This window comes from Amia ocellicauda, chromosome 17 (assembly GCF_036373705.1).
Source record: "Amia ocellicauda isolate fAmiCal2 chromosome 17, fAmiCal2.hap1, whole genome shotgun sequence".
NCBI classification, from domain to species: domain Eukaryota; kingdom Metazoa; phylum Chordata; class Actinopteri; order Amiiformes; family Amiidae; genus Amia; species Amia ocellicauda.
Window position 1 is genome coordinate 2637016 of NC_089866.1, and position 271713 is coordinate 2908728.

The following is a 271713-nucleotide window of genomic DNA, read 5'->3' on the forward strand; positions in this document are numbered from 1 at the left end:
ATTAGATGGTACGCTTTTTTGTGTAAATAGCCTTTTTGCTGACAAGAATGAAAAGTCTTGTACTGCATGTGCATGCAAGTTCATTACTTATCCCAAATCCTGTATTAATCCTCTTTGTTCATCGGAGTATCTCATATTAATCTAATAGCTTTGAGGACTGTGTGGAACAGCAAGTCGCCCACAAATAAGCTGTTTTAGTAACTGTCGTCACAGTTGTAAAGCAACTAGGCTGTTCAGACGTAATTAACAGAAATAAACTTTATAGTAATTACTTAAATAGCATACCCCACCTGCTGCTCTTCTCTGTAGCCAAGAGTGTGTTTAATAGTACAGTTTGTGGGCACCATGTGTACAAATATTTATCAGAAAACAAATAAAAATAGAACTCCAAATAGTGAAAACTGCAAATACTGCTATAACTGGTTCTGTGTTTGTCATCTAAACAATGTGTGCGATATATATACTGTGGCCCCAGGGGGCTGGGTTTGGTGAATAGCTGGGGTCTAGGGACCGAGGCACATGAAGGTGGGAAATATGGAACAAGGAAGTGTTTATTATTTACAAGGCTGGGGTCCAAACCAAACCAAACCATGACTAAACAAAACAAAGCCTAGCTCCTCAAAACCTCAATTCTTCCAGGTCCCATTCTACACACGCAAAACACGGTGCTTCCTCCCGAGTCAGTCATCCCCCTGATGTTTCTGGGGGGTGTGGTGTCACAATACATACAACAGCTGCCTGCAATAAGGACATAGCAGCTGTTGCCTCTGACAGTCTGTTTATGAATGATTGAGTAGTTTTCCTGTGTTTTGCTTTGCTAAAGTGTGTAATATTTCACAGAGAGAAAGTAGGACAGACATGGAAATGAGGCCTGATAAATAAATGAACAGTTCATTTTTAAAATTAGCTCAGAGTGTATTTTCTCACATGGCTTTGTGGAAACGGCACCAGCGCTCAGATTGACGGAGCTGTGATAAGGTGGAATGTTCTGCGCTGTTGTGTTATTATTTCGCACATCCCAGAAGACTCAGGCAGCTCAGCTATTTCATTGGGCTCGTTTTCCTAAGATCACTGTGTATTATTAATCATGAAAAAAAGCGTCTTTCCCTTCCCTCACACAGGAAGGCTTCCACAGGAGCATGTCTAAACAGCCCAGCTCCACACCAGTCTAAGCTGTCATTCAAACCAGTTGTTCAAGCGTCTTAAATAGCCTAGTCATCCGTATCCTAATGAGCTAATTTAGGCCCATCGTTCCAAGGGAACCCAGGGAAATATAGTGATCATCCATCTCGTGGTCCACTGTGAGACACGAGAGACCTTTAGAGAGGGAACAGTACACTAGGTCCAACGTTCACACCATCGTAGAGGCTGTGAGACAGTTTGAGATCTTTCCCTTTGTTTGGGTAACACTGCAGAGCACCGGTTCACGTCATTCATCACAATTTTATGAGGAGGGTTTAATTCCCGAGGTCTGGCAGTTAACCACTAGAATGTATGTGAAAGCAGGAACCTAAAAATGCACTTAAAATCCAATTTATTACACTTGGCAGCAAATTTCAAGATCAAATTTGCCTAAAACTGAATTATACGAACATATCAGACCGTGTAAGGCACAATCTTGCTACCTCTGTACACTCAGTAATATTAGCATGTGACTTACCCAATTTACAAGTGTCGGACAGTTAATTCTGCTAGCATCAACACGGTATTTGTGTAACCACACTGACTGGGTTTGTTTGGCCTTTGATAACAAAAATCTCCAGTCACGAAATGTCAGCCCAAAACAGTCTTCGATAGCAGTTGTGTAAAGGGAGGGATTCTGCACATCAGGATCGCTCTTCAGAGAAATGTGTTCTGCAGCCCTGCTCGGCAGTGTTACCCAAACAAAGGGAAACATCCCGAAAGGTCTTTGCAGCCTCTATGAGAGCCCGCAGAACTGGGACGACAAACAAGGACTTGTTATTGCCACAGCAAACCTGTCAGCAGGACTTTAACGCGAGTCTAAACAGCCAACCTGCCGAGCACAACAGCCAACCATTCTCTAGACAAATTCCAGAAACTGCAGATGGCAAAGGTCACAGCTGGGTTATCAACATGTGCATCACTGGCCTCCATGGATAATTAATTCTGTATTTCTTGAACCATGAATAACCTGATCTGTGAGAAGAGGTATTTTTTCTCTTTTTTGAACATGACACTGATAACAAGGTCTTTCAGTTCTATGCACTGATGACATCATTCCTTCTATGACTGAAACAATAATACGGTGGAAATAGTGCCCAAGACTAATTGGCTTCTCATTGTGAGCTCTGCATACCTGCTCAGACCTCTATTGCATAGTTAGTTTTGCGAGATTCTGCTAAATGCTTGTTAGACATAATTTTAGGTATGAAATGTTGATTTAAAATGCTGATTTGACCTTCTGACGAGATAACAAGATACAAGCGATGGACGTAAACAAGTGTCCATCAGAGAGCTGTGTTGCACAAATAGTGAGTTTTACATCAACAATCACTTGTCCACAATACCAAGCAAGGTGATGATCTGCAGTTTTTTTTATTGTGACTCTAAACACCAAACAAATAGAAACAGAAAACATGCAATCCTTGAAACAGGAGACAGTGCACTCTGTGGATTCAGGGAGATGACAACACCAGGGCGCTATAACTCTGTAACCCTCTGCTTGATTAAACACTTGTTTACACGTGTGAAATACACCAAACTTCTAGGTCCCCACATATAAAAAAGCAAGACCTTCTTCCAGCTGTGTAAGTTTGGATTGTTTCAGCAAGAACTATTTGGTACACCTACACCCATTTATTACACTTTAGTCCTGAATGGCTGTTATGATGCGGCTACATTTTATATGACTTCTCCCAATGAACTATTTTTTATTTTTTCCTGGAAAAACCTGGAAAGATAATAGGACAATTTTAGAGTGTGTTATATGATGTTCTCAGGGAGGTCAGTGACTGCGAATTAGGAGCACAGCTCAACTATTCAATGAAGGATATCATGGTGTTGCTCAGCATTTTAGAGATTGAAAGGGTTAGCGTTTCAGTCCTTACTGCGTTGGCCCTTTCAATTTGTGAAATTCTTTTCATAATGCTCTGTAAAGATCTCAGTTAATGTAGACCTGCTACCCAGGCATTGACAGTTATCTAGCTAAACATAATACGTCACACAGAAGGTACAGGTAATCAGCATCATCAGTTCACACTGACAGATAGGACTGCTGGGGAAAAGGGTGCAGATCAGTTGGTCAATACTGCGAACATTAATTCCGTTTGAATGGAATATATTTTTTTCAATTCACCCTTTCGGTTTTGATTAGTCTACACACAATACACAACAAGGCAGTATCCCAACTTATTTTTTTTAGCCTCTGGACCTTCTTGTTTAATAAAACGCAACGGAAATGCATCTAATTTATAATGATGAGTTTACTAACTCTATAAACTTGTGACCTCAGTCAATCCAGAAAGGACATCCGACAACAAGAGCAATTTATTATTCACTCGGTTAATAATGAAAGTGATGCATACGACATCTTATACAAATTAAGGCACTGTGATTGTTTTTCATAAGACATCCTCTGTGGGCAGCTGTCCTTCATGTTTGTAAAGTAACCACTGTTCTTATGAAAAGCGTAAAAGGGCAGGAGACGCGTCGCTGAGAAGTATTGACCTTATCTTTTCAAACCTCCCTGAAACATCGGCGCTTTAGCCAAGTCGTTTCAGTCAGACAGAAAAATGCAGTTTATTTATTGGATCAACTTCGCATTGACAGGTGTGCGTGGGACCTGGCTTTTAACCGACTCAGTCTTGGTAACACTTTCCACTCACTGCGAGAATAGCACTGGTGAGTGTGCAACTTTGAAGAAGCGCAGGAAAATATGATTTAAAGTTTCCAGAATTGGATATTAAAATCAAATCACACCCACGACCTCCAGGCGTAAACCCTCAATGACTTCAACGTGCCCAGATTGTGCGCTAAACCAATTAGTCCAATTTACTCTAATGTATGCAATCAAGTCAAATATAGCAACGATTAGATTTTACTGCAGAAAAAGAAATGGCGAATTTTAAAGCTTGTCACCAGTTCTTATGGATTAGTATGTAGTGTTAATAATCTACTGTGCGCCGCAGTTTTGCGCACAGGTATTTGCGTAAATCCACAGGTTTACTGATGTTATTAGCCAGAATTAGACATGGAAGACAGTGTCCGATACGCCTCTTGTCACACTTGATTAAACACTGCAACTATATCATAATAAATATAATATTACATCTCTGTCTTTATCCATCAGGGTCCTGCCCGCTTCCATTCCCATTAATCAACCAATCAATCAAGCAAGCACAGCGCTTTAACGATTGATAAACAGACAACAAATAAATAAAAAAAACAATTCATAAAATAATTAGTAAAATAAAATACAATTAAATTAATTAATATACCTTTGCGCACCAGCGCAATATGTTTAAAGAACTGGACTTTCAAAGTGGTCTTTACAAGGATAAACTAAACCTGAATCTGTGCCATTGGATTTATCTAGTGGAGAAATGGCTCAAATGTAGTATTCAAAGCGGACATCTGTAGTGGGGAAAAATATATCTTTTATCTACTCTGTGCAGTACAGTCTGAATCAAATGTATTGATAACTGGGAACAACCGCAAGCACAATCAATACATAAAGTATTATGACAACAGTATAAATACACAAAGGGCAATCTGTTCTGTATAATGTGCTTCCATACCTTATCATTTAAGTGATTAAGTGTTTGTTCAAGAATCCAGACTGATAAGAAGCAGCCTTAAAGTGTAAAAAAATGAAGTATACCTTTTTAGTTTTCAGATCCTATCCATGGCTTTCAGTGGATGATTGTCTCCGTTCTGGTACATGCAGATGCGTCGGACACTTTCACGCCGAGGTCGACTGTCATCCTACGGGTTCGTCAGCAATCAGCCCCGGCAATTCAGTGAGGAGGGGAAGGGGAGAGTCTGTGCGCGCAATCCGGTGGCAGCGGCACCAAACCCCGCGGAGAGGCTTCCTGAGCCCCGGCGATGCGCTGCGCTCCTCCAGGGCGCCCCTCACTGCTCCTTCACTCAGCCTGCCTTGGAATCTGCTATTCACATATATTTTAATTTAACTTTATCCTCACAATGCAATGTAGATATGTCGATCCAATGCCTCTCTCTCATGCATGTCAGTGAAAGTTTTCAGTGAAGAGCCCGGCTCCTCTGCTGTATTCCTGGTGTTAGACTACTTGTGCGCAGAGCTGCCCACTGCGCGGGTTTTTAACACCGTGGAGACGTGACACTGTGCGTCCCCCGTCATGCTGTTGCCATACCTTGGTTATCACAGCTCCTAATGGTGCACAGCCAGCACTGCGGCCACCTAGACACTAGCCAAGAGTCTGGAAACAATTGAGTTCACTTACATATTTGTCTTGATGTGCAGTTTTATTTTCAGCTGCACAATTACCTGACACTGGATGAGCCAACCACAATAATAATAATAGCAAACAATATTTTGTTTAGTTAGTTTTAGAATTGGTTCTAAATTATGTTATTATGTAGGATTACAACTTCAGATAGAATTTAAAGTGTCTGAAGATACTTTGTCTCCATTGGCAGTACTTATTGCATGATATATTGCTGGATGTGTATTCATTTATGGTAGTATGCAGTGATAGTTTGTAATAGAAGTAATAGTATAATTTAAGTTAGGAGTAGTATGCATCAGTAATAGTATGTAAAATAAAGTAGGTTAGTAGCTGCAGAATACATAATATCAGGTATGTTCATGTTCATGATAGTATGTAGGCTATAAGCATTAGCATGAGTATATTAGTATTTGTATTATTATTACTGATTTTTACTGAGTTTTACATCATAACCCATTTATAATATGCAAATATGAGCCCAATACAGAAAAGACAAAGTATGGTTAAGGACAGACAAATAAATGTCATATGGGAACAAAGAATGTCATACAGCACCCAACAATGTCTTACAAGGCAAGAAAAATGTCATACGGGACCAAAAAAAATACAAAAATAAAGTAACAAACTTTGCAAAATTTAGAAATTTAGTTATAGTAGGAGACTCGATTCTTAGAGGAGACCTGCATGGTATCTTGCCTGCCTGGTGCTCAGGTTGCAGATCTCCCTAAACTAGTAGACAGGCTACTGGCCAAAGCCGGGGGGAATCAGCCCCATCGGGCAATTCTGGCAAACACCAGAAGGGCTGGTCCATCTTTAATTTGGTGGGCTGGACGATTCCTATGTGGGCTGGTCGCCCTGTGTAGACACCCGGACCGCACATCGCCAACATCCCCCTCCCCCGGATCACACTTCATCAGCACCCAGACATCACCAGCTGCCGCCCCCCTGGGTAAAAGTCCAGGGCCATTTTTTGGTCTCAGTCCACCACTGATTGTCCACATTGGAACCAATGACATAGGAAATGGAAGGGCAGAGGTTCTGCAAGACAAATTTAAAGAGTTAGGAAAGAAACTAAAGAGCAGAACCTCCACGGTAGTGTTCTCCAAAATACTTCTGGTACCACATGCATGGTTGAATTCCTGGTGTAGGGAAGAGGGCTTTAGATTTATGGAGCATTGGTCTTTCTTTTGGGATAGATGGGACCTGTACAAACCGGATGGTCTACATCTAAACAGAAGGGGGGCTAATGCATTGGGAGAGCGTATGTGCAGAGAAATTGAGAATATTTTAAACTAGGGACCAGGGGGGCAGGGAGCTCTGACAATGGGAGATGTTCCACTAAGGAAAGAAAACAAAGGGAAACTGCTAGTATGTCTATACCTCAATGCCAGGAGTATAAGGAACAAGATGTTAGACCTAGAAGCCACAGTGCTGGCGGGTGACTATGATGTTGTAGGTGTGACGGAAACATGGCTTACAGAAAATGATGAGGATGAATACAAATTGAAAGGATACACACAGTTTAGGAGAGACAGGCAAAATTGAAGATGGGGTGGAGTAGCATTATATGTCAGAAATTACATTGAGGCAGAAGAACTCAAATTAGATCCTGCTAACAAAGGAATCTTTGTGGGTCAAACTTTTGAATAAAAGATCCAGAGGATTAGCGGTAGGAGTGTGTTACAGACCATCCAACTCAGATATTCAGAAAGATGTTGCATTGTACAGTGTAATCAGGACTGCATGTAGCAAGGATGTGGCTGTTATAATGGAGAAGCAGAAATCAAAATGGTTGAGATGGTAAATGACTGCTTTCTAACTAAATTTGTCAGGGAACCAACCAGGGAGAGCGCATGCATTGACTTGATCTTTTCAAATGACCAAGATAGAGTCAGACACACGCTATTTAGAGAACCAATGGCAAACTGTGATCACAATATGGTTAGCTTTGAGGCATTCTTTAAAAAAACAAGGACCAAGTCTAAAACAATGATCTACAATTTTAGAAAAGCAAACATTGAAGGTATGAGGCGGCACTTAGAAGAGTTAGACTGGAGCACATTGGATACAGATTCAATCGAAGATGGATGGTTATATTAAGAATATACTACTTTGAACCAAAACTTAGCAAATTGAGGACCAAAAAACATTGGCCAAAAAATTGTATAGAAGTATGCAAAAACATATCAGGAGAAAGAAAATGTTGTATAGAGCATACGCAACAAAATCAAGGAATATCTAGAACTCCAGAGATGAGATGTTAAGAAAGTGTTCAGGAAAGCAAAGAGGGAAATGGAAAGAAACATAGCTCTTGGAGCTAAAACTAATGCAAAGAGGTTTTTTTCAATACTACAAATGCAAGCGGTCAATAAAGGAAGAAGTGAAACAGATAAAGGGTAAAAATGGAGGTATCTTGGAATACGAACAAGATGTGGCAAATGTTCTAAATGAGTATTTCACAGAGGTTTTACAAAAGAAAAAACAGATAACATGCCACAGATTAACAACCAGTCCAGTCAAACCCTAAGAGAGATCAGGATAAATGAGGAGGAGGTACTAAAGGGACTGTCAGAATTAAAAACCAACAAATCACCTGGGCCACATGGGATATTTCCAACAGTACTTAAAGAAATGAGAGAAATTATTTATAGGCCGCTAACTGAAATATTCCAAATGACACTTAGAACAGGGGATGTGCCAACTGACTGGAAGACAGCAAATGTCAAACCAATCCACAAGAAAGGGGACAAAACTGAGCCAGGAAATTACAGACCAATCAGTCTCACCTGCATCACCTGTAAAATGTTGGAAAAAATGATTCGACAGAAAATAGAGGAGCATCTTAATGAAAACCATATTCTTGGAGATAGTCAACATGGGTTTGGACGAGGCAGATCATGTCTTACTAATTTCAAAAAGTTTCTGATAAGGTTCCACACCAAAGACTGATCCTCAAATTGGAAGTAGGCATTCAGGGTAATGTAAGTAGATGGATTATGAACTGGTTGATGTCTAGGAAACAGAGGGTGTCGATTAGAGGAGTCGCTTCTAACTGGAGTGAGGTTGTTAGTGGAGTTCCACAGGGATCAGTACTAGGGCCTTTGCTTTTAATAATCTATATTAATGATCTGGACTTTGGGATAGTTAGAAAAACTTGTCAAATTTGCAGATGATACTAAAATAGGTGCCTCAGCAGATACAATCACGGCAGCACAGGCTATTCAGAGGGACTTAGATAATATTCAGTTGTGGGCCGACACCTGGCAGATGAAATTCAATGTGGACAAGTGCAAGGTAATACATGCAGGTAACAAAAATGTCCACTATAATTACACTATGGGAGGAATTAGATGAAGTAACGCATGAAAAAGACCTAGGAGTCTACGTGGACTCCTCACTTTCTCCATCCAAACAATGAGGGGAAGCAATAAAAAAGGTAAACAGGATGCTAGGGTATATTGTCAAAAGTGTAGAATTGAGATCAAGGGCAGTGATGTTCAGACTGTACAATGCACTAGTTAGAGCTCATCTGGATACTGTGGACAGTTCTGGGCTCCACACTTTTCACCCTGGAACAGAGGAGACTACGTGGGGACTTGATCCAAGTCTTCAAAATCATGAAAGGCATCGACCACATCAAACCAGAGGAGCTTTTCCAGATCAGCAGGGACACACAAACTCCCCAGCGATGTGGTTGAAGCTGAAAATTTGGTGGAATGGCCTCCTCTCATTTGTAAACTGTTCTTATGTTCTTAAAAAGTGTCACACCCCACCATCAATCCTATCTTACAGTGCAAGGAAAATGTCATAAGGGACCACAAATTGTCACACACCAGCAAAAAACATCTTATGGGGAAAAGAAAAATGGCACGTGGGAAGAAAAAGTGTCATATAGCAGCAAACAATATCATACAAGAGCAAAAAGTATCATACACAAACATAAAATTTCAGATTGGAGCCTATATATAGTAATGACAGCATATATTACAGCAAACAATAAATGGGCATCCACCTTGTGTTCTTACTAGAACATAAGAACATAAGAAAGTTTACAATAGAGAGGAGGCCATTGGACCCATCGTGCTCGTTTGGTGTCCATTAATAACTAAGTGATCCAAGGATCCTATCCAGTCTATTTTTAAATGTTCCCAAAATTTTCAGCTTCTACCACATCGCTGGGGAGTTTGTTCAGATTGTGACACCTCTCTGTGTGAAGAAGTGTCTCCTGTTTTCTGTCTTGAATGCCTTGAATGCCAATTTCCATTTGTGTCCCGGGTGCGTGTGTCCCTGCTGATCTGGAAAAGCTCCTCTGGTTTGATGTGGTCGATGCCTTTCATGATTTTGAAGACTTGGATCGAGTCCCCACGTAGTCTCCTCTGTTCCAGGGTGAAAAGGTTCAGTTCCTCAGTCTCTCAGTAGGACATTCCCTTCAGACCTGGAATAAGTCTGGTTGCTCTCCTCTGAACTGCCTCTAGAGCAGCGATATCTTTCTTGAAGTGTGGAGCCCAGAACTGTCCACAGTATCCAGATGAGCTCTAACTAGTGCATTGTACAGTCTGAACATCACTGCCCTTGTTCTCAATTCTACACTTTTGACAATATACCCTAACATTGTGTTTGCCTTTTTTGTTGCTTCCCCACACTGTGTGGATGGAGAAAGTGAGGAGTCCACATAGACTCCTAGGTCTTTCTCATGCATTACTTCATCTAGTTCTATTCCTCCCATAGTGTCATTATAGTGGACATTTTTGTTACCTGCATGTATTACCTTGCACTTGTCCACATTGAATTTCATCTGCCAGGTGTCGCCCACAACTGAATATTATCTAATTCCTTTTGAATAGCCTGTGCTGCCGAGATTGTATCTGCTGTGACAACTATTTTAGTATCATCTGCAAACTATCCCAGAGTCCAGATCATTAATATAGATTAGAAAAAGCAAAGGCCCTAGAACTGATCCCTGTGGAACTCCACTAACAACCTCACTCCAGTTAGAAGTGACTCCTCTAATCGACACCCTCTGTTTCCTTTAAATCAACCAGTTCATAATCCATCTACTTACATTACCCTGAATGCCTACAGCTTCCAATTTCAGGATCAGTATTTGGTGTGGAACCTTATCAAAAGCTTTTTGAAAATCTAAGTATATCATATCATATGCTTTTACCTGATCTACAGCTGTGGTTGCATGTTCAAAAAATTCTAATAAATTAGTAAGACATGATCTGCCTCGTCTAAACCCATGTTGACTATCTCCAAGAATATGGTTTTCATTGAGATGCTCCTCTATTTTCTGTCTAATCATTTTCTCCAACATTTTACAGGTGATGCAGGTGAGACTGATTGGTCTGTAATTTCCTGGCTCAGTTTTGTCCCCTTTCTTGTGGATTGGTTTGACATTTGCTGTCTTCCAGTCAGTTGGCACATCCCCTGTTCTAAGTATCTTTTGGAATATTTGAGTTAGCGGCCAATAAATAATTTCTCTCATTTCTTTAAGTACTGTTGGAAATATCCCATGTGGCCCAGGTGATTTGTTTGTTTTTAATTCTGCTAGTCCCTTTAGTACTAACCACACTGGGGGAGAGGAAACTGAAATATCTTGAGTGCATAAAAATTCAGACCCATCAATTCAATATTTGGTGGAAGCACCTTTGACAGAAGTTACAGTCACAGGTATTTTTTGGGTAAGTCTCTAGCAACTTTGCCCACCATTTTGGTGTAATTGTTGCCCTTTCTTCTTGGCAGATTTGCTCATGCTCTCTCAGGATTCAAGTCTGGACTTTGAATGGGCCATTCATGGACATCCACTTTCTTATTCTTAAGCCACTGCAGTCTAGCTTGGGAAAGGTGAAGCCTTGTCCCAGTTTAAAGTCTTCAGCAGGTTTTTTGTGCTTGACTGTAGGGATGGTGTCTACTGGGAGATGTGCTGTGTGTGCCAAATGTAACACCAGGCAATAAGACCAAAAAGTTTGGTCAATTTGGTCTTGTCTGATCACAACATCGTTTGCAGGATCGGGTGCTTTGAGATGCTTTGCTTATTTGTAGTAATGCCTTCCATCTTGCCACGCCACCATGCAGGGTAGTTTTGTGAAGTGTTCTTGACTGACATGTTCTCCCATCTCAGCCTTTGAACTCTGTAGTTCTTTGAACTGGCATCTCTCACCAGTTTACTCTTTGCTCGGCTGCTCAGTTTGGAGGGACAGTCTGAACGTGGCAGTGTCTGGGTGTCTACAATACACCATCCATCCCTTGATGATTGAGTACACTGGGCTCACAGGGATAATCAAAGACTTCAATATGTTTTGTACCTGTCTCCTGACCTGTGCTTTTCAATGACTTTATCCCTGACTTGCTTTGAAAGCTCTGTGGTCTTCACGGTTGAGTCTTTGTTTGAAATTCATTACCTGACCAAGGAACCTCACAGAGACGGGTGATTTTATTTTGAAATCATGAGAGCCACTATTATTGCACACAGACAGGGGCCTTTCAACTAATTATGTGGCTCGTTAAGGTTGTCAATAATATGCATGTCAGTAATGTATGCATGTGAGAGTGCATAGGCTGTATAATAGCAGGTAGGTTAGACTCCATGATACTGTGTAATTGAGTACTGTATTAGTGTATTTACCTTAGAAGCAGAGATATTACAGATTGTAGTTTGGAGTAGTGTATGTAGGTTACAATGTGTGTTAGGCATTCAGTCATTAAAGTGTCCTTGTGGGCAATGTTATGTAGTAGGGGACAGGGGCGTGTTGTAGGAGACATAGGCATGTCATAGGGGACAGTAAGTAGCCTTAACTTTGGCACATGTCAGTGTGTCAGTCAGTCTGCGTGTGTGTGTGTGTGTGTGTGGATGTTCACTATCAGACCTCCATCTCGCCAGACTACAGGTAGCGCAGCACGGCTCATTGTGTTTTACCGAACTGTAACTTTCCAGTCACGACTGTTGCCATGTGATTAGCTGCGAAGGGCCGGCGCAGGAGCAGGTGATGGAGTGGGTGACAGGCTATCCTTCTTAGGGAACAGACAGAGGTAACTGTATATCACCTATATCATATGACTGTTATATCCTTATATTTTAAAATCAAGACATTTATGATCGTTCGTTTTGTGGAGTTGCAGTTTGATGTCAACACAGATGGCAGTTACAATGGATTCTGAAGCAGAAGTAGAGAATTCCCAGTAAATTAAGGACAGTCCCTGCATTTACAGGCGGACACCAGGGCATCAGTAGACCAAGCAGGCAAGTGAGCCGCCCAGTTTAATTGTGATTGTAATAAGACACAAGACTTCCATCCATCCATCCATTTTCAAAACCACATTTCCTGGTGAGGGTCGCGGGGAAGCCGGAGTCGATACAACACTTGTTTTACTTATTTAAAAGAAATGATATTGAAATATTGTGCGGTAAATGATAAATGCTCAACTGCTGGAGGAAAGTAATAGCTGTTTTGATTGTTTTGTGTGTGTGCTGATTGGCCGAGCTTTAAAGCCACTGGTAAATGTGAACAGAATTTGTTTTCAAAAAGAGCTTACCCCTCTGGGCTAAAATTCATTAGAAAACTTTGTTTACCTTCACAGCTTAATGAATAAATATGGGGAAATATATTAAGGCAATTGGTATAAATTCATTTTAACACATTAATCATGGATTATATAAAACCAAGCAGCAGTTACATTTCCCTTATAGAAAAATTGAGTAAAAGTAATTTAAATACTTAATTACAGTCCACATTACCACACTATCTGAAGTGTAATGGGAGTAAACACAAACTGTAATTTGACCCAGTGATGGGTCTAATGGGAGAGGCCCAATTCACACATTAAGCCTTAACTGTGTGTCGGCAATGCGTGCCTTATGGTTTCTCAGAAGATAAACTGCTTGCTGTTTAACAGGGAGAGAAAAGTGTCGAAGCCCCTCGAGTTCCAGTCCTTCTATCTGTTGATTGCTGTGACTTCATCCAGGCAACATCAATTTCCCCTCAATGCACCAAAATAAACTTTGCTACCGTTGGGGGTTGGGGTTCTGCGGTGGTGTTGACAGGTGAATGTCGAGTTTGGATCCCAGTAGGCAGTTTTCATGTGCTTCACTTCCAAACGTGAGAGTCGAGCTTCAGGGAAATGTTTCAGTCCAGTTCCCCAGCCCTGAGCCACGGGACCCTCAGCCCGCCATGCCCAAGGGGCTCCTTCACGTTAGCCATTAATCTGAAATCATGACTTTTTGTGATCATTAAAAACTCTGTGGCAACGATTGAAAGAGGTACATAGATCTGAATTCTGGCTGTTTTTTTCCCAGTGTGGTGTATCTACATGTCTCAGAGGATGGTGTCAGATTAATTGAGCATTAAGTGCCTTCAGCGTGCAAAGTGTTAGATAAATGTAAAGTATTATTATCAGCGGTAATTGGTCTGTGTACTGTTGATGTTTTTGTTACATGTTTTATCATTGTTTAGATCGTCATACTAGGTCTTTATTTCCGAGAGCACTGAATAAAGAAACAATCTGAATTAGCTCAATTCCCAGGTGCCTTGAATTGCTTGGGCTTTTAAAGGCTTTAATTTTACATTCATAAAAGCTTTTGAGTTCCTGAGCAAATTATTTAAAATGATCCTTTCTACGTATTCCCAGTGCCTGGATTGTGCGAAACAGCTGCTCTCATTCGCTGCATCCATGAACAAACGCTTGAGATGTTTTGACGACCATTTAGCTGATTCTTTCCCCCAACAAAGAATCCTTCAGCTTTCTTCTTTGATACCCAGCTCACCGGCACAGTTAATAGTGGTGTAGGAAGATATATGAACTGCTCCCAGTTTAGACTTGTCCCTCAGGCTGAGTGTGATTACAGTTCTGTCTGATAGTCCTGTTCTCACCTAGGTTATTGAAATGGTGATGAGCACACAGATACAACGATAGGGACACCACTTCAATCGCTCTTCTTTAATTTTCATATATATATATATATATATATATATATATATATATACACTCACCTAAAGGATTATTAGGAACACCTGTTCAATTTCTCATTAATGCAATTATCTAACCAACCAATCACATGGCAGTTGCTTCAATGCATTTAGGGGTGTGGTCCTGGTCAAGACAATCTCCTGAACTCCAAACTGAATGTCTGAATGGGAAAGAAAGGTGATTTAAGCAATTCTGAGAGTGGCATGGTTGTTGGTGCCAGACGGGCCGGTCTGAGTATTTCACAATCTGCTCAGTTACTGGGATTTTCACACACAACCATTTCTAGGGTTTACAAAGAATGGTGTGAAAAGGGAAAAACATCCAGTATGCGGCAGTCCTGTGGGCGAAAATGCCTTGTTGATGCTAGAGGTCAGAGGAGAATGGGCCGACTGATTCAAGCTGATAGAAAAGCAACTTTGACTGAAATAACCACTCGTTACGACCGAGGTATGCAGCAAAGCATTTGTGAAGCCACAACACGTACAACCTTGAGGCGGATGGGCTACAACAGCAGAAGACCCCACCGGGTACCACTCATCTCCACTACAAATAGGAAAAAGAGGCTACAATTTGCACAAGCTCACCAAAATTGGACAGTTGAAGACTGGAAAAATGTTGCCTGGTCTGATGAGTCTCGATTTCTGTTGAGACATTCAGATGGTAGAGTCAGAATTTGGCGTAAACAGAATGAGAACATGGATCCATCATGCTTTGTTACCACTGTGCAGGCTGGTGGTGGTGGTGTAATGGTGTGGGGGATGTTTTCTTGGCACACTTTAGGCCCCTTAGTGCCAATTGGGCATGGTTTAAATGCCACGGCCTACCTGAGCTGTTTCTGACCATGTCCATCCCTTTATGACCACCATGTACCCATTCTCTGATGGCTACTTCCAGAAGGATAATGCACCATGTCACAAAGGTCGAATCATTTCAAATTGGTTTCTTGAACATGACAATGAGTTCACTGTACTAAACTGGCCCCCACAGTCACCAGATCTCAACCCAATAGAGCATCATTGGGATGTGGTGGAACGGGAGCTTCGTGCCCTGGATGTGCATCCCACAAATCTCCATCAACTGCAAGATGCTATCCTATCAATATGGGCCAACATTTCTAAAGAATGCTTTCAGCACCTTGTTGAATCAATGCCACGTAGAATTAAGGCAGTTCTGAAGGTGAAAGGGGGTCAAACACAGTATTAGTATGGTGTTCCTAATAATCTTTTAGGTGAGTGTATATCGCCTCACAAAATACCGTGGCTTCAGTTTCTCTGCGTTTCCCACAGCTAGTTAACTGCTAGCTAGTCACAAATAAGCATTATAAAAAACAAAATAAAAAGAGAAATACTATTTTAATAATTTAGTGATTGTTCCCAAAGAGCATGAGATGCAAGCTTTTTTATTGTGATGATATTCAGATAAATGCTGGATGGAAGGTTGTTAAATCTATAAGTCTACAGCATTCACTGCAACACACAGCTGGAGTTTGTTTTGTAGGCTTTAATTGGTGAAGTTGTGAGCCCATCCAGCCTCACAGATTGAAAAAAAGCCAAAGCTTGGACCTCACCAGTGTTGCTTGCCTGCTGTGTACCCACCTGCCTGGGCCACAGGCTGCCCAGTCTTCATGAGGAGCCCGTGCTATGAGGTGCAGTTACACTGCTCCCTCACACAGAACGCGTTGGGAGGATGCTGTGAGATGCCATCAGTAGTCAGAGCGCACACTAAACCTCTCTCTCCCCCTAGTGTCTGCAACATGAATTATTTATCCCTTCGAACTGTTCTCCCTGCCAGTTACACTGCACATTTACACACACACACACACACACACACACACACACTGCAATATCAGTGTAGACACAAACAATAGGGTGTGTCTGAAGTGCTGTAACTTTGCCTGCTTTGACAGTCGTGTCTGGTCGCTGTTCTTCTGAAGGAACAGTCACTGAACTGTGGACGGTATTTCATCATATTGTGAAATATCAGTTCATAAATAATAATGAATTTTATAATGCAGCACAAATAAACCCACTGGGAACGCGATCAATGTGTAACCGGAGGTGCTGATTTACAGTTCTTGATTACAAGCCCTGTAACTGTTTTAATTTTTTTAATGTCATTATCTCATATGATTGTAATTGCACAAACCATTTGGTTTATCTCGAGTTGCATCACAATACCTCCTTCCCTGGACAAATTTGGACAAATGCTAGGACCTTGTCCAGTTTTAGGATTGTTCATCTCTGTTACTTAACCCCCAGTGAAAGACGACAGATTGGAGATTAAATTGAAACACTAGGTGAATTTATTCTCAGGTTTATGATTTGATACTCCACACACACACACACACACACACACACACACACACACACACACACACACACACGCACACTATACACAACACACACAACACACAAAAATGTCCTGTCTCTGATGTATGCAAACAGTACTGTTTAGGATTACCTCTCTCTATAGCAATTTGTCTCTTCCACATCGTTGCACCCACCATTGTGTGAAATGGGTAAATTAATCTGCAAAGGGGTTGCGTTGTCTTTGGTGAGATATGGAGATAACAAATAAATTACTCCTTCACTGTCTCGACTACGGAATTACTGTAGGCTGGATGCATTAGTTAATGCCAAACTAGCTGCTGTTTTTAAAGCCTAGGCTAAGTTTGATGGATATGAATGAATAATCAGCTAGTTTAAAACCTCTGCTATCTGATTTAACAATCTTCTTTTTCTCTTAATAAATGTTTCATGCATCCAGGTCTGTGTGTCTAAAGCAATTTAACAGCTGTATTTTGGCAAAGCTTCGTTCACCCTTACCTGGACCGCTTCACCTCGGCTAGTGAAGAGTTAAATAATACCCTCATGCTTAGAAATCACCGTTTACCCAATAGATGTTGATGTCACTGAGGAGAATAACGATGTTTTGCTAGCCCACTGAAACTGAACCATTGAACTTCTTCTTTTTCTTTATCAGTTGACATATACTGCATAATTTAAATTGAGTTAAAAATAATAATAATACCAAAAGCGACCTGCTGACACATCCATGAAACACCTGGACAATCCCTGCGGTCTCGGGGTGGGGGGTGTATTGGGAATCAGTGGTCTAAACAAAACAGCTGCGTGGCTGGAGCTGAGAGAAGGAGGTCTGGGTCCTCCCTGACTGGCAGTGTTGTCACAACGTGTAAACCTGACAGCTGACCTCCACGGGTTCAGCTGGAGTAGTTCGAGCTGAGCGCCCCCTGACTGCCCCCTGATGCCCCCGGGAGGGCTGTCCTCTGTGGTTTTCAGTCTGGATGCAGTTCAGAACTACAGGGGACTCACACTTCTGAATTCACTTTTGCGGTCTTTCTTTCTTTATCTGCCCCCCACTCGGTTTATTGATTCGCAGCCTGGGAGATCTCCGGTTTATGAATCGTGAAGTCAGGTTAGTCATACTTTGACTTCATTGACCTCTCCATGGAGGAGAGTGCGATTCACTGATCAGATGAGGTGCGAAATGAAACACTGTAGCTGGAGGCGACTAATATCTGACTCATCTGCATTTGAAACCAACAACTTAGGAAGTCAAATAAAATAAATTGTTTAAAAACAGGTTTCAACAGAGTTGCGTATGTTTTCTTTTTAAAAACTTTAATATATTTCCTCAGGGAAGATATTATAGAAACTGATTTGCAATTCTAATGACAAATATAGAAAGGAAAAAAGACAACTGTGCAGTTAATTTGCTCTGCTTCAGAAACAAACTGCTGAGAACAGCTGCCTGAGTCCCAGACTACTGTCAGCATGTAAATCAGTAGAAGCGAAATGCACAAATTCTTTTTTGCACCCCAATCCCATTAGATACTTCAAACATAGCCTCTAATGCAGCACAAAGATAGTCTCAAACCCATTTCTGAAGTTGTCTGAGCTGGCAGTTATCATTACTGTCTTTTCTTTCCAGTACAATGCAAATGCTCACCTGTGTCAAAGTATGAGATATTCACTACATGAGTCATCTGAGCATTTTTTATCAGAACCTGGCAAATGCTTTATATGTGGCCCTTGTCTCTCTGGAGGCACTGTAGGTACATATATATATATATATATATGTGTGTGTGTGTGTGTGTGTGTGTGTGTGTGTGTGTGTGTGACACCACAGTGACACTGTCCTGTTATTTTCTTTGAAACAGCCCTGCTGTTAGAACTTCAAACAGAGCCTTTGTCCAAAAATCCCAATGATTGCAGGTAGATCAAATTATTGTGAGCAGTTTAGAGAATTTAAACACCATTGGATAGATATTGTCAGCACATATTAGTCACGCTGCTCTGGTTTTGTGAAGTCTCTTTTGGTTTCTGCAATTCCTCGCTGGATTTAGAAAAAGCAACATTGCAAAAGCCTGCTCAGCACTGTATACATGTGCCTTTGTTTTATTTTTTAATTTTAGTGGAAATACCTACTTCTATAATACACTGTGTTGCTCAAATCTATTTTTTATCTTTTCTGCTGAGCAAAACAAACCTTTTCCCGATTGACAATAACTGTGCAAGTTCAAAGGTGCAATTAAAGCAAGATACAACAAATGTCCTTTAAACACAGCTGGCTGTCAGTTGGATGCTGCCTGTCGGAGCGGTTTCCGAATAAGGAATAGGGGAAGTTGCCCCAAGAGCGAAGGCTGTGATGCTGGCGGGTTAGTGCCTGGACAGACTCATCACTTGCAATTGTAGGTTTTCACTCACGGAAAGCCTTTCCAGGAGTATCTGTCTGCTACATCCAGAATATCCAGCAGTGGCAATTATCGGCACCAACTACACCCATTAATGCAAATGCCACGTCGTGTTTTCTATAATCAGTCAGTCAATCAGTTTACCTGTCAGCTTTCTTAAATCTTAAATGGCTTTTTTCTTTCAAGCTTGAGAAATGAATGCAGATACTCTTTAGCAATTAATACCAACATAATCATTTTATAAGGTTAGACGTGATAAACATGGCCAGTAATGTTTATTTTCACAGCCTCTGTGAAGCTTGGAAGAACACCGGCCCCTCATTACTGCTGTGATTCACCCGCTGCTCCCTCTGAGGAACAATTAACCAAGTAAAACAAAAGCTACTTGTTAAATACCAAATATTCTTGATTCAAATCTGAATATTTTGGACAGAAGATCGGGTTGGTTGCGGACACTTAACTGTAAGTCATTCAGGGCCTCATTTCAGAAGCATCTGGAGTGACGCATGTGGCCACACCTGATGCAGACGGGGGCTGAAGAGATCTGATGTTTGATCCCAATCTGCTCCCTGTGTATCGGGTCAGTGCTCTGTCCCATTCCGTACCCACCGAGATCACTGCATCGCCAGAGCCATGGCTTAGTGCCCTGCTTGATAAAACCAGACTTGCAATAAAGTGATTGACACCACTGCAGATTGCATCTATCTAGCCAAAGGCATCATGAATTAAAACTGACTGGAATCTGTCACACGTCAAAGGCTTGTTTTGGATTTTAAGGAAGTCGCAGTCTTCACACGGAGCAGATGAGAATTTTAGCAATGAGACACAGTCAGTCTGCCGGCTTCTATCTGCTCTGTCAGTTAATTCATTAATTAGTTATATTCTTTTGCAGACGTGTGGTACAGTATTTATCTGATATTGCACAGTTTAACATTTGACTTCCTAAAAGGTAAACTCTTTGACCCAAGGAAGGCTGCTGTATCACCTGGATTAAAGACAAGAATAAGCACCATATTCATCAAATGTTGACAAATACGTAATGGAAGGATTGGAACAAGACACACAACCTTACCCTTAGTCTGCATGTTTGAAGTACAGCTTAAGCACATCCTTTAGGTATTGATTTGGTCATTAAGAAACTGTGTTGTTAAGCTTTGCAGTCACAGCCAATTAATCATTTGCAAAATGGTCGGATTAAAACAACAATTAGGGGGAAATTCCAGGGACGCACCTCTCGCCTGTCACAGGGAATTATTTTAGAAATGGTTAAATTTAATCTGAATTACAGTAATGTCTTGTTCTTGTTGACAGCCACTGCAATGTGGCAGTGAGGGGCTTTGGGAATTCTCAGCACAGTCAATGAAGGGTTGAACAGCAGCTTGATCTCAGAGTTTGGTTCCTCTGCCACCGTGTCGTGCAGGCACCGAATGTCATACTTCTATCCAAGGGCGTAGGTTTGATTTGAACATTGGTGGGGACACACCATTATGGTTGCTAGGGGGGTCTGGGGGCATGCCCCCCCAGGAAGAAAAAAATGCTTGTTTCTTGTGACATTTCAGAGGGGGGTTTAAGCATTTCCAAGCCAGTCATGCTCTGAATATACTACTTGTCATCCAAGTACATAAAAAGAACAGTACTTAACATACATAAAGTAAATATTAAATGGCACACACCGCTTCATAGAGAATTTTGTTTCTAAACACTGACTGTAGGTTACTGAATTTCTGTCATAAGGACAGACTCCAACTTCAACTCTGAAGTGCTTTATATTGTTGGAAAAGTGCAATTAAAACAAATAATAACTAGAAACTTTCTTGGGGGAAACTTCAAAGGGCTGCTGAAAGCAGCTGAAAAGTTTAATTATCTGACAACCACAGAACAGATAAAACTCTTAAGTTACTGAAGTAGAGGAATAATACATTTAAGGGTATACGTAGTTCACTAACAAGAACAAATCATTCAATTCATAGAGCAACAAGGTAAAAGGTGCAATGTCTGTCTGTGAATGTCTCTGAATCTATGGCTTCGTCACCCCTCCTCGACGGAAGAAAGCCTAGATTATACCTTTTTTATGCCTAAAAAAGCATTTTCATTAACACTAAAGTCAGGTGAATTCACTTTCCCATTCCCGTAAGTATGTATGCAGACTCTCGCCCTTCTATGGGGCATGTTTGATGAGAATGACCATCGATAGTGCCGATGATGTAGGATGCTGATCTGCACTGTGTTTTGATGTCAGTGTGTAAAGGGCATCGACCTCTCTCAGAAATAACGGCATCAGAGAGAACTGCGCATGTGTACCCGCTATGAAGGAGCGCAGACAGAACTGCGCATGTGTAACCGCTATGAAGCAGCGCCCAGTGGAGCTGAGGCGTGAAATACAAACCGCGAGTGTAAGTGCAGTTTTACACGCACAGGCGGTATTTGTGCTCTTGAATGTTGACAGTGAATTCACTGCACACATCAACACATGCTCGCACTCACAAACACCATGTAGCTGTGAAACAACAGCAGCCATGGACGCACCCCCACTGAAATGAATTTTAATATCTGCCCCCACCCCCACTTTTTAAATTAACTTATCAATAAAAAAGTACTAGCCTATATAATATAGTGCGTTTATTCAGCCTCCTGAATAGTCACACTGTCCATTCAATCGAATACATATGGTACACTTTTTACACACCATACAAAAAGATCAAGCAAGCGTCAGTTACAAAGGAAGGAGAATATAACTATATTGACAATGCATTAACTAACAAAGTAAATATTAAACTGATTATATGTATTACTGTCTTAAATAGGCACAATATACATAATTTAAGAATGAATAGGTTTTTATTTAATTTTAAACCCGGATAATTACCTTTTCATCCCGAGTCCCCACACTTTCGTGCCTCAGTGATTTTGACACGGTCCCTGACGTCAGCAGCGCATAAGTGTTGCATTATGGGATTATGGGAAGTTCTCTTGTCTGCTGATTGAGCTCCAAACCAAAGGTAAGGCTCTCCAAGCACCTACAAATCCCAGGGAGCCATTGAATTTAAAGCAGCAGGAGTTTTTTTTCCCTCTGTCTTTAATAACTCCGCACTCACAGGTGAAGTCAGGAGCAATACGTTATTGAATCGTTCACTGTGCCCCGGCTTCACTACCTAAAACCGAAGATTTTTGGTTTTCAGACAGTAGGAGAAACGATCTGGATGGAGTTAACTCTTTCTGCAGCGGATACAATTACTTGACGTTTCAGATTTATCACAATTATTGGTAGGCACAATTCAACATTCCCGTAGTTAATATTGGTAGGAACATGTCTCTACCGTCCCTACCTATATCTATGCTGTTGCTTCTATCATTGCCTCAAATGACAGAGAGAATCAGAGAAGTCGGGTGCAGACTTGAAAACCCACAGAACCCACTTCATACGTAATGCCTGTAACTATCTACCTGAGCTCTACTGGCATTTATCCATGTGGAAATGGGTTTCTATTATGCGTCATGAGACCCTGCAAGAGCTACCAGCAACAACAGCTAAGAATAACTATTTAAGAGGGAACTCGTGCAGAAGCCTCAGTAAGGTCAGATTGAAGAACTGAATCTGCTGACACTGAAAAACGGGGATACATGCACACATGTCTCAGTTTATTACACTGTATTTGCTCCTTTACCTTGGTCACATTAATGCCAGGTGCGTACCCAATTGCTTTTGGACCTGCGCTGCATTGGTGAATTTACTGTGAATGCCTGGACCAGTCTGTCGACATTAATCTGAGTATACAGGGCCAGTGGAAAGATAGTGGATTATCTGTGTTCATTAGAGATTTGGCACTGGGGCACACAAATCCAGGTAGTTAGGACAGCTGTGCAAGCAGGCTGTCCTGTTGATACGTACTATCAGACTGCCAACACAGAAACACAAAAACAAATTGTTACAGCCATTTGACTAACTTTCAACATGACATGATATATGCAAGACTTCATGTTTTAACACCATTCCCTTCTCTTGAGAGGGCGATGCAATGTCACGTAAAGGCAATGATGTGCAGAGTGACAAATCTGCTTGCCTGAGGGAAAGAGAAGTCTAGTGTGGCCATGGAGGACTGGCAGCTTCACACCTCCACTGGGCTCCAGGATTTGGCCTTGTGTGAAGCTGCTGTGGGTTAATGACCTTCTGCTGTGCCTTGGGTTCCTTAATTGCTCCTGGAACAAACTTAGTGCGTCTTGTTTTTACAGCAATGTTGCCTAGCATATCCATCAATTCATTCCCCGCCCACTGTGTTCTGCTGATCACTCCTTCCAAGAGTATTGCTGCCATGCCGATCCACCATGGCAAAGCTGACATAAACATGTACCTTCTGAATGTGTTCCAACATGACCTAAGATGTTTGAACCGCATGATCCTCTCTCAGGCCACTTTGTTCCACACCATACATAGACAAGTATGAAGATAAAACAGATTCTAATCAATGGATCTGTAGTGCTCTTGTAGAAAATACATCAGCCAGACTGAAGGCGGCCTTGACTTGATGGGTTCTGAGAGGCTCTTGTCCGAGCGACACACTTTAGACCATTAGACAGAGGGGTGTGTTGTTGCTAATGGACTGGCTGGTAGTCGAAAGCCTGGTTCACAGAGTGTGATGCTAATGGGTTGTTGTAAGTATAAATTCTCCCAAGATGCCGAGTGGCATGTGAGGTAGCTTTTAATCAAAACATTCGTAATATGGCATGGCAAAAACGAAGTCTGATGGCTGCTCTTTACTAACAGGATTCGATGCAGCGGCTCTATCTAATGGAATAATCTGTGTGATGCAACAGGACAGCTCTGGAATGTGGTGTAATAAAGAGCCATCACTTTTAAGGTGAGCAATGCATCATTTTCTCCCCTTTTCACATTGAGAACCATCTCAAAGCACTTTACAATTATGTTCCAGAATAAGTAGAAGAATCTTCGCGTGGCTGCATCCAGCACAGACGCCATTGAAATGCAGCAGCAGAGTGTTTTGAGGCCGCTGAACAACATGTTGAATGAGAAGGTGGCAGGTGATTATGGGTTTTTCAGCAGCACTCTGTCCTGTATTGGTTGCAAGGCAGCAATGGAAAGCTCTCTGGCTTTGTGTCTGTCAGTTTTCACAGGATGTCGTTGCTGGGTGTACTCTTAATTTGAGCTGGGAATTTCCACGGTTCCTGGAGGCTGTAAATGCCATAACTGTACGCTTTGTCCTGAGCTGCCTCCAAGCTGAAACACACGTTACCTTTGTAGGGGCCGATTAGTCACAGAGAAGCGATGTTGACATGTTGCTGGTCACCCATGCCTCTGTCACACTGCAGTTTAGTAAATGCATGAATCTTACTGATGCTCATGTGAATTTATTATTCATTTTATTTGTGCTTATTTAATATAGAATGTGGAGTTCATTTAACCCCAAAAGTGAAAAGAAGTTTCCCGTCTGTTAGTGGATAATTATAAAAAGTTTTCCATGTGTGAGTTTCAGTGAAATCATGATTCTTTAGAATAGTTTAGATAATAGTTATTATGAGTTGATATTTTAATACATTTTTGCATTTTATCAAATACTCTCTGCTCTGGTTTCGATCATTTGATGATTCTGGGAGAATCGACCACAAGTTCCCTTAAATTCATTGCGGTATTGAAATCATTAAATGGTTGAAGGACTAACATTGTCTAGATGTTTATAGCAGAGTCGATGGCAGAGCTTGTCAAGGTTGTGCTTTGGGTGAAAATCTTTAAAAATCACTGTGGCCCCATGGGGGATGACCAGACCATTGCTGGGCTCTTGATATAGGTGTGGTGTGGGGAAACAGATACAAATAAGGCAGGGATATGGTGCAAAGGGAGGCGATTCATTATATTTACAGTGTCCAGGTGGTGAAATCAAACAAACCAAAATAAAGCCCAACTCTGGAGCCTAACTGAATTCTTCCTCAGTCCCTCTCCACAACAAAACACTAATGCACACACACTGGACACACTAGGCCAAATTGTAATCCACAGTGAAGTCCTTGTCCAAAAAAAAAGGTCAGTTACCAGTTCTTCTTTCTCTGTCATTCTGTTGCTCCTCCTGACCCTCAAGGTCCTGCTTTATGCAGGAACCGGCCAATCATGGAAGTGCTGTGGGTCAGGTGATCCCAAGTGTCATCCATCCACAGGCTTCTGGAGGTGTCAGTGCCCTTCTTGGTGGCCATTTTGTGCCCAGCTAGCACTGCACCACAACATCTACAAAACTTTAAAAACAGTTATTGTTATTTTGTTTTGCTTCGTGTTTTAGTAAGCAAATAATTGAAGAAGTTTATAGTTATACTTTCACATGTTTTTTCGCTTGCTCTATTGAAGAATGGTTTATTGCACAATGTCCTTTCTTTATGGGTGCCTTTAAAAAAGGCCATGGTAAAGATATATAAAAAGGAAAAAAAGATTAATTGAAGATAAAAGTGTCCTAGAAAATTGCCACGATTTCAAATATAATGTTAGGAACATTGGTAATGACAAGCAATTTTGCTGCTCTTAAAAAGCCTTTCTAGAGGTACTAAATTAAATTCTTTATTTGCTGGGTCAATGGTGTTTAGCTGGCAGTATGGGCTGATTTTTGTAGTCTGGTTTGTGAAATGCATTACATCGAGGACCTGCCTTTCAGACTCCAGGTCATTGTCTGTTCAGGGTCATCCTAGAATCGGCGCATCTTTATCTTCTTTATTAGTTTTGTTGTCTAGGGGATGTCACAGAGCAACTGTAATCTGTACTGTTATCATACAGCTCCACTTTCATTTAATTATTATCCAACCACTAAGCTTTAACCACCATAGAAAGAATTCACAGGTAAGCAATTATAAAGCAAACATGTGAATTGTTAAAGAAGTTGAAGAATATGAAAAAAAAAAAAAAAAATAAATAAATATATATATATATATATATATATATATATATATATATATATATATATAATAAAAACCCATTCAAATGTCAGCCACAATTACATATATGAGTTTTCAATTTTGTTTCCATAGAGGACAAATTCTGGAATTTATACTTTTACCTGTGAAAATCTTCAATGGTTAGATTTATGTCAAATTAACTAATTATTTGGATTTCCCAAAATCACATTTCAGAGATTTGGATTTTCTTTCTGATGAGGACATTCACTTTTGCACAGCTAGACCTCTACTGAAATATCAATATCCCTTTTTCCAGAAGACCACAAAGAGAAAACAAATCCCAGATTCCCTTTAATGTTTCTCTCATTAGCCCAACAAACTACCATCTTGAACTTCAGTTCAATACTGAACCAGGTGGACGCAACACAGAATCTGGTCCAGTGATCATTCCTGATATTAGAGACAATCCTGAATAGCCAAACAGCGAAGAATCCAGAAGAATGGTGATTTAGGATATGTTATTTGATTCAGTGATGGATGATGATGGATTTATTTTGGAAAAGTACCAGCACAGAACTATATTAAAGTCTGGATGCATTTATTACTATTTTTTATCAGATTGAAACAAGGCCAAACCCTAGCGAGTGCTCAGTTTATTTTTGGGCTACTGTATTCATCCATAGTCTCAGAGCATAAGAGGTAAATAAATAGAAACACTCAGGATGTGTTTTTCAATTAGTTTCAAACTACAGGATGTCGCATTTTCTCTGGGTGGTTTAGATTGTACAGCTAATGAACTTCAGTAGACAGTGGCATTTAATTAGCTTGTTTGGTTTATTGTTTCCAATCATGTAATTAAAGAATTCAGAAAAGTAGTATTAATGATGCAACTTGTCTGGTTCACATTTAGCTTGACTTCCTGGATGAAAGGCTTGCTCTTTAAGTGTCACACTAATGAACTTCTGGGCACTTTTCTGAACCTAGGCTTCTACACAACTATTTTAAAATGAAACCATCAGAAAGACAAACAAATGTAATTAGTCATGTGTTGATGTATTAGAGTTATATACACCGATTAGCCATAACATTATGACCACCTGCCTAATATTGTGTAGGTCCCAAATCAGCCCTGACCCGTCGAGGCATGGACTCCACTAGACCTCTGAAGGTGTGCTGTGGTATCTGGCACCAAGACGTTAGCAGCAGATCCTTTAAGTCCTGTAAGTTGCGAGGTGGGGCCTCCATGGATCGGACTTGTTTGTCCAGCACATCCCACAGATGCTCGATTGGATTGAGATCTGGGGAATTTGGAGGCCAAGTCAACACCTTGAACTGGTGATTCATCAGACCAGGCCACCTTCTTCCATTGCTCCGTGGTCCAGTTCTGATTCTCACGTGCCCATTGTAGGCGCTTTCGGCAGTGGACAGGGGTCAGCATGGGCACCCTGACTGGTCTGCGGCTGCGCAGCCCCATAAACAACAAACTGCGATGCACTGTGTGTTCTGACACCTTTCTATCAGAACCAGCATTCACTTTTTCAGCAATTTGAGCTACAGTAGCTGGTCTGTTGGATCGGACCACACGGGCCAGCCTTCGCTCCCCACGTGCATCAATGAGCCTTGGCCGCCCATGACCCTGTCGCCGGTTCACCGCTTTTCTTTCCTTGGACCACTTTTGATAGGTACTGACCGCTGCAGACTGGGAACACCCCAAAAGAGTTTTGCAGTGCAGTTTTGGAGATGCTCTGACCCCGTCGTCTAGCCATCACAATTTGGCCCTTGTCAAAGTCGCTCAGATCCTTACGCTGCCCATTTTTCCTGCTTCTAACACATCAACTTTGAGGACGAAATGTTCACTAGCTGCCTAATATATCCCACCCACTGACAGGTGCCATGATAACGAGATTATCAGTGTTATTCACTTCACCTGACAGTGGTCATAATGTTATGGCTGATCGGTATATATTAATCTATGCAGAACACTTTTACAATATATCAAACTACTTGGTGGAGTGGAGAATTAGGTGCCTGTTGTAGGATAGAGTTTAGGGTTCTATAAGTGTGTCAAATTTTAACCCTAACTATTACCCCAACCCTGTCCAACACCTGCCACACCTCATTATAGTTTTCACAATTAGACAAACACCAGTAACACTGACAGAATATTTGATAGGCAACATAATCCATTTCTCTCAGACGTGTATATGCTAATTTATAATCTCTATCTGAGGGCTGTAATCTCTCTCCAGCACTGGGCCTTTCAATGAAGGTCATAAACTGTCTATGTTTGTCATTTTCAAATCAGTCTTTCGAATAAATACAATTCCAGATCACTCTGATTTGCATGATATTTCTGCTGAAGTCCAAAGTATGCTTTTGTAATGCACCTTAAAATAATCACATTTGCCTTGTTACTTCCTGTCTGAGTACTGCTGCAGCTCCATCAGTCACATTTATTAAATAATGCCACCTTCATCTGGACTGTTACTTAACTGTTTGAAACTTTAATGTGATGGTGCATCATTTGCTTTAGCTGCCTCCAGCAAAGCTTTTTGGTCGTCTGAGTTCGTTACCATGTTAAAAGGTAAATAACAGGTTCCTGCATGTTCTTACTGATATCTAAAAGCACAAACAGAGATTCTGTTCCCTCTGGAAATTCATAATTAAATATAATAATTTCATAGCTTCTGTTTAAAAATCTTTATCTCCATTATGCCAGTGGTGTACCATCCCTGCCAGCAGTAGTTGAAAGTCACTGCAATGCCCTGCTATCAGTCACTATGCTAATTAAAGTTCTTGGGATTGATCCTTCACAACTTTACAATATTGACCAAACTTTGTCCTTGTGCTGTAACTTCACATATCCAAAGGAACCAGGTAGAGACTTTACAATTCATGATGTGCATTTATTGGTATAGACATAATCATACATTTTAGACTGAGACGAACGCAACAGACTTAATACAGTCAGATGAAATGAGGAAGACAGATCTCAAAACCCAGCCAGTGATGTCTGCACTGTACTATTCACAAGGCATTTCAAACTCAATGTTTCAAAAGGAAATTTAACCATTTTGGACGCCATTTCACCTGCTCTTATCTGATCTTATTTTATCTTTCGGTCTCATCAGGATAATAAGGCAGGATCATTCTGGCAATCATTGCTTTATACAGAAGACAAAAGATAACTGTTGATATGTTGTTTCGGGCTGGTGTGTTATAGTGAACAGTGCAGAGATGGGTAGTAGTGTTCAGATTAAACCACATGACTGTATGTCACAGATACAAAGGACCTCAGAAAATTTGAACAGTTTGTTTTACCTCACAATTTATAATAATATTAATAATAGGAGAAACACATTCTTGTATCCAATCTCCAAATATGTATAAATGTGAAATGTGAAATAACAAAATGTACTTGCTGGAATGTGCACAATCATTGTGCATAAAGTATTTAAAACAACCATTGTTTACTTAAACACAGTAAGTATTTATAATGAGGCTATAAGCATCATAAAATGAAGTTTCGGTTATGTTTGTGTTGTGTCAATTATGTCTCGGTAAATTATTAATTTGAAAGAAGGAAGAATTTGTTGGGATTCCTATTGTTTTAACACAGACCGTTCAGAGAGATGCATTCTCATTTTATTTTATTTTTAAGATTATTTTAGAGGTTCAAAAGTCAATGATGGGGAGAACAGATCAGCCAATGTGATATTACACTAAAATATAATAGTATGATACAATAGAGAGAGAGAGATGTTAGATTACATGCAGAAGGCTGCCGAATTTGACCTAGTCTTAATGTATTGCCATGAAATACATTTTATTAATCGAACTGGAACTTTATCATTTTGAACAATGTGCTGCAAATGGGTAATAAGATAACTTGACTACAATCAATACCTGAGTTTGCACACCATTAAATCTATTAAGTATATCTTTACTTGTAAAATAACATATGGTAGTGAAGACATTTATGGGAATGAATGCTTGACTACAATCTTTCCCCACGTGAGTAGAAAGACACTTGACTGTTTTTTGTTCCAACTGAGCTTAATTAAGTAACAATCTGCTTAGATTTTACTTTTAAAAGCGTGTAATAAAAGAGTTGGTTCTTTAATAAGTTATTTATACAAATTTATACTTACCTTACAACCCCTTTAAGGAAATTATTAGTTCAATTAAGGGTTCAATTAAGTAATTGAGAGCTCAGTTGGAACAAAAACCAGCAGCATAGGGGGTCCTCCAGGACTGGGGTGGGACTGTAAATGACAGCGGTATTTCTATTTTTGCTGATGGTCTGTTTGTGAGTCAAGTGTGGACACTGAGCCGCACCCAGCAAGGCATTTCAAACTCAATGTTTCAAAAGGAAATTTAACCATTTTGGACGCCATTTCACCTGCTCTTATCTGATCTTATTTTATCTTTCGGTCTCATCAGGATAATAAGGCAGGATCATTCTGGCAATCATTGCTTTATACAGAAGACAAAAGATAACTGTTGATATGTTGTTTCGGGCTGGTGTGTTATAGTGAACAGTGCAGAGATGGGTAGTAGTGTTCAGATTAAACCACATGACTGTATGTCACAGATACAAAGGACCTCAGAAAATTTGAACAGTTTGTTTTACCTCACAATTTATAATAATATTAATAATAGGAGAAACACATTCTTGTATCCAATCTCCAAATATGTATAAATGTGAAATGTGAAATAACAAAATGTACTTGCTGGAATGTGCACAATCATTGTGCATAAAGTATTTAAAACAACCATTGTTTACTTAAACACAGTAAGTATTTATAATGAGGCTATAAGCATCATAAAATGAAGTTTCGGTTATGTTTGTGTTGTGTCAATTATGTCTCGGTAAATTATTAATTTGAAAGAAGGAAGAATTTGTTGGGATTCCTATTGTTTTAACACAGACCGTTCAGAGAGATGCATTCTCATTTTATTTTATTTTTAAGATTATTTTAGAGGTTCAAAAGTCAATGATGGGGAGAACAGATCAGCCAATGTGATATTACACTAAAATATAATAGTATGATACAATAGAGAGAGAGAGATGTTAGATTACATGCAGAAGGCTGCCGAATTTGACCTAGTCTTAATGTATTGCCATGAAATACATTTTATTAATCGAACTGGAACTTTATCATTTTGAACAATGTGCTGCAAATGGGTAATAAGATAACTTGACTACAATCAATACCTGAGTTTGCACACCATTAAATCTATTAAGTATATCTTTACTTGTAAAATAACATATGGTAGTGAAGACATTTATGGGAATGAATGCTTGACTACAATCTTTCCCCACGTGAGTAGAAAGACACTTGACTGTTTTTTGTTCCAACTGAGCTTAATTAAGTAACAATCTGCTTAGATTTTACTTTTAAAAGCGTGTAATAAAAGAGTTGGTTCTTTAATAAGTTATTTATACAAATTTATACTTACCTTACAACCCCTTTAAGGAAATTATTAGTTCAATTAAGGGTTCAATTAAGTAATTGAGAGCTCAGTTGGAACAAAAACCAGCAGCATAGGGGGTCCTCCAGGACTGGGGTGGGACTGTAAATGACAGCGGTATTTCTATTTTTGCTGATGGTCTGTTTGTGAGTCAAGTGTGGACACTGAGCCGCACCCAGCAAGGCATTTCAAACTCAATGTTTCAAAAGGAAATTTAACCATTTTGGACGCCATTTCACCTGCTCTTATCTGATCTTATTTTATCTTTCGGTCTCATCAGGATAATAAGGCAGGATCATTCTGGCAATCATTGCTTTATACAGAAGACAAAAGATAACTGTTGATATGTTGTTTCGGGCTGGTGTGTTATAGTGAACAGTGCAGAGATGGGTAGTAGTGTTCAGATTAAACCACATGACTGTATGTCACAGATACAAAGGACCTCAGAAAATTTGAACAGTTTGTTTTACCTCACAATTTATAATAATATTAATAATAGGAGAAACACATTCTTGTATCCAATCTCCAAATATGTATAAATGTGAAATGTGAAATAACAAAATGTACTTGCTGGAATGTGCACAATCATTGTGCATAAAGTATTTAAAACAACCATTGTTTACTTAAACACAGTAAGTATTTATAATGAGGCTATAAGCATCATAAAATGAAGTTTCGGTTATGTTTGTGTTGTGTCAATTATGTCTCGGTAAATTATTAATTTGAAAGAAGGAAGAATTTGTTGGGATTCCTATTGTTTTAACACAGACCGTTCAGAGAGATGCATTCTCATTTTATTTTATTTTTAAGATTATTTTAGAGGTTCAAAAGTCAATGATGGGGAGAACAGATCAGCCAATGTGATATTACACTAAAATATAATAGTATGATACAATAGAGAGAGAGAGATGTTAGATTACATGCAGAAGGCTGCCGAATTTGACCTAGTCTTAATGTATTGCCATGAAATACATTTTATTAATCGAACTGGAACTTTATCATTTTGAACAATGTGCTGCAAATGGGTAATAAGATAACTTGACTACAATCAATACCTGAGTTTGCACACCATTAAATCTATTAAGTATATCTTTACTTGTAAAATAACATATGGTAGTGAAGACATTTATGGGAATGAATGCTTGACTACAATCTTTCCCCACGTGAGTAGAAAGACACTTGACTGTTTTTTGTTCCAACTGAGCTTAATTAAGTAACAATCTGCTTAGATTTTACTTTTAAAAGCGTGTAATAAAAGAGTTGGTTCTTTAATAAGTTATTTATACAAATTTATACTTACCTTACAACCCCTTTAAGGAAATTATTAGTTCAATTAAGGGTTCAATTAAGTAATTGAGAGCTCAGTTGGAACAAAAACCAGCAGCATAGGGGGTCCTCCAGGACTGGGGTGGGACTGTAAATGACAGCGGTATTTCTATTTTTGCTGATGGTCTGTTTGTGAGTCAAGTGTGGACACTGAGCCGCACCCAGCCTGAGAAATGGCTGATAGGACATGCATGGGGAATAGAAAAGAAAACAGAGAGACTAAACTGTTTCAAAAAGATCAATTCTTCAGTATTTTTATAAAACTCAAATCCCTATTCCTTGTTATTTATACATCGTAAAACTACATAATAATAAAAATACCCATAGAGCATATATTACCAGGTGGAGACAGCTCCTGTGGTTTTCCCAGGTTTATTGCATCTCACTGAAAACATGTCCAGTAATTTAATATGTATTGTTCAGATGGGCCCAGAGCCCTGTGCCGGATTTGATGTCAAACTGGTCCCCCAAAGCTAAATGCAAAAGCACATACAACACAGGCCGCCCACACAACTACGCTGGGGAAACGAAGAAGACGAGCCGCACAGAGTAGATGGTGTCCACAATGTAGACGATTAGGTTGATGATGGTCATGATGGTGACCACTACCAGGCTGTCCCAGTCACAGTGAACCTGTGAACATTTGGAGGGTCGTGGGTTATCTTTAAAGCTGTAATAGGGCCAGATCACGGCGGCAGTGATGTACATGAGCACAGCCAGGACGTTGTATCCGGTCAGCACCTTGTCGAAGGGGAAGGGGAAGAGCGAGATGATGCGGCCGATGGTGAAGATGATGATGATCAGTGCAAAGATGAAGCACAGCGAGTACACGGCCACACACCACTGCAGCCCGGGCTCGTTGTAGATACCGGACAAGGATATGAAGATGATGCAGGCCACGAACGCCTCCAGGACCTTCAGGAGCCCCGGCACGGTGGAGAGAAAGCCGCTGATCTCGCCGGGCTTGGCCCTCGTCAGCCCCACCTCAATGGCGTAGGTCAGGAAGCAGAGGATGGATATGACTGTGGCCGCTATCTGGTAGGAGCATTTGGAGCAGGCGAAGAAGTATGGGTAGATGATAGAGGCCGTGAGCACCATGAGCGTAGCCAGCATGGCGAAGGCGGTGGTGAAGTCATCCCAGGAGATTGGGACTTTGGTGGAGAGGCCAGTGAACTCCAGCAGGATGATCAGCACTGTGACAGTGAAGCAGAAGCACCAGGAGAACATGCACCAGGTCCAGAATGAACCGCCGACATGGCCCACATGAGCCACCAGGCTGAACGCCACGCAGGACAGGACAATCTCCAGGAAGCGCACGATGCCCACCGGTGCCCTCACGACCTGGTAATCCATCACCACGATCGCCATCTCTCAGTCGCCTTCGGGCCCAACAGAAGTCTGAACTAGCCTGCTTCCTTGCTGTCCTTCTCGCTCGGTTGCGTGCCTCACCTCAGCCCTTCAGACTTCCACAGAAATAACCCAGAAAAGGGTGGATACTGAGCCCTTTCTCTCGCTCACCACGCTTATCGGAGTAAAGCCCCCCTTCAGTCCACCTGAACGTTTTGCAAACAGGTGTCTCCTCTTTCATTCGGTGTAATCAATGCAGGAAAGTATTGCACGTTATCAGGAGTATTTATGGCCCTAGTTATTCATTAACTGTTATCGCTGCTCTCTCACTCAGTACAATGTTGGACTATAATCTTCCACATTAATGTCACATCGCTCACCCTATGCTCAGCCCTCATTGCAAACAGCAGCCTGGAGATGGGGTGGGCAGCCCAGCCCATAATGTCAAAGTGGAACTGACGAAATCCATATGATTACAACATCATTTAACCTCGGCAAAAGTTGGGCGGGAGATGGGAGGGGAAGCAAGAGTGACTATGATGTCAATTTTCAGATTTCCACTTAATTTCAGTAGCACAGTTGTAAAAATCTCCTTGTACTTAGGGAGTATTGCCAAATTTAAGAAAAAATAGGCCAAATGAAGCAGATAAGGTGATATCCCAAAGTCTAGTGTGCCCCCAAGTACCTTAACACAAATATAATTATATACATATGTACAAGCTACAGACAGTTAGATACATTAACCACACACTAAGCGCTGTTGAAAATAGATGAAGAACATACAATTAAAAAGAGGTAAAAAGTGGCTTAGGACAAAGTCTCTTAACTCCCAGTTTGTCTTTCCATGCCTTTCCAAAACAAACAACAAAAATTCAAATTGTGAATAAAATCCTGCAACATCTCTAATAAATGGTTCTCTAGAATCCGGAAGGAAATCTGAACAAAAATAGTCCAATAGAAGGAAGAGAAGAATCCATCCAAAAAACATAGAACAAAGTCCTTTCAAAATAAGAAACAGGACAAATCCAAGAACAAAAAGAAAAACAAAGTTCAAATTAAAGACTCACAGGCAGAAATAAAGACGTATGCATCAAAGAAGGAGTCTGCTGTTAAAGTAGGGATCTAGTGTAGTCAAAAACAGGCCATAACAAAAACCCACTTCACACTCACCACGCATATCTTGAAAAACACGAAAAGGAGCCTGCCTAAAACAGTGTGCTACCTAGAGATCCTCAAGTCACGCCCACAGGCTGTAGAGCAACACTCAAAAGCACCTGTGTTGCTCCCAGAAAAAAGAGGAAAAACTGGAAAAACCAGTATACCAGTCAAGCAACAAGCTGACAAGTTACTCTGACAGCCTATTTTCTTTTTCATTTGTTTGTTTTGGTGTAATTGGAGTTACACAGTAAATTGAAGCAGATTCTCTCTCTCTATATATATATATATATATATGTGTGTGTATGTATATATAATCAGTTCTGACAAAAAATTACCTCACTCGTTTTCCATGAAATGCTTTTATTTTGTAAAGTACATTGCTAAGCTACACATCCTTTCAAAATGTGAGATCTGCCAGTCTCACTCTGGAGTGCAAAAGGCTTTTTATTTTCAAGACTGCAGGCAGCGGCCATCCAAAAAGACAATTTACAAACATACTGTATTTAATTGCCAGGGTCCTGCTGTCACAGAGAGGTGCCAGACTTCCTCCTGACAGAAGCGTCTGTAGTGTGAGCGGCGTCTTGCTTTTTCAGAGCCGAAGGTACAATCCGGGAGCACATTTTCATGTCGTTTGTTGTATGAAACATAAAGCAATTGACCTTGATTTAACTTTGATTCCGATTCCACACGTTATGATGAAAACAAAAAGTCTTCTCGTGGGGCTTTTCTCACTGAACATCTGCTTCTAACTTTGCTGGCACACACAGCATCACACAGCTGTTCCCTTATCCATAGGCAGTACCCTTGATGCCACAGTGACACCTCAATGTTTCCTTGGGGTTGTGAAGCAGAAATGCAAACTTCAAATTCAGCAGAAAGAATTAGCAGATATCCTACTGATGCCACCAAGTTCAAATGAGGAAAGCCAAGTTAATGTAATCTAGAACCATCAGTTTACCAACACTGCAGACGGTCAAATCGCCTTTCATAATTCAACCCAATATGATGCTGTAATCACCGTGTCCACCCTACAGACTCAAGCCCACCTCAGACTGCCCCGCTACAAGTGGTGCCACATGTCTTACAGGAAGTGCATTTCTTAGGTGAAGTAACTCTCTGATTTACTTCAAATAAGAAATGCACTTCCTGTAAGACTTCCAAGGCTTTGTGTCCATGGACAACTACCACAGGTCCAGGGAGGGCTGCCCAAAGTTTGTCTGTAAAGTTTGATCTGCCCACAGCACAGCGTTGCAACAGTGCAAAATGGCATTTATTTCTGAAACCAGTCAACTGGTCTTGATGACTTTGGTGTGTTAGTGCACACCTTGCCAGTGTGTATGAATCGTCCAGCCAGGAGATCCCATGGTGGGATCCAGGTCTACTTCAGAGTCCTCAATGATTGAGCCAAAGCACCTGAGCACAGCTGCAAAAGACCAGCCTTCAGTGGGGGGGGGGGGGGTGGATCCTGGACTTGAAGCACAAAGGCAAAATGGGAGACATCAGTGAGAGCCAAGCTGACACGATCAGCTGACATTTAAGTTCTCCTTCTTCTGTTTAGGATAGGCAATCTGATAAGTGATGGTTTCCCGGGTAGCATACCTCTAAGAGTGTGTGTGTGTGTGTGTGTCTCCTCTTCTAGGTCATTGTGGGGGTGCAGTGGTGAGTCACATTAGATATCAAGTGGCAATTGAAAACTGCACAATGAAAGGGCATTTGATTAAATACACTAACAGGGTGACTCTTAAATCTGTATCCTCCAGAGGGAAAACATATATATACAGTATATATATTTATTTATTTTAACCCTAAACAAACTCTGGACAATTTTTCAAACCTTTAAAGAGTTGGGGGCGGGGCTTGGATTGAAGACTTACACATGACAGTACTCTGCATCGTGTGAAAGACTTGGTCACAGGAGATATTTCCGATGCTGTGATGTAAACTGTACGTCTTATTATTCTGACATGAGAAATAGTGCACGGAAGTGCTGCCCAGCCCCGACTGAAGACGGATGACTAATTCATGTGGTTGTCTTTCTTACGAGCCCACTAGAAAAGACGATATAGGAAAGACAAGGCGTAGCACTGGAGCTGAATATTGCATGAAGATGTGCATGTGATCAAAACAGACACACACAGGAAATCAATGCAATCTGACAGTAAGTGACAAAGTAAACCTGGGTGATTAATCATTTATTACTTAAAAGCAAATCAAATTTTGTTCCACACTGGAATCCTCCCAGACTGAACATTACTACTCTCAGCGAGGCATAGCTATCACACAAAATGTTTTTCATTTGCTGTTGTTGGTTTGTTTCTTTGTTTTGTTTGGCAATCGGTCATTAGCGGGAATCTTAATACTGGAGTCGGTCAGAACTGTTGCTTCTGGGTCAAGCAACCCAAGAACCATCCCATTTATATGAGAAAAATATGACAATATTTTCCAATGCTCTGAAAAATCCCGGCTCACCACAAAACACTCTGTCGGTCGGGCAGTTGAAGCCCATCGATATCTCCGCATGCCATGGCCTCTGGCAGACCCCCGACAGGAAGGTGCGGTGCTGCCCTTTGCTGAACTCAAGCTGTGTTCATATTAGCGATGCCCCTCTCTGTCAGCCCATGGATCCAGCCCCATTGCAGGGAGCCATCAGATAGATTATTTCCAAATTACATGAATTGAAGAGACGGAGCATGCTGGGAGAGGACCGGGAGTCCCCATGGTCTCTGCGGTTGCTTACCTGCGACGGCCGCCTGAGCTATTTTGCTATTATGGAAGAGGGCAGATTATCCAGATTGAAACACAGAGCAGGATCATCATGCTCTCCTCAGAAACCACAGAGCCAAGAGACACCGGGGACCAACTGTCATAGAGGGGGAAGAAGGAAGCACTTTGCAATGAGTGGGACTGGTACTCTGCTCCAAACGTCTGAGGTGTGGCAGAGACTTGCACAAGGCTACGCACCTGTGTGATGGGTTGACAGGATCACCAACAACGATCAAGGTCTGTGGGTGGAATTAAAAAAGGAAGAAGAAGAAAAAGAAAAGCACAGGTAACACGTGCAAGCGACACATATAGGAGACCATATCTGTGCCGTGGTGATGCTCTCTAGCCAGTGAGGCAAGCATTCACAGATCGAGCTCAATCACGTTGACAAGGCAGGTTTAAATTAGGAGGCCTGAGCCAGTGAGTCCGGCGCAATTTGATTAATCTCTTGCCCTTTAGCTCATACAGCCGGCATTTGGTTAACGAACTTCTGATTCTACTCTTTTTAAACAGTTTTGAAAGGGTCCTCGTTTTCCTTTTTAAATATTCAATGACTATGTTAAAATTAAATGACATATCACAAAACAGAATCCTTAAGGAGCTGCTCGTGGAATGTTAATTTATTAAATAATTACTTCTCTGGGATGTTCTAGAGTGATCATTAATTTCCCCAATTGATTTAAATTTAATAACATTATTTAAAAGATAAGCAGACACATATCAGCCAGTAAGCGAAAGAGAAAATTATTCAGTGTTTAGAGAGAGAGAGAGAAAAGAGCAGTAAAGCAGTTGCTATTGTGGTACTTATTGAGATAAAAGGCACTCAATCAGAAATAGAGATTGTCCCATTACCTAAATGTCCACTTAACTTTACTTATCTTATCTTCAGTGATCAATGAACAATAATTTTCTGGAAAGCAGCTCAAAGGAGGGAGCTATATGAAGCTGTACACTTGTAAGACAGACTCTGTCAGTCATTTGTGTCAATGCTGTCAGTCAAGGTTGGTGCCACTGGCAACAGCAGAAGGTAGGGAAATGGTCTTTTTATTGCAAGATTAATGATGATGTCTAAACTCTGTATGAGAACCTCTTACTGCAGAGCTTAAAATACACATATAAAAACAACAACTTCCAAGTCTTAAACAACATCAAAAGGCAGAAACAAAGCACAGTAACTGATGCTCTTATTCTCTTATATGTTGGTTATTGTGGCCAGACTTTTAATATGACAGGACTGAGAAGGATGAATCCTTCAGGAGCAGCTGATTTTGGCAGAAAAATAAAGTGTAGTGGCACTTCTGCCCCGAGACGGGCAATCGAATCACCAGAAAATAACACATGAGTTTTGTTTCATTAGAGTCCTAATAAGCCTCAATTCTGTTCATATTGCTGGAATTGCAGAGGAGGGTTCATTGGAATAGTAATTGCAAACTAAGACACAAAAGATGAAAAGTAATAATTCATGAATCTGGGGTGGCGGTGGCATAAGCCTTATCTGTTTTGAAATCATTTGACGAAGGAAATTAGCAGACACTCAGATGGGATGTGGGTCCTCCACTGTTTACAAAGTTCAGCAGTGTCTGCTTTGACTTTCTCATTTCCACTTATTTAGCTTCTTCAAAGCAGATTGGATTAAACATATAGTAGGACGTCATTTTAAATGATGGGGAGCAAGAATGGGAGGAATGTAATGAGCAGGAATTAAATTAGTGTATAGGAAAAGCTGGACATATCACCAGATAACTCCTCTGACTTAGAATTGGCAGTAACACAACCAGTCATAATTCACAAATAGCACAGGAATGTGAATCGTCTTTGGAGCCCATATGGCCATCTGAGGGAATTGAAGACCATTTCTATTTCTATCACAAGCATAATCACTTCATGATGACGAGAGATAACATATTGCTTCCTTTGGTTAGCCTCGTTGATTGCTTGGAAGGGTTATCCATTCATCTTGCATTTCCTTTGAAGAAGAAAATTAAAAGATTCACTCCATCCACCCCCACCTATGCAAGCTTCTTTAAAGGTCTTCAGAATACTTAATCAAGGTCAAACAGATACAATACAATACAGGCAACTGCCTCCTTTTCTTTACCGTAGGTGCTTTCTGAATATTATAATTAACAGACACAAATATTCAGGTGGAGTGAAAGTACACCACTGTCATGTGCAATGAGTGTTGAATAAAGAGAGACGCCTTGATTGGTTCATCCTGTACTAGCCACGGCTCCGATCGCAGGACCCCTGAGTGGGGAATCTGGCACTCACCTTGGGTTGGAGGAAACTTGTATTCTGTCTTCATCTCTCCTGGGCACGCACACCCGTTGCAGTGGTGCTCCAAACTGGCGGGAATAAAATAAAATGATGGATGATTTGGAGCATCTCTTTCTTACTGATGTCTCCTGGCAGGCCGGTGTATTAGTCATCGTGAGCTCACTACTGAGACAAAGTGCCAATTGCCTGCCATGTTCAGCGTGATTGTTGCAATTTGTCAAAAATACTCCCAGGTCTGTTGTCACTAACATCGACATTAGTCACTATAGGTACTGGATCCTGATATTGGCAGAGATCAGAAAGTAATTAAGGCTGGGGCATCGTTCGTGCTTAGATTAAAGTTGACACAGAATGTGGTAAACAACTGTATTTTTATGCAAACGACCGCAAGGTGCTCTGAAACACATACACACTGTTATACCTCTGTCCCTGTTCAGAGGAGGACCTGAGTTTGGCTGGTTTATGAGATTTACATTGTCGTTGAAGGAAATTTGTATTCTGGAGCAAGACATACGAGAGCTTTCTCTAATTGTGGCTGCAGTAAACAGGCCAATCTGAAAACTACTCACATTAACTGTCAATATTCTGCCAGCAATTCAGTTTTCCTTTTCTTTCTTGTCACCCAGAATTGGCAAAACAAATTGCTCGTGTTTCTCTTGCTTAACTTTGATGGAAATTGCTTTAATACAATGTGTACAGATCCACTGAAGCTGGAGTACCAGGGTGAAACATTGAAACATTAACTCAGAGATATTACTGGGCTGCTATCTGACACATGGGAGAATGAACTTAATGTAAATTACACTGATGAGGTGTTTAAGCCACCTTAGGACTCTATCTGTGCAGAATCACAATAAGACAGCAAGCAACAGGAAGCAAACACACACACCGAGAGATATGCATGTGTGTATCTGTGCAAACGAAACCAATCAACAGCTTGGCTGCAATCTGTGGCTGAGGAGCCTTAACACTCTCCCTCTGTACCAAGATAATTGACTAATTACAGAAGCAGCTGTCCCCTTCAACTGGTAAAATTAGAGCGAGAGAGAGAAAAGGAAATCAATTTTAAACACACACACACACACACACACACAAATATCAGCTATGCTACCCATTACAAAGACACACTTATAACCCAAAATAAACTGCAGTGTTTCCCCTGGTAGAGAGGAAAAGTGCGAGGTCTGCGGCAGCCCAACAAAACATAGGCGCAGTGGCCGCAGCGTGGCGATGGAAGCTGGCCAAGGCAAGCACACCTGGAGGCCGGCCCTTGTGTGGCCAGATCGGATCTGTGGAAATAGAAACTGAGACACGCTTTTGTTCTGGGCCATGACACTCACACAGACACAAGACAGGCCGACCAGAATATCCGTCAGACTTTTCAGTTTGACAAAAAGAGTGAAACACAGAGGGAGATCACCGCATGTTTCTTTTCTAATTTTAATGGTTTATGTCCTGACATTGTTATGAACCTGTAACTTATAAGCCCATTTTGAATAAAGAAGTAGTTCCCATTAGTCTAGCGGGCAAACAGAGTGTTTTCTTTGAGGGGCTCCCTGTCTGATGCCACAGGAGATTTCATACTACGACAGGTTTGGGGAAACTTTTCTCTGATGACAGAAGAACAGCAACCTTGAACACTGAAGTATTGCCCATATATGCTGTATTTCATCTATCATAACAGTGTTATAATCATGTGTCTTTGTGTCTTAATCATGGTAGAGGCTGACACCTTTTATTTCAGCTTCAATAGCCTAAATGTCTCGACTTTATATTGAGTGAACTTGGAGAAACGCTGATTGCTTGTATTGATCTTTTTAAATGTGTTGTGAGAAGTGCTCCAACTTCGAATTGTGTGTCACAAAATAAAGAGCTAAACTTTTTTTGTTTAAATGTGTCTATATAGAATAATAACAACAAACACACACACACATTCACTGAGAAATTATAGCCTTTGGTTTGTGAGTCGGGTGGAAGTGTTGCCACTGCAAATTATAATACAGTCAACAGTATATTGCACCTCAATACAATATAGTCTATTGCAGTGCAGTGCATCACAGTGCAGTACAGTGTGTTACAGTACAATGATGTATATTGCTTAAGATGACATATGAGACTGCAAAATGTTGTATGGTAGCAGAAAATGTCATACAGGAGCACAAAGTACCATATGAGAGCAAAAAGATTTCATACAGATAAAAATAATGTCATGCAAGAGCAAAAAGTATCTTACTGGAGCAAACAAATGTTGTGTTAGCGGTAGCCTAGTGATGGAGCTATTAGCTTATGTACGATAGCACTGTGCCTGTATCTCTGAACTACAGTATGTAGTTTGGTAACAATAGTGTGTGTAGGTTACAATCTGTTAGTGCATCAGTCATTTAGTGTCATAAAGGACAGCAGTGTGTGGTAATGGGGCAGGGGTGTGAAGCCTTATCTCTGTTCTCTGGCTCATACAGTAATACCCTTATCTTGTTACCACTACACCACTGGTCCGCATGTAGGTTTGCACTCACAGAAATAAAGCACTTACTTATAAGAACTAAAACATTTACTTGTCTGAGAGAGATGACTGATGCTGTGGATTAGAGAACTGTGCCCCAGGTCCATGTGTATGATGTCCAGGCCTACATTCTTGATTGTGCTGTAAATAGTTTGCCGATCGTGTCATTTCTGCCGGAGATGTGCTTTAACGCGCTGTGGAGGATGCGCCCCCTAGCGCCGAGTATCAAGCGATGCACCTTATTTAATTGTAATAGGATGGAATTATTAAACACATATTTGTATGTTTTCATGATTCGTATTTGAACACAGAAGGTATCCTCCATTTCTTAGTGAAGTCCTGTTTTGGAGATCGCGAAAAACAGGCACAGTTGAGTACTGTTGACACACCAATACAATAGACTTTTTCCTTCTTTTTTCAGAAGTCATCTCTGTCCACATCTTCTTTCAGCGCCAATGACCTGACGCCTCGATGCCCCCAGTGCTCATCCTTTGGCTTGGCCACTGCAGAGACATGCTCCACGCTTCAACTCTTACCAGTGTTGCCAGGTGCTTTCCTTCATTTCCACACAAACTGGTCAGGAAAATCCACCAAATCGCATATTTTCCCACGAATTTCTTGTCTACCGGGGGGGAAATAAAATCTGTACAAGAACACCTAATTTCACAGAACATAAAATTTCCCCATTTCAATGGAAATCCCCTCCCCCAGGTTAAAAAAAGAACCCCACAAATGTTTCCCCCATACAAATATTGCCCATTCAATAAAAAAGGAAATCAAGGAAAGAAAGTAACAAAGTAGCACAAAACAGAGAAAGCACCCGCAGTGCTAAATTAAAATTAAAATTAATTTCGATTTCACACAGGTCAGACGTATTCCCTTTTACTACTCAATTTTAATTAATTAATTAACCCCAATTTTAATTGTTAACGCAATTTAAAATCTAAATGAGAGCTAATTACTAAATAACAGAATGGAAACAATCTGCCACAAGGTACTGCCAAAGCAGCGCTGGCATGCAGACATGGGGGGGGGGGGGGATTATACAATTAAAGTAATCACTGTTTTAAAGTCTCCTACAGACAGTTGGTTTTGAAGACAATACAAACAATGTAACTTTCAGACTCGTAATTCTCATATAATCTGTAGGCCAAAAAAAAAAACCTGTCAGCTCTACTTAAGCATATTTAAAGCATTACCTCATCATGGAGTAAACAGCACCTATTCTTATTAATAATAATAGTATTAATTAATAATCTTCATCATCATTATTATTGTCATCCTTTTTATTCACAATATTTTCAGTTTTAATGAAGCTAGGAGAATATTATTATAAAAACCTATTACCCAAGTATAATAATATCTGTGTGATCTTTTTCTTTTGAACTCCCTGGCGCTCATATGTCAGCTTGTTTGCTTTGTTTCCCGTTCAATCAACAGACTGCAGCCCAGCACTATGTGCATCGATCACAACTACAGCGCCCGTCCTGTATATAGCGCCCCTCCTGTATATAACGCCCGTCCTGTATATAGCGCCCCTCCTGTATATAGCGCCCGTCCTGTATATAGCGCCCCTCCTGTATATAGCGCCCCGCCAGTGGACCTCCCCGAAACCGCACAAAAGTTTCCAAGTGTCTCCTAGTGTCCAAACATGGCAACTGCGCCGCCGGAGAGCCGAGAGGAGGAACTTCTGTGGGAACCGAGGAGAGGAGCTGGAAACTTTTTTTCTTTCTCTCCAGGAGGAGAAACTGGTCCCGTGAAAGACAGAGAGCCGTCGAATCGGGGGGAAAGGGCTTTGGAGGGGCTTCTTTAATGCACACTGACCAAAAGACGCAACTTTCCCCCCCAGTCCGACCCAGACGAGACCCGTGGCGATGCGACGCGAGTGAGCGATGCCTTGTAGAAATGGACACCCTGTATCCCAGCGAAAACATGGCGTCTATTTCTCCCGGTTTGGACTCCTCTCCAGCCTGCTGGTCTCCTTGTGTTTCCTCTTCACCCCGGGCTCGCTGGAGGACAGGGGGACGTACCAGCCCTGTCTGTCCAACTGTACCTGCCGCTACCGCCTGGTCAACTGCTCCGGCCTGGGACTGGACCGGGGACCCGCGGCGCTGGACCTCCCGGCCGACACACACATCCTGTGAGTAGCAGCCCTGCTGGGAGAGAGCAGCTCTGTGTCCAGCTGCTCCCAATGGACGTGCATGGCTTGTGTTTCCGGAGGGTTGTGTTGTTGCAGAGTAAAGCATTGTCCCAAAGCAATCAGGCCGGCCCGTTAGACCCGGTCACCTTACTGGAGCACTGGCTCTGCGTGGCGTGGAAGCGGGTCCGCACTGTAATGGGCTCAACACATACAAGCAGGATTTGTATCTGTGTATTATAACAGTGTATAGGCAGAGACAGGGTGCTAAACTGTATAGGAACTCTAGTTACAAATGTATCCAAATTAATATCAAGGTCTTATTAATAAGTGACATGTATAGTGATAAGACAGAATTGGCATTGCCTCGTCCCGTCCCGTCCCGTTACTCGTGGAAATGGACACAACCGTCATCTCATCCGTTCACACCTGGGGGGCGTGCTGCCCTCTACTCCTGACTGCCCCCCTTTACCGTTACATAATCTGTTTCATACCATAATAATCCAGCCGTTACTATGCCCGGGGAATTATGTGCACTTTGATTGGCTGGTAGTGTCTATCCCAGATTTAGGATTTAGGAAAACCCTGCAAAGCAGTGCTTTGTAACTGTGACAGGGAACGAACTAACCGCACATTGCATTTTAATTGAAATGTATCATATTGTTTTACTTAGAAACATCTAACATATTTCAGTCGCCAATTCGTTTTAACAACAAATACATAAAACACATGAACAACATCACAATAACACTACTGTCCCCCAGTTTGTTACTATGTAAGGCACTAGTAGATTATATTTATGTATGCAGTTTCAGAAAATAAAGCTATAATACAATGTACAAATAGATCACAGGCTGATCATTAATGTTGCCCTATTTGTATTAAGACGCAACAAATGAAAGCGATTAAAGAGAGGACACAGTGGACAGTGGGGGGTCTGAGTGACATCTGTTTCCAGAGAACAAAATAGTTATTTTATGGTGATTATGACATTGTAGTCCCAGGTGTCGAATTAGTGCATCATTTGTTAAGGGCGCACGCACACACACACACACACACACACACACACACACACACACACACACACGTTGAGTAGCCAATCAACCCACACAGTCTGTCTTCAGGATGTGGGAGGACTGTAGAGCCCACACAGACATGGAGAAAACATGAACGCTGCGCACAGGCACACATCCAAGGCCGGAACTGAAAATGCGTCCCAGCAGCTTTTTTTTGTACCTTTTTATACATCTATACGTGTATATATACATGGGTCAGTATCTGCAGAATCACTGTATCTTTCAGAAGAAGCTTTATAAAAGTGTAGTTCTCATAAACAGCTGTAGGTTTATGACAACTCCCAGATACACGTTTTTTTTACTATTATTTTTGCTTTAAAAGGAAAAAAGCATATACTGTTGCACATGGAAGTTTGTGAATACCTACACTCTATTTGTTTTAGCAGTTATAAGACGTATTTGTTTTAATTCTAACATTCTTTTAAATTAAAGACCTCTTCTTAAGTAAAAGCTACTCATGGATTCTCTCTGTTTAACTTCTCTAACTATAACCAGAAATTGGGCAAGATTTCTCAGGGTCTTTACAGCTCCCTCCATGTTTAACAACATGAAAATGTTAAGAACGACTAACGTCAAGCATCTTACAGCTTATGTAAGGATTGCAGAACATGTTCAAAATGCATTTCCTGAGATTATCTAACATTCACATTCCACAAAGTAAACTCCGCTGCCAAATACTTGAAAAATGCAGCTCTTGGAAACCGATGTCTCTGAGAAACTAACATTTATCAATCAAAGACGCTGTCGTGAAATTCTTCTCACACAACTGTGTGCTGAACATCCTGATCGCTTCTCCTCTCATGTGCAGGGAGGCTGTTTACCTGACCGCTGCTAATATTGTTTTATATATAAATTTCCCAGCAGCTTCACAAAACATTAACATTGTTACTTTTCTTCTTTAAAAGATGAAAAACATACACCCGGTTGTAGAAACATGTAATGAGCTTTTGTTTACCCATAGGTAAGCACCTTAAAATATTTATGTGACCTTCCCCAATTCTACAAAACAGTTTTTTCTTTCTCATGAGGAAGAAAAATTAATAAGTTATGATTATGGCTCTTACGTTTTTCACAGAGCCAAACTCCAGGCTTAATTTCTTATCTGTACAAGACCAGAGATTTGTTTAATCATTGTATTCCTTATGTGGTTGTCTCTTCTGCTTTCTGCAATGTATCGCCAGTATTGAAGACCCAGTCAATCCATCACAAACCAAATCCAGACCGCTTTTTGGACTGGCCACACGCATGTTCTGCAGGTGTCTCTTTGGAAACATGTAGTTTTTCTGTTGATACAGTTGTGCAGGACCTCGTTCTTGAGATTTCTTTCTTTCTTTCTTCTGGGTTGTGGTGCCAGTGTCAGAAAATAAGTGCACAAGGGATTCTGGGAATGAAGGAATTGTGACTGAAGCTATACTTTTATAAAGTTTGGAACCCTGGCAGAAAACTGAACCTGTCAGACATGTTATAGATAACGACATAACATACGTTAAAGTTACTTTACTCACAGCGCAAAAACACGAACTTAAAAAAGTAATACTCCCAGTCCTGCATTGAAAAACTGGCTATGTTGAGGATTTAATGAAATGTTAATGTGCAGATAATTGCATTATGCAGAGAATTAGTGCAGTGAGTGTTTCTGGGGTTTAAAGGTTATTAATATGTAACCCCCGGGCAGCTTAGACTGATAAGTGATTTATTTACATATGTACCCCTGCGAGTCAGAGAGCCAGGAGTAAAGGAGTCGCTTCGAAATGAGGAACTGATTTCTAACCTGTGGAGTACACAATTTCCCCAAATTACCTTTTTGTTTGATTCTCCAGATTGCAACTGTAGATATCTATAGTAAAGGAGCAGATCAGTCAATCAATCCATGTTTATTTGGTGCAGCAGCCTTTGCAAGGTGGCCCCAGAGCGCTTTACAGATTTAAACGATAAATACAAGGTGTGGAAATAAAAAAATAAACCATTAGGCACAGAAGAGAGAAAAACAAACAATCCTCTCGGACGACAAGCTCCGGGGACCGCTGCTTACGGCCCAGGCGCGATGGCTGCTTCCCCTCCAGGCAGGAATGATATCATGTGATTTTAAACACCTTGGAAAACTGACCGAGCTCTAGGTTAATATTTTCTTTCTGTACCGAGACCTGTACTGTAAAAGCTGGGCATGCCAGCGTCCTTTTAATATTTCACCTGTGTTGATCAAAGCTGCTTTGACCAAACGCAAAGGATCCCTGATTCTGTTGTGTGTCTTGAATGAGAAAAGAAAAGGCATTTGTGATGACACTGTGGCTCGATCAGAGCACTTGCTTTCGGCTTCGAAGTCATTGCGTGAAGCAATCAAGACCCACTGCCAAAAGAGGTGTTTGTTTGGACCATAAGTGGTGAATGGGATAAATTAGCCAGATAGGTGCCCTGTGTACCTCTGTGTCCTGGCCATGTGAAGAGAATCATTTCCTTTCCCATATCTCTCTCTTTCTGTAATCACAGGAAAGTGCTTTCCTTGTTTTCCCCATGTTTGAGTTGAAAAGCTAAGTGTTTCCCCTAGTGAGTAAATCAAACTTGCACAATCTTCGTTTTAATACCACAACCACAAGCTATTTAATTCCTGAGAGCATTCTGATTTTTATCTCCGGTTCACCACGGGGCTTAAATGACAGGCTGAGGACGTAAGACATTAAAACGATTGTGAACAGTTTTGAAGATCTGCGCTTCCTCGAGTCTCTGCCACGTCCTATGAGAACGGTCCTGATTGAAATTCTGGAAATGCATTTTCATGGTGTGGACATCGACAGCTCAGAACGGCGCTAATCCGCATTTGTTTGGCCACGAGAAAGAGACGGACGGTGATCAGCTGAGCACAAGTAGTGCGATCGCCAAGGCCACCGTCTTATTAATAAGGTCTGCTTTATACGGTTGTCACGGTAACATTTTTGCAACAATCACCCCAGTGTAACTTCGGCCTGGAGATCTGTTTTTAAAAATAGAGTATTTATAGAGAACGCTTTTGGCAGTACATTCTGTCTTTTGAAAGCCGACAGCTGTCACATTGAGGAGTTTAAAACTTTTTAGCCCAAGATGTTTTTTCAGATCGTCTGTTATTCCCCTGAAAACGGCTAGAGAGCGAATAGCTGAGACGGGACCCGAGGCCGCCTGAATCTGGAGAAATTCCACATTAGAGGTGCCTAAGAGATTACAGCCCTCCAGGAGAGACATTTGACCACATTGTGAGTCTCTCCTCTCCAGTCTCTTCCCTTTGAGATTACTATCCTCCTTTCCTTTGGGATTTCCCCACTGGAGAATGAAGCCTGGATAATAAAGTCTAGGATATATATGAGACTGACGTAGGAAGTGGTATTATTTCCTTCTTCTAACGTTTGATTATTTACCACAGACCGACTCGTTATGGAGCATTTTATGATCTCGGTACAGATCCCTGCATGAATAGACCCAGCTTCGTAAAACTTATACGTCCTGTCAAATGTATCAGCTCCTTTTATAAAAGATGGAAAACAAACAGCCAGTGGGACAGAATTTAAAACAAATCAACATCAACAAAGCATAGAAAGGTTTTGTGTGACACTCCACCACCTCTATTCTTTTGCTCATTATGTAAAAAATACTTTAGTCTCTGACCGAACACCTCTCTTCCTCTTCGAAGACAGGTCCAGATCCCTGCTGTGTGCAAGGTTGTGGGTCATGGAAAAAAATGATTTAAAAAAGCATGTGTGTGTGTATATATATATAATATATATATATATATATATAAATTGGCAGACCAGTCCTCATTTAAATTCAACCAGGCCCTTTGGAATGCACTAGATCAAAAAAACAACCACGGATGCGTGCTGACGAGGGAACGGCGACACATTCCTCCCGAAATCCATTACAATGCGTTAGCAGGTTTCCCTGGCGCGGCCCGAGCTCTGAGCTGTGCCAAATGCGAAGCTATGCTCTGAAAGTCTGTCAACTGAGCTTCCTGTCCCGGTCCTGTTTGTTTAATTGAAATGTGAGATCAGGACAAGAAGTATCAATCATATTTAACTCCCGATCTTTTCTGTAAAAACATCACCTGCCTGCTTTGTCTGCCAGAGACACGTGGACTAAATGCAGAGACGATATGAAAACCCCGTCCTGCGGCTGTGCTTACGCCTTACGTCTCGTTTGTCGATGTCCCTGGTGTGGAATATGTATGAACGCTGAGCTGGGAGACCTTTTTCTCCGTTCAATGCATTTTCATTTCACCCAGAGCCTCTATAACGTCTGCAGCTGAGGGGGAAATAATGTGGCACATCTAGGAAATGATTCACATCTTGCAGTAGTGTTTCCAGTTGGTCTCAGTAAGATATTGCTCATTAAGTTAGTGTGGATCGCTGCCGTGCTTTTTCATGGACAGGAGGCAAGCCGTAACATGGATTTATATATTTGAGACAACCTGGAAATAACAAAGGTTTCAAATGATGATAACCTCATTGTAGATAAGTAATGTTTATATATCTTTCTAGTGAGAGTCCCTGATTGAATTGAGCCTGCAACTCAACCGCCAATTACAAAGTACACACCCAATAAAAGCTATTAAAACACAATTAAAGAGTCTTCATTAGGATACATGTGTTTTTTTATATAAAATACAAAAGAACCTTTGTGTAATTATGTGCCTTGCAAAGTTGCCTGGGATTGTATACTGACATTTGGGGATTTTACAGGAGATTTCACTTTTTTTTTTTTTCCTTCTTTCACTCTGAGACTCGTAATTTCTTCTTCTGTGATGTGGGGCCCTTTTTGTTTTGTCAGGCCTGTGCACTGGTAGTCATTAATTTGTCCTAACCGCTCCAAGTTGGCCCAGACTCGCGATATTTGGCCTCCGTCAGCGCACACAATCTGATCGCTGGTACATGTGATCACAATCTGTGGTTGGGTTTTTTAAAGGGAAAGAGCCAGCCTGGGATTAGGAAAGCAGGACAGAGAGAAAGCAGGAAAGCTGACACTGGTTGTGTAGTTGACAAGGTTTGACACTGGTTGTGTAGCCGAGTCTGCACACGAGAGAGGTGTGTTCTGGGTTTGTGGGTGTGAGGCTGCAGTAGACATTGCACACTTTACTGGTTGGATGGCTCCCTCTCAGCTAAGGTTTTATGAAAGCAAATGAGCAAATTGGATTTATTTCAATTTGTGACAATATCACAGGATCTCCTCCTGTTTTAAACTTGCTGTGGTGTTTGAGAATGAGAACACACAAAGCCAAACCTGCATCATGATTTACATTTTATTTACTATGATGAGGTATCTCTGTATCTCCAATCATCCTGAGCCAGTAAGGGGAATGGGGTGAGGGTTGTTTAAAAATGAAATTGCATTGTGTGCTATCACCATCAGCCTCAATTGACCCCCTGCTGGATGATTCCTCCCCAAGATGTTTCCACTTGTTTTATATATAAACACCTCGCCCCCGCAATCGGGACGTACTTTTCCAATAAGTTGTATTCATTGCAATTCTACACACATTGTTTCTGTGTTAAGAGGCTAGTGGTCTTATTTATTTTGGACAAACTACAAGGAATCTCACGATCAGAATGGCTGAACGTTAAGTGGCGTTGAGGAGGAACAATCCGGACTCTGCCACAGCCACACATTATAGGCTACATCTTGGCTCTCGGGCAAATCTGACATTTAAAGTGTTTTGAGAAGGTTTCGGTATCGGTTAGAGGTGGCAATGTAACTAAACAATTGTTAAAAGGGGCAGCGTTTTGGATACAAACATTGAATTGTTACTTTATTGCGGTTTTTTATCGCATGAGTACATTTTGCAGTTACCGTCAAGTTTGATTGACATGCAATTTTATCCATCAGACCAGAAGTAGAACCACCCAAGAAATACCACGACCATTTCCTCTAAAGGATCACTATGCCGACCTGCGCAGCCGGGCTTCAGATTCCCAGCCAGGCTTTAAATCAAATTGCATTTAAAAACAAAGACTATTTTCTTTCCTGTTGGAGACATGAAGAGACTGAAACATGGTAACAAAAGTGATAATTAAATTCTTTTATTGGTAATTTGATGAAAACACATAGCCGAGGCCAAGGGCAACACGGAAACTAATCTGCTTAACAGATTACCTCGATAGTGGCGAGCTGCGAGAGGCTGCAGGAATTTAAAAACAAATGTATTTCGGTTTCCCACTTTGTCTTAATTTGATATTTCTTTTTACTTGTTTCTGGATTTGAAAGAGAAATTAATTTGACTCTGCTGTGAATTTGAATTCCCTGCGTTTGTTATTATGCACACAAGCGATCGATGGGCCTGCGAATTTGGAGATAATTTTTGCGGAGGATTTGAAATCTCCCTACATCCTTGAGCAACACATTGATGCACTTTGAATGTAATATAAAAACAGAAGATATAAAGCGAGGGATACCAGGGTAATTGAGGTCCTGTTATGTTCCCTGCAATGGCGACTCTGTACAGGCCTATGTCCCGTAAAACACATTTATGGAAAGACGAGCCGCACGCCTTACAGCACTAAGCACCATTTCATTAAGACACACTTAGCACTTAGTGATGGAAAACATTCTCCAACAAAGGAAGAGGACGGTTTCCTGTTAGCATGGTTTATATTTTCACTGTAATGTTTTATAAACTGGCACTCGGCTCCGTTGGTAATGTGAAAATGTATTTCTTTTAATACTATATCTCTTGTATAGACTCCTTTTCAATGCTCAGACTTGCCTTTCTCTCTGGTGGACTTATTTGCATTTGAATAGAATCAGTCAATCACGGCTTGTTGGAGACGGTGTTGCTTGACACATTTCTGGAGGTGAAACTTTTGTAGTACACTGATTACGGTTCAAACACGCCGATCGCTCTGGCCTGCTCACCTCCAGCCTGTTCTAATTTGGATTAAGGTACGAGGCGAGCGCCTCTCCAGTTTGACATTGTTTCCCCGCTGCTTTGCATCAAAAAGTACAAAGATGTAGATTTCACTTTTATGATTATGCAAATCTCAAAATCCCTTTCAGCTGATCGAAATGTCAGACTCAAAGAATCCGTGACATCTTTGCATGCTAGGAATTTGTTCTAATGTCAGATGCTTTGCGGTCTTTGATGTTTCTTAAATCCAAATCAATTAACAGAAAAAAACACGTGAGTGGTGTCCCGGCTAACGATTTGACATGATCACAACATTCTGCTGCAGGGAAATTCAGTTTGGAAAACTCAAATTTGTGGACTCCCAAAAATATTCTTAAAACATTGAACTAAAAGTTGAGTTATGTGTTAAATCCAATATTTAAGTATTTAAAACAATCATAAATATTGTATAGATTATGGATTATATAACAGTCATTACATTAATACATTAAGATGTGTTATATAGCAATTCTTACAAGTCCCTGTTTATTGGACGCGTTCTCCTTTTAAAAGCCGCATCCAAAGCCCTTATGTAAATCCGAAACCTTGGTTCAACCTGTGTCTTCACAACAGTGTTGCTAGGCAATGTGCGAGAGCTGCCGAGTGCCGTCACAAACGGACTCAAACGCACAGGCCATTTTCCTTCTGTTTTATCTTTTGTAGATGATTAGTGTGTTAACAAGACACTGAGTTTGCCGTCTCTGAGAGGGAGGGTGTTTCTCAGTAATCACTGAACTGCATTTTGTTGGACTTAATTGGACACAACAGCAGCAAATGTTACAGGTTGTAGAAGTCGGTGGCCCATCATCATGTCGTATACAAATTGGCCAGCTTTAAAGGGGTTTGTGTGTCACCTGCGCACCCTACTGTATTTGTGTCTTTTTTTTTTGCAGATTTTTGGTTAGACTTATTAACTCAGCACTCTGTTTAATCTTTAATTTTTAGATCCTACATAAACATTGCTTGTTGTTTGACAGTTGCAAAAAAGCTTATTTTAGCTGTTGTAGGCTGCCAACAAGGGCTTTAGCTTGGTGTCAGGCAATGCTACCATTGTCTGATAACAACAGAAGATCAGATACATACAAACAAAAGCCCTTAGCTTCAACCTCTAAATATACCCAAATATCACCCGTCTGCCTGCCTGCTGGAGTGTGGAGCAGTCAAGACACATGTTTGTCTAGCTTTGATTTTCCTCCTTTAATTAGTGAGAAAACAAAATTCAATTTAAACTGTTGACTATGGTCAAGTTTCTGGAGAATCTGTGGCGGCTGTAGGTCACTTATCCACTCCTCCATCCACGGTGTCATGTGGGTTTCAATGCAGAGAGAAGAAGAAAGGGTGGAAACACAAGAAGTGGCAGGAAAGCAGAGAAAGAGACGGGCCTCGCGGCTGTGCTGGCTGTTCTTCTCTGGAGTCACCTGCTCTCGTCGGTGAGCATGAGTGAGGGTAGCACCGGGGGAGCCGTGCTGAAGACGGGACTAATGTAAACACTGTGTTTCCTGGTGAACGAGCCCAGGCACTGGCCTCAGACTTCCCCGGACTGCAGCCACATCTAGCAAGCGACTCATTTCACTGCGCCAGATGTGTGGTGTCCTTGTTCTCTAGGCATAATTATTTTTTATTCTACTTTGCCAGTCACTCAGGGTCCATTGAAACCCAATGTGCCGTACTTGCTTCTGTAAAAGAGCAGTGTTCTTGAGGCTAGAAACAGATACTAGAGGAAAGCTCATGGTGGTGGCCATGGGACAACCTGGGACTGCAGGAGTTGCTGCTGGACCCAAGGCGACTTTAACACCAACTTGGCTGTGTGTTTTTTAAATACTTAAGGTATGCGTTAATGACTGTAGGTTGGTGCTTGGTGCCAAATCCAAGCCTAGAGTTGATCTCTCCTCTTGTCAGCTGGATTCCAGACTATTTTAATAACTAACGGACAGACTGTCCTAATGAGAAATGAGCAAGACCACCTCCCCCCCCAGCTCTGTCTGGAGGGGCGTGGCTCCTGTTCATGATGTCATTAGATGGATGAATACGACTCCTAGCAGCCAGAGCCGTACCCCGCAAATGTCACTCTGGGAAGAAGGTTTTTATCCACTGGTTCCTATGTGTTGTTCGTGCCTCATTCTTTCCCGCGAAAAATAAAGACCCTGAAATGGTTAAACAAGATGCAGTAGTTTGATATCACTTTGATTAAAAAAAATAGAAATATATATATATATACATAAAATAAAATAATGACCAGTATACAACAGATAGGACATCTTCAGCGCTGCACCGAACACCAATAAAGGGGTCCTTGTTTTTCTGTGTGTGTGTTGATCCGGTGGCTCAGTTCAACTCCAGCAGGAGGAGACATCAGGTTGCGGATGCCATGTTTCGTCCTGATGATATAGAGACGTTTAGAAATATGACACACACTGAGCAACAACTGAAAGCAACCTCTAAAAGAAGGATCCCCCATGTGAAGCATGGCTTCAATAGACGTGCACACATACGCCAGATTATGCAGGAATTTGTAAAAGCTGAAAGTATGCTACCTGATTAGATCTCGTTTCCTTCATGCAGATTTCATTGGCTTCATGAAACCATTTATTCTTGGCGGTGCACTTTTTGTTTTGTTTCGATTTTTGTTCTGAACCGCAGCACAAAAAAGGAAAACACTGGAGACTGACACATCCAGCAACACAGTATTGTTGTGCGCCTACACATCGGTCAAGCAGAGAGAAGATCACACCATCCAAACAGAGGGAAGGAAATTGCTGGAATTAAGAAATGACGGCAGGAAAGATCACCATCACCAAGAAAAATACATAGCCTCTCTATATGTAAATAAATAAATGCAAATTAATCTTATGTAACAACTTTTACAAGTTTTATCCGATTAGTGTTGGGGGATCTTGCATACTTTTCTGGGAGAGAGAAAGTACACCAGTCAGTATCATTTTCTGTCCTCTTCAGTGAATCGTTGTCCTCCACGTGTCACTGCTGGGGAGAGTAGGTCTCTCTGTGGCAGGCCAGTCGTCACCAAATTCAGAAAAAGGGTTTATGTAATGTCCAGCAACATACGTGCAGTTGTGTAGGAGTCGGTTCTGAGCGCATGCTAAGTGGCACCAGACGCACCATATATGGAGATCACAAATCATACGCTTCGTGTTCTTAAAACAGAACCATATGTTTCTGGAGATTTCTGATGTAGCCTCTCAAACGGGAGCAGTCTCTTGCTAATATAAATTGAAGAGGTCATACTGTATGGTCATGTTTAAGCATACCACACAACCTTCTGTTTGAACAAAACGCCTGGCTTTAAAAATAAAAAAGGCCCTAGAAGATGCTTGGTGGATTGTACTATGAAAGAAGGGTTTTCTTGTGAAAGAGTGAATCCACCATTCAATGGTTGTAGAAGTTGAAACTCTGCCTTTTTTTGGTTTTCTATTATAGAAACACAATTCACACATCAGTCAAGACCAGAGTAAGATTCCCCAGATCAGTTTGCCCTGCTTTATATGTACTCTACTGTAGTAGCACACAATCAATTCCACTTTGTTTTTATGCACATTATTTGCATACGAATGCTTAGGTCATGTTTGTAACTTCTCCAATTGGTGACACGGTGCAATTTTAAGTCTAGTGTAAATGCTGGTTTAGATTATAAGATTAGTTTGTTTACAGCATAGTTTATTACACTGGTTTTCATCTCATGGTTTTCATCTCGTGTGTTCCCTGTTTTAAGTCTTTGTACTACCTGGACAAACACATACTTTTTGAGGTTACTACATGTCTGGTAAGCAACTCTCTAAACCAGAGGAAAGGTTAGGTCCCAGAATTTGTTTCACAGGCGTACTGCTGTTCCTATCGGTCACCTTACATTGTGACTAGTGCCTGAAATTACACCAAAGGTAACTTCACTATCTTTAGAGGTCTCTGCAGCAGTTTGGGGATTGTTATGATTGGCCCAGCTTCTACTATAAGTTATTGTGAAAACATCCTGACTGATCCCACCCTGATCTCCAGAATTGATTTAAAACTTCTGGAGCTTTGTTGGGGCCCTTTTTGGCACCTGCAGAAAGAAAGGGAGACTGCCATTTCTGTTTAGTTGTTTCAGAGCTGAACGATTAATTTTTATTTTGTTTTGGGGGTGGGGTTAAGATGGCAGTTTGTGTTAAAGTGGTCCTGGCATTCAAATTATGGTAGTGGCCCCACCTTTTTCATTGTGCCCACGCAATTGTGCCACCCAGCAGCAGTGTTTTGACAACACGGACAGGTGTGTTTCTGGCTGCCCCCCCCCGCCTTCCCGGACAGATCGGCTGGTTGTTGCACAGATCTATGCAGTGAATGTCACAGAGGTATTGAGCCATGGAGGACCCGGCTCGTCCACAGTATTTTCCAGATGCCATTTCTAATGACAGCTGATCTGCAATTCAGACCATCTAGCACTCAATCTGATGGTATGCCGGATGACTGGAGACAAATTGCCGGGATATTGATCTCTTGGTGCAATATGCGTTAGATTTCATTTTAAGTTTCTGCAGGTAAGAGTGGCCCCCTCCCACCCCATGCAGAACAGGATAAAAATCCCCAAATTAAGCTATTCTGTGAGGGCCAGCTGGATAGTCAGCCAGTAATCGATAAACTTAAGGAAAGTGTCTGCATGTGGACTGAAATCCTGATTGGTAAGAGTCTCAGAGTGAAAACAGTTTGCACTTTCAGCTGATCTCCCCGAGGGGAATTTTGTTAGAATGTCCTTTTTGGAAAGCAGGTGCTGGACTCTTAATACAATGCTAAATTGCTATTGCTGTTGACACGTTCTCCCGTGGGACAACATAAGCCTGTATCACTGACATCACAGCCATTTCACATGATTCACAGGAGCTGTGAACTTTTTGCAGGAACTTTTTGTTTTGTTTTTTTCTGTTGGGTGAGCTCACCCCTCGTTAGTGTGATTGATTAAGTCAGAGCTGAACGTCGGCCGCGGCTGCTGTGAAACAGTTTCACATGTGAGATCCAGTCAATCCAGTCAGTTGCAGCAGTTGTCCCTATAAACATGCATCCAAGTATTTTCCTTCTTGCCGTATTGTCAAAGCATGGTTTACTTCATTATGGATTTATTTTAAAAGGATGTTATAATTATAAAGTCACAAATCAAGTTTGTTTAAATTGTTCTGGAAAGCCCTGCGATGCCCAATGAATCCGAGTGGTGCCGAGTTTTCGGGTTGGGTAAAATTCGATATGGTTTCCTTTCTCGCTATGTAACAGTGTCTCCCTATAGACTTCCAAGCAGATATACATCTGTAGCTGATTTATGAGGTGTGTGTCCTCCAACTGGCATGGTTAGCTGTACCGTTTCCTTTCCAGGGCGAGAAAGCGTTGGCGAAAACAAGGACTGACAGCTAATTTCACGGGAAACCAAAAAAAGCTTTCGTTTTAAAAACCTTTTTTTGTTAGTTGCACATTTCGACAACATACACAGACGATAGCATATGTTTTCTATTGAGTAAGAGCATTGCAAATACAATCCAACATCATCTATACGACTCCAACGTATTATCCTATATAGCGCTTATATTGTGTTTGTTAAAGGATTTCAACAACAGCAGACCTTTATACAACTTATTTGTGTACAATTGGCAGTACAGGCCATAATGACGCAGTACACCCTTACTACCAGCTATGGCAGAGTCCGCACTGTTGTCCACCATTGTCCCAAGTTTGGCCGAGGTCAGTCCAATCTTGACCTCTCTCCATAAGGTTCTTATGTCTGTATGGGAGCAGCCATGACTGTGCAAGACAGCTGGAGAAAGACTGGAATCTGGGTTCGAACCAGCTTTATCATTAAGTTTTGAACCAGATCTATTATTAATTTTTGAACAGACTATATCATTCAGTTTTGATCAAGCTTTTGTCATTTAAAGACATCATAACTTACAAGCCGAGGCCAGGTCCTCTCTGGGAAAGAATACATCGAATATCTAATATACTCAAGCTTGCTGCATCATTCTCAAAAGAGGGACTTTTGTCTGAAACATGATTTTTTTAAACGATTTAAGCCTCCTGTACATCAAACACACATTTATTTACACATTTACTCATTTAATCAAACATATCGCCTGCATCTTTAAGAAAAAGTCTGCAGACCTTTTGCTTTCAGATATCAAAGGCTGTCACTCCTTACATTCGCTCTGATCAGGGAAAAATCCTTCCAGAGACGGGGCTGAAAACGCATTAACCAGCTGCTGCTGAAGAGACGGCCGCCCTGTAGCTGCCCGACTGTCAAGCAAAACAAAGAGGCCAGCAAATTAGGATAATTACCCGCTTCCACATTTATGTAACATGAAAGATGGGTTAAAAAAGTGAAAAGCATGACATAAGGCGATGATGTGTTGTTAAGATGCTCTTAATGATTAATCTGGGGATACGGGCGGCCAGATCCCAGCGTAATGACTTTACCATGACTTTTCCACCGGGCCCTGCCAGTAAGCTGTAGCCCAGCGTTGGAGGCTGTGATGGCGGGCTTTTAAGATGAGCCTCACTCCCCTTACAGAACGACTCAGGAATGTACAGATGTTTCCTTTTGGGAATTACAGCCCAGCTATTCACACACAGCTCTTAACACACCCGCTGCAACGAGAAGAAAAGGGGAAACCAACTTATAGGGTCAGGCCACCATTTATCGAGTACAAATACAACTTCTCCCTGTTTCAGCCGAGCGTCGGGACGTCTCTCAGCACCATTTTTCACCTTTAAAGAGTGTCATCATGATTTAATCCAGAATCATCTGTTGCAGATCAAGTAGTGTGGATCAAACAGTTCATTAAAACATTCATGTATTGTATCTGTGTATGAATAGATCCCACACAGCTGTTTTTTGTTGTTGTTTTTGTTGTAAATGTCCCGTTTTCTCTTGTGGCTGAATGTGTTCCTTAAAATAAGAAAGTGCAGAGTAGACAAGAAAATCAATTTCAAGTAAGAAGATTTCAAGAAAGCTTCGGTCTCCTTTTAGGCTGTCAGAGTTCTGCTGTAATCTTCCAGGGTGGGGCGTTAAGCAGGCGGTCAAAATCAGCCAAATTAAACAGATGTTAATAAAACCTTCCCTGCCAGCCTTACAGTTTTTCACCGTCTGACAGAGGCCTCGTCTCCTGGCTAACTTCTCACCCGTGCCGGTGCCATCCTCACCTGACTCATTAACCAAAAAACCTATATGACCTGGCCGATGAATGATCTGACCTTTTAATTTGGCTCATCTCCGCATTTGATGTATTCGTGTATATATTGTGCTATAGGGATGGTGTTGAGACCCTGTTTCATAGGATTGTAGTCCTCAGGTGGAAAAGACAAATTGGCACTTTCCAAAATGCCAAATTGTACAGCTTTACCTTAAGTACTGTTTATCTCGTCAACTGCAAAAGAAAAAGATATTGCGGTTTGTTTGCCACACTTTTATATTCCTGGAGGCTCTCTCTAAATAAACTACAGGTGTGCCTCATTAACTCTAAGTAATTGTCAGTTGGCCAGCTGAATTTGCCCCGGGGCATTTTGGGGAAAGGAATTCTTACCACCCCTGGTGGCCTGTACCATGAACGTCATTTTCCTCCTATGCCTTTTAAAAAGGATACAGGTATTTACTGTCTAAGGGACCAACATAAAAACCCTCATATATATTTAAAAACAAAGATAGTTATTTCCTGTTCAGAGCTGGCTTTTGGTACGTGGTTGAGCTTTAATAAACAATGACCGCACTTAAATGGTCTGTGGTTTCATGTCCATCGCTGCTGTAATGAAGTCTGGCTTTCTAAACCATTCTCCCCAGAAAGACTTTTAATGTGTTAATGCTCCATCCATTCATGTGTTTCTCCGTTCAACTGTTGTTCATATCTGTGGCTTGTGTGAGTGACCGAGGACCACCAATCAGAAGCCGGCTGTTGAGACTCCCGGGCCGGGGGAACGGCAGGCAGCATGCTGTGTCCTGGGCCCGGCTCACCTCGCTGATTCCAGCTCAATGAATCCTGCTTCTGGAAGAGCTTATTATGATCCGTCTGCCAGCGTCCCCCGACGGCAGCCTGGGAAAAACAAGGCTCTTCACGCCGTTACAGCACACCGTTCCCACAGTTGTTCCTACAGATTTATCAGAGCTACTAAAGTGTATTATTTTGGGAATTCTAAACCAATAAACGAAAAGCATCATTGAAAAATGCGCTGACTCCTCTAAGTCACCATTTTCATTTGATAGTAGCTCTCAATTTCCCTTTCTCTGTCACCATAGTGTAACAGAGCGATCATGTAATAATAGGAATAATGAGAGCGTGCTGGGTCATTGTCAGGCATGGAATCATTTATTCAGTTTACTTCTTGTGGGAAAAGAAAATTAAAATAGTTATTTGGGATAAACAAAATTAACTAGGGATATCTCATTCGTACACTGGAATGCAAGGAAGCTTAAACTATGGTCTTTACACGGGAGGGATGAATTTGCTTTGCTGGCGTTTTGTTCATGGGAATGCTAGACTCCAGTTTGAATGTAGAGATCTGCATGAAAAAAGCAGCACACATTCTTGCCGTTGAGAAGTTATCTGGTGTTTAAATGCCTGGCATATTTCTATGACAACAGCTCAAACCAAACATTAGCTGATGGGTTTAGTTGTCAATCTTTTCTAGAGAGTTATTACACTCCCTAAACAATGAGTGGATTTCAGCAGTTATTTTTCACAAGTTTGAATCAATGCGTTTTGAGTCAGAAGACAGGTCCCGCTATTTTTTAATAGAAGGGGAACCTGGGAAAACTAGATTTGTCTGTTCGGCAACAACATTGTGGAAGAAAAACTGTGATTCAAGCCCAACTGGCTCAGCTTCTGTTATAAAGTGTCTAAACCGCTTTGACTCACAAGATGTTCCAAGATGTTTTGTTTGCACTAAATTGACAATTTTGCAATAGTACCTCCAGGCTCTGTGAAAGAAATACATAACAAATAGTTGTTTCGGGCCTGAAGTAAAAAGTTTAGACCTGAAAGTGCTTATGGGCTTGTTCATCTTGACATCGGGAAAACACAAATGTGCCGACAAGTAGTAATCGAAGACCACTTGAATTGAATTGGCTATTATCCTTCCCTGAGTCTTTTCACTTTCATCATGAATCATTCAACAGATTTTTGTTTTATAGACGGGTTGGTTAGGGTAAGCACCATCTCAAAGTTCCAGAGGGAAAGAAATGCACCATGGATATCATGTGGACAGTATAGAAGCAGCGTAGTGAGCTGACTCTTGAACATTGATCACATTTCTAATCTGTTGCGGTGCGTGTAAAGAGTGAGTAGCTCTGAGGACTGTGCTATTCTCTGCAGTTTAAACCGCCATGTAGCCACGCCCCCTTGTTATCAATTTTTCCGTTATGCCGTATAACAGATTTGTTACCAGAAAGATCCACGCAGCCAGCAGCAAGAAGTGGCAGCAATGAGACACCAACAGAGAGCTTGTCAGGCAATGAAACGCTGAGTTAGGCCATAATCCCCCCACACACTTCCCCACCCCAGCCCACCTAGGTCTTTCTTTGAAGCCGACCCACCTTATCGATAGCTGACAGATCCGAACACTGATCTGTGTTTCAGCCGCTCTCTGGGTACACAGATGCTTTTCTCATCAAGGCTCTGGCGCATAGCCACGCCATGACAGAGCGCCCGAGAGATGTTTTTGCCTCTGCGTCGCTTGCTCAGATCTCAGTCGGGTAAACCAACGGTTCTGAGGGAATGGGAAAATGACATCATCGCTGGCAGGAGAGCTGGCTGTGTCCTGGAGAGTATCACGCTGAGAACCAGGGTCGCTGGCAGCACTGCCCTCCTCCACGTTGGCCGCAGGCTGATGTGACGGGGCGAACAGTTATGATTTTTAGTAGGTGGCGGAGGATGTTATGGCAGATGGTGAGGTAGCGGGGATCGCTGGGTGTGGGGGGGTTTAGAAACATAAAAACAACGTGGGGATTGAGAATGTTTTGAGGGATTAGAAAACAAAATGACGAATGACTGTTGCAGAAAATACAGTTTACAGACATAACAATGCTGAGAGTCTTGACACAATCCCACATCCCGGCCCGGAGTGTACTTAGCTTTAGTGTTGTTTAGGATTGACATTGAACCATCTGGGCGACACATGTAACTCAGACTCTCATTTCCTTCTTCTAGGGATCTTTCAAAAAACCAAATTTCCTCTATAGATGACAGTGTCTTTGATCGTCTGACTTCCTTGAAGGAATTGTAAGTATATGTCCTTTCAAAAACTTTTCGAGGAGAAGGCAAGGCAATCTGGTCCTTTGTCAAGAAACTCACAGAAGGTCCTCAGTGGTGCTGTGAGATAGACGTGTCATTTGTTACAAAACAACGGATGCGATGGTGTGATAAATAATGTATTAACTGAAGACTCTCTGTCTCATTTGTCATTTTATTATCAGCAAAAGACACAATAAAACATTGCATATGACTTTTCATTAACTTGTCAACGCTAAGTCTGGATTCTGTTACAGTACATTTATGCACTAAAACACAGATCTTGATAAGTTTACATCACAAAGGAGTGCTTTTATATGTTTAAAAAAAAAAGTTATCTGGTGTCGACCAAGTCTAGCAGTGAAAGTCAAAACGTTTGTCTGGAGAAATGTATAATATCTCAATTACAATTCTTCTCCCTCTTCCACAGATATCTTCAAGGTAACCGTTTAAGTATTCTCCCCCGTGGGATCTTCAGATGTGGAACTTTATCCATATTGTAAGTTTGAATTAAATTCTGATTTTGACTTTTAAGGACAGTGGGCCACGAAGTCCCGAAAACGTTCTCCCTCCCTGTGCATTACATATGAACCTGGCGAGAAATTGCAGTTGTTTCATATTTAATTGCATTGCGATCACAGAGACTTACAATGAAATCAGGGGTCAGTTTAGCTCCGGTCTGTGCCAAAGTCTGTGTGTGCCTAATGAGAGTAATGGCCCAACGTCTGCGCTCCACTGGAATTAGTCTGTGAGCGACTTGATTCATTTGGTTTCGAGTGAAGATGTAGAAACCCCTGGAAAATGCACCAAGTAAGGAACCTTTTAAGGGAAAGAAAGCTCAATTGCAAAGCTATTAAGTCTAATTAAACTGGGTATTGCTCAATGTTAAATGTTCCACATCCAGTTCCCCCACACCCCCGCCCCCTTTGCCAAAATCTGGCATTCAGAGGTTTCCATCTGACTTTCCAGCCCACTTAAACAATGGCGTATTAATGCTGCAGCCCGTAGAACGAGACCTCGCTGATCGGACTGGAGAGGGGCACAAACTGGGCCTCTCGAGTCTCAGATCTTCACTTTGTACTGTTGTTTTCTATTGTCAGTAACCTCTGTGTTTTGTTTCTGTTTACAGAGATTTAAGCAACAACCAGATTTCTACGTTAGAAGACAGAATATGTGATAATTTATTTAATTTAAGTGAAATGTAAGTATAACTTCCACTCCTGGCAGCAGGGGCATCTAAATATAGTCCTAGCGAATTGCATTGCCGTGGGATTATACAGGTTCTTTGAAAGCCTCGACTGATGCAGGTCGTTCTGTGGATTAAGAAACTAATTAGCTCAGATTAAGGTCTCGTGACCTCCTAAAAACATTTAATATGATCTTAGTGTCAGTTTGTCTTTCATATTCTGCGGTGGTTTTGCTCTGCAGCACAGTTTTGGATGATTGATGATTGTGTAAATGTGTCTGCCTGTAGCGCTGCACTCCAGAGAGCAAGTAATGCGTTAAACAAATCCTGGGTGTCTCTCATGATAAACAGCCTTCTGCGAGTGCATCAGTCTATTGGAAATTGTGCTTCACAACACAAAACCTTGACAAAGTGACATGGGATATGAAGGCGGCTGAGGATAAGGATACGGAAGGACTTCACAGTTTGTTGCTTTGAATTTCAATGTGGCTGTGACTGAGCATAACTGAGTTAGAGCATAAAGCAGGATCCCTGTGGACCTTGAGCACTATGTCTAAATACCCCTGGCCTGCACACCACGCACTGTTCAAATCAACAAACATGGACCCAAATGACTGCGTAACACATTAGAAAAAGGTTTCACTGCACAATCCTGGGTTTCTGATCGAGGCCAGGTCCTCATTCCTGTGTGCAGCTTAAGGATCCCACTCCTTTTCCGATAAGTCCTTCACACACCGCACTTCTGGCTAAGCCGCTGCTCGTTGTGTAAGTGTGCTTGGCCCAGGGAGGCCATGGCCCTGTGAAGCGTGGAGGGGATCGGCCCTTCCCATCTCTCCGTTGTACGGATGAGATCATCAGTGCTTGGCTGGGCGGACTGCAGCCCGTTTCACTGGGAAATGTACCCAAAGCCCATTGCATAACCTTCTTCCCACTCCGAGATCATACATCTCCACAGCCGCTTCGTCTCTGGGCTTTTATGAATGAGGCATTTCCTTAGCAGATTGCATTATGTCATCAGCCAGGAGGACTGGGTCCATTGCACGCACAGAGACACCCTTCACCATCAGCGAAAACACACACACTGTCATAGGAGCACCTTCTGTGCTTCCTGTTATCTCTGTTTCCTCCTCATTAGCGAGTCTAATTACAGTCGGTTTGGCTTGGTCTGTTCCTGATTAGATTTTTATGTGCCTTATCGCTCCACTGTCCCATCAAAAGTACCCTCTGAACATCTTGTCAAAGCCGAGTGAGAAAAACATTTGGGAATTCACCATTTGGCAACTTTGTACAACCCCAATTTATTTCCCTTCCTACCAAATTTGATTAACTGAATTGAAAAACTTTGTTATTGTTGAGCAGTTGGTGTGCATCCAAAAAACCTACATGTTGTTTTGTACACAAATGTAACCTGTTGGGTATAATTGTTTGGTCTTGCCCCTCATGAGAATGTTTCAATCTGCGTCTTCCCCTTTTCCTTTCCAGAAACTTGAGTTTCAATCCATTTGTCTGTGATTGCAAACTGTTCCGATTAGTCAACTGGATTGCTGACCAGGTGGTGGAGGTGCACCAGGCCGAGTCGATGCAATGTGCCGAACCGCCGAAGGTCAAGAATCTGCCGCTCCTCAACGCCAGTCTGTCCAGTGTGATGTGCGGTGAGTTCTGGCGGTCGGGATGTTTTAAAGACTGTCATCAAAGTGCCGTCTTTAATCCTTAACCCGTTGCACCACAGTGAAATCTTTCTCTGGCTCTTCCAAACTCTTCGTATCGCAGAACCACATCTCTTTGCTTCTGGTATTTGTTAGGAGATTGCTTCCATGCTTAATATCCACATTGATTGATCGGACTCTTCTCCTCTTGTGTTTGCAGGGCTGAATTATGCCGCCTGCCTGTTGGACAAGAACACAGGGGTGAACGAGCTCGTCATTTTCACCGCATCAACTCCGGGCAACTACAACCACGACACCTGCAACAACCTCTGCTTCACCGCGGGGCAGCTGTACGGGGGCCTGGGCTCCAAGTCGGAGTGCCTCTGCAGCACCAACTCGGAGCCCAACTTCATCAGCGAGTCCCAGTGCTCGGCGGCCTGTGCGGACAGCCAGGTCATGAAGGTGTGTGGCTGGACGGTGGCCAATGAGGTCTTCTTGGTGGACTTCTCCGCCTCCTTCAGCCCGCTGCGGACCTTCAGCGTCCACGAAGAGGCCACACTCACCATCAGTATTTCTGTTATTGTAAGCACTTTATCGTGGGACTTTGGGGATCTGACCCCGTGGCTCAACACCACGGTGCCATCGGCCTCTCACAAGTACGCCCTGCCCGGGAAGTACCGGATCAAGGTGACACTCTGGGCAGGAAACAAGGACATCTCCATCCAGACCGACGTGGACGTAGTCATTCCCGGGCACCTGCAGCTGGAGTGTCCTGCCACCGTAACCACCAACAGCAGCGTCAATGTAAGCTTGACCAACTTGGACGGGACGGACGTGGACGTGGATTGGCGAATCATGTCCAGTGGCCAAGAAACTGCCAGAGGTAATTCCCACACGATTAAAAAATGGAGCAGGTTGGGTACTCATACCAGAGTCTTCACAATGAGAAGAAGTGAGGGGGAAGTACTTGAGAGGTACTTGAGAGTTATTTGAGAGTTACTTGAGAAGTACAGGTTATTGTGTTTACCCTGTAGGCTTCAGACCATTGTGCGTTCCTAACGTATTGCTTCCTCACAATCAGGGCTTTTCAACAAGCTGTTTCTGCTGGATTCCATTGTTGGCAAGGCAGATGAATTAAGTGTTCCCCAATTAACAGGTTCAAAGTACAGTACACTTTGATGACTTTACAACTTACCACCGACTTTACAAATACATTAAGTTGAACTATACCTTTACATAAGCCTTCAGAGAAACAGAAAACCGGTGTTTAGAAAACCGCATTCATTTGTAATTTACTGCACTTGTTTTTTGTTTTGTTTCTCCAAATATCAGGAGAGATGCTGAAGTAAGATTTTAAAAATGCTCTTTCATTCTTTGGTGTTTATGAAGATAGCTGGGAATAAGGCAGCTTATGAAGTACTAAAAAGTATGATCTGACCTTGGCTTCTTTGCTCAAGGATTTCACAGTGTTTTTTCACCACTGCATTGGTATATAAGGAGGCTGCAATAATGTGTATTAATGTTTAACGGTTGCCACTATATTTATTTTCCACAAGGAGTTATATTTTTAAGTTTTCCAAGGGATATACTGTCCGTTTCTCTCGTTCCAAAGCTCCGTATATCAAGATGATGATGAATTGCCGCAGAGGATTAAGTTCCTTTCAACTACAAAAAAGCCTTAATCTTTTTACTGTGTGTTACACATATAGCTTTTACATGCCTGAAGGTTGACTTTAAAATTGAAGAAAGGCAATGAACAGTGACAGGACAGGGTAAAGGTTATATCTCAGAAAACAATTATCTCTCTTTCTCTCTCTCTCTCTCTCTCTCTGTTGCTGCCTCTCCGTCCTCCTTTCCCCCCCCGGCCCTCCTGGGCTTTGTGTTTGAGGTATTTTCCAGCTGCTTTGGTAGCATCGTTTTGAGGAGTCGTCTTTTCGCCATTTGTTTTGTAGACTGTTACACAAATGTATTGCGTTCGTTGGGAGCCCTTCCACAGATGTGTTCGTGGTCAGACAACCCACCTCACAGACTGGTTGTGTTGTGTTTGTCAAATACAGAGCATCAGCACAGCCAGAAACAAATAAGACTCCTAAATGACGCGTGCTGTCATTGCCTTTCAGCACTGCCTTACTGCCCCCCCGGTGGCATTATGGACCCAGAGAGCAGCCGCTGTTTCAGAGTCTTCTGGGCCGAGTGCACCTGGCAGGAGGCTCGCCGGCAGTGCACCCCTCACGGAGACCTGGCTGTGCCGAACACCCCCCACCTTCACAGCGCCCTAATCCTCCACTTAGGAAAGTAAGTAAATAATCTGTGGTAATGGGGGCAGGAGGTTAACTTGGGCCGAGACCGGATCAATTGAATCGCAAACTACAACGCAGTTCCCAGTTCCCTGAGGAATTCCCGGGTCATTCAAACAGGAATCTGTCAATAAAGGAAACTGTGATGGGTCCTGTTTTTTAATTTGGGATTCACCGGGAGGTAATGGAGGTTTGCTGTTAAATTAGCTAAAAGTGTATAGAAAGAGAAGTGTCTTTAAGTGGTAGTTTCAGAGTGGCAGGATGCATTATTTTATGTGCACTAAATTGCTTTTTGTTCATTCATTCCTTGCCTGGGGCTGATTGAACCACTATCGGCCGCAAAGTCATTGCGATGCTGCTCGATCCCTCGCTCAGGGTAGGGTGAATTAATCTGAGGCAGGTGGATAAAAGTGAGTGATCTGCTAAGCTTGAAATAGAGGGCATTACAGTATTTTATCGGTCACTAACTGGCAAGATTGCAGCTAAAGAACTTATTGTGGGCATATATCATCTCATATTATCAGAGTCCAGAGAGTAAATTGGATAACACTTTTGTTGCTCAGTGCAGCAATTTTAAGTCTTGACAGGTTTCCTATTCGCTTCCTTAAAGCGTTAGTTAATTGAACCCTTAATTGAACTAATATTTTCCTGTTAATTATTTTAAACAGCAGGGCTTTTAAGTATAAAATGGTATAAGGAACTTATCTTATTAAGGATTAAGGAACAAACTTAATTTAAAAAGTAAATTATAAGCAAATTAGTAATTGAGAGCTTGGTTGGAACACAAACCAGCAGAGTAGGGGCTTCTCCAGGACCAGGTTTGAGCACCACTGCGTGAAGGAAATGTTCAATAACATTAAAAAGCAATTCTTCTCTGTGCTTTTCAGTCGTCCTGCATGTCACATGGCTGCAGACGACACAACAATGTTCCTCGCATACGTTGCGTCCTGGCACCGAATGTGCCTGCGCTCCCACCTCATAGAAGCTCACTTTCAAAGCGATACAAAAATGAGAACCGCTCCCTCCAGTGTCTCCTCTTGCTCGTGGTCGGGGTGACTCAGTCCGGCGCTGTATCGACAGGTCACAGTGGCTGCATCTCTTATCGTCAGCGTGCATCTGGTGTGAGTGATAAAAAAGAAAGAAACGGGCTGTTACACACGTCTGGGCTTCTTACATACAAACAGTGATGTATTTCTTCAGAAATTCTGTTAATTTATAGCAGAAGCAAAAGAAGTCAGAAATACAGAAAATATGGACTTTTTTTCTAGTTTTTTCATTGCCATAATAATATACATATTTATAGATATATTTTTTAAGATGTTCTTTTACTATCTGAGAATGGAAAAATAACCCTCAAAACAAAAAGAAATTGTGCCGTAGAGTGAAACGTTTGTACAATCTCCCTTTATTTCCATTCTGGGCCAGTCAGTAGCAATTTAGTCTGAGCGGCTGATTGTAACCGTATGGACGTCTCCCGACTCGGCGGTGGGGAGGAAATGGCGGCCTGTTTTTCTGGGCAGTGTGACTGTGGAAAAGACTCTCCCCTCCTCGGCAGGCTGGGTGAAGTCGTCGAAGGTAGAATAGCCCCTCTTATTAAAACAGCCTCTGTTTATATATTTGTGGTTTTGCGCCGTGGAGAGCTTTATTGCCCTTTTTTTCTTTTTAGCTCAGGGAGTCAACTTTTCCACATTATGGCGATTTATGATGATCTGAGCCATTCGCTGCTGTTCCTACATTCTTATCATGTCCTGTTCTCTAGCAACCTAAAATATTATTCTGGTTGCTGCTTTTCCCGACTTACAAGAGATCCCTTTTTCTTGTGTGTGAGGATTTCTGGCGAGAAGAGAATTCAATCTCATAACAACGGTGTGGGTCAGAGACTGAAGTCATTTATAACCATTGCTTTTCACCCCCACATCTGATCAGTGGAATTAGAAAGTCACAAACAGATTTAGGTAGCTGAGGGGATCGGCAGAAAAATAAGGAGAGGTGAGGTGTTGGTTGAATACATTTCAGAAGCCATTCAAGTTCTGCAGCTGCACGAGGCTCTGAATAAAATGTCCAGCGAAAATGAATAAATGAAATCTGGAGATACTGGTCATACAATACAAAAAGGGACCTTACTGGCCCTGTGACATTTCCACAATATAGGCACTCGCCCCCGCCAGCTTGTCAGCCTCTATTACTTAGTGGGAATTACATGTAGCTCAGTGGCATGTGTTTCCTGTCCCTCCCCACGCCCATAAACTCATTAATTTAAAATACGAGACTCAGCCCTTTCAATAACCCGCTACTGAAAGTACAGCCAGTTTTCTCGTGGAAATGAGATCACTTCCTGTCTCACTCTCCAGACCTGTGCTCCGCTCCTCGCTCACCCTGCCGCCCAACACACACACACACCCGGGCGATAAACCCGCACGCCTTCCCTCGAGACGTACACAAACCTCAGGCGGCTTTCAAACCGGAGCTCTGCCTCGCAGCTGAAATTAACAGTTATGTAAGACTATGAGGAATATGAGATTTTATATATTTATTTATTATTTTTATTTTTTTCTGGCAAGAAGAATAAATGTGTGTGTGTGTGTGTCTATCTCTCTCCTTTTTCTTTCTATTTGCAGTTTTCACAGATGTGGTATTTGGCAGGACCCCATCAGAAACATGTCTATAAAAAAATTCCAAGAGGAACAGACCAACTGCTGTCTGTGTGATTTTAGACAGAGATATTGCCTGCGCGCGCCAGTAAATATAACTCTCATCAACCTGGGCTGCCTGTCCTTAGCAATGTTTATACAGCAGAGCGGGGCTGTTAAATGGCACCAGACACACGGATCTGGAACAAATGACCGCTTCTCCTCGACTGACTGCAATCACAACAAGAGTGATTATAACAAAACACAACAGCAGACATGCTCCCATCTCCCTAAGCATGGCAGACACAGACCATAACAGAGCAGTGTTTAAAATTCTTGACAGTAGTTTATTGGCTCATTAGAATGGGTTTTTTTTGTGGTTCCCTGCAGTTTTCTTTTTTGTTCCTGTTGTTCAAGCTTTGCACAACACACCATGAACACGAATGACCATCATGTATTCAGTCACTGTTTGAGAACATGTAGAAAATAACAACAGCAGCAAACAAGCGTGGCTATACCTCATTAATGGACTCCAGGGACTCCAGAGAGACTCGCAGGACTCCTCTCACAGGAAATAATTGTTGGAGTCGTGTGGGAGGTTTCTGTATAGGATACCTGGCTTGCTTTTGAACTCTTCATGTTTTGCGATTTACTACATTCACTAGTTTCATGTGGTATAGCACCGTTCGCAAGGTTGCAAAAGTAAAGGATGTAAAAGTAAACCATTAGGCACAGAAGAGAGAGGATGACAGACTGTAATAGGAGAAAATTAATTTCTGGGGTTCCACAGATCAAGGCCTAGACCCAATGGCTGCCTCCCCTCGATGCAGTGACTCTTTAACAGTGCTCTGTGTTGTGGCAGTGAGCAGGGCGCGTGGATCGGACTCAGCGACGCTGGCAGTCCTGGGTTCCTGCACTGGATGGATGGCTCAGTTCTGGAGACCAGCGAGGACCGGACGAGGGAGAGAGCATCAGTCTCGCCTGGAAACACCTGCGTCTTTCTCAACTCCACGGGCCAGCACTACACCCAGCCCTGCTCCACGAAGAGAGGCTTCGTCTGTGAATTCAGACCACAAGGTAACCTCAATTAACTGACTCTTGCTGTGTGTGAGAGTAAAAGTTTCCCATACTTTTTATTAGTTTGATAGTCTCAGTTGGCTGGGCTATTTTACCTGACTTGCACTTTTTCTAAAACAATACAGTAATTTAAGTAATACACATACCTATATAATTTAAATAGTGATTAACTCCAAACATCTGACTGAAGTAGCCCATGTCAAGATGGCTTCATCCACAGGATTCAAATCCCAGATTTAAAACCCCTTCCCCAGTATCTCTGTCGAGGGTGCTGTACGGACACGCATCCCTTCAGAACTCACTTGTGTGTTAAAAACAAATAACACAAGACAGCCCTCTGCTCCGGGGCACAATTTGATGCTACGTTGATGGTATGGAGGGGGTGTGGGTATACGCTAGGCCACCGAATGCACTGAAGAATAGGAGCCCAATTCCAGCACTGTGCCACAGCAGCCACTTTCAATTTGAGCATCAGGAAATTGAGCTGGAGGCCTGCAGCAGTCACTATTTCAAAACCAGATGCTTGTTTACATGAGCGGACCCCAGATTTCTGGGCCGAGCTACGCAAGAGCCTGTTTGGCTCCGAGAAGTGGCGGAGCCGTTTTGACCAGATGTTTCCAGATGTGTGTTCTGCAGAGAGGGCCGAAGCTTCCACTGTTATTAGAGGTTTTAATAATAATAATAATAATCTGCACACCAATTTTGGCATTAATGGAGAGAACACCAAAACGAGGCATTTTTCAAAGCTCCAGCCTCCTCTCCAAGGTATAACAGAGCCCTCATTGTACTGCAGAGCTCATAAAATGAAGTCAGTGCTCAGTCAAAAAAATATATTTTTTTCTTTCCCCTCCTGTCACAGATGATACATAACATCGCACTGTTTTTGTAAGCATTTTCAAGAGAGCAGTTCAAACGATTCATTCTCAATCTAACCCCTGTAATGAGAACCATATTTAGGCTGGACCTCAGGGTTGAGAAGAGGCAGAAGTTCACCCTCATCTTGTTTTTTTGTTTGTTTGTTTTATGTCTTGTCGTGTTGCGTACTCTGCTGTGTGTGTTGGTTGTAACCGTCTGTTTTGGTTTCTGTTCAGATTAAAATTGTCCAGCCAACTAATTATTCCAGTAAGCTTTCCAGGAACTCACAGGAACTCGCAACACGGCCTCAGCTGCCCTGCTTTGTAATTCATCGATGACAACATCAGGTCCTATTGAGAAATGATAGCAAATCATTCTCCAAAAACACAAAGGAAAATGTCACGTTGTGTCTAATGTCCAGACTTTGCTTGGCGTGTGGATTTGTCACAAGGTAAAAAAAAGTGATAGAAGTATAGGAGTGTCACCTCCTGCCTCCTGCAGAGATCAGACCTTGTGTTGAAAACATACCGGCAGATAAAGAAAGATTGCAGTCCTGCACCCCACACGTCTCACTCCTCTCTGTTTCCTTCTTGCAGCCAGGATACCCGATGCGGCCGTGTTCATGGAAGGCTGTGCCGTTTTCAACGCACACAGGCCCTTCAAAACCGCAGTGACGGTGGCTTCCCTTGCTGAGCCAGTGAGGTTGGTGGAGGTAAGGAATCTGTGTGTTGAGATGAGCCGTTATCTGGGGCAGAACCTTTCCTAGCCTTCCCCCTGATGCCTTCTGGTAGATATCTATGGGTATACCATAGCATAGTTCTCCAACTCAGAACGATATCATAAGAACAAAGTTGACAATTGAGAGGAGGCCATTCAACCCATCGTGCTCGTTTGGTGTCCATTAATAACTAAGTGATCCAAGGATCCTATCCAGTCTGTTTTTGAATGTTCCCAAATTGTCTCTTCAGCCACATCGCTGGGGAGTTTGTTCAGATTGTGATGCCTCTCTGTGTGAAGAAGTGTCTCCTGTTTTCTGTCTTGAATGCCTTGAAGCCCAATTTCCATTTTTGTCCCCGGGTGCGTGTGTCCCTGCTGATCTGGAAAAGCTCCTCTGGTTTGATGTGGTCGATGCCTTTCATGATTTTGAAGACTTGAATCAAGTCCCCACGTAGTCTCCTCTGTTCCAGGGTGAAAAGATTCAGTTCCTCAGTCTCTACGAGTAGGACATTCTCTTCAGACCTGGAATAAGTCTGGTTGCTCCTGGGTCCGTGCATCCCAGCAGATCTGGAAAAGCTCCTCTGGTTTGTTGTGGTCGCTGCCTTTGACCAGACTGGAGAAGTTTGTCTCAAATGAAAGAGGCTGGTACTATACCTCCAATGTCTCTAGTAAGACATGTGTGCTTCATGCTGTGTGTTTTCAGCTCCTGATGTTCCCCAGCCTGTGGTTCAAACACGAAGGACATGTGTCGGCTCTGGAGCTCATTGTGAAGGACATCAGCAGCTCGGTCCAGGTCCGGTTCCAGGTGTACAGACCACACTGCAGGCAACTGGGCCTCCACCTCCTGCTGCCAGGTACGTCAGTACTAGATGCAAACATGGGATGACAAGAAAACGTCATCCGGCAAATTTGAGCTCGCCATTCTCCTATAAACTGATTAGTGATTGGTTCACCGCGTAAACCAAATGCAAACTCCTCATTCCATACGCTGGTGTCAAGCAAGACAACTCAGAGTTATTTAGTTTTTCATCGCTGTTCTCCAAACTGTTCCCGGTCCTTCTGTGTTTTTTTCTTTAAACTGTGAAAAGGTACACTTAAGAATGTTTCATGAAGTAAAATATGCCCGGTCAGCCAGAAAATAAGGGGTTTTGAAATTCAACGACTGCTGTTTGGAAAGTTTACTGAGTTTTAAAGTTTGGTTTAAATTAGTTTACTTTTTGTGCCCTTCTTATGTAACCGTCTGGAAGTGTGCACCGCCTCCTCCATCGTGCCCGTTGTCTCTCTCTCCGCAATGTGTTCAGTGAGCACTGGCCTGTGTTGAGAAAGCCATCAAAGCGGAAAGAGGGAGAAGAAAGAGACGATCAAGCTGTGACAGGAGAATAAGAGATACAAAAAATGCACAAAGAAAGAAGGAAAATGGTACTAAAGCCAAGTCCTCTAAAAATGGCATTTAGTTTGCTGAGGGTACTTCACTGAACTTGTTAATTAAGGAGTCGCAGAGGCAAATGTTTCAGACGGGGTCATCTGTATCTGAACTCCGCTTGTTCCTAATTCTGTAATATGACTTGTGAAATAATCAGAAGAACTGTATTGGTTATTTTTTTACAGGAAGTCAGCATGCAGGCAGTGAATGTATTGAGACTAATAAGGATTCATTACATTAAAATCTCATACATCCTGGTGTGAGTGGCTTATTTATTGGTATTTTGTCTTACAGCTTTTCTTCTAAGAGCAAAAAAAAAAGAAAAAGGTGAAATAAATGAGTCACAAACTGACAAAACAAGATTGAAATATACTTACTAGTTAATTTCTGATCATTTTGAAAGCAGGAGTGCTATTTCTCTCTGTAGCAAAAATGCACGCCTATTTACTGTATCCTGTATTTAAATCCAGATTAATTCTGTTCAGCAGGAATTGTTTTTTGATGAGTTAAAAAACTTCCTTTTATGCCGAGTGCTGGAGTGGAAAGTAAAACAGCAGGAGGCTTATTGACGGAAAACCGCATTAAGGGCTTTTTTTTCCATTACGCTAAATTCCTCTGTGAAATCATATGCATAGCCTGGAAATATGCAGACGGTTGTTTTCCCATTTCCAATGCAGACACTATCTCCTTAACTGCTCTCAATTACATACATTTATCTTCAATCTGTTTCTGAAATGCAGGGGAGTTACAATCGTATATCCACTGGCTGTAGCTCTGCGCCGGGGCTCAGTGGTGCGCATGAACGGCTCTGCGCGGATCTCGGGGCGGCTGAGTGCATCGAATCCCTTAACACAGTGGCCCAGCGGCGTGGAGCGTCTCACACGCTGCCAGACGGGTGTAACACTGCGGCAGTTCAATAAAAAATTCTTCAGTTAGAAGTCAAGCGGCTTGACGGCTGGTGAACATTGACGTGTAGCAGGCATGTTCAGGACTGTGATGCAAACTCTACGATGAATGTTGTTGTTGTTTAGTTTTAATTAATCTTTTTGCTGTCAGTCGAGTAAACTATTTTGATACTGCAAGGGTTGAACAAGTTCACCCCAGATTGAACACTGCTGAACATCCACCCCAGAGGCAAAAACACATGCTTGAAGGGTAACCAGCAATAGAGGGCCATAGATTTGAGAGAAGAAATATCATACTGACTGGTGTTATTAAAGGTCACGGCTAGAGGGGAAGCCAAAGATGCCAGAAGCAGATATACTCGGGATGCGAACATGGACTGCCTGGAAAGAAAACCGACTCATAATTTTCCACAGAACGTACATGAGTGTTGCGACATCTGTTTCCACCGCCAAGCCTGTTCACATGCGTTACCTTCAAGACACTCCAGCTGTTCCTTACAACCTCCTCTTGCCGTGGTTCCCAGGCCCGGTCCCAGAGGAGCAGCAGCTCTATCGGCTGGTTCTCCTCCCAGAGCCTGTCATTGTCCACTTCCTACCTGAACGATGAAGTTCTGAAAACTACCAACGAGGTTGAAATGAGATCGGTTGAGTGTCCGGCTCAGTTGGTGTGAAAGCCAGCAGACGCGGGGGGTCTTCTGGGACCAGGGCTGACAACCACTACTCTATTTCAAGGAAATCGTAGGAGGGGATGGGAAAAGTGACACTCCGGTAGATTGTTCTTGGTCCTCTCAGAGGAAAACATACCTACACGGCCTAGTAGTCCATGTACTGTAAAGAGTGTTGTGGGGAAGGCTGAGTGCCCACGGCCTTCCTTCAGGAAGTGACTGAGGATGAGGAAGGGGTGAGGATTGTGGGTGAGGGTTGGGGTTGAGCTTTGTGGAAACCCAAAGGACCAGGTAGTTTGGAAGAGTAATCATTTGTATTGTAAAATGCCCCTTCATTGCCTGCAGGGTGTGAGGATCTCTGCTCGCCCATTGCCGTGTGCCAGGGAGAGCAGGTGAACAGGACGATCAGCGCCTGCGTGGCACGGCAGCAGTGGTGCCCATACCAGTCCCGGTGTTTGCCCCTCGGCAGCCCCTGTCCCTCTAGCTCCTGTTCGAACTGCTCTGGGGCTGATTCTCTCCCCCGGGATGTCCTCCAGCCTGAATACAGCCTGGTCAACGAGGTGCTGTTCACCCTGCCGCCGGCCCCATCCACACATTACCTGGTAAGCACATTAGAGTCTTTACCCTGAACACTGATACTATACTGCAGTGTTGAAAGGAGAGATTACGCTGTGCCTCTTAGACAGAAACCTGATGGGACACGACTCTGACCCATATGGCCTTGTCTCCGGTACACAGGTGCAGAATGAACGAGAGGAGATGCAGGTCTCCCCGGGGGATTTCATCGCTCTCCAGCACGACGGGGAACCTGGCTCTCTGGTTGCCTGTGACCAGCTCCCGTCCTCGCCTTGGAGACAGAGCGTCTTTGCAGAGAAACACCCTCACTGGATAAACACCTCGATGGACTACACGGCCTCCGGGGCCTGGAGGGAGGACACGGTGTGTTACCTGCGCATCCTATACACACGGGGGCAGACAGTGCCCCTCGAGACTGGGCTCCTGAAGGCCGGCCTGCCTGTCCCGGGTAACTACTCCCTCCAGCTGTCCACAGAGAACCAGGGCTTTTCCCCTCAGGCGTCCTGTACCATCCAGGTCGTGCCACCGCTGGGCTTAACGGTGGTCTACCCCCCTAGTCAAGATGGAGTCCTGTACTTCCCCACAAACCAAACCTTCCTCCTCCTGAAAATTGCATCCTGGCACTCGGCTGTTGCCCACTGGAATGGGAGCAACCAGACTTTTCCCTTCCAGGCCACCTGCCCCCCAGAGCTGGCCTCTTCAGCCGAGGACTGCCAGACTGCCGGCAGGGGCAACGGCACGCTGTTCTGCTACATGGACTTGGACTTGGGACCCGGTCCGGTCTCTCCCGTCTCCATCGTGGTGGACAGTGCAGTGGGTTCTGCAAACTTGACAGTGAAAGTCAAGGTGGAAGAGCCGCTGAGAGGATTGAAGATCGTTCCCAACCCAAATCAGAGGGTGCTGATGGAGATCTTAGTTGTAAGTTCTTGTCGACATTGTTCTTGGTGGTGTTGCATTTGTGTTGTTTCCTTTGCTTCTTCTTTTGTCTTACGACACACAGTACATTCCATCTCTTGCCGTCGCCCTGTCTCTTCCCTCGTTTCCCTTTTTAAAAATCGATCCTCTGATGGAGTCAGAGGTAGGTATACTCAAGGGGATGCTGCTGTGGAATGAAACCACCCTGCCTGATACGGCACATACACTGTGATTATTCAGAAACTCATTACGTCTAGTCAACAGAAACTTAACTTACAGGACCATTAATTTCAAGGACCCATCTGGCTTGAAGGTGTACATTGCAAGCCATCCGTAAATGAGTACATAAATCCATACCAGAGCAGGTGCAAGCATGGTAGTGTTAGTCGCAGGCAAGTCGTTTGTCTGTGTCTTGTTAATGAGAGCTTGAGTTCAATCAATGTTAATTCTGTCTCCCTCTCTTTCAGAGCTACACTGCCACAGTGGAGGGAGGCTCGGATGTCTCCTTTAAATGGATTGTGGATGACAAGCCTTCCTTCACGTATTACAACACCGTGCTCAACGTGATCTATCAGAACGCAGACGTGTACAAGCTGTCGGTGAGGACGGGCTGAGCGCCGCATCTCCTTTTCCTTTAGGGATCTGTTTCATTCCAGTAGCTTGCATGTCAACGGAGATTCTTTGGATATTTCATTTTGATCATGTGTGCCTTGACTATGTTAATCAGATGTTACCCACTTCTGTAATTATAACATTAAAAGAGGAAAGTGTAAAGTCTTGGGCCCCTCCAGATTAACCAAACCTGGCTGACTAATGAACTAATATTTTCGACGACTTCCAAGTGAAAACTTGATTAGCTTGAAATTAATCAGTGCTGGTGCTGATAAATTGGAAGAGACAGGCTAATTTCTTCACCTCTAAATTGTCTGCAGTTCTGGCAGTGCTTGGGACCAGTCCAATCGATAACTTACTAATATGACTTTTTTTTTTTTACTTTAATTTTGTTTTACAATGTGCTTTAGCTTGTGAAAAGCATTCTTTGTACTTTCTGGGAGAAGGAAGGGAAAGAAGGGAAAGTCCATTAATAACTAAGTGATCCAAGGATCCTATCCAGTCTGTTTTTTAATGTTCCCAAATTTTGAGCTTCAGCCACATTGCTTGGGAGTTTGTTCCAGATTGTGACAACTCTCTTCGTAAAGAAGTGTTTCCAGTTTTCTGTCTTGAATGCCTTGAAGCCCAATTTCCATTTGTGTCTCCGGGTGCGTGTGTCCCTGCTGATCTGGAAAAGCTCCTCTGGTTTGATGTGGTCGATGCCTTTCATGATTTTGAAGACTTGGATCAAGTCCCCACGTAGTCTCCTCTGTTCCAGGGTGAAGAGGTTCAGTTCCTCAGTCTCTCAGTAGGACATTCCCTTCAGACCTGGAATAAGTCTGGTTGCTCTCCTCTGAACTGCCTCTAGAGCAGCGATATCTTTCTTGAAGTGTGGAGCCCAGAACTGTCCACAGTATCCAGATGAGCTCTAACTAGTGCATTGTACAGTCTGAACATCACTGCCCTTGATCTCAATTCTACACTTTTGACAATATACCCTAACATCCTGTTTGCCTTTTTATTGCTTCCCCACATTGTTTGGATGGAGAAAGTGAGGAGTCCAGATAGACTCCTAGGTCTTTCTCATGCGTTACTTCATCTAATTCCTCCCATAGTGTAATTATAGTGGACATTTTTGTTACCTGCATGTATTACCTTGCACTTGTCCACATTGAATTTCATCTGCCAGGTGTCGGCCCACAACTAAATATTATCTAAGTCCCTCTGAATAGCCTGTGCTGCCGTAATTGTATCTGCTGAGGCACCTATTTTAGTATCATCTGCACTATCCCAGAGTCCAGATCATTAATATAGATTAGAAAAAGCAAAGGCCCTAGTACTGATCCCTGTGGAACTCCACTAATAACCTCACTCCAGTTAGAAGTGACTCCTCTAATCAACACCCTCTGTTTCCTAGACATCAACCAGTTCATAATCCATCTACTTACATTACCCTGAATGACTATAGCTTCAAATTTCAGGATCAGTCTTTGGTGTGGAACCTTATCAGAAGCTTTTTGAAATTAGTAAGACATGATCTGCCTCATCTAAACCCATGTTGACTATCTCCAAGAATATGGTTTTCATTAAGATGCTACTCTATTTTCTGTTGAATCATTTTTTCCAACATTTTACAAGTAATGCAGGTGAGACTGATTGGTCTGATACAGTGGGGAACTTGCCGGCCACCCCTATTAATTGATTCCAGTCTTTTAATCTGCGCATCCTTTTTTATCCTCCCTGCCTCTCGGCTGTCATGAATCATGAAGGTCACCGCGCTGAACCATGTGAGCAGTCTGACGGAGGACTACAACGTGACGGTGGACAGGATGTCCCCCATGACGGGCTTGACAGTCGAGGGGGTCCCAGCGATCTTCACCCAGGGCTCAGCTCAGACTCTCTCAGCCAGCGTCCAAGTGGACATGTCCGTGGAGGCCACTTTCAGGCAAGCCCTTCCGATTTTTCTTTTTTTTATGAGATTTTAAATCTGTGGAGCCATATTCACACACCTTGAACTGCTGGTGTTTCCCTAATGAGACAATATCACCAAGATGAGGGGAGTGTTAGTCTGACTGAGAGTTAACAAAGGCAAATCATATATATATATATATATATATATATATATATATATATATATATATACACTCACCTAAAGGATTATTAGGAACACCATACTAATACTGTGTTTGACCCCCTTTCGCCTTCAGAACTGCCTTAATTCTACGTGGCATTGATTCAACAAGGTGCTGAAAGCATTCTTTAGAAATGTTGGCCCATATTGATAGTATAGCATCTTGCAGTTGATGGAGATTTGTGGGATGCACATCCAGGGCACAAAGCTCCCGTTCCACCACATCCCAAAGATGCTCTATTGGGTTGAGATCTGGTGACTGTGGGGGCCAGTTTAGTACAGTGAACTCATTGTCATGTTCAAGAACCAATTTGAAATGATTCGACCGTTGTGACATGGTGCATTATCCTGCTGGAAGTAGCCATCAGAGGATGAGTACATGGTGGTCATAAAGGGATGGACATGGTCAGAAACAATGCTCAGGTAGGCCGTGGCATTTAAACGATGCCCAATTGGCACTAAGGGGCCTAAAGTGTGCCAAGAAAACATCCCCCACACCATTACACCACCACCACCAGCCTGCACAGTGGTAACAAGGCATGATGGATCCATGTTCTCATTCTGTTTACGCCAAATTCTGACTCTACCATCTGAATGTCTCAACAGAAATTGAGACTCATCAGACCAGGCAACATTTTTCCAGTCTTCAACTGTCCAATTTTGGTGAGCTTGTGCAAATTGTAGCCTCTTTTTCCTATTTGTAGTGGAGATGAGTGGTACCCGGTGGGGTCCTCTGCTGTTGTAGCCCATCCGCCTCAAGGTTGTACGTGTTGTGGCTTCACAAATGCTTTGCTGCATACCTCGGTTGTAACGAGTGGTTATTTCAGTCAAAGTTGCTCTTCTATCAGCTTGAATCAGTCGGCCCATTCTCCTCTGACCTCTAGCATCAACAAGGCATTTTCGCCCACAGGACTGCCGCATACTGGATGTTTTTCCCTTTTCACACCATTCTTTGTAAACCCTAGAAATGGTTGTGCGTGAAAATCCCAGTAACTGAGCAGATTGTGCAATACTCAGACCGGCCCGTCTGGCACCAACAACCATGCCACGCTCAAAATTGCTTAAATCACCTTTCTTTCCCATTCAGACATTCAGTTTGGAGTTCAGGAGATTGTCTTGACCAGGACCACACCCCTAAATGCATTGAAGCAACTGCCATGTGATTGGTTGATTAGATAATTGCATTAATGAGAAATTGAACAGGTGTTCCTAATAATCCTTTAGGTGAGTGTATATATATATGTACACTGATCAGCCATAACATTATGACCACTGACAGGTGAAGTGAATAACACTGATAATCTTGTTATCATGGCACCTGTCAGTGGGTGGGATATATTTGGCAGCAAGTGAACATTTTGTCCTCAAAGTTGATGTGTTAGAAGCAGGAAAAATGGGCAAGCATAAGGATCTGAGCGACTTTGACAAGGGCCAAATTGTGATGGCTAGACGACTGGGTCAGAGCATCTCCAAAACTGCAGCTCTTGTGGGGTGTTCCCGGTCTGCAGTGGTCAGTACCTATCAAAAGTGGTCCAAGGAAGGAAAAGCGGTGAACCGGCGACAGGGTCATGGGCGGCCAAGGCTCACTGATGCACGTGGGGAGCAAAGGCTGGCCCGTGTGGTCCGATCCATCAGACGAGCTACTGTAGCTCAAATTGCTGAAGAAGTTAATGCTGGTTCTGATAGAAAGGTGTCAGAACACACAGTGCATCGCAGTTTGTTGCGTATGGGGCTGCGTAGCCGCAGACCAGTCAGGGTGCCCATGCTGACCCCTGTCCACTGCCGAAAGCGCCTACAATGGGCACGTGAGCATCAGAACTGGACCACGGAGCAATGGAAGAAGGTTGCCTGGTCTGATGAATCACGAGTTAAAGGTGTTGACTTGGCCTCCAAATGCCCCAGATCGAGCATCTGTGGGATGTGCTGGACAATCAAGTCCGATCCATGGAGGCCCCACCTCACAACTTACAGGACTTAAAGGATCTGCTGCTAACGTCTTGGTGCCAGATACCACAGCACACCTTCAGAGGTCTAGTGGAGTCCATGCCTCGACGGGTCAGGGCTGTTTTGGGACCTACACAATACTAGGCAGGTGGTCATAATGTTATGGCTGATCGGTGTGTAAGTATCTATATATAATATATATATGGTGTATGTGTATTTTTATTGTTTGTGCATATGGCCCATAGTGTTCAGTACCCTTCCCTGTCTTCCTTCATTACCTCACATTTGTCCGTCTTTCTTCAGCAACTAGAATCAAATTGAAAACCAGTTATAAATGACTGTACATCAATATTCACACCATGTGCCTCACATCCCCACAACACAACAGCGTACGGTCGTCTCTGAGACACATGTTCTGGACTGGATTCCATCCGACGTCTGGCAGGCATCTGGGAACACATCTGTACGGACATTTTGTAGCTGGTTTTTCATACGGAGGCCTTTAAGACCTAAAACGCAGCTCAGTATTATTATTTTTTGTGTTACTGTCAGATTTACTGAAGAGCAGAAATAAAGGTTACATTTGTATTTAAATTTGTTCATATGTTGAAAAATTACTAAAACATTTAAATACATAAAAGTTGGTGTTGAAGATCTTGTCCAAGTCTTCAGTGCGAACAGTTTCTTGGCCATACTCAATGATTGTTGTTTGTTTATATATATATATATATATATATATATATATATATATATATATATATATATATATATATATATGTATAATTTGTCAGTTATTAGCAACCGTTTAATTAATTGTTCTATCTCAAAGTAACCATGTGTGAATAATTTGACTCAAAATATATCACTTGAAAATGAGTGTTGTTTAAAATATTCTATGTATAACAAATAAGATTGTTTAGTTGCTGCTTTCATTAAATAAATGCCTACAGGGAATATGCTTGTCAAAATATTTCAGAGGCATATTTTTAATTCAATCTCTTTTGTACTGTCCTTGAATGTGAGACAACCGGTTTAATTCCCACCATGCTTAATTTCAAGTCACGGGTCAGAAAATCCTTAATTGTAGAGCACTTGCATTAGAAAGAGCAATTACTTTCCAATCATCAGATGTGGTCGTTTAAAACGCAGAGTGCTGGGGGGGGGGGGCAGTACATAACCGCAGATCTTCCTCCGTGCGCTGTATTAACCTCGAGTCCCTGCAACCACATAATGACTTCAGTCGCTATCTAGTATTACGGGAAAGTGCCCTACTGGTAATCTACAGCCGCACGGTTATTTTGTATCTCTTGTAAATAAGTCCCTCTCTCTACGGAGATGGAAATATTATTTTGCGGCTGCATGCTGATTATGTCTTCCTGTCCTGCTTTTTGTAAAACAGTAAGGCACGGGAAGGTCTGGATTATTACTTTGAAGCACAAGTTAGCTGAAAATCATAAGATCGCCAGCTGCATTGGCTCCAATAAATATTTTTACACCTGGTGTAGCGACACTCACTGGGTTCCTTCTAAAGAGTAGCATGGAAAATTATACAATTGTAAAATAATATGAAGGCCATATTCATTCTCGTCAGAGGTTATTAATAGGAAGGAATATTATTTTGACACCTTAAATCCTCACAAAGCCTTTAATTTATTTATATTTTAATTCCATTTAATATTGGAAATGAAAAGAAAAAACTGAACAAGTTTTTTCCAGCTTCTGTTTCCTAATTTCTAGCTTTCAGAAATCAAGATATGAAGCGTAAGTTGATTATTTTGTTTGTGCATAGAACAGAATGTAGTGAAGTCTATTAGCTTGTACTTTTTGCCAGCTTTGACTTGTAAATGTTTGAACATTTTTGATTCTTCTTCTGTGATCTGCAGGTGGTCTTTTGGAGATGGAGGTTACCAGGAGTATGTCTTCAAACCTCCCTACAATGTTTCTCTTCTCGTTCCTGACACCACTGACAAACTGGTTGCTTTACAACACAACATCACCTACACATACCCACAGCCAGGTAATCCGATGCACCACAACTTGGTTCCACCACAACTTGGACCAACTGGCTCATTTTCTCTGGTTCACTGTGATGGAAATCAACGATGTAACCTTGAACTTTACCCCTGATAATAAAAACCAAATGCATTGCATACATTATCGAAGCATAAAACTATGAGCTGGACTCGCTGCCACAGGAATGACTCATGGATAAAAACTCCATTAGAGAGGCATGTGAAAAATATGTTTGCCAGATTTGTGTTTGCAAGCACGAGTTCGGTTTAAGAGGTGAATTATAATGCATGCTTGGTTCTGCTGGAACCCAGTGTTGCACCAGACACTACTAACTCGGGTTTGTAAATAATCTATGTGCGTACTTCACTGATTTTATCCACAGACTAATGTCATGCTTTTTTGTTTCACAGGAGAATACACTTTAAACGTCTCAGTGTCCAACGCATACGAAAATATCAGCCAGAAGATAGATGTCTTTGTCTATAGTCTCCTCACGTTGGTGGAAATACAAACGGACTCGGACGTCTTGATCGTTGGGGAGCCAGTGGCGTTTGAGGCCCATCCACTTCCTTCGCCCTATGGGATCGTCTACAGCTGGAGCTTTGGGGACGGATCCCCCCCACTGCGGGGACGTGAGCGCAGAGTGAACCACACCTTCAATCAGAGCGGCGTCTACGAGATCAGCGTCCAGGCCAACAACACGGTCAGCAGCATTGGTTCCCAAGTCAGCATTCTGGTCTTTGAGGAGATCAAAATGATCAGTGCCACCTCCAGTGGGCCCACAGAGCTGAACACGCCCACGGTCATAAGCGCACACGTGGAAGCCGGCAATAACATCACATGGATGTTCGACATGGGCGACGGAGAAATCCTGACCAGCGCCCTGCCCCAGGTGGAATATAAGTATGTGAAAGACGCCACCTACACCGTGAACGTTACCGCCTCGAATGACGTCAACTCGTTATCGGTGTCCCTGAATGTGCATGTGTTTGTGCTGGAAGTTCTGAGGTTGGAGCCTTCCAGCTGCATCCAGGAGGTCGTTAACATCAGCTTTGTCGCCTTCGTATCCGGAAACGCGTCCATTTATGTGTATGAGTGGAGTTTTGGGGATGGTTCGCCTAACCTGACAGTCCACGGCAGCCCAGAGGTGACTCACCTTTTCTCCAGGAGTGGGAATTACCACCTGTCTTTGGTTCTGTCAAGCACTGTGAACAAAGCCAACTTTTTCACCTGCGTTTGCGTCCAGCCTGTAATTACAAATGTCACCCTTGTTGCTCTGAACAACTACACCAAACTGGGCCAAGAGAGCCGCTTCCTGGTGACTGCGTTCCCTGAATTCCAGTACACCTACCTCTGGGATTTTGGCCCCAATGATTCCTCTATCAGAGGGACTAATGAAATGCAATTCACGTACAGAAACCCAGGACAGTATTTGGTGACCGTCACTGTGCTCAACAACATCTCGTGTAGCAACAACACAGCCCTGATAGAGGTTCAGGAGTCTGTGGGTCTGGTAGTCATTGAACATAATGGTACAAAATCTAATAATCTGTCATTGCACCAGATGTATATGTTTATGGCTTCAGGAGATTATTGGAAGTCACGCTACACTTGGGACTTTGGCGATGGTAACATCAAAGCCGGCAGCAATGCTACGCACGCATACATCTCCTCTGGTAATTTTAACATCACTCTCACAGGAAGTAATGAGGTTAGCAGTAATAGCACTCAGATCACTGTCTCGGTTAAAACACCAATCCGTGGCTTGATGGTGACCGCCAGTATGATCAACGTACCTCTGAACACTTCTGTTAACTTCAGCGCACATCTCCTGGAAGGCGACGATGTTCATTACTCCTGGATACTGTGCGACAGGTGTACTCCGATTCCTAGGTCATCTACCATCTACTACACCTTTAGATCCATTGGGACGTTCAACATAATTGTGACGGCAGAGAATGAAATCAGCTCGATGCAAGCAAGCATCTTTATCTATGTCCTGAAAGAGCTAGAGGGCCTTCAGATTTTAGCCGAGGATCTCATGGACGGCTGCTGTTTTGTGACTAACAGGGTTCTCCATTTGCAGGCGACGCTCAGTGAAGGTACCAACATGTCCTTCAGCTGGTCTATTATGAAAGCCCAAAACCCTTTTCTGAACTTCAGTGGGAAGGCCATCGATGTCAACTTCTCTGATCCGTGTCCTTATGTCATTATTTTGAGAGCCACCAATCTCTTGGGCCAGATCAGTGTGAACAAAACCATTGAGGTTCTAGATCCAGTGGGAAGTGTAAGTTTGAAGGCAGTGCCTAATCCTGTTGCAGTTGGAGCCTCCACTGACCTTAGTTTATTAGTAAGTAGTGGCACTAACCTAGAATGCCTTTGGTCCATAGAAGATAATATTACCATGGCTACAAAAAATCTATCAATTTCTCACCAGTTTAGCAGTCCAGGGCTGAAGCTAGTTAGTGTTGTGGTTGCCAATAAAGTGAGCTTCTATAATGTTTCTGAGTGGATAAGTGTACAAGAACCGATATCAGGGGTGCGTTTGGCAGCCAAGGACGTCGGGGAGCAGAATTTCATTGTTTCTGGCTCAACTGTGTCACTACAGGGAGAATTCCAGACAGGAACCAATATTTCTTGGCTGTGGTATCTTCCCAACAGCACAGAGATGGGACAACAAGTAACACATTTCTTTCCTGTGGCTGGAGTGTTCACAATTACCTTAAATGCATCAAATGACATCAGTTGGGTGCTGGCGTCTAGAAACTTCACTGTGCAAGACAAAATAGAAGGGCTAGAAATTAAAGCCAGCAGGAACATCGCCCCCCTGTGGGAAAATGTTGTTTTCACGATCGGTATATCGTCAGGAACCTCAGTTCGCTTTTTGCTGAGCATCAGCGGGGACTCTACCATGGTGCTTAACACCCTCAATTATACCCACCAGTTCACCAGAGTGGACACTTACGTGGTTAACCTGACAGCCTACAACCAAGTCAGTTCGGAGAAAGCAAGCACTGTGGTGACAGTAATGGAGCCAGTCAGTAGATTGACAATGGTGAACTGCTGTGAGCCGGCCATTCCGGTAGGCGTCAAACAAATGTTCAGTGCTGACACCGTGACCGGTAGCTGTGTGACCTACCTTTGGACCTTCGACCTGCACTTCGGTTCCAAGCAGTCCTTGATTGGCAAAGAGGTTTTCTACACCCCACCGGAAGCAGGTCAGCTAACCATTTACCTGAGAGCCGTCAACAGACTGGGGGACCAGAACGTGACAAAAGTCATACAAGCCCAGGATATTCTTGTCTCCATCACCCTGGATGCCAACCCTCAGGACACATTTGTGAAGAAGTCCATTGTCCTGCAGGCTTCAGTTTTCCCCAGCCCCTCCCAGGTGACCTTCGTGTGGAATTTCGGGGATGGTTCCGAGACACAAAACACCAACATTCCAACCACTTTTCAATCCTTCTCGCAGCCTGGGGAATACATCATCCAAGTGGAGGCTAGTAATTTGGTCAGTTCCATCAAAACCAAGATAAGGGTCACAGTAAGGGATCTTGAGTGCACGGAACCAGAGATCCAGCTGGTACATTCCCCCAAGATGGTGATAAGGAGGTCTCAGAGGAACTACATGGAGGCGACCGTTGACTTGAAAGGTTGCAGGAGATACGATGTGGAGTACCTGTGGGAGATCTACAGAACCCCATCCTGCTATGACCTGCAGAACTCTGCCCAGGTCAGGCTTCATGACGTGGACGTGCGGAGACCTCAGCTTGCCATTCCCAAAATGTCACTGGATTTGGGAAACTACTGCGTGATCTTTTCCCTTTCATACAAAGGTATTCCACTTCGAAAGAGCATTCAACTTCACCTCAGTGTGGTCCCGGGGAAACTGGTTCCTATAATTGATGGGGGGACGTTCAGAATCTGGTCCAAGACTCAGGATTTGCTGTTAAGTGGTGAAAAGTCCTACGACCCCAACCTGGGTCCCGAGAACCAGTCACCGATGAGCTACTCCTGGGACTGCCTGCTTTCCTCACAGGTAAGGACATCGTCTAGCAAACCTGAAATGTAGCTGCTTTCTTAAACTGATCTCCATTGAGATTTTTTGGGCAGAGGGGAATAACATTTTTTATTCTTTTAGACTGAACTTGTTTTGCGATAAAAAATGTACTTGCATTGTAGGATTGCATTTCATTTAATGTGTTGTTTTTTAAGGAAAAAGTACAGTAATACTACTTAAGCATAAAAGCGGTTGGAAAATATAATAAAATTAAAGTTCTTAAAGTCTGCTTATGTGGTTTGAAAAGCCGTGGTAGTTTTTATATTCCTGCCGGCGATCCCTGTTTTTTTTCCAAATGCTGAATCAGTTCATCCACATAAGTTGTTCATGATAAACGATCAGGATAAAATGTCTTAAAGAAACAGTTTGCAGTCGATTTCATAAACCTTTAATTACTTGATCTGGTAGTCTCTGGTTCAAGTTGAGCAGGCAGTGCTTATACACCCAAACCCAGTCAGATACAAATGGCATGTGTTAGGAGCAGGGTAAATGAGAGGACAAGGCGGCCGTTTTGTGCAACGATGAAAGTACGTTTGCGTTCTTAGTCAGTCCAAAATAAAACCGACCGAGCTTCAAAAAGGCTGAAGTGAAGCTATCGTGCGGAGCTCCTCCTCCTCCTCCAAGCTCCTCCGAGTACTTTTATTCAAAACAGTTCCTTCTTTTCCATGGTCTGATTAAGGAAAAAGCATAAAACCCCTGAAAGCACTAAGAGCTCATTGGAAAATAACATAAGCTGTAGGGGGACAAATATCACGTCAGACTGTTGATATCCCATCAGTTTCCCATTAAATCTCTATGAAACATAAAAAACGAATCACACATAAGAAGCCTTTAAAACAAAAGAGCAACTTAGCAACCTATAATTGGATATAATTGCAGCTTTCTTTGTGTTTTCAATGATTGGGGGTGAATAAAGCATTTTATTATTTTTTGCTTCTCGTTCTGTTTGAATAATATACAGTCAAAAAGCTTTTAAAAAGACTTTCAGCTCCACACTGTATTATCATTCCTCTTTGTTGAATGCTAAACTACAAACCACTTAGGCCGCTAAGTGCGGACAATTATTTTATTGACAATATTCCTCATCTAAAGAGAAAAGTACGTATTGTTCCTCACCCCCTGCTCTTTCGGCCCCCGTGTGTTGTGTACCTTCAATAACTTCTAGTTTCCTTTGTGCACTTCAAGCATAACATGGGAAAACATTCAGACCAGGCTGGGAACTCAAATAAGCTTGCAGCGACTGAATGTAAAAGTGTTTTATCCCCTTTTTTGATTTTCCATTGTTTTTTGCTCCCTTTGCTGTTTATTCCCAGACTCCCCCCCTTGGCTGCAGTTTGGATTTTGGCTTCACGGAGCCGTTGCTGGTTATTCCTGAGAACAAGCTGGAGACGGACATGGAATACACATTTCGCCTGACTGTCCGCAAACCAGGCATGAGCCCCGAATCGACTAATCAAACTGTAAGTGTCGTATATGGTATGAAACAAGCGGCGGTTTCAGAATGTATTAAGGTTTATTTATGTATTTATTAGTGACAGAAGGTATTTATATTTATATTCTCACATCATTGTTGCATTCTTACATAATATTGTTACACCAGGGTGTCTTCTGGAGGGAATGGAGGCCTGAGTGAAGGTTCTGAATCTCTCAGAGCTGGACGATGAGTGAAGTCTGAGGTGTAATGTAATCTGGCCTCTTACTGCTACACGGTTTGTAGAGCAACCAGACAAAGCCCTGCAGAGGCTCCGCTCCTGTTGATGGACTCCTGACTTCAAGGCCTTGCTTTCGAGCCACACTGAATCCTCACCTCTTTGCTCCTCAGTTTTTCAAATCCTTTACTCTGGGGAGAGATTAATCAGATTTCCAAAGCCTCGACCTAATCTTCGGAAAGGAAGCTAGCACCCCCACCAGGACCCCCCCATGCCTAGTGCTGAGCCCTCACACCTTTCCCTTTCATTCCCCTCTGGTCTGGTGTTAATGCTCCCTCCACAGTCTTGTCTTATTTGGCCTCAGTTTTCTGTATGTCCTCCAGCTGAAGGAACATTTCCACTCAGTACATCAAAATCTATCTTACTTATTATTTTTTTTTGTTATGGATTTGATTATTGTGCGTCAAATGTAGACCTTGGGATCTATAAATAAAACAATGTGGTTCATTCATGAACCATTTGCAATGCAATGGTCTCTGGCATAATTACAGTTTGTGTATGTGAATTTGAATAACATGCAGAATTATTCTTTTTAGAGCTGTGTAAGAATAATACTCGCAAGTTTCTGTAAGGATGATTTTTGTGTGCAATTAGAAAACTTGCATTTTAATTCTACTACTCTTGGTGTTTCTTTACTTTTGTTGGTTAATATCTTTGTTGGACTTAGTGCAGATACTCAGTTTGTAAGATTTTATTTTAATCTTGTATGAAGGAATACCATAGTTTATGCCCTGCTGGTACCTATTACTTCACAGTTTAAAGTTTAAAGTATGTTTTGTCCTCCTCAGTATGAAGAGACACTTCTTCTACATTTATATTTTTCCCCCCAGTGTTTCCCATATCTCAGTCAATGCTGCTGTAATACAGTCCTGCGACGATGGGAACAAATATAATTGACGACAAAATCTAATCTGAAAAACAGATTTTAGTCATCAGCTTGTGCTCCTGTTTGATGCGTCCTTAATGCTTCTAAAGAACAAGCTGTGCTGATACTCAACCCAGTCAATCTCGATCCTGTTGAACACAACCCTTCGCCATGCAGGGGCTGATTGAGGAAACCATGCATTAGTATTCTTCCGGCGCCACTCTTATTTTAACATAATGAGCTCCCAGCAGAAACAGGCTCTGAAGTACCAGCAATAGATGCCATTTGTTGTGTATTGCAGTCTGCATGTTGAGTATTCATCACTTATCTCGAAGCCTTGATCGCTTCCTGATGATCCACGTACAGCACGGTGCCCGGAAAGCTCATTGAGATGCTTTCTTCTGCATTGTCATGTTTTTAAATTTGTATCTCATTAGTATGAAATTAAATGGCTGCAGGTACATTAGTTTTTGTATCCAAAGTCCTGAAACACTCACAACTAGTAATGTGTAAAATAAAGACTGCGAGTAAATGTCAAACTATTACTGAAAAGAAAACACTAAGATTACACTTTGCTAAAGGAATAGTTTACTGGCCTTGAAAAGTATACAAATCTGTATATTATTAAATAACTGAAGTATCACATACAATAGTGTTATGGGAACAGTGTCCTCCTTTTGACAAAGCTCGAGTTGTTCCCTTTGTAAATTTTCACCTTGGTGCCTCTTATCTGTAATGCTTAACCAGGACCTTTGAAGTGTCGACACAATGTCGGTACATTGCAATAAGTACTTAAGTATCACTCATCTTTCTCTTCAGGATACTCAGTTCTGTGTTGTTTCTCCTCAGGTTCTGGTGAAGAACGGCAGGATCCCGATGGTGTCTCTGGAGTGCGTCTCGTGCAAGGCCCAGTCAGTGTACGAAGTGAGCCAGAGTTCATACGTCTACCTGGCAGGAACCTGCAGCAACTGCCTGGATAACTCTCACACTGGGGTAAGAGACGCCTTGAGCACCGCTCAGCCCCTAACCTGATATTATTAAAGCTTTTATGTGTGGCCACTTGCATTTACTGGAGTCTGCAGCTGCATTACTATATTCTTCTACCACATCCAACAGAAAGTATAGTCTTCTGCCAGGCCTTTCACCAGGCGACACATTACAAAGCCTGGCAATCAAGCAGAATGGGACAAAATGGAGCCTGATTGCAGCCGAGGCGAGGAGAGAAAATGTGCACCTGTGAAACTCAAGCACTTTTATCTGGGTCTAAATCTTAACATGAAACAGGCTGGTCAGCACTAGAGCATTTTTGATACCCTGACATTTGAAGTGCCAAGCCTACATCTTCTTGCACAGGCCTACTTGTTAATGACGGAGATAAGATAAGTGCGCTCGTGTTTGAGTCACCTGGGTGCGAGACTCATGCTTGGCTTGCTATCCTCAGCGCTGGACGGCCCTGAACTCCAACAACGAGTCCCTGATCCTGGACAAGAGCACCACCACCACCGAGATGGATGGCATGAACCTGGTCCTGCGTCAGGGGATCCTGAAAGATGGGGACGCTTACATCTTCAGCCTGCACGTCACTGACCCCATGATGGACAGCGAGGGCGTGGCCTCCATCCAGCTCAGGCCTAACCTGCCCCCTGCTGGCGGCTCCTGCACGCTGCACCCCGGCAACACCGCCAGCGCTCTGACCACCAAAGTGCAGTTCAACTGCTCAGGTAAAGGAATTGTCCAGTCCATCTCGTTATCTCAGTCACAGCCGTGTCGTTTTATGTTTGCTGTGCATCTGTAGTGTTTGGGTTTCCAGACATCTCAGCTGGCTATGTCCCGTTGCTGTGCTGATCATCTTCATCATGGTCTGATCTCCTGGCAGCAGTCGTTCACAGCGAGTGGGGGAACCTGGCTGGAAGCTCGTGGTGTTGCAATGCTGGTAGAGACAAAAATAGTGCCAAATAAGAGTGTCAATTATTCGCTGCTGCCATGAGAAGTGCTACGTGTCCATGGAATGCTTTTAAGTGATTTTTTTCTTGTTTTCTTTTTCTTAAGTGTTTATTACAAGAGTGTCGTATTCGCTGGCAATTCTGAACACAGTTCGTATGAATATGTGTTCTAATGACCTTCAATGCACACGGTGGGTTTTGTTTGCTTCAAAACGGGGTGAAGGTACTCCACACAGCGCCTCCACGATGCAGACAGTTCCTGTGTATTTCAGCATTCAGCATCCTGACCAGGCTCAAGTGTTGCTTTATTATTCCACAAACCTGTTAGCCTCTGTGTGGTATGAAGTGGTGGTTAATGTGTTTGAAAACTGTGATAATGACGCAGGCAGTAAAGAAGTTCAATGGAGCGTATCGGCCTAATGAAGGAGCTGCCCAGACAACAGCACTTCACAGCAAGGGCTACAGTACCCAGCATCTACACGATTCAATAGCAAGCCAAGTCTCATTTAGTTTTCCTTTTGTTCCCCCCCACTATATCCTTCCTTTTCTTGGCAGTTCATTTTGATTAATGTTTTCTCACTTGTTCCCAGTGTAGTTGGAGTGAATGATGCATCTCTCCTGCTGCAAATCTATCCAGTCACATCTACTAACTAATCTGTGTTTTTTAGTTTTTGCTTTTAAATGTCTGGCCTAGCTTTGGAAGCAATAACATATTATCGCCGAAGCACACACACTAGTGAGCACAGAATAATCTCCCATATCTCTGTGGCAACCGCGCTGTGTTCTGTGTCGGTCCAGGGTACGAGGACACGGACGACACGCAGACCCCGCTGGTGTACATGCTGATCGTGACGCGCTGCATGGCCGAGCACTGCGAGGAGTTCTCCGTGTACAAGGGCACCAGCCACGAGTACTCGGCCTTCCTGCCCCCCGGATTTCAGTCCAGCGGGTTCAAGGTGGACGTGTCGGTGAAGGTGCAGGACCACCAGGGGGCGGCTACTGTGGCACTGAACCAGTGAGTAACCCAGGAGATGGAGATTGTTTTTTTTGTTTTTTTCCCAGAGGTAGTGCAAGATACAGGTGGTTAACAAGGTTTTGCCAAGCAGTTTGAGGAAGACCACATACAATCAGTGTTAAAGTAATGATATACTAATGTCATGTGTCTCTGTGTCTCAGGTCCATGGTAGTCAAACTTCCTGAGCCCCCCGAGGGGTTTCAGAACCTAACCCACTGGCTGTATAACCAGGCCGAGACCGTCCTCCAAGACCTGCTGAAGCAAGGGGACCCCCAGCAAGTCAGAGAGTTCTCCTTGGCCCTCGTCACCGTGCTAAACGAGGTAGGCACCCTCTCTGAGGTCCTTCACAAACGCCAAGGGCGAAAACGTGTGACCAGCAAGCAGCTTTTGAGATGTAACCCGGTATCGCCTTTCTGCCTCCAGTTTGAGCAGACCGGGTCGCCCTCGCTGGACATGTGGCGCGAGAGAGTAAACATCCGCAGCAGCATCACACGGGCCCTCGTCTCGCTGGATGTCAACACGGTCAACGACATCCAGCAGACGTCTGCAGCCCTGGCCCAGTGCACGGTGAGACACTGGATGCTCAATAGGGATGGGGTGGGTTGACCCATGTGGTATATGTCTACAGTGTTTTCTAGCTGGCATTTTTGGGGGTCTATTGACATCCAAAGGTCATTTCTTTATTTGCAGGCTGTCAGCAGGGAGTTCATTTGTCAGGAGTGCTGGAGCCAAACACTCAGCAAGCTGGAGTCGATGCTGGGGATCCTTCAGAGCGACACCAGGCAGGGGACAGAGACGCCCAAGGAGATCGCTGACAACATCCTTAACATCATGGGTGAGAGCCAGACACTTAGGAGATAAATTAGGAGACCGGGCTAGAGTATCATCAAAATAGGTATCACATTTGTTGTTAATTTGCTGATTAATACAAAAAATCAGCAGCAACAACCAAAGAAAAACCTTTTCTGTCTAAAAGTTTTGATGCAACATCTCCTAAGTCCCTGACTTGACACAAGCATACCTCCTGTTTATTTTTACAGGGGATCTGATACACCTCGGAAACCAACCCTGGCCCAAGTCTGTGACAGACGATAAGACTCACGTCTACGAAGAGAACTCCCTGCCAGTGGCCTCGAAGGCCTACAGCCTGTCCTCGGAGCTGATGAGGATCCTCATGCACTCGCGTGTGCTGAACGAGGAGCCACTGGTGTTCCAGGGCTCGGAGATCACCACGGCGGGCAAGCGGGCAGACCCCCAGACGCTGCTATGCTACCAGGAGAACCCCATCTGCCACTTCGCCATCCCCAAGACCTTCAACGGCACCTTCAGGGACGTGCCACACATTGTTCAGGTCCTCTTCCAGGTTGAGTCCAACCCTTTCCCCTTCAGCTACGTCAGCAACTACACCGTCTCCACCGAGGTGGCTTCCATGGAGTTCCAGACCGAGAACGGCACACAGATACCCATCTCCAACCTGGTTGCCGGCAATGCCATCACGGTGAAAGTGTCCAACAGCACCAGGGAGAAGGTCCTCTCCGGAGTGGCCAACGTCACTGAGTGCAACTCCGTGATCGTCGTGGTGAAAACGGGCAACACCAACCGAGCAGCCGGCCTGCACATTCAGCTGACATTCTCGGTGCCGAACGGTACGTGTGCTCTCGGGGCTAGAGACCGCGGAACGTGAGTGAATAATGTCCACACGTTACTGCAATTAAAGAAAGGAAGGACCAAGGAAGTGATTAAGGGAAGGATACAGAAACATCTTTATCTCTTTTCTAGACGCAGGTTCGTTCAGCCAACCAGAGCCTTACATCACGGCCTATCTGCACAGCTACCTGAATCCCAACGAATACAACTGCACGGCGCAGAAGAGGATCACACTGAGCATGGTCCACAGGCCGGATCACAAGCCCTATACCTTCTTCCTTTCTCCAGAGTAAGGATTTGCGTCCTGTTGCCTTACGACTTGGACTGCAAAACAACAGATATGAAATTAAATCACAGTTTACACAAGTTTAGACAAAGCACGTCCAACATATTTACAATATAGGTGCTCCGACATTATTGTCCCGACATATTATTGGATGCACTTCCAACCAGAAGTCTGTCTGTCACATTGGAATGGAAAACCAATCTGATTTATTTTTATCCCCCTCACCACACACACACACACCTTTGATATCTCTGTGCTGCGGAAGATGTCTCCAAGGCTTTCACTTTCATGGAAAATTACTCTGATGGTACTTATTTAAACTCCTTTCTGTTTCCATCAGTCTCAGCAGGTTCCCATAGTTTCCAAATAAATATGCGAGACCGTTCAGGGCTGAGAAGCGGGGAGTGGGGGGTGAGAATGCGCAGACCGAGCAGAAAGCACTCGGAAAGGATAAACCTTTTAGTTGAAGAAATATCGTTATTTCAAACATGCCAGGAATATTTACCCAACAAATAAATATTTTTCCCCTCATTTCATGTTTGACTAATGCTTTATTTTCCCCTTTTAGGACAAATACCAGAATTATCTGAACAGCCTCCTCACAGTCCTGTAAGTGACTGAAAAGAATGGAAAATCACGAGATCTGACAAGCACTCGTTCCCTTGTTTACTCTGCAGAGTGTTTGACACCACGAAGGACTACTACGTCAACGTGACCAATGGCTGCCCGGCGCCGGTGGTGTACCTGGAAGTGGGCGTGTACTCGTCCCTGTGCCAGTACTTCAACGACCAGGAGCGGCGCTGGAAGACTGATGGCATGGTGCCCCTGGAGGAGACCACGGCCGACACCGCCTTCTGCCGCACCGAGCACCTCACCGCCTTCGGGGCCAGCCTATTCGTCCCCCGCGATTCCGTGCAGTTCATCATCCCCGTGAGTTATGGTCCCCAAGGGCCACTTCATCACGACTCCTGGACATTTTAGTCTCAGTGGAAAAACAAAACAGGGCTCCTGAATGAACGATCACCCGTTTTCTCTAAAGATTAGTCGTACCGTTATCTTATTGCATCAAGCATTTGATTGACAGAACAGGATTATGTATCATTATTTTGTGAAGTTTTGTGAGGACCGATATTTGATTGACTTGCATAGATTATTTATAATTGAGCCCTCAGGAAAATGAACTACTTGCAGTGCAAGAAGTTTTGATGCTTCGTCTCTTTCAGTTCTTCAAATAATGTCCCCAAGTTCCATTACATTTCCCAGCAGCAAGTTCGATTCAATGATATTTAATGTTATTCAAATATTGGACCCGGGGAAAACGTCTGATGGAACTATAATGTAGATTAAATAGATCAGATTATGATATTTAACATAAGATGTAAATGTGTCAAAACTGCTTGGAATGCAAATACTTAATTTTAATTACTGTGTTCTGTGTTGCCTAGAGCAAGTTATCTCCCGGCACTCCCTTATTTGGACATGACGCCCAATAGGGGTCCCAATTCTGAGTGACTCTGTGGCAATTGTTTGCTGTACTACTAAATAGTCTATTAAAAGCGATGACGACTTCCAACATCATTATGGTTTAATGACCAGTCTGTGCTGGCCTGTTCCAGGATCCCTCCCCAGGCATCAGCTACATCGTTCTGCTCGCGTGCACTGTGAGCTTCATCAGCTATGCAGTAGTGGCTATCATTGTGAGGAAGCTGGACCTGATTGACATCAAGCGTGTGGGGGTCATTCCCTTCTGTGGGAAGGACGGGCTGTTCAAATATGAGATCCAAGTGAAGACCGGCTGGGGGAGAGGATCTGGTGGGTAAATGGGATTGAGTTTGTAACTTGTAGGTCTTCTCTGTTTTGTGAGTTTCCCTAAATCAACCCTTAATCCGATGATCAACATTTCTAACATTGTAGTCCAGTGCTTCAGTTCTTTTACCTCTTGTATTAGTTTTATTTGCACCTGTGGAGAAGGCTAAGAAAGGGCATAAACATTGAAAACCCTCTGTCTACTAAAGGTATCTCCTGTGATGCTGTACCTTTCCCCACTTTGTGCCACCACCGAGCCCCTACCTATCGATTTACATTTCCCTGTAGTACACTGCAGACTTGCTGTTTGCTGATAAAGTCATGGCTAGCTTCTGTAGTAGAACATGTCCGTCCTGCTTCATTAACATCTGAACTGGTTGGCCTCTCGCTTGCAGGCACATCGGCACACGTCGGGATCAATCTGTACGGCCGAGATGGCAGAAGTGGCCACAGACACTTGGACGGTAGCAACACCTTCACAAGGAACAGTCTGGACATATTTCACATCTCCACAGACAGCAGCCTGGGCAGCATCTGGAAAATCCAGATCTGGCATGACAACAAAGGTACAGTTGTCTGCAGGGACAGCTGGTTTCAGGGGACCAGACGGATTGCAGATGGCCCATTTGAGTGTTTAATGAGGAGCAGTGAAATTGCTGAAAGATGTGAAGGAAGCCGACTCCACAATCTGTTGTTCGTCGTCTTAGTCTTTTTAAAACTATGAGAATCTTCTCGTAATTAAATATAGTAAATCCAAAGCTGCTCTGTTAGCTTCTAGAATGATGTAATGGATTGGCAGAGGGATTCGTTGATACAAATATCTTTGTAAAGCATGGGAACTGATTAAAAGATTGTATTAATCGAGAGAGCAGAGAGAGTCAATAACTCCTTTACTTGGAGTAGTTAATTGTTAGTAAGGTAGTTGGTAAAATCTCCCTTGGCAAGTGTTTTGTTCTTGCATTTCAAGACTGATCCCTTGAACACAGTTTATTTTTATCATTAGTCTTTGTATTTGTCTCCTTAGGGCTGAGTCCCTCTTGGTACCTTCAGTATGTCGTAGTCAAAGATCTTCAGACAGGCAGCAAGTATGTTTTCCTTGTTGAGGACTGGCTCTCGGTGGAGAATGAGAAGACAAATGGGATGGTGGAGATAGAGGTTGAAGCCTCAAGTAAGTGAAAGTATTTATTTATTTTAATTTTAAGTGCTACAGTTGCAGTTCACATTCGCATCAGGCAAACTGAAGGTTCAAAATAAAAAACTTAAGTTGTCCCAGGTGGCCTTCAATTCATGTTCATAAGAAAAGAGGCTGCTTTGGTTGAGCCGCTCCATTATTCTTTGGTCCCCACAGCGGATGCTGAGCTGAAAAGCTTTCCGCGGATTTTTGTGGCCGAGCTGGTGAGAGGTCTCTCTGAGAAGCACCTCTGGCTGTCTCTCTGGGAGCGTCCCGCACGGAGCCGCTTCACAAGGGTCCAGAGAGCCACCTGCTGCACACTCCTGGTCCACCTGTTTTTCCTGGCCAATGCGGTGTGGTATGGCCTTGTAGGGGACAAGAACAGAAGGTACAGCAGCCCTGTGTGTCCTTTGACTTGTGTTGAATGAAGCCAGTCAATGGGTGTCTATCTCTGGAATCTAGGCTATGGCCACAAATACATTCACTTTCTTCTCCTTCATCATGCAAGACATGATGTTAAATCAGGGGTGGGTCATGATTTGAACTATGAAAAGAAACACCGGCACTTCACTCACGCTGTGGTAATGTGTTTTTTGTTCGCAGCTACACTCCTGTGTCCAAGCTGACATCGGTGAATGGCGAGACCGTGGCTGCGGGGCTGGTCACCTGCGTCATTGTCTACCCGGTCTACCTGCTGGTGCTGGCTCTCTTCAGGATGGCTCGCAGCAAGGTCAGACCCACCATCTCCTGTCAACTCCCTCTCCCAGGCTCCCTCTCCAGAACCGGCGAAGAACACACTGTTCTTTCTTGTCGATTAATAGACTTTCGTTAACCAAATAAAAATTCAAATAAACTTCAGAGAGGATGAGTGCACACCTCTAGCTCCGCAGGGCTCATGAACGCCAAACTGAGAATGGAATATGTGGGACACTGAAGAACAAACCCCCTTTGTGTGTCAGTGGAAAGTATTTGTTCGGGGATTTAATCTCTTTCACTGTGCCGTGGCGAGAGTACAGCACTTTGACATGGAACATTTTCAAATGAGAACTGAGAATAAAGAGAATACATATAAAGGCTGATTTTGCGGGGAGGTCTGAGGGCCCAGACAGCAGCCATTGATCTCCGGCAAACGTGTCTCTGAAAATCGAGTTTAGCTCCGGCTTCAAAGGCTCGGCCGCTTTTGTAGATTCTACACAGAGACACATTTTAAAATGTGTAGCGAATCGCGTCACGCCTCTTTGCCAGGGCTGTACGTCTTGTTAAATAAGTATCCCTGTTGCAGGTCTCTGTGGAGCAGGCCGTTCCCCAGCTGGACCAGGAGTCGCTGGAGATCGATGACTATCTGGACAGCTTGGCCTCCGGCAGCTCCTTCCTCATCTTCAATGGCATCCCAGGGGAGGTAATGGCTCCGTTTCAGAGTTTATGTGCTAGTTCTCTTTTGAGGCAGGGAAGTAAAAATGCCACCAAGCTGATTTATCAGCCAATATAACACACCCTCCCCAGTGCTGCAGTTGTGTTCATTGTGAAACTTCTTTAAAGGCATCTTAAAGAGAGAAGGGTATCCACAGTTCAGGGAGTGGAGTTATCAATAAATAACTCCTCTAATATTCCATGCACACTTTTGATGTATAGATACACCGATCAGCCATAACATTATGACCACCTGCCTAATATTGTGTAGGTGTAGCAGTTTTGGAGATGCTCTGACCCAGTCATCTAGCCATCACAATGTGGCCCTTGTCAAAGTTGCTCAGATCCTTACGCTGCCCATTTTTCCTGCTTCTAACACATCAACTTTGAGGACAAAATGTTCACTTGCTGCCAAATATATCCCACCCACTGCCATGATAACGAGATTATCAGTGTTATTCACTTCACCTGTCAGTGCTCATAATGTTATGGCTGATTGTATGTATGTACCTATGTATACATTTATTGGTTTTTTTATGTATCCTGCCAAAACATCAAATACTTAAAACCATTTTTTTTTTCTCTTCAATTTTTGTAATATATTTTTAAGGAGTTATAACTACAAGGCCAGTACAGTACAGACACGGCTTGTTCTCGATACCATTTACCCAGCTAAGGATCTGCAACCATAGCGATATTTAATCTTTTAGAAGTTATTTCCCACAGACAACAGGCGCAATTTCACATGCGTAGAGCAAGAATTGTACAGCCGAGATGCAAATTCAATCAGCCTGTTCAGAGGTGCTTTTCTGTTCTCTTTAGACGTACTCTGAGGAGACCAATGTAGACATACCGACTGTTACACCAAAGAGGTAAGGTCCTTACAATCCTGAGAGCCTGGTCGACTATTTGCACATTCATTCATTGATTCCCAATTGGGGAGAGAGGGGGTGTTAGTAAGAATGGGGCATAAAGAGCAGAGCTTGAAAATAACAAATCTATTTCAATTACACCAGCAAAAGAAATAACCAGGCCCTGTATTTTCTCTAAAACAAATTAACTCTCCAAAATAATCTCATCACATCACCGTGGAATGGGTCATTTTATTTTGTTATATTCTGTTTTTACAAGCTAGAGTTGCAGTAAACCAATAACACAGAAATGCATTGTCACATTGCCTTTATTAGCTTTCTGATTTTGCGTAATATTGAATAGTCGTTGTAACTTTTTTTATCGTGCAGTTCCAGTACTACTCCTCTCATGTGCGTAATTGCGAACATCTCAGAGGGGCCACTCGTTCTGAAGAGCCCTCTCTTTGAAAAGATAAAGATGGAGAGATTGGTTACCTTCTTCTTGTCCCTCCATGTCTGTTTCATTCATGTTCACAGCTTGCACAAAGCAAACTTCCAGGAACGAGTGACCTCCTGGCCAGACCTCCTCAACGACACGTCCCTCATGGCAGGCAGCCTTCCCAAGCTGAAGAGAGGACAGGGCAGCCGGCACCTGGGGGTAGACATGTCTCTGACGTCAGAGGAGGATGACCTCTACAACAACAGGAACAAGTACTTCACGGCTTCAGGTAACGTCTCTGTCGAGACACCGGTCAGCTTCACACTTCACATGCACTGAAGGGTCTCCAACTGCTATTAAGGACCGTTCCCAACCTTTAACCGATCTGTGTCGTGTGCCTGTGCTGAAGACAGAGTCCTTACCTTCATCTAAAACCCATTCCCTGCCTTTACAGTCCCCTGGGTGCATGTAATCAACCTCAGATATGCGAAGTGCATGATATACGGATAGGTAGTCAGACTCCTTTTAAAAATGTGTCTAAATTATTCTCTTGGTCACTTTGTTGTCACAGATGAGGATTTAATAAAGAAGATCTTGGCTGATGGACAGCTGCAGGTTTCCAAACTGCGAGAGGCTCAGCAGTACTTCTCTCAAACGGAAAGTGAAATGGCGGACTTGTAAGTATATCACATGAAACTTATACTGATTACATTTGTTAATGTTCAAGCACACTTCTTTCTCTGCTGTGTGAATGTCTGGCTGGCACTGGCATTGCTTCTGTGGCTTCAAGTTTCTTTTAACGTAGTCTCTAAGCTTTACCTTTATTTAACTTAACTGCCTCCAAATGTAACTAGTGGGAAAGTAAACATTTACATATATGTATTTAAAAAAACACAATGACTCTCAATTGCTCACAAGTTAAATTATTTTTCTTGCCTTGTCTCGGCAGGTCCAGCATCTTTGGGGACAAGACTGAAGTAATTCTCCTCCAGAAGTTGAACGAACCCCCTCCTCCTCCAGGGGTGGTGAGAAGGGAGCCCCCCAAGCCTGCGTTCACCTCCAGGACGGGTACGTTCCCCTCTGTTCAGTTTAGAAATGTCTCCCCTCTTCCAATCCCATGGGGTGTCCTCTCTAGGAAGTAGCACAGATTTCGATGACCCCCAATGAAGACACACAGCGTCCTGATGAAGGTGTTGGCTGGATGCTGACTTTCTGCTTTCTGCTCCTGTTGTGTCAGCAGTGTTGACTGACGTGTCGATGAGGCCCCCGCTCCCCCACTGGTGCAGCCAGGCCGCCCACGTCCTAAGCTTCCTGCTGCTGGCCGTGAGCAGCGCCATGTCTGTGTGGATCGGCCTGGGCTTCGGCTCCAGTGTGGCCCTCATGTGGCTCATCTCCACCATCTTCAGCTTCCTCGCTTCCTTCCTCGTGTTGGAGCCCTTGAAGGTAATTGACGGCCGGCCCCGATTACAGCCAATGTGGACCGTAGAGAATTCCCATCACACCAATCTGAGCTCTGGTGCGGGAGGTGGGCAGGGGGGATGCGGTGCTGCTTTTGCAATGATGAGTGATACCAGCCAGGAGATCCCGTTCAAAATCTCATGTATTTTAATGGCCCCAAAAAAACATTTAGGATGCTCCTGTCACCTGTGTATTCGGCTTAAAGTCTGTAATTGCATCAATTTCTTTTTAAATTTGAACGGTTAGCTTTATCTCCGTACAGAAATTAGATTGCAAAGTGTAGATCACCTTTCCCCGCCGCTCTGTATATACCTCACCGCCACTCATTTTCAGCAAGCATTGGCACTCTGAAAAAAAGGAACCACCGACCCTTTTGTTAAAAGCATGAATAGAAGAAGTTGTTGCATTTAAACATATTGGATACTTTAAATGCAAATCTTTTTTTTTTTTTTATGGATGGAAACGTAGTAAAAGCTCGGCCGTAGTTTCACAGTTTTTGGCACTAAAGATGTGACCCGAGTGAATGTGTTGCCCTGGTGTTTGTGGCAGAACAGGATGTGAAAGGCTCTCCATTTGTTTTCCACGACCGCAGGTCCTGCTGGAGGCCCTGTACTTCAGCCTGATAGTAAAGAGGATTCGGCCCGAGGAGCAGGACACCCTGGTCGAGAGCCCGCGGGTCGAACACGTCTCCGAAAGGGTTCAGAAAGTCCGACCACCACAAGGGTTCGCCTTGTTCCAGGCCAGGGAGGAGGCCAGGAAAGTGCGAATGCTGCACAGGATGTTGAAGGTAAGAAAGCAGGACATTCAGCCAGAAAATATCTTGCGTCTTGTTCAATTCGAGGCCTTAAATTCATGAATAATCCTTGATTGTTTTTTCCTTTTCTTTTCTTTTAAGAACTTCCTCATCTACATGCTCTTCCTGTTCGTGGTGCTGCTCATGAACTACGGAGACTCAGTCAGGGATGCCAACAGCCAGCAGCTGCACAGCATGCTCTGTCAGAGACTCGGCTCCAGCTCCTTCCACAGCATCAGGAAGTAAGTGGCACAACGGTCGCCATTTTACAAGATACTGTGTTTTGAACAGTGGTTTTCAAACCGGTCCTGGAGTACCCCCTGCCCTGCTGGTTTTTGTTCCTTAATTGCTTAATTTAATCCTTCATTGACCTAAGAAAGCAATATACCATTAAATTAAGTAATTAAGACCTAGGTTGGAACAAAAACCAGCAGGGTAGGGGGTACTCCAGGACCGGTTTGAAAACCCCTGGTTTTGAATAATGCTTTTATTGAAGTCACTGGACGTAGTCACCAGTACATTTGTTCTGTTGGTGGCTACAGTCCTGGGGCGTATCATGCTCTCCATGCTGACCTTGGAATTTTCAGCGGCTTACGGTTTCCAACAAGAGCCAGGGGTGGAAAGACTCGCCAGAGGACCCTGTGCTGGAGTCTACCAGCCCGGCCAAGTGTGAGCGTCAGGGAAGGAAATGCTCTGTGCTAGGTCGTCTAAAGTGTACTCGTCTCTGTGCTTCACAGACAGGAGGACGCATGGCTGTGGCTGTCCCACTCGCTGACTCCATACCTGTACGACAATAAAACCCTGCAGAGCGAGACGGGGAGCATCCTCCTGGGGTCGCCGCGGCTGCGCCAGATCCGCTCGCACAAGGGTGAGGACAGTCTTCACGGGTCATTCCTCCTGAACCAGTGTCACTTCCCGTAAAATAGAGTTTACGGGAGCCTTTACTGTGATTGCAAGGTCCAACGCATTGTCTGGCGGTTGTGAAACCAGACCTGGCATCAGTTCCAGTTCGATTCTGGAACTCATGTGCTGAGACGTGTGTTCCTTTGTGTTCTGCTTGCAGGGTGTCCCGTGGCAGAACATTTCCAAATGGGCTCCTCGCTGGGAGAGTGCGAGCAGCTCACCTCCTCCGTGGACAATACTAGGCCGACCAATGAGTCCCAGAGCTGGACCAACTCCCCTCCAGACCTCACTGGGTAAGATGTCTGTGCTCAGTCCTGGGGAAACAGCGGAAGTTCACGTGGTGTGGAACGTGGTGCCTTCCTGTTCCAGTAACTTTATACATTGTCAGACCTTTTTATGGAAAGCCCTGAGCCTCTAAGCTTCACCTTTCTAGTCACTTTAGCATAACAAAGCCTGAGGTTTCAGAGAAGGCAACACAAGATAGGTGAGTTTTCCCAAAAGTTATTTCATGACACTCTTTTTATTAAAAGCTCAACTTCTAGTTCTGGAGAATTGCCAGGCCCTTCTTTGGGTGGAGTTGTTCTCTCGCTGGCCACGGCTGTAATCCTGCAATGTGCAAATGACAATTGTCCCATTTCTCCACTCCAATAGCTTTAATTTTCAGCATCTTTTCTCCGCTGGCAGGGTATGGTACTCGGGTAAGCTCTCGGTTTATAACAGTGGGGGCTACGTCCAAGAGCTGACGAGGTCCATGGAAGAATGCAGAGTTGTCCTTCTGCGCCTACAGAAACACAACTGGCTGGACAGGATGTGAGTACAGAGAACTGGGACAGGCATTGTGGAAAGCTCGAGCCGACACGCAGCTCAGATGTCTGGCAGATGTGGCAGAGGGACCTGCCAGTGGCTGAGGAAAGGGAATATATATATGTGCATGTCTGTCTGAGCCACTGCCTTTTTGGGGGAAAGGATTAAAGAGCTCGGCAGCTGTGATTCAGGAGACTTTCAGACGCGTCAGTAATAAAACACCTGACAGTGGTAGATACTGTCTGAGTTTTAATGTCCCGTTCTTTATGTCGAGGGGAAATAAACATTGGGTGGAAGGGACTTCTGTGTTTAATGTGAGTTGTTAGTTAATTCAGGCAACTCTTTTTGAAGTCGTGATGGTCAATCATGCTACTTGTGAGTATTAGGCAGAAAGCACAGAAATAAATCTAGACATGAAGCACCTGTCAGTTTTTTTTCCTTGGTTTTTTTTTGTGTTTGTGGGAGTTGAATCTCACTTAACATCCTCCCCCCCGTGTGTACAGGAGCAGGGCGTTGTTCGTGGAGTTCAGTCTGTACAACACCAACACGGACCTGCTGGCCGTGGTCACCTTCCTGGTGGAGTTCCCCCTCTCAGCAGGAGCCCTGGTCAGCATGGACATCAAGGCCACAACCCTGCAGAGACTGAGCTCCGGCCTCGACCTGCTGCTCCTCATGATGGTAACTTCACGGTAACTGGACACGGCAGTGCCCAGTACGCTCCATACAGGAGGGAAATAAATAAACAAACAACTGAAATCTGATCACGAAGAATTAGTCTGTCAATGAAGATGTTGAGAGCAAACCTTGTTGTTTTCAAGCCGTGACCCCACTGACTCACTGACCCTGCTCTTCGTGTGTCCTAGGTGTTCCTGCTGGTGTTCGTGGTTTATTTCCTGGTCCATGAGAGCGGCGCGGTGCGCAGGGAGGGCTGCTCGTACTTCGCCCACCCGTGGAACGTGGCGCAGTGGTGCTCCATCGCCCTCTCGCTGTCCGCTGCGGCCCTCCACCTGAGCCGGGCCGCTCTCGCCGACCGCCAGTGGGAGGCCTACCTCCAGCGCCGCGACAGCTTCACCAACTTCTACCAAATCGCCTTTCAGAGCTCCGCGTTCACCGAGCTGGCCGCCGTGCTGCTCTTCCTGCTGATCGTCAAGGTAGGATTCAGGGCCGTTTCTCTCGTGGGCCGAGCCAGGTTCCTCTTCGTTCCCAGGAGGCTGTGTTGGCCTAACTGCGGCTCATGGTCTGGTCATGTGCTCCCCCGGCAGGCCTCTCACCAGCTGCGCTTCCTGAGGGAGTGGTCCGTGTTCGGGAAGACCCTGCGCCGCTCGGCCAGAGACCTCCTCGCCGCCACGGTGGCCCTGGTGCTGCTGCTCCTCTCGTACACTCAGCTGGGCTACCTGGTAGGTACCATCGCCCCCCCACCGTGATTCTAGTGCGCCACCCCTCCCTGCTTGTGAATCAAATCAAATAAGCAATCAATCACAGCAATTAAATAAACTGAATTGATAAATGTCTGTTGTATTAGATTTTAGATTTTTTTATTGCGTTCACAGACATTTTTTTTTTTTTTTTACGTTTTAATGAAATTACCATATTCTATTGAAAACCTCCTCCAATAAAGTGCTATTAAAAAAACCTCCCATATCAATTCTTGATAGAAATTCAAGAACTCATTTAACTGGACCCGTGTTCTCCTTTTTTAAGGGAGAAGTAATAACTGCCTTGAATCCAGTAGGAAATTCTCATCTATTGGCTTTTTTCAGCCTGCTGACTTCAGTGCGATAAAATGACTAATTTTACAAAACACAGAGAAATTAATCCTAACATGTTTACAGATATCTAATAAGTATCCAGTTTTTTTTTATGTTCACACTGAAGTGAAATAAATACATCTTTAATGTGTACCGCCCCCCCCACCCCTCTCACCGTGGCTTCCTGTAAGATGCAGTAATTGGTTGATGCACTAATTGGTTCTCCACTTCCTGCAGCTGGAAGGAATATTAAGTCAAATTAGAATATAACACTCCCAAAACTTTCAGCTAAATTTAGATCCTCTGAACTAGAACTGTCAAACATAACCTAAATAATAAATACCAAACAAATCTGATGAAAGCCACGGCACATCTAATTAGAATTCATTAGATTAAATTCTAAATCTCTCACAACTTTAAATAATCATAACAACCATGTCTGTCTCTCGAAGGTGTTCTCCTCCTCGGCCGAGGGTTACCACAGCCTGGCGCAGTCCTTCCTCTCGCTCCTGGCCGGGCCCCGGGGCCTCTCCCTGCCTCGGCACTCGGCGTTGAGTCTGGCCTATTACTACAGTTACATCATCGTCCACTGCTGGCTCGTCCTCCACGTGTTCGCCGCCGTGCTGCTCAGGAACTACAGCCTGGTGCGCTCCGAGATGTACCGGCCGGCCTTTGAGCCCCAGGACTACGAGATGGTGGAACTGTTCCTGCGCAGGTTGAAGATGTGGATGGGGCTCAGCAAGACCAAAGAGGTAGGTCCCCGTTTCTTTTATTTCAATTCTTATTTACTGGTTTTGTTTTTTGGAGAGGGTCATGGGGTTTTAAATGAAACTGGCAAGAAAGCTAAGCGGTTACTTTTAAAAATAAATCGAAGAGTAATCACATCGTTCCAAAGGAGTTCATGTATTGATCCAGATCTGTATGCTTCCTCGATTTGTCTCAGATTCTTTGCCCTTTTCATCATTTCGAACTGCTTTATCTATCTTTCTCACTTGCCTGTTGGAAGCTGCTCCCACTCATTCTCTCACTCTTTCTCTGTGGCGTGTGGTGCTGTATGCCTTCCTGCCTGATTTCTCATCACTCTGTCTCCCCAGTTCCGTCACAAGGTGCGTTTCGAGGGCATGGAGCCCCTTCCGTCTCGCTCCTCCAGCGACTCCAAGTCCCTGTGCCTACCCACCCCGGACACAGCCTCCGACACCTCCTCCCGCGCCTCGTCCTCCAGCCCCTGCAGCCAGACGGAGGCCTTCAGCCCGGGGGCATCTCGGGAGCGGGCGGAGGCCGAGGCCACACTGCACCGTCTGCTGCCCGTATTCGACACCTTGCTGCTGCAGCTGGACCGCGTCAACAAGGTGACCGAGGACCTGTACCAGGTGGAGTGCCGGCTGGAGCGCGCCCAGAGGAGGATCAACCGTAGCCGCTGTGCGCAGATGACTGAGGCGCTGCTCGGCAAGTACTGCCTGATGAACAGGGGCAGCTCAGCTGGCAGACGGCAATCAGGCGGCATGGGGCACAGGCCCCCAGGCACAACCACTCGGAGGCAGCAGGACATGGAGGCTCTCTTGGACGTGGAGCCAATCCCCTCCAGCCTCTTCAGACACCCAGCCCACACCACCACCATCCCCATCAAGAAGAGGAAACCCCTGGCCATGAAGAACAAGGTGCACCCCAACACCGACCTGCACGTGCCCGGGCATCACAGACCGTAGCCTCGCTGGAGATGCCCCAGGCACACGGCAGCACGTGGGGGTTTCTTCCAGCCTGGGGTTCTCGCATAAAGGCACCTGCGATGATAACAGGCGACGAAGTCAAACGTGAGCAGCAGAGGTGCCGTGACCAAGGGCGGTGTGGGCATCAGGTGGTGTACTGAAACTCTCATTCCCTTTTTGGTGTTTCAGCCATGATGAGTCCAACAGAACTGAAGACCCTGGTTTAGGTTCGATATTGCAGAGTCATAGTAGGACTCATCCCTGCGATGAAATCAATCGTAGCACTCAGCAGATGGGCTGAAGACTTCACGCTCACATTGTGTGTGGGAACCCTCACAGAAAGAGAGAGATGGTTCACAGGAAGCATTTTAACTTGGTGCCGGTCGCCAGCTTTATTCCTGGGCCCTGGAGGTCCTCGTGGATTCGACGAAGCATGGGTTGTGCTTTTAAAAACGACTGCAAAACAGTCAACGAAAGACTTCATTTGTGTCCAGTTCTCTTCAACACATTGCTCAGAAGAGAACAGGTTTGTTTTGTTTTTGTGAATAAGAAATCTGCAGTTGGAACATTGCTTTTTTCCATTTAATTTTAAAACAATGCAGAACGTCAAAGAACTGGCAAAACGCATACGGTAGATAATCTGGCTATCGATCCCCCGACTTTTTATCACTGGGTCTGTTTTCAATACCCTGAACTGGTAATCTGAGTGAAAACCACCTGCAGATTGCAAAAACAATCAACCGATTTTTTTTTTTTTTTTCCTTATGTTGTCGTCTCAGGTCATTATATATATCTCACCCACGGTTGTCTAACTCCATTTCTGGGGGGCCACCGGGTCTTCTGCTTTCTTTTCCAATTTAACCTCGGATAATTTAAATCGCCCCAAACGACGGGCTAAAATGGACATCGCGATGATCTTTCAGAGCGAAGGATTTAAAACAGATCTTGGACTCGAGCTACAGGAGCTAATAAATCACTGAGACAGGCAGCTAAGTGCCGAGTTCGTCTCTTTCTTGGACAGATTAAGGGACGCTCTGAAATTAATATCAGCTGACACAACGGGCACCTGGGAACCGAATAACCATCCAAATGTGATTTGAAGAAACAGTTCAAATGAAACCTTTGCACAGACAGTTTTTTCTGTTTTGTTTTGGCTTCATTTGGTCTCGTTTTGTCCTTCTTGTTATCCATCGCCAAACAGAAACAGGCTGTTTGAGAACAGGCTCTAGTGGACAAAGTGGGGGGATGTTTGTTTGTTTTTGTTTCCGAATGGTCCTCAACTAATTTAAAAGCACTTTCATTAATATATTTAAAATCAATAAGCTTCTCACAGTTACCATCAGATGTAGCTGCATAAACAGATATTTTCCACCAAAGATGCCAAAGCCTGCTAAGCATTTATTAGCATTGAAGGATTATTATATTCTCATTGTAACTTAATTGTTGTTTTCATTTTAAATGGTGTACCTGGCACTTTATTTGTAAATTATGCTATTATATGATGGCGTATTTAATTATTAATATTTTTTTAATTATATATATATACAAATTTATCTTTACAGAATATCGTAGATTGTGCGCTTCAGGATGTTATATTATTCCCCGGTCCAGTTTCCTTTTTCTCCTGGAAGACATTTCTATCACATAAGTTTACTGTCTTATTTCTCAGGGACCCCCAAACAGGATTTACATGCAATTAGGTTCAAACTTATTATGGTAAACGTAGTATTTTCCATGTCGCATATCAAGGTGGATTTCATGTACTAGATAGTATATATTAACACGCTAAACAAAAGGGCATTGCTGGGGCAACATGAACTCATCAGGAAATTCTGTAAATGTTATCCTAGCGGGGGCAAGATTGTAGATCTGCAACTCCTTCATAGAGGCCTGGACACGGACTAACCCAGAACCACAGTCCTGAGACGTTTAAATGGAGGCCTGGAGCATAAACCTACTGTTACTAATGACCCAGGTGACGGCTTTGTCTTTGAAAAGTCCATTAGGTATTTAATTGGACAATGGACACGGTGTGTAAATAAAGGCACCAGGCTGGCACACTAGCGCTCACGCCTCGGGTCAATAAAACTGTCAAAAACGTTCCGGTTTCGCAGTGAAGGGTTCAGCAGAAGTACTTCCTACCTGGATGAGGGGAGAAAGAAAACCTGAAGACACATTTATTGTAATTCAATAAGCTTTCTGTATTTCCAGTTAGGTACTATTATTCCTCCGATCCATAGCAGGGTGTCGTGTGGATGTTGGCTCCTCAGGCTAGGTGTGTCGGTCGCTCTACAGCTGGTTTGTTTCAGACGGGACCAGACACTCCTGTGCTTTTAAATATATACATATATGGGCTTATTTCTTAGTAAAATTTGCAAGATTAACCAACATCATGTTTGAAAAACTTGCATTCAGGCGACTCCGCTTGCTTCACGTGTTAAAGGCAGTCATTTTGACTGTGAGGGAAACATGACTGCAGTGAAAACGCATGGGTTTCCAGAACGCAGGGACCTCTAACCCAAGACCCGTTAGAGCCCGGCTCTCATTCTCCGTGCTTGAATGGTGTTTTCCTGTTGTCTTTTCACCTTTTCAGACCAAAGCGGTTAAAATCGCCATTTGTACTCTTAAGTTTATCTTTTTTTTTCCTTTGTGGGTTTGTTGTTTTATAGTCAGTGTATATATGTACATATTTTGGATTCCCGTTGTAAATATTTCGTGTTGTTTCTTACATTGGCTATATGGTCACAGCACTGAGTTTGAATTATGATTGAAACCCTTTCTGACTTGTATATACCTAACGGACCAAAAAAAGTATTTTCATCCACATATTTCAGGAAAAAAAAAAAGTGTTCTTGATTAAATTCACCTTATGATGTTCTTTTTTCCATGGTATAATACATGGTCTTCGATTGTGCTTAGTATTATGCACTCAGAGATACACTAACAATTCCACAGAAATACTATTTTTTACTTTGAAAAGCACGTTTAATAGTATCTTACACATAACATGCGCTTACATGCCAAAAGATGACTGTAACCTTATCACGACGGTCTTCTGCACGCTGACAATACCCGTGTCTGTTGTATGGTACAACCGTCTTCGTTCACTCGCAGTGTATCGAATGAAGGGGTTATTTACTGAATGTTTAATATGCTGAATGTGTTGGAGCAATACAACTCGAGTGCCAAATTGCTGTCTGGGCTGAGTGCGGTGCTTTGGCTGGTGCGGGCAGCACTGTTAGCACATAAAAGCAGTATTATAGATTTGTCTTCACAGGTATACACCAGCCGGTAGTGTGTGAAGAATCTTGAACAAAAAGGTAGCTTGTAAATAACATGGCAGCAAATAACAGAAGCTTCATGTATGTAACGTTGTGTATTGCGGTTTCTGACTCGCATGTTCCCTGTTCACTTGCAAACTCTTATACTTTAGACACCAAGTAACCGCATGCCTATTTGAAAAGCAGCAGGGCTGTGATTTAAAAAAAAAATACCCCCAGGATTGGATCGAAAGTGACGAACACACCTGCCAGGTGGAATAATAAAAAATGTATCTTGCCTTTTGTATTTCCTGTGGTGCTCCTCTCCCCTGGTCAGTCTTAGCAGGCCGAGCAATGATTCAAGGGTTTCAGACACACAGGGCTGTTTAACAGTATATATGAATCATAACTGCATAATATCGACACTTGTGCAACACCTAAAGGTGTGGAGCTCTCGCAGAAAGCTGCCATCAGCTACATCGGCTACATCTACAGGAGCAATGCTTGTGAGTGGCAGACTGGGTTTATCTCTGCACATCACTGATTGTGATGAAAGGCAGGTAGATGAACTATGAATGAAAAACTCAGAGTCGTAGATATGGAAAACAATATGTAGACTTCATAGTGAAGTGAACAGGACCAGGTTCGATCACCGTCTCTGCAAACCCAGGTGAGCAGAGAGCACCATTCGACATGGACTGTAAGCAGAGGCTAAGAAACTGTCAGGGGAGTTTAATCCTGGTGTCAAAACAGTTGAGAAGATCGTAGAATCGATGGGGCCAGAGCAGTTTCGGGTGCTGAGACACTGCCTTTGAAAGACGCCGTCGTAAAACAGTTTGTTGTGTCTTTTTTTTTTCATTTCTGATTTTCTGTCTGTAGCACTTCTCATGCTTTGCACTTGACAAAGTCAGACTCCAGGTTTGACTGCCATGACTTGGAGTTTTGTGTACAACTGAAAAAAATAAATGGCTACTTCGTATTTATATAAACCCTTCTGTGACTTCTGTTGTTTTTTGATTTGAAGTATATCCTTTACTTATTCAGTTATTTAGACAATGCAGGTAAAAGACATGGAATAATTCTGGGATGCTTGTATTTTTAGATTATAGGAAATCCAGGACAAAATCCCACAAATGAAGGTTGAGGTTCGAGTGGTATTGGCTTTGCCCTAATTTAAATATCAGTTTATATAACTTTTAAATCATGTCCAGTGCCGTTCAGATCTGCAATTAAAAGATGACAGTTTTTTACCCCCCCACCCCCCCACCAGAATAATTGTGTAGCACACGACAGGATTCATTTCACACACACACTTTTAATTTGCATTTCTTCATTTACAAATTTACATATAATCCCCCCCAAATCAGTTGTGAGGATCTCTCCCCTGAAAGTATTGCACAGCCGGGTACAACTTGCGCTGCGATCCGGGTTCTGGGTTAGTCGTTTTTTTACGAAAGACCGGGCCGGCACCTTCGCCACGGGGGGCTGTACAACAGGACCCCCCCCGAGGACGAAGTGACCGGTCTCCAGGTGGGCATCTGAAACTCCGGCTAGTGCCTGTGAAATTAGGAACAGATCATTTCATGGACGTGCTGCTGAAAGAGGAAAAAGATGTGCAGTCGAGTCAGCTTCCACCTCCCAGGAGACGAGCGATACATCTCTCACCACCACCCCCAAATAAACCCACTGAAATGTCGGACCCACCACCACTCCACCACGGTCACAATACAGGCCCGTTTCCATAACCCCGTGTAACTGTTCAGGACATTTTGGCAGTCCGGAATTACATGTGACCGTATGGCTGTCGATTTTTTGTTTTTGTTTGTTTTGTTTTGTTTAAATCAGATGTGTGTTCATTATTAGCACTTTTCCAAAGAGAGCTATGCTGAACTAACACACACAGGCTGTTATTTCAGCTCAGGCAGCCGCTGTTCACACCGAAGAATACGGCCATCGCAACAAAGCCTCTCTAATCAATAGCATCAGTTACCAGGCAATGTCTGTCCCTGTCTGTGGGATTGAAAAACTACTGTACCATAAGAGTTCTCAGAACGAATATCTGTGTCTCCAGATCACATTACCGAACACGCACACGTCTCTGAAGGTAAGAGTTAAGTGTGGACATACATTTCGATCTAACTTGACTTTCTGGCTTCTAAATCCTGAGAGGGGAAATAAAAAAGCAAGGGATCGAGGCCTAGATTAAAGATGACTCCTATTATTGCTAAAGAAGAATTGTTTTTATGGTTATCGTTATTCCTTTATTGTATTTGCTCTCAGTCTTTCTTTAATACTGAAGTTTTGGGAGAGATTAACATCAAAGCTGCAGTAAAGGATGTTTTGTCACAGAGCCAAAGTCGGGTTTGTGCTAAACTAGCAAAATCGCTCTTGCAGGCTTTCACTGGAAGGAGATTGCCTGAAAAAAATTACAGGGGATTACAAGTACGAGAGAGTGACAATTTTATTCCTTTTGGCACATCTTACGGGAGGGAGAAGAGTCTCAGATCTACTTTTCTAAAACGTTTCCTGTGGTGAATCGCATCTCCACCTCTTCCGAATGAAGGCTCTCTGCGAGGCGAAGTCTACTTGACCGCAAGCAGAGCGGCGCAGAGAGAAAATAGCGAGGCTGAGATAGTGACAGCTTGGCGACTCTTCAAATTACAAGCCCCGCCAGGCAGTGAGGATCTGAGCCTCTTGAAGGGAACGTGCGCGGTGAGCGGATCGGGGGCGGGCGGAGGTCGTGTGCGCCGGAGGGGAGTCGGGTCTGATCTGGAAACGATGCAACTGTCGAGTGTGTTGCGAGTGTGTCCCTCTCCTTCCTCCTCTCTGCATCACCACCTGACGAAAAAGGATGAGAGAAGTGGGGGAAGGGGTGCGGTCTCTCGGGCTCTCACACGAAGTCGGTGAAGTCATCCACGGTGGAGACCAGGCGCTTCCGCTGGCCGCCGTCGGGGGCTGAGGACCCAGGCTGCTGGTAGGAGCTCTTGTTCTGCACCGAGCCGTGCATCTGCGTGAGAGAGATGCCCCCTGGGCTGGGCCGGGACTGGATCTCTTCCTGAGCCTGAACGACAGAACAGGAAATAACTGTGACCACAACCGTAACTAACACAGAACTATAACGCTGAAGATGTTCACACAACCATCCCCCATCCAGACGAACGTGCCCAAAGCTCCTCTGAAACACCTCGGCACAAACTTGCATCCCCATTCACATATTGCTGTTCTCATGGAATCGAGCTCCCACCTCCATCTCGATACGAACCTGTTCATGCGACACAACAACACCCCAAGAGCCGGCAGCGTGCCACGTACCTCCTAAACTAACCCTGGGAAATCGTGAGAGGAATTTGATACAATGCGCCGCGCCTAAGAGACCGGCCGTGAATATGCAAATGCCCAATTTGGAGGAAGATATTTTAATCTGGCAGGGCACGGGCACGACACAACAGGGCTTGTGCAAGAGTTCACAGATGCATTATGGGAAAGCAGCTCTCGTTCTCTCACCCGCGTTCGAATCCTCTTGATGTGGCGCAGCCTGGCTAGCCACTTGGAGGCGTAGGCGTCGGAGGGGTTGGACCGGTATTGGTGGACCAGAGAAGCCATCTGACAGGGGAGAGAGAGGGAGGAAGGAGAGGGTTTGGTTCATGCAGCAGGGGCATTCGCCAGGTAGTGACAACAGCCAGGTAATGAGAACGATACAGTAAGATGTATACTAGATACGGTGCACTAAAAACAAATGTGCACTCAGTCAGTGGTAGCCTATTTCAGTGACCGCAGAATGACTTGTTCTAACTTTCCTGGACTACCCCACCCACCCTCTCTCTCAGAGACCTGGAGAAGAAATATAAAAACAAGGACTAGCAGGGTTTGTTATTGACTGCAGATGTTCTTCATAAAAGCAGTGTGAAAAATAAAATAAAACAAAAACACAGCTGAAAATAGGCCAGGGACCAGTTGTACCATTAAAGCATCGGGAGGTGGTTTTGCTTTCTACACCCACTATTTCAGTGCCATCTCTTTAAAATCAAGTTTACTGGAAACCCTGTGGACGTGAGATGAGACTGAGGAGAAGGGCGTGTGAATTAGTCCTGACTCACATTCGCGTGCAGAGCCATCTGTCTCACCAACAAAGGGAGGTTCTTATCCGACACGATTTTGGCCACACTGGTATCAACAAGACCTTCTAGATCTGGGGGAAAAAAAACATATACCGTTCATTTTCGGGGCAAGTTACAGTGAACCAACAGAAAGGACCAGATTCATTAATTAAACAAACCCACAGTAAGTGCATGCTTTCACATACCACAGCCCCCCTCCACCCCCAATTTAATTAGGAGGATGCCCGACACTTTCCTCTCAAAGGTATCCTGCTGCGGTTGAATATTCATGCTCCACTTGTCCGCTAATAAGCATGATTCCGGCATCCCTACTGTACACGCAGAACTACGAGCCCAGTTTTTTCAAGCATCTCGACTGCATCTACTTTGATGTATTTATAGGGCGAAGCATCCTGGCTTGAAACCCTTAGGCGAGACCTTCGCCAGTCTAAAACTCATGAGGACCCCTGTGTTTAAACACGCAGTTCATACAGAGAGAGCTGTTTCACGGTAAAGGGAGCAGTCGAATGCTTTAGATCAGCACAGCAGAGCAACAGACGTGTGAAGAAGCCACTGAATAATACTAATTACTGAGGGTATAGATTCTATACGATGCCCATCAAGCATGAAATGTCTCTCGGGCCTCAGTTGACTGCTTCAGAAGACGGCATTAAACAGATCGGGGGAATATATTACAGAGAACAATGATAAATTGAATTGTTAGGTGTATGTGCCCAGGATCTGCACCACTAATTACCCACATGCGTACGCCATTTCACTCATCACGTACCGTACGGGCTTAAAACTGTACGGATTAAAATGCACCGTCCCTACGATCAGATTACAGAAGCACTTAGTCAACCTCAAATGGACAGCGACTTGGCACGGCCTGGCACAACCTGTGTTCGTTATTTAACAGGGTGAAACCGTTTCCGCATAAAGCATTTAAAGGGGATTGGAGTTGCCCCTCTTCGCAGCTCCACTTCACCCTCCCGCGATTCTGCCGCATCTCCTACCTTTGCGACACTGCAGGGTCACCAGATTGCTCTCGTAGTCCAATGGCTTGACGATGACTTCAACAAAGTTGAACTGGCCCTGTGCGAAGAAGACGGAAGAGCGGGTTACGCCACCGAGCCGCGCGGGAACTCTCGGGTCAAAAGATCAAATTGCAACACAGAGAACACAATGTTCAGAGAGAGATCGCCGTCAAATTTTAATTAACATAATTGTGTGCTTGGGTTTGCAGGGCAGAAATAAAAAAAATAAAAAAATCGGAATTTCTTCAAAAAAAACTACAAGTAGAAAACAAAACGTGATGGATATAGATTGTGATCGATATTATCTTACTGTGGCAAAGTCACGGTACACAGTTTATTTACTTATGGGTTTAATAATTAATTTATTGTAAAGGGACAGCAGCTTCCTTGCAGGGCTTTGTGTGGGGAACTTTTTTATCTGGAGCTTACAAAACACTGGGAACAGAAAGCACAGGAATATCAAATGTGACAAGAGTTAGTCACTAAGCAAAACAACAAAAAGCTTCTATAAGAGACTGGAGAAAGTACATGTATAAGTATCTCCCAGAGGACACCTTTCCTTGCATAATTGTTGTTAAATCAGGACAGCAAGTTATAGGTTTGAAAGGCATTTTAAAACAAACAAAAGAAAAGCTGCCTTAAAAGGTTGTTTCTCTCTTTTCTATCCCTGTCCTCTTTAGCACCGTACTTGCTGCAAATCCTTTTGTACGACTGTGTTTTGCTTCATGAAATCTATTTTGTGCAACTTACTGAAAGAAAAAAATACATCAAAATAAAAAGCAACACGGGGAAGTCAAGCCAAGAACACAAGACACGAAAACAAGTCAGAAAGGTACAGGTACGTTTGGAAACATCTGAAGCTCACCTTGATGGTGCCCAGCTTGTAGTCCTCCCCCGAGTCGTTGTACACCACGATGACAAAGTCGTTACCGATGTGTCTCTTCTTGTTGCAGCAGCCCTTATCCGACTCCCGGTTGGGCATCAGGGTGGCGATGTGAAAGATGGCTGAAGGGAGGGAATACATGCGTTCAAATTAAAGCAGGACTGGCTCCTATTCTCTCCCCCCACCACTACAGACGAGGGTGGGCTCTCTCCTGCAGCCGCCCCCTCTCACCCTGCATGATGTCGTCGTGCCAGCAGTAGGTGAACTCCCCGTCGTCGCCGTACTGGTCCAGCCCCCCGAGGAAGATCTGGTCGGGGTCGCAGTCCTTGAGGTGGATCAGCTTGCCCAGGCCGGTGAGGAACTGGGCGTAGCGGTTGGACCCATACTCGTTGGACAGGATGGAGACCTCGTTGTTCACCTGGGGACACAGTCACGGGGGAATCACAGTCATTTCACAGGCATCGCTTACAAGTGAGTGCTGGTTCCCCATATGAACAATTGCAGAATTGCTCATATGGGGAACCATTCGAGGTGCCCCTCTGGAGCCGAGGTGGGTGTCCGACTAACTCTGCTATTGATCTGCTGGGCAGGGAGTTGTGACATTTGCTCCCGGGTTCATTTGCTCCCTAAGGTGTGAAGCGTCTCGCATCCCTGGCACCATTCATTTGGAAAATTAGGACAACACCAAAAGAGTTGGTCCAATGCAACACCGCACTGGAAGACAGTCCGCTAAAAATGAATCTGTCGGTCCAGCAAAGCCACCGTCTGAAACACGGAGCGAACCCAGCAAGGCGTACTTATTAATTTCTAGCGAGCCAGCAAAGAGACCTACCTGCCCCGCTCCGACGAACACCACTCCGATCTTGTGCGTGTCATACGGAGGCATCTGATCCAGGACTTTGACAGCTCGGTCGATGAGCTGAAAAGAGAAAGCACAGCGGGAAATATTGGCCGGTGGATCTGCGGATAGCGAGATATTGGCATTTTTTGAATTGGCGATTTAAAAACTAAATAGATACAAAGTTTAAAATGTCAACTCTTTAATTGTTATTCCAGTCCAAATCAGCCAAAATTAATTCCCCACTGTACGGTGTTCACATCTGACCCTCACCTGGGACTTGGGCAGCAGCAGGGGCTTGTTGGACTCGTTCCCGAAGAATGGCGAATGGTAGAGCTGGAGGAACACGAAGCTGCAAGAGCAACATGGAGGGGGTCAGTTTACTGGGCAAACAGGGAATTAAGTTATTATAAAACAGGGATTTCCTGTCTGAAAATCTGTACTGAATATGGGGAACATCACTGCAGAGGCCGTTCACAGCCAATCCACACTTAGAGGTACACACACATTTATTTCCCCACAAAAGAGAGATGGTAAATAAAACAAACCAACAGAAAAAACACAATCCTTGCGGTCCACTCGACACTGAACGGGTTAAAAGGAGGTCTGTTGACAGAAGCTTCTCCTTTTATTTTCTTTGCAGGCGGAATGGCAAGTAAAAAAAACGGACTTAATGGGGAAATAGAATAATTTATGAAGCTCTGATTAATTTACTTTGATTAACGGGATTTCAGCCCCAGCAAATTAAATTCCATAATGGATTCCATGCAATCTTCAGTGTCAGACCAAGTGCAGAGAAACACTTAATAAAAAGCTAATGGGACTCGCTCTGCAGCCATTTCACCTCCGATCATGTCAAGCGAAGGCTGTGTCATGCGGATGTCAACGCTTACAGAGAGTTTATTTGATTTGCAGCAGGGCCCTCCGGCACAGCGCTCAGTATGGGCATGGGGTTTATGAGACGGATCTCCCAATAAGAAGCGCTTAGACCAAAGTCAGCCAATTTAAGAAGGCCCCACATAAGTCAAACTGCCCTGCTTTGTCATCAGTGTACAAAAACACACCATTTGTGACCACAGTGGCATAATAATATATAAATACAGTATTTTTCTTCACTGTGTAACTATGTTGAACTCAATTAGAGCTCTTTGCACTGTGGAACCTTTTACACTTTCTTGTACCCCTGAAAAACAACCTCTGAGAAGCGAGTGACAAGCCAGGATCAACTACTGTGACGTATCAAAACCCTTCCCAGGAACCCCAGATCCCCCCAGTGTCACAGCCTTGCTCTCCTTACCTGGGACACAGGCCAGAGGACTTCTCCGAGTTGGAGGTGGCCCCTCTGTTGTGGTAGTGGTCTCGCTCCATCTTCCGCTCCCGGCGCGAGGGGGCCGACTCCGAGATCGTGTGTCCGCGAGGCCGGTGGCCGCTGGGGGAGAGGGGTGAGGGCTGGGGGGCCGGGAACTCCAACTTCATCTTTGACATGGAGCTGGGCACAGCGGGGCCGGGGGCGGGAATGGGTCCTGGACCTCCAGCTGCCGGTCCTACACCTCCTCCTGCTGCTGCCGCTTCCACACGCCCATTAACCTCCGCGGCCGCAGGCTCCACCTCGAGCTCCAGCTTCCCATCCATCGCCGCCCTGCCCTGGCCGCCCTGCTCCCCGCCGGGTGCCTCCGCGAAGGCCTCCTGCAACGTCTGCAGCTCGGGGGAGGAGCTGGACTTGTTGAGGGTCTGGGTGCCCTGGAAGGAGAGGTCCTCCTCGGGTTTGGGCGCCGGCGTGCCGCCTCTCTCGATGGGGATGGCGCCCACCTCCTCCAGCGGTGTGGACTTGTCCTCCTCCTGGCTGGAGCTGGAGGAGGACTGGCAACACCCGAACAAGGCAGGAGTCTGGTCAGCATAGTGGCCGACTGAAGTACTATTGACCACCACTTAAAAAAAACATCAATATTGACATTTCCTTGGTTTCCTTATCAGCCTCGAGTTCATAAGCTTACTGGGACTCTAATTTAAAGATTAAGCATTAAGAAAGGATCGGACACCTCAGCCGTTTTCTCATTCTGCGGCTAGACTGGGGTCTTCTGTACTGGTGGTGCCCGTCACGTCACTCCTAATACTTATAACACAACAGGGCAGTTGGCATTAATATCAATCATGTCATGAAAGACCAGCCGCAGTCCTTCAAAGCTTCACAAGTTCCCAAACCAGCGGACAGATAAAGCCGCTCACACACTCCCACAGCTTATCTACACAACACAGGCCGCCTAAGCCGGCCACTGGATTAAAAATGCTTAATACGCGTAAAGCACCTGTTGGCAAACACCTCCTTCACTCTGACTTTTATATCACATTTTACTAAAAGATTCAATTGAACTCACTGTCAGAGTAAAATAACAATCAATCCATTAATTTTCAAACCTGGCTTAACGGAGAGGCTTGTTATTGGTTTAACTGAGTTATCTTAAAAGAACGGGGATCCCCAAGAGACGAGGCCCCTTAAATATTGAACAACTTAAGTTAAAAATAGAACATTAGCCATTAGATTAACTGGCACACTGACTTGAGAACGCAAACACCTGAGGGGAAAATCTAAAGGGAAACTCGACTTTAATCGACTTCACGCAGCCGGTCACCGGACTCTAACCCAGCTCACCCTGCTGTAGGCCCCCTGGGGTTTGCCGAACTTGTCTCCGCTGATGAAGAGGGGCTCCGGGGGCACTGCCTCGAACTCCTCGCTCTCCGGCGACTCCACGGGGGAATCTCCGGGTTTCCCTCGGCCGCCCTCCTCCAGCACCATGACCGACTCTGCCGGTAGAGAGAGAGAGAGCACACGCCCTGAGGACCCACGCCTGCACCGCCGCTCCCCCGCCCGCCCATTTCACCGGGGATGCAGCGATCTCGGTTAATCTGCCCTCTGGAAAGACGGGGCCTAAAATGGCGATTCTCAGAAACTGGTTCCAGAGGTTGGATATTGTGTGACCTGACCTCTGCACTTAAAGCAGAAATTGATGTATTTATCATGTTGCTGCTGCTGCTTTGTTGTCATGTGTTTTGTTATGGGGTGGTCTTATTGCGTCCTCTTATCCCCCCTCAGACACTCCTTCAGTAGTGCGACACGTTGGGGTGTAATGAAGCGCTTCTCTGATGCAGCGTCTCCCAGCGGGGGGCCGTGGCCCCATTGCAGAGACACACGAACAGGAGTGAGTTTAACAGTCACACGAGATAAAACAGATCCGATATGAAGAACTTTTTGGTCATTTAAATAAAACTCCTGCCAGAATTATTTTAGGTGAAACAGGTTTGCTACCTACGTTAAACTGCCAAACCACAGCCTGAACCCCAACCCTCGCCAAAACCAAATCCTCAAACTGGGCCCGGATCTACACATGATTCATTTAACTCACTGGAAAAGCAACCCCAACCTTAAAGGAAGCCTAAGTTTACTGGGGCAAAACATAAGCCTAATTTCACCACTTAATTTTAAGGGAAAGTTTTGCTAAATTACTAAAAAATAATGACCATTCCTACATTCATCTGTATCACTTACATATACATATATACATATATATATATATATATATATATATATATATATATAATTTTGGGGTATGCCGTGGACAGTTTGACAGAAATAGAACATGATATAAATAACTCCTGCCCGAATGACACAACTCTGTACATCAACACTGGTTACGGTTTTCCAATGAACGTGAGTTTGTTTTAAAGTTCAGAGGAGTGGTTGGCGAGGCACACAAAAGCTCGGCGGGTCATTTACGGTAAAGTTACGCAAGTGTGACTCGGGCTCAACAAGACTGGGAGACTCTGCGCAGATGAGCGAGCCGTGACTGAAGACGGAGAGGCTGTGTCAGAGAGAGGTTAAGGGACGCGAAAGGACTCACCCTACGCACACCAGGGTCACGTCCCGAATCCAGCAAACCTCCATTTTGATATTAAAGTAGCTTGTGCTGAATAATTTATCTTTTAATTGGTATCACTTTGAGCCTGCTGGTGTTCCATCGAATTGCTCCATTAATTCCACTATGGAGGGGATAGGAGGTGATTTTCTAGACCAGCCGACGGTCGATGTGCGTAGGGCTCTTAAACATGGGCGACGTTCAAAATGAAGGCCCCAATGCGGTGCTGATGTTCCCTGGCAGACAGAGCATCGTGGTTTCACTGCAGACCATCTTTAGGCAACAGGATTGAATACAGATGAGACAAAATGGCCTGCCCTGTTTCCACAAAGGCAAAGACAAATTTATAAAAAACACAACTGTATTCTAAAAGGTTGTTAAGCAGCCTTGGGCACGTTAGTGTGGGTTTCATGTTTGATCTAGATCCCATATAAAAAAACGACTTCAAATACATCTAGCGACTGCCTGACTAAATTGTCAAAGAATTCAAAGGAAATCCCCTACGTCACCAATTTACCGCATCGGTCTTTTAAAATACAGCTGCGCGGGTCGACTTGCTTCTGTATTCAGATCCTCTCAGACAACCCTGCAGATAAAGCTCAAAGTAGGCCACACTTTTTATTCTCTTTAATAATTTCTTCTAGTTATGATTGCTGTCAGTCCCCACACGTCTCCCCCGTCGCCTCATCCTCAGTGAAGAGACGGATTGAGGATATGGAAAGAAATCACCGGCACTCGAGACAAAGCAGGCCTCCTCCCCCCCTCCACCACACACAGCACTCGGCAGAATCATCAAAGCCACATTGTGAGACTGATTAGACAAGCCATCGGGGTTAGCTGCATGTTCCCTCCAATACACATGCTCATCGGGAAACGGACCAAGTCAAAGCTGTCACCTTTCGAAGCTGCACCTTTGACGGACACGAAGCCCAATCGGCGAGGTCTAACGGAAGCTGATCAAAGCCTGAACTTTAGTCAGCATATTCCTCAGGTAGGTGGACACAGACAGACAGACTTAACACACAGCCAGAGCTCTGAAAACATCCGCTGCTGTCCGCCACTGCGCCCGAAGCCAAATGCTATAATAAATAATAGAGTACAGTGTAATTCAAACAGAATTTTAAATGTTTGATAGTAAACGGAGAGGTGTGCAGCTACTGCGCAGGGTGACGGGTTTGACTCGGGCAGTTCAACAGCATGCTGATTGAGTTCTCATCCACAAGAGTTATCCATGAGATTCAGGGGGGGGGAGTGATGAGAGAGGAGGGAGGGGGAGCAGGAGATTAAGGGAATGAGGGGAGGCATGAATCATGAGCATCTTTCGCTTGGTTGGGTTGGTTGTTCTCTCTCTACGCCAGTGGCACTGGCTTTCTTGTTAAGTGTGCATCGAGACATATATACATGTATATGTATATGTATATGTGTATATACCTGCCCAGGATATACTCCTGTGCAGCCTCCCTTGGTAGCTGGACAGGCAGAGAGAAGAGAAAGACGCCACTGCGGAGGGAAACCAAGCCGGATAAAAACAAAAAACAAAAAAGGAAGAGAGACTCAAGAAACAGGGAATACTTTTAAACCAAAAAAAAAAAAAGTATGGATGGAGAAAAAAAAGGACATTACAAGATCCAAAGGGGTTGGGGGAATTAAAAAAAAAAACAAAGCAGGGGGGGAAATAATATATATATATAAAATTATATGAACCAATGGAATGGGTTGAAGACAATATGGGAGGCCTTTCTTGACCTACAGCACCATTTTCAGAGACTTGCTTGGCTGGAAGTGCAATGCAGGTGGTTTGCTTCGGCGCCTCATTGGTGACAGTAACCCCCAAACCCCCAAGATACGCCCTCAGGTTTTAAAGGACGAACTGGATTCAGGAGCGATCACTCACCGGCGGCACGAGTGAAGACCGCTCTCATGGCCTATATGCAATGTCAATTCACTGAAACTGCTAAATGTTCACTTTTGGGGAACAGGATATGTCAAACGAAACATGTGTGGCTAAAGCAGGAGACTCCTGTGTTGTGCGTGTTCGAGAGCATGGATGTGAGCCCCAGAATGAACAGACACAGAAGTTGCCAGGACTCAATTTTTCTCAAAAAGTGTTGTTAATTTTCTTTTCTGTTTTTGTGGCTTTGGCTGGCGGGGAATAGCAAGTAAGTGTTTTGTGTTTCTTGATAAATGAAGCTTAGACAGAAGACCGATAATGAGTTTTTAGAGTGCTTCATAGAATTTCATCTATTTCCTTGCTCTGAATTTTTCATTTGGTCCCAGTGTAGCTTCTGAGATTTTCATCCGCAATCAATCACAACACGCAGGCCTCGGTCTTTTGCATACAGATGTTGTTCGGTGCCGAACACTTAATTGCTTAATCCAATGTTGGAATATCCACAGGCAATACAGTTTTAATACCATGTGTCTCAGTTCAAAATTCATTAATTTTAATAAACATTTAACAAAATATGTGGATTACCCAAACCGTCTTTAATTAAATTACATATTGGTTTTGTTTTAACTCCTCGCTAATCACCTCAAAGGCAACCTCCCATGAAGGTCGCACCCATCAACCTGACAGCACGCAAATCTGAATAGTTTATATTCATGAATGCAAAGGGCGAGATGATGCACTACATTAACCAAATCAAGGAACTAACACAACTATTTAAACTGTAATGATTTTTAAATGACTGAAGGAAAGAAAATAAAAAACATCCTATTGGCGAGACCTGCATAAAAAGAAAACTGGCACAGAATACCCAGGAACGCTAAGGAGGAGAAAACAGATATTTGAGAGTGAAATCCCACAGATGCACATTAGGAAGGGTGAAAAACTGTAAAAATTGAGGAAAATACAAAAGTGCTGCTTAAAACTGAATGGAAAAACAGAATTACCCTTGCACTACAAAAGTAAATAAATAAAAAGTGCATAATTTCAGGCAGTCAAATGTGTCTTGCTGTCTCACGTTCGCAGAATTAACTGAACTAACGTGTAAAAGCTGGTGCCATGAGCGAGGGGGCCGGGCCGGGCCGGGCCAGGCTGGACTGGGTCCCGGGCGACAGTGACAGACAGCCATACCTGTGTTGGAGCGCTGGATCAAGGAGGGTTTCTGCGGCCCATATACCAGGCCCGGGTCCGGCTCGGGGTGGGACCTGGGAGCCTCGGGGACCCTGGGCTCCTTGACCCCATCCATGGCCATCAGGATGCTGGAGATCTCCTGCAGGGGCATGTTGCCGATCTCCGAGGAGAAGGGGCTGGGGGGGTTCTCCAGGCACATCAGCCAGCTGGTGTTGCCTGAACGGAGAGGAGCAGCGTGAAAAAGCACCCAGGTATCCAGACAAACTGTGCAATTACACACTGACACACACAAGCTTCAGGTGTCGCCAATCTTATTTCATGTCAGCATTTCCTGTAAATACCAAGATGTTCCTCCATCTAAAGTTTCCATATTATCATCTTAGGATGAATGAAAAATAAAAACAACAACAAAACAAACACCAACGCAGGCACGGCACCCTTCGTGTCATCCATTGGTCTCACCTGAAGGTCTGCGGATGAAGATCTCTGCCCAGCCCTGCGTCAGCATGGGAACGAAGTCCACCAGGTTGGTCTTGTCCTTCTGGGATGGGGGCTGGGCAGACGGGGGCTCGGAGCGGAACCCACCCGCGCTATCCAGGCCCTGAGGGGAGGGAGAGATGGGGCCGCAGAACTCACCCTCTGAGGGGGACACCAGGGGGCTCAGGCTCTGGGCACTGCCAGCACGAAGGGCGTGGCCACCTGAGACACAGAGGGAACGATAGCGAGTGAGAGAGAGAGACAGATGCACAGAGGGAGAGCGCGACTGGTGGAAATACTTCTACCCCCCGCCCCTCGGCAGGAGCCCTTACCCGACATGGACCGCACTCTGATGCGCGTGGCGCGGCCCACCTGCTGGCTGGGTTGGGACTCCAGCTTTGCCGGCGCCTCTTTGGTGAGTCTCGTGTGCAGAGAGGGGTCCGATCTGAAGAAGTGTTGGGGTGGAGTAAAACCATAGTTACAAAAAATTCACCAATTCTGACGAAGCCCCGAGTCCGACGAAGTCCCGAGTCCTACCTGGTGAGCTCCCCGCCGCTGTGCCGCTCCACGCCGTCGAGGCCGAACAGAGACTGCGTCCTGGCCCCGCCACTGGTCGTGATGGTGACCAGCTTGTTTCCCACCAGCCAGGTCATGCTTCTCCCTCCTGCCAGCAGGAACTCAGCAATGGGGGACCTGTGCAGAAACACCGCCAGCACCGATCAGGTGAAGAGCCCGCTCCCTCGAGGGAAGAGCTTTCTCCACACAACCTTCTTTGTTTCTTAACACTCTAGCAGTTGGGCTTTACCATCAGCAGATACAAAATTAACAAAGTCTTTCAGCTCTGCGATAATGTGAAGAAGAACAATGCTTTTGATACTCCAAGGTTAAAATGATTGGGGGGAGGGGCGCAACTGTGATACTTAAGTTATCAGAAGAGCGAGGGGCTCGTTAAAAGAGTAGTCGTCAGGGCTCAAACCTCTTGGGCAGCGCGGAGAAGTTGGAGAAGACGTAGCGAGCCATCATATCCAGGCAGGTCTCAGTGAGCTCCAGGTGGACGGTCTTCAGGCTGTCGTCCGCCTGTGCCACGGAGCTCTCGTCCGCCGAGCCCAGACTGCTGGTGGTGATGGAGGTCTGCATCCTGTGTGGACAGGCCAGCGGTCACTGCTGAATGCCACGCAGCCGCCCACCCCAACCCACCGCGGTGCCGGCGCAGGCACAAGCTGTGACTCGGTACCAGCTAAGGAGGTGCAGCAAACAGCCTCTTTTCACTCTTGATGAAGTTCACAAGCCGGTCACTTTTGTTTTGTAATTGTCCCGTCCAGAGACAGACTTAGGGAAACCGACTCTAATGAAATGTCACGTAAGCAAAGCCACAATGTCTCCAGCTTTTAAACATCTCTGTTTGCTTTTGATACATGTATTGACTTTGCGAGATTCACATCACAAATCGGCATTTTTCTCAAGAATATGAATGTGAAGTACGGCTTAAAAGTACAGCCGATCTTGAAAAACTCTCACAAATGCTTTATTTATTCCACTTTGGTCATATGTAACTTTTAAACATTTCTGACAGCATGACTAAACTCAGCGCTGACACGGGTGCCGGTGTCCCACAGCAGAGACCGCCAGCAAGAAAATGTCTGTCAAAGACTTTGCTCCCACGGTTCATTTCTAGGGCTTTTGTTTCTGTGCAAAGATCACACTGAATGAGCACTTTCAACTACAAGCCCATGGACACAATTTCTTTCCAATTCAAATCTAATTTTGGTGCAAAGTCAATGAATTGTCTACTCCCCGTAAACCTAATTAAGCAAAGCAGTTAACTAGAAGAAAAAAATGCTGATAAATAGATCAAATTTGATCGCAGACTAAGCAATATAATTAAGTAGCGCCACTGGGCATTTGTATCATTCCGCCAAACCAAATCCAGAAATGGATAATTAGTGCAGAAGCTGAAATGAACTTCATCTATGAGAAAAGAGGCTCGTTCGATCTAGTGCAACTCCGAAGCAAACGCATCTGTGGTCTGAAAGCCGACTACAAACATCTCAGGTTCAGAGTGTCATTATGAAGTACAGACAGGCAGCATTGACATGCATCGTAGAGCAGCTTGCTGGTTTTTAAACTCTTTTGTCTAACTGGCTGTGCTTGATCTCTGAAAGACTAATTCACAGCTTTCTGAGACAAGGAGAAGTGCTCTAGATCAAAGCCAAAGACTCGGCAGCGAAATTGTAAGTGGTTTCGAATGAAACAAAAGCAAAGTATTTCAAATTAGACATTAAAGTCTATATTGCCATTACTGGTTAAAACCTCAATTTTTTTCAGGTTGAACACGGTGGTCTTGCATTCAAGATTTTTTTTCTTTCACTATGTGAATGAACGCCAACTGAGAAAGTATTCGTCATTTTAAGCGCCTTTTAATTCACGCTTCTATTTTACATCTGAACTCTAAGATGTTGTGTTCGGTAGTCTCTTTCCATCGCCTCTTTCTTAAAATACTACTAATAACAATAATAAATGGTACCAAGTCACATCTTGTCCTGCATCACTAAGCACTACTTCAAGCAAGCAGAGAGAAAGGGTCTGAAAGTATCATTTTCTGAGGTCACCCCGTTTCAACCGGTACAATTAACTCGCTGCGTTAGATGATAATTTTACTACCTTCTCAAGACACCTGTGTCAGACAATGGCTCTTAACTGCTTCTTTTAAAGCCATAACAGACAAGAGTTACTGTTCATTATCTTAATTTTTTCTATCTTACAATTGCAAAAAGGGAAAAGAGTTAAATACGTTGCTGTAAGAAAAAATACATAGTCCACTAACATGCCATCACTCACTGTGGCCTACGTGAGCACAGCTCTCTCACATCACAATGAGAGGGATAGACAACTGGGTTTCGGGAGTATCTAGACTAAAATTCCTCTGTTCCTGGGCAGAAACAAGGCTGTGCAGAATCCTGATTGCTGAACCTTCAGAGCTGGAAGTAATGACCTCAGCCTGTCCTCTACTGCCCTCTACAGCTCATGGCAGCAAGCGCAAGAAATGCCAATGTGTAATGACCTTAGATAAAGGTGTCAGTGCACCTAATTAATAATCATAAAACCAGTTCAAGCAGCGCAATGGCAGTCTATCTACTTGGCACAGTTGTTTCTACATGATATTCACTTGGAACTACAGCATGGAAACACTTAAAATAAATATTTGATAGAAAAAAAGGGCAGGGTGTTGTTATTGTCAACTTTAGCCCCTAAGTTTTATTTCTTCTTCTTCTCCTCCTCCTTCTCCCAGCTGGAAGTGCAGACATGAATGGTAGTAAAATTATATCTAACCAGTTTCTCACTTTATTCATAGTATTGAAAACAAAATCCAAAAGGCCTGTTAAGAGAATTATCTCGGATGTCTGTGAGATCATCGTCCCAGTGGTTGCTTTACAAGGTCAGGCAACAGAAACCGCCCCCCCCACACCACTGGCCTGAATTAAGACATCCCAGGCATGTTATCTAGCCCGTCTCCCTCAAGGGAGGGAGAGGGAACCGAGAGGATGAAAATGGTCTCTCAGGGTGAGATTGGAGGAGCGTTGTTGCTCCCATCCCATTTCTGCGTGACTGGATTTGTAAAACCACCACCGGGCTGTCGTCATGCAGAGTTAAGCTTCGAGATCACGGCCATTTTTCTACACATTCGCAGATTAGGAAAAAAACTCAGAACGGGAGTCGGGGAGGGGGACAACAAAAACAAACACAAAACAAACAAACAAATCGATACTACGAGTCTACAAAAGAGCATGCAAAGAGTCTCCCGCCATGCAGACCCCTGTCCCCCGGCCATCAATCAAAATCACACCCCACCCCCCACTCCAAACAAAAACAAACAGATAAAAACAGCAGAAAGGAGCCAGGTTAAGTCCCCAGTGCCTCTACCTGCGCACCGCGTGCTCGGACACACTGATGCTTCGCGAGCGGAAGGCGTCCATTGCCGAGAGATCTTTCAGCTCTTTAACTGGGGAGTTGTTACTCAAGCCTTGTTTTGTGACTTTGGCGGTCCGCAGACTACCAGGGGGGAGATCACAGGGTGACGAAGGGGCAACCGCACACCCCCCAACCACAACCAACAAGACAGGGAAAGTGCCAGAGCAACGGACACAGGCCACAGGGGAAATGGAGCAGGGATGGTGAAGGTCAAAGGCCAAAGTTCACAGGTCAAGGTCATGTAAGTGGAAGGATCCAAGGGTGGGGCCCCAAGCCAAATTCCCCCCCCCCCCGAGTGAAGGAGTGAGGAAACAAAATAAAAAAAAAAAAAAAAAAATGAAAATTAACAGCAGAGCACACAATGCAACAAGAAACAAAAAAGAGGGGGAAAACAAGGTATAAAGGAAGGTAACTTCAAAGCATTTAAAACAATTCAGAAACATGACCAGATGAATAATAATAATAATAATAACAGTAATAATAACAACAACAGTAAGTAAGAAAGGAAAATAATTGCAATAATAGATTATATAGTAAATTAATATTAAACAACAGATGAAAGTAGTAAGGCCTGTTACAACACAATGAAGAAAACAATATGAAGAAACTCAGGTTGGAACAGAGCATTCGGGCCTGGGGGCACTATCGATGACGCTATATATGTCTTAATGACTCTGAATTCCCAGATTCACACACACGGCACACTGAGCAGGGCAAACACACACCCTTTGTGTCTGTGAACTATAAAAACAGGAATACTGTTCTGTGTGAGGGACTTTAAAAAGTTCCGGTGCAAAGTTTTTAGTTTCTGTTTTGCTTTATTTCCCAGATTGATCAATATTTTGTGTAAGGTAATAAAGTATCTAAAGATAAACACCAGTAAGTGATGGTGAACTTCTGGTTCAGGGAATGTTGTCAAAGCACAGAAACGCATAAATAGATATTAATTCTGAAAAGCTGTTTGAAGTGATGTATGTTCCCACTTGAGGGATTAGGCTTCACAGACACATAATTATGAGCATATTATTTATTTTCTCTGTACTGTAAATACTTTTATGTGGTTGACTAGTGTGGGATGTTACCGGGCGCTGCACATTTGTGAATCAGGTCTAGGGATAATCTGATGACTTTATATTTCAATAAACATCATTAATCCCATCAGCAGGGTGCACTCCCTGAATTATCCTTTTATGCCGAGTAGTTAACAAACAGAGACTAGATATCCAATGCTCCAACCTTACAAAAGAAGTACAGCTACATACAGTAATTAGGGAAATTAAAACAGCATGACATTAAAATGTTTTTCACAGCAGTTCACAAAGGAAACAAAATTAAAGATTAGGTTGAATATGAACTGAGCAGAATGAGGCAGCAAAGAGGAAACTGGAATTGGTGGAATGAGGTATGTGCTGGGTTTGGTTCAAGATTTGGGTTGTTTGTATTAATTTTAGGATCCTGCTTGATTTCCCAGTTGCAAAGAGGATAAAAACTGCCAAAAGTCTGCTTGTTTGGTAAAATTTCCAATTGAGATTAGGGTCAGAGAAGCGAAGGGTGGGAGAGTTTTTAATATACAATTAAATACATTTTAAAACCAATGGGTTCCAAGGCTTGGATCCCTAATGGATCTAAACTGTTAGGATATTTAGTAATATTTAGTAGTTACCTGTTCAGCAAACTTGAATAAGATTGCTTACAGGAATCATGGTTGCGGTTATATTTATCACTCGGCTGTCCAGCCCAAGCGTCGCAACAGAGACACCGGTAGCTCGATACACTACGGTCACTGGCCAATCATGACAGCAAGTTATTTCACTGCAAAAGCTTTGTTCAGCTGTGGGTTGAGCAGTCAAGCATTTGTGACATTTCTAGAAAACATACGCGTCTTAACACACTTTTAAATATTACATTTATTCTATGGTTCATCAGTGCTGCTGAAGCCACACCTGGACAGCAAAATGGCAGCACACGGACAACAGCCACTGCGTAACTCAGCAGTAAGATGCATCAGTGGCAACCATCTCTAGACTTCCAGATGCACAGTACGTCCGAATGCTAATTATAATAAATTTTTAACCATCATTATACACGTGTTTTTGTCCAAGATGGAAAATGCACCGTTTCCATCCTTGCATGATGATTTCATGTGGAATGACCTGATGCAACACAAAATGTGAATGGCTAACATATCAATAACATCCAGACAACAAGGTGAATAATTACAGCGTTTCACTTCCTGATGCAGAAAATAAACGTGAGCTTCACCAAACTCCTTCCAGGAGGAAAACACATTAAAACTAAGGATTTGCCTTAAATCAATGAGAAAACATACTGGCTACATAGATTGGTAAATGACCAATTTGTTCAGGTCAGAATTTTTTAAAGAGGACTTTAGCCCAGTTACAAGCTAAGTCAGTTACAAGCTTGTTGTACTTTTCCACGGTGCATTTAAGTATCACAGTTCACCGGTAATTGAAAGAAGAGGGTCAAGCACATTCCCATTGAGCACAAGGCAACAGCAAGAGAGGTGCTCAACCGCCCGTGGAGAACCTAGTACTTAAAACGAGCGCAGATTAGATGAGAGATGTCACTGAAATCGGTAGAAAACAATGAGATCTCCTATCCTGTCAGCCGAACTACATATAAATGTGTGCGCAGCACAGATTCCCATCCTAACCCCATATGAGGCATGGCTCACGGGTTTGCGTACCTCTTCGGCCGCTCGTTCAGGCTGGTGCTGCGAGCGCGAAAGCTGCTCTGCTCGTGCGTGTCATCGAAGGGCAGAAGGGCGTTGGATCGCAAACCCTGGAAGCAGACAGATCACAACACCATTAACACACTTAACCGACTCCCCCTGCAAAGGATTATGGGTAGAGTTATCTTGCCCTGCCTTTGACCTCTCAAGACTTTCCACAACTGGACACTATGACACAAAGAATTCAGGAAATCCACTACGTTTACTTTTTCTCCTACAGGATTTTTTCTAAAATTACATTTTTCAAATCCCACACCTTTGTAATATATTGCACAAAGTCCTTCCGAAACGTGAGCCGACAGCGGATAAACCACATGGCAATCACATGGTGTGCCAGAGACACGATGTACTGGTTAAACCTGGGGGGAAGAGAGGAAGGACAACATGAGTGACTCTCCGTTTCAACCCATCATATTCAATTCAAATCACTGGTGAGGACATTAAAATATAACACTGGCCAAGAAGATGCTGAACAAACTCACTTTGAAGGGTTGGTGTAGGGGAGAGAGATAGCGAACACACTGACGTACTGCTCCGCCACGAAATTGGCATACAGGTGCGGGAGTCTGACCAGAGCTGGAATACAAGGAGGAGAAACACCGTCAAGAGACGACAACACCATAACAACATGGAAAAGATGTCCACTTGGGTTTCAGTGGTTTTCATTTGTTCATTAGTTCATTAGTTCGATTTTCCAGTGTCTCCCTCCCTTTGGTGACTGAGATCACCTGCACTCTGGTAGTTTTGGGGTGGGCGATATGTCTAGGGAAATTTACGTTGAAACCAGGTCAGATCGTTTCTCCTCCCCGGGGTCGACACTTACTGGACAGGAATTCCAGCATGGGCGACGCCATGGTCACAGTGGCAGAGATGTGTGTGAGCTTCACGATGAGCGCGGGCAGCAGCTTGATCATGATGTCGGGCATCTCCACGGTGCACATGGTCAGAGCCACTACACACTGCTTGGCACAGCGGTAGATCAGGCCCGTCTCCAGGCACTGCACCAGCTCCCGCTACGGCACAGAGAGAGACAGAGAGACAGAGACACCCTCTTGGTTTCTTTTATTTTGCTTTAGAAGAGTCAACACTAGAGTATATTTAAAGGAAGGTTGTTGTATCGGAATAAACTGAATTAACAGGGAACCCTCTATTCATGGGTGAATTATATTAAGGGTGAAGAAGAGCACAGTAAAGAGCAGATATAATCACCACCACAGCGTGTAAGAGAGAGATATTCGCTAAGCACACTTCTGTACCAGAAACAATCGGTGTCGGTAAGAGGTGAAGACCGCAGCGGGTCGCTGTACCTGTCTGGCCTGCTCCAGGTAGTTGTGGTAAGAGGTGATGGCGGTGAGGACTGGGACCACGGCCAGCTGGACATCCGTGCGCGAGAAGCCATCCGGGGTCCTGCGTAACCGCTCAGAGATCAGCCGGTCGGTCACCTGTCATGGGCAGACGGAGACCATGCCTCAGCACAAAGGAAATCAACAACAGCGTCGTCCAATGAACTCAGCATTTCATACAGGAACACACATGAATGAGCCTCGCAGCTAAATTACACGCAGGGTCTTTATCCTTCACTGATACTTGTCAAGGGAGACCATGCCTACTGAATGTGAAAGCTGGTACATTACCATGGCGCACAGGGTGGAGCAGAGCTGGTCGATGCTGCAGGGGGACGTCAGGATGAGGACTTTGTTCTGCAGGGAGGAGGGCATCTTATCCAAGACCAGCTTCAGAACCTTCCAGTCCGTCTCCTGGGGAGAGGAGAACAGGACGGCCGTCAGTAGTGGAGGGAGATCAACGGACTGACCGTCATAGTCTAAACAAATTCCCACTGAGGCAGGGTGAATATCGGGGTCGTTTATCTTGTAATGAAGAGAGGCTGCTCTGGGAGACAAGAGACGACTGTTAATAACTTCGTAGCCACAGAGCGAAATCAACTGTTCATAATTTCCTCAATGCAGGAGCCCTCTATTGTGCTTTCGGCTCATTTTAAGTTAGACGCAGGAGGAGCTGTGCAGAGGCAGTTTATACTCTATCATTTAATCTCTCGCTTTTTTTATATGTAGGCCTGTCTATCGGGCAGGAATTATGCCCTCCTCGTCTCTCTGCTCATCTCATTGTAGAAAAACAGAGGATACTTACAATTCCTTAGAATATTTACTTTTCCTCTGCACTGCACTGCAGAGCGCTGACCGAGCTCCAGAATTACTCACACACTTCAACCACAACTACATCCCTCCAAAACAAATACAGTTAAATAAATACATCAATAATCATCCTGCATACTTCATCTGTAAGATTGCGAAAGATATGTCACTTTATGTCTCGGTTTTCCCAGATGGCTACAATATTGATAAGAAATATTAAGTAAAAACAGGAGAGCAACGCTCAACTCATCATGATTAAGAGAGGCCTGTGCCGACACACTTGTTTCCGGGACAAACCCACCATGTCCCACATAGACACAGACGTGGCATTCATCAACCAGGGCAGCCGCCGCACAAAAACATGTTTTCCAGCTCGTCCTCCTCCACAGACCAGACAATATGCCGATTCACGAAGCAGCTGACCGCCTGCCCCAGCGCTCGAGATGTTGTTTTCCCAGAGGACGTCTACAATTCGCGGATTGTTTCAGAGGTTTCAGCACTCACCAGCTTCAGGCACTGCAGCAGCACGGAGAAGGCCAGGGAGTAGGGTAGGTAGCCGGTGCGGAGGGAGGAGGGCACGGCGGCGGGGGCGGGGCTGCCTGCGGGGGGCGACACCGTCCCAGGGGGCTTCTTCTCACTGCCTCTCTTCTCCGGCTCGCTAGAGTGAAGACAGGGGCGGTTACTGCCTCTGCACGGCGACACACGCACAGCCTAATGAACCTCCACAATAGCAATCTCAATATAAGTATTCCCTTTAATTTCAGTTTGAAAGTGTAGGTTAGGGGCTCAGAAGGCCAGAACACGCAGAAACGTCCAAGTGCCAGCTCACCCCATGTCACAGTGGCAATACGGGCTGAAGCGCAGGACACCATCTTTGTTGGGGACGCCTAGGCGATGGAGGGAGTCGGCGCGGACCAGGAGCAGGAATTCAAACACCTTTGGGGGGTGGGGGGGGGAGAAAACAGATGATAAGATGGTTGAATACATGCCTCTCTACTGGAGAGACGCCAAGCACAACCACGTCTGTCCCCGTGGAGAGGGCAAAGAGAAGCCAGCCAGCTAAACTGTTACATTAAAGCCTTCTAATGGTGGAAGCTTAGAGACTCCTGGCAATGTAAGCAGTGAAAATCATGAACACAATTTTAAAACAATTATAAATTCGCTCCCATGGACTCTTGCTCAGTTTGGTTGGCAGTTCCTCTCTCACCTGGAGCCTGATGCTGCTGGCGATGGAGGAGCTGTACTTGTTCTTGTAGTGCAGCGTCAGGTGGGAGAGCAGCAGCTCGTACACGCGGCTCGTGTGGCCGGCTGGCAGGCTGTACAGCTTGGTCTAGAGGACGGATGAAAGGTCGGTGGGAAGGAGGGGAAAAACGTGGAGCAGGTTATCCATGCCAGCACAGAGGAGTCTGTATGTAGGTCCAATTCCTGTCTTTATATCTTATTGAGCGGAGTATGTTTTTTGTTTCTTTAACACACCTTGACAACTAATTCCTCCTAAAAGAAAACCGTAAAGAAAGAAAAGTAGACAGAACAGCAGGACCCACCTGCAGGATCTCCAGCAGCCCAAGGATGGCTGTCTTCACGTCCTCCATGGGCGACTCCGATGGCAGCTCCCTCTCTACCCCCTCCCCGGTGACTGGACACGACAAGGAGCGGCTCACCACCTGCAACCGGGAAGAACCAGAACAGTATCTCAGTCTCTCTCAATCCCTCAGTCCGACACAGCGCAGCGACAGTGCCAGGGCCCGGGCTTCAAAACCCACAGTGATGCCATACAGCACTCATACAGGACTCCCACAGTACCAATTATTCTCTCATAACAATAAAGAAAACGATATTAAAGCTCATTAAGCTACAGCAGCTTTAAAAAAAAAAATCTTAAAGTCACAGTGACAAGTAGGGTTGCCACGATTATCGTTCCCCACGATATATATACGATATTAAATTACTACGATAAAACTTATCATAGTATTTTCAAAATATCGTATGTTTCAGTGTTTAAAAATAAACTAGAAAATCTTTCCTACAAATTTGGTGAGATTTTAATTGACCTTTTGAGATTTCAAATACAAACAAAGAAAGAGATTTGTAGGTCACGCCCCCCCCAACTTTTCATACTCAAAGAGAATACAGCATGGAGACATCCTGAAGGAGAGGGTCACAGAGGTCGCGTTCGTGTCGTGCAGATTTTCTCAGTTCTCCACAGGTTTGCAGAATCAGACCGATCCCATTGGTGGAGCAGCGCAGATCTGCAGAAATCTGCAGTACACGAACGCAACCAGTATTTCTGCAGTCCCCTAACAGAAGAATTGTAACTAGCACACAGATTAAAAAGACGCCACTACCGAGTTTGGGATTCTTTGGGTTACAAAAAATAACCCCCCTAAAAAATATATAATGGCCGTCCCTGGCTCAACAATTCAGTATTGGACCGCTACTTTAAAACCTAACTATCCTTTCAAACCAGTGATTAGTGATGCAGTTTGTTTATGCAGTTTGTTGTAAAACATTGCAAGTCAATGTAAAGCTGTATGTATTTTTAGTAATGATAAAGTTAATGCACTGTGATTCTTTAATATATTATATATTTAGATGAACTAAACTAAATATTTCACTTTTTACTTTTCTGGAGGTCTTAAAATCTTAAAACACGATTCAAATAAAGTTAAATGTTAAAATGGTAAAACAGTAGGAATAATCACAGTGTTTTAATATTACTTCATAGTAACTTCATGCACATTATACCCTATTACAGGCATGCACATTTATACAAAAAATTGGCTTATTTTCCAAATAGTCGAAAACAGAGATTTTGATATCATAACAACCCTAGTGACAAGAGACAGTTGCTCATGTACACCTCAGGTCTAGACGACTTTGTTTCATGACACGGCCGTGATAATCTGCCATTTGACTCTCCAGGACCTTGTGACCATGTGACCCTGCACACACACTATCCGATGGCGTTGAAAGTGTCACCAGACAACTCAATGAGATGAGATACTCATGGAGTATCAGCAGCACCACGTGGGGCACCGTCTCCCCTCCTGACCTTCTCGATGATGTCCAGCAGGCTACCGAAGTGGTGGGAGTGGCAGCCCTCGGCCAGGTCCACCAGCAGCTGCGTGGCCAGCTTGCGCACGTGCAGGTCCTTGTCCTCTGCGATCTGACTGAGCTGGGGGATCACCACCGACTCGATCAGCTCCTCCTGGGAGACAAAAGACATGACACGCTCAGCCTCCCAGCCTGACTGTCCACCACAGCACTGGACACTCGGACGAGTGCCATCTATTGTCATCACTGTTATTTCTCCTTCTTCTCTGGGCAACACTCTTGGCCAGGGGAATATTTTATTTATATTGCATTTTTACATGAAAAGGATTGGCATACACAATGTAAAACACTGACCTCATACAGCTGGCGGTTCGTGCTGAGAACGAAGGAGAGGACATCGAGGACTTTGATCCGGATCGCACTCCTGGTTTCATTCCTTTGAGAAGAGAGTGATGCAGTCAATCAATCAATCAATCACATTTTATTTGTTAGGAGGCCACAGAGTGCTTAACAGATTTAAACGGTCAATACAAGGTGTGGAAATAAATGTAAAAAACATCAGGCAAGGAGGACAGAAAAACAATCTCCTACAAGATGACAGACTGTAATAGGAGAACATCAGGGACCCCATCCTCAGCTAAGTTTGTCAGTTTCTCAGTCACATCTCCCAGAGTACCATACCTGAAGAACTTCTCCATCAGCTTCTGCAGGTTCTGGATCCAGCCGTCTTTGGCCGGTTGGATGGAGTGAGCCCGGTAGGAGACCAGCGTCAGGACAGAGGACTCCTGTGGACAAACAAGCACAGACCCCAGCACGCCAGTCAGACTGCTGCGCTGAAACACAGGCTCAATGTACACCTTATAGGGAACAGACCAATTCCAGGAGAACCACGTAATTACACACATTATGAGAGCCTTTTCAGGCTGGAAAAGAATGGCGTTACTGGAGGCAGCGCACACTGGAGACACCCTAAGACCCTTCCTAAGACACGTGAAACCGCAAGATCTTGAAAAGGAGAGCTGTCAAACAGGGGCCACTGTTGGGAAACGGACACAGGGACACAGGGGACCGTGGGACTCAGACTCGGATCTCACCGGGCGTTTATCTGAATACTTTTCGAGGAGGCCAAAGAAGCGGTCGCAGGAGCCGTGGTATCCGTTCTGCTCGTACAGCTCTTCCACTGTGGTCAGCAGCTCATGGACGATCGACTTCAGCTCGTGACTCCCGATGGTCTAGAGACAAACATAGGACACTAAGGACACCAACTCCGAGCAGGACTGAAGAAATCATTACCTCTGAGTCTCATAACATCCCCCACATTGCGGTTTATAAAAATAATGATAATAATAACCGCATGGAAGCATTTTTAGAGCAAAGTTGGTGTGCAGGCACTTCATTTCTGTCTGAATGATTTTGAAGATTCAGTCACCTGGATCTGCTGGAGCAACCTCTCGATGATGTTGAGGAGGATGTCCCAGGTGACCACCTGCAGGTCCTTGCCATACTTCTTGATCAGCCGTGTGATGGAGAGCACGATTTCGTATGACACCACCTCATTGGCGGACGTCATGGCCTAGCAGGAAGAAGTGTGTGAAATTTAAAGATTAATGAAGGCAGATTTCTTAGAAACACTTCAGCGATAGAACTCTAAATGCTGAAGAGACGGAGGTTTAGAGGAGGAATGCTAGGCAGGGTCTGAGAGAGACCGACCGACAGATCCTAATCAGTTTATAAACTCTTGTAAACATCTAATTCTGACCAATTAAGCAGGTTCTTGGTACATTTGGTGATTTAGAGACCATTTGAAACCAAGACCTGAGCACCCTTCAGTCCACAGAGGTCCAGACGTCCCTTAGTTGGTCAATAGGTAACATTAAATTCCATGGCTTTACACATCAGTGGTTTATGGATGACTTACCTTGTAGAAAGAGGGCAGCACTAGCGTAGGGGTGTTTCTGAGGGTCGGGAGTCGGTGAGCCCCCCACAGAGCCATTCCCACGAAGAACACGGCCCCCCGCAACAGGGCAGCGTCTTCCATGTACGCTCTAAAAGACAGGTGGCAGAACATCACACACACTCTCCAGACACCCTTAATGCAACACAGAAATATAACTTAACAAGCGCTTGGCACGACATTTTGATAATAATGGATGGAAGACACTGACAATGGAAGGAAGTGGCGTGGAAGCCCTGTGGAGACATCCACCCAGGCCGATACAAAGACTTACAGCACAGAGACGCATACGCAGATACTGGCAGAAAACCTAGAAAGCCAAACCTGCAGGTTGCATTGTGTCCCCCAAGAGCCGCTGCCTCATACCTATCCTCCATGATGCGGCACATGGTGTAGATGGCACTGTGTCCCAGGTGAGTCCCCAGGACTTTACGCATGAGCTGCAAAAAGAGGAACGGTGTTGCCGTGACGTGAAAGCTTGATTTAACGTTCAAGTGAAAAGTCATGAGGATGTACTTTGTGTTAGTGCAGCATGGGGCTAGTCACGGACATGGCATGGATTCAAAACAAATACCAACAGCCCGTAGGGGTCTCCTCTGCTCCAAATTGAGTCTAACGAGGCAAGAACCCAGTGTCAATAACTGCAGCTTCTCAAAGTAACATTCAAGTTCACAACACCGATGTGGTTCTTTAGCCATGCAGCTTCATAGGTATAAAAAAACACTTCAAATATCAAGAAAGCTTTCATTTCACTGCAGCAAGGTGTACAAGATTAGTTGAGACCCTCACCTTCCAGCAGGATTCACAGAACTCCTTGACGTTGACAGTGCGGCACAGTGTGATGATGAAGACGGGCAGCGAGTTGGAGGGGAGGCAGTTGTAGCAGACGACCGCATCCAGCACTTGGAGAGAGACCTAGAGCGTGGAGGGAACAGCACAGAGAACTGGCTGGCTGGTTGTGATGGCAGGTGGAGTTCCCCCCTGCTTGCTGAGCAAGAGAGACTCCAGGGGCCTAGTAGGTGATGGGGACACAGTGCCTCCTGTCCTCCAGTTTATGCCTGAGTGCTGCCGTTTGCACTGCTTACCGAATGACAAGTGTATGGCCTTGATCTGTAGTGTAGTGAAGGGTGTGGCTGTCAGACGAGGGGATTAATAATTGCCTGCACCAAAACTGGGGCGTATAAAAGGGGATCAAATAACCTAAAACCCTGTGAAGATATGATCTGGGGGAAACTGTTGTCTGGGAGGTTTCATAGCGCAGAACTTTGCTTACCTTCATCATGTGATAAACATGTCAGGTTTACGAGGTAAAGCAACTTACCTCTATATCTGTTGATGACGTTGTCCTGTTGCACAACAGGCATATTTTACTGTGAATAAAGAGAAACAACATCAGCGTAAATGTGGATGGTTTATGAAACACATTGCCGATGCTTTGATTCACGAGACAACAAATGCAAAGGTTCCAACTCTTACTCGACCATCTGGGAGACATTCTGGTCCAGGTAGCAGCTGTTGAATTTGACCAGGTTCACCAGCACTTGGAGGAAGTCTGCAGTCAGGCCCACATCCATCCACAGCAACACAAAGCGGGCTGGAGGAGACAGAGAGACACCCTCAGCTGGAGCCTGAGATGGGTCAGAGTCTTCAACCTACATCCCACCAAGTTGCAAGTCCAAAGAGTACATTGAGCTCTCACTGAACAACGCCAGGGGATCTTTAACATCCATGAAGGAGACCTGGAAAGATGGCATCCCCTGCAGCAGAGTTCGCTTTAGACATTTAGGTTTGTACAAAACATAATTCCACCCATCATTCCCTGTGAAGCCAGACTAATGTAAATGTCCTGCCATCACAGTGAAAACAGGCCCCTGGCTTCTACTGGTCAGTGTCTGGAGAACCTTACCAATGTCCTCCTCCAAATACATGATGTCCTTGCCGTTCTCGGTCAGAGCCTTGAAGACCTCAAGCCTCTCATGCAGGTCTTCTTTGTAGGGCTGGTACTCCCTGATGATGTTGAAGAAATATGCACGCAGCGGCCCCAGCCTTTCACCCTGTTGTCACAGACACAGAGGAGACGGTTCATTACCCTTCCCCCGGACCCTGGACTGCTGGGTGTACATTTTGTCCGGCCTGCTTTTCAAACAGGTTCTCCTCTAACTAGGGACTAGGAACCCTCACCGTTACTCAATGGGCTCTAAGTGATGGAACAATCCACAATATAATTGAATCTTTAGGTTTTGTTTTCCCCTCACAGTATCCGACATAGTTCCCTGCTGGCCCACTGGAGGGGATGCCTCACCTGGCCCTGTATGATGGCTCTCAACAGCTGCAGGACTGCGTGTCTGGCCTCTGGTGGCTGCTCCGGCTGCAGCATGTCTGCCACCGTTTTCCACAGAGCCTCCACAGCATTCTGCACAGACAACAACAACATCAGCAGCAGTAGTAGTGATATTAGTACCATTTCCCACACTAGCAAAGCGCCCCGCTCACCACCACAACATCCACCAGACCTTCACAAGACACAGACTCCAACTCACCTCCTCGAACTTCTTGGACTTCGCAAGATCACAGACATGGTTGATCACCCGGATTCGGTTGTTTATACCACACTCTATGCTGAGGTCCTGGGGGAGAGGGGGGAGAGACTGTTGAGAAAATGCTTGGTCACTCAAAGGCATTTCAATGCCCAGCAGGTCTAGGCTGGTGGCACTTTCTCTAGAAACAGCCAGAGACACCAGATCGAGGTTGCATGCCCTTCACAAACCTGCCACACTTTACAACTTATGTTTAAAAACTTCTCAGGATATGAAACAAGTCAGCAAGCTCCCAGATGCTGCCACCGGAGGACACCTCCAGCTTGACCACAGACACCCCTACATCGCTGCGGAGACAGCTACAGATGGACGTACCCTCAGAATGTCATGGGTGACCATGAACTCGGAGGGTTTGCTCTCCGTCTGCTTGGTGTTCGGGCGCGGCGGCCCCAGCCCAAAAATCCCTTTGACCTTGTCCTTCAGCGATTCCTTGCTCTGCTGTTTATTCATCCTGGAGGTCGAAGAGCAGACAAGGCTGGGGGCTTCCTGCTGGACACACACACAGTGGTTACACACTACACAACCGATTCGGAGGTTAGAACTTAGAGGATAGACTTTGTGGATTAAACAAACTCAGCTCCTGGTTTCTTAAAACAAGTTAACCGGTAGCTGGAATTAGTAACACATGCCCAATGCTGACTTTTACTAGGTTGTATACACTCACACAAATTCAGCAATGATTTAGAAAAAAACAAAGACAATGGAAAAATATTTGCAATATGTCATATTCATTATTTCGTATATTGCAGGGGTCTGAAAAGGTGACCAGACTGTGGCACAACGTGACCGTCTTAATGAAATCAATGTCGCAAAACAATCTGATGCAACTCCCCACTGAATCACACCATCACAATCCAGTCCAGTAACTGGGGTGTAACTGTGCTTTAATGTAAGCAGATTGCCTTATGATCAGTAAAACGGGTATCCAATCCATGCACAGGACAACAGTTACCGGCTTGTTTTTAGGAAGTCAAAAACAAGAGTCACACAACTTTGCTGTGCAAACTGACCACCACTACGCCTAGAGCTTTGCAATTAATTTAGTCAACAAAAACTAATGCATTAGCATATATAGAAATGGCTGTTTTGTATTTCTGCAACGACAAGCAGTCTTGCAGTTACTTGTGTGTGTGTGTGTGTAACAGTCAACACAAGTAACTGCAAGCCTGCTTGTCGTTGCAGAAATACAATACAACCCTATCTGCGCAGAGACACAAAACTAGCTCGATGTTGATTACATGAGAAAGCACACATATGATGTTGCACGGTGTGTCAATGTCTTCTCTGTCACAAACACACTGAGCGGTGGCAAAAACAAGACTGCAGAGACATTCAAAACAATAATCTTCACTAGAAAATCGATGCCTACCTGGTCTTCTACAGATATGCTGACGTGATCATTAAAAATGACGATCAAGGGCGAGCGATCAACGCTTATCGTGTCATTTATTAATATCAGCAGCTTGTTTTTAATTTTCTCCAAATCCAGCTATCACTTGACAAGCCCCCCCTCCCCTGTCGCTCCGGCAGGAAGTCACACTGCGCTGGAGAAATGCACTTCCTGAAAAAGCACACCACGTGACCGCAGTGCCCACTGGCATTCTGGGAAATGGTGTTCGCGCAGCCTTTGGGACGCACGTTGTGTTGTTTTGGCTAAAAAGGAAAACAGCAATGCCATTTTCGGTCACAGTGGGGGTGTGCACAGTTTTTGATGTCGGTCTTTGAACGTGCTTTGCTAAGATTTCGAGAGGATCTGATAAAAAAGCTATTGTCCTAAGTATTAGGTTATGCGGCCATAATCCGTGTTTCATATCTTAGATGCATGTTGTTTTGGGTTTCGGAGTTTAATGCATGGGTGTTATTTCTGTGTATAAAAATGACGTCTCCTTATTTTCTGAGGAAGGGCAGTGGTGTGTTAGCTAGGGACATGTGTAAAGCGGCCAACAACACGGAAACAGCGAAGAACAGAGAGCGAAACAAACATGTATCAGGTGTCAAAGCGGTGGCAGCCGCAGCGGAGAAAGATCCGGACACAGAGCCCCAGATATGGCTCTCTGAACAACCTCCAGCTGCAGGTAAACAGTAATCAAGTCAGTCCCATATGTATGAATCATATTTACCATTTTAAACTAGGATGCATTACACCAATGACTATCTTTACGTTCATCAATAGGATTAGTTTCTTTATTAGGATTAAGCCAATTTAAGAAACGCTTACACTACCACAGATTTGTAGGTACACCAATTTGTGTGTGAGCCAATTATGGAAAATGATGTTAATATCTGCTGTTAATAAGTGCTTTCTGATCACGCCAGTTGATTCTTCTGTAGGGTGTTCAGCTTCCCCAGCAGCTCAGACTCGGGCTCTCGGGTCTGAAGCAGAGACGGACGCAGGGAAGGCTCGCCCGGCCAGACCCCGGAGGAGGGCCCTCAGGGTGGAGTATGAAGCCGCTGGGGGTCCCGGTGTGGGGCAGCTGGAGCGAGACCAGGAGGAGGCCAAGAGGGACAGGTGGGAGCCCAGACACTTCTGGAAACAGCTGGAGAACATCCGGGAGATGAGGAGGAAGAAGGATGCGCCAGTGGACCACATGGGCGTGCAAAAGTGTTTTGACTCCGAGGCATCTCCGGAGGTACAGGGACAGTATCTGTGGGTCTGACACACTCTCCCTAGTGTTAAAACCAGCCGCCTCCCTCCTCCGGTGCCAACATTGTGACCCCATCTGTCTCCCACGATGGAAGTCATGTAAAGATTGTAAAGGACAGCTTCCCACTTGAGACAGTAGCTTCTTTAAGGGATTTAAAATCTGTAGACGCGTAAACAAATGCAGTGTATATAAGCGAAAGGCTCATTGTGCCTGGTTTGTGCAGACATTGTGTGTCAGTAGCAGCAGGTTGGAAACAACTCGAGCAGGCCAAGCGGTTTGTATCTGATTCAGAGCTTAGTGAACCAAGGGCACTGGAGTCCAGCTGTTGCCTGCTCTAGACTCGGTGTTGGCATACACTGCTGCCAGTTTTCAAAACTTACTTACTGGATCATTCTTGACGCATAGGTTACCTGTTATGTAAAGAACAAATATGTTATAGATAGATTTATTTAAAAACCATATTGAGCTCCATCTTTAAGTTTTTGCACCACAGCTATCAGCTCTACCTGTGAAAGCACCCTCGTGATTTTAGACGTGTTTTTCTTTGTCTGTCTCTCGCTCTCTGCAGGTGATGCGATACCAGGTTCTTGTATCGCTGATGTTGTCCAGCCAGACCAAAGACCAGGTGACCTCTGCGGCCATGGTGAAACTGCGAGGCCACGGCCTGTCTGTGGGGAGTATTCTGCAGATGGATGACAGGACCCTGGGGGAGCTCATTTATCCTGTGGGCTTCTGGAAGGTACGTTAAGGGGACAGACACTTGGATCCCCCCAGGGGCCCAAAATGGAGTCATTCAATTCCAGGGTCTGGCTGGGCTCTTATCTTACACTGTCTTTTCCAGACCTGGTGGAGTGTGGGTTTTTATGTTTTTTCTTTGAAAAATAAATGATGATAATCGTATTGTACTGACATCTTTCCTGATTGTTTCAGACGAAGGTAAAGTACATTAAGCAGACAACAGAAATCCTGCAGAAGCAGTACAACGGAGACATCCCGGACAATGTGCCTGACCTCGTTAGCCTCCCGGGAATTGGACCCAAGATGGCTCACTTGATCATGGATATCGCTTGGAACAAGGTGTCCGGCATCGGTATGCTTCTGTGATCGATTAACTGATTCACATCATAATAATAGTAAAACTCTATTGATATAGTGCCTTGCAAACTAAAAGCAGCTCTAGACTTCTGTACATAATAATATGCAGTATATATGAAGGGAGCGTTCATATTGATTGCTTGCAAACAGTAATAACATGTAAAAGACGATGTATAACAACAGAACTCAAGGCTGAGGAGATTTGAAAATGGTCCGAGTTCGGGCAGGGGTGTTTCCAGACTGAAGTGGAGGGAGAGATTGTCATCTGCGCAGCTGGAATGTCCCTGTGTACCTAATGTATACATGTTTCCTGCAGGAGTGGATACTCATGTCCACCGCATCTCGAACAGGCTGGGGTGGATGAAGAAAAACACGAAGACCCCCGAGGAGACCCGAGTGGCACTCGAAGGCTGGTTGCCAAGGTAAGTGCAGAGCGCCGAGACACGTCACCTCAGAGCTGCCAGGAGGGCGGGAGTGCGGTGCCATTCGGCATCCAGATACCCGCTGGCATCTTGTCAGTTTTAACGTGAAATGGCAAGGCTGCTGCCCCCGAGGTGGCCTGTAGTGCCCTCCCACTCGCTCTACAGCAATGTGATTTTTTAAATGTGTTGATGTTCTTAATTCACCATCCCTTGATTGCAGGGACCTCTGGAGTGAAATCAACTGGCTGCTAGTTGGTTTTGGGCAGCAGGTGTGCCAGCCCGTCAACCCGCTCTGCTCAAGCTGCCTCAACCGGCACTGCTGCCCCTCCGCCAACACCAGCAAGGAGAGACGCCAGACCCCGTCCAAGAAACGCTAGCCGAAATCTCCGGCTTCATTGAGTGTTTGAACCTTAGAGACGTGGGGGGTGTCAGGATGATTGCGAGTTAAAACTGCCACGCCTGGGAAACCTGTGCTGCAGGATGTTTTTCCATTAATACCTCATTTACTTCTACATTGTGTTAAAAACCATATCTGGGCTGGTGACCAGTGCAGGTGTTCGTGCAGCGTCCTGAAATGGGTCGGAGGCAGAGCAGGGGCAGCCTGACCAGACTCGTGTGTGAAAGGAGACATTTTTACACCCTTAGCACTTTCACCCTTTTATTGTAAAAGAAAAAAAAGTGGTCAAGATGTTAGGTATTCAGCTGTTAACACACAGGGAAATGAATGTCCATATATATAGAGAGAAATAGCCATCAATTCATATATATGAATATGGATGAGTGATTCCTGTTTGATATCATTCAGGATTAAAGAGAAATTCAAGATATTTTGAATTATAAAACTTTATTTCTTATATTACAGTTTTATATTGTAATTTTGTAGTACAAAACAGTACCCTTGGGTGATTCATTTGTGTTACTTTTTTAGATAAAAACACATTTAAAATAAGGATACTTAATTTAAGAATATATACATTTAATAAATGCAAGTCAGTATTGTATGTTAATAGCTAATTACAGTTTTTTATACAAAATAAACATTTGTAAGAAACAGAAACATGGAGTGGCTGCTTGTTCTGTATTAAGGACAATGTCTCCTGTATGTGTTTGTAAATCCGGTGTTTGTTTTTCTCTCGCCTTGCTCTCCTCATATTATCATGAAAGTGTTGTAAGAGTAATTGCACATTTGTTCCAGAAGATGGCAGTTCGGCGAAGCAATCGGATGCAGGTGAGATTACACGGTAAAATAACACACAGCCTCAGGGACGGGTCAATTTCATGCTTTGCGACTTTGGGTAGAAAATCATCCAGCACATTCGACCTTCTCTCTAAAATAACACCCATTATTAAAAAGTCTTTTTAACAATGCAAAGTGTTAAAATGTGTATTTCAGAAATCACTATTGAATGAATAAGCAGCACCATCAAAGCTGTTGTGTAATCATGCTCCTTCCTTCTGATCAAAACCACTATGCAAAAACGCCGCATATTTTCATGAGTCAGTTACTCATTTGCATAAATACAATGTGCTGAACTTTTTTTAACCCCCTTTCTGTAATTTCCTGATGCTTCTTGGATGCTGTCAGACACCTGTGGTCAAACAATTCCGCCTGGAAATCAACCTGCATTGAAACAAGCGCACACAGACCACAGTGTGATCATATAGTTTTGTTTTTATGTAAATCCATGACATTGCTCATTTAAAATAACTATTTTAAATCGTGAGGAAGATACAGAGACTCGTGCAATAGCCTAACCCAAGAAAATCTCAAATCTGAAATGCAGAGTCCGAGGACAACGGCTGCCTCCATTGAAACCACAGTCTTCACAACCTCCAACAACCTCCAGATCTAAATACATTAATATGTAATAATAAATGCATCCCCTTTGTAAATGCTCTATATTGCAGTATTGCATATTATGCGTCTGACATACATGTAGTAGCAACAGGTGGGTAGATCATCTCAATTATCTACAAATGCTATTAAACTATTAAATACACTTATTCCATGTTAAATAAAAACCAGCAAGCAGAGACGCATTCTTTTTAAAGTAACAAAACCTATATCTTGGTCTATCCATCGGTGCTTGTGCGCTCCAGTGGTCCTGGTGTAAAGCTTGAGGTCTTTTTCTTGCAGCGCAGATTTCCGCAAGTCTGCGCAGATCTGCACAATCCCGCCGATCCCATTGGCGGAGATGCGCAGAACAAGGGAAATCTGCGCTACATTTTTTAGAACAAGTCTCTCTTTCCAAGGGCGGTGCTGTTGCCCTGCTGCATGGATACATGATGCCTGTGCGTAAAACCCTCCTGCTGTGTAACTGAACCCAGTGCTGCGGGGAGAGGAGGATGAGTTTGCGTGTGTTGCGGTGCCAGTCTCCTGTACCTCAAGATGACAGTCTGCTGTACAGACGGAAACATTCAACAGACTGACCATGTCCTTCAGCAAAACGCATCGACTTGGTAAAAACCATAAAGACAAGCTAGACTGAAATCCGGAGAGGTACCTGCACAGCAACTATATTCCAGTCCCTAGAAGACTGGATTGCAAGTACTTTTCTCCTGCTTATACTTCTTCATTCTCTCCAATCGGACACCCCCGATGGATATACATTAGCAAACGCACTTGCATACACATTTGCGTGATCGGTCTGTACCTGGGAGTAACAGATCCGCACTCTTTGGATAAAGCGCAACCGGAGCGCACCGGGTTTACGGGCGCATCGCTGGACGCGTCGTGGGGAGCTGAATAAGAGCAGATATCGGCATCGACCTCAGGGGTGGACATGGCCCAAGAGCTGAAGCCGAGACTGTGCGTCATGACGAAAGGGGAGACCGGGTATGGGTTTCATTTGCACGGAGAGAAGGGGAAAAGTGGCCAGTATATCAGGAAGGTGGAGGCGGGCTCATCCGCGGAGGCTGCCGAGCTCCGCGCCGGGGACCGTGTGGTGGAGGTGAACGGGGAAAATGTGGAAAAAGAAACGCATCACCAAGTAAGTAAGGAAAGAGTGGTTTCCAGTCACCCCACAGGATTTTATTTAAACCATGCTTTTGGTTCTGAACAGCTGATGGTGCCCCACTCCCAAAACCGTATAATCTACAATTTGTATCCCCCTGTTGCAATTATTTAATAAGCCAAGTCAATCAAACGAAATCTGATATCAGAAAAAAACAACCATACAACGCCCCTGCTAAGAGCAATTGAGACATATAATATGGAAGAGAAAATAAAGTTGAGATTAAAGGTCTTTCGTTTCATTGGCACTTAAGAAGTCCCCCAAAGATGCACAAAACAGACATGGAGAGCCGTCCTACTTGGCAGCGGATGAGTTGTAAATTACTTGATGCAGGCAGTTTGGAAAGCAAATCCAAAACGTTTTACGTACATACTCCATCTGTTTAAAGATCCCTTTCTCTTATTACATTTTCCATTTTCCTAAGGCATAGGCTGCAATACACGTATTAAAGAACAGTTGCGAATTTCATAAAAACTAAATCTGCTCCATATGTAGCACTGCCCAGATCTTAATATAGAAGAGGCATCCAAGAGAGAGAAAGTAACACTTTAGTAGTGAATAATAAGTAATGATAAAAGGTTAAGGGGTCTTACAGTTGGCAACTTCTATCAGATGTCTTTGATTAAGTGTTCCTAGTATGCCCTGCAGCCTGTATAAACAAGAAATCATCCTTAACTTAATTTAGTTAATCAAAGAGACAACAAAAAGCAATGCATCTTAAACGTTATTGGAAAAATAAGAACGCAACATTAAAGAAAAGTGACTCATTCCTATTAGTCATATAAGTGGTGGTTAAGTGAGCTGACAAAATAAAAAAACATTATTTGCTCATTTATCAAGGAGGCTTAATTAAACGACTCTTATGTTTATCCCCAGTCAATAGCCATCAATCTAGAGAGAGTGTTGGCACCCTTCCGTAGCCCCCTGGGGTTCATGGGAATGTTTGTGTTCCTCCGTCCCTCAGCTTTGTGTTTCTAGAGTCACTCACCCTTGCTCAACGAGATAAGGCAGGGATTAACCGCATCCAAGTGGAGTCCGTACCACTTCAAAGGGTTGCAGACTCAGTGTTACAGTTCCTTGTGCTCTGCTTTGACATGTGTCTCTCTCCTCGAGGGCCATGTGTAAAGCATTCCCACACTTTCCGCTGTTCTTGGAAGGCCGCAAGATTTTTAAAACTGGCTTTACCTCAGACAGGTATTGCAGCTAGATGTTTGCAGTTATCAGAATTCCCATTTATGCATTAGAACTATGAGACTTTTGACACATGGACCTTCTTGTATTTTGAAGGATCCCAGGTAATCACCTTCCACAACCACAGATGAGTTATTGTGCTCCACACACCTACAACTCCAACTTTAGGGAGATGTGCCTCCTTTATTTTCTGTCCTACAGTCTCTCACACATAATTCCTATGTGTATCTTCTCGTCACAGTTTTCTCTCTGGTCTTAAATTTGCTAGTTTGGGTCCCAGGATCTGGACAAGCTGATCCAAGTGTCTTAGAGGTAATGTTCCAGACCTAAACACTGAAATTGTCCTGTACGCATTGACCAAAACCTTATTCTAAACACAGCCTGCCTAGTACAGGTGCATTTCATAGTTTTAACTGTTCCCCATCCCGCCCTGGCCGCAGGTGGTGCAGAGAATCAAGGCCCTGGAAAACGAGACTCGCCTGCTGGTGGTGGACAGAGAGACGGACGAGTATCTGAAGAGCCTGAGACTGACCTGCACTGAGGAGATGGCACGCACGGGCATTGTACTGACCACCCCTGGGCCCACACCACAGCCCGCCAAGAGGGAGAATGGCTTAAAGCAGCCAGTGATGCTCAGCAGTGAGGAGCACAAGCGGGTGCCCAAGAGAACGCCCTCGCAGAATGTCAAAAAGGTAGGTGGTCTTGTGGCTGTTGCTGGCCTTATTCAAGCAGCAGAAGCAATCTCCATACCGTGCTAGTGGTCTAAAATTCAGAGAGCTTTAGCCATAGAAAGGTCCACTAGATTGCCTAGATCTTCTGCTCGTTTCACTCTGATCAGATCAGCACTTTACTCTAATCTGGGCACATGTGATGGCGATCGACGGGCCGTGAAAACGATGGCACACACCGTTCCTCGCTGTGTGTGATCCCGTGCAGCTACACTCGAGTGTGTTTATTATTGCCTGTGGAATTCAGCAGGAATGACGGGAACGCGGGGGAGTGTGCAGGAAGACAAACCAGCTTTAACCACTGGGTATCGTACGTATTTCCACAGAATAACACGCATATCTATGAAACATCCATTTAAACATTTAAATCCAATCCAGTTATGTGAGGTTTCCCGGCATAATTATGATTTGGAAAAAAGCCCTGAATCTTGAACACAGCTGACTGTTGTTAACCCCCAACGTTACTTGTTTGGTTTGCGTTGCTTCAGCATTATAAATGATCGTTCAGGAGTCCCATCTTGCCATATTAATGAAGTAACTGCCCTGTCCACGTCTCTTATTCACAGGGATGGGAATAACACATCTGAGATACAAAGACAGGCAAATGGGGTCCAGTTTACCCCTCACGTTATCCATGGTCAAATAAGCTCATGGAATGCTTTTGCTATGAAGTGAGTGCTTTACTGCCGTTTTCCCACAGGGTTAATAAGACCCACAGAGTTGTACGCAGACACTTGCTTTTCTGTTTCAGTAGTTTGTGCGAGACTCATCTCTCCAACTCTGGAAGATCAGTGTCTTTGATTAGGGAGATAAGGGCCCGAGTGGGAGACATTTTAGTGGGGAAGACAGTCGAGCTCTAGCCAAGGAAGAGCACAGAACACAAAAGCTCCTTCCTGCCATTTTATTCAACACAATTACTTGTTTTGTCTTTGGTAAAAAAATATATATAAAAAAAAAAAACGTAGATTTGACCAGCTAGCTTGACAGGCAGTCATTCCTGCTTCACGGTGCTTTACATTCTTGGTAAATCTGACCAGACAAAGCCAGGAGGAAATCCACTGAACAAAGCGTTTAGGAGCCTTGCTTGGCGTTCGCAAAGCCTGGGCAGCTCCCCCTGGGCTCTCGGTGTTGCTTGGCAGGGGAAGGAAGTCATTTGCACAATTGATTCCAGATTACTGGCGTTCTGGAGCTGATTTCTGTTAGGGGCCCATTGTTCGAGGCTCTTGGGGGGAGTCGGGTGGATCTGTCAGGGAGACTATAAACTCCTGACAAGCTTAGGGTAACAGGAGTGTTGTAATTATCGAACTGAAAAAGGCTGACTTTCAACCAAGGTCGACAGGGGTCAGATGAGATGTATGCACATCAAGTGGTGGAATTTGGAAACTCCACAAATCACATATTTCATGTTTCAATTTCAGCTTCAAATACTATTATTACCCTTGTGGCTTTTATTGTTTTCCTTTGTGTGCCAAAAAGGACAATATGAATTACTTTTATTTACATCTAATTTGTTTTTAAACATCTGTATGTATGAACTTAGTCTTTGGTGTAGTGTTGGTTCCCTGTTGTATTTGTATAATTGGGCATTTGAAATGATTTACTTTTGGTTTCTGCCTTGAAGTGTTGCACAACGGTAAAGTTAAAAAAATAAACAGACAAAAAAACTATCCACATTCACCTCACACAGATGTGACATGAGTTTAATTACTTTGCTTCTCGGAAAGTGAAACATACTTTAGGTACGCACTTGGATGTTTAACTGTGTTCATTCTGAAGTACATTTTATAGAAACACAGACAATTACAGTTAGACTCTCTTTTTTCCTCTGTTCTACATCTGTTTTCAGTTATGCTCATGTTACAGATACACATCGCTCTGCGTCGTTTCACAATAAACACTGACAGTAGGAATCAGTATCAGAAAGCAATGTTAATGAGGGAATTACTGCACAGAGAAATATCCCAGAACCCTCAAACACATCCTCATCCAGGGGCTGGAGAAGGAAACGGGACCGATATATATTTACACTGAACCCAGTAATGCTGTAAGTCTTGCAGACCGAAGTGTTCAATTAAAAGACAATCCTCTGCCATTTTGTTTTTGCCTCTGATCAATAACAGCAAATCCTGTGCTTCAAAGACAGGGTTCCCTTTTATTTACAAAATGTGACATTTACGTGAAATGTTCCAACATGATTTCGTTTAGTTTAGAGTTTAAAACGGTTGGCATGGATTTAAAGTACGAGGTAAATAAATGTACACTTTTGTATATATCTCAGCCTGCCTGGTTTATAAAGAGAATGATTTTGTTTGTAGAGCCACCGAGTTGTGAGAGAGCACTTGCACAAACAAAATTAAGTAAAAAGTTTGCTTGAAATGCAAAGAATGGCCCGGTGGTTTTCTCTGTCCACTGAGGGAGAGCAGAAGAGAAAAACAGGATGTCGTGTAGTGCAGTAAACATGTCTGAACATGAACAAGTTGCTGAGATGCAGCCCTCTTCGATTGCAAACGTACCACGGGCATCCCAAGCACCCCCAACAAACTACATAATAAACTACGGACACATGGATGTGATATATGAACAGACACAAAGCTCTGTGTCCTGAGGATCTCTCCCACAACAAGCAGAGGTTCCTTCAGATTGGATTAAACAAAATCAGAGGAACCTAGGACCCACGAGTTGAAATCATGCCTGTTAAAAAACATGGTTAATTCAAAGACCACCAAAAACGTTGACATTCATAATGCAGTGTGTGAAACCTCTTCCAGCTGTATTTACTTTCATCCCAAATCGTATCAATCAACGAGCAAAAATCAGGGCGCCCTCTCTGATCTCACTGACGTCTCCAATTTTTTTTTTCAGTCGAGGAACCTAGTGCTGATAGATCCAGACCTTCGGGCCCAGGGAATAGGATCCTTGAATCAGCAAACACTAGGTCTACAAGGGTCAGGGGTCACCGAACCCCTCCCAGCCAATGGCAGGGGTCCAAACGGTGCCCTTCCTGGATATCACATTTCAATGGCGGTTAGGGAGAGTAATGCACTGGCACACAATATCCAGCGCCTGATTTGCTATACCTCCAGGGTAGCCTCCTCAGATTTCCACTGCTACACCTCGACTGCTTTTCTATAATCAGGCTGCGGAGGAGATCCCATCAGGGTGCGGCCGTCAGTGTGGAGGTGCTTTGCCTGAGAGCTAGGACAGAACTATTATTTTCCATTTAATTTGCTTCCCTCTGCTTCCACCCAGGCAGCGACGCCACTCAAGGTCAGCCCAGGAAGCACGTCTGAGGGCCTCCGGGCTTTGTGTCTGAGTGGTTAATATATCTGCCCCGATTACGCAGTCTATGCTGTGGTTAAAATATATATATATTCTGCAGTTTCCCTCTTTTCAAAAGAATGAAATATGAGCTTTCACCAGAATATCCCTCTGGATTTGTTTCTACATTTTCTATTCCGCTGTGTGAGTTACATAGAATTATCTACTGACATTTCTAACATCCGTGAAGTAAAGTGGCCAGATTTTAATAGGGCCATAACGTTTACAGAAGGACATAAAGAGAGTTGTGTGATCAGCAGTATATAATGTTTTAAAGGCCAGTCATTTCTTACACTGTATATGTATGTGTAGCTCTGAAAAAACTAAAAAGGAACAATTGATCAAACTTGATGCCTGTGCATTTTGTTCTGGAAAGTAAAAGTCGAGTGCGCCGACTGTGACACCTGGAGTGTGTGAGTGTGTGTGTATGTGTGTTGGGGGGGGTTCTCAGAGACCTAAGCTACAGAAGAAAGAGAATAGCGAAGTACACGATTCAGGAAATGGGGCCGAGCTTTCATGGAGGTGTTCGTGAGTCACCAGGGCGAGAGAAGAACACGTGGGGGGCCGACACAGGGGTCTCCGCTCTCTCAGGTCACATCGGACATCACAGAATTAGAATGTTGATAATAATTAGGAATTTAACAATTACTGTGATGTATTCATGTACATTGTGCCACATAGACTTACACCAGATCTGTCAGTTTACTCGCCAGAAGGGATCAGCCAGAAGCATAGCTCTTTTTGGTTGCACTTTGGTTCCTGTAAGGAGATCCGAAGGACGGGAGAGAGTACTGCGTAGTGTGGCATTTTTAATCATTATGTCATGTAATTTTCCTTTTCCATGAGACAAACACCTATCGGGTCAGTGGGCAATGTGCGTTACGGTCCAGTTTGTTGTACATCTGTTACTGGTGTTGAAGAATGGTGTTATATTTGACAATGGGTGGAGAACTACACAGGGGAGTGATTGGCTGTCACCACTTCGGTTCCGTACGATGTGTCACGCTTGTCCAGTGTGTGAAATTGCGTCTAAAAGGAAGGCAAAGCATATGGAAATCTAACTAAAGCTACAGGTTTTCTCATGTTGATATCAGCCCCTGCTATCAGAGCCTGTCCGCCCTGAGTCCTAATTCTCCCTGCCCCCTTTCCCCAAACTCTACGACTGTCATTATTTCACAATAAGAAATTATTTGTAGAATATTTGGCGGATGAAAACGTTTCACACAAATACCACCCAACTGAAAATCCGAATGAATTAAGCAGTCCTTTGGAATGTGAAATTCTAAAGCACAACCACAATTAAACACACATATATGTCTATACTTCTATACAAGTTTGAGATCCACTTGGTTGTGGTGGAGAAAGGCATTTGCTGCATATACCATAAGATTACATTGTTCTAGCCACCACTTCAAATACTAGATTTTGTATATAGCTTTATGACATTTAACTGCTTATGAAAATAACTGCATATAGATCACACTTGATCGGTATATTGAGTTTCATTATATAAATATCAAACTTCAATGTATATATATATATCAGACTTTGTTCTATATATATATAAAGTTTCACTGTGTGACTTTAATGTATATTTCCAATGTGATCTATATATATTGACATATATATATATAATCCCAAAGATCAAGGAGCAGAAAGCCCAGGGCAATTAGGAGCACAATGTCTTTGAAAGCTCCTTACCCTGTCTGTTGCCAGGGCAGCCAGACTACTAGGGTTACCTTGAATTCCAGAACTTCCTCTCCGGTATAAATTAGAGAACAAAAACACGCTCCCTGCACTCCAGTGCGATGTGGGGTGTAGGGATATTGCAAGCCTGCGGGTCTCTGCACGGCTCTAATTGCAAACAGATTGCAGTAATAAGACATTCAAGCATGTGATGCACACGTTTGACTCGCTTAATATGTTTCTTTACTCTGGTCACTGTGTGCCTCAAGAGCCAACCGTGCTCACAGTCAGCAATGAAAGCTTGCACAGTACTGAGATGGTGTGCGTTTGTGTTGAATCTTCAGTGTCCTATAAGTGGCCACGAAGGGGAAAGGGAGATCTGCGAGTCTTTGTAGCTTAGAAATAGCCGCCGGTTGTGGCCACAGGAAATCCCAGACGACAAGAGCGTCCATCCAGGGCTCGCCATTTCCTCAAGAGATATATTTAGAAGACTGCCGGTTGGGTGTGTTGATTTCATTGTATCGACATGGCATTGTTTATGAAGTATGTCAGGGAGCCTCCTGTCTTTGGGCCGTAGTCTGACTCCCCAACCCGAGTGTTCATTGCGTTGGTGGGCCACTGAATATGAATCTGGCACAAACTGTAAACACCAAGGATGTCTGTAGTATTAATAACAACAACGTGGATATGTATTATATACTGAAATAGATGTGAATAGTTAGTCAGAAAGAAGCAGCCTTGCCTGTTGTGTCCTTTGAAAGTGTTAAACATCCTTACTTCATCCTTGCCAAGCTGGCCAAACTCAACCCTTTTCGAAGGACAGTCCTGTCTTTGAGGCCCCTCTCAGAATCTGCCAGCTGTGTTCGGTCTGCTACCACTGCGCTCGGCCTTTTCTACCAGTGATTGATTGTATTGTGAGGGGAATGCAGGGCAGCAACCAAAGCGACGTTATAAACAAGAGCCGTGTCACATTTCCGTTTTTGCAACTGAGGAGAAACATTCACCTGGCTGACACTAGGGCAGCTCTTGCCTCGGGGTGGGGGGTTGTGTGACTCTCATTGTCACTGCAGCTCCTGACCGTGTTAAATATCACTTTCTCACAGCACAGCGAAACAGAACGGGTATTCTTCCCGAGACGCATAATACGGCATTTCTTCACAATACCCGCTGTACCAGTTGGTATTGATTGATATCACTCTCGGGTATCCTGGACCACAGAAACAAACCACAAAGATGCTCTTCTAGGAAAGCGGCCCAAGAAGTTGTGAGACACAGGGCTGAAGGGTGAGAGTGTGAGTCAGGGCATGGCAGGGAGACCAGGGATGTGCACAGTCAGCGGCTGTGCTTTAAAGCATGTACATCAATCCTTTCTCTACAACTGCTTTTGTTCCTTTATTGAGAAGCTGCTTTCTTTTTTTAAATGTTATTTTTATGTTGTTCTATTTATTTTTTCCCTGGCATTGAGAGCTCAGTTCGGTCTGATGTAATGGTTAGTGCTGCTATTTGAAAGAGACCGGTATTTAGGAATGTCACACTGCTCTTGCTGAATGCATCTCCTTATGGATAGGAGGTCACTGATGAGGAAAGAGGCTGACCTGGCCTTTGTGTGTTTGGAGCCGATTGATATTCAAATGGTGATGACGCCACGAAATAACCACAACAGGAGCTCTCCAGTAAAAGAAATGTATTGCTTCTGTCAATAAAACAATCAGCTTTAAACCAAGTCCTGTCGTCAGAAATTGAGTATCGTTTGGCAATTGAAAGTCTTGTGCATTCTACAGCAGCCAGGCCTGACTAGTTTCCCTTTGACACAATTGCTAGACAATGCAACTTTCCAGAGTTTGGCTTTCCCAGACATAGATGACGTTAATTGGTGTTTATGCCTTCTATCTCCCAGCCTGATTCCTGCAGATACGAAGCAGCAGAGCCAGCGTGTCTTTTATGCTAGTATCGTAGGAAATAGTCACCTGGGTGATGATTGGCTTGCGTTGCCAGGGTGAAATAAATAATGACGTTGTTACTTTTACCTGCACTGAGATCAGACACAGGGAGGTCCAGTCGTCCTAGAGCACAGACTTTACTGGCCTCTAAATTATCAACAAGAACAAAAAGTACAGTCTTCGTGGGCACAGAACCGCAGTCAAACCTTTGCCTGTCTCTCCTTCTTGCCACTCTGTGTGAGTGAGTGTCGATTGTGGTGCGTATCGAGTAAGCAAGCAGTGCACGAGAAGGGCTACAATACAAGCAAAGCTAATAGAGAAAACCTTTTATGTAGCTGTTAATTGCTCCATAGTTTTTTGACTTGGAAGTGTGGATGTTGGCCTGAAAACCAAAATTTACAGGGGGCATCACATAACTGGTGTTTAATGATTATTATGTTGTTTAACAAGCAGCCTGAACAGATTACAAATACAATTCAGGGTTCGTATGTTTTGTTGCAAACTTTCAGACTGGGTGCAAAGGATCATGGGAACATTAGAACTGTGGCCATGCCTTGTTGTCATTGTGAAGCTGTAATATGTGGACAGGAAACCAACCCCCATTTTCCAGTGTCTGAACCATGATCTCAGCTGTTATCACAGATTCCTTTGAGAATGCCTCACGCAGCCTGTGTGCCGATAATGAAGCACAGCTTTGGGATGCCAGTGGACTGGGAGCCGTGCGAATTCCAGGCGCTCCTAATTCCTCCCAGTTCTTCTGAATCCATGCCTCGGGCAAAGCACTGTCATCTCCACCGAAACCTTGTTTATCAAATGCTGGGGATTTATTTCTTCAGGTAGAGCTGGGGATTTTACATCCTCAATTACTCATCAGCACCTTCAATTAAAACCATGTCGGCTCTGGGTTGGTGAAACACTTTACTTGATTGGTATTTGTGCAAGAAAAGGCAAAACAGCTGAGTAATTGGGTCATTATGCATTTTTCCAGAATGACTGAAACTGAAAGAAGGCTTGTTTATTACCAGTATTTAGTCTTATTTAAAGCCTTGCGTTATATCTGTGGCAGGGTAAGGAAAAAGCATTTGCCAATGGTAAAGGGTATTATCAATAAGCTTAATAGTAGGAGATACACTTCATTTGTGTGTTGTGCTCAGGTGGGACCCTTTCCTTTTGTGTTTTCCTGCTGTTGTGAGAAATAGCAGCGGGCCATGCATACGTAGATGTGAGCTAATCAATATGTTGTAGAGATTTTGCAGCTCCTATATCATAAATGTGTCCTTTCCATATAGTTATATTGGAAGCAATGCACAGAAAACCCCTTGGCAAAGATTTCCCTGGCATCACTGTGCACATCTGAGTGAGTGAGTATCAGTCCAGGTGCTGCCCTAAATTACATTCATTTTAAGACTGCGAAGAACGTGATAAATACTATAAAAACGTAGGGCTGTCAGGTCCTGCTGGAATCTGTCCAAGGCAAGCAGTGAGTTCTTCTCAGTTTATTGATTCAAAACCATCCCGTAACAATGCTTTCATTGCCAAGGCAAGACATTAAATGACTGGGACTTATTCCAAGTTTGGCTCGCTTGTAAAACAAATTCACAACGTTGAACTCTTGGTCGTGATATCCGTACATATCCAAAACAAAACAGTTGCACGTTTTCATTGCATTATTACTATTTCATTATTATTATTATTATTTATTAAGCAGATGCTGCTATCTTACTGTTAAGGTGACTTACAGTTACAAGTTTTTTCAGACACTAAGATACAATGTAGTACATGAATCCAATATCACCATAAAAATCATGCTTAGTTGGTGTCAGAATAAGGGATTGAAACTAAAAACAAAGAGAACAGCACAGGCTGGGACCAGTAAACCTGAGAGTCAAATGTCATCTGCCCCCCCTATAATCACAGAAAACCAGTGTTGTGTCTGTGGGCGGTGGGAGGGTCCTGTTGCCCGCGCGGTGACCAGCGGACATCGCTCAGCGGCGTTGGGTGGTACGAGGCTCAGGGACTGAGGTCATGCTGTCTCTCACTCTCGCTGATACTGGGGTTTCTTGTATTTGCCGTGAATGGCAACATGGTTTGTGAAAGAAACCTAATGAGGATGTATCACACATCGCCGCACGGGGAACCCTGCCAGCAGTCAGTCAAATGACGCAGACGAGTCAAAAACACTCAGGTCAAAATATTCCAAACACCGTTCTCTCCGGTTCCGGACAGAGGGTTTACTGTCTTTCTATACATTTCTTGAACCACAGATTATTTGTACAACAATTCAGAGTCTTTGATTGTTTGATTATTCACACAGCCTAGAATCGGATGGGCCAGACTATGGTAATCCACACTATGATACCTAATAGATAACTTAAATATATCACTGAAACATATGATCACAACTAACAATTTTATTTGTTAATAGCCAGGCTGCAGAAATCAGCAGACCATTATTATTATTATTATTATTATTATTATTATTATTATTATTATTATTATTATTATAATTTGAGAATGATATTGTTCCTTTAGTTTCAAGCAAAGGAGACTTCTGCAAGAGATCTTAAAAGTCTGTTACTGACTGAAGTGAGCTGTAAACTCAGCTTCAGGCACAGGGCCCAGAGCCAGAGGGAACCCTGGGAAATTTCACGGACGCACAAAGAACTGGCAATGAGAGGCTCAGTGGGACATTTCTGTGTCATACTTCTATACCTCGGCATCACACTGCTGAGAGGAACACTATGCTGTGGCTGAAAGAACAAGGCTTTCAGACGCTTGGCAGGGAGTGGGCCTGAAAATAGAAAGTCCTAATTGAAAGTGAAAAGTCTTGGTAGGAAGCTAACACAATACGGAAAATGTATTTCTGTGCATGCGTGTGTATGTGTGTGTGTGTGCGCACATATGTGTTTTTTGAGAAAATGAGAGAATGTCTCTAAAACAAGTTGTCCTCAAGAAGTTTATTATTCTTCACAGCGTGTAATCCTGGATTGCACAGCTGTTGGCAGTAATGTATTTATTTTTCCGTCAGTGTTCTTGGGCCAAAACTCTGTACTTACACAGTTTCCCAAAAAACCTTCAGGCTCAGCACTCTGTTACTTAATTAGTCAACTTGAGACCCCCAATCATTGCAAGAAACTTGTTAAACTTCCACAATGAACGGCTGCTCTAGATCCTCAGGTGGGAAGCAAGCCCAGGGTCTGATGGGATCCCTTACACCCCCACCCACATCTGTACAGTAAGTCTATGATAGGTCATCACACTCACTGGCTTTAATGCAGATTCCATGCAGCTGAAAGGAATGTAAAAATCACATTCTCTGCTATTTATCTGTGTGTTTCATTGTCCTTCCGAAGCCAGCTGTGCAGCAACCAGATGTGCAAGTTCTCCCCTCACTGTCAGTCCCCAGGGACAAGCGAAGCCATTGCGGAGGAATGTCTTACAGTGACTTACGCAACATCAGCCATCAGTGCAAGAGAACTGTGGCGGGGAACAAAGCTTATAAATCACTGTCCGCCACTGTTACACCTCTGGGTAAAATAATCAACCAGAGGTGACATTGCCACAGATAATATCTAACGTCTGTGGTAGATGTTTACGTTTACAGTAGATGTGAGTGCCCAGTGCATTGTGGGTTTAAAGTCATGAGACAATGTTCTGGGGAACACAGCAGCACAACACGATGAATCTTTCAAAGTAAAGTAGACTTTTAAAAACGGTATGATTCACTATGTGTAAAACATTCAGGTAATGTATTAAAGAAAATAATAATTCTACCCCTAGTGGAGGTGTTGTAGCGCATCACAAACATGCTGGGGAACATGCTCATTGTGGATGAGAGGTTTGTTGAGGTTGTTGAATATCCCCAAAGCCACTTTCCATTAGCCCTGCACAGCAAGATCCAGATCTGCAAGTGTCATCATCCTGGTTTTACTTTGTATCCGTGAAAGAAGGTCTTGGATATATAAACGTTTTTTTGTAGCTGCCTTAATTCTAATGCTGTTCGAAGCTCAGTGTCAAGTCACCTGTGGCCAAGATTGAAGATATCTACCCAATCAGTCCGAACTCCCTTTGAAACAGCGATGCAGGAGTCAGACCACAGGAGATGAAAACGCATCGCTCTCAAACTGACGGGGGATGCTTTTAATGAGCCAGATGACTGCTTTTCTGATGACTGCCAGGGAACCCTAGATCGCATGGGATTCATTTACTTCTCTTGGCTCAGTAAATTTGCAAACTTCAGCTTTTTCAGTAGTCCCCCCCCCACACACACACACACTCTGTATATACCATGGTTCTGCCAGCATTTACCCTGCGGTAAACATGCCTGAGAAGGATCTGCTCAGATGCCACTTGTGCTTATTATAAAATCACTGGTGCTGGAGATGTAGGCGCTGCAGCTGGCGGCTGGTTTGTTTGTGCAGGTCTCTATTTGACTTGCAGAGTTCAGATCTGCATGTAAATGAGCCCCACCCAGAAAATTCCAGTAACTCTGTCTCTCCGCTTCATCTGTGCTCACCAGCAGGCGGTCTGGGGGAGACTGATAAAGTGGGTGTGGGATTTTCTCACGTCTCCTTGGCTCTTGTTTCTGTGTCTTCAAGCTACCCCTGCCCCCTCTCTTGCCCCTGGGCCTCAATAAAGACAGACTCCAAGGTGGAGAGACAGCTGAAGGTTTTCTAGGATATTGGTGCTAAAACGTTATCCACAACTCTGGGTATGGTACACTTTTGCACTTGAGCAGTACAGCCTTACGTCATACAGACATTCAGATCCCAGACAGATGCTATGTCACAAATGCGATTGCACTGCTCTTGCGTACCTTGACAAGGTCGGCAGAAATTGTGTTTGTAATATAGAATGAAGTAAAAATTATGAATCGCCACACACTTTACCTGCAACTGCTGACTTCCAGGACAAATGCATGGGAGTTACATAAGATGGCAAATATTGGAAGTCAGTTCACAACCTGGAATCATTTAAAAAACGTATATTTCCAATTCCTCTCATGTAATTTTAAAGTGGCCGGAGAAATGTATACAGTGGTTTTCTTATTTGTATGTTTGGCTTTTGGAAAATATGTGTGCTCATACAGTCAATCAAATCTGAAAGAAAGAAGTTACCAAGGCCTTGTGTAACCACAGAAACCGAGATGGAGTGATCTGTGGCGTACGGTCAGAGAATGCTAAACAAAGGTTGTGTATGTTCTCCAAAACACTAATTTCATACAGGCTTGTGTTTCAAATGGTTTCAAGTTCATTTAGGTCTAATGGTGGATACGCCCAAACACTCCTATTCTGTTTATCATGGATTGATATTTTGATTGATTTATAGATTGATTTATCGTTGATTTATTTATTATCTCGATTGTTTCAAAGTGACATTAAGCATTTAGGATGCCAAAACAATAATATATTTCCTTGAATTCTCATAACAGTTCAACAGGGGACTGAAGGGGATCATTGACATCTCTGTGGTGGGAAATGACACGAGTAATGCAACAGTGTGTCTTTAAAGCAGACATATACAATATATATTCCATTGTGAAGGAAACCCCCTTTGATCTCAGACGCCTCACCAAGCGCCGTGGCCTTATTTCGAGCTGACGCGCCAGGCTGGGTGTTGTGCTGTAGAGCTGAGATGGGCAGACCACGCTGTGTGGTGGGGCTTGTGCATTGTACCTCTGTTATCTCGGCCATGGCTCCTGTCCTGAAAGATGCCGTTGAGAACAGGGAGTGTCCTTGCCCTGTGAATGTGTGGAGCAGTTACTCAGTTACTAGAGACCTCTGCTTCTGTGAGACAGGCAGCGTAGTGGACTCAGACCCAGTTCTCCCAGAGCCCCCTTACTCCTGGTCCACAGATTTAAGACTTTGTCTACTGGGATTGCTACAATGCACAGAGCTCCTGCTGCACCTCAGGTAAGATCTTCTTCATTGATGCTGGCGGTTGGTAAGATTGACTTTGTCCTCTAGACTTCTGGACTCTGCTTAAGCCCAAGTAGGTTTGTTGGTTCATCGTGGGAGAGCGATGGCAAGGCCCTGGATTTGCTCCCCCGGCCCCACAGATGCACAGGCACGTCTCCTGGTTTTGAGTTAGGGTTAGGGTTTGTGGAAAGCGGAGCGTGTTCAAGTTTTGCCGCTGGCTTTGGGATCATTCAACGCAGAGGCATGACTCTGCTGTGCGATTGTGAAGGGGGTTTAATTCTTTAATAAGACTGCGTGGAAGAAGTGCACTTAAGGAGCTTACACAATTAGCCAGGCTTACGGCGATGACATGTTTGTTTTGAGCTGTTTAAGGATGATGGGTCTGGATCTTTTAACAGTGCTCTAGAAACCGCAAGACAACTCTTATTTATTTTTGTATTTATTTGATTATACAAACAGTCTATCAGTATCATCTGACATACAGTATACATGAAGTATAATTTTTCTTCAGTATAAGAATAGATTTTAGTGATCATGTCCTGTAACTGAGAAACTGTTGACCTGAAAAAACAGGTCTGCTTTACACACTCAGCACGATCAATATGAACCAGACATATAGGTAGCAGTATTGTAATTATACATCGGCCTAACACAAACAGGTTTAATTATGTTTTGTTTACTCCATTCTAAGCAAGACTTCCTTAGTCATTTTGTGATAAACGGCATAGTCGTTGGTGTCACACCCCAAGAAAAAATTCTAGAAGCCAATGGTGAGACACAATGGGACAAATGTCAAGAATGATTTGGAATCAGTTAGCACTCCATGTCAAACTGCACTGCTCCGAGGTAGGTCTGCACCCTGGATTGGCAGCTTGTTGACACTTGAACATTATACCGCTGTAACTGTAAGAGGGCTAATATAGCAACCTTTAGCGATTAGCCTCTCATCACAGCTCGCTTAGAGGTCAGAGGTGCTATATAGCTCCATATCTGTGGAGGAATCTGCCAAATTCTCGCCATTCACAAAAATGCTCACTGGCACCGCAATAGCAGCTGAAAAACAATTGTGTTAAATATCTGAATGAGATTCAAAGTTGGCTTCCTGTCTGGTAAAAAACTGAGTATCAATCCATAGAATATTGTCTGGTTAAATGTCCATTATCTGTGTAATTCTCTGTCTTTTTTAATGGTTGGAATTAATTGAAACTAGACCAAAATAAAATAGACCTTCTCTTCCTTATTCCCTGTTTAGACACAATTATGTTTTTGTTTTGTATTATTATTATTATTAACAGTCTGAATATGGCGTGACATAAACATCAGTTTGAAGGGAAAGAATAGAAAAAGTAAATACACCCAACACAGGAAATTTTAAGTTACCAAGCAGCTGAAACAATAGCCAGCGCTGTTTGAGTTTCTTTTCCTCTCTCTGAAGAGGGAAGATTTATAAGTGTTTATCAAGAGTTTTTTGTCATCTAAAATGTCGTTTCCCCATCTGAATCAGTTTAATCTTGTCATCTGCTCTGACATCCATTCCACACGTCATGCTTATTTAAGAACAATAATATGAATAACTAAATAAAACAAGTCGTACTCAATACTGAAAGCATTGTGGGATTTCGTGAAAAACTGGTTTGTCGGCCGAGACAGAACTCAGATTCGTTCCTGCTCTGCTTGTGAAGGGATTGTGTTGCCCAGGGAGAGGTAACAATGTGAACAACTGTGTCCCGGCGTCTCAGTGCTGTATTGTGGCTCTGAGGTTCATGTCAATAGGATGGGGGGGAAAGAGTGTGCTACTCACTCCCTCGGGGGACAAAAAAAGGCAGAAATGTAGTTCTAAAACAGAGAGTCATATTTGTTTGTCATGTTCAGTCTTGGTTGTTTGGAGACAGACAATAAAAAAACAAGGCTGTTCCTCTCATTTCTTTCTGACTTGGTGGTCACTTCTACCTTTGGGGCATCCAGATATTACTTTAGCAGAGTAATTGTAGACATCTCCTGACTGCTGCCTGCGCTGCTCGAGGACAGGGGAGTGCTCCTGGACTGATTTACCATTATGTAACCATCAGACTGCATGTCATTGCGCACATCCACGAGGAAGAGATTATAATTTTCATCTTTGATTCCACAGAGACTGTTTATAAAAATAAACCTGGCTGCTTTGTTTCCTCAACCCGACAGGAGTTACCTATTAGACAAGGTTGTCTGAAATACTTGAGATAATTCCTTTACTGCCGTAAACACAGAGTAAGAGTATTCGTCTCTGTTACACATACTTTCTCACACTGCGTTTTAGGCTGTGGCTGAACCGAATGATATGATTAGGCCGTCACAGCACTTGTGAAGTTTACACTGGTTTGGGATTTACTTAATAGTACAAGGTATGAATTACAGCCCCATTTTGCAGCCCTTTCTCTTCACAGGGGAAGCAGTGAAGTCTGTTTCTCCTCTGACACTTGTGTGACGAAGTCTTTAAAAACACAGCGCCACCCTGGCAACCCTCCCCGAATCCTTTCCCTACCTGCAGTGCAACCAAAACCCTGACGCTTGTGCATTTTCAGGAGTCCATTTTGAATTGATGTTTTTGGCAATCACCATTGACGGTTTGTACGTGTCTTTGTTTGTTTTATTTTGAAGGGTTGGAGAAGTGTTCCTTTAAATAACATCTCTGGCAATTAAATAATTTATAACAGCTTTAAAAACGTCAAAGTGCTCAAGTTGAGGAATGCATCCCAAACGCTGAGAGACTGCACAGTGTATTTGTGTCTCTGGAAAGGTTATTAGAGTGTGCTATAGTAGTAGTACTCTTGATAGTTGTACTAAAAGTGCTCTTTGTGAATTACATATGATACATTTCTTCAGGGTGCAGGGTTAAAAGGACAAGGTTGTGGAGGGAGCTGGACAGTTTTAAGTGAGGGCTCTGGACCTTCTCCATTTGTTATATTTTACATTAGTCAGTTTCCTCATACCTTTCCTGAAGATCTCCTGTGCTCTTAATTGATTACTTGGTCGAAAGCCCTCAGCTCTATAGAGGCTTCCAACAAAGACTCCCATTGTCCCAGTGCGGTACGGGGGCCTGAAAACAGCAACCCTGTGGAAACCGACACTTGCGGTGTAATAATCGGCCTGGCTCTGGCAATGACCTTCTCCCACTGACGTCCTGTCAGAGCGAATCTGCTCAGCAAATTGGAAATAGCGGTTTGTTTGTGTGATAAATCCTGGAACACCTCAGAGCTACTGAAAGGCCTTGTTTAGCAGAAACAAACCTTTAGTTTAGTCATTATATGTTTTTACCCATGTGTCTCTCAGGCCAGTTCATTCTCTGTTTGTCCATATTTGACAGGCCTTAATAGGTGGGGGGTGGAGTCTAGTTTCAGTCAGTCTGATTAAAACAAACACTGGGCCGCAATGACACTCGTTGGATCAAGGGCTCATTATTGGGTCCGTTACATATCACTTAGACACCCTGCAGCCAGTAGGAACACAGTCACTTAAATCAGTCTGTCAGTCTTTCAAATAATCTTACATCACCTACCTTCAGCATAGAATGTTAACCTGGAAAACAAGCCCCTTTACTTTGATAAAAAGATGTGATTTGGATGTGGTCTCTGTCTCTGTTCCCCCTTATGACACACGAACACAGGGCAGTGCATCACAGCGCCATGTCAGAGACAGGACGAACAGATGTACGTCTCTCAGACCTGATGCGCAATATTTCCTCATCCTCTCTTACTTCTTACCTCCTGCATTTCTACACTTCTATTCCTGTCACCTCTCTGCAGCCGCGTCTTGGCCACATGGAGTGAGCACCATCTTTCTCCACCTACCACCCCCCCCCCCACCCTTCACACGAAGGACCCTGTTGCCAGTGATTGAAATACAAACAGCAGCTCCGGCTGCTCTATTCCAAAAGACCATGCCAAACTAAACACCCTCTGTCCTTCAGTTCACCAGCGCCGTGAAAACCAAGCGCTGGAGATTTAAATCATTTTGCAAAGACGTGGGATGAAAACCTTTTTTTTTTAAATGTGATAATGAATCAAAACTCTGGGGCAGCAGCACCTGGTGATCTCTCCACCAGAAGGTAGAGAGGATTTTTTAGTATGAAAAATAGCATCTATCTTTTTTTTACTCCCTTTTCCATTTGAACAGATGTAATGAGATGAATGACTACATCCATGACTAACAACTTATTTTCAAGTGTGCTGCAATATAAATAATGAATTAACAGTAAAGCAACAGCAGTTGTTGTAGTGAGAAACATTAAACAATAAATATTTATTTATAATTGGAATTTCCAATGTGGTACTTCGGTCGATACAGATATGAAAATTAATCAGTTATAATCTGAATATTTATTCTGCATTGCGGTGCAGAAAGCAGAGACATCAATCAATCCAGCAGGGAAACATGACACACAACTAGTTGCTTGGTTGACAATTGACACTGAAGATGCATCAGGGGGGTTAAATATGGGACTGAAAACTTAATTATTGGTTTAAGCAAATTGCTTTTCTGTTCATAGCGTACGCTGTGATTTGAAAGCAACATTCACACAAGAGCAGTCAGGACCGCGTCGTTAGGGCCTCGAGGCAGAGTGTGTCTCACAATGTTTTTTCTCACTTCACTCACTGCACTGCGGCCAGCTTTAATGCCAGGCTTTACACAGGGCTGTTCATTTTCTGTAATGGGATCCTCTTGTTGACACCCTTGAACTTTTTACCATTGAATCATGTACCCCCACAGAGAAAACAAGATCTGTGTGAGTGTGTGTGTGTCTGTGAGTGAGTGAATGTGTGTGTGTGTGTGTCTGTATGTGCGTGTGTGTGTGTGTGTGCAGAGTGCTACTGTGGCGAGGTGAAGTGTGCCCAGACTCATTATGTTTATGAAGTGCTGCCTCCTGCCTCACTCCCTCATTACAGAGGACACATCTGGAAAGCAGTGGGGGCTTTTCCACCCAGACTCAGACAGCCCTGGTGGTTAATGAGCAGAGCGCGCGCTCACTCCCGGCCACAACGCACGATCTGTTTGTCAGCCCGAGAAGACGTTCCCAAGCCAGGCGATGCGGTCAACGAGCTAGAGGGCTAAAGGGAGGGTTTGTAAGTATGTCACTCTTGACCCATGATCACATCATAAAAAATGGCGTCTTCTTGGGTCAGGATGGAGAGACAGCAAGACTGCACTGCAAACCAACACCAAAACATTAGCTAGGAGTTCGCTGGCAGAACTGGGAGAGAAACAATCAGAGGTTTTACATTTAAATCTAAAAAAATATATATCATGGAAGGGTTATGAGGTAAAAGAGGTTAAAAACATCCATCTTGATCCAGCTCACCAGCACTACTGTTTTATTTCACAGCTGCAATTTCATTTATTTTGCATCTTACTAACCTGACACGGTCTTGGTTTTGTTCTTTCAAAACTTAGCGGACAGAGAAAGGGTTAATGTGAAATTCAAACTAACTCGGATCCCAGTCTGAGCTTCAGCCCAATTCAGCGCCTTTCAAGCGCCGTGGCCAATTCAGTGCGGTCCCCCGTTCTCTCAGAGGGCATGTGTGCCAATTCCCACTGTCGCATTTCCAGATCCTTCCAGTGCTGGGAATTTTAAAATGCAGTGTATTTTTTGAAGAGAAATCACAGGAGTCTCTTTAAAGCTTCAACTCGGACTGAAACTGGTACAAGAGAAAGCATTTAAAACAGATTAAGCACACATACAGGAGTGGGCTGTGTGATCTTTCTCAAAATGTTAAAACTGAAACTGAAATAATGACTGTTATTTCTATGGCTTGTTTTGTATTGCTTGTGGAGATTAAATACTGCAGGAAAAAGATACGTTAGAACTCAACGCATTGGAGATTCAAGTCACACAAACATGTTACAATCTTTACCAGCACAATCTTTACCTATTGCCCTGCTGTGGCATTACTTTAGACTTTCTCATCCATGGCAAGGCGTTTGACACCAGAGTCATTTAGGGTATTAGGACTGGAAACACTGATTTTAGTTTTCTGGCAAAGCTACCAGTGACCCACTTACAGGGAGTGGTTTACACTATACAATGCTTTCTAGTTAGGCTGAATTGATGTGATGTGAACCTTTGAGGAAAAACGAGATAGTCTGGCTCAGCTGGTTTTCAACATAAACGGTTTGGGATTTTCCCTTTTTCTTTTTGTTGGGTTATGCAATTGATTTAGCCCCGCCCCCTCCTCCCACCTCAATGTCTTAAACACTGTGGTAGTTTGATGGATCAATAATTTGGTTGTCAGTCACATTGTTCATCAAAATAGTTACAATCTTGGATTCATCATTTGATAATTTCCTTTTCTTGCCACCGGTGTCGTTGTGGTTTGCTTTTTTTTCTTAATATGATACCCTTCTACTTTCTATCTGTTCCAGCCCGTTATCTACTTTTGAAATAAATAAACAGCAGTGTGTGATGTCACCGGGCTTATCGTGTACATGAGCTTGCCGTGTTGACGTCACTCCACCTGGTGCCGGAGAGAGGAGGGTGCTGCAGGGGGAGGGGAGATCAAGCAATCAGGCAAGACAGTCAGGGACCCAGTCTGCTGACGGAGCTCAGATAAGCACATCTCTCTGTAAATGCGTGAGAGACTCAGTTTGTTCACATGTAGTTCTGACTTAACTGCTTCTTAGATACACAAGTGAAGCACCATCAGTCCTTCATGGATGTTTGATCACGTGTATTTCTGGGAGGTAGAGGAGAATAAAGGATGGGTCGACCAAAGTTCAATACTTAAAATGATATATTATAACATCCTGTGGGGTTCTGGCCACAGTGAGATTCGAACCCTGGTCTCCCACGCCACAGAGCAGTGACCTTAACACATCACTGAAAGGGCCAGACCCCCTATTGAGTCCTCAGGATCACTACACCACTTCTGTCCCGAGGCAGTGAGGACATTAATAAAATCTTGGGTGTTAAAGAGTTAAGAACACACGCACCAGCTGTCCCGGGAGTTCCAGTCAATAATTCAGCAACACAGATTCCCTTTCAGACACCACTGCTGTGTGCAGCAAACAGCACTGAACAGCTACTGTACAACAAGATATGACAGCATCATCATCATATACTTATATGTTGATTTGATGAGGCACAACTTTCCTTCTAATTGCAAAAGTGTATTGGTGTGTTTGGTGTGTGTGTGCCAAGGCCCGGCTGCCAACAGTTAACGACAGCCCTGCAATGGCACCCTCAGTCGAGCCACTGTGCACAAATTAGGTCAGCCTTAATGCTGTCTTGTTGATTTACAGTCACATGGACTCAGGCCAAGGCACAGATGACCAGTGCTTACACTGTAATTATATCATGAACAGTATCTTCCCCCCTGTATTCTTAATCCAGCATATGCTTCTTTATTTTGATCTGTATTCCTGAAGAGGGGGAAGAAATGCTATCAAATAATAGCCATTGCTTTAATTACAGGGAGGCAGACTCTCAGATCTCCATTTCCTACAGTTCTCCAGCAAGAGCGAAGTCACACAAAACTTGGCTGCATGTTCATCATGAGTAATGAACTCCAGTGTGTGGCTGGCTTAGTGAGATGCTTCCATCAAAGAAAAACTATCGACCTCAGTGTGGTATTAATAAACCGCAGCGTGGGGTAAATATCACCGTGCGGCCCTGAGAGGTCTCTGTACAGGATTGAGAATGAGAGATGCACCGGAGAGGGTGGATACTCACTACGTTCATCTGATGCAAACTGACATAAATTATATTGTCAAGATCAAGTAGCGCTGCGTTGGTATCTGGTTAGAACCATGTTGTTGTGGTTGTACTTGTCATGAGAATGTTATATATAGATACTGTATATATTTTCCTATATAAGAAGAGGCTGTGACTATCTGATAAGCACAGACTTGTATTTACAACAAGAGAGATACCTGCTTAGGACCCATTGTGTGCTGAGTATAACGAGCACAAATTGTGCATCTCGACCACAGCTCTGATGACAAAATACTATGGGGTCTAACTTTGAAAGAGGGGCTTTCTAATTAGCCACTAAAATGGTAATTTGCAGTAGGACAGACCTGAAAAGATCCTGGTGAAATCTGACAGTGTTTGGAACACTAGTGTAGCAGCCCTGGCCTTATCCTTTCAGAAATAAAGAGGCGTCTGTTTCTTTTCCTGTGTCAAGTGTTTCTTTTTTTGCTTGTTTTGCCAGCCATTAGCTGCATTTCATGCCTGCGCAAGCATTCAAGAGGACACAATATTGTAAGCTAACAGATGAGTTGTGTTTCGTTCACCCCCGTGATTCCTGAACGCAAACAAGATAGTCGTGGATCTGGACATTGAGGACAGACAGAATCTCTAGCTGTAGAAGCAGCATGATTCCAAACAGTGATTCTGGGTTTCCACCCGACATTCACTCAAATGTTTATTACAGTTTTTATGAATTTATTAATTTATTAACACATTTTCTTGCAATCATGCCTAGCCCTTAACAGGTGCAATAGCAGGCATTATTCCAAACTGCAACAGTTTACGGTCTACTATATTGCATAATGTAGGAAGAGCTTCATGGTTTATGTTATGTGACAGGGCCTCATTGTGAAGGAAACGGGAAGATTTATGTTTAGTTCAAAATTAAGACAGGTTTAACTCGGTGAGCAGGTACTAGAGGTTACCAAAATAACTTTTGAAAGAGCAGCTCAACTGAGACGAGCTCAACGACTGTTTGATCTTCACAACGGTCTATTTGTGTGGGAAACAAGACCACAGCACACTGCTTCAGGTTCCTCTTGCCCTTGATACTGTTTTGCCACCCAGTTCACTTCACTTTTTACATCAATAACACAAGCTTGTGTTGTTTACTTCAATGTGTGAAGTGTGCTGTGGCAACTCTGCAAAGGGCGCTATACCAAAAAGAGATTGTTTGATTGATAGATTGATTAATTATTGTGTCGGTTTTCACTGCCCCAAGCCTGAAAGCTTGGTGATGTCCTGTTTGTTTTATGTATCCATTACATCTTATAGTCTCTCAGGCTGGGTTTTTTCCAAGGGAGACAAAAGTACCATATTCCCCTGGTCTAGTTCAGAGTTGATAGTCCTCCTGGCTTTGAGTTCGGAAATTATTAAAATGACCCTGTGTAGCCTCCTGTTGGACACAGTGACCCAAGGGTTACTTCAACTCTCTGGGCAGGGATCCTAAATTAATAGTGGGTTTAGTAACATTATACAGCTTGTTCACATATTTTACTCTTATTATTTTGAGTTGTTTCTCCTAAAGGTTGAATTAATCAGTCTAATTAATGGACAAATCAATTGGCATTTTTTTCCTGTAGTGCAAACTTTGCCCTACATTTCCAGCAGCTTAAAAAGTCCAGATAAAATGACAAAATACAAATTGTTAATACCTCGTGTTATTCAGTAACAGTCAATTGTCCTTTTTAATCATTAACAAAGGCTATAGTGTAACCAGTCAGTGTAAATGCTGCGAATTTGCATCAGCATCAAAAATACACCAAGTAAAAGAGAAAACTTTAAAGGTGCCTCAAAAAGGTTCTGAATCACACGCAAATTCATGAGATGAATGAAGCATGTTTTTGGGAAGGCAATGGTTTTTGGTTTTGGTTTGTGCAGACAATATGTCCTCAGCTCCTTTAGTCTGTGATTTATAATGTCATTTCTCAGAGTCCCAGTCTGTCTTCATCTGGAACGCATTCCCCACATTGTGTGTGCAAATGTACACTCTGATGCGAAGGACCTGAAATGAGCAGGAAAGGCCCCAACATGCTGTGTGCTGCTCTCTTTGTGGTGAGCCAGCTGGGATCGGCACCGTGGGAGCCCCCGAGTCATCCCAGCGCTGAGAGACCCTGCTCAGAGGATGAGCGGGCAAACACGGACCACCGGGGTTACAGTAGACATGCAGGATATGCTGCTTTTGTCTGTTTAAGAAGCTGCGTCACGCCCAAGACCTGAGGACCTCTGCAGAGACCTCTGTGAAGGTTTTCCCCAATTTCTTTTCCACTGCCACAAATGGAGCAACTAGTTCAGATCGTGCCTCATCGTGTATCAAAAAATTGGACTGTCTGCAATTATTTCCTATTGTGTAGGTGAATATCCTTTAATTCTTTAATTTACCTAAATAAACTTTGATCACCAGCAGAGACCTCTAATATCCCAGCATTTATTCATCCACCCACCCCCATAATTACAAGGATCCCCGTGTCCCCCCGCAGTGCGCTATTCTCCCCATGGGTCTTGGCCCGTGAGTTCTCTGCGTTGCCGAGGAGCTGGATTTCTGAAAGGCTTTGGTTTCCTGGCCTGCAGTTCTGGGAGCGGTTCCAGATTTCCATCAGATCCCTGGTGCATTGTGGGAGTGAGGGCCTGCACAAAGACAGTGGGGGGTGGGTCGATGGGAGTGGGATAAGGACCACATGCCCCACTGTCTCACAATGGGGGGGTCCACACAGAGACTCTCTAAAATTACATTTCCCAGGCGAAGACTTGGCAAACATTTGCGAATGGAAACCAGGCAGATAAGGGGTTGGTTGGAAGATTCAGAAGTTCTCCAACCACCTCCCCCCAGGCCTGTTTTCAAAAATGTTTATCTCTTTCAAAGCTGTGTCCGAGTGGCTTCGTCAATGTTTCAGGGCAATTCCAGGGCAGTTCAGTATTTACAGAAAACTAGGTTCAGCAAACTAGCCTCATGCTCGTTCCAAACAGGAAACAGGGGCCGCAGTTATTGTGAAATCCAATGCAATGACTATACCTTCTGGCAAACACACAGCTGTGCAGGATTTTCTGGGCTGGGGGAAACAGAGTTTATAAAAGCACAAGCTCATCGGTGAATGCAAGGCAGCGTCACCACGTAAGAGACGATGTCAGACGGTAAATGTGAGATACAGTAATAGTTCACTACACATGCAAAATGGAGAAACTGATATAAACTACTTTTTTGCAGGACATAAAATGTTTTTGGGAATGCCGTGCTGGTGCATTTTGTGGTCTAAGATATGGGACCAAACTGTGTCTGCTATTGACAGGATTACATATAAACAGAAAATGCTGTCAGTGACATATGAGCTCGGACGTCTGCTTGCCTTCACGGTAAGAACAACGGCCAGTCAGTTCCCTCTGTGCGAGACCTGTTTCACTTTGAAATGACTGCCCTACCAGGCTCCTCAACTGGCAAAGGCCTCCAATCAGGGCACAGACTGGGCCCCAGAGCCCATAGATTGAGAGTCTGAGTCTGGATTATGTCACCGGCCCATTGTGACAGAGCTCCCACTGGGGCAGAACACTATTGACTGGGCGCCGCTGAGGTGGTTAGAATGAGGCCAATCAGAAACCAATCCAAAATCAATAATCAGAAACGAAGGCTTACGAAGGACGCCCCATTCATCTAATTAAAATGGTCCTCAGGCCCGCCAATACAGCCGGCTCAATGGTGACATTTGAGAGCCAAACGAGTGTCTGAATAGTTTTTTGCATCTCTGTAAAGTGCTTGTGGAGAAGGAGACAGACAGAGGCATTTGCATATTTATAAATCATTCAAAGCGGACAGAAAATGTAGAAGAGAAAGACAGGGTATGAAAATTAGATGTAAGCCTATGATTAGTTAAAAAAACACAGGTATCCATTTTACTTTGAAGTGTTCTTGCTTTTTTTAAACGAAGATTAGAGACCTTCCGAATTTGTAGCAAATGGCAGTTTGCAGCTGCAGTTTAGGGCTGGATTTGTGTTCTCTAAATACAAACTAATACAATTGCAATAAAATTAAACTAGTAAACAAACCTCTGTAGGAGAGTGAAAACCAGAAACCTGATATTCATTCCTCTCTGCAGAAATAAAGAAATAGATATTAATCTTAAACTTTCTCATCCATCTCTTAAAATGTATTTCCATCATAAGAGAGCAATAAAGCAAATGTCTGTAACATGAGCATTTAACATGAAGTCTAATTGCAACATAAACTTACTTGGCTGTAAATTATTATTTTACTATTTTGGTTGATTAATGTGTGAGGCAACGGGACGGCCTGACCCCTGGAGCGTCAGGGCAACGTGTGAAGCAAAGCATGTTGGGTCTCTTCTTACCTTACTGTGCTGTCTACACTCCTTTTTGTCCCCCCGCCATCTGGGGTTAATCCTGCAAAGATTAATTGAACCGTATCAGTATTAGATCCAGATGTTTTACACATGTAGCAGTCTGGTGGGATTAGCAATGCGTTTTATTATTATTATTTGTTGATTTATTTTACCTACTTCTTAATGCCCCTATTAAAGCTCAACTCTCCGTTTAGACCACCGAGTCCACAGTCATCACTCTGCCTAATGTACTCATTGTCTGACGAATGCAGATTAAAAACAAAAGGCACAGATAGAAGACCATTCTAAGTTGTACCAGTTGCCTCTCCCTGTGTAGGCTGTCATCAGATCTGAGCCCAATAATGCCAGTACATACGTGTGCATGTCTACCACTGATTAAACCACTAAAGCACAGTCATTCATGTGGTGCTGTCCATCTCTGGAGACGTCAATAATGTTGTGTAGCCCTGAATTTGAACCCCCTGGCAAACAGTTTTACTTACTTGAGGAAAATATATATATATGAATAGCAGCAGATTGAAATGCTCTTCCTGTTTTGTTAGTCAGTCTTTGTTGTTGTTTGTTTGTATATTTTTGTTAATAATTTTAGGTGTTGAACAACAAAAACAAAGCACAGCTATACTCTGCTAATAAATACTAACACAGAAACCTTTTCAATGTGAGTGGAGATGCCCAAATGACATACAACTAACCTACTGGATTGTTGTTTCTTTATTTTTTTAAAGGAAAGTCACAGGCAGATGAAAGAGCATCACCCCCGGCTGTGTCATCTGCAAAGAGGGGAAACGGGCTACGGCTTCAACCTCCACAGCGAAAGGTCCAAACCAGGACAGTACATCCGCTCTGTGGACTCGGGGTCGGCAGCAGCCAGGGCAGGATTAAGGCCGCAAGACAGACTAATTGAGGTAAGTAAAGGGGCTTAGCAGGTGGGGGGTCTTCTTTTTTTATCTCCTTAAGAACTAACTGACATGCACACTTTAATGGAATCTTACTTTCCACCTTCTGGTTGGTTATTTTTATTGATTCTGTCTCAGTGTTATAAAATGTTTTAGTTTTTTTTGTTTACATTGCAATTTGTGAAGCACATGGTTAAATATAATGAGACCTGCCGTTGTCCAACTAGTCGAACATATTTTTGGGTACACAACAATTAATGAGATTAAAACAATTCTCAGATACTTTTTGTTTGATTTGTATGTTATAACAATTCTGCTGGTTTCTGTATTAAAAGCATCTTTTTAAGAGATATCTTTAAATTAGGAAATTAAAGAGGTGATCTCTAATGGGTTTCTTGTTATATTTCCTTCAGATTTTATTATCATACCTATTTTCTTTTGTTATTTTTCCTACAATGTGTTGTTCGCAGCTGTTGGGCCATATGTCTCTGTATTGAAAAGGACATGCATTGCAAAGGAGTTTGCCTCTGTCCACAATTAGATGATTGTCTTTTCCAAAGCGATTGTCTTCCGTAAGCCGCCCATTCCTCTATCAATGTCAGGGGCTTTAATCCGGCCTTTAGATTAGCTATCATATGTTGCACTGTGCACTTTACTGCCACCCGCACTACATTTGAACATCCTGCAAAGTCACAGTTTAGGAGATCCTTTGATATGTTCTGCAAATGTAGGACGGAGTGAAATATATCTGTATTTTCCTGTTATTTTCCTGGTGTTGGTGGTTAAATTACCATATTTTTCTTAATGTTGTTCAGAACATTAAACTATGAGTAAAGGTCATTTTTCACGTGCGTCCTCAGTTCTTTGATCCTTTGGTTCTATGTGAAGTCTTTCGGTTGGGCTTGATGTCCTTGCTGCACGTTATTTTGTTGAACATGGTCAGAGTAAATCCATCAGGAAACCGAATATGGATCACGTTTCTAGCATCAGGTCTCCAACACGGAGTAAAACGTTATTTCCTTTGTTTTGATTTCCACAAATACAGCGTGGATCCTGGGAAGGGTAACTTCGTCGGGAACGGGTCTGTCTGGCTTTTGTCCTGTGTAGAATCAGAACAGCTTGCTGTGCACATCTGGAGCCGTCATATTGTGTTGTAAAAATAAATTAACAGAATAAAAAAAAAGGTTAGGGAGGTGGGAGCTCTCCTCATGCCGAATGTAAATTATCGAAATGTGAAGCCGTTCCCGGAGCTGAAGGCAGCTCTGACAGGGCCTAATCTCTTTACACATATCGTCAGAGCCCTGTAATGCAGCACAGATGTCAGTAGGTGTGTGCAGACACTCACCTTAGCAACTCAATTGAGGATAACCTGGCCGAATATCCAATCTCCCTCCATTATGCCAAACCATGGCCTTGGGTTTATTACCACTACAGTGTTATGGAGCTGCGAAAGCCAATCCTTTTGTAACTCAACCCACTCTTGGTTTACAGGAAATACGTATTTAATACTCCACAGGTGTGAAATTTCTCATATTAATGCCAGTTAGGACTTCGTACTGTACATGCATGATATATGTGTAAACTTTAGATTTGTGCAGTGTTTAATGAAGGTTAAGAACTGTTATGTGTGTATTTGAATTTGAAATGATAAAGCCTTCTTGCATTCTGGGAAATAAATTAAGTTTAGTTTTCGGCAATGCAGGACAAAGGAGCGCTGGCTAAGAATCAGATTTCAAGCACCCCACCCCACAGCTTCAGCCACTGCCCATTTTTGTTGTTGTAGTTTTTTACAAACGTTGTGTTTGCAGTAGTATTTCTCCAGAAATGATCCCGAGAATATAAAGTTTTAAGGCCTGTGACGTTCCCACATGCCAGAGCAGCGTGCTGGGGTCTGCGGAAATGTCCAGATGTCCCTAACATTTGACACTTGACAGTTCTCTGCCAGCTGTTTGTGTAACGAGACACTAATCTGTCAGGGGTGCTGGGGTCAGGCCACAAACCAGTGGGGGGGTTATAGCTTACAACCTGCATCTCATAAATGGGCTCTCTGTCAGGAGCAGAGCTGTGCAGAAGACCCGGTTTAATGGCTGTTGGTCAAAAACAAAACTAAAGCACTATGCATATGATTTTGTGCCAAGTTATATTACTATAAACAACAACAATATATACACATGCAATTAAATATGATCTGGGTCAACTATGGATGTATAGATGGGTGACAAATTAAAGGAAAAAACAACAAAGTTTCTCAGTAAGGTATTGGGCACCACAATGCTCTTGACACAGATTCTATGAGTCTCTGGACTCTACTGGAGGAATGAACTCCATTCTTCCAAAAGATATTCCCTCATTTGGGGTTTTGATGATGGTGGTGGAGAATGCTGTCTAACACATCGGTCCAAAATCTCCCATAGGTGTTCAATTTGGTTGAGATCTGGTGACTGTGAAGGCCATAGCATATGATTCACATCATTTTCATACTCATCACACCAATCAGTGACCCTCGTGCCCTGTGGATGGAGCATTGTCATCCTGGAAGAGACCACTGCCATCAGGATAGAAATGTCACCACAGGATAAAGATGATCACTCAGAACAACTCTAATGATTTGCAGTTGCCCTTCCCTCTAAGGGGACAAGTGGACCCAAAGCATGCCAGGAAAATGCCCCCCACAGCATAACAGAGCCTCAAAGCCTCATTGCAGGGGTCAAGCAGTCAGGCAGTCCTTCATATGAGTCATCCTTCACCATCTGACCAGATCACTTTTTTTTTTTTTCCACATCTCTGTAGACCAGTGCCTATGGTTTTTGCACCACTGAACTCTCAGATATGCATTTGTCTTTTTAATGAGGGGTTTATGCACTGCAGCCCTACTATAATATCCCTCTCTGTAGTTCTTGAATGACTGTTCTTGCTGACACAGTCTGATCACGTCCTGCATTGACATTCTCAGTCACCTGGGAAAGAGCTGCTCTTCTGTTTTTCCTTACATATCGCAGTAATGCACGAGCATCACGGTCATCGAATGTGCACTTTCAACCACAATTTCCAACCCTATTGTCTGATGTCTTTCCCATAGATCTAAATGCAGATGTGACTTTAGTCACTGCTCCTATTGAAACACTAGCCAGCTGAGCGCCTTTGTGAGTGAAGCTCATGCCATTTGTGCCCCAATAACGACCCCTCTTGCAAGGGCACGTAGATCCTTTCCTCTTGTCATCTTGATGCAAAATCAAGGTCAACTGGGCCTGCTTAGCATTTTTATAAATGCCACAGAGCATGATAGTCTGTTAATTGATTAATTGTATCATGCAGTGCACCTGTTTGGAGGCATCTGCATTCGTTATGTTCCTCCACTCATTTATTCAGGTTTTTCCTTTAATTTGTCACCCGTCTGTATGTATTGCACTTTAGGTTTGCTGTTGAAAAAGAGCTCAGTTTCTATAAAGAAATATACGAATCAAATGAGCAGAGTTCCTTATTTGCATTCTGAGCTCTGTCATCTGTGAATAATCGGTTAATTGGAGTCAATGTGAGCGAGTCTTTGTTGTTCTTTTCTCACATCATTTCTCTGCTGCTGGCTGAGCACACACATCGTGTTTTGACAGATTTGCTTTGTGCGCCAGATAATGAGATGATAGACACGATTAATGCAAAGCAATAGGCTGCCTTTGATGTCAAAAACTTTCAAAAAGGGCAGGACTCTCTTGCATTGACATTCAGTGGCTCACTGTTAACTGTCAGAATTGATCTGATCTTTGGTCAGAGCAGGATAAAAAAAAATATATCAATACAAATATTAAGAATGTAAATAAATAAACCAGGACGAAAATCCTGCCCTCTTCTCTCTGTACCTGTTTAGTGTATCACTGTTACCCAGAGCTGCCTGTTTCCTCTGAAGACAACCATGTGGCAGAGCCCCTGAAAGCAGTGGTTTTGGTGGGACACTAATTGTCTTCTCCCTCAGACTTCCAGAAGCCCATTTTTGCCAGAATAGCCTGAGAAAAAATAAAAGCTGGAACAACACATAAGTACTAACTACAGACAAAGTAAACAAATACATAAAATAAGTAAATGGCAGGAAAATGCAAAATGCCTCTTCAATAAAGCACATCTACAGGGGGGGTTCCTCCCATCGGTGCCAGTGGAGTAGCTCCTGGCCTCCATCCACAGCTGGAGGTTTACAATAACATGCCCTGCGTGTGTCTGGGTGTAGAGTGTGGTCAGTTGACACTGGCACTGGTCCAGGTGGTTGAGGTAACTGCATTATAACTGCAGCAATAAACTGGAGCGCTCATAGATTGATAAAAATAGAGAAAACAGGAGAGTGACAAACTGCACAGCTACCCACCAGTGGAATAACAGAAATAAACAGCGACGCCTGGCCTATTCATGAGTGACGGCCGTGCGATTAATATGTTTGTGCAATCAACCAGGCTCGCATTTCCTGTCTGGATTAGTGCGTATACCGAGGACACAATACAGGTCTGATTTGGAAACAGCAACACGCATTGTTCCTAAATCCACAGCGGCCACGTGAGCAGAGGTACCAGGTTTGAATCTCTGCAGCTCTGCTCTGATGTAGTGTGAGCCTTTCTGTGTGGATATTTTTAATGAATAGAAAGACGCAACTCTGTGTCCCCAAACACCCGACGCAGAGGGAGTTTGTTTTCAGTAAACTGATTTGACTGAAACACAAATACAGGTGAGAACAACAGTGGTGGCCCTCAGCAAGCTGTCCCCAGAGTTAATAACTCTTCCAAGTGTGCTATACACTTGTTTTTCAGACGATGGGATGTTACTCTAACAAATCAGTCACCTTTGCTTTGTTGGTCCAGGATGTAGAAGTTAAAATAATCAAAATTTTCACATCATTCATCTCAGTTCTTATCGGTGCTCAAAAGCAGTATTCAAGGGGAACATTGCATTGGCTTTTCCCTACGATGAGGGCGTCTAATCGGGGTCATGAAGATCTCTAATCCAGCATGTTTTATTGAATCATTTATAAACTATCAAACTATCCCAAGTTCCCATAACAGAAATTGAAGCGAGTGCATGCCAAGTTCCCTGGCTGTGTGTGTGTGTGTGTGTGTGTGATGCTGTATTTTATGTATGTATTTATTTATTTATTTATTTTGAGTCAGCTAATGTTATTAAGTTCAGCCGCTGGAATCGAGCCGTTACCTTTTCTAGCTGTTGTCTCATTTCATAAACAGGACAAATATTAAACAAAATACCTTTTAGGACAACCGATACTTGAAACCCACACTATTCGCACAGCAAGTGCTACTCGTAAATATTTGATCGGGAGTGGTGGCTGTGTTGCACAGCGCGAGGCCTCTTTGAGGTCAGCAGTGCCGGCACACAAGTGTGCGCGTCCCCTCTGTAAATGTGTGACTTTTACTTTCCGGGGAAAAAAATGTGTCTTTCTGAGATGTGTCCTAATAGGGCGAAGGATGTTCTGCCCTGAGGTGTGACAAGGTGCCTCTCTCTCTCGTCCCCGTGCTCGAGCCGGATGAGTGGGCCCTGAAAGTAAGTGGTTGCTAGGTAACTGAGAAGAAGCCGCAGCAGGGAGACAGAAACAGAACAGAGGGACAGCAAAGCACTCTGGGAGAACTCGGGGGGGTGGTGAACCCCAGTCGCTACTGGGCTGCCGGCCGACCACTGTGGCTCCTGTGGCACTGTGGCTATCCGCCTGGTTTACAAAAGCTCAGCACCACTACAATACAGAGATCTATAGAATATATATGTTTATATTATTATTACCAACCTAGATAACGAGCACATAATAGATGGGGAGATTATATAATAAACGTTGAAGAGAGAAGCTCAATGCGAATGGAAACATCTTGGGGAGCCTTCGTCCAGCGATATAGTGATGGTGATTATATATATATACACTCACCTAAAGGATTATTAGGAACACCATACTAATACTGTGTTTGACCCCCTTTCGCCTTCAGAACTGCCTTAATTCTACGTGGCATTGATTCAACAAGGTGCTGAAAGCATTCTTTAGAAATGTTGGCCCATATTGATAGGATAGCATCTTGCAGTTGATGGAGATTTGTGGGATGCACATCCAGGGCACGAAGCTCCCGTTCCACCACATCCCAAAGATGCTCTATTGGGTTGAGATCTGGTGACTGTGGGGGCCAGTTTAGTACAGTGAACTCATTGTCATGTTCAAGAAACCAATTTGAAATGATTCGACCGTTGTGACATGGTGCATTATCCTGCTGGAAGTAGCCATCAGAGGATGGGTACATGGTGGTCATAAAGGGATGGACATGGTCAGAAACAATGCTCAGGTAGGCCGTGGCATTTAAACGATGCCCAATTGGCACTAAGGGGCCTAAAGTGTGCCAAGAAAACATCCCCCACACCATTACACCACCACCACCAGCCTGCACAGTGGTAACAAGGCATGATGGATCCATGTTCTCATTCTGTTTACGCCAAATTCTGACTCTACCATCTGAATGTCTCAATAGAAATCGAGACTCATCAGACCAGGCAACATTTTTCCAGTCTTCAACTGTCCAATTTTGGTGAACTTGTGCAAATTGTAGCCTCTTTTTCCTATTTGTAGTGGAGATGAGTGGTACCCGGTGGGGTCTTCTGCTGTTGTAGCCCATCCGCCTCAAGGTTGTACGTGTTGTGGCTTCACAAATGCTTTGCTGCATACCTCGGTTGTAACGAGTGGTTATTTCAGTCAAAGTTGCTCTTCTATCAGCTTGAATCAGTCGACCCATTCTCCTCTGACCTCTAGCATCAACAAGGCATTTTCGCCCACAGGACTGCCGCATACTGGATGTTTTTCCCTTTTCACACCATTCTTTGTAAACCCTAGAAATGGTTGTGCGTGAAAATCCCAGTAACTGAGCAGATTGTGCAATACTCAGAATGGCCCGTCTGGCACCAACAACCATGCCACGCTCAGAATTGCTTAAATCACCTTTCTTTCCCATTCAGACATTCAGTTTGGAGTTCAGGAGATTGTCTTGACCAGGACCACACCCCTAAATGCATTGAAGCAACTGCCATGTGATTGGTTGGTTAGATAATTGCATTAATGAGAAATTGAACAGGTGTTCCTAATAATCCTTTAGGTGAGTGTATATATATATATATATATATATATATATATATATTAGATTCACACAAATGACAGGTTAACATTATTGTCTTATAAATGGCCACTACAGAGTTGTTCCAAACACTACCTCCTCCACAGGGTGTTTTACAGCCCTTGAGTATTGCTAAGGTCTTGTAATGTTTCTTCCCAGTTTCATCTCTGTGTACAATGGGCTTCTGTACATGGGTCAAATGGCCTCCTCTTCGTTTGTGAACTTTCTTATGTTCATAGATTCTTCTATTGGATGCTTTTAAGGAATTGTAAGCATTAGCACTGCATTGAGAGGCAGTGACCTAAATATCTCCCGGATGCTTTATGAATGTGATGTATGACTCAACACTTTACATATCATTTTAAACAAACTTTTTTTTAAATATGAAAACAAAGATGTGTTATAATTGTGCCGTGGGGTTCTAATAAACTATGGGCACAGTTGATAAATCTCAGCATGAAAGGGCCGATATGAATACAGAAACTGTTGAACTATCCCTCAGGGGTGTATCGGTTGCTCTGGCTTTGTTTTCTTGAACTGGAGTTTTTGCAAACCGAGTCGGCCGAAGGAGATCTTTGTAAATTGTTGTGAATTAGAGTTCAGTAATGACCTGTGTGCAAGTCGCCCTCTCGTGGCTCAGAGCTGTAACTGTAGACTTATAGCAGCCGTGCAAATCTGGCCGATTTCTGCATCTGTGCTGAGTATTGAGCTCGCTAGTTTGTCATGGCTGCAGATGGAAGCTCTTCAAGCAGACTTCAGTCATGCATGCTTTGCAAACAGTTTCCATTTCTGGTGTCACATGGTGTTAATGCCTGGGGGGTGGGGGGGGGATATTTCATGGAAATTCTACCAGAGCAAAAAAGTGGCACCAGTAAATCAGTTGACCAAATCAATTTAAAAGTGTCCCCTTGTGTGCCGTTACATTTCACATGGGGTGTGTATCTATACGCAGTGCAGCTGTGTTGTGGAGAGAGGGGAAGGTCTGGACTGACGTCTGTGCAAACTGAGCCCACTAGGAACGGGGGGCGAAAGCAGTGCTTTTAATGGTAAAGGGCAGAGAACAAAGAACTGTTTCTTCTGTGGCTCTGTGTTCGAGAGCAGGAGCAGAAGCATCTTCGAGCTGTGTTTGGCTAGGTCAGCGATAGAGTGCAGTAATAATGTGGCAGGAAAATTAGGATTGAAAAAAGACAAAAGGCTTTTGACATGAAATCATAGGGAAAGCTACATACAGATGTGCCTGTTCCTGAACATCAGAATGACTGATTAAAATACATTATTTCTGAAAAGTCTGACATGTAATGAGAACCATAAATCATGAACTACCTGGTATATTTAATTTAAGGGTATGGCATTGTAACCACATGTCACAATACAGAGCAGTAGTATTTGAATTGTATGGAATGAAAAATAAAAATGTTTTCCATATGTTATCCACTTGAGTTTAAATCTGTATATTTTTTCTGGTGAGATTAGTTTAACTGTCCGTAGATGTTCACCTGTTTTCGTTAGCAGTTTTTCAATGAATCAGTTACCGCTGTGAGTTTCCAGGGCTGGTGTCTAAGAAGCTACAACTGTCCCTTATAGAACTGTTTTCTAATTAATGGCGTTGTCCTCCTCTCTGTTACACTCTTCACAACTCAATACACTAATTTATTATCCAGCTGTTGTTGCACGATTCTTTCCAATCCAAACACTGAACTGTTTCACATTAAAATAACTCACAATTACAGATGATGAAATCATTTTGAAATGTGTGTGTGTGTATCTGTGTGTGTGTAGATATACAGTGCATGTCTGCTTTGAATTAAAATTCCTTGCCCTGTTTTTAATTACATTTTTCACATGACCCAATAGGAAGCGATGCGAATCAGAGCAGCCTCTTCATATCCAAAGGTCTTGTTCTCCCCCTCAATAAAAAAGTAATGTAACCCTTCCCTTCCAATTTAGTTCATATAATCAGAGGAATCAATTGATATGCATTAAAATACAGCTCTTAATCACATAGACTTCACCCAACAGAGAAGCTGACAGTGCTTTTAAAGATGATTTAGTTATTGTTTGGTATTATGTGTGTAGCCTGTGAGACTCATTAAAATGTTGGCCAGCAGACATGGAGGGCAGGAGTGTTGTGGTGTAGTCACTCCTGAAAGCTTTGGGAAGCGAAGTCAGCATATCGAGCTCCTCACACACAGCCAGCCCGGTGATACGCTGGTCTCTTAATCTCTCACGTTAATGAACACAGCCTCTCCCAGTTGCAGGCCGGCGCAGTAAGGCCGTGTCGAATTGTTTTGGCAGGTGAACGGCATCAATATCGAGGGCATGAAGCACTCGGAGGTGGTGGCATTCATCAAGGCCAGCCGGAGCGAGGCCAAGCTGCTGGTGGTCGACCTGGAGACGGACGAGCACTTCAGGATGATTGGGGTCACGCCCACGGAGAGTCACGTCAAAGGCAAGGACCGTCCGTACCCCCCGCAGAGCACAGCTCTCTGGCCCGCTGTCCCTGTCTCGTTGATCTTGCTGTCTCTCCCTTGCAGTTGTGCATGTGTCCACAGTTCCTCTTTGTCGTTAATTCCCATGTCCAGTCCTCGAGTCTCCTTGACCCCCAGTTTGGTTGTTCCAACATCAGTCTGTCTCGGACACAGTCGCTATATTACACAGCGCCTGCCATCCTTCAAATGGATGTGTCTGCATACATCTTTATCACTGCGTATCTAATACTGCCTTTTTGATGACTTCTTAGCAGCTCGATCAGGCTGTGAAACTCTGCAGTTGAAAGTATCATTGTCTCCATTCATCAGTATTGTCTATGTTTGTTTTGTCTCTCAGGCTTCGTGGCTCAACCAATAACTAATGGATCACCGAAGCCTCAGATGGGCCTCCCAGCCGAGGGGAGACGCCAGGCCTCGTTCTCCTCTTCCCACAGTGTGTCGTCCTCTACACAACTCTACAACACAACAGTACGTGTCTTTTAATGTGACGAGACAGGTGGGGGGGATATTGATACTCTAATGCCATTATAAGTGATGCAGCTCCTGCAGTTCAGCGTCCGGATGATTGGTCACAGGTACAGAACAACTGTGTGACATGAGCATGACCTTCAGTGCGTCCCAGTCTTCATCTTATATGCCAGAATAGGGTTGCCATATCAGATATCCTGTGGAGATCTGGGAACAATAAACAGAAACACAATCAAGGTGTTTTTATTGGCGTGCAAGGATTTAATTGGAAATCTGTAATGGAGCGGAGTTGGCGAAGCTGCAGTGTGCCTAGCTAAGTGTTTGTTGTGTGTTCCTCCAGATAAATGGCAGCTCCACGTCAGAGTCCTCCCACACAGACCTCCAGAGCAGTCCGGAGAAGGAGGCTGAGGTAATACAAGGGCATTGGGGTCCTGTACTTATATATATATATATATATATAAAATATACAGCAGTGCTAATCAGGTTGAAGCAAACAGCCCTGAGAGAGGAACGCTGGCTCCTTGAAGGCATTCCTCTCCTCCAATAAGAGCCCTTCTTGTAGAGCTGTAGAAAGACTTGGACTGGCTACATGGCTTGGACTTGCAGGAGTATCAAAATAATAATATTAATAGTATGTAGTGGATTTTATTCTGTTTTACATTTCTCACAAATCCTCAATCCTGCAACACCTGCCAAAATCACGTCAGGAATAATAGCAGAGAATCAAGTCTTAATCGCCTTAAATAAAACGAGATAAGAATCTAGAAGAGGCTACGAAGTCCTCCATGAAGTCTTTTCCCTGGCCGTTGGCTCGGGTGTCTCGCCGTTTCTCTTAGTTTGTTTGTTTTCTGTCTGCAGGCGGCAGAGGAGCAGGATCGTGACAAGGACCCCTTCATAGAGAGCGGCCTGCGGCTGAGCCCCACGGCAGCGGAGGCCAAAGAGAAAGCCCACGCAAAGCGGGCCAAAAAACGGGCACCGCACATGGACTGGAGCAAGAAACATGAGATTTTCAGCAACTTTTGAAACAAAAGAAAAAAGAAAGAAAACAAAACAAAACCTCCCACTACCTGACTTGATTTTATATTGTGGAGAGGGACAACACAAAATAATTCACAACAATAGCAGAAACAAAACAGAGAATCCCGTGATTACACGAGGGTGGACACGAAGAGAACTTTAAAAAAAAATTGCGAACAGATTGAAGCAAAAGAAAGTCTCCTTGACAGACAGAAAGCGCGACCAAAGTGGCTCACCCTGTCCCGTGCATCAGGGGTGCGAGGACGTGCGCCTAGGTTACCTTATTATCATGTAGAGGTTTGTTATTTACTGTATGTGACGTATTTACACATTAGCGGATGAACAGTGCATTACACCTCACGCCTTCTTTCTTTGATTGTTTTCACTTCGACGACAATAACATCACCTCTTTAAGATTTGTTTTTTTATTAACCGTAGATTTCTCTCCAGAAAACAATAAACTGTTGTACGTATATAAAGGTCCAACATACGATGTTGAATTTTTTATCCAATTGTTTTAAACTATACTTTTTTAATCAAGGTAGACACATCAAAGGATGTTGTTGGCTAAATTCTGCAACTCGGAACAAACCAGAAACAGGAAACAGACACTGTGGGCAGAAGCGTAACTTTTAGAGTAAGTTTAAATGTTTAGGGCAGTTCTTTGTCAGGTAACCACACTGGGGTATGAAATCTTTTATAATTTCCTGTGGACTGAACTAAAATATGCATCAGCATCAGTTTGTAAGCGTAGGATTTGGGTAGCTACACCAACCATTTCAAAATGTTGAAGCTTCTACTCCACGCTGGCGCAGGAGGAGACCAGTCACAATATTCAAATGTGCAGCTGTATTAATTTCAGTGAACCATAAGATGTTTGGCAAGGCATGCTGGGGCAAAAGTCCTTTTGCACATTTGACACTTTATCAGTATTACTTAATTGTGAAAGCAATTGCACAAATTTAAAAAGCACTTGTATCCAGCATATTTCCCCTTCTATAAAGCCACCTATCAGCAGATATATTAGTTCTGTTCTCCTGGAAGATTAACCCAGTGTGGGATTTAAGCATCTGTTCCTAATCTGGAGTGTTGAAATGATTCGGACTAGAACCGATTAGCCCCCTTTACACTGAAACCAGCTGAGCACTGAGTGTTGTGCCAGGATGAACGAGCTGCCGCCAACAGCAAGGTCTTGAAATGAAAACTCTCCAAGCCGCAGTAGGGAGATTTGCGCTTCAAGGCGAGCTGTTATTCACCGACCACCCAGGACTGGACGACACAAAAACAATGGGCTTGTGTTGCTGGACAGCGCTGAGATCTGTCTGAACAAAATCACTGCCAACCACTGAAATGTGATGCACCTTTACTCATGTAAAGTGTAGGCTTTCTGAGAGGGAAAGCAAATCACTCTGAAATAGATTATTTTTATTCTGTTTTAGTATTTTAATCTATGAGCATTATATACAATGTCATTTGTTAGTTATGATATAGGTCGACAGATACATTTAGAAGCACTTTTCTTATTGTTGTGGCAGAGTTTTCACTGAATTGAAGGCAGAGAGAGAGGGGGGGGTATTCTTGGAGGCATGAGTCATGGTACCTGGGAGAGTCTGGGAGTAAAAGTCAGATGCTTTTCATGTTACGATGAATGGTACAAGGAATGTTACTTTGAATTCCTGCATCGAGCTTCGTGCAAGTTCTGCCCTTTCAAATGCATACTTTACAGGCAGTAAGGAAATAGAGTATGCAAAATGTAATGTAAATGTGAAAGGGAGGATGAGGGTTTGTCTTTGAAGATCACACGTAGGTAAATTCTCGAATACCCTTTCCCAGTGGAGCAGTGTTGTAACGTGCTTATTTGCATCAACACACTGTAAGCATCTACACTCCGGTGGGTCTGTGAAATGCCACAATTACAACTACCACACAACTCTTTGTCTTATGATGATATTATTCATATATTACACCATTCATAATTTTTGCTGTTTTTAAGTTCTGGCACAAAAACATTGCTGACAAAACATTTCACGATGCTCAAATGGCAGACTGTTTGGGAGGACGTGCCTTTTGAGTGGTTTGTTATTGTTATTATTACTATTACTATTATTACATTTGTTTTAGGACTCACTAGCAGAACATGTGAAAATGACCTGCTCTGTGGTGCTGTGCAGCTCTGAGTCAGTGGGAAGGGGGCAATGGGAATGAGTGTGAGAGAAGTGGCGAGTCAATAAGTTACCCCAGGAGGGTCGATCAGTGCTTAAACTCATTGTATAACTCACTGACATGTTCAATTGGCCTATGCGACTGTATTGAGACTCTTCCACCCTTTTAGGTCAGGCCATATAAAGTGAATTGTTTCCCAGAGGGTACCCTGATTATCATTCCCATCCAGGCTTAAGAGCAGCAAGCAGCACATAAAGATGTAACGTCTTATATTTCTAGACTAAAGTACGACATTATGCTTCTCCTGGAAAATATGCCAGGCTTTAGCACTGATGTAAAAGGCCTGTCTTGTTCCTTGAAGGACCTAGTTCATTTCTAAATCGCATCAGTGCAGGAAACCACGTCAGCTACTTTACATGACCACTGTTCACACTGTCAACTCGTTTCCCTGTGAAATATTCCTGGAAATAAGTCTGGATTGGAGGGTAGCTGTTATGAATTTGAGTTAAGGCTCATGAGGAGATGTTTTAAATGTCTCAGCATTGATATTCATAACAAAAACATATACAGTGAGGGAAAAAAGTATTTGATCCCCTGCTGATTTTGTACGTTTGCCCACTGACAAAGAAATGATCAGTCTATAATTTTAATGGTAGGTGTATTTTAACAGTGAGAGACAGAATAACAGCAAAAAAATCCAGAAAAATGCATTTAAAAAAAGTTATAAATTGATTTGCATGTTAATGAGGGAAATAAGTATTTGATCCCCTATCAATCAGCAAGATTTCTGGCTCCCAGGTGTCTTTTATACAGGTAAAGAGCTGAGATCTCAGCTCGTTACCTGTATAAAAGACACCTGTCCACAGAAGCAATCAATCAATCAGATTCCAAACTCTCAACCATGGCCAAGACCAAAGAGCTGTCCAAGGATGTCAGGGACAAGATTGTAGACCTACACAAGGCTGGAATGGGCTATAAGACCATCGCCAAGCAGCTTGGTGAGAAGGTGACAACAGCTGGTGCAATTATTCAGAAATGGAAGAAACACAAAATAACTGTCAGTCTCCCTCGGTCTGGGGCTCCATGCAAGATCTCACCTCATGGAGTTTCAATGATCATGAGAACGGTGAGGAATCAGCCCAGAACTACACGGGAGGATCTTGTTAATGATCTCAAGGCAGCTGGGACCATAGTCACCAAGAAAACAATTGGTAACACACTACGCCGTGAAGGACTGAAATCCTGCAGCGCCCGCAAGGTCCCCCTGCTCAAGAAAGCACATGTACAGGCCCATCTGAAGTTTGCCAATGAACATCTGAATGATTCAGAGGAGAACTGGGTGAAAGTGTTGTGGTCAGATGAGACCAAAATCGAGCTCTTTGGCATCAACTCAACTCGCCGTGTTTGGAGGAGGAGGAATGACCCCAAGAACACCATCCCCACCGTCAAACATGGAGGTGGAAACATTATGCTTTGGGGGTGTTTTTCTGCTAAGGGGACAGGACAACTGCACTGCATCAAAGGGACGATGGACGGGGCCATGTACCGTCAAATCTTGGGTGAGAACCTCCTTCCCTCAGCCAGGGCACTGAAAATGGGTCGTGGATGGGTATTCCAGCATGACAATGACCCAAAACACACAGCCAAGGCAACAAAGGAGTGGCTCAAGAAGAAGCACATTAAGGTCCTGGAGTGGCCTAGCCAGTCTCCAGACCTTAATCCCATAGTAAATCTGTGGAGGGAGCTGAAGGTTCGAGTTACCAAACGTCAGCCTCGAAACCTTAATGACTTGGAGAGGATCTGCAAAGAGTAGTGGGACAAAATCCCTCCTGAGATGTGTGCAAACCTGGTGGCCAACTACAAGAAATGTCTGACCTCTGTGATTGCCAACAAGGGTTTTGCCACCAAGTACTAAGTCGAAGGGGTCAAATACTGATTTCCCTCATTAACATGCAAATCAATTTATAACTTTTTTGAAATGCGTTTTTCTGGATTTTTTTGTTGTTATTCTGTCTCTCACTGTTAAAATACACCTACCATTAAAATTATAGACTGATCATTTCTTTGTCAGTGGGCAAACGTACAAAATCAGCAGGGAATCAAATACGTAAATATACAGTGAGGGAAAAAAGTATTTTAACTACAGTTTGACATGGTGTAATGATTACCCCACTGGTTACACTTTTTATGTTAATATAAAATTATTTACAGTTAATTATAGTAATGATGCCAAGTTCCTCAATCCCACTTTACTTTATTTTGAACAACTTCAACAAAGTCTGGTGTCCTTCAGGGTTTGTTTGCATATGAAAAGAAATGGCGACCCTCTAGAAAAGGAAATAGTGTTTTGCTGTTTTTGCCTTTTTTGGAATCCAATATCCTATTCATCTATGATTATTAAGGCAACTTGCATATATCACTTCAGATCCAGTGTTGTACTGGGTTATTTTTTTACAGTTAAGGTGTAAAATAAATTAACAACTTATTATACAGCTAGTTCCAAAAATACTTATCTTTCAAAAGTGAAAGGAAAACATTTTAAAAGCTCTTTTTTACTTTGAGGACCTACACCACCTCTTAAGACTTTCAATGTATTTTGAGTAGAAATATAAGATAGGCTTATGAAAACCACTCGGAATATGAGAATACGAGCAATCGTAGGCACACCTTGCATTATTATCATTTTTATTTCTTGAGTTATGGGTTGGCTTTGAATTCTCTCGAAACAGATTGCTTGCATTCTTCAGACTACAGCTGCCGAGAAACTCTTGGTTTGTGCTCTTCCATGTTAACACGTTATTAACTGGGTTTAAAGCCCGCCCTTACTCAACAGGTAACTATAACTCGGTCTACTGATGACCACGTTCGGTCTGTAAATGTGTATTGTTTTTGATGGATCGCCTGTGGAATCAATAGTCAGCTCCGATACGCTGTACGTAGTTCTGTTACTAATTGTACACTCCTATAACATCCTCAGTTGTGTAAGAATATGATGCATTTCAAGTACAACAATAATACATGGTCTCTGAATTGTACATTGTTAATAATAAACTTTTATTTCAAAACAATAAATCCCCAGGGTGTGCTCAGTGTGTGGCATGTAGGGTCATGTGACTCTTGTGGCTAAATTACATTCAGTGTTTGCAGATGTCAACAAAGGAGGGTAAACGTTCCAGTTATGTTGGACATAAACTTGTGAAGTCCAAATTACGTTTCCTGAGATTTATCAAATATGGTTTAACAAAAGCACAAAATTATAATTGTCACTTATAAAACGGATTCAACAAACTTACATTATGTAGTTAGACTATATACACAGAGAACAGAAAGATTAAAAAGGACAGCAGCTCCAACAGTTTTACCATTTACAAATTAGCGCAAGGGTAAAACCAATCCATTAAAAAACAACATTACATTAATAATAATCCCCCCCACAGAGACAGACTAATTAAAATGCACAAAAACAGTCAATTACAGTCTTCCATTCAGCTGTAGGTAATATATTTACCTCTGTCCTCCCTGTAGAAAATCCATTGGATTCATTTCCTCACAGGGTCCTGAAACAAGGAGAACAGCAGACACAGTTACAAACATGAAAGCCTCCTGAGGACAACCGGAGTTCACATGTAGCTGTGCCTGATCATGAATCCGAACGCTCACACGCACACGCACACACACAATGTGGCCGTCCCTGTCCAAAACCAGCGGTTTAAAGGTATATAGCAGTTAAATCGGAATGGGCGCTTCTGTTTAATCTTGCATCCTATGTCAGTGAGATGTCAGTGGGTTGGAAAACCAGCTGTAGATGGTTAAGTCCTCGGTCAAGTTTGATGGTCAACAGGAATAAACACAAGACTTGATCGAAGCAGTAGACTGTAATGGGTTTCACGGCTACTTACATGTATGATATGAGGAACCCCTTATTGTTGACGGAATAGTCTGCCTTGAACTCAATCATGATACTCTTGCTGGGGGTTGTGATCGGAGAGGGAATTTGGAAGCCGCAGAGTTTGGGTCCTATGTGGGTTTTATGGATGAGATCGTAGATCGAAACGTAGTCGTACTTGCAGCCCACAGAATCCTCCAGGGCCATGGCTTTGAATGTCAGGTATAACTGCAAGTTCAAATTGGAGGAGACATCAGCCACGATACAACTTTAATTTAGTGCAGATATATATACACAAGGATTTTTTTTTAAACAAAATGTTACAGAACAAACTAGAACAGAAACAGCAGGAGAAAAATTAGTTTAATTTCAACCTGGTGGTTCATTCCCACCACAAGCAATATCAGCACAAAGTCATCAAATCATTTTGGTGATTTATCTCCAAGACTCAATATATTGTTTCTTTCAAGCTTTACTCCAGGTTCCCTGGCATGATAAGATTTCCAGGTATTTGTAAAGGCCTACATGTGTGTCAAAGCAGTACCCCAGGTGACTGATGTATTGCATTTTACGAAACGATAACTGAAAATACCGAGACGCATACCTTGTTTTTTGTTGTAATGGTCCATTGGCACATTTGGTTGTTGTTGTAGGCATTAGGGTAGTTGGGAGAGGAAATGCTGCCAGTTGCAGTTGTGAGGTTGTATCCACAAGCTGGAAAAGTTCAAAGGAAACACGTCATGTCAAATTACGTTGCACCCGGGGATGAGCATGATGAATGTTGGGCTCACAGTGGGCTGTTTGTCAACTTTCCGGTGTGTTTTCATGTTTTGTGAATTTGTTTTCAATAATTGTGAACTGTGTCTGTGTGACACTGTAACTGTGTCTGCTGTTAACGAGAACTGATGGGTTAAAAGTTAAAGAATACTTGATCACTTCTGTTCATGAATCCTGAGCTGCAAAACAAGAGCGTCTATGCAGAGGCGATTCTAGAGTCTGTAGGGGCCCTAGGCAAAATATTTCCTGACGGTGTTGTCCCCGGTGAGAGCGCGGGGGGGGGGGTGCGGACGGTGTTTTCTCCGGAGAGTGGGGGGTGTTTTCTTTTTGGGGGCCCCCTTCCTGCTCGGGGCCCCAGGCATTTGCCTGGGATGCCTACCCACTTGCGACATCCCTGCTTCTATGAATGAACTGTTTGAAAAGTGGTGGAATCTCACGAAAGATGACAAACAGAGATTCTCTTTCTTTGCAATTTTGAAAATGATCCACATAAAGTGAATTAGCTGGAAATCATTTTTTTGGCAAATAATCTTTTCGTTAAGATGAATAATAATAAAAACAATGATGATGACAATAATAATAATCATACAATACCTTTATTAGCAACACTGACAGAAGCATCTTGTGGTGCATCATCTGGAAGAAGGGGTTCGGCTGTGGTTGTAGTTGTGGTTGTGGTTGTAGTTGGGCTTGTGGTTGTGGTTGTTGTGCTTGTAGTTGTGGGTTTGGTTGTGGGGGCAAGGGAGACCTTTCCATCTGGTAAAAAGTAAGAATTACAAAAAATGAACACCCTTCACGTCTACATTTCAACAAAGACCCTGAAATGGCAACTGGCTTGTGATCTCAAGGTGCCAAATCACTTCCACAGCACTAGCACTACTGCGCATCCATGTGGCGTTTGTGCCAGGACTCACTGTGAACAGACTCTCCAGAGGGCACACCCCCCGCCGGCCCGCTGGGTTGGTTGGTTGCAGGGAGCTGTGTCCTGCAGGCCTGCCATGGCCACCAAGTGCAGTACAACGAGGGAAACCCAGACATGAAGAAAGAGTGGGGAAATGCGTTTTAAAGCTCACCGCACTTATAGAGTCTGTTCACTCTCAGGATGTCACTGGGAGTCATCTTTGTGCCCAGTCCCACCCTCGGCGGGATGTCGGTGATGGAGCGCAGAGTCATCAGCGCGGGAGACTTAGCGAAAGCATTCCTGAAACAAACCCACAGGACACGTATAGCAACGGTCATACGTTGTTTTGTCCGTTTTGTTTTCATGGGTTGGGGTGGCAGGGGTTATTATGTGTGTGTGTTTAAAAGAGGTAGGTAAATTGGTGCCTAGGTCTGGGTGTAATCCTGACTCTCAGCTTCAGACCACTCAGGTTCAGACCACTCTGGCTCTGGATCCAGACATACCCGCCATCCCCACCTGACAAACCTATCTGACAGCAGAGTCTCTGCTGCTCCTTCATTGATGGCACTCAGTGAGGTCACCTTTCAATGGGTTCCTATCGGAGCTGAAGATCTTACCAACTATAGTGAAGAATCGATTGGTAGTCATAAGGGACGTCCAGGTTGTTGGTGTTCATCTTCATAAACTGTCTTTGGTACTCTACAGGAATGGGACAGTGTCATTGTAAAAGCATACAGCTCTTTTATTTTTAAACATTTCTATAGCTTCTCAACCTGGCTCAACTTTCTGCTGCTTAGACAAGCAAGGTCTGCAGCTGAGAGGACCGACTGCGCAGCGATGCAAGAGTGCTTCCCTAATCTAGTCAACCTGAAGTCCCCATCTAACTAAAGTGTATTAGTATCCTTCAGAATGAGAAGTGCAATAAGAAATGTCATGCCTCTTTATTTGTCTTATTATTATTATTAATACTATGACAAGGACTGTGACGCACCTGGCTGGATGTTATCCCACAGGACCTCGATGTAGTTGTCTCTGTCACTGCGGCTGTGCTCATGGTAGAAGCCCAGCGCGTGCATGAGCTCGTGGCTGATGATGTGTTTCGCCACGCAGCCCGCCCTGGAGAGTGAGAGCTGCTGTTCTCCGCCCCCACGCCCATAGAGCGACCAGCAGCTGGCGGGTGAAAAGAGAGGACGGTTCCCAAACACGAAAAACAGCCAGTGTCCTCATGTGGTTGCTGTAACACACCCTGATGTGAGATATAGAAATCTCCTGATCCTTTCACGTGTATTTGTGTCTTTTAGTGCAAATTGTGGAAACCTGTTCTACACGACCCTTGTTGACACTCAGATGAATCAATGGTTGTCTATTGTAATGTAAAGATTACTGGGAAAGGTGGGTTTGGTTTTCAATTGCTATTTAAATACACCTGTTGTTGTAATTTAAATGTCTGCCAGATTAAGATATGGGGGTGTCAAAGCACGCTGTTTGTCAGAAATAAAATGAAACTTTGTTTTGATTGAAACATAATAAACTTCTACAATGAGAGTGTGGCTACAGAAACCCTTTATATATATATATATCATTCACTATCAATAATCACTTCATCCAGTAAAGGGTCACAGTGAGCTGAAGCCTAACCCAGCAGGCACAGCAGGTTGAGGACACCCTGAATGGGATGCCAGTCCGTCAAAGGGTAACGCACACACGCACACATGCACACACGCACGCACACACACACGCACACACGCACAGAAACCACACAGGACATGAGAACCCCACAGAGACAGACACCCAATCAATGAATTCTTAAATCAATCAGTGCCGACCAATGCACCACCGTGCTTCCCTGTATAATATATATAATTTTTAAATTGTGTATTTTTTCAGAAGGATACAAATGCTTGAGCTGTATTTGGACTCTGTTCTATGAGACGGACAAGTTTGTTAATTAAATCCTCAGAAGCCTAAATGTTGGTCCCCAGGGGCCTGTTGCATGATTACAAGTCATACTAAGGATAGACACTCAGTTAAAACCATCTTTCCTTAGACTGGTCAATTTGTCAATAACGCAACGCATTCTGGGAATTTAACTTTGACTAACTTGTATTAGACTAGTCTAACTGTCTAATTAAAACTAATGGTTTACTCAGTGAGGTGAGCTGACCAGAGCTCCCCCAGGAGAGACCGCTTCCTCGGGTCAACATCAGACTCACCCGCCCAACGGCACGATGCTGATGAAGTCCACCTCGTCGCTGCGGGGCTGGAATACAATGCAGCTGAAGGTGGAGAAGGACGCCAGCGTGTCGAGGATCAACCGCTGCTCAGAGGCAGCTGTGAGGAACAACAAAGCACGGCCGGTCACGTCTCACAGAGCTGCAGCTTCAGAGAACACAGCTGAGATGCGTCAGGACTCCGCTGTGGTGATGCATCCACTTCGACCAGCATTTTACACATGAATCACATTCATTATGACAGTCACTTCAATATTTAAACACCAGTACTCACCGTAGCTCGGGTCTATTACATATGGTACATAGACAAAACCATCAGATGATTTGTCCCAAAAACAGTCCTTGAGTCCAGGGCAGACCATGGCAGTCCGGCTGTTGGGGATGGCAATGTCTGTGAAGCTGATGGTTCGACTTGCTGTGAAGGGTTTTGCTAAAACCAAACAACAAATGCACTTGTTATCCCGATTCTGTTTAATGCTAGCACTGCATTTCTTTTTCTTAATTCAGAAGAGCACCATTCACACTAAGATGTATAAGTGAAAAGGGTAACTTACTTTCTCTCTGGTTGATTGCAATGATAGCATCCATGGCAGGCACTACTTTACCTTGGGGGGCAAAAGAACAGGTCAGGTCCTGCATACATACACATGACATACTTAAACAACCATCACATACCGCTAAGGGACTTTTAATGCGAATTTAAAGTTATTATATTATTAGTGGAGGTAGTTTCACATACTTTGTAAGTCACCCTGGACAAGCGCATCTCCTAATAAATAAATAATAATAATAATTATAACTGAAAATTTCACATTAACGTTATGTTGTGTATTTAATACTGTTGTGTGTGTGTGTGTGTATATATATATATACACACACACACACACACACACACACACAATTGCATATACATGCGATTTTTGTTCTCAAAACTTTGGCGCTTGTAGTGACGTCACAACGGTGTCCAGGCAGAGCTTCTCACAAGCAGGATGCTGTACAAGGTTGTTCACAATCTTTCTGGTTGTGTTTGTTGTTTTAGGTTAGCAACTCACCATTGACTTGTTTTTTTATTGTGCTGGTTTTGTTAACCTGCAAAGACATGAAGAAAATATACAAATCAGACAAATAATCCCATTTTCAGACTGTGCGGACAGGTGTCTAGCTCTGGGCCTTTTAGTGACGCATTGTGGCGCAGAAGACCGGGACCCGCCGGGACCCGAAAACCCCCAAAAGTGTGACATTAGTATTACAATGAATTTGCAGAGCCCACTGACCGGGGCCGAGGCGCTGCAGGCCGCCAGGGCGCACAGCAGGAAGAGTCGCAGCTCCATGTCCGGCGGCGCAGGACAGCTGAGGCCGGGTGTGTGGTGTGTCCAGCGGGCTCGGCACCTGGTCTTTTATCCCTGCGCTGCTGGGTGTGAGCAGAGCCGCGCAGTGGACACTGCCAATGGATTTCAATCTGGAGGCTCAGCAGCGCTTTGGCAGGTGAGAAAATGCACGTAGCAGAAACCCCCCGGGCACAAAAGTGATTTTTTTTTTTTTTGCCTCAATTGATTTTTTTACAATTGAAACTTTCTACACAAATTTAACTAAACTATACCCCCATATATGATCTATCCAAGTAATTGCCTAGCCACTTACCCATAAGAGGCGTCTTGACTAACCCTTTCTGCCCCGGCTCTGTGCGTACGTTGTGGTAAGGTGTTTTGCACCTCTGATCCAACACAATGTGTTTTTTTTTTTTTTTTAGGTTTTTCAATTAAATTCTTCGAAGTTTTGTAGTGTTTGTCATACCTACTTAATCATTACTACTGACCAATTGGACAACAGTGCAAAAGGTCAAGGGTGTCAGGCAAGAAAAGCCAGAAAAAAATATTTTTTGCTAAGATAAAGTAACAAGCCATTTACTGTGAGGGAACACACATATAAAACCTCCTGCCTCCAGCACCGAGTTCTTCACATTCTTCCAAGGTCAAGCATGTCAGGCCAGAAAAGCAGGTCCCTCTGTGGAAATTATCTTCAACTACATGTCTAGCAGGGCCAGAGAGAGCCTTGTAGGTTGACCGAATACTGGTCACTCTGTATGTGACCCTCCTTCACCACTTATGAAACATAACTTGGGTGAAATGTTGTGTAGCTACACATTGCATTCAGATTCATTCTTTGACTTAAATACAGCTAAATGTTGACTGTTATTGGGTTTCTGAAGATTCACATGAACTGGCTGGTTTGGTCTGGACCTCCATGAATGCTTGTGTGAAAAAGTAGTTTTTGTGCCAATTCCTACTTTTAAATTCAAAGTTACAAAATAGGGCACTTTTAACATTATCTTATATGTTTGTGGATGTTTTCTGTATAACTAAAGAGACCCCCCCCACAAAAAAACATTGCCACTCAACATTGCCTCTAAATCAAACGCCGCCGCAGTCCACACTGGGACTTAAGCCGGTCGAGCATTTACACTGCCAGGATCAAATGCTACCGATACATTTGATCCGGATCTGTACCATCTCCCTGCCATTTCTGATCCTGATCAACTGTTACCGATGCGTTTGATCCAGATCAGAAATGGCAGTGACTATTATTGGACTCTGTTTGACTGCATTTAAATGTTTTCCTTTCTCATGACATTGCACAACATCCCAGAACCCACATTTTACAAGCTTCCCACAGATCTGTCCCCTGACGTCTGTGCTGATGGAAATTCAAGGCTGTGAGGGAGCACCGAGTTCTTCACATTCTTCCTAGTGCTTAATTAAATGTCATTATGACCCACTCTGCACGAGACATCCCCATGTGCACAGCCCTATCCACAGTCAATCCTCACCGTAGTTCAGGTTGACCCTTGGCAGAGCCAGGGGTGTCAGCTGCTTTTGACTGCCCCAGGCAATGAACTGGGCCGAACCTGAGCCATTCAAGAAAAGAAACTAACGAGATAAACTGGGCTTTTAAAATGTGTTTTATGTACAGTCATAGTTTTTCAGTTCAGTTTACAAAAGAGCTCAGTCCCACACTTGGGTAGCTTGGTTCAGACAGGTTATGGCTCTCAAATCCCCCTTGCCTCCAGTCAGGAGCCAAACATAACTGGACAGCATGTAAAAGAACAAATCATACAATTGCATTTTTAATGATTGCTTAAAAACAATCTCTACAAATTCCTCTTATGGAGCAGAGAGACACTTTTGACAAGTCTAAATGCCAACCTGTAGCTTATAGTGGTCCCGATAGAGAAATGTATCTAAAACATTTACTGGATGTGTTATCAGGAGAGATATCAATATTTTGTAACTTGGAAAAATGAAAAAACAATGTACTGCAGGAGGCTGGAAACAGAGTCAGTCGTGTCAGACCATCGCTGGTCAGCTTGGCATTTATAGACATTGGCATTACTGTGGAGACATCACTGTGCTAAAACACAAGATCTCTGCATCTTATTTTCATTAATTCATAGGCTGATTTGCTTGGGAAGTGTCCACAGATGAGTGTGTTACGAACACAGTGCGTGACATGAGAGGAGATGCACTGTTTCACTCACCTTGAAAATGTGTAGTAAAGGATTTAGAAGCTCATATTTTCACTTTCGCCAGAAGAGCCTTTTTTTATATATATAATGTAAAACACAAAATGAATGTGTGTGCTATTTTTCTACAGAAACTAAAAGTGCATGTGGTAAATAATAACATTTCAGGGGATGCACACAACTGCACGAATTTTTTTGTGCTCCAGGTAAATGTATGTGTAGCAGTTATGAGGCTAAAGTCAGAAATCAAAGTGGCCTCTATACTGGAGCCATGACACGCCACGGGCTTCATGCATCTAAAATAACAGATTGAGATTTACAACATGCAAGGTGCACACCAGCTCCAGGGCAGTGGGGGCAGTCTGTCATGGTGGTCATCTGTTTGACTCCTGATCTCTCCATAGAAGAGCACAGCAGCTTTGAAATTTACATCTTGAAAATCTTGAATCTCTCTACAGTACCTTGGCCGTGCCGCTTGGGCGGTGGACCAGTACTCTGTGAAGAAGCCCGTTTCTCATGCATGTGGTCTTCCCGTCTTCTGGGCTGATATCGAGTCGGGGCAGAGAGCCGAGGTGATCCAGTCGGCAATTCCAAATTGGGTGATATCGAAACTAAGTAAGTTAATAACTTAAAACAATAAACAACCATCCGTGAATTAATTTAGATTTCAGCCCACTAATATGGCCCGGACATCCTATTTTTAAGAAGTCAGTGTCAGATCATTGTTGAAAACTGTTAAAACCCCTTAGACAGAAAAGTAGGCCTGGCACAAATGTGAACTCCGATTCTGAAATTATACCATTTCCCATCCCCTACACACATTATTAGTTGGTGTCACAGAGGATAATACAATAATTTCCACCAACTTAAAGTAGAAATAAAAAGAGGGTCTACTTTACAGAATATAGTCATGCAATTGTTTATGTTTTTATTTTATAATTTCCTGTTTCATTACCAAATTAAATTATCCAGAAGAATATCAGAAGAGCCATGCGATTTCCAAACGAGCAGGGGATAAAATCGTTTCTCTGGATTCTTCAGTTATCCTCAAAAACATTTCAGTAGTCCCTCAACACAACTAAACACCCATTCCATAATTAAGCCATCACTGTCAAGTTATGCTTTCCAGTCTGTTTCTTTCCTTAGGCAGACAAGACATTGGAATTTATTCTGCACTGAAAAAAATGCTTGAGCTGCGGTGCGTTTGCCAGAAGGCAGGATTCAGGTTCGCTCAGTGGCATCTTTACAGGGCATTAGCACTGGATTAGAAAACCGGAGCTGCGCAGTTCATAATGGGGGTCTTCCTTAAAAAAACAGCTACAGGCACGTGGTCCTCACACCTGCACAACAAATGAACTCGAGTAGATCACGTCTCGTTCTGTGTTGTAGGGGACATGCATTGTGATGTTATTAACCAGCGCCCTGAGGACAAACTACTACAGGCCTCCACTCACATGCTCAGACCCTGCAGGGGTGTGGAAACTCTTAAGAGTGACATGGGGCATTTAAATCAGACTTCAGGTTGTTTAGGCAGGTAAGGAAACGCGCTGCCTCCCACCGGCCCTGAACGTGGGACGCAGCTGGGCGATCCAGAGAGCTTTTAATCACGAATTGTCATGACATTCATGCTCAACAGTTGTTGGCACACTGAACCGCAGCCGCTGAAGCAAACCAACCACAGAGTCCACCGCCTCACGTGTGGCCAGCGGACCACACTCACTTGTTCAGGATGTTATAAAAACAAAATGCAGGTAGAAACAGTGTTGGCTGTTCTACTCTTAAAGCACTACAGATTTATAAATAACGCAGCGGTTTCCCACTGAAGTGGGCGTCTCCCATGGGGGTGAACCTGCCTCGATGTTGCGTGTGAATTGCCTGCTGTGTGCGTCGGGAGTCCAGCATGTCTGAATTCAGTGGCATCCGATGTTGTGTCTGTCAGCTCTGACACTCATTTCCTTTAGTTTATTCATCGGAATTCAGTTTTTCACTGCAGCTCAGTCTTAAGCCATAGCTAAGAAGTGCTGGGATGTCATATTTTAATACATATTTATTATTATTAATAATAATAATAATAATAATAACAACATTATTTTTATTTTCATTATTAAATATGCACCTAAATAAGAAAAAAAAAAGTGCGTCTCTCCTAGCTGAGAAAAACACATACAGCTTGTTAACGGACACCCACCATCAACACCTCCCCAAAGTTGAATTGTATGTTTTTCTCTTTCTTGCTCCATTCCACTTCCCCGTGTCTGGCGGTGATAAATAAGGCCCACCCACTGGCTGCCAATCATTCTCCAGAGCCAACAAACAACAAAACAAAATGTGGGGGAAAAACCAAACCAAACCAAAAGAAATAAAAATAAGAAAACGCCAGTCCTTCCTCCCGGTTGCTGTGGCGAGTCAAGAGCAATGGCCTCATGTTTATTACTAATATAACCTGTCTGACCCATGCAGCCTGAGCCCTGCCGGCACAGCCCTAGTTTAGTCCAGCTCAATGGGGCTGCTGTCCTCTGTGGCTTCCTCCCCGTCCTCCTCCTCCCCGGCGCCCATCAGGCTGTTGAGCAGGTTCCCTGTCAGGGCAGAGAGACACAGTCAGTATCGGGCGGCCAGCCTTCCGCCGTGTCTGTCCCTCTGTCTGATTGGCCGAGTGTGAACGTGAATAAACACAGAGCTGACTTCCAGGAAGTGAAGGAGCTGTGTTTATGACCTCACCCTGACACTAACCCCACTGCTGACAAATGGAGACACGTTTTAGAGGCAAAAAACAAAAACAAACTCTTACCTAACAATCCACCGTATGACGAAGACTGTTTTGGTGGAACGCCAAAGAAAAGCTGTCCTATTCGGTCCAGATACTGAAAAGGGAGGGTAGAATGTGAGGAATCCGATTATGTAAAGTGGACTAAAGCAAAAACAATACATGAAGGACAGTATCAGACAGACCTGCTGGAAATACTCACACTGGCTAAATACATTAACTCACAACCTAAACACAAAAATGATCTACACACCTTCACATGCCCTCCCACACCCACCACCCCCACTTCTGAACTCTGATTCACATCTTTAACACGGATAGAGAGGACAGGAAGAACAGATGCTTCCAGAAGCAGTCGCCCAGGTATTCAGTTCGTACCTCGTTGTACATGGGATCCCGTTTGAGAGACGGCTGATACTGTTCACATAACACTGTAAAGACTGTTAATTTACCCCTGAAAGAGAAGCACAGAATAAGACACACATGTATTTCTTCATAAATTAAAAAAAACTAAACTAAACATAAATAGTTCAAAACCTCATTAAGTCTAATATGCTTTTCCCCATATTGCATTTATCCCAAAGAAAAATCAGTAGCCTATTCAATTCATACTGAAATTGAATGATACATACAAACACACATTTATGCATCATAGAATAGCACTTGGGAAGGAAAAAAAGCTTTTGCCCTTAATTCTAGGGGTGATCTTTAACAAACTGGCCTCTGAAACGGGACTAAAAGTAATTTTCCACGCAATAATGGCATCGGCAGGGGAAGATGGGAAACGTACCCATCCACAGCGAGTAGAAGGAACCAAATGAAGTTTAATAATGGCTGTACAAAGGGAGGCCCCTGTTCTATCGAGGGGTGTTTCTGTGTGTACGTCGTGAAGACCACGGAGGCGCTGGTTTTGTTCTTCAAACACAGAAACCTGGGAGGAAAAGGTGAAAAAATAAACTGCCAGCACTTGATATAATGGCAGTTCCAAATCTACACTGCAAACCATATCAATTTCAATCAAGCTGTAGTGCACCTCTACAGCATATACATCAGTGTCAACTTAAAATTCTTATTTTAACTGTGTTTCGCTAACCAGAAACTATTTTAAATGACTAAGCGCTGTTGTTTGTTCACCCACAGCGGACAACATCAAACCCCATAATACTGACTGTGGTGGAAATGCACAAGACACTCACTGTAGGACCGCCTGAGCCACAAACATGTCGACCTCGCTGCGGTACCCCCGGGAGGCCGAGTACTCCACCAGCATCTTGGCACAGCCCTCCCCGTCAGAGGAGTGCAGGAAGTGGTAGCGAGACTCACTGTAGTTTTGCTCTGGGCGGCCAAATCGACAACAACACACAACACACAGAAAGACAGAGTGGTTATTCCTTTGGGCTGACATTGTCCTCGTGTTATAGTTTGTTTGTTAGTTTGTGTGTGTGTGTTCTGGCCCGGGCCGTACCTTTCCATAGTGTGACTGCGAGGAGCTGGTGCAGCTTGGGATGGCCCAGTTTGCCCGATCCACCACTGGACCACTTAAGTGCTCTGGAGACGAAGGCTACTCTCTCTGGGGAGTTGGGATCCATCTGGCTAAACAGCTTTGCCAAGTGTTCTGCTAGACAACAAAATTGATCAAATGAACAAATACACTGGCAGGAAAAAATATTATGTGACCTAAACGTGACTGAACTGCAATACTGTTTCAAATCAGCCATTTTCATTTAATTTTGGGTTATTATTTCATTTCTCACTTGATTTCTAAACTGCTAGACAGATGGATACATATAGAAGCCAGATATATGCGGAAAACAGGAGACGCTTCTTAACACAGAGAGTCGTCACAATCTGGAACAAACTCCCCAGCGATGTGGTAGATGCTGAAAATTTGGGAACATTTAAAAATAGACTGAATAGGATCCTTGGAACACTTAGTTATTAATGGACACCAAACGAGCACGATGGGTCGAATGGCCTCCTCTCGATTGTAAACTTTCTTATGTTCTTATAGCTAAGCAAAGCAAAAACAAGTCGACTCACCTAAAATTTCATCTACTACTTTGGTGTCTGACTTCTCCAGGGACTCCAGCACCAGCATGGACAGATCTGCAGCGCTGTTTTGCTGTGAAAGGAGATTGTACATGTAGTTCCTATTTGATGAATGCATGCAAATTGTACCTCCATTGTATGGCAATAGTGTAACTGAACTCCTAACAGCTTTATTGCTAATATGGAAGGGAAAGTCAGGGTGTGAAACCAATTCAATTATTTAAGTCACTCTCAGCTGGGAGTTTGTGTGCAGCTGTTTTCAATGAACTTGAAAGGGTTTTTATTAGGATTCAATTAAAGTCTTCAGTCTCACAGCAATCATTCAGTACATTAAAGAAAAGAAGCTGTGATCTGAAGGGCTCTGCTGTTTCTGAAATGTTTAGGCACAAAGCAGCAAAACTGTAAAGCTGACACAATGTTTGGCATCTACCAAGATGATCCCACTTCAGAGTAGGTTTACTTACTTGTGATTTTTGCCTCCTTGAAACGACAGGCGTCGCTTCTCACAAGCAAAACTCAACAGCTGCACTCACAAGTCCACAACATGAAAACCCCACAAAATGTAACCAACCTTGAGTCATTCAGAAGACACTTTAACACAAGGCAGTAAAAACCAGATCCACGACTCTTTGCAAAGCATTTTTCTTTTGTGGCCTCATTGTGTGAGGCTGGGTGAGTTCTTGTCCTTGTGAATGATTTCTTATACATAGTCAGCCAGCAACAAGGTGGACTTTGTCAGTGAAGCCCTGGGGCAGGGGCAGTGAAGCCCTGGGACACTTGTCAATCTTAGTTATCAATCAGACAGGTTGGAAATTGAGTGACAAGATGAAGATAAGGGTTTTAAAAAGCAGAACCAGGGCCTCTGGGTGTTTTGATAACTATAGACAACCCCCCTCCAATGCCCACTAATCACTGGGTGCACCTGTGATCCCACCACAACACAGGAGAGATGATCTGACACAGATACCACTTCCAAACTGAATACACATATTTGGTACGTGTGTCCCCACCCCCATACACAAAGCCAGATCACATGAGAATGAAAGAGAAGTGGACATGGGTCTGAACCGCACATACCTGGTTATAACTGAAGAACAGCAGAGCTCCCGAATACATTAGCTCTCTTGCTTCTGCGTGTTTGCCTTGAGACATATACCTACAGGGGAAGAAAAGCAGATTTACACATCATTTACATATTTAATAACCTGCGCTGTGTGTGACAGAACTGTGGAAACTGAGACACAGGTGTACAGCACTAAACAAGTCAACACAAAAAAAGAGTGCCGCCTGTCCAATAAGGTATATAAGAACGCACACTACGAAGGCCAGTGCTTTGTCATTGAAGCAACAATGCTTCTGTAAAATGAAGAGACTGTATCTTACTGGAAATCTGGAGGGGCGATTCATTTATTTTGGTTGGTCAAACATGATTCTGGACGCAGACAGACATTGGTGGAGGTGGAGGTGGAGATGGCAGTGGCTGGGAAGTGCTTTGGGTGTTTAAGATAGACAAAGCCTCTTATTAAGTGTAATGATTTTTTACAGACGCTTTGGATCATAACTCAAGCATTTTGGTTAAAAAAAAAAAAGTTCACAATACCAGCTACACCAGAGGTGTGCAGTACAGTCAATATTTGACAAGTGGTTCATATACGGTCACTAGGACCTTCATGCACCTTGGCGTCCTATTTAAACGGATACGTGTACATAGGATAGATGTGTCTCAAAGTGTGGGCTAGGATCCAGATATTGTTTCACACGGGTCATACCTGGTTGTGTGTATAGTCGACTACATAGTTACTGGATGTAAACTGTAAAAGAAAATCAGCTGAACCCGTTTTCTACCGTACGATTGTATAATAAAATGTTGTGTTGCGACACGTGTAATACGTAACATGTTATGACATTGCGATCTTCTACGTCATATTGAATCCTAGCGTCAACAACATCCCGTTCGCTTTGGGGGTTTCGCTCGGCTCTGGTTTCTCCCTTTTTTTAATTATTCCCCGGTCTGGACGTTGTGCCCGAGCCAGACTGATCTGAAACCCATCACTCACTCAGCTTTGAGACAGTGTGTGTTTTATTGCACAAAATGAGTCAAACCGGCATTCAAAATACGAGTTTCAAGAGCTCCAACTGCAGTGACATTACAGTGATAATTCAATTGATATTTTTCACAATTCTGGTGTAGACAGAAGGCCACGCCGTGATTAATATCAAAAGCCCGACTTTAAAACGTAAAAAGCTCATTCTAAAGAGCCCAGCAAAAAGACATTTTTTTTAGTGACCGACAGGCCGCTCGTCGAATCACAAGGCAGCACTGACGCGGGAGGCGGACCCACACCGCCAGCCGTCCAATCACCGCCGGCGCAGGAGGGGCCTAACTGGGTTTGCTGGGTTGAAAGACGGAATGATCTGGAAGACAGGCCTCGGACGCGAGTGCGGTACTGGGGCCGATTCTCACTCACCTAAAGAACAGGGTCCGGTACATCTGGTGCGCCTCGTAGTAATCCCCCTTCTCCACGCTGGCGCGCAGCTTGCCCTCCACCCGCTGCACCCCGCCGCGGTTCCTCGCACTGGAGCATTTCAGCACCTCCTGCTCCGACATCATTGTTGTTCCCAGCCGCTCAGCCTGATCTCCGCCGGAAAAAAAGAAAACGCCAAAACGGAACTGGCACCTCCGCGCTTCCGTAGCCAGGGTCTCACTCGCAGAGGGCCGGGGAGGCGCAGCGGCAGCCGCAGCCCCTCATGAGCGCTTATCACTGGACACTCCGGACAGACACGTGTCCTCCCACTGCACTGAGGGCTGTATTACGATACTGCTCCTCAATAACGACAATAACTACAAAATAAAAGCCAATGCTGTCTAAGTCACCTCTAGATCTCCAGACTGCAACCTTGAAGAAACAAATTGAGTTTATTATTATTTGAATATGGGAATTAAACAGCTGCTGATTTAAAGTGCACCTGTTCCAATGCAATTATTATTATTATTATTATTATTATTATTATTATTATGTATTTCTTAGCATACGCCCCTATCCAGGGCGATTTACACGACACAAGTGCAATACAGTATAAAATTACAGATCACAACATAGTAGAATTACAAGTTCAACTGGTAAAGGTGACTCAAATTCCCCCAAAAGACAGTGATTTTGATTTATCTGAGACTACCACAGCTACAGTGTAACACAAAAACATGTATTTGTAGATTAATTTAAAATGTTCTCTCTATATTGAATAGAACATAATTATTTAATCTGTTACATGTGTTTTTCCCTTCCCAAGTTAAAGAAAAGTGAGGTAAGAATTACAGTGTATTATTGTAGAGAACAGCAGCTCTGACAATGTCCAGCCGGCCTGTCCAGCTTGTCCCGGATGTACGGGCTGTCTGTGCAGGACATTGGTCCTCTCTGTAGGACATTGGACATATATTGTTATTATTATTATTATTATTATTATTATTATTATCATCTCAAAATTCCGGTCCTGTCACAGATATTAAGTTAGACACGAAACTTTGTAAAGTTATTCTAAATCATGAAAAGGCAGTAGCTTGACCTACTTTTTTTTTCATCCAAAATGATTGTTTTATGTGAGATTGAAAATGTGAGCTAATGCCATTGGGAAAGCAGAAGGTGACGGACAAACAGGCACAGAGGCCCTTCACCCGCAACACAGGCGCCGTAGTGCAGGCGAGCGAGTTCATATATGTAATGCTGTAACAGTGGTGTGAGAAACATGGCAGATCAGAGAAACTGGGAAAGTAAAGAGATACAGAGACATGAGAGGGATGGAGTCATGCAGCCATAAAGGCTCTGGGTTTCTGCGCTTTAAACCCAGCCCTGCGAGAACAAGTGATCAACAGAGATGATGCAGCAGGCAGATCAGCAGATTAGTGTCTGTGCCGGCTGGGGGCTTCCGGACCCCCATAAGGGAGAACAAATTGAACATGCTATTTCACTGAATACAATTAGATTTTTTGTTGAAATGCCCTGAGACGAGGTGACTTTGTCCTCTTCCCCCAGTGTTCTTTAGTGTTCCTCAGGGTTCCCAGTGTTTCTGTGTTATTATTAGTATTATTATTTATTTATTGGCAGAAGCCCTTATCCAGGGTGACTTACAAAATATAAGTGCAATACAAAGTGCACAAATAGTGTCCCTCAGGATTTCTCAGTGTCCCTCAGGGTTCCTCAGTGTACCTCAGGATTTCTCAGTGTCCCTCAGGGTTCCTCAGTGTCCCTCTGGATTTCTCAGTGTCCCTCAGGGTTCCTCAGTGTCCCTCTGGATTTCTCAGTGTCCCTCAGGATTTCTCAGTGTCCCTCAGGATTCCTCAGTGTCCCTCAGGATTTCTCAGTGTCCCTCAGGGTTCCTCAGTGTCCCTCAGGATTTCTCAGTGTCCCAAATTAGATTGTTCTTCCTCAGTGAAGTTCTAAACACGCACACGTGTGCGACCTCGCAGTTTTGTCAGCAGTTCACAGCAGCCCTCGTCACGTTTTCACCTGCTGAGTAAGTGTAAACAAAACTCTTCTCTGGTTCAGGATTGTTGCACTTGAGTTACTATAACTATTACTATTACTATTCACCTTTGTGCTGAACAGCAGCGGTTTGTAACGCAGCTGCTGGATGATGTTGTCTCTGAGAAAGTGTGTACAGCAGGGCCTGAGGTGCATGTTTTCATGCAAAACAGAGGCTGTTTTGTTTAATTATGTTTAACAGAGTTTAATTGTTGGTGGGTTGTTTTCTTTACTACCTCATTCTATATATTTAGGATAATTACACCACATGTTTATATTTAAGTACACTATTTGATAAAGACATTTTTAATTAAAAAAAAACAGGTACACAGTTTAAAAGTTATTCATGTTCATACAGAATGTGTGCATTAAGGTTAATTACAGAGCCTGACTGTTAATATTTGTGAAATAACAGGGGAAAACACCTCATATCAATAAGGATATAAAAAGGTAAATTTTATCCATAAGTTTATGGAACGGTTTATTTGGTAATCTAATATACATTTCTTAATATCAGATTCGTTACACATGAACTCATAGTGTTATCCCTACAGTGAAGGTTATACATGCACCACAGAAGCGTGACATTACAGTGTACTTTAGTCAGTGTCTGTAGGCAACAATGTATGGAAAACGAGTGTGTGCCAACAGCCAATCAGCTTCCAGATCTGGAACGGTGAAATTCCCAACTGTAAATGCAATTTAATTACATATAAATCAATCCGCGCATTAACCGGTTTGGCAAAAGATAGACCCACCCCTGTATAAGAGCAACGACTGTGCTGGACGAGGGGAATCATGTCCGGACAGGACACCGCAGTAAAATCAATTCTCAGCGACTGGACAGCACCCCCACCGGACCGACGCCACTGGACCCGTTTCAACTTCAGCAGGACCTAACAGTCCGTTTGCCTCCAAACCATCCAATCAAACTGGAGCTCTGTTTCAGCTCCAGCCAATCCGCTCCCTGCAGCTGGAATGAAGCCCCGCCTCTAGGACTGTCCACACTGTAATGTTACCAGATCAAATCAGAAACAATAACACAATAAACAAGGATACATTTTAGCCAGAAAATAATGATCTGTACGAGCATGTCATTTATTTCATTCGAATTACGTTGGGAATTATTTATTCTCAGCGGAAGGTTACTGGACAAATATAAAAATAGTTTTTTAACTCGATAAAATTTCTAATGGCAATAGAGCCTCTCGCTGCGGACTCTATTGCTTAATTCATTATAGTGCGTAGAGGGTCTTAAGGGACAGGGAAGGGTCTTTCATGACACGTTATAATACACCCCACGTACCACGTGATGCATTACATGTTCTGGCCACATGACAATGCCTGCTGGCGTCACGTTTTTAATCCCGCATCATATCGTTTGGTCACCTAGGACACTTTTACCACGATTGTACGTTTTCTCACCATTTTAAACCGCGCACCGTGGTACACGCCTTCCTGCATTTGAATCCACACACAGATGCACTTGCGTGTCTAGTAGCGCAGTGTTCGATGCAGAATGTCGTGTTCTGGAATCACGGAGGTATTTCATGTAATGGTGTTGTTCTTGAAGAGGCCGCTTGGTGGCAGCAGTCAACACTGTCTCCAGTCATTCAAGCGGGATGTGCGGGCAGTTGAATCATAAACGAGTATGGGACTCCGTGGAGCCAGAGCTGCATTAAAAACATCTGATGTGGTGCATTTGTTTTCCCCTCCAAGTTCAGATCTGAACACTTTTTTCAACTTGCGAACATCGAACACAAAACTCTGTGCACACACACCCACATCCACTGGCACACTGCTCCTGTTTCTCACTGGGAAATATTACATGCATTAGCTCTCAGAAAATTAAACTCTTTATTATTTGAACATTTCCAAAGCGGTTTGTCCGTCTTTAAACAGCAAAGACAATATATATATAAAAAAAGAAACAAGCAAAAAACTGCCCCAAGACGGTCAAAATAGATTGAAAAGCATTTACAAAAATACAATGCACAAAGTCCAAACTTTTCTTTAGCTCATTATTCTTAAAAAATAAATAGTGTTCTTAACATTTCCCATCCCTGCACACCCTGGATATGCGCTAGTGGGGCAACTAATCTAGACGGGAGAGTGCATCCTTTTTTTTTTTTTTTTTTTAAACCATATTTATACAAATTATGGAGGACTTGTGCAATATGCATTTCTATAACAAGAAAAAGAGGGTCCTTTTCTGTACAAAAAAATAAAACATAAAAACAAAATGTTTAAAAAATGACAATGTGTACCTGTTTTAAGCAACACTGATATAGCCAACTTTAAAGACAAACTATGAACAATAAAATACAGTTACATTCGGCCTCATCGCGCCACGTCGGTCTAGCATTGGCCAGAGGCAGTAGGATAGTGTCAACTTTGGGTAGTGGATTCATACGAGTATTTCTATAGGGTTTAACATGTACTTCGGCCATTAAATGTAATCGGGAAAAAAAAAAAAAAATCAGTAGTCCTTACAGAATGTACAATGATAATCTGTCAGCCCTGTCCAGGTGTCCTGCTCCACTGAATATCGTGAATTCAACCCACCCCCCCACTTCTGCGTCAGACAGTTGCGTTTTGTATGGGTAGATTTGGTGGGGAAATAAAAATACAATAAATAAAAGGTTCATTTGGACCAGGTTTGCAGTCTGTTCATCCCAGCAATGGGACACAACCACCAGCCAGCAGAAATGAAGGAGTGGGTTTGCGTGTTATAGTCCTATACATACATCCGTTATAAAATTCAGAGTGGTTAGCAATATAAAAGCATTTTCTACTACAAGGTAGGGGTAGTGGTCACCACCTTTCCAGCGTGAAGCCCAGGCCGGCCGAGAGCCAGCGGTCAGTGCAGACGTCAAGTGCCAGTAAGTTGAGGAGCTGGTCAGATTGTTCTGGATCGGTCAGATCTCTCTTTCATGAAGTTTAATGTAAAAGTAGCTTCATTTCCCTCCATGGGAACATTCCTCAGTCTGTCAATAATCCCAGTTCTTCCACTATATACAAAAAAGGTCAAAATGTACAGTTGGGGGTGGGTCGGGTCAGGGCCCTCAGGGCTGGTGGGGCTCCCCGTGCACTCGGAACCGGTACAGGCAGGTGTACTCGGGGTGCCCCCAGTTGGATAGCACCCTGATCTCGATGATCTGATAGGCCTTTTCGTTCTGCTCCTGAAGCAGAGAGAGAAGTATTACAGGCAAATATTCACACGCTGCTTCATACTTAGATTTCAATTTGAATAAACTCTGATCAAATAAGACTAAGGGCATTTATATATTTTTATGTCTAGTACAGGGATGGCAAACCTGTGGCACGCAGACCGTCCAGGTTGGCACGCCAAGTGAGCGGCTATCTGCATTTTTATTTTATTTTTTTTATTTAGTTTGCCTTGATTGTCTAAAATGATTGGCACTTTAGAATACCAGTCAGCGACGGCACTGCCCCCCAAGACATTGAGCAGCGCTCACGTTAATTTTCTGAATATTCATGTTTTAGGTTCTTGTGTGCAGATTTTCACGGTTATGCGTAGAACTGCAGAATCCTCCTCTCCCATTGGTGGAGCTGTGCAGCTCTGTGAAAATCTGCACTTCACAAACAAGATGTTAAGGTTATGACTGTTTATGCTGCAGTATACACTTTTATATCCCTAATTTATCATTGGTACCCTTTGGTGCTTAGCGAAGTATAAAAACCAGACTTGGGCACTTCAGCCAAAAAAGGTTTGCCACCCCAGGTCTAGTACCTCAGGTGCACATCAGGATGATTTTTAAATCGTAAAGCTCGCTGCACCCAAACTTACAGTCACGGCGAAGGTCTGGAGCGACTCTCCGTCTTCACTGTACGTGTACTGACCCAGCAGCTTCCCTTCCTCCTGGTACTCGTCCTCCAGACCCTGAAAGCACATGGGGAGAGGAGTGAACATGGGCACACCGACCGGCACATCCTTCAGGTCCTCTCACAAAGCTACAGCCCTGACCTAAAGTCTCACCGTTACAATACAAGAGCATCAAACAGCTTCCACTTCCTGAGGTAGATATATACCCCTGGATCCCTGATCAAGGAGGAGCAGCAGACCGAGGATCCCAGCAGGGTCTCTCTCAGTGCCTCGTGGCCGGCAACGTGTGCCACCAGCTGCCTGCTGCCCCGGGGCTTAAACACGCTGCTAATCTGGTTAGCGTTTCCGACTTACGTAGACAGTGAAATCCCTGGGGGCGCTGGTGATGTTGCCCGTGGGCGAGAGGGCCTTGGGGATGTGCTCCAGGCTGAAGGAGGTGGGGAGGATGGTCAGAGAGAGGCGGATGACCAGGTAGCCCTGGGATCCTTTGAAGGCCCAGCAGTTCCCTGGGTAAACGTCAGGCTGGTCAGGAGAAAAAACAAAAATACACAAATACATATTGTAGATTACAGAATAGGGATTCCGGTGATGGGTTTTGCTTAGGATTGATCAGCAGTCCGGCCTTTTCACCATGTCCTTCAGAACCAATATTATTAACGGTCTGTTCTCCCGTCATTTAAATGTGTTACGCGTTTTTGTTTTTTTTTTGTACCAAGAGCCTCTCGAATTATTCCTGGGCTAAAGCAGATTGCAGCCCAGTCAGCAAGAGCAGCTTCTGAAGCCATAAGCATTAGCAGCCCTTAGCTCCCATGGATTAAAGACAAGGAAGTGATTTGCAGATCGGCAACATCCGTGTTGGCATTAATTCTATCCCTGCGCCTCGTAACCCTTCATTCTGCTTGCAAACTCTTACAGGTAAGGTCTAAGAAGCGTGCCAAGACACAAAAACTAAAAACGGATCAAAAGACAAGAGAATGTGTGCTGGGGACCCAAATTCAGACTTGTGCAATTTATGAAGTCCATTGTAACAGATGAGCGCTGAAAACATCCGATAAACGTCTGGTTTGGGGTCCTCCTTGGTTGGGAGTCTCTGCGGCCGGCGACTGACCTGTATGACGACTCGGGGGGACTGGGAGAAGTACCACAGCGGGACCCCGAACAGGCTCATCAGCGCCGTCTTGGTCTCGTACGTCTCGGAGCAGCGCGTGCTCAGGATGCTGCCCCCTGTGGACAAACGCACTCATCACACACGGAGGAGAAGGAATCTCCACAGAAATAACACCACCTTTCACAGTACATGTACAGGTTGGTTATATTTTTATTTTTGACCACTGTAAAAATCCCAACTGAGGAACAATAAGAACCACACCAATAAAAATAAAAGGGGCTACACTTTAGGCAACCGACACATGTGGGATTAAAAAACGGAGAAGATCACTCATCTCCTACCCCTTATAGGACTATTTCATTGTTGGCACTTTTACATTAATTTCATTCCATGTATTCATGTTCTCAGTTGCATTTTCCCTTCTTTTTAATGACACTGTTTTGACTTGCTTCCTGAACTGCTCCAACCTCTGAAAAGGACTTAGCTGGAAGGTGGGGATTTACATAAGAGGTTTGTGTGAATCCTTTTAAACATGCTTATTGCACTGGAGGGCAGCGATTTGGCCGGCTGAGGCCCGAAACAGGAGGAGGGCCAGCTGGAGTACAGAATTACCCCACAATCTCAGGACTGGATCAAATAAGAAACCCACAAGCACAATCAGGACTGCTTAAAGAGACAACATAATAGCATGTAGGGGGGGGTTAATCATCATCATCATCTCCATCTGAGCTGCACAATTCACTACCACACCCCAATGGCAAGAGCCCAGAATTGGGAATTAATATAACAATAAGCGCTATACCTCCAGACTCCAAGGCATAGTCCACCAGACCCGTCCTGTCCTGAGAGTAGAGCTTCAGTGCGTTGTGCACGATCACTCGGACTTGCTGTCGGGACAGAAGACAGTTGGCCTTAAAATATACATAAAAGGTCAGAGATGCACACTGAAACACCAACACCTCTGGCACAAACTCTGGGCAGTAACGGTTCTTCCAAAACAGAAACTCCCTTTGAATCTGGTTTAGTCAAAACACTGAAGGAAAACGTTTGTTTTACAGCCACCGGAGGCCTGGTGTGACCCGGCCGTCCCCTGGTCGCTGCTGGAGGAAGCCCCCGATTCGGCAACAGGCAGAAACCACTAAATCTCTGCAAAACACCAAGTATGTGACAGACAGCAGGGAAGACACTGCGAGTGGGAATGTTGCCAGCAGTCTGACGATGGGAAGGGTTTTGTTTCGGTCATGTGCTCGAGACACTAACACTCAGCACGTCGAACCAAGATCTCACGTTACCTTGTGGGAGATCTTTAAAAGCCAATATTGCTTGGCTTAAATCCATATATGCACGTCCCTGTCCCAGGACTACACTTCAAAGCGCAGATCGTAATCTAGCAGTCGAGACCCACCTCCTCGGACATCCCCGTGACGCCGGCGTGGTGGACGGCGTTGGTGACCACCTGGGTGCTGGGCATCACTTTGCCGTGGCCACTGTGGCGGCTGATGTTCCTCAGTATGCTGCGCTCCAGGGACAGCAGCACGGCCTGCAGGTCGCTCTGCTGGACGTACTGTGAGGACAGCCACTGCAGCAGAGACTCGGGCATCTCCGCCTGCCGGCTGCCGTAGATCAGCATCTTCACCGAGTCCCTCACCTGCGCCTCCACCTGCGGCACAGAGCACACACCCGCCGTCACGTAACATACACCACACTGACCAGACACACGACGGCCTCACAAATACATTCACATTTTGATGCGTCACGCTCTCACCGTGTCCTGGAGCGAGTCCAGTCTGTCACACTTGCCCTGGCAGCTCTTCACCCCCAGCAGGTCAGCCTTTATTCTGTTCAACTCCAACTCCAGCCGCTTCACCTCGGACAGCAGGAGGCCCTGATCCTCACTTCCTTCACTGCAATGGGGGGAGCAGAGCAAAGGGCTTATGCAACAGGTAACTGTGGGTTATCGTGCAAGCCATTAAAAAACAGTGTTGCATCTCAACAAGCAGCAGTTTTTCACCATTATAAGAAAGATTCAAAGTATTTAGCCACACGTTAAAATCTGCAAACATCTTCACCCTGTATCACCTGACGTACCTCACAGCTGCTGGGGTGGCCGAGTCCTGCCTGTGCTGCAGCTCCTAAGACAGACAAAGCATGAGTAAAAGTGCTGCTGCTCCTATACCTCAGAATATACCAGAGAAGCTTGACTACATTTTGTAGGACTGTGGCATGCAATGCTTGGAACAGATGTGAAAGCAGGGCAGGATTTTCCTTTATTCAAAAAACATTAGCAACCGAACACACGAGACAGACTGAATGTGCCTGTATCTGTAGCCCTATCGCGTGGTTAAAGGACTTCTCTGGGTGTAAAGGGTGACGTCTGTACCTCGGTCTTGGATGCCACAATCTGCAGGAGCCTCTCCAGGTCTGCCAGCCGGGACTCGTGGCTCTGATGCAAAGCCAGATACCCGTCCTGATTCTGCACAAGACACAGGAGAGCAAAGACAGGAGAGTGAACCTCAGTGAAGCACTCCTCTCAGCTTACCTTTGTGCACCAACAAAACTGTTCAATACGAGGCGCACAAATATGACATCACAGGCACCGTATCGCAGTTCTACCGCTGTAATCTGGTTCATTTTTCCATTTCAGAAATCAGAGTTGCCATTGCCCGTCTGCAGAGGTACCTTCTCAGTCTCTGCCCGGTCCTGCTGCAGGTCCTCCTTCAGGTGGGCCAGCCTCTCCTCAAACAGGCTGGAGATCCAAAGGGACAGGGCCTCCTTGTTGCTGGCTTGTGCCAGCCGCTCCTGCAGGCTGTGGTAGAGGCCCAGGACCTCGCCGTGGCGTTCCTCGCCCTGCCGGCTGCTCTTGGTGTGGCTGTCCCACAGCAGGGCCAGCCGCCGCTCCAGCTGGGCCACCCGCTCTGCGTCGAAGGAGCCGGAGACGCCCTGCAACACAAACGCACGGCCCGTGAAACACAGCGCCTGGGGATTAACATGGCGCTGCTGGAAAGGGTGGTACTGTGCCCCCACTGCCGCCATGGGATTTATCCCACAACATGGCCAGGAGCACCTTAAATATTCCCAAAGTGAAAGAAAATCGGGTGGTGCGGAGGGAAAAATCTAGAACACGCAAGATCAAGAGACTGAAAGTGTCTACAGTGACCCTGGATAGACAGCAGAGCAATGAGAGGTTGTGAAAACAAACAAGAACAAAAATGGCAGGAAGATGCAGCTTTATAGATCAGTGGCATTAAATCAATAACGAGACATCTGTCTCCTTGCCTCTGCAGACGGGTGAGGATGGTCTGTGTGTCCCGCGGTGCCGTGATCCAACGACGAAGGTGTGGGAAAGATCTCAGACTCAGCCTCCCCCTCGGACTGCATCAGAGCCGGCAGGAAGGACAGCAAACCAGACGGGCCCCAGTACCACCAACCTGACGAGGCAACATACGTCACAATATAAACCACTCTAGGGAGGGACACTAACTCCCATTATAGAGGGGAGGGGACTCATAGCAGACCAGAAGGGCAGAGTCAAAGATTCACATGAGAGACACGCGTCCATGGTCTGGACTAGAGCGAACCATCCTGCTTACTGTGGATGGCAAACAAAATGGGTTCAAAATCTGAGGGGGGAGGGGTCACATTATTTAGGGATCTTGCAGTCTGTGCCTTCCAATTCCAGAAATCACCGATATGCACAGGCTATACATTTGTTTTGTAGATTTTGATATCATTGTGGTTTTAGAACATGTATAACGTGTTAATGGTCCTCACGGTTTTCACTATCACTTTATCTACATCCTAAGCAAAGCAGCTCATAATTAAAAAAAAAAAAAAAAATGATCCAAGAAGTGAACACTAGTTGCTCGTATGTGGGTTTCTTTCTGCAGAAATAACTTTCATTGGGTACTTAAAAGAGCGATCTAAGCAATACATGGCCTTGAAAACTACATCTACAGCTATTTGCAATTTACATTTCAGGAAAACACATGTAAAATATATTCTAAATATATATAATAGAATAAATAAATAGATTTATGATCCAGGGATGAGGAGAACGGTGGATTCTTGTGCTTTAACGCCCCCACATACTTACCCAGGAAGAGGAATAACGGAATCAACAGCAACAGGAGTTTGTAGAGTTTAGGGAGGCATCTGAAAGAAACAAACATACATCTCAAAATCAGGCCAAATGGGACACTCACTTTGTAAAATATCCGCTCGGAGGAGAAACGCACATTGCTCTGGGCCGTACCTTGTGAGGATAAACACGTTTAGGAGCGACATCAGCGTCACCAGTTGATACCATCCCGTCCCCAGCCACCAGAACGCCCCGTTAGCGGCCTTCCCTGAAGGGGGGGAAACAGAGGAGGGAGGGCTGATTAGAGACGGCTTGGCACACAGGACGGGCACTGGGCCGACCCAGCAGAGATCGCATGCAGACCCTCGGAGTTCGATACGGGAAGCCAGCTGGAGACGGGACACTAAGGCAGGACTAGGGACAGAAGGAGACATTCGAAGCAGGAGAGGCGAGCAAGTCGCAGCGCAGACAGACGGGACGGATACCACACTAATCGGCGCCCGACGGACTCCCGGTCCAGTGTCGGTACATAGTACCAGAACACAGTTAGCCGTCACTTCTACTGAAGCACAGGAAGAGCGGTTGTCAGAAGTGGAAAGCATCCCGCTCTTATCTTTTACATAATTATTTCAGGAATTATTGCAGGTCTCAAACACAGATCAGCCCCAGTCCTAGGTTTTCTTACTTACATTAAGATTATGTAGTCGAAGAGAAATGCTAACCACAGCCTGTGAAACCAGCCCAATACAGTCCTTGCTTGCCAAGAAACCCCATGTTGAAGCAGTTATTAGCAGTACAGAAATCTTGAGAAGTTAAAGGTCTCTGTAAGCATTCTGACACTTCAAATCTCCCCCATTGAGCCAATAGGATTCAGAAGGATTTCTCCAGGTGCTTTGGAGACAAATGGAACCTAAAAATTATTACTGCATGTTGTCCAACTTGACAGCAGTGTCCAGGCTACACAACCGGGAGATTCAAAATGTCAGGACACTCGTAAAGAAGCAGACACTCAAAACACCCTGAGAAAATACAGTCTAAATCTCTCAGCCGACATTAAACCCCATCTCGCCTCGAGCCCAACAGAGAAGCTCCGGCTCAGACCTAGAATAACCACACGGAGAGGTATTGTTCTGTGGTTAGTGGAGAGACTCGCTACAGGAAAAGACAGCCAGACAGACAGCGCTCTAGTTGACGGGGAGAGCAGGGCATGCAGGGAGAGACAGATCGAGAGAGAGAGATCAATAATGGTAACAACCTGGAGACACTACGGCCACCCACAGAACAGACAAGAGCTTCTTGGTAACAAACCAACCGGCAGAGGCGATAGTCCGCACAGCTTGAAACAAATAGTAGCCTACAAATAATAAAATGAAGAAAAAAAAATTACAAATAAGTAAATAAAAACAAAAATACAAGCACTGCTGTGGATTAATACGAACTGGCCTTCCTGTAGTATTAATTTCTTCTGCATTTCCTGGATACAAGCATTTAGTTTCCCTATTGCACCATCACCCCCCAATTAGATGGATTAATTAATCTGAATTAAAATCTGGGAGCTATAAGAGAAGGGTATAGGAGTTAAGTCACAACACTAGAAACAAGGCAAATGCAAAGGCACTTTTTATAGGAAACGGCACCTGAGAATATCAAACAGGCAGGATGAAAGACTAGACCTCTTATGTCAGATCTGCAATATCTTGAAACATAGATGGGGACTGCAGTGTACAGCTATAAAAATTAAGCCGCTTTAAAAAAAAAAAAAAAAAAAAAGGAAAGAAAAGGGCCAAACATGGCACCCGGCTTTACTTCAGCCGTTTTATTTGTGCTCCCCCTCCACCCCTACAGATGTATTACCCTACGTTTACATTAATATCCCTTATGTTTGCAAAATTTAAATGTGGCGATCGTGAATGTATTATAAATATGCAAACGCATGAGTCTCGGCAACCTCCCTGCACCTCAGTGCCGAGGTCACAGCTGCGCGCTTCTCAGACCTCACTCTGCAACATTTTGACAGTTTTTCCCCTTTTTTTCCTTTTTTCTTTTCTTTCGCTCTCCTCCCTGGTGCTGAACTGACACTGTGGACCGAGAGGAACAGCGGAAGAGGAGAATCCACCTGCACAGGCCACGACGTGCCACATCGTCCGTGCGACTCGTGTGGATCTTGAAGACTGCTTGTGGGCCGACTGCATTTGCAGGTGCTGCTTCCCTTTGCAGTCGTCACCTGTTGGTGTTGGTAACATTGTCAATCACACACACACACACACAAGTACCGCACTCTGCACAAGAGCGCCTGGCTTAGATAGAGAAAAAATTAAGTACACATGTATAATAGGAGAACATGCATTGAACCCTTTGATATGTAGCGGGACAAAAGTAATTCCCTCACCCCATTTAAACAAACAAATATAATAAATAGCAATTTCCTGGACTTTGGCTGCATTCTCTCGGTGATCTGGCAGATAAATCTCACACCTGAGGAAGGAACCCATCAATCAAAACAACGTCAGTGACATCTGATCATCTCCGATTCAAATGGGGAGTTTTAAAACGCACCCCACCCCTCCAAAAAAAAAAAAATCCCATTTGACAAAGCAAATCCTTTCCATTAAGTGATTCAGTGTGCACCTGCAGCAGGGACAACCCATGGAGGGCAGGGCAGGGCATTAAATGAAAGCCTCCCACACCAAACAAACCCGAGAGCCCCAGTGTGCTGCCTCTGTCCGACGTCCACCCAGCAGCACGGCTATAAAACACTCAGACTGGCTGGACACCTGCTTCCTACAGCCGGCACACATCCGAGGAGATTTCACCCATATACAAATCCTTCCCTCAAGTTATTCTAGCCTGCTCACCCAACCTACAACATCCACAATCTGGCCATTTGAAAGGAAGAAATGCATACATGCATTTGTTTTCAAATCTCTACAAAACAAAGAATTCAGTACAACCACTAATCTCTTAAAGGCTTTGTTCTTTTGTTACACAAATAAACCTGCAAAACAGAAAATCAGTGACTATTCTCCATTCTGCACCTGAAAAATTATTTGAATCTGTTCTGAAACTCATCATTCAGTCCTTGGATCAGCTTTGTCACTCTTGCCGTTTGCTTGTTCAGACCGACAGGACCCCCATGACCCTAAAACGAGTCAACACTGTCCTGATCACAACAGTCAAATTAAATTGGGGAGGAAAAACAAGAGTGACACACACACACACACACACACACACACACACACACACACAAAAGATCCCTTTGCACGGGTGCCATGAAAAGGCTGGTACTTACACAATGACCCATTTAAATTCAGATGGCCGTCTCCAGTCATCAGTTCCTTGACATTCATGCTTCCGCAATAGCTTGAATGGGCTGCAACAGAATCAAAATTAAGATCGTTCAGTTTTTTCCCCCCAACTCCCTCTATTCCCGTCCAAGCGGCTGCAAGTCAGATAATCAAAAAAAGTATTTGCATGTAGTCAGGGCCACAGAAGAGGAGCTCATTTGTTTACGAGTAAAAAGAGAATTCACTGGTGGGAAATCAGGAAGAGGGTTCCTCGAGCCAACGGAGAGTAAAAAGAGTAAAACGCTTTTGGTGGAATAAGCCAGATAGAGAAAAGTGGAGCGAAGGAGAGCAGACTGGATCAGCGCCAGAGAGGGCGAGAGCGGTTCGGTCCGAGGGGCGGCTGGGAAGACAGCACCCAGCTCACCACACATGGAAACACCAACATTTGAATAAAGCGTGAAGCTTAAGGGATTTCCGTGACTGATTCACAGCAACGGCCAATCTCGGAGGAGCGCCTTTTGTGCCGTGTAACCTCCTGTAGGTACTAGTAGAGACATCGGACAGATAGATACAGAAATTAACAGGCGGGGGGGGAGTGCGTTTTATTTGTAAAAGCCTTCAATTTTTATCCATGTTGGACATATCGATCTGTGTATCTTCAACAAATTATCTTTTCCTCCAGCAGGCAATACTGTTCAAAAGACTCATTACAAAAACCTTCAGTAAGATAAAAATAAATGTTAGACTGTCTTAAAATGACCACCGTGATGCAGAACAAGAGAAAATTAGGTCCCCAGGTCCGGAAGAGCCCTGATCCACTTAAATCTTACAGGTTTAAATCCCCAGTGTCTAAATACTGGGAACACACGAGGGTTATTAAATCAATTAAGCAAGTCGACCACAAGAGCGACATTCAGACGATTGCTCCGATGGTTTCTCAAGGACTGCATTTACCAAACACCTGCTTCACTGATCAGAATGAAATACTTCCAGGCGTTTGTGTTTGGGACAGAAGGGTGACCTCTAAGACCTGCTGGACAGGGGCTCTCTGGGACCAGGACTGCAGACCACAGGCCTCAAGGGACCCCAAGCGTGAGCAGCTCCCCTTTACCCCGGTCAGCTGTGCCATTAGAGAGTGCACCCCCGTTCATCCCCTAGGAGGCAGAGGAGAGAAAGCGACCAGCCAAGCGTGAAGAGGAGGATGGATAGAGGTTGAGACGGGTACCTTTTGCTTCATAACCGATCTTCACTAGAATATTTTGAATGAGCAGCATAACCAAGGAACATACTGATGCCTTCGCACCAGCAAGCGAGCCGCAGCATTTATCTCTGACAAGCTGGAGGACACCTATCGAGAGACCAAACCACACCGAGATGTTAAAGGAGCAAGGCACGTCTGAGACGCACCGTCCCCACGGCTCCAAAAGACTTTGGGGGGGAAAAAATACCAGGGCTTTTAAAACAGTCCATTTTAAGGGACTCCGATATGTTCACACTTTGGGCAGAATCAATAAGTTGGACAATATGGTTAAGTGGAAGCAAGAGAAGCCAGGAATGACTTTTAAGGGCTCATTCATCAAAAGGTAGTTCAAAACAAAACTCTGTGCAGTAAAATAACAGCTTGATATGGCAAAGAAACTGAACAATTCATAAACTCAAAAGGTCAGGCTTTATCCTTTCAACCTTTACTATAAAACAGCAGATAAAGTTCGAGGCTGCTTGAGACCGCCCAGGCCCAGTTGCCACGGTCTGTCACAGCACATTTCCCGCTCAGAACCCCAGGGCGCCGGGCGGCCGTCTCCACCGCTCCCTTCCTAGACCGACACCCGCAGCGTTCAGATAGGAGCTAATGAACTGTAAAAATAAAAGGACTGACCTGACTTGTGCTTCTTGGTCTTGTCCCGGCAGTACACGGTGGAGGCAGTCGTGTGCCCAGCGGGTGCGTGCCCGGCGGCCGCATGCCCGGCGGCCGCATGCCCCGCGGCTGTGGACGAAGAGGAGGAGGAGTACGTGGTCAGGACGCCCTTCCTCTCAGAGAGGATGCTGCAGTCGTTGCAGGTGTAGCCGTTGACCATGGTGGTCTGAGTCTGGGCCGTGTTGATGTCCCCATTGGCCAAGATCAGCGTGGCGTCGGCACCTGACACGGCAGACCGACAACAACAAAGCGTTAAAATAACCGGGTGGGCTAAGCATTATCATGCCAAATGTGCAAAATCTGGCCACTTCATTGCCTTTACACCCCGCCCCCTCATCGAGCTTCATGAACGCCTTGCAGCAGACAGAAGAAATAAACAAGAGGAAAAACAGTGCAGAAATAATCCAAAATGTAGATGAACTAACCTTTTGGGTCTCCATCCTCATCCAGACCTGTTAAACCAAGAACACAGCCTTGAACCGAAATGCCATCAACTTTTTCAATAGATATCGGCAGGATATCACTAGTAAACAAATCTATACAAGAATGAATCTGTAAATCTGCCTTCAAACGTCAACTTGATTTGTACTCATTTCCCTAGTTCTTTAATAGATCTTTTGTTGTTACAGAACCGACTATAAAACTTTGGAATTAATTGGAAGGACCGACTGATTGAGCATTTAAAATCAAAATAATGCGGTCAAATCGCAGACGCACCCCAACCGTCCATAAATGTCTTCTCCTGTATCGAGGACTCGTCCAGCACAGTGGACATCAGCGATGAGTCCAAGTGGCTGCTCTGGAAGCTGTTGTGGCCGAGCAGGAGAGAGCTGTTCACCTGGGTCTTGCGAGGAGTCAGGCATGAGGACGGTTTGCTCGCTGTCCTGCTCTTTAAAGTCCTATAAGATAAATGAAAGGATTGAGAATGGATAGCAATTAGTCACCAACACTGTTCGACACCAGTCAAGTGACAGTGCCCATCCATCAGCACACAGTGAAGAAGCCCTGTAGACACACATTACAAGAGAAATGAGGCGAGGTGAAGCACTACGGTGTGCCACATTCTTACTTTGAAACCTTAAAGAACATGCAAATTCAGTTGTGTGCATTAGAATACTAAACTTATGAAAACTGGGGTGAAAAAACTCAGTTATGTATAAGCTTACTTGGACTCCCTGTAGGTCTTGGAGCCGCCGCTATAGGACACACTGTGGCTGCTGGTGTCCAGGAAGCTGTCGTCAGAGAAGTGTCCAGTGGTCAGGCGGAGGCTACGCCGGGACATCCTGGGCGAGTCGAACACGGGCTCGATCCGGTGCTTGTTCTCAAAATCCAGGGCCGCAGACGAATAGCTTGAGCTGAGAAAAACAGTGTTGGGGGGGGGGGGGTGAAGAAATAGTGTAACGTTGTGCCATCCATTCCAGTCCCGTGAGCTTTCATATGCGTTTTTGGCCTGGTAAATGCTGGAGTCAATGCCCGTGTTATGGTTTATGTGCACTGGGAAGCCTGGAACTGCAGGTATGAACAGGCTCACTATAGCCACAGAGACGCGGGCGTCGTAGTGTGGGAAGGTTACAGAGAAGTAAAATGCACAGACATTAAAAGCATGCTGTGGCACCCCACCTCTCCCCTAATCTGAATTGAGCAAATCACATCCTGACAGACCGCCCCCCCCCCCACACCCCTTACCTCTGCTTTGGAAGAGAGGTGGGCAGCACTTCTGAGGACATCAGCAACTTATCACTAATTGACACTTATCAATCGTAAGACACCAACCTGGCCCTGCTGCGAGGGGGTTTCCACGAATTAGACTCAGATGTGTAGTGCGGCTGCCTGGCTGACGAGACCGCGAATGCCGATCTGAACAGATCTGAGCAGCGAGACGCTCTCCACGTGCAGCGCGGTCAGGAATTAACCCACAGCACCATGGAGATTAGCAGATAAAGGCTCACAGGAGCTGTGGGGACTCCTCCTGCAGCTGTCAGCAAGACACTGAATGCATTTGTTTAAAACCATTTGCTTGTCCATGCAGCGTTCACCATCAGTGAGCAGACAAGACCCCTACAAACATTACACTTTTCTTATTCGTTTTTCCACAGGAGGTCATCATGGTGATGTCGATACCTAGCAGATACACATGGCCCCTCTCCCAATATTTACACCTCTTACTGCACCAGAATCCATTATACCATGTTCTTCTGCATTACTCGTTTACCAAACTCTCGGGTTACATTTGCTCAAACAATGTACAGTGTTCATTTACTCTTTCCCCCTTATCCAAGTACAGTCAAGGTGCTGATAAAACTGACCAATGGAACCGGTTTCCATTTAGTCCAATTCTCACTTTTACACTGGCATTACAACTAGCTAGAGCCTCTTACCGTTTAAAACTCAATTCATCAGAGGCTCCCATGTAAGCAATTACAATTCAGAAGTTTCTTCCTACCCTGAGATCTTACACTGAACGCATAATCAAATCACACCTTTCAGTAATTGAGAATTAAGAGGGGAAACAATCCTTCAGGTTTCAGAAGAGAAAGTGAAACACAGCGAAGGAGAGAGAAAACAGGGGGGAAAAAAAACCTCAGAAACCTTCAAGTAAACAAGATCAGAAGTGCAGAGAAAAAGGAATAGGAAAACAAAGACATTTGGTGGAAGAAATAGAAGTAGCTCAGTTTTGTCAAAGGCTTCAAGTGAAATTATGCAACCGCAGAACTGAGTGCTGCCACAGCGAGGCTGTCAGTCCTGTCATGACTCATACTTGGCAACGCTGGCATTTTAACCATTTGAAAATAAACAGCCTGCATAACAGATAGGGAGCAGCTGCATGCAGCACCATTTCAATGTGAAGTATTAATCCACAGTGCATTTCACAAAACTCCTGGCAGAGCACAAGTGCTGAACAACAACAATTACACACTATTAAACTATTTGCTCCTGTACTTTATGATTCACAACAGCGGACAGAGAGCATGATTCAGTGACACAAAGTCAGGAAAACACTCTTGCACTGTGACCCAGCTGAGCTATACGAGTAATTCAAAAATCGACAAGTATTGTTTAGTACAAGCGCTATAAAAGATCCTTTGATACTTACATCAGTACAGGCTTTCAGAAACTTGTCACTTCCTTTTCAACTATGCACTTGCAAGAAAAGACCAAACAAAACCGAGCCAAAAAGACAAATGTAAGTGGTGTTGTGCAGCACCAACTCCTCCTGTGTCTTGGCACTCATCTCGAGACAGTCCTACAGTAAGCAAGAGCGATGAAGCAACTTAAATGGACTTTACAGCAGAGCTGCTTATTGACGACTCTTCACACAGAAATGCCGACACACGGCCCACTGGTCAGAGCAGCACATGGGCAGGGGGGCTCTGAAGACTAAAGAGACAGCTGTGGCAATGCTTCCCCTGCAGATCAGCACAGGGTCTGAAGCGATCAGCAGCAGCAATGGCAAGAGCACCCTAATCACAGCCTCCAGCAGCCAGGTCATCCCACGGGATTACCGAGTCCTCCAGAGCCAATTATGTGCTTTTGAAGGGCCGCTCCCCCACATGGCCAGCCTCACGCCAGCCATATTGACCAGCTACACTTGCCAGGATGGCATCTACCACTCTAATCTGCCACTGCCAAAACTCCAAGCAGCTGTGACTCCCCAGACAATCGTGCCACTGTGGGCCAGCACGGGGCTGCAGCACAGGGCACGGCCGTGCCAAGAGAGGAGGCTCTCGCGCTCGCGTGGCTTTGGAGAAACCAAGGTGTTAATGACCTCCGCGTGGCCCAGGGAGTCTCCGCTCTGTCCATGCTGCTCAGATCGGAATGTCTGTCCACGAACATGCAGAGTGGTGGGGGAGGAAGCAAACAAATAAAAATAAACAGCAGGGCGTGGGTCTTGATTTAACGGATGAACCACTCTGAAGCATAAACAGGCCCAATTCCTGCAAAGCCAGCCTGGCGGTCTGTATTGATGTTGCACACCCCCAGACTGACGATAAAAATAACTGGACCGCATTCTGCCACAAGACTCCCGCTGTACGCTGCGCACAATGTGGCATCAAGACCCAGCACTCCCACATGGAGGAGCGGGCGCAGGTGGTTAACCCTCGACTGGCCACCTCCTGTCCCAGCGCGACTGCTCGGCAGAGAGACGGGACTCAATCCGCCTCATGCTGGCCACACGGCGAGTGCCCGAGAAGCAGAGCTGCAGGAACTGAGAAAACCACAAAGATTATTTTTAGTTTAGTTTCCGGTCTATAAAAATTATAACTCATCACTTGGGTGTAAATGTCTGATTCATACCGATCCACTGAAAACCTGCTAGTCTGCGACATAGATTTGGCCACCTGCAATTTGCAGCGGAGGACCATTGCATTCAAAAGCCTTTTTTTAATCTTTATATGTACATGTAATCCACACACACGGCACAATCATTCTGAATCCTCAGAGCAGTGCCGTTTGTCGATCTGTGTGGGAATCGCGCACTTTCCCCACGCGGCGCTCGCCATAGCGACAGAGCTGCTGTAATCTCCCTGGTTACCAAGGAGACCAGCTGGGCCCAATCCGCGGCCGTGTTTCCTCCGTCACTCACAGATTTCCTTTCCATGGGCAACACGTGGCCGGCCAGCAGAGTCAGACAGACAGGAGCCATTTCTGCACAACTGGGTCTCTCAGTGTTCCTTTTGTTTTCTTCCCGTTATTGTTTTAACATTTAAAAACCAAAAACACCCTTTTTTTTTTTTTTTTTTTCTTTCAATGACATAAGTTGAGATAAAATGGATGCGAGAATGTGTGAGAGTGTGCTGCCAAACAAATATAAAAAGGAATTAATCATGCCAGAGGTCTGCAGGCCAGCGCCCCGCCTGCCCCAGCCCCACAGGGTGGTGCGGAAATCGAACAGAAGCACGGCAATCTGCCGGCTACATATAAGGGTGGCATTTGATTTGATTTGCATAACCACACAGAACTAGGTACGTGTGTACCAGGCTCTAGGCTGATTATTTCAATTTAAAAAAGAAAAACGAACGATAGAGCTGTGTAGGTAAACCACTAAGTCTCTAGAGGTCATCCTTCGTTTGATATGAATACAGAGACCAAAACAAACGGACAACACCAACAGAACCAGAAGAACAGGACCATACCAGCACAAATCATGGCGAAGAGTTTGGTCCCACTACTGACTGTCCAAAATTAAAGCACTGAAGAGTGCGCTGGAGACCTGAGGGGGGAGACTGCTTAAGAGGACCCTGTCAGAGTAGCGGGGAGAACCTGAACAGGTCCCTCAGGGTGCCTGGCACGGAAAGGGCAATTGACTGAATCACAGTTCAGGGCCCAGTCCCCATCTGTTGGGCAGGAGACTGGTCCTCACCGAGTCACTGTGTGCAGTGAACTCTCACCCCTCCGGCTGCAGCACTACATTTCTTTTTGTTGGTTTGCCCCTCCAGAGTCCAAAGCAGAGCAGATGGCCCAACGGTTTGGGGCTGACGTCTGACACCCTGCCCCTCCCACCTAGCCTCCCCCTGCAGCACACAGAGCCCTGACACCCTGCCCCGCCCCCCCACCAGACACCAGGGAGGAGCTTCTGGCCAAAAGAGCTTTCTTTTCAGCTGCTCAATGGTAAGATGAGCCCGAAGAGTTATTACCGTCTGTTTCACAAAACAGAATAACTGCCCATGAATGGTGGGGAGCCATGACATGCACAGCAATGGAAGGTCCTCGTGTCAGAGGCTGACATGCACCTCCCCCGCACCTCCCCCACACCCCCCCCACACCCCCATGGTTCTCCCACCAAGCCTCGCTCTGACAGCAGCTTGCGGAGACCGCAGGGAACAGGGAAAAAGGAAAGCCTAATTCCAGGGTGAAGCCCCAGGGCACCTCCAGCAGACGCGCACCAAGCCCAGCCAGGTGGGAACAATCACCTGCAGAACAACGTGTGCACTGGAGTGGACCCCACTCCGGGACATATCTTCACACAAGGGAGAGCTGCTGAAATAGGATACCACACGATCTGCTCCTGCCAAAATCACAGACTAGAAAACAAGCCCCCTGGGAGGCAGCAGACAGCGACCTCCCCCATCGACAGATACCAGACCGCTGTGAGCAACCGCTGCCTCGGCACAGATCCCCTCGCTTTCACTGCCATTCGAGATGTAAACCAAGGCAGTGCTGGGCCACCGAGCCTCACTAAGGCCTCCCTAAGTGAACTTGAGAGGAGCACTCGTTAGTGGACATTGATAACCTTCTGGTAACCCCAAGCAACAGGAGCGGTCACTGGTGTTTAAGCGTGTCATCACACATGTCTCTGCTCCGTGTGTTTAAATGAGGCAACGGCCTGGAGCTCCTGCCCAGTTCAGGTTCTTGCACATACCTTGATGCATCCTTACTTATCCAACACAATCATACAGCTAATCTGTGCTTTTTAAAATACTTTCAAAAACATGCACAGAGATCATAACTCATGAAAATGACAGAAAATATTTTGGGAAGGAACCCGAGGCAAAACTAGGAGTCGCAAAACAGCTACTGACACGCGGCCTTTCCCTGCAAGGAATCCACGCTGCTGCCGGGGCTGTAAATCTGGGAGGTTTGAGATGCAGGTTCCTGCTCGATCCCTCGCTCAACGAGACGCTCAGACCATGTCGTGCTCACCTCAGACCTGTCCACGTGCTCTGGCACACAACCACAGCTTGGTATGGACACCACTTAATGCACAATGGACCCCTACCCTTCAGATTGTCCAGGAATAGGTTCAAAAGTGGCGGCGATGGAATTCCATATATTCCCGATTATTTTATTTTTTCCTCTCCCGGCAGCAACATTCTTCACAGGGGTTTCAAACACAGTTACCACCCCCGGCCTTTCATCTCCACACTCTGACAGCTGGAGTTAAATTAGTTTTCATGCAATAAGCTATAAGCTAAAAAAATAAGATTTAGAACAATTTGACAAGCTTTTTCGTGCTGGGAGGAAGGGCTCGGGGGTGCCGTGCTAAAAGGAAGTTGCCGACGACTCGTTTTCCTGGATGTACGGCAGTGATTGGTACAGAAGTGTGCCGCCACGCACCACACACTAACCCAGTCCACTGAGGTGTGTAATGACAAGACATCATGAGAGACATCTCTCAAGAGCACCTAGAAGAGTGAAACTGGTTCTCATTCTTCACACTTGATTAGTCATGCATTCCTCCTGCCTTCCCACCCTCCTTCCAAACTCGCAGCACAACACCCAGCTGCTCTGCCATCCCTGCCTTGCATTACCCGGAGCCAGACCGGCAGACTGACTGCTGGAAACCCACAGGAACAAAAACATTCTTCATCACCACCTTTGCAATCAGCAATTCAGATCGTTAGTCAGCACCCTCCCCCCGCCGAATGCTGGATAACACCTTCCGTGTACAAAAGCATGCAGTCTAGTATTCAGACTATCGGCGTCTACCTGTCCAGACTCACTCAGCTTGATCCTGTATAAGTTGACGTACAAGTACTATTTCCTTAGTACTGCACCGCATTTCAGTGCACTATGGTTTGTCTGGTTTATTGCTCGGAACCCACCAATAAAAGCTTCACACATGACTGTTTACTCAGCTGCTATGCATGTAGGCCTACAATAATTATGGAACTACTGAGATTATAAAAACTGGCTCAGTCCTGGTCGCAATGTTGCACAAACTTGTGCAGCTTATAAGGCAAGTGTTCAAACATCTATAATTGAAAGAACAGCATGAGAGTTAGCACTTATGACCTTTTCCATTTCAGACACCTCTCCACATTGTTTTGGGGAGGATGAGAAGAACGATAAATCAGACCAGCGCGTGCTGGAGATAGGATGTGCGTTTCGCCATGATATGCACGTACAAGCTTACAATAGGCAACCCGTATTTCTTGATTTCAGATCTCCTTCTATCGCCGCCACCAATACTCACTCATCAACATGTCACCGTTAACACTGTACATTTTCCACGAGATGTATCCACTTATTTTTCCGCACCGTGGCAGTCCCGTACAGAGCCCGGTCAGGGTGTGGTTCCCCTTCTCGGTGAAGTGGTCCGCACACACCAGTGGAGGCTGTGCTGTGGGGTCTCACCTGAGAGAATAGGTGTAGCCCGTGTTGTCGGGGGCAGACTGGGGCGGGGTGTACATGTGCAGGCGAGAGAAATCCATGGTCACTCTCTGAGCAGACTGCAAGAGCAAAGGCAGGGGCTTAGGTTACAGCACACGTGCGCTTGCACACACACACACCCATACACACACTAAACAAACGGTTCATTGTTCAGCCTGTCTCTTCCAAAGCAGTTGGGCTACATGGGCGGTTGTTTAGTTTTTTCATTATTATTTTTTGTTTGTAACTTATTGTCCGTGCTACAGCCCTTGAAACACAACCATCTTCTCTTTGTGCTCAATCGAATACAGGGTTTAATTTAACACCCCCGTTTAGCACTCGTTTCCAAATCCAAAGCAGAGAGGCAAGGAAGCGACCTCCTTCTCTCGGTCCCGAAGGAAACAATGGCCAATTTTAGCTTTCATTGTTTTTCTTACCCAAATTAAAACCTCTCTCCAACTACATTTCGTTCTGAAGGCCAAGCGAAGCCTTCTGCCCCTCCTTACAGTTTTACCCTGTCCTTCAATGACCAACTCAAACGTCGACAGAACCAGAGAGGATTATGAGCGAGGAATGACTTGCATTCAGGGAGAGGTATAGCAATCTAGGGATACATATTACTGAGCATCGTATTAAAAAACAGGCCTAGAAGTACACATTGTCTATGACATTGCATGAAGCAGTACAGTGGCGTTCAGAATTTGTCCGAGTTCTTCCACCTTCACACCGGAACAGGCAGCAACATGCAGTCAGGTTACAACTCCTTTAAAAAGTGTAATTCTTGCATCATGGGAGATGCACGATCCTACAACTGAAATGCAATCAAAGTAATTAAATTATTAATCTCTCCCTGCCCTGGCCGGACAGGTTTGAATGGATTAGACAGACTGTGCAGCCTGGATGGATCCTCACACGATTGTCCCTTTCTGATCTCCGCTTGGTGGCATCATCTTTACATTACAAAAGTGTAATATTTTCAAAGCAACATTCCAAGAAAGGCCAGGTGCATTGTGGGCAAACATGCACACACCCAAGACTTTTTTCCACCCATGCGAGAAGATTGTGTGCATGTATTGTGTGTAAAAGTATGTAGTGAATAATTATTTATTTTAATCCAAAATGCAGAGAAGCATTTTCTACAAATCGTTGTGCGTCACCTGCAGAAGTATCGCCTCTTGCACAGCACCATCCTGACACCAATCTTGAAGCAAAGGAGAGACGCACCCAGCCAAATTTAAAATTGCTCACACCAATGCTAGACATGCCCAGCAGGGTGGGTGGAATGCAATCAACAAAACTGGTTTAAAAAAAACCTAAGAACAAGTTTGTGCATCATTAGCAGCTAGTGACATGACTTGGATGGAGACCTGAAAGCCTTGAAAACTTCCTGCAGATGATTCAATGTTGGATTTACACTCATAACTGCACCCTTCAGCTGCAAAAATAGTTTAAGAGCAAGAGTTTTTGAAGCAAGCTCAAGCAAGTACCAAAAAGAAAAGGCACCCAGGAAGCATGGGCACACTTGTGATCAGCATACTCATCACAGGTCAAGAGTGCTTCAATATCATACAACACAGGCCGATATGAAAAAAGGGTCCTTGCTTTCAAATTCTCGGGGGAAGCCATTGTTGCACTCACTGTGAAGAATAGATACTATATTTAAAACAGAAAAGTTTATATTCCTTTCTGAACGTCAGACACAGACTCGGGGTCGCTGCCAACCATGAACGGACATCTCTACCAAGAGTGCCAGGTGTCTTGAAATGTGAATAATGACAATCTTCCTCACATTACACTGGGCTCGGCTGGGACAGACGCAAGGCGGGGTTTACACTCAATGTAAATCGGCACTATCTTTTCCTGTAAACCGTGATGGCAAAGGGAGCCGCAAATGAATGCGCAACATGTTCCTCTTATCGCGAAGACAGATCTATCTGTTCAACAACTTTCAGAGAAGATCACACAGTATCTTTTCAGGCAATGTTAAAATACCCAATATACATACAGTAGGCTTTCGTTTGAATTTTCAGCAAAGTTTCAATGCAGTGTGTGTTTGGCCACCGCAAGTCCGCAAAATAACGAATATAAAAGGCAGTGAATAGAGCACTTCATCAGCCCCTCTGTCCCGGTGGCGGCGAGATGAACACATTTAATGCATTAGTGAAACCCGGCTACAACCGCTTTAATCCTAAAAAAGGACAACGACTTACAGACCCCAGACAGGCTGAACGGTGACCGCAGCGCAGTTTCTCTCTCTCACACCATGCAACATCACCACCGCAAACACAGCAAATGTACCAATTAGAAACCCCTCTTCAGAAAACGCTGTCCGTGGGGTTTAAAAGCAGACCGCACTGGAAATGGACAAGATGGTCTCATCTCCGTGCCCATGCAGTCTCGGCATTTATAAACACAAGCAAGAAAACGGAGGACATGCATGATACAATGCACGCATGCATGGGCACCTATTCCGCATAAAGACCTGCTCGGGCTCATACAAGCTACATTTAACTGCAACACTGTGGCCAATTCCGCGGGTCTGGCAGCTGGAGACGGTGCGCTGTATTGACCGCACAGGTTATGTGTTGCGCAGTCAAAGTGTCCTATAAACAGCGCAGATTTCATAACTGGGCACAGCGCACTGGCGCACTGGCGCACCGGCCGTGCAGGGATCTGCGGCTTTAAGGCTGGGGGTCTGAAGAAAGGAGCCCAGGCGTCTAGAGCCTAAATTACACATGATCGCATGATCTGATCTAATCGCGTCGTGCGTCTCCAGCACAGGATCACATGTCAGGTTGTTTTCACTTGCCGATGCAGGAGTATCTGTCAGTCCATCGGTCTCAGAGCTCAGGAGCGCAATCCAGCCGCGGAGAGCTGCGACCTGCCGCCCGCATCCCGGCTCGCAGAACCGCAGAGGGGCTGCCCTGGACCCGGGCACCTGCTGGCGCTGGGTAGAGGCTTTCCGAGGGGGTCCAAGTTGATAACTTGTCAGTGAAATTCGCGATCAGCACTACAGATTTCCAAAATGGCTTCCCAGACGCAACAAAGCCTGAAGGATGGCTCGCCGAGCTGGTCCTCCCACTCCAGACCCGCTACTGTCAGTCAAGGGCGCACTTTGAATCTATTGGATAAGGACGACGCATATCCAGCCCCCACGATTTCTTGGGATACAGTACAATCCAACTAAACCTGCTCCAAAGTTCATAAACGGAAATCCAAAGCCATGAAGTAAAACCGAGTTTGACTGTCCCTTTATGCTCGACGAATTGAAAACGCATAAGCTACTGGGACTGGCGAATAGGACACGTAGGCTATACATTTCACTGCTATTTTAAGACAGGCGTGGCATACATGACTCAGTCTCTCCCCGTCCTGAATCACTTTCAGGACTTCAATATCAGTGCGTTTATTTTAAATGTACAGCCAGTGCACGAACAGTGAGATCAACCCCCCCCAAACAGAGGGACTGGCATTTTAACAACATATTATATCACAATCATAAACTAAATTGACCCAAACGCACTATAGTGTGTAGAGTTGAGAACAAGGGCAGTGATGTTCAGACTGTACAATGCACTAGTTAGAGCTCATCTGGATACTGTGGACAGTTCTGGGCTCCTCACTTCAAGAAAGATATCGCTGCTCTAGAGGCAGTTCAGAGGAGAGCAACCAGACTTATTCCAGGTCTGAAGGGAATGTCCTACTGAGAGACTGAGGACCTGAACCTTCTCACCCTGGAACAGAGGACACTACGTGGGGACTTGATCCAAGTCTTCAACATCATGAAAGGCATCGACCACATGAAACCAGAGGAGCTTTTCCAGATCAGCAGGGACACACGCACCCGGGGACACAAATGGAAATTGGGCTTCAAGGCATTCAAGACAGAAAACAGGAGACACTTCTTCACACAGAGAGGCATCACAATCTGAACAAACTCCCCAGCGATGTGGCTGAAGAGACAATTTGGGAACATTCAAAAACAGACTGGATAGGATCCTTGATCACCAAACGAACACAATTGGAAAGTCTCAATTGGACACTCTTATGAAAGTGTGGATTTGTGCGTGCATTTCAAGCCATTGAGCTTAAATGTGAAAGGTATAGCTTTTGACAAAACCTTGATTATTCTGGTCCATTCACAATATATATTGTATTATTAAGTTACACCATCTCGCAACAGTGCACATGGAACATTGGAAACAGTCATTTGTTTTATTATTACTATTCATGTTTTATGTAGGTCTGGGGGGTCAAAGAAAAGGAGTTGGCAAGCACTCTAGTTTAAAATCGGGGTCGGACATGTTCTACAGTCAGCTGTTGCCCTGGGGTTGAAGGTGCAATTCGTCACTCCGTTTCTTGCCTGTTTAACCCCTCAGAAATGCCTCTGCCAACCTGCTTCACAAGGTCTACACACCAGCCACTCAAATGCCACAAAGCCTGCAGAGCACAGATGTGGATTGATCTCCTGATGTTCCCCATTACAGTGGTTCCCAAACAGGTCCTGGAGCCCCCCCCACACAGTTGGTATTTATTACAAAAGAGCTCAACTACTTAATTGAGTTCAATTATGTAATTAAGAGCGCTTTTGTAATGAAAACCAACTGTTAGTTCAATTAAGGGTTTAATTAAGCATTTGAGAAAAAAAAAAAAGCAGCAGGGTGGGGGGCAATGGGCAATTGTAGATGCTGACAGGGCTTCTACCTCACCGGTCAGATAACCGCAAGACAGATAGTGTGGTTGTTGGTCGGATCGGTCTGGGTGCTTCATGTGCTGCAGCGCTGTCCTGAGCTGTAATTGTATACACCCTTGTGTTGAGCACAGGGGATGTCTGTGACAATAGGCAAAACACAGACTTCCCCTTCAGATAAAACTAGTCCAACGGCTGCATAGCAACACCGCAAAGACACCACCCATGCCCCCCCACCCAAAGCACGCCAGTTATCACTTCCTTTCAGAAGCTTCCTAGAATTTTATTAATATCTCATGATTTCTTTCTATAGTTTACTGCCAACGCAGACAACAACTGGGTACCAATATATGCAAGAGCTGGATTTTTTTTTGCAAGTACAGTCTATGCATAAATCATCCAAACTAGCATACAGTTATCAATTGTATTAATTGTGTCAAATGGACGGATGGACCGTTACACAACGTTTCAGCAACTTTGGCAACCGCAAGTGCGATGACCTTGGAATTATTTTGTATACAGAGAGCATGTGCATTTCACAAGCCAGTCTTGTTGTAATAGACCATGTTTACAACAGAACTACACTGAATGACAAACCATTGCATACATGTGCAGGACCTGGACAATGGTAGAGACCTCCCAAGCGCCTTCACTGTCGGCAAACATCTGAAACGATATGGGATTGCAGACGTTGATCTGCACGGCAGCTTTGCACGCATAACTAGGAATAAATAAAGTCCTATTAAGCACAGTGGAAGTTTCCTGGGCCTCAGAGAACCCTCCTCTCCCATAACCGCAACGTCAATCACATGCAACACCGATTACACAAACCGCACGATCATCCGCACGGACGCAGCGCCCCCTGCCGTTTTCCATTGGCTCGCAGCAGCACACCCTGCGCAGCCCCTTTTAGACCAATCACAGAGCTCCTTTCAGCAAGACTCCCACAGAGTAGGCGGGCGTTAACGGGGAGTACCGCGAACTGGACCAATCACAGCGCTCCTCTCTTTTGGAAGCCCAGATGGTGGGCGGGCTTTAGCCAGGACTGCCGCGAAATGCGAATTAACAGTCAAACTTTTGAATCACAATTAGGAAACGTACACAACGCGCGACATCACTCGAGATACCAGCAAAATCAAACGCGAATAATCCAGCCAACGGAGCTGAACGCGTTCGTGTTTATGGAAGAGCCTCCTCCGCGTTTCAGCAGCAGTAATCGCAACTTCACAGGACAACCACCATCATTACGACAGTACAGCCACACACCACGGCGCATGAAAGAAGAAAACGCCCACCGCCGCAGCCGCAGGTTGCCTTTTCACTCCCAGTTAATGTCTTTTAACAATCCAGTGTCCGCACCACAAAGCGGCGCAACCTACCCGCACTTCACGGTGTCTCTACTCCAGTAAAATCCGCCAGACAGCACGAGTTTCGGCTTCCTGCTCCACGACCCCGGCAGGGCAGCTGCTCGTCCCAAAACCCGCACAATGACGTCACGGCCCCTGTCCACAGGCGGGTTGATCCGGAATGATCACGCAAGGCTTTCACGCAAGGCTTTCACGCACGTCTCCCAGCCGCAGCGGACCGCTATGCCAGCGCACTCGCTCCGTTTCCTTCGCCGTGGTTTAAGAGGCGCAGGCCGGCCGGAAGGCGCTGCTGCCGGCCCGCCCTGTTTCCGGCTCCCGGGAGCGCTGCCCGGATAGACGTGTGTGAGCACAGGGATGGCTGGGCACTACCCTGAGACTGACTGGCATCACGAACAGCCCAAATCTTCCGCTGATTTCCTACATTATTATTATTATTATTATTATTATTATTATTATTATTATTATATGTGTTACTAGACGACTTACAAATGTTACAATATATCACATTCTTTATGACACGCAATTGCGCATTGATACAGCTGATCTTGTACTGGGGTAATAGGCGCACTGTGGCATTATATGCTTATCCTAGTTTGAAGAATAGGACACACATTTAATTACCATTAAAATATAAATATTTATGAAGGATGAATACATACTCTTCCAGCCTGACACTAAAATCCAATACTTCAGTTAACGCAGTACAAACTCAACAATCTTAAGGGTAGCTTACTTGGAAACCTAATTTAAGGTATGATTAACCCTCAACTTGCTTAATTCTAGTAAAGCGTGTAACTGTATTACAATGATTACATGTATCTGTACCCTAATCCGAGTCAATGTGTGAAATCGAGTAGATGTGCCAGTAAAGCACATGTACCACCCTGACCTGGCCAGGTATCCAATGCAGCGTCCATCCACCTCCATTGATCTCCATCACTGGCACTGGCACAGGTCTTCATCAGGGTCAGGCAGTGATGAAGCCGTTAGAGCCGCATCCACCGAGAATGGCATTGATCTTCATCACTCAGAAGATCAATGCCAGTGCCAGTCAGTGTCAGAGATCAGTGTTTTGTGACACGCAGGGGGCGGAGAGAGCGGTGTCTCAGGTGCGGTACCTGCCGCAGCTCCTGCTCTCCCACACAGAGGACCAGGACACCATGCATCTCGGAGAAGTGGTCGTCTTGATCTCCATCATGTGCGCACTGGAGTCTGCGGCCGAGCTGCCCCCCGGGGTGGACCGCAGTAAGTACCCCCATCAGCAGCTCAACGCTGGGGCAAACGGGGCAATACCGCCAATACAAGTCTGCTAGATGAAACGTGAAGCTCAGAAAACGATTTGAGACAGATTTTACTCTCATAAGCGCTTTTTGAATATAAACGGTAAATACAATCATAGGTGAAGACCTCATTATCTGTATTTGTGTGTGTTATTGTGTTGTATCTCTTTAGAGATCTCATGCCCGTCTCTGTGAATGTGGTTTGATGTTACTTACCTGGATTGACAACATCAATCTGTTTTTCTGTAATGCAATGTAATGATGATGTGTATTGTGATTCAGGCTAATGCTCCTTACAGTAACATATAATAAGACCCTATCCGCTCTGTGTGAATGTCTGCTTACTTTTAAACAGCATTGCAATTCTTTATATACTTGTTTTTATTTAACAAATACACCTAATAGGTAACAGCAAAGTCTCAAATGGATTTTATTTACGGCAGCTTGACAACATATCTAAACATATTATACTTGCTTCCAACAGACACCTATTGTGAGAGTTGCCTGGCTGCAGTGAAGGGTAAGCCGGCTTCATGTATAATTGTAGACAACATCAGTGAAGGACAATGGACGTTGCCAAAACTGGTCAGACTGCATTTATGTGTTTCAGAGCTGAAGGGTTTCCTGAGGGAGCCATCCACACAACCCAGCGAGGCGAGGGTGAGAACACGGCTGGCTTCCGTGTGTAAAGCGGACACCTTTAATGGCTACAATTTACCCACGGACAACATGGTAGCAGCCTGCAGACATTTGTTAGGTAACCCGCATTGCTGAAGCAGATTTATAGGATATCCTCTGTAAGACTGAGTTATGACTCCAGGGCCACCAATGCAAGCGAAGGAGAGTTCTGTGTTCACCTCATACATGTATTTAGCTGCCCCCTGTTCTAGAAACAAGTCAGACCACGAGGAATGATGACATTATAAAGAGCTGCTTTTTGGTAGATCTTAAAAGGATCTGAAGTGCTACTGGTGTAATCTCTGCACTGAGAATGTGTTCAGGCCGGAAAATCAGGAAGTTTCTCTACAGAAGTCAGAGCTCAACAAAAGCAACCACTAATGTCCCAAAACAGCAAACAAATGCCTAACAGCACAGGCGGGAAATAAGATCTGTCTCTAAATACATCCTAGGTGATGAGACTGAGGTGTTTTTGAGGTGGGGCCTGTCAGTAAATCAATTGACGTTTGTAGTTTTCATGGAAAAACAAAAATTTAAAACAGAAAACGGGAGAAACTTCTTCACACAAAGAGGCATCACAATCTGAACAAACTCTCCAGCGATGTGGCTGAAGAGACAATTTGGGATCATTCAAAAACAGACTGGATAGGATCCTTGATCACTTAGTTATTAATGGACACCAAACGAGCACGATGGGGCGAATGGGCTCCTCTCGATTGGACACTGTCTTATGTTCTTAAGGCTGTTACAAGCCTAACCCAAAATAACCAACGGTCAATCCCAATAATGCAACGCTACAAGAACGGCCTTGTTAATAGTCGGTATGTATGTCAGTGGATATTTGAACGCTCTGCTCTGACGCCCTGCCTCCCTTTCACAGACACTCATGACAAGGAATTTCTCGAGCTGCTGCTGAGCCGGAGAACGGGCGAATTGGACGTGCTGCTCTGCTACGAACTCTCGCTGGCCTGTGTGGGGGTCAGGAGGCGGCAGCAGGAGGTAACGGTGAACCCGGGCCCAACCTGGTCCAGCATGTCCGTTAGTATGCGTGAACTGAATGAGTCAGCCCCTTGGTTCTCATATAAAACCCCGCTCCTCTGTTTCAGAACCGTGAAAAGGCAGAATTCACAGACATGGACAGTTTTCTGCAGGGACAGAAGGAGAAAGTGCGCTTTGTCAACCCTGTTCACAGCAACAGCACCGTTTCTGCCCGGGAGGAGCTGTAGGCCGAGAAGACCGCACCCCTACAGCATGCAGCATCTGAAGCGATTTAAATAAATGCACTGGGCACTCTCAAATCGAGTCTGGTTTTCTTTTCTTGGGGGTGGATAATGTTTCCTTATGCAGCAGCGTCTGTTCTCCTGCTTCTGTAATTCTCCTTAGAAATAAAGAGCAAACTGTTCACTTTAAGAGCTCGGCCCAGGTATTGTGAGCCGGGTTCCCATGTTCACAGTTCAAGAACATTATAGATAGGAAAAACTGAGAAAGTGGGAAAAACCTTCAGGACCAGAACAATCGCTCCCTTTCAGAGTGGCGTTCCTGTGCACTCGCCGTGGTTTTAAAAGCACAGCAACGGGACTCAGCCGTGACTCTGATCATCTGTCAACTGAAATCAGACAGAGCAGTTTTTAAGGACGGTGGTTTTCACTGATAGGATTGCGTCGCCATCTAGTGGTTCGGTTCGTTGTTGCCCAGGGATGGGTTGGTCATTGCCGTGCCTGTGGGCAGGGGTCTCCCACTGCCACTCCTCAGAGACCCCTGGGAGCTGGGCAGACCTCCGCAGACCCCCCCCAGTACACAGTGTCTGCTGCTGCTGCGAGCGTGTATTCACGGTGCATGTGTGTAACTCCAGGAGCAGAGCAGAGCACGATATGGGACACGACAGCAGAGTGCCACAATGACATTTATTTTTTTACAAATGTAAGAAAGGATATAATCTGGCTGTTAGGTTAAGGCACCGTGTGTGTTCAACATTAGATTATTTAACATATTAACATAAATAATATATAGGATGTACTTTCAATACAAAAGCACATTTTTAAAAATCGTTACGCTGGAAGTATTTAAAAGCAACAAGTGATGCAGCTGTAACAAAAACCTGATGATGTGTGTCTGTCTGTCTGTCTCAGTGTCTCAGTGTGTGTGTGTGTGTGTGTCTCAGTGTCTCAGTATGTGTGTGTGTGTGTGTGTGTGTGTGTCTGTCTGTATGTCTGCCTGTGTGTGTGTGTGTGTGTGTGTGTGTGTCTGTGCATCTGTGTCTATGCAGTGTCCCGGGGCAGGGCGCTGATGTGGCGCAGCAGCTGGTCACAGTAGACGGGGGACCGGTGTTTCTCCTTCACAGCCTCGATCTCCTGCTGCAGGAGAGACAGAGACGCCGCGCTGCCCTCCTTCAGCACCTCTGTGAGGGAGAGAGAAGAGACCCCCCGTTAGCCACCCTACACCCACTCAGCCCAGACTGACCTTCTGATGAAAAGCGTGGTCTACTGAACACCTTTACAAAACATCTCCCAGTGTGGAATTAACTGCCACGTGCCACCTCAGGAGTGACACCCAGCGGAGTGTCTTAAAAGCACTTTGGGAGCCTGATGATAACAGGCCAAGACAAAGGAAACGCTGACCCAAGCAGCTGAGTAACTATCCCACCATTGGGGTTTAAGGACCGTGTGACCCAGGTGTGAACACTAGAGGGCACTACAGGCCCACAAACACTCACTCGAGTCAGAGCAGTCAGGGCAGTTTGGGTTTTAAAACAATAAATAAAAAACAGTTTGGCTTCCCACTGCCACACTTCTGTTACTTTAGAGCCGTTGGGGAAATGGGCAACTTAAGGATATGTTTAAGATAACTTATCTGGCTATGTAGGCAGTTCTTTGTTCAAAGCATAAGATTTGTTTTACGGGCTCGTTTTAACGCTGGCAATACGCAGCGCAGATCCGAGAACAATGCCTGCTTGCGCAACGACGCAATAAACACTACGTTTTTATGACAAGGGAACAGTTAAGGTAGCGCACTCTATAGTGTTACGACGGGGGGGCATACCCGCGGTAGCACTGGCAGGAAATCAGACGCGAAGCAGTCGAGGGTTTGTTTGAAGTCTAAGAACCATATAAGAGTTTAAAGGAAAAGAAACAACAGCAGCAAGGAGACGACACAATGCGCTCTTTATACAGCTGTTATTGTGGGCAGTCGGTCCAGCTTCAATGCCTGCGATCAGAGATATCTACACCTGGGTGTCGCCTTACAGCCAGGATTTTACACCACTGTTGACAAGATAATTTCCCCCTTTGTATTGGGAGGAAAGCTCGCCCAGTTGTGATTAAATTTGACGTTGCATGAGCCTTTGAAGACACTGCGGTCAGACTTATACTCATTCTTACCAAACACGGCGCCCTGAACGCTGCTGTCCGGGTCGTCCAGGTACACCAGCAGGCCGCGGAACAGGAACTCCAGGTGGCTCCCGCACTGGGCTCTGTACTCGTCCCCCGCGCACCGGAACCAGGCGGACAGGGCCTGGGCGGCTGAGAGGCGGACCTCGTCGCAGGCGTCGTCCAGGCGCTTCAGCAGTTCTGGAAAACAAACCGAGCCCCAGACCCCAAAACAAATCAAAGAAACGGCCAAGAAGAACCACCTGGCACCCGTGCATGAGCGAGGCGGACCGCGATTCTGGGAAGAGTTGAATGTATATACAGTTGACATGTGACAGTATACACAGATGAGTACCAGGGTAAACTGTGTTCAGGGCGTCCGGGTGGAGCCGTGTCCCACAGATCCGCAGCGTGGCGGCAACGACCCGGCAGCCCGTGTGCCGAGTCGTTTTGGAGTCCTCGTCCAGAGTGGCGATGACGTGCGGCAGGAGGTCGCCGTGAACCGACAGCATCTGCAACAGGGAGGGGAAGAGATTAAGCCCCTCGTCCAGGCAGACGGATGAGGCCGGCATGGGCACGAGGGCGTACGGCCAACATATTTTAAAACATAACTGGCTTTCTTCCTCACAGTTACTAAACATTTCAATACACAGTATGTTTACAAAGCAAAGAGCTCAGAAAGTGTCAGGGTGGGCCTGAGGTTCTCCATTTGGTCAGTGAATTAGTTTCAGGCACCACTGGAAAACTAATCAGGGATACTTCATTCCACAGTCAAAGTTATCAATTGTTTATGGTACCTATAATGTTAAGACAGGGAAATACCTTAACCTTAGTGTGTCCAAGCGACCAGGTAACTAACTATCTCACACACACACAGTCGGGCGTGTGTCATCCCCCCTAACGAGCAGCTAGTCTTCCCTCCCTGGTCCCTATTGTCGTCTCCCAGGCGGCGAGGAACTGAGTGTTCCCAGCTGGCCCCTGACTACAAAGACGGCATATCTTGCCATCCACTGGGCCAGATGGAGGTAGGCTGCTCAGGTACTAAGTGTTGCCGGAAAGGTGTGGGAGACTAAAAGGCCAAGAGAAACGCTTGACACAGAAAGCTGAGGAAGACGTGTCCTGGTTGCCACACTCCAGAGGCGCTGAGACAGAGAGAGAGGGAGAGGGAGAGGGAGATGTCAAAGAGCTCTCCCCACCTCAGCCCTCGCCTGTGAAAATAGGAAGTTGGCCCCCGGTAACGCCGAAAGAGGTTGAGAGATTTGAAAACATTCCTGTGCGGTCCAGGCGGGACTCCTTACGGCGCTGAAGTGGGGCTGCATGAATTTCACCGGATCAGGTTAATCTGTTAGTCCTCAAATCCTCCACAGAGGTCTCCTCTGAGCAACTCTGGGGCAGGAAGCGAGAGATCAGATGATTGTTAGTGACAACGATAATTCCCCCATCAGGGACGACTGATTAGGCTGTTATCTTCTGCTGATGGATGCCAAATCCTTCACCCCGGGGAAAGAAATTAAGGATCTAGTTTTGCGAACAGGCAGAATCGCCCTGAAATCCCACACGTGCCATATTCCCTAATCTACAGCCAGTCTACTCCACAACATGTGCAGCAACAGCTAGGCAATGCACTGAACAGGAAGCTGACACAATCGCTTTTGGATCGCGCTGTTGGAGCTCCTAGATCTCCTGCAGACTGGAATAAAGCCGCACCTGATCCAAACCACAACGTTTCCGTTTCATTTGTAGTACTCAGGATTTATTAGCCTTATCGTTTTAATATATGGCCATGTTGTGCAATGACTCGACAAGGTGTTGCACAACCCTCTTTAAAAATGTAGCTTTACAGCACCTAATTCATCACATAAAAAAAAAAAAAAACAATTCTTCAGCAAGAGTTTCTGACATCGCACTGCACCGTTTAGTTTATAAAAAGCAGCAGAAGCACCGTAACAGGAATCTGATGGGGTTTAATAGAGAACAAACTGTGGGAGGGAGTCCGGTTCAGTGCTTTTGGGCAAAGGTCTGATTAAAAAGCAGATGACGAACTCGCTGAACCTGAAGTCGCCGCTGTTGTTTCTGAATGGGACACCAAACCAAATGCATTTTTTTTTCCTTTTCTCTTTGTGTAAAGAGAAGGTAAACGGAGCACACCGTTAAAAGCAGCTTCACAATCCAAACAATCACCGCAGAGACAGAGAGCCGACTGTCATTGCGGCACACAGGCATTCGAACGGGCCGCCCCCCGGAGCTGCAGACTGTGTCCCCAGGGTTGGCAGCCAAACGCCTATTTGTCAGGCAAGAGCGGCGCCAAATGGCGGTCGTCGACGGGCGACGCACACGGACTCGTTCTTCACGTGTTCACTGCCTGTAGAGCGGCTGGTGGCCGTTCCTTTGTGAAGAGCACTGAATTCAATAAAGACGGATTGAGGGAATGCTTGAGACTGCCTACTGAGCTAAATACATACATACAGACAAACACATACACTGAAGAAAGGTTCACAGTTTCCCACAGATGGGCACGGCTGCAGGTCTCTAGGGGTCCCGACTGGGCAATTGACGATACCTGCTCTTGTGACAGCGTCCCCCCACACAGCAGGGCCCACAGGCAGGAGACTGCGGCGGTGCGGACGGCCGCAGAGGTCCGGCCCGCCTGCCACACCAGATTGGGGAGCAGGATGTCTTGCAGGAAGGGCTGCAGGTAGTGGGCGAACTCTCTGCACAGCCCGGAAAGAGGAGGAGAGAAACAGGTTAGGGAAGAAGAGGTACAGGACTGCTTCCTTCATTCCTTCATTTCCCAAATGAGACTTCCCACCCCCACAACCACCACCTGAACCAAAGGAAAAAGGTAGCATAATTGGACTGAAATGACTGTATTGGTTTTGCAGTTTTCAAATGGCAGTTTAAACAGTCTGACACTGGAATCAAAAGGGTTAAGAGCCTAAAGACACATCATGTTTTTATTTCATCTCATTTGTGGCACAGAGTCAAATAAAGGCCTTTTTTCTAAATGTACAGGAGATTCCTCTGAGGAGAAAAAGGAGCTACAGCACGTCTTTGCCAACCTAAACAGCACACCCCGATTGCAGGCTATCAGAAGTGTTTTATGTAACGCTCTCCGAGAGTGCCGAGTGAAAAGCTGGACGTACAATAAATGATGTTTAAGGATGTGTGTGGGGGGGGGCGGGCAGTCTGCCTGGACAACCTCCAGATTTTAGTTTTTCATTCTTGCCTGCTGGCCTGGCTCGGCTCTCCCCTGTACAGAACTCAGAGCCTCCCTTCCCCAGCACTGTGGAGGCCCCTAAAAAAGGACCATTTAATTACAGAAAACACAAATCTTGACACTCATGACACCCTGAGTAACGGCCCCGGGACGGCCAGCGCGCTCTCCGGCCGTTTAGGAGGAAACTGATCTGGGCTAGGCGGTTCTGAGCTTCGCTGGCTTTGTTTCCGAACCATGGTGACGTGTGAAAGGGGGCCTGCTGTTCCACAGTGCCCAATGATGACCCCCCCTGCACACGCACAGCCCGCTCTATCCTGGCCCTCCGGAGCCTGACTGCACACGGCCGCCCCACTGGCTTCTGGGAAAGCAAGAGGCTCCGTTCCAGTCAGACAGCCAGAGCTGCAGGCGCAGTCAGACCAGAGCACGGCCTTGCACCTGTATAGCAGGTTTTGGAGGACACCCTTCTATGACCAATTTATAAACACCTGAAAGTATTTAATAGGAAACAAAGGTTTGGTAAATGCTGCCAAACCACTGGAGCAATCCTCTGAATAATGTCAGACTGTCAAGTCAAGCGCTCCCTTGGTTGAGTTGCTTAATTGATTAATCACTCCCACGTGTTCCCAGTATTTAGAAATTGGTGATTTAGTGTGACCTATCCGATGAAGTGGATGGAGACTCTCCAGGACCAGGTCTGGAGACCCCTGCTATAGGGTACAGTGTATATTGTTGGCGGTGCTGGTTTGCTCTTTGCATTAACTCCACACTCCCAGGTCCTTACTTCTCCTGAACTGATCACAGAACAGATGCCTGTCACTCTGCTCTGTACCAGCAGGGGGGGCTGCAAACCACCAACACATTACTGTTACAATATACTATTTCACTGCTGGACTGAATACTTTTTCATTTTTTCCCCTTATAAACCTGTCGTATACCACTTGGGAAAGAAACCATTAAATTAAAAAAATATGTCACTAAAATTACCTTCTAAAAGGCCATTATAGATATGTATGGTAATGTCGATATTTTGTCACAATCTTTAAATCGGGCTCTCACTACACACTGGGCAGGTGTCCTGGAACGAAATGCTGGGTCGTTCAGCGGGAAAGTGGTATAAATCATGCAAGTGTTTCATTGTGTGTCGGTGGAAACCTTGTGTGTTCAGGCTGCCCTGGTCGTATTGCTGGAGACGATTCGTCGTCTGTATAAGGAGGTTCTGTGGATAGAGACCGGTTACACAGTCAACAGTCCACAACATCAACGAACACTTTACCTGTGAACATGCTTTCCATACCAATTACGCAATGCTTGGACACTACACACAAACACACACACTGAGGAGCAGTCTCTTACACAACCTGACACAATGGCACTCTTTCTTTTTCTCCAAGTAAACAATGGTGGGCACACAGTCCTGGTGTTTGTTTAAGTAGTTCAACTGCAGTTGGTTTCGCAGCCCAGACCTGCAATATGAGAGGAAACCGGCCCCCGAACACCCGAGCCACACCTCGCACAATAACCAAACATCTACCATTCGCAGGTCACAAACAAAGACCAATCCGCCCGATGATTTATGTGCCAAATTACTTATCTCACTAGAACTTGTCCTGTCATGGATATATCTCGTCCCCCGTCCCCCCCGCACTGTAGCTGCAGGTAAGCAATTACAGAGCACGCCATCACAATAAACACTTACACCTCTCCTTTGATATCACTGGGGGGATTTTCCTGGAACGGCTTCAAATGGCCACGTTTGAGACAATCTTTCGGGATCCTTTCATCTCCGCAGCACTGCGCGATTAACCCTGAGCTCTCGCCGTTACCGAGTAAATTCGTCAGGTCCGAGGGACAGGAGTGAGTGCTGCTTGAATCTGCCCGGGACGAGTCTCGTGTGTGTGTGTGTGTGTGTGTGCGTGGGGGGGGAGGCTGGCGTGGTCTTCACCTGCACAAGGTTCAGTTCAGTTTTGAAAGTACACTTTCCTCTGGGTCTCTCTAATGAGAACTGACAAGAGAAAATTCCCCTGAAACAAGAATCAACACATTACAGGTGCTAAGCCCTGGCAGCAGCCTATTCCTGCTGAATGAAGTTTATTGAATTAAAAACGTTGAAGAAGTCAATAAAGAAGAAGAAACAACACTGTATATGTGCAATATTCAGGTTCATATTTTAATTGGATCCACAATGCAATAATTTGAGCCAGTTAAAACTGTGTTGTAAGACTGGATCTGCGTGTCATGAAGAGGCTCCAGGCTGTGAGGACCTGCGGAACCTCTCAGAGAGGAGTTTCACAGCGTCAGGGCAGAGAGCAGATGATCTGCCAGGGCTATAGCCAGTGGGCTGCTGTCAATCTCCCATTCACCGCCCCAGCATGGAAACTCACTCAATTTTGTTCTAATACCATGGGCCCCCGCGCACCCCCATGTCACACTCGTCTTCTGGCAATGAATTAATCAAAACAGCGCCACCACAAAGGTTTGACCATTCACGACAAGGGGACCACACTTTCTATTGTATTTCTGTGCTTGTCACCTTCATTCACAAGTTGATTTTAACTCTCAATTGGCCAAAAACAACAACAACAACAACAAAAGCAGATGAGAGGTGTGGTGTTTTAAACAGTTCTCTGTCTGTAGCCTCTGCTCAGCTGTTTGTGCTGATGGTTTGTGGATGAATAGGAAGCAGATGGGCTGACAACCCTGTACTATTGACTAACTCTTGCCCTGCGCTATTTTATGTGCTATGAACATGCAAATATTGTCTTGGAGGAACAGTACCACGTAGCACATGATGATCTGAAGGGAAAGCACAGCTGATCTTGTTTAAGGAACAACTCATCATTAGTTTTATTACCTGTCAGCTAAGTACCCTGTTAATAGTCCCTGATTCACCGACTCAGAAACAACTGCACCGACCACAAGAACCGCACTGACTAATACACCCATTCCGACAAATTAGCCACCTCAGATCTGAAGCACACGCAGGCGATAATCAAGCCAAGATCCACAACTGAAAACAAGACTACAGCACACAGAAACCCCCGCCTTTGTTTCAGTCTTTGTAGTGGTGAGCGTAATTCAATCCCTTTCATCTTGACAGGGCGGGGCAATGGGAACGCTCGGCTCCCCGTCTGCAACGCATTCTCCACCGGCCATGTCATCTTCCCGGGGAACGAATGACAACACGCTGGAAACAGGGCACCTCTCTGTGCCGAGATGCAACGACGCGAGGCAGGGAACGGAGGCCACAAGACACACGCAGACCGGCGGACGGACCACACAGGTGCGGACGTCTCCGAACGCCAAGGCCATGTCTCCGGTGATTGATTCATAAAGGGGCCTCATAAACAGGTCTGTCTTGCCTGATTTCAAAGTCCTTGCGCTCGCAACCCACACTCGAGCGAGGAGGGATCAGGAGAGGTCTCTCAGCTCTGGGCGTTACTGAAATACCGAGTCTAAAAGCCCAGAGTTACCATTTACTCTGGCCTTGGCCGCCTACACAGTCTGGCCGCCGTTTGTGTGCGGCCGGGTACAGTGGACTGGTTCACAGTTCAAAGCCCTTTTTTGTTCCTCAAAGTGATACAAAGCTCTGGGTCTTGTAGCCTCACAATGTGCGGCAGTGTGTAACTATTACATAGCAAGACACTGACTCCATAATTGACACAGCAGCAGTTTCTGCCTCATAAAGGATGATGCTGAGACAATACTGGTTGCAAGCTTGGTAGGCTATGCTGAGATATCATTTTTAACTTTTAATTTTCAAACATTTCCTATAAAATAAATCTAACCTGTCCACCCGGAGAAAAGTTTGTGAAACATACACGACACCATAATTTGCAAATCTCGTACGGAAGCCAATCATGGCCTGAGATGGATATTAAACTCTACAGAAGTTCCCTAATGGAGTCTGCTTTACAGTTAATAAGTCTCTCACCGCGGGTCTCTTTAACTGGCAGTCCTCCACAAGACACTCAATAATAACCAGAAGGCACATTTTTTCCCCCCAGAGATATTTAAGGATCACGACTTCCCTCCTTTCTCGGTTTAATTGTTACTGTGTAAGCGAACGCAGCGGGACGGGACGTGTGAGCCAGAGAGGGCCGGCGAGGAGCGTTGACTCATTCCACGGATTCCTTTCTCAGCCCTCACAGCACCCAGGGGGGGCTGCGGTAATCACACCGACATTGATCTCCCTATTGTTTGTTTGTTTCGGAGTGGGCACCTACCCCCGCGAGTCCACCGTGGCGCTGGCGTTCAGGAGCAGCTTGGACAGCACGGTGAGGAGCTTCAGCCTCATCTCGGCGTCTCTGCTGGGCTGCAAACACGTCTTCAGGAGAGGGAGTAACTGATGCAGCGCCCCTCCGATGGCAGGTCCTGAAAGTAAACCACAAACCACCCATGAGAAAGAGTGAATAGAGGAGACTGGGAGGGTAATTTGTCCTCACGAAATCACTGTCCGATGACTCTAAACAATTCTCTAAAACCAGGATTTAGTTAGAATAGAAAAACAGCTCCCGACCTCGAACCCTAACCCTAACCCTAGGCTGGGCCAAAACATAACCCCTAATTTCATCACTTTTTAATGGAAAATGTAAACAGATCACTCACAACAATGCTCAGTAAATAACCTAAAATGTAACAGTGAGATCATTCCCACCTTCACCAGTATCCCTAATTAATTTCAGTTTACGTTTCTCATAAACATCCAAATCTTCAGTGAATAACTATATGATAATGAATGTGAAAACACAGAAATAGTTAGGGCAGATATAAGCATTGTACACTCATAATTGTAAGGCTTGAAAACGTTGGAAAACACAGACTTTTGTTATTTTTCTTGGACGACTTCGGGGTGTAGAGTGCATGACATAGACTTTCCCTTTGCCTGTAAAGGACAACATCTGTAACCAGATGCTGTACGATACTGAGGGGAACAACGGGAAACAAATACCTCCCTTGCAAATAGGAAGTGAAAACATTGCATGAGCTGGAAGCTGTTCAGGGGAAAACAGAGCTGGGCGTCACAGTTGATTCCTCACCCTCATCATCCAGACAATGTGTGAAATCAATCAGAGCAGCTAATGGGATGATGCAGGAAACGGCTATGGGTCCAGAATTCAAGCCAGCGATGGGAGGGGTGGTTATAAGGAGTTCCCTGATCAAGTGGAAATCTGTATACACCCTTTGGGCTGCATGGCACTGGGCTTGATGCCTCTGGAAATGCTCAGAGGTGGAGCCCTTTCCCAGCACCGTCTGGGCCGCACGACACGAGACGCTAGAGAGATGCGATTGAGGCCTTGTTCCGACACGGGGACTTCTTTCTCAGATCAACGGCTTGGCCTTCAGCACTACCTACTCATGCCAGTGGTTCTGAGTGGACGCCACCCTGGGGAGACCATCTCCACACCATGCTCTTAGTCTGCAACACAGGGGTTTGGCGAGTTTCAGGCTGTCCCCCGAAACAACACACACAGATCTAGCTTGTTTTTGCTCGGATGCAGCAGTCTTCTAGGCCCCTGTTGTGTGCAAAGAATTAAGTGTCTTAATTTGCCCTGTCCTCACTTTTAGACCCATAACACAGACCTGGGTGAACACGCATACATAGGACAGAGAGAGATACTCACCGACGACTGAATAAACTGATACGTAAAAGAAACAGAGCGACAGCAAAATCAACACATCAGGTCTATTGGATCAGAGCAGAAACCTGCTGCTCTAGCTGCGATTGGCCAGTTGTGTGTGAAACGCGGAGAGGTCTTAGCTGGAAAGTGAATCTTGAGGTTGAGATAACTTGAAGCCACTTGATTTGTAACCTGGCAACGAGTGGGACAGAGTGTACTCAAACAGCAGAGGGCGGTCAAGCTGCACCAAAGATTGCGATGCCCCTGAATAGTTATAGCTCACTTTAGAAACAGAAAAGCAGGAGGTCAGCATGCAGGAGCAGTCCTTTAGATGTAATTATGTCAATCACGCCCACCCATCTATTAAAAGAAATGACGATTTTAAGTTACAGAAAATACATATAACCAGCATTCTACCTGTAAAATCAACTCAACTCTTCCAATCATGTTTTTGTGCTGAACTCACACAGAAGCAGAGGTTTAACTCGCTGCCAATTCAAAATCATTTCAAACTAGTTTTTTGGTGCACAGGCTTTTTTTATTCCTTCAATATCCCTACGTTCACATGACCACCGAATCTATCTAGAAAAGCAAAGTCAAAGTCAGTTAAGCATCATTGTAATTCTCATTATAGTTATATGAACACTATAGAACAGCAAATATATTTCCACGTCACACTGGAGGTGACTGCCCTGTTTTCAAAGCATTTCAGAACAGTTTTATATATATTTATTTCCCAGCACTTTTAGGTGTCTTGCCATATCACTGCGGCGTTTGTGGGAATAACCTTCAGACAAAGCCGATAGTCCGCAGCCGCTAGCCAAAACTCACACTGCACTCAACCCGACTGATCCAGCTCCCATGTAGCCGCACCGAGACCAAACATCACGGCGGAGGGAGAGGAAGCCTGAGCAGAACATCACATCAAAGCACAGCCATGGTGCAGATATTCAAAAGCGCCGAAGGAGTTCCTGACACAAGAGGTTACGACCGTTCGCAGTGAATGATTCAAGGCCAGATTCATCAGACCCTTCCCCATCACCCACCCATTCCCGTCTTCCAGGGCCACAACTTTGGCCCCCATATGACAACGATTCACATCGCTTAAAACACAATAACACTGCAATGCAGGACTCTCAGCTCAGCAGGGCCGCTGGACGCAGTTCAGAGGAACTTCCCCTCGGGCCTGTTTATTTGTGTTGTGCTTTCACAAAGGAGCGTGTATATATATATATATATATAAAAGCAAACGTGAATTACTTTTAAATAAATCCAGATTTTGATTAATTCAGAAATATTAATAAACATGGTTTATTTTGATGTCAAGTGGCTGAGAACCTTCCAGAGAAATTAATAGGCTCAATGTTCCCAGCTGCTCAAATCGATCTTTGATGCTTTTCAAAGACACAGACGGAGGAAATCCTGAGGTGGTTTTCCCAAGAACCTGGAAGTGACTTTTCAGAGTTGAAAGGGGAGGGCAGGGAGCTGGAGTTACACAGCAGTATAATGCATGAATCAGACATGGAGTAAAGGAGGTATTCTGAGGTGACGTCCCACAGTCTTTCACGCGTTGACTGTAAACAAAAACAAAACAAAGCTTGATTGTGGCGTCTACGGCGGCTGCACAGAGGAAGGTGGGGTTAATCTTGTGAGGACGGGGGTACAGGGGACGAGAGCGAAAGCACAGACAGCTGCACGGCGGGTACATGGGCACGAGAGCCAAGAGTTCATCAGACCGCATTCCGCAGCTTTTCACACAAGATAAGAGGGACGGTCTGGGAGAAGAGACAAGGGCAGCCACCTCTGGCTCTGCAGGAAGAGCGCTGCATGTCAACTTCCCCGAAATGGCACGGACTTGAAACAATTAGCTGAGGCAATGAAAACAGGTCAGAAGAACAATCCCTTGAATTGCCCTTTTTCCCTGAACTAAGCCCCCGTGCATCCAGGGATTCTTGGATAGCGTGCCACCGCCGCTGCAGTCTGCTGGAACCGGGCGCTGTTTTCATTCAAGAGCTCTCAGGACTCCTGTGTCTGACCGGGAGTCCGGCAGCTGCGAACACGGCTGTCCGTCAACCGTAACGGCATCAGAGGAGTGAGGCACTGGGATGTGTCCCTAGGTGAAACCTGGACGGCTCACAGCAAATTCTTCTCTGTCAAATTCACACAGCCTCCTGCATTTTTCTGCACTGTGTGAATGGGTTTTGTGACTGGCTCGGCTTGCTGCTCCATGCAGTGTTTAACTCAGAGATTTATACCTGGTGTAGTTCCAGGTCTGCTAGTTCCTGAGTGTGTACGAACCATAAATGATTTATTGAACCCTTAACAGAACAATTTTCCTAATTGATTAATTTTGTCAACTGTTTTGTGTCCCCTGTGCTTAGTATCAGACAGGCCCAGCTTTAGAAGCATTGCTGCCAAGGCTCAGCAAACAGACCTCTGCCTGGACTTGGTTAATATGTTATTATACTTTTCAAACATTTCAGGATACAGGGGGAGGTAGTGCTGATCAGTCCTGCTTTCAACTGTTCGTCTGTTTGAAGGCTGACGTCTGACCCACACAATACTGACTGAGCTTTCCACAGACAAGGCTGAACACGAGAGGATTAGACAAGCTCTCTTACGCTACCAATTCAATCAGCCGGAAAGATGCACTCAGAATAAATTAGGTTCCGCAGCCGACAAACAGAAAACACAACATGATGGTCATTGGCCACGTTTCTTTTCCTTGTGTTTGTCAAATGGGTGCCACTGCCCTCCTATTACGCAGGACATTGCTTTTAAAGAGGGGCAAAGAAGAAAAACAATGGATGCAGCACAAAAGCTTTCAGTAGGGATGCTGCTAAGAATGCCTTAATTTAAAGTGGAATTGAAAGTGTGAATTGATGCACACAGAGCCTTGAGTTTTGGACAAAGGCAAGGAAAGAGAAATTGGGAGCATGCATCGGCACGGGACCTGTACTCCTCTCAGCGGGACAGGAGAGGGTCAAAACAGATTCTACGCAGCACAGTGTGTGTAAGACAACAGTTTCCGTACAAATGCTGCCATTATAGTTAAATAATGTTACCAAAAGAGGCGAGGGACACTAAGAGCCTCGAAAACGACCCATTTGAAACCCAGCAAGCACTGCAGGTGAGAGTGGGGTCACGAACCGCAACGTTTATGCAAAGCGAGACCTGTGCCGTCTTGCTGGGGGGCTGTTCGTGGCAGGGTGGCCGGCCTCACCTGACTGGATGGCGACAACTTCAAACTGCAGCCGCTCCACGGAGTAGCCGGTCCAGCTGTCCTGACTGGCCGCCAGCCACTCCATCAGCTCGGCCATGTGCCGCCCGAAGAGCTCGGACGGGCCACCCAGGTCCTGCAGCACAGAGAGGAGTCCCATGGCCTCCAGCACCTGGGGAGAGAGAGAGAGAGAGAGAGAGAACATAAAACTGGTCGGATAAGAGACAGCACTGCCTGCAGAGACTGGGCCACCCTCACTAGACACAATCATTCCTATTGTCACTGCCTGACATTAAACACACTGACTGTCACAGACAATAATATATCGTCTTAGTTCCCCAGCTAGTCACTCTGCAGTCCTACAAAAGCCTCTCGTTAGAGCCGTTTCGAAAGCCCTCGCTGTGTTATAGAAAACCCCAATCCACAGTCATTCCCATAATGAAAATACAAGGGCAGGAAATACTATGCTGCTCAGGGGGAGAGTTAATAACTCTAAATGTACTCCTGTCCTGCACTTGATTGTCACCGCACATCCTGGTCGAGCGGGACAACACAAATAAAAATAAAAATAGAAGACAGTCATCCGGTTCAGAGGAGAACTCTAAACGGTTTTCTTTTCCTTTATTAAAATCAATAAAATGTGCATTTTCCCCAGCTTCCTCTCAGACAAAGGAACAATGAAACGGGGAGTTTGACCACCCTTCGACACCTTTTAGACTTTACTTCAAAGGTGCGGATTAAAATACGATCGATTCCACCAAGGTTAGGGTAGCCGAAATCACTTCCCTCCTGCCCCACCGACACCACACACACACACACCCTCCCTCTTTCCAGACTGTGCCTCTCTGACAGACGTTTCTGAGGGGGCACAACCCTGGCATCCCTTAATTAAATGTACGGAAAATAAGTTTGTCCCGGCTGTACACAGAGCTCAGCCGCTGGCGTTACCACAGGCCAGGCTATCTGGTTTTACGCGGAAAACTCATATTGCCATGATCTATATTTACACCACATCATTATGCATATTCTCTCAGGGAGACTTCGTAGTATTGCAGTGCTGTCTGAAATAACTCATTTTAAATAACCATGGAAAGCAGGAGGGTTTCTTAAATAGCAAGAACAAGGTTATAATCTAATCTCAAAGAAAAGTTTGCTACTGTGGACACAACTGTGTTAGGCAGCGAGTGACACATCCAACGCATCACATTGTAAAATGTGACTCATTGAAAGACACAATATACCTTCTCTACACTGGAATATACAAAGTTGCATTCTCTTATTTCATAAGCCTTAATATATAAACAGAGAGCCTTGTTGTTCCTTCTTCAACACAATTGCCCGGCTACGTGTATACTGACCTCGGTGTCCAGTTTCTGTAATTGTTTATGGATAAAAACAAAAGTGTCTTCTCTTGTAGTCGTCTTATTTTCCATTATAACCCAGATATATCACTCAGTCTCAAATATTTAATACAACAGACACATCAAGACTTAAATAACAAAAATAGAGCTGAACACTGAATAAATCTGAAGCAACTGGATTCTTGTAACTTTATTTATTTATTTATTGAAGTGTTTGTTTGATTTTACACACATTAAAAGCAGATGCTATTTTAAACCATTGATAACATTTCAGGGGCAGCCAGCAGTGCAGAGCTGTTATTGTGTCACAGTGGCAGGAAGCTTGAAAGCATGAAAAACAAGGGCTCTGGTTAAAATAAGGACAGGGTTTGTGGATTCCAGGAGAAAACTGAATGGCATCAGCTGGAACATAACTGGAAACAACTGTATATTTCTGGAAATGTAACAGTCCTGCCGAAGTAGAAACATTGGTATCCAAGGAGACCAAACAGCCATTTCTTATTTTGCCCCGTCGAAGCTGGCAGAATATGCAACCCCCCAGAATAAACAAACAGGCTGCTGCTGCTAAAAGCGTTCCCTGCAATATTTGATCTCTCAGACCATTTCATATTTGTACAGAAACATGACTCTATATCCAGGGTCAACGAATATTCAATGAATCTTTTGATCTGGGAATCGCAAACCACAGAACGCAGTATCCGGTGCTATTCTCTTACACCCTCCGCTGTCCTTCCTGGGACAATGCTGATGCCGCTAAGTAAACACACACTTCACCTTGCCTGCCACCGCCCCCCCCCACGTCCGAGTTCCTGCATGGTACACTTTGTCTCGAAATCAGAGGATAATAGCACTTTCAGTTCCCTTTGAATGAGAAGAATGATCGTCCAGTAATTTCTGTTACCAGCACTGAAGTTACATAACATAAAATCCCCCTCGCCAGGCCAGAAAGCACTCAAGAGAGGCAGATTGAAAGCTATGAATTAGATGCCCACAGTAAACGTCTGCAGCTTGCCGAGGAGTTAGGCTCGTGTCTTTTTTGCCATGCCTGGCCTGCTAAACTCACAGCTCCAGTCGATTCCAGCTGTCGGAAACCTCTGCCATTGAGATTACCTTGTCATGGAGCTGTTGATCTGAAGACAGAGACTGGATGGTCACTAAAACTTTCAACAGCTGGAGGCTGATCTCCCGGCAGTCTTTTCCACCCTGTGACAGCAGCGCCTGCACGCAACACAGCAACTGCTCCAAGTACTCCAGCTGTGGGGGGGAGAGAGGGAGAGAGAGGTCTTACACGGCCACATCTACACCTTCACCCAAAGACTTTTAGGAAGAGAGAAAAGAAGCCATTTCCTATTAGCACAAACTTGATTAATATTTTTACTTGTAGGATCCCCCAGGTTTTTGAAAGAAGAGACACTTTCTGAATCATTTGTCACTGCTCCCCGACAAAAAAGACAAGAGCCCAACATGTTCAGACTGATCCAGGTGTCAAGCTGACATTAACGATGCAAGTATGAGCAGGGGAGAGAGAGAGATCTTTTTAGCTGCTTAAACGCCGTTTAGACCCAGCGGCCAGCTGTCACTGTGATGAGAAATGCAGTACTTCTGCAGACAACACTTTCAATTTTGGCTGCATCTAACCCTGAAGTTAGACATCATATTTTTGGAATTTTTATTGATCATTATACATAAAAAAAAAGACAGTTACGTCTGCTAATGAGGAAAATAAATTAAACCGAAAAGACTACATAACAGTGACAGGAAAGTGCTACAAACTACTCGTTTAAAAACTATCAGATGTCTGATGTCTCCCCCCCCCAGTGACCTGCAGACCGGTGGCAATGAACGCAGTGGTGACCTGGAACGAAGCAGATAACACTCAACAGCTGGGAACCGCACTAAACTTTTCCACAGGTCCCCAGCTCTTTCCTGATGGTTGATTTTCTTCCCATCCACATTTCTTTTTGCACTTCTTTATATATAGATATATATTCATAAATGAGAGGGAGAGTCAAAGAGAGAAGCCTGCCAAAGGTAGAGGAGGAGTTTTTTTCCTTCACACTTTAGCTGAACTTGTTTAAACAAAAGCCTCCAAATCTGTTTTATCATCAGCTCATTTTCCTATTTTCCACCGGCCTGTCATTAGAGAGAGAAATTTCAAAGGGAAGCGTCGGGTTTCACTCGAGCCGAGCCACCAGGTGTAAGACTTGGCTGTGAAGACCTGGGAAAGCACTTTCTTCAGAGGAGAGAGGAGTCCCGGCTGCGAGTTAGTGGACGGCCCGGTGCGCTCCCTGCACCACACACGCACATGCGCAGTCAGGGCGCTAGGGGGAGCCCTGGGGGACGAAACGCACAAAAGCGGGAAGGGAAAGTGGTGGAAAAAAACAACAGCTCGAGATGGTCATGTGTTTCGCCGTGTGAAAAGTTAATTTTCCACTGCCCGGATATACTCTGAATTTGCATGCTTTCACAGGCGCAGGAGAGCTTAGTCTTTTCACGCCCCAGCCTGGAAAATACTCGCATTAATTTTACAGCGACGCAGGGAGGGAATGAGCTGGGCCGTACCGTGACGGAGAGCCGAAATGTGGATGCAGGGACTCCCATCTGGACCCGGGGCTGCCCTGGGTGTTCGTTTTTTATTATCGTTGATTTGTTTCATTAGCCTCTTATGACTCATGGTATGTCAAAGGATTAATCACCGTACTGAGTCCCTGGCCGTAATTCAAAGTCCATGCTGACACGAATTCACAAATGTTAGCAGGGATGAAGAATCCCTATATAGGGCTCTTTCACTGCCCTATGCATACAAAGTATATGAACACAGACACAAGAGAGAGGGATTCAGGCACGGGCACTTCCACAGATTAGAAAATGAATTAAAAAACAGACATCCAGGAATTGATACTAATGCAAACATCCAGTGCTTCATATTGTACTAGCTCATCTGGGATGATCGCATCTTCTTGCGCTTCTGCCAGCACTCATTAAATCCTGCTACAGAAAGTACAGCGCTGGCCTCCTGACGCCTGGCGAGAGAAGCCGAGGTGAGACACACGTCCAGCTCGGCCATCTTTACCCCAACAAGGTGTGCTGGATTCAATCGTCAACCATTACATATGAGCGTCAGGCATCCGAGTCTGCCATCATGACTTCAGAGCGCAGGAGAGAAACGCCTCAGTCATTCAACACTAACAAAAGCAGATGAAAGAAGCCATCTCTTCAATGTGGTGTCTGCAGTACGACTGAGATCACCCACCCCTTTGCTATTCCAGGTTCCACGCCGATTACATGGACTTGTACCTGAAACAGCTGTTGGAAATGACTAGTGCGCTGTGGTCAATACTGTAGTGTCAAAGGAATTCTCTTTCAGATGGATTAAATTAAAAAAATAAACATAAAAAAAGGATGCAAAGATGAGGCTAGGGAAAAGGCTAATCATACCAACTTCCTTTCATCCTGTTGTCAGCATTTCTTTTATTTTTATATAAACATATGTTGTGCAGAAAAAATTGCACGTGGCGGCTGGATGTGTTTACTGTGCAAAACCCGCCGTATCGGTTTTCACCTCGCAGAGGCGTTCTTGAAATCCCAGCACATCTGATGTGGTTTCTTAATGTCTTGGACGTTTAATTTTATGGCTCGTTCAAAGAACCTTTCTTGAGTAAGCCAAGTCATACCTCATCTGTCCAGGTTTGCGAACTCGGTTTAACAGTTCAAAGTTATTCGCCGACGGGAGGGCCCTCGGAGAAGGAACTGCACCATTTTTCCTCAGAAGCAGGTGAAGTGTATTAGTACTTGGTTAATAGGAAACTAACTCAGGTGTGAAGCTTGGCCATCACAGGAATAACTTTAGTTGAAAAAGAGGGGATATTATATTAATGTAGGCCCATGACAACACAAAACCACCACAACAAGTGTCTAAATTTAACTCAGGAAGGTACTGGGGCAGAATTCCACTGCCCTCTGCAATGTAGCTCAGTTCTTGCCCCCTGTTTTCGAGAGATCCTTCCTCAGGATGGACACAGGTGCTCTTCCCGAGTTCGGTGTCAGTTTTGCAATTGTTCGGCCGTGCTGCCAAGATGGGCTGGGGCAGGGGCATGTTTTTCTGCGCTGGTGTTTACACCATGCAGGTGTGGAAATACCTCTGTGATCAGTCTCTGAAGTTTCCTGTCCTTCATGGCAAGAGGTCTGACTCCATCTGTCCCGAACGTGTGAGCCGGACCCATTTTGTTTCCTCCAGGGAGAAGTTACATTTCCCTTTCCGGATTCCTGCCATGCTCATCTCTAATCAGTCACGATCATCTTCTCAGACATTTCTGGCATCTGCTACGGGAACTGGGTAGCACAGTTATGTGTATGCACTCCAAAGGCAGAGACACTGGACTGAATCACTGGCCATAAAGGGGTAGATGATGGAGAGACGAGTTAAGGGAAATTAACCTCTTTTTTTTTTTGTTTGCCAAGACGAGAGAAGGAATCCAGATTCTTTCGAATCGCACAGGGTGATGACTCATCCGCTTCGGCGCGGCCGGGAAACAGAGCAGGCCTTGGGAACTCATCTTGATATCAAGGGGAAGCATATTGAGGACGGAGAATAGAAAAATGCAGACAGCGGGACACGTTCCACAGACGGAGAGGTTGATTAATTTATTATTCTTCAAGAGCCAACTGGATGAAGCTACTGGAGCTCCTTCGTTGTGGAGTAGTTGTTTTTGTTTATGCACTTTGAACTGAATTGGTTTCTTAATTAGTGGTTAAGAGTACCCCTTTAATTTAAGTCAATAAAATGTTTGTTTTGTATCTTGAATGAGTCTTAAGTGACCCACAGGAATAAAAAAATTAAAAAGCATTTGACTCAGGTGTTAAAATGTAATCATTGCGCATAAGACTTCCAGCACCTCCTATGTTTACATGCGTTTTATTCGAAACACTTTTATACACAGAGGAACTGACACACGGCTGCTAAGTCTTGGACAAACCGCATCCTACACTGTGCCGAGGTCACTGACCAGGAGGACAACAATAATCTGACACAATAAAGGCAAAACATCCGCTGGCCTGGCAAAGGCTGCTAAAGGCACCGAGGTAAAGACGCAGCGGATTATGTTACCTAGAGCCTGCTGGAATAGTTTAGAGGAAGAACTCTTTGAAGAGTCAGCTGTGTGTTTAAAGCAATAAGAGTAAACAACAGGGGAGAACAGAAAAGCGAACAAACGCACTGCGGGGGATTTATTACTGTGTGTCAGTCTTCGTTTCATTAGATTTCTCAGCAGGAGCCCCGTGTGACGCACTGCCCACTTACACAGGTGCCAGCAGAGAACCCAGGTGTGCTCGGCAAGGTGCATTCCCACGAATGGGGAGTACAGATGGGGGTTTTCCCTGACAGCGCGGCTCTGTCTGACAGGAGAGCCTGTCTGTAGGTCCGTACCTTTTCAGATTCCTGGCCGATGTCGGGGTGACTCAGCATGTGCGCGATCTTGCCCAGGTGTGGCACCAGCGCTGGGCCCGAGCTCCCCCTCAGCACCGCGCCAAGGACCATGAGGTGGGCTGGAGAGCAGGAGGACTTCTGCAGACGGCCCAGGATCAGCTTCAGGAAGACCTCCGGGCTCACGAACGTCCCGATCAGCTCAGCGGATTTCAAACTCTGTACAGGAAAATCAGCATCCAAGTGGATTTACTTTTAATTCACAACATGCAAGAATTTTCACTAATTAAAGCACGACACAGTCATGCAGAATGGGAATTGGAAATGTCTACAAAGGCCTTCTAGTGGAAACTTACATCTGGGTAAAGATTACTCCAACACAGCCATTTGTCTCTATTGATGGCGTGGAGAATTATAACAGGCAAGTGATGACATCACAAAGCCACAGAGAATTTACTATCTCTACTTGAGCATCGGTTTACAAACCACAAAAAAGGAAAACAAAGGGCAAATGCAGACGGTATTAAAAGAGTATTTTGAGATCCCAAGCGATCCGTCTCGGATCAGACTCACATTGCTGACGACCTCCCTCTCCTCGTCGGCGCAGGCCCGGTACAATGTGCTGAGCAGCAGCTCCATGTGTTGGGTGGCGTGGTCTTCGGCGTGCAGCAGCAGCACTGCGAGGAGCTGGGCCGACTTGACCCGAGTGCCCACCACCCAGTCCGTGATCTCGCGGCTCACAGCAGGCAGCATCTTGGACAGGTTCCTGAACACCAGCTCCCGACAGCCGAGCTCCGGTCTCTCCGCTGGACAGAAAACAAAGACATGAATTCAAACAAAATAGGGTGTAAAACCCTCTAAACCTCAGATTTTCTCTCTTCTTTTGTTCAAGATTATTGTTTTTGAGAAACTACTAAGAGGAACTTTAATCAATAGCAGTAGGGATCTTTCACATCATTGCTGAGGTATAGATGGGAAAACATGAAGGAAAGGCAGGTGTAAAGAATGAAATAGTCACAAAGCAAAGATAAAAACTGAGAAGAATGACAGGTAGTCCCTAGTTCTTTGCTCAGGTGACATTTTAAACATAACAATATCATTTAATTAGAAAGGGCTCCCCTTCTCCACAGCAGCGACCTTTACACTTGATCAGAGCCAGCAGCGAGGCGCTCCGGCCAGCGGACACACAAAGGTCAGGACAAACGCACCCTGACGTTTCCTCCGCTCCGCTCAAGTTGTTGTTTGTCCGTCACATCAGTTATCCCAGTGTACTTTCCCCGTGACAGAGGCGCGCTGTCATTAGCGCAGTTCCTGTCGGTGAGCCAGACTCGGCACCTGCCTGTCGATACCATTACCATGGTTCACAGGGAGAAAAGTGCGTTGATTGTTCTGTGGCACATTGCTCATCCTTTATGTGTGAATGGAAACATAAGATCTGGACTCCCCCGCCCTCTGAATAAAGGAAGTGTCAAGTATAAGCCTACCTGGAGATATTAAGGACTATTTTCTTTCTCTACATGACAGCGACATGGGCGATTTGTTCTCCTGAGAAAGTAGGGGTTTGGAGGAGATCTGCAAGTTGACTCATTAGAGCTGACAGTGTTATTAATAGATGGTAATAGCGGGTTATGAAGGAACAGAAGGTGCTGTGTGTCCTTGGTATGTCTTACATCTGCACGGCAGGGTGCTCAAATGTGTCGCAGCAGGAAAGGCACAAGTCAACAATCTGCCCCCAGGTCCGGGGTAATGATGATCCTTCCCACCGTTTAAAAATTGGCATAAAGCGGCACAAAGGGTTTCCTATCATGCATCTATTCATCTTCACTTCCAATTATAATGACCGTGTTCCAGTGGAGTACTTGCATAAAGATTCATTCATCACCGACAGGTCGAGTGCAGTTCCCGACACAAGACTACACAGGAGGAAAGGTGGGTTACATTTCACCTTTAGGCCAAACTACAAATACCATTATAGACAAATGGAGTATTTTTTTGTGAGACAGTTCGCAAGATAAAAGGTTCGTTTTAAGATATCCTGCCCAGAAGTAGAACTAATGTAGTAATTCCCATAATTGACAGAGGAAACAGTCCCAGATACCTGCTAATCCAGACCTGTGAAAACACGCACTCTCAGTTCACCTTTGACCCAGAGACAGATTATTTTCAAGCATTTCTACTTCACACTTCGACTCCTGAAGGTCTCCCGTCGGCTTTATTATTAGGATGATATCCACTCATCAGCTCAGCAGTGGCTTCAAACACATGATCGGTCACAGGAGATAGAGATTAACTCCCTCAAAAACAGATGGCAGTTGCAGAGGCACTGGGGAGGTGCAGACTCTAACTTGTCTTTTGCTGCAAGTAAAATATAAAACTTAATTTCAGAGGTGAGAATGTTTTTGTTTTGTTACATTTCTGCAATGGATTAAAAAAAAAAAAAAAGTCTCTCTCCATTCCAGTCAGTCCATAAGCTCTGCTCCACGTGGGACCAGAAGAACAAACCAGCTTGCAGAAAGGCGTGGGAGATGAGATTGTGGTGGTTAAAATCTTTTCAAAGCAACACGCTTTACAGCAGGCAAGATACCAATGTAATTTAGTCATAAATCACCTGTACAAAAGATAGTTATTAAAAGCAAGTCATGTCAAAGAAAACATACAGTATCTGACCCACTTTTCTCTTTGCTTTTCCAAACTGCATGAGCAGATGTGGGCTATGATTTATGGGGGTTTATAAAGTCTCAGAAAATAGTGTCACATTGTCTGATTGACAGATTACTAAGCATTTTTTAACTCAAACATTCATCTGCAAGAATATCTCCAGCACTCTCTCTTGCATAACTTCGAAATGTCACAATGAAATAAACAAAATCACACAGATCTTGCTGAACTGATAAAGGAGACAACCACGGAGCAATATACACCATCTTTGAACAGCTTATACATATACATTTAAACACATCAAAGAGAGCCTGCTGGCTGCCCTGGCATTCACACTGACGGAAATGCCTTACCGCCGGCGGGATAGAGAGAAGGGGGCGAGGTTAAAAAGTCAAGCTTATCCTTTAAGTCGTCTTCGTTCTCCTGTTGCCACTGGCACCCTGCCTTCTTCCAATAATCTGCTGCGAGGAGCCTGGGAGATGAATATTATTCACAGGAATATTATTAGTCTGATGCCCCCACTGCCTATCAACAGCAATTTAACCTTTCAACATCAGCCTTACAATCTGAAATCAGAACGAGTTGCAGGAGAAAGAGAAGAATGCTTGATGCCAGTGAAATCTAACGGCTCGATCAATAGCGGGATGAAGGCACTTAATGACAACCAGCCTGGTTATAAAGGGATGTCTATCTACACCAGGGCTTTATCGAGACAGCATGCAAACAAGCAAAGCGGGATGGAGGAGAGCGCGCTACCTGATGTCCAGGATCTCGTCACTGAAGCTGCTGAGGAGCAGCGGAATCAGTTTATGAAAGTAGGAGTATCTGTCGCGCAGATTCAAAAGCCAGCTTCCCACCACTGTCGTCACGGCCTGTCGCACCTGATCACGTGGAAAACAGGAAAGAAGAACACCGTAGTGGAAATTAAATAATTTAAAACATAAGGAGTGTTCTCCTGCTCTCCGTCGATGGATCTCGAGAGATTTTGCGCAGGTCTACCTGTGGTGAATTATCGAAGAGCCGCTGGGCGAAGTGAGAGAGCACGTCGTCCAGGGACTTCGCATTCCCAAACTGGATCACGGCTCCCGTCGCTTCGATCACGGCCACCCTGACCCGGGAGTGCTGGTGAGAGATGGTCTGCATCAAGGGCTTCACCAGCGACTCGGCCTGCATATGAAAGTGCTCTGCAAAACACAAAGCAAAACGGAGGAGTGAAACTGAGCATCATTGCAGGCCTTTACACACCAGAGGAAAAATAAATATTCCAGCTTCCAGCAGGGAAAATCAGTGGAGCTGAAATACATCTAAGGAACACTATATTTGGTAATTTATGTTTAGAATTAGAGTAGCAAAATATTTTTTCCCCATTTGTGCTAATTAAGTGAAAAGGTGTACTCAGCACTTCTCCTGATTAAAGTTTTGAGGTTTAATTGTACGTTTCACTTCAGCACTGTGTTGGAACTTGATTGCTTTACCACTATAATTTCCCAAATTCAAAAAGACTATATTTGGTTTCAAAACCCACCGTTAGTGCATTCTTCCCTAATTATATTGGTTTCCAGTCTATTTTTCCTTTCTGTTAAAGCCTTTAACTTACCATAATTCTGTAAGTGCTAAAATACAGGCTTGCATGGGCTAAATTGGGGGGAAAAAATCTAATAAATAACATAAATCATAACTTTAAAAACACGTTTTCCATCTCTCCATTCATTGTGACAGAACTCTATGGTAATATTTTTGAAACTCATCATTTTTTTTTTTGGGTAGTGCAACTAAGAGGTAATTAGTGGTTTATTTTTAACCCTTGCCTTCCTGGAGTTGCCAAAACACTTGTCTACTATTAATATAGGCCAGCGCTGCCCAAACCCAGTCCTTGAGAGCCCCAGTGCAACAGGTTTTATAGATAACTCTTAATAGCGTTGATTATTATTATTAGTGGTAGTAGTACAGTAGTATCGAGATTATTTATTTATTTATTAGAAGGAATAGGGCTATAGCAGTGGTGCCCAAATTGCTCATTTCAAAACACTGGGAACAAATGGAAGTTATTGATCAATTAAGCAAATTGCATGTTCAGTTGAGGGGCCCTGGGTATTTGAGGGATGAAAAGAGTAGTTCATTTTCTTTAATCCAAATCTCTGAATAAACTTCATTTAACAAATCACCTGCTTAATTGATGACAAGTACATCGTTCCAGATGCTAAGAAATTGATGATTAATTGCTTTCATTGCTTTTAAAAGGCGACTAGGTTGGTTCAGTCTGGAGGCGGGCCTGGGGGTTTAGATACACCTGGCAACCAAGTCAACGCTGACACCAAGATGTCAAACTAGAACAATGAAAATAACGATATGCTACTTCTACTACTACTGACAATAATGATATGCACAAACGCATGCACTTGTAAACACGTGTGTATTTGCAACACAAGCATGCTTTGAGTGCCCGTGTAACCAGCACCCAGAGATGCTTACCCGGGACGGCCCTGGCGAAGCTCACGGTGCACCTGCAGCTCTCCTTCTTCGCATCCGGGAAGGGGTCCACCAGGGTCCTCTGCAGGATCTTCACCACGTCCTCGACGTACGCGGCCAGCCGCCCCCCGCACAGCTCCACCGCCAGGCCCAGCACCCCAAGCAGGGCCAGCCGCAGCTCCTCGGCCGGCTCCACGATCTCCGGGCCCCCCAGGCGCTGCGTCAGTGCGGGGACGAGGTAGGGTAGCGAGTCCTCCGGCCGGGGGACACGGCGGATGAAGTCGCCCAGCATCTGTATGGAGGTCTCCCTGCACTTCTCCATGGGGTCTGACAGGCACCTCAGCAGCGGCTTGAGCAGGTGGTCGAACAGCCCCTGCAGCGCCCCGCTGGACAGGTCTCGGCCCAGGGTCTCTTTGCGGATGGCGTCCAGCGCTCTCTTTCGGGTGTTCTTGTTGTCCTCGGTCAGACAGTTGAGCTGCCGGGCCACGGCGTGTGAAAGCCCGGCCGCCACCAGCTCCTCCGCGGACGCCATCGCTGTCGCCGGCTCCGTCGTTATGCCGACCAACGGCGCCGCGACGATACAAAAGCCCGCTTTACGGCACTTCAAATGCGCGCAGCTTTATTGACACTCCTCTCCGGGCCGCAGCGCTTGCAGGGCTTAAAGGAGGTGCATATCGCCCAGGCGACTGTTTGTATGTTTTGGCAACTCCATTGTGTTGAGCTTGACTACAGCACAGTGCGTAACTTCACATACTTTAAATTGTAGTTATCATTGCTATTATTATTTACTAATGCAACATCCACACCAGCAACTATTACTACTGTAATAATAAAAAGCGTGCTAAAGCAGATTTAGCTTTCTACACTTCTGCTTCACACATATTATTAAAATAATGCCACAGGGAAATTCAATCATATTATTATTAATTTGTGTAGTAATACCATCATAGTTTTAGACGTTATAATATAATACTAATACTATAATAATAGTGTACATTATAATAAAGTCTACAGTTTATTAAAGTACAATACCAATTACAGTACAGTGTATCACAATGTATCACCACACTTATATTATGTCAAAAACACTTTAAATTGTAGTGTGCTGTAATAATCTCAAAGATCACTTTTTAATCTTGCATGACATTGTTTGGTCCCATAAGACATTAGGCTGCATGCCATTTGTTTTGGTTGTATATAACACTTTTTATCTGTATTGTATCACACTCTGTCTGAAATTTCCTTATGGGCTCATATTTGCAAATTAAAGGGTTGTATTGAGTGAACTTGGAGAGAAGCTGCTTATTGTATTGGTCTTTCCAGCTGAGTGATGCAGTAACTTTTAATTGGGTGTTGAAAACAACAGCCTACAGGATATAAATATAAATTATCCTTCATATTAGCCATTTCCTGTCCTGTTCCAATTTCACTGTTTCGCTGTTTTGTATGTCACTGTTTCTGACATATGTATATACTGACGTATATCATGGACAGTAACATGCCAGTTTTTATATAACTGCTTCAAGCTTGCTCTTAAATCTAGTGAGAGCCTGTTGGGATATATGCCCATGTGACCTTGCTTTGGGTGAGCCGGGGTCTCTCCAGTGTTGGATCATGCTTTCAGAGTTGCTCTTTTCCTGGGGGTGTCGAGAGGACAGAAGGCTCCTTGGCCCGGCTTTCCACTTCACACCGCAGTGCTGGAAGACTTCCACCCTGCTCAGGTGGTGGTGCAGTGT

At 44.4% G+C, this 271713-nt stretch overlaps 11 protein-coding genes across 28 annotated transcripts in view; 4 read left to right on the forward strand and 7 right to left on the reverse strand.

Annotated features, from left to right (window-relative positions):
* Nucleotides 1–5278, reverse strand: part of LOC136712666 (somatostatin receptor type 5) — an 11194-nt gene extending 5916 nt beyond the window's left edge. The window contains exon 1 of the mRNA XM_066689368.1: nt 4841–5278. The gene's annotated coding sequence lies outside the window, so the exon portion shown is untranslated. The remainder of the gene's footprint in view (nt 1–4840) is intronic.
* Nucleotides 5279–28898: 23620 nt separating this feature from the next.
* LOC136712518 (myeloid-associated differentiation marker homolog) lies at nt 28899–35364 on the reverse strand. The gene has a single exon (XM_066689153.1). It carries the CDS (start codon nt 34183–34185, stop codon nt 33331–33333), a length of 855 nt encoding a protein of 284 aa, XP_066545250.1. The 5' UTR covers nt 34186–35364; the 3' UTR covers nt 28899–33330.
* A 9146-nt stretch (nt 35365–44510) lies between these two features.
* Nucleotides 44511–113658, forward strand: pkd1a (polycystic kidney disease 1a). The gene is made up of 47 exons (XM_066690241.1): nt 44511–45005; nt 63143–63214; nt 63654–63722; nt 64353–64424; nt 65892–66061; nt 66276–66938; nt 68176–68350; nt 71845–72059; nt 73511–73626; nt 74335–74485; nt 76970–77226; nt 77363–78118; nt 78583–78714; nt 80476–80651; nt 84665–84798; nt 85205–88833; nt 90168–90314; nt 92278–92421; nt 92870–93149; nt 94170–94386; nt 94548–94707; nt 94810–94953; nt 95077–95221; nt 95427–96032; nt 96166–96322; nt 96997–97249; nt 97936–98131; nt 98521–98691; nt 99150–99293; nt 99474–99684; nt 99900–100026; nt 100579–100695; nt 101529–101578; nt 102095–102285; nt 102568–102673; nt 102946–103064; nt 103237–103439; nt 104047–104241; nt 104350–104489; nt 104985–105115; nt 105311–105443; nt 105835–105960; nt 106458–106632; nt 106818–107105; nt 107217–107351; nt 108155–108454; nt 108797–113658. Exons 1-47 carry the CDS (start codon nt 44758–44760, stop codon nt 109406–109408), a joined length of 13158 nt encoding a protein of 4385 aa, XP_066546338.1. The 5' UTR covers nt 44511–44757; the 3' UTR covers nt 109409–113658.
* Nucleotides 113659–113963: 305 nt separating this feature from the next.
* Nucleotides 113964–144993, reverse strand: tsc2 (TSC complex subunit 2). Of its 7 annotated transcripts, none has more exons than XM_066690036.1 (42): nt 144839–144993; nt 143785–143955; nt 143413–143499; nt 143175–143285; nt 142779–142926; nt 142349–142466; nt 142194–142242; nt 141662–141787; nt 141239–141312; nt 140837–140963; nt 140348–140491; nt 140013–140150; nt 139600–139703; nt 139273–139354; nt 138917–139072; nt 137409–137528; nt 137072–137194; nt 136694–136800; nt 136369–136522; nt 135346–135468; nt 135019–135153; nt 134535–134724; nt 134194–134287; nt 133968–134070; nt 133667–133761; nt 130912–131040; nt 127967–128128; nt 127528–127683; nt 127323–127435; nt 126976–127212; nt 126514–126729; nt 124866–124934; nt 122174–122325; nt 120821–121383; nt 119797–119875; nt 119518–119604; nt 118917–119103; nt 118668–118807; nt 117782–117860; nt 116766–116857; nt 116173–116271; nt 113964–115729 (listed from the first exon to the last, which is right to left on the reverse strand). In XM_066690036.1, exons 2-42 carry the CDS (start codon nt 143917–143919, stop codon nt 115559–115561), a joined length of 5574 nt encoding a protein of 1857 aa, XP_066546133.1. In that variant the 5' UTR covers nt 143920–143955; nt 144839–144993; the 3' UTR covers nt 113964–115558. The 7 variants fall into 7 exon arrangements, with proteins under 7 accessions (XP_066546133.1, XP_066546131.1, XP_066546132.1 ...); XM_066690034.1 differs by having other exon boundaries at nt 141197–141312; XM_066690035.1 differs by having other exon boundaries at nt 141197–141312; nt 143785–143958.
* Nucleotides 144994–145083: 90 nt separating this feature from the next.
* nthl1 (nth-like DNA glycosylase 1) lies at nt 145084–148638 on the forward strand. The gene is made up of 6 exons (XM_066690041.1): nt 145084–145544; nt 145801–146099; nt 146683–146853; nt 147045–147204; nt 147526–147631; nt 147852–148638. The coding sequence occupies exons 1-6, from the start codon at nt 145292–145294 to the stop codon at nt 148006–148008; spliced, it is 1146 nt and encodes a 381-aa protein (XP_066546138.1). The 5' UTR covers nt 145084–145291; the 3' UTR covers nt 148009–148638.
* A 1273-nt stretch (nt 148639–149911) lies between these two features.
* On the forward strand, nt 149912–189984 carry nherf2 (NHERF family PDZ scaffold protein 2). The gene is made up of 7 exons (XM_066689008.1): nt 149912–150621; nt 152277–152528; nt 178224–178403; nt 187820–187973; nt 188351–188481; nt 188822–188890; nt 189340–189984. The coding sequence occupies exons 1-7, from the start codon at nt 150415–150417 to the stop codon at nt 189502–189504; spliced, it is 1158 nt and encodes a 385-aa protein (XP_066545105.1). The 5' UTR covers nt 149912–150414; the 3' UTR covers nt 189505–189984.
* Nucleotides 189985–194691: 4707 nt separating this feature from the next.
* LOC136712794 (astacin-like metalloendopeptidase) lies at nt 194692–200881 on the reverse strand. The gene is made up of 12 exons (XM_066689572.1): nt 200731–200881; nt 200509–200545; nt 200011–200061; nt 199731–199886; nt 199439–199556; nt 198217–198395; nt 197843–197924; nt 197398–197525; nt 196919–197080; nt 196152–196261; nt 195561–195775; nt 194692–195218 (listed from the first exon to the last, which is right to left on the reverse strand). Exons 1-12 carry the CDS (start codon nt 200785–200787, stop codon nt 195209–195211), a joined length of 1305 nt encoding a protein of 434 aa, XP_066545669.1. The 5' UTR covers nt 200788–200881; the 3' UTR covers nt 194692–195208.
* Nucleotides 200882–202397: 1516 nt separating this feature from the next.
* On the reverse strand, nt 202398–210514 carry get4 (guided entry of tail-anchored proteins factor 4). Of its 2 annotated transcripts, none has more exons than XM_066689116.1 (9): nt 210258–210514; nt 208867–208945; nt 207781–207862; nt 207206–207355; nt 206937–207075; nt 206531–206671; nt 206119–206194; nt 205765–205837; nt 202398–205552 (listed from the first exon to the last, which is right to left on the reverse strand). In XM_066689116.1, exons 1-9 carry the CDS (start codon nt 210398–210400, stop codon nt 205464–205466), a joined length of 972 nt encoding a protein of 323 aa, XP_066545213.1. In that variant the 5' UTR covers nt 210401–210514; the 3' UTR covers nt 202398–205463. The 2 variants fall into 2 exon arrangements, with proteins under 2 accessions (XP_066545213.1, XP_066545215.1); XM_066689118.1 differs by having other exon boundaries at nt 207206–207358; nt 210258–210507.
* Nucleotides 210515–214147: 3633 nt separating this feature from the next.
* On the reverse strand, nt 214148–241631 carry sun1b (Sad1 and UNC84 domain containing 1b). 11 transcript variants are annotated; one of them, XM_066688862.1, is made up of 23 exons: nt 237442–237884; nt 234618–234712; nt 227708–227896; nt 227259–227440; nt 226967–226993; nt 226503–226763; nt 225852–225974; nt 224632–224712; nt 223459–223566; nt 222598–222696; nt 221517–221610; nt 221358–221416; nt 220541–220692; nt 219944–220204; nt 219645–219737; nt 219353–219396; nt 219030–219168; nt 218670–218924; nt 218067–218151; nt 217265–217380; nt 216511–216678; nt 216121–216213; nt 214148–215491 (listed from the first exon to the last, which is right to left on the reverse strand). In XM_066688862.1, the coding sequence occupies exons 2-23, from the start codon at nt 234692–234694 to the stop codon at nt 215375–215377; spliced, it is 2823 nt and encodes a 940-aa protein (XP_066544959.1). In that variant the 5' UTR covers nt 234695–234712; nt 237442–237884; the 3' UTR covers nt 214148–215374. The 11 variants fall into 11 exon arrangements, with proteins under 11 accessions (XP_066544959.1, XP_066544962.1, XP_066544965.1 ...); XM_066688865.1 differs by lacking the exons at nt 234618–234712; nt 237442–237884 and adding an exon at nt 241579–241631; XM_066688868.1 differs by lacking the exons at nt 234618–234712; nt 237442–237884 and adding an exon at nt 240702–240954.
* A 50-nt stretch (nt 241632–241681) lies between these two features.
* On the forward strand, nt 241682–243945 carry LOC136712345 (uncharacterized). Its single transcript, XM_066688875.1, has 5 exons — nt 241682–241934; nt 242454–242489; nt 242580–242726; nt 243528–243646; nt 243754–243945. Exons 1-5 carry the CDS (start codon nt 241697–241699, stop codon nt 243871–243873), a joined length of 660 nt encoding a protein of 219 aa, XP_066544972.1. The 5' UTR covers nt 241682–241696; the 3' UTR covers nt 243874–243945.
* Nucleotides 243946–244533: 588 nt separating this feature from the next.
* Nucleotides 244534–270582, reverse strand: dnaaf5 (dynein axonemal assembly factor 5). Its single transcript, XM_066688874.1, has 13 exons — nt 269981–270582; nt 268508–268692; nt 268265–268389; nt 267862–267980; nt 265424–265656; nt 264854–265069; nt 260539–260682; nt 258071–258239; nt 253453–253600; nt 248573–248723; nt 246368–246524; nt 246025–246213; nt 244534–245045 (listed from the first exon to the last, which is right to left on the reverse strand). Exons 1-13 carry the CDS (start codon nt 270507–270509, stop codon nt 244906–244908), a joined length of 2505 nt encoding a protein of 834 aa, XP_066544971.1. The 5' UTR covers nt 270510–270582; the 3' UTR covers nt 244534–244905.
* Nucleotides 270583–271713: the final 1131 nt, after the last annotated feature.

Coding starts and splice junctions, on each gene's coding strand:
- LOC136712345 (XM_066688875.1), top strand. CDS start 241,697: ATGGCATTGATCTTCATCACTCAGAAGATCAATGCCAGTGCCAGTCAG. Junction 241,935..242,453: donor GCCCCCCGGGGTGGACCGCA/GTAAGTACCCCC, acceptor TGCTTCCAACAG/ACACCTATTGTGAGAGTTGC. Junction 242,727..243,527: donor AGCCTGCAGACATTTGTTAG/GTAACCCGCATT, acceptor TCCCTTTCACAG/ACACTCATGACAAGGAATTT.
- LOC136712794 (XM_066689572.1), bottom strand. CDS start 200,787: ATGGAGCTGCGACTCTTCCTGCTGTGCGCCCTGGCGGCCTGCAGCGCC. Junction 199,557..199,730: donor TGTAATAGACCCGAGCTACG/GTGAGTACTGGT, acceptor TGTTCCTCACAG/CTGCCTCTGAGCAGCGGTTG. Junction 197,526..197,842: donor TCGATTCTTCACTATAGTTG/GTAAGATCTTCA, acceptor GGTTTGTTTCAG/GAATGCTTTCGCTAAGTCTC.
- pkd1a (XM_066690241.1), top strand. CDS start 44,758: ATGCCTTGTAGAAATGGACACCCTGTATCCCAGCGAAAACATGGCGTC. Junction 66,062..66,275: donor TCTGTCCAGTGTGATGTGCG/GTGAGTTCTGGC, acceptor TTGTGTTTGCAG/GGCTGAATTATGCCGCCTGC. Junction 107,106..107,216: donor TCTTCCTGCTGATCGTCAAG/GTAGGATTCAGG, acceptor CTCCCCCGGCAG/GCCTCTCACCAGCTGCGCTT.
- nthl1 (XM_066690041.1), top strand. CDS start 145,292: ATGTTGTTTTGGGTTTCGGAGTTTAATGCATGGGTGTTATTTCTGTGT. Junction 145,545..145,800: donor TGAACAACCTCCAGCTGCAG/GTAAACAGTAAT, acceptor ATTCTTCTGTAG/GGTGTTCAGCTTCCCCAGCA. Junction 147,632..147,851: donor CTCGAAGGCTGGTTGCCAAG/GTAAGTGCAGAG, acceptor CCTTGATTGCAG/GGACCTCTGGAGTGAAATCA.
- sun1b (XM_066688862.1), bottom strand. CDS start 234,694: ATGGATTTCTCTCGCCTGCACATGTACACCCCGCCCCAGTCTGCCCCC. Junction 220,693..221,357: donor TCCGTTATTCCTCTTCCTGG/GTAAGTATGTGG, acceptor TTGCCTCGTCAG/GTTGGTGGTACTGGGGCCCG. Junction 216,214..216,510: donor CCAGGGATTTCACTGTCTAC/GTAAGTCGGAAA, acceptor ATGTGCTTTCAG/GGTCTGGAGGACGAGTACCA.
- tsc2 (XM_066690034.1), bottom strand. CDS start 143,919: ATGAATAAACAGCAGAGCAAGGAATCGCTGAAGGACAAGGTCAAAGGG. Junction 141,788..142,193: donor CGTCATCAACAGATATAGAG/GTAAGTTGCTTT, acceptor TCCACGCTCTAG/GTCTCTCTCCAAGTGCTGGA. Junction 140,151..140,347: donor GGTTGCTCCAGCAGATCCAG/GTGACTGAATCT, acceptor GTTTGTCTCTAG/ACCATCGGGAGTCACGAGCT.
- nherf2 (XM_066689008.1), top strand. CDS start 150,415: ATGGCCCAAGAGCTGAAGCCGAGACTGTGCGTCATGACGAAAGGGGAG. Junction 152,529..178,223: donor CCTCGCAGAATGTCAAAAAG/GTAGGTGGTCTT, acceptor ATTTTTTTAAAG/GAAAGTCACAGGCAGATGAA. Junction 178,404..187,819: donor CGCAAGACAGACTAATTGAG/GTAAGTAAAGGG, acceptor TTGTTTTGGCAG/GTGAACGGCATCAATATCGA.
- dnaaf5 (XM_066688874.1), bottom strand. CDS start 270,509: ATGGCGTCCGCGGAGGAGCTGGTGGCGGCCGGGCTTTCACACGCCGTG. Junction 265,070..265,423: donor AGAGGGAGGTCGTCAGCAAT/GTGAGTCTGATC, acceptor TTTCCTGTACAG/AGTTTGAAATCCGCTGAGCT. Junction 246,214..246,367: donor CCTGAACACAGTTTACCCTG/GTACTCATCTGT, acceptor TTTGTTTTCCAG/AACTGCTGAAGCGCCTGGAC.
- LOC136712518 (XM_066689153.1), bottom strand. CDS start 34,185: ATGGCGATCGTGGTGATGGATTACCAGGTCGTGAGGGCACCGGTGGGC.
- get4 (XM_066689118.1), bottom strand. CDS start 210,400: ATGATGTCGGAGCAGGAGGTGCTGAAATGCTCCAGTGCGAGGAACCGC. Junction 206,195..206,530: donor CTTCTACTCGCTGTGGATGG/GTACGTTTCCCA, acceptor CTTCTCTTTCAG/GGGTAAATTAACAGTCTTTA. Junction 205,553..205,764: donor GTCATACGGTGGATTGTTAG/GTAAGAGTTTGT, acceptor CTGCCCTGACAG/GGAACCTGCTCAACAGCCTG.